The sequence below is a fragment of the Agelaius phoeniceus genome, chromosome 34 (genome assembly GCF_051311805.1).
Source record: "Agelaius phoeniceus isolate bAgePho1 chromosome 34, bAgePho1.hap1, whole genome shotgun sequence".
Classification (NCBI taxonomy): Eukaryota; Metazoa; Chordata; class Aves; order Passeriformes; family Icteridae; genus Agelaius; species Agelaius phoeniceus.
In genome coordinates this window covers 3,342,401-3,626,701 of record NC_135298.1, presented here as the reverse complement: position 1 = coordinate 3,626,701, position 284,301 = coordinate 3,342,401, and the positions used below count along the sequence as shown (strand labels likewise).

At 52.2% G+C, this 284,301-nt stretch overlaps 2 protein-coding genes, 1 long non-coding RNA gene and 1 pseudogene across 3 annotated transcripts; 2 read left to right on the top strand and 2 right to left on the bottom strand.

Annotated features, from left to right (window-relative positions):
• Window positions 1-136,530: 136,530 nt before the first annotated feature.
• On the top strand, window positions 136,531-159,391 carry LOC143696421 (synaptonemal complex protein 1-like). The gene is given in 31 exon segments (XM_077192551.1): window positions 136,531-136,635; window positions 138,290-138,376; window positions 138,539-138,585; window positions 142,073-142,237; window positions 142,632-142,699; window positions 142,866-142,939; window positions 144,279-144,337; window positions 144,727-144,796; window positions 145,365-145,438; window positions 145,868-145,976; window positions 146,497-146,591; window positions 146,728-146,912; window positions 147,359-147,426; window positions 148,348-148,428; window positions 149,014-149,081; window positions 149,084-149,107; window positions 149,464-149,567; window positions 150,050-150,167; window positions 150,423-150,493; window positions 151,139-151,220; window positions 151,684-151,744; window positions 152,060-152,124; window positions 152,790-152,852; window positions 153,708-153,824; window positions 154,400-154,508; window positions 155,176-155,270; window positions 156,178-156,252; window positions 156,687-156,746; window positions 157,933-158,097; window positions 158,387-158,475; window positions 158,561-159,391. Coding segments are annotated over 31 exon segments (2,787 nt in total). The 5' UTR covers window positions 136,531-136,538; the 3' UTR covers window positions 158,703-159,391.
• Window positions 159,392-162,900: 3,509 nt separating this feature from the next.
• On the bottom strand, window positions 162,901-265,484 carry LOC143696420 (uncharacterized; the record flags this gene model as incomplete). The annotated part of the gene is given in 7 exon segments (XM_077192550.1): window positions 162,901-162,948; window positions 163,492-163,904; window positions 163,907-163,990; window positions 163,993-164,195; window positions 264,756-265,137; window positions 265,140-265,223; window positions 265,226-265,484. Coding segments are annotated over 7 exon segments (1,473 nt in total), but the record flags the coding sequence as incomplete, so codon positions are not given.
• LOC143696384 (synaptonemal complex protein 1-like) lies at window positions 188,776-258,042 on the top strand (annotated as a pseudogene).
• A 97-nt stretch (window positions 265,485-265,581) lies between the features above and the next one.
• Window positions 265,582-266,482, bottom strand: LOC143696366 (uncharacterized). The gene is made up of 3 exons (XR_013185810.1): window positions 266,192-266,482; window positions 265,898-265,976; window positions 265,582-265,711 (listed from the first exon to the last, which is right to left on the bottom strand). It is a non-coding gene; the product is annotated as an uncharacterized LOC143696366 (long non-coding RNA).
• Window positions 266,483-284,301: the final 17,819 nt, after the last annotated feature.

Below are 284,301 nucleotides of genomic sequence, written 5' to 3'. Positions count from 1 at the left end.
TCCTTTAAATAGAAAACATGTCCTACAAAAGGAGTGTCCTTTGCTCCTGGTTCCTGTGTGGAGCAGCTCCCTTCCTGCTGGCTGAGCTGCTCAGGCAGAGCCCGGCAGCTCCTGGCCCTGCAGGGCTGAGGCTTTTCCCCGTTGCTGGGCACAGACTGATGGAGCAGCACTGCTGAACACGGGCACACACAGAGGGCCCAGCAGCAGCTGCCTTTGGCCACCTGAGGCTCCAAGGCCCAACCTCTGAGCAGCCAGGGCTGGAAGAGACTGGCAGCATCTGATCCCTGACTCTGGGCCAGGGCTGCACAAATGACCCCACAGCAGCAGCAGCAGCAGCAGCAGCAGCAGCAGATGGAGCTGACTTTCAGCACAGCCCCTGCCCCTGTTCCCTCCCGTGTGCAGTGGTGTCAGAGCAGCCTGAGGCACCTGGGAGCCCCCAGTGCCAGCAGGGACTTGAGATGGCAGCCCTGGGCTCCTGGAGGCTGTGCAAGGAACGGAGCTGGGCACTCCCTGTCCATGGGGAGCTTGCAGATGGAAAAGGCTGCTGTGCCCAGGCAGCTCCAGGGGCACAGAAAGGAGGCTCTGGAGCACTGGATCAGTGCCAGTGCCACAGTCCTGGGCAGCAGCCAGCCAGCCCTGGGGGAACAGAGGGCACAGCAAGAGGGACAGAAGCAGGCAAGGGCAGAGATTGGGAAGAGCCAGGCCCGCGAGCAGGAACAGCTGCTCCATTGCACTCTTGGAGAAAGCTCTTGGCTGCTTCAAAGCGCTGAAAGGCGTGAAGGGCAGAGAGGAGGCCACAGCAAACAATGCTCCTGTTTGCACAGCCTCCCCTCTGCGTGTCCCAGAAGGAATTGCATGGACTGGATTCGTCTCTCCGAGTGGTCTCGTTCAGCATGAGCAGCTCAGCACCAGAAGCTGAAGGAGCTGAAGCCTCAGGCCACAGGAGCTGGGCAAGAGGGAACTTCTGGAGCAAAGTAATGCTGCTGAAATAGCCCCAGCTGAATGCAGCGGATATCATCATGGAATCACAGAATCCTTTCTGTTGGAAAAGCCCTCTGAGCTCACCCAGTGCAGCCGCTCAGCCAGCAGTGCCAAGCCCAGCACTAAAGCACGTCCCTGAAGTGCCAAGGCCTGGACAGCAGCCCTGAGTGAGGCCTGGGCAGCAGGCCCTGAGCCAAAGGTGGCCTCTGGAGGAACCTTCCAAGCAAAGGTTATCTTTGTATCTGCTCCCTGCTGAGATATGCATGGTCATTAGCACTGTGATAGATGTAGCCACTCCTTAGTGAAACATGGATGGACCTTTGTGTATGTAGAAGCCAGAGAAGGCCATGAAATCTGACATCTGGCCTTGTGTGGGGCTGAAGGATCAAAGTCAGCTGCCTTGGCTCCTCCTTGAGGCCTGGCCAGGCTTTGGGAGGGAGCCAAGAGGAGGATGAAAGCAGATGTTGGCACACTAGCAGTGCTGTCAGTTTGTTCATGCAGCACTGTCAGTGCTGGGCCCTCTCCCAGCGGGCCTGGAGCCTCAGCTGGGGCTGGAGGCACCTGCAGGAATTGCCAGTGCCCAGGAGTGGCTCTGCAGCCCTTGGCTGTGACAGCTTCCCCAGCTGCTGTGTGCATCTGGGGGATGGGAAAGGCTGAGGGGAAATGCTGCTGCATCTTTCCTAATCACTGCAGGCAATCTTTGGTGGGGATGATTGGGTGCATTGCTGAGCTGCTCCTTTTGTGATTCTTTGCTGCTCTGAACTGCAGGAAATGACAGATTCCTCCAGTTGGAGTCTGTGTCTTTGGTGCTGACTTTGGCCACTGGTCAAACCAAACTGGCCCAGTCTGGCCAGATCCCAACCAAATGTCACTTGTTCAGTGTCAATGTGAGGCATCAGTGCCATCAGAAATTCCCAGATGGGAAGCCCTTCCCTGGAGTTCCCTGGCTCTGGAGTGGGCTGAGGTGGGAGCCCCGTGGGAGCAGTGGGGCAGTCGGGTAAAAGAAGCTGCAGCCCTGGATGTCTTCAAATGCATCCAAAAACTGCACATGGAAAAGGAAAAGGACTTGTGGGTTTGGGCAGACAAAGATGAATTTGTTAAGAGTCCATTGGAAACAGCACCTTCAGAAGGAACAATTATTCTTGGAATGCTCCCACATGGAGCAAGAGAAGAAGGTTTTAATCTTGAGCTCAGCTGCATTTGTACCAGTGAAATATCAATATAATAACTAACTATATGTATTTTTTGTATATTAAGACCTTAATATATATATATATCTGTATATTTATATATATATATATTATATATATATGTCTGTATCTATCTGTCTATATGTATATCAATATGTATATCTACATATGAAATAATAGTAATGTGAAATAGTGCTGACAATACTAATTTGGTAGCTTTGGCTGCTCAGGGATGTAACTCTAAATACCCTACAGAACAGGATTGGCCAGGACCCTCATGTCTGTGGTCAACTATGTGAGGTTGTATACAATGTAAAAAGGAGGAAGGGAGGAAATTGGCTATTTTCCCAGGGTTTGGTGATACTGTGATGCAGAGTGCTTTGTCTGTTGCTGTGAAAAATACAGTGATGAAGCCTGCAGGGTTTTTCATGTCCCAGACTATGCACAAGCTGCAGGATTGGTTGAACGGGTGAAGGGGTTGTTAAAAGAGCAGTTGAAAAAATGAGGAGATGGGAACCTTTGCCCATGGAGAACCCATCTCCCAGATGTGCTCCATGCCCTGAACAATGGCCCACGGGGGAAATGGAAACCCCCTGGCTGTGCACGGCTGCCCCCAATTTGCAAATCCAACCATGGGCAGTGAGACTTGGACTGCCTGGGAAATTGTTCTGGCTGTGATGGCCCCTGGCAGGGCCAGCCCAGAGGCTGCAGGGCTGGGCCTTCATGCATTGCAATTAATGAGGATGAATTCAAAGCAAATGAGAGCCATCAATACTGAAACAGGAATTCAGATTCCTCCAGGACACTTTGCTTTGGTAACTGCTTCCTTGGAGCTTGGCCTTGCAAAGTGTTCATGTCATGGCAGGAGGAATTGATGCAGAATATCCAGGAGAAATTACAGTAATTCTGTGAAACAATAGTGACCAGGATTGGATTATTCAACCCCGTGATAGGGTAGCACAATTATTGATATTGCAATTTTGAGAACGATTGTGAAAAAAGGAGCTCCAGCTGCAATCACCACCGTTTGTGGAGATAAAGGGTTTGGATGCAGCCGTCCTAATAATGGAGCCAGAGTGTGGGTCTGGAGGCCAAATGGCCCTCCCGAGGCAGCTGAAGGAGCAGCTCCTGGGAAAGACAACTCTGAGTCCTGAAAGCTGGGCAGGAACAATGGGAATGTGTCCCTGCAGCCAAGGATTGTGTGTGAGAACAAGTAGATGTGACAGGATATTGTTTTACACATGCTGCCAGACCAAATCTCCCTGTTTGCCCCAAGGGCCCCTTTGGCAAATGCTCTGATCCACGGGGCTCCATGGGAAGGCTGCTGTGACACTGAGGGACTTGCACAGGAATTGCATCCAGGAGCCTGGGAGCCCCTCAGGGACTGGGACCCGGCCCCTTCCAGCCAGAGGGGAAAGGGCCCCCCAAGCCTTGTTAGCCCCAGACAACATGGTAAAGCTGAACAGCAAAGGGCCTGGGGGCATTATTCTGGAATTAAAAAGGTGCCAGCTCCATGGACAACAGAATTCTTGTTCCTAACTCCAAGGAGATTGAGAAAAAAGAATGAAGAACGGTGTCACTGAAGTACTACTGATGTCTGTAAGGTGTACCTTGATAGTCAGCCAGAATCTTTGTCTGCCACAAACACCTCTAGTGTTTGACCAAGGGGTTAGTCATCAAAATGTAATGATGAGTTCTGATGGATTGCTGAGCTTCTTTTGTAATTCTTTGCTAATGATGATATGCTTTGCTGAGCTTATCCTTTTGTAATTCTTTGCAGCTGTGCATGATATAAATGCCACAATTCCTTCAGTTGGTGTCTGTGTCTTTGGTAGTGACCCTGCCCACTGGTGAAACAGGGCCCCCTCTTGCCTAAGTGTTCCCTGGGAAGGCAAAAAGCCTCCCTCCAAAATTCCCCCCTTGCTCCTTGTTCCCCCCTTCATAGCCTGAGCATGATGTGCTCTGGTCTGGGCTGTGCCCGGGGTCAGTTGGGGTCACCTGTCCTGGCTGTGTCCCCTGCCAAGCTCCCCCGCAGCCCCAGCCCCTCCCCAGCGTGGCTGGACGAGGGGCAGGACAGGCCTTGGCTGTGCTGCAGCTCAGCAAGAACAAAACCATCTCTGCGTGCTCAGCGCTGTGCTCAGCACCCGGCCCAGCAGTGTCTCAGTGCCAGGGGCTGTGCCCTCAGTGCCTGCCAGGGCTCTCCATGGCAACTGCCAGGCCAGGTGCCCCAGGTGTCCCCCCCAGTGCCGGTTGCCATGGAAACAGTGCCCAGCCCTGCCCCTTTCTGTCTGGCTGACCTGGCCTTTGGCCCTGGCAGTGCCCTTGGCTGCTGGTTCCTGGTGCCTGAGCGGCCAGCGCGGCACAGGGCAGGTGGCCATGGCACAGCCCCCAGCAAGGGATCCCCTCTGGCTCTGGGCACTGACACCAGCCCTGAGCAAGGGGCCCAGGGCAGCTTTCCATGCCCACCAACCATCACAACGGCTCCGGGCATTGCTTGCCATGGCACCAAACCAAGGAACGGGTCCCCGTGGCCGTTGCCATGGCACCTGCTGGCACCAACCAGTGTCACTGCAATTGTGCCTGGAACAGCCCTGGCACCGCTTGTCCTCAGGGTTGCCATGGCAGCCCAGGGCAGCAGCAGCTCTGCAGGCAAGGGGCCATGGAACCTGGCTGCAGAAATGGCTCCTGGGGCTGCTTTCCAAGGAAACCTGAACTGATGGGGGTTGCCATGGCACCCAAACCCAGCACTGGGGTCCCTGCAGTGTCCATGGCAGCAGCCCCTTGCAATGGCCCACTGCCTGTTGGGATGATGATCCACCCTCACAGCTGGCCCAAGGCAGGGCTGAAGTGCTCTTGGTGCCACCTTGGGCTTGGCACACACTTGAGGAGGATGTCTGTTTGCAATGGGGAAACTCAGGAGTTTTAGATGGCTTCAAAACTCAAAGAAGGAAAATCCCTCTTTGCCTGAGTGCAGCCACTTCTCCAAGCAAAGCAGCTCCCAGGTGAGTGAGGAGAGACACCATGGGCTTGGGGAATGTGGAGCAAGGTTGTCCACACTGGCTCAGAGCTCAAGGCACAGCTTCTCTGAGCAGGCCAGACCTCCTTAGGACAGTCCCTGCATCAATATCAGTCACCTCTTGTGTAATGGGAACAGCAATAAAAGACACCCTTGAAAATAGGAATACATATTTCCTAGAAGCTCTTTGAGCTATTTCTCCATAACTTTCAAAGGAAGCCCTCCTAATGAACTGCACTGGAGCAGAGGGAAATCAAGGCAGAGCCATGGTTTGTCAGGACTTGCTTGATCCTCATGAGCCTCACTGTGCATTTGGAGCTGAGCCCTTGAACCTCAGGGCCTGGGAGGAGATTGCACAAACCTTGCCAGGAGTCAGAGTCAGAGGAAACACCCAAAGTGTCTCCAGGCATTCATGGCTCCCACTGAGGTCCCTGTCCAACACAGGCTCCTCATGGACTCCTTGGAGGAGAGAATTGGTGGCCAGGATGGCACAAAAACCTCTCAGACACTCAGTGTGGAAAGGAAAATCCAAAGTCCCTTCAACACCTTGAGTGTCTCAGAGCATGAATGAGCCCCACTGAGTGTCAGTACAAAGCTCTCCAGGGACTCATTAACGCAGATAATTGGGGCCATGATTGCACAAAGCTCTCCCAGAGTCTGGATCCAAAGGGAAACACCAAGTACCTTAAAAGAACTGAAGTACCTTGAAGCATTCATGAGCCCCACTGAGTGGTGTTACTGACAAAGCCTCTGCAGGGACTAATTACAGCAGGTAATTGGAGGCCATGATTGCACAAAGCTCTCAGAGACTGCAAGGCCAAAGCCAAACCCCAAGTCCTTTGAAAAAGCTGCAGCCCCTGCAGGGAGCATTCAGGAGCCGCCAGGGCCATTGCTGAGCAAGGCTCCCCAGGGACTCCTTGCAGCAGATCCTTGAGGCCCCTGGGATGTGGGCCAGGGGGGGATGCAGAGGGCAGGACAAGGGGCTGGCAGTGCCCAGCCTGGCTGGGGCTGGGCCAGGAGGCCCCAGGGCCTCAGCACAAGGTGTCTCCTCCCAGCCCTTGCTGGCACAGACCCTGCTGTGCCCCAGGGCACCAAGCCTTGGCTTCTCTTTGTCCCCAGCTGCCATCAGTGCCTCCAGTTCTCTGCTCTGCCTGGGGCCTGGGGACACTTTCTCTGTCGTGTCCCTCAGTGGGAGCCACTACAAGTCCCAGAAACTTTGGAGTTGGATTCTGCCTTGGAGTTCTGCAGAGGCTTCTTCAGCTCCCTCTCAGGGCCTGATGTTCAGGGCCTGAGCACAAAGCCCCAGAGGCTCCTAAAGTCCTTGTGCTGTGTCTGTGCTGCTGAGCTGGGCCGGGCTCCTGGCCCAGAGGCAGCTCCTGGCAAGGGCAGCAGAGCTGCAGAGAGACAGCTCTGGGCAGGAGCAGCTCCTGTGCACAGCCCAGCAGGGCTGGGGCACTGCCTGCAGCCAGCCCGGGCACAGCACAGAGGCACAGAGAGCTTCAAGCAGGCAGGGCTGGGAAGGGGCTGGGAAGTGCCTGGGGCACAATCACTGCCAGCCCTTGGCACAGCAACCTCTGGCTGCAGGACAATGCAGCTGCAGCTCCTGCACTGATCTCCTAAAGCTGCAACATCCCAATGCCTGCAGACTCTGGCAGTGCATCTCTGAGGATTTCTGCTGCAGGGGAGCTGAAATGCTCATGAAGCTCTCACATGCTGATCAGTCTCAGAATATTTCCAAGACAAGGATTTTGATTAAAATGAGGCAATTTCCTAAGACTTTGTCTTCAGATTCCTACTACTGGAGAGTGGCAGGGAGGGGGGATAATTATTAAAGGATGATTATGAATTATTAGTTATGAATTTTGGCAAGTGGTGCCTGAGACCACCAAACTGTTCCTTTTAGTGACCAGCAGGTTCACAGGAGATCCCTAATGTGCCTTCAGCCACTGTGCCCATGGACAGCAGCAGCAGCAGCTTTGCTGGAGCCATCAGGCTCAGTCTGAGCTGTCCTTTCTGCAAGCTGCAAAGAGAAGCTGCCCCCAGGCAGTGCCCTGCAAACAGGCAGGGTTCTGTCAGGCCAAGGAGAGTGCACAGAGCTTTGGGCTCTGTGAGTGCTGGCACAGAGAGATCAGGCACAGGGAAACCCCTGCAGGAGGAAAATCTCCAGGAAGCAGAGAGAAGATCAGGGAAGGAGAGAAAACAGAACCCAGCAATGCTGTGGCAGGGAGAGTTGAGAGATGTGCACAGGATCCCCTGCAGTGCAGCCCCTCCCTCTGAACCAGCCCCCTCCCTCCTGTGCCCCAGCCAAGCCTCTGCCCTCAGGCCCGGGGCTCCAAGGTGTGCAGCCCCTCCTGTGCAGGCAGAGCTGCAGCAGAGCCGTGGGGCAGCTCTGCAGCCCCGGGCCCAGTTCCCTCTGCAGAGCACAGGGCTGGGAGCAGCTGCCCGGCCCTGGGGGCTCTGGAGGGGCACAGCTGGCTCAGGGTGACGCTGTCCCCAGGGCCCGGCTCTGGGCAATGCTGTCAGGGCAGCCAGGGAAGGAGCTGCATCTCCCTTCAGCCAATGCCAGCAGAAGGACACTTGCAAGTCCCTCTGACATTTCAGTCCAGGCTGGGAGCTTCACCCCAGCATGCAAACCTGTCCTGGAGCATCTCTGAGTGATAACATCCATGGGCAAAGGCAGAGGTGTTGTGACACTGAAAATGCTGCTGGGTTGGTGGAATGAGCAACGTGAGTCCTTGGCTACAAAAGTGGAGCTGGGCTCTGCTGGATCCATCTGCTCTCACAGTACCTGGGCGTTTGTAAGAGAAACGTGGGAGTGTGAACATCCTCCAGCTGAGAAAAGTGAAAGCCCAGAGGAACTGCAAACAGAATGAAGTGACAGATCATCTGCCCCCAGCCTCCACTCATTATCTTGCCTCAGGGAAATCACTCTGTTCTACCAGAGGGCAGCAGAAATGCTCAGGGTTTCTGATATCCAGGAATACCAGGAAGTCCATGGAAGGAGCTTAAAAAGAAAACATCAGAACTCTGAAACACAAGAGCATGTCTGTGTGTGTTACAAAGGAGGGTGTGTGGGAAATGGCTTTGATTTTGGTTACAGGTATCTCCTCTAACCCTTCACTGTCCTTTTCTCCATGAACAGGTGCCCATGTGCAGCCACAGCAAATGTCCAACAGCAGCTGCATCAGCCACTTCCTCCTGCTGGCATTGGCAGACACACAGCAGCTGCAGCTCCTGCACTTCTGCCTCTTGCTGGGCATCTCCCTGGCTGCCCTCCTGGGCAACGGCCTCATCATCAGCGCCGGAGCCTGCGGCCACCACCTGCACACGCCCATGTTCTTCTTGCTGCTCAGCCTGGCCCTCCCTGACCTGGGCTCCATCTGCACCACTGTGCCCAGAGCCATGCACAATTCCCTCTGGGACACCAGCACCATCTCCTACACTGGATGTGCTGCACAGGTCTTTTTCTTTTTGTTCTTTATCACAGCAGAGCTTTCATTCCTGACCCTCACGTGCTCCGACTGCTACGTGTCCATCTGCAAAGCCCTGCACCACGGGACCCTGCTGGGCAGCAGAGCTTGTGCCCACATGGCAGCAGCTGCCTGGGCCAGGGGCTTTCTCACTGCTCTGCTGCACATGGCCAATACATTTTCCCTGCCCTGTGCCATGGCAATGTCCTGGGCCAGTTCTTCTGTGAAATCCCCCAGATACTCAAACTTCCAAACCCAGGGAACTTGGGCTTCTTGCTGTTGGTGCCTGTTTATCATTTGGCTGTTCTGTGTTCATTGTTGTTTTCTCCTATGTGCAGACCTTCAGGCCGTGCTGAGCATCCCCTCAGAGCAGGGACAGCACAAAGCCTTTTCCACCTGCCTCCCTCCCCTGGCTCTACCTCTGTTTATCAGTACTGCAGTGTTTGCCTGTTGTTGCAGGCTCCCAGCCAGGTAATAATTAGCGTTGTCTCCATGATTGCAGAAGGCTGATCCATGGCTTTATTCTACTATATTATATCATATCACACTGTACTCATTAAGGAACTCCTCCCCTTACAGGCAGTGCGATACAGCTTTGCCCTAATTGCTCAATCCCTGCAAACACCATGCAGTGGCCAGGCAGAGCTGTCAGCAAAGGAAGGGCCCAGCCAGGTGGGGCAGGCGGGGGATGCCGACAGCCTGCAGGGACAGAGGCGCAGGGCAGGGACACCGTGGGACAGCCTGGGCTGCACAGGGCACAGGGATGGGCAGCAGCTGCAAGACAGCCCTGCCAGAGCCAGCTTGGGCAGCACTTTGGCCATGGCTGCTGGGCCTGGGGCCAGGAGGGGACAAGTGACCCTTGCAGGCCTGGGGCCTCATTGCCTCCTTGTCCCTGCTCAGCAGCCTGGCAGGGGCCGCCCCACGCTCCTGGCCCTGGCATTGCACATCCCCACATGCCAGTGCCCATCCCGGGAAGAGCCCTGAGCAAGGAGGGAGGGACAGGATCTGCCTGGCCAGGCCCTGGGGCTCAGGCCTTGGCCCTTGGCATTCCTGAAACACATCCAGGTGTGCTCAGCACCAGAGACACCTTTGCCTTGCTTGTGCCCACCTGGCATCACCGCCTGCAGTGTTCTGCTCTAGCTGGAACCTGGGGACACTTTCTCAGTTGTGTCGCTGGCAGGGATCTCTTCAAAGTACAAGAAACTTCAGTCTTTCAATAGAATTGAGTTCTTGAGAGTTCTGTGACATCACTGAGGGGATGGTGACATCACAGAACGGGCTGTGACATCACAGAGCTGGCTGTGACATCACAGAGCACAATATGAGGCCATAGAGCAGAGTCTGCCATCACAGAGGGTGGCTCAATGGCATCCGAGAGTGGGTTGTGACATCACCTGCTGGCTGGATATCATCATAAAGCAGGCTGTGACATCACAGAACAGACTGTGACATCACAGGATGACTTTCTGACATCAGTCTTCTGTGATGTCACAGCACTGCTGTATGACATCACAAGGTGACATAGAGTTGGCTCTGTGACATCAAAGGGGCTGTGTGACATCACGGGGGCTGTGTGACATCACAGGGGTTGTGTGACATCACAGGGGCAGTGTGAGGTCCCTGGTGAGGTCATTCTTCCCTGGCCCCCCTCACAGTTCCCCCCAGAGCAGTCCAACCCTGCTCGTGCACAGCGGGGTCCCCTGTCCCCCCGGGTCCCCCCGCCCCCAGCCCCGCAGCCTCCCCCAGAGGATGTTCCACGAGATCGACCCCAGAGCCTGACACGGGGATGGGGGGCCGGGGCCCTGGGGGTGGCACAGGGGGACAGGGACCCCCCGGCAGCATCCCCGTGTCCCCCAGGCCCAGAGCCTGGGCCAGGGCTCCCTCACCCTGCTACAAACGAGGCCTTGAGAGCCCTGAAAAAATCCCCAGCAAGGGAGCAGCAAAAACCAGATTTAATCTTAAGGGACAGCAGCACAGAATTCCTTGGCAAGAGTCACTCTGCTCCTGACTGGACACTTCAGGCACACCAGGGAAACAAAGCAACAACAAAACCAAACAGAATCCAGGCAATCAAACCAGAAATTAACCGAGAACTGTCCCTCTGTGTGTGTGTGCGACACAAGGACAGGGAGGACAAGGATAAAAGGAATAGGGCCTAAAAGCTTAACAGAGCTCAAACTTAACCTATACTGATACTTTCAACTTCACAAATTTGCAAAAGAGCAGAGTGTAACAGCATTTAACCTAACTTAAACCTATGACTTTGCAATTTAACAGAGGAATAACGCTTTACAATATTTAAATTAGCTGATAACTTATATTAAAGGCAACAACTTAGCAACTAAGAACAACTCTTAGCAGCAGGTAACTTCACTTAGACCTTGTGATTTAACCTTCCCAACAGGCCTGAATGACTCAGCTATGCAAGGCACTCCAAGCCCTCAGAGAGCAGCATTTCTGCCACATTTCCCCAGCACAGGCACTCCTGTGTGCACACAGACACAAAGAGTCAGTGCAAGGCACCTGTGAGCAATTCCCCTGAGGGCAGGGAATGTTCACTGCTGATGCTTTGGCATCTCCCCAGCAGGCAAAGGGTTGAGCCTGGAGGAGTGGGGGGATCGGCCCAGGCTCTGTGCTTCTTCAGGATCCCCGAGTGCAGCAAACGGGAGAGTTCCCGGCTGGGAGAGGCCCCGCTCAGAGGGAGTCGCTGGCCCAGGAGAGCTCCAAGGGCTCCTTTTGGAGCGCTGTTTGCAGGGCCCCAAGAGAGGGGCTTCAGTCCCAGCAATGGCTCATCCTGGCCGCACTGGGCACCAACAGCTTTCTTTGGCAGGGTGACAACAGGGATCTTGTGCCACTGAGGGAACAAAACCAGTTCCCAGGGCTGCTGCTAAAGGAACCAGGAGCTAGTTGGGCAGCAGCAGTGCCTGGAGCAGACAGTGTTTGTGATGAGCTGCAGAGGAGCTGAGCCCAGGGGCTGTTGGCCAAGGCTGAGGCCCAAGGAGCATTTCTCAGCTGGCAGGGCGGCCGGCCTGAGAAGGGCAGGGGGGAATGCACCAGCACAGGGCCATGGAACCAAGGGACCATTGTGACACTGTGGAGCCCTGTGACACCAAGGGACCATTGTGATACTGTGGGGCCCTGTGACACCAAGGGACCATTGTGGAACTGTGAGGCCTCATGGAACCAAGGAGACCATTATGACATTTTGGGGTGTCGTGGAACCAAGGGCCCATTGTGACACTGCAAGACTCAATGGAACCAAACGTTCATTGTGACATTACAAGGCCTCATGGAACCATGCAAAGTCAAGTAAGACTCTTTACAGCCTCACGGAACTAAGGGGCCATTGTGACACTGAGGGGCACCATGTGAAACATGGAGGCGATTGTGACACTTTGAGGCCTCACGGAACCAGTGAGACCATTGTGCCCCTGGGAGTACCCACAGAACCAAGAGGACCATTGTGATATTGTGGGGCCTCGTGAAACCAAGAGGCCTTTGTGACACTGCAGGGCTGCATGCAACCAAAGTTCCATTGTGACACTGCAGGGCCTCATGTCATCAGTGGTTCATTGTGACACTGGGCAACCAAAGAAGACCATTGTGACACTGCAGGGCTGCATGGAACCAAAGCTCCAGGGTGACACAGAGTGGCCTCCTGTCATCAATGGTCCATTGTGACACTGTGGAGCCAGAGGAGACCATTGTGACACAGCAAAGCCCCAGGGTCCAAAGGTCCGTTGTGACATTGCAGGGCTCATGGAACAGAGGAGTCACGCAACATTGTGGGGCCTGGGGAACCACGGAGACCATTGTGACACTGCAAGGCCTCATGGAATCCTTGGGACCATTGTGACACTGCGGGGCCTTATGACACCTGGGGGCCACTGTGACATTGTGGAACCCCATCACACCTGGGGGCCAGTGTGACACTGCAGGTCTTCTTGTAATCAAGGGGCCATTGTGACACTGCTGGAACCCATGGAATCAAGTCACCATTATGACACTGAGAGGCCTCATGGGTCCAAGGCACCGTTGTGACACTCTGGAGCCCCATAAAACCAAGGGAACACAGAACAGCTCTGGCTGGTTTGGCCTCACATGGGCTGCCTGACGGGTCCAAGGGACCTTTGCATGCTGAGGGTCACTTCTCATCTGCTGCTGAAACACTGGGCCTCCCAGCTGTGCCTCTTGGCCAGGAGCCCAGTGCTTCTGGGCAGCAGCACAGCAGCTCCTGCACCCCATTGCTCCCACAGCCCCTTCCCCAAGGCCCCCCTGCTGTCCCCTGCCTCCCAGTGCAGCCCAGTGCCCCCAGTGTGTCTCTAATGCTGCCTTTGTCCCCAGCCCCCTGTGGCTGAAGAGCTGCGGGCTCTCCTGCGGCAGAAGCGCCTGGCTGCCTCTCTGGATGCCTAGGTGAGCCGTGCCTGCAGGGACAGGGCTGGGGACAAAGCCCAGCCATGGCCCAGTGGGCTCCAGAGGTCACCTTCTGGGCTTTGTCTTTTAGGCTGGCAAGGACCAGTGTCCTTTTTCCTCTCCAGTGGCATGAGGAGATGATCATCCCTGCAGGAACCCCCTGACCCCTTTGAGCCCTGAGCCATTTCCCCTGAAGAATAATCAATCAATAGTCAATAAACCCTTTGAGCAAAGCTTTGCTCTGTGTCCGTGTGTGTGTCCGTGGGTCTGGATTTCCTCCTTTCCAGTGGTCCGGGGAAGTCAGGCCAGGTCTGGGCTCTGCTGCCTTGACACAGTCTGTGCTTTCCCCCAGACAAATGGTGTGTTGGGAGTTGTGCAGAGTCCAGGGGGAATGGGTTGAGTGGGGGGGTGGGTGTGCAGGTGGTGAGAAAGGCTGTGGTTCACTGTGAGCATGGTAGGAATGGCCTGGGTTTAAAAGAAAAAAAGTAAATTCAAAACAACTTTCTTTTAAAACTTTTTCTCCCTGTGAGAATTGACCGCTCACTTCTCAAAATTTTGAAAGGTCTATGAAAGGTCTTGAAAGCTGTGTCGTGACTCTGGAAAAAGTCACGAGTTTTCATTATTATCTTTTGGACATTCAGTAAGTATCCTTTCTGTATTCTTTAGTATAGTATAGTATAGTATAGTATTCTTTAATAAAATACAGTATTATAAAGTAATAAATATATTATAAAGTATTTATAAAGTATTCTAAAGTAATAAATTAGCCTTCTGAGAACATGGAGTCAAATGCATCATTCCTGCCTTCATTGGACATTCCCGCAAATACAATAGAACAGCCCCAAAATTCTTGATTTACTCAAAAGAATTTAACTGCTAAAAAAAAATCTTCATGTATCACAAGTATGTTGAAATTATTTTTTGGTCTTGAAATGTGGTACCCTGGCGGGCTGGGGCTGCTGGGTCTACCTGTCTATGGGGCACTGCGGGGCTGTGGGGTTTCCTGGGTGAGGGGCCCTACACGGTCACCTGTAATGCCTGGCCACGGTGGGGTAGAGCCACTGCGGTGCCCTGGAAAAGGGTGAGTGGTTCTACCTGGCTCTGGAGTCGTTCTTGCTGGGTCCATCGGCTCCAGCAGGACTTGGGTGAATTTCGGGTTGGGCCAGGTGGATCAGTTGTCCCCGGCCATCCTGAGAGCTCAGCAGGGCTCAGTCGTGTTCGCTGACTCCAGTTCCAATACTGATGGAACCTTTGGTGCCAGCACCACCCCAGGGAAGCCTCCCAGCAGAAATGGCACAGGGCATTGCCCTGGCAGAGGGGCAGGGAAAATGTCTTGGCCATGAGCAGCAGAATGGCGAGAAAGCCTCTGGTGCAGGAGTTCCCCACCCAGCAGGCTGAAGGCAGATTTGGGTTGCATTCCTGCTGTCCTGGCAGTGAAATTCTGAGCAGAGGGCACAGAGGTGTCTTCTCCGCAGGGCTCACAGGTGACACCCAGATGCTGTGGGGGAGCAGAGCCCTGCCTGAGGGCAGACTCAGCCCAGCAGGAGCCCCGGGCTGACACTGGAGTCCACAGCTGGCTCAGGGGCGACGCAGGGCCATGAGTGGGGAACAGCTTCCCCTGAAACAGGGAGAGCTGAACCTTGGAGCCACCTGCTCCACAGCTGGAATGGTGTCAGCGTCAGGGAGCAGACTAAAGAGGAGAGGGAGGCCTTTGGTGTGAGATTCTGAGAAACATTTGTTCCTCAAACAGAACAGGGCCCAAAGAGCCCCAAGCACCAGTGTGCTCGGGATTTTATACAGCACTATAACTGCAGGTGGGAACCATCACTGAGCCAATAGGGAATCAGGGAGGGAGGAGCAAAAGGAGGGGAATACATCTCAGGGACCAATGGGATAAGGGGGTGGAGAGGGCAGCTCACATGGGCCAATGGGGCGTCATACATGAGGGGAATTCCAGAGGGGCGGAACCTGCAGGGGAGGGGTTTACAGGAGACTGACAGGGAAGGGTCCAGAACAGGGGCAGAGTTTAGAGTGATGGATAGGGAAGGCACTGGAATACAGGGTGGGGATTAAAATGATTGAAGGGTAAAAGGGGAGGGATATAACCTGGAATAATCCAACTTGGGGAAATAGAACATACAGGGGGTGAACTGGAACATACCATCCAAAAACCTGTGCAATAAAAGGGCAAAAAGAAAGGATCGATCCTGTGCTATTTTTATCAGGTCTTTTTATAGGCCTTTTCTTAGGGTTCTTTAAGAACATCCCCTGTCTATCCCCATTTGGTCAGTAACAAGTTGTTACCCTGTATTGATTGGTCACTCAAACCCCTGGTGTGTAAGTGCAGGAAAAGTTGTTTGGGTGAGATAGTTTTTATTTTTCTATCTAAGAGTTAAAAGACAGTATATACCAGTGGCTAGTGTTTATCACAGTCCTAGAGCTCTTTTTCAGGGAAAGTCGGTTGTTTTCCACAGTCCTAGAGCTCTTTCTCAGGAAAAACAAGTTGTTTTTCACTGCTCCACAACTCTGTTCTCACAAAGAGTTGTCAGCTTTCTCATGGCTTCTGTCAGCTCAGGTCAGGATTCAGTTTGTCGGCCTTTGGCTGCTGTTTCACCACCACAGAAAACATCATTCCTGTCCCAAAAAATAAAAGCAGCTGAGACGCAGATTACTGCCTTCTAGAAGGTGAAAAGGGATGCAGGTGCCCGGAGGCCCAGGAGAGAAATGGCAGTATTGAAAATGTGAGAAGCAAAGTTTTATCCATAGAGGCAGTGCCTGACCTCAAGGAAGACCTTTCCTACCAATCAAGACTTCCTTAGGGAACACCCTGCTTCAATATCAATTAGAAAATAATGTTATATTGCTTCTTATGAAAACTAAGGAGAGAAAATCTTGAAAATGGGAAAAAATCATTTGAGGTAATTGTTCATTGAAATCTTTTTCATTAATTCCACTCCTGACAAAATTAATTCTTGAAGCTAATTCTGGTCGAGGTGCAGCTCCTTTGGGCTTTGTGCACTCTGAGGAGCCCCATGGGAGATTTGGTGCCAACTCCATGAGCCTCAGTTCCTCAAAGGAGATGTCACAAATGTCCAAGGAAAGGAAGTGCAAAGCAAAGGCAGAACACACCTTCCAGGGCCCAAGATAATGTTCTCCTCCCCACTGGATTTTTGCCCTGGTCAGATGGGACTGTGCGAGGGTGAGGGAGACTTCCTGAGCAATCCTTTGCTCTCTGGGCACTGATCAGCTTGATGCCTGGAGAGGCTCCCTGGAACAGAGGCTGGGCAGAGTTAAAGGAATAAAGTAGGGATTTATTACAAGGCCTTCAAAAGATTCACCTTGAGCAGGACAAGAGCCCAGCCAAGGCTACACTCAAAATGGATGACTGGTCAGGAGATTTCCCACTTTTCTAAGGTTTGGTCCATTTAAATATTGGGGTTAAATGTCCAATTCCAGCCTCAGGTGATGCAGTCCCATCCTCCCAGTTTGCTCTCCTCAATTCGCTGTTGTTTGCACTTTTGGGGCCTGAAGCTGCAACAGCATCTGGTTCTGGGGCTGGAAAAGGATTGTTTTGTCTGACTACACTGTGAAGAGAACTTGCTAACACTGTATGAAATCCAGAGTTACAGACTAATGCAGTACAGAATCTGGAGATATGACAGCTAAAACTGAAGGCATCAGCCTGTTCCATGTTCCCTTGGTTCCATGGGGATCCACAGCGTCACATTGGCTACTTGTTCCCATGAGGTTCCCCAGTGTCATCGTGGTGTTCTTGGATCCACCTGGTCTCAACTCACCCATGGTTCCATGAGGTTCCGCGGTGTCACCATGGTCACTGTCAGAGGCTGGATGAGATCAATGACCTCCTCCTCCTCCACACCGTCTGGGGAGGAGCGGTGGTGTGCGCACACCCCATGGGTCCCCTGCCTAGACTGTTTCCAGTAAAGCTGAAATCACTAAAGAGCTGCTCACGTGCCATTCATAAAAGTCTGGGGGACTAGTCCAGGACAGGCCACACCCAAAGAGGACTGAGGGCCTGCGGGATATCTGGCCCTATCTGGGGCGGTCGGCAGCAGCCTAGGAGCAAAGAGTGCGGAGGAGCATGGGTAAGTAAAGGCGGTGTCAGGAGTAGGAGGCAAGCGAAAGAAGTGTGTGTGAGACGGGGCCCGGCAGCTCGGAGCCCCGAAGCAGCTGTGGGCCTCCAAGTACCGCGGTTCCGGACTCCTGCCAGGGGACCGGCCAGAAACGGAGGGAAGCAGGAGAAGCCTGAGTGAGTGAGATGCCTCCCAGGGGGATAAGGTGGGCCCCCCTCCGGGCGTGGGAGGAATAGAAATGTGAGTGGCACGCAAGGGGTCGGCCTTCCCCCTTCAGGCTCGGTAGGCGCCCTCAGGGCGTGCTGAGGGTGGCAGACGAATTGGTGAGTTGGCACGCAAACCCCGAACGGAGCTCCGGGTGCGGGGAGGATCGGGGCAGTGTGAGTCGCGCACAATCCCTGGAGTGGGGGGACACGGGTCCCTGCGGGGGTCTGGGTGCCCCGAGTACAGCAGCAGCACTGAGTAGAGCCAAGAGGGCCCCAGTGCCCAGGCTCAGACGGCGGTGCTGGGGGTTCAGTGTGCCGCGGTTCAGGTAGAAACCGTAAACCCACTGGAGGCCCCTGGGGGCATTGGGGTCACAGGGCAGGGCAGGGCTGGGCTTACAGGGCAGGGCAAGGCCCGACCTGCCCCTTCCTCCCCCACACACAAAATGTTTGGAGCCAACAATCTCCTCCAGTCTGTCACAACAGGCAATGTTGGAGGTGCAATCCCAATTGTGGCCATGGGCACCTGCCCGAGAAGGACAGTTCTTTTCCATAGGAAGGAAAGCACAGAGCCCAAAGGTTTGGAAGGCAGGTGAGAGCCTCAGTAGGCCAAGGCCAGCCAGACTTGTCAGTAATAGCAGATGCTGGATTTAGGGAATTTTGGAGGTGGAAACCCAATCTCGGCCATGGGCACCTGGAGAAGCAGGACAGTTCTTTCCCATGGAAGTGAAGCATGGAGCCTCCCCAATGTTTTGGGGACAGATGAGAGGTGACCTTTGTGAAACCACTGCCAGCCAGACTTGTCCTGGCAATATTCCTATGGGAAGAATCTCTGGATAGAAGGAAATTTGGAGGTGAAATCCCAATTCTGGCCATGGGTGCCTGAAGCAGAAGGACAGTTCATATCTATTGGGAAGGAAAGGACAGACCCCCAGTGTTTCAGCAGCAGATGAGAAGTGACCCTCAACATGCAAAGGTCCCTTGGACCCGTCAGGCAGCCCATGGGAGGCCAAACCAGCCAGAGCTGTTCTGTGTTCCCTTGGTTTTATGGGGCTCCAGAGTGTCACAATGGTGCCTTGGACCCATGGGGCCCCGCAGTGTCATAATGGTGACTTGATTCCATGGGTTCCAGCAGTGTCACAGTGGCCCCTTGATTACAAGAAGACCTGCAGTGTCACACTGGCCCCCAGGTTCGATGGGGTCCCACAATGTCACAGTGGCCCCCAGGTGTCATAAGGCCCCGCAGTGTCACAATGGTCCCAAGGATTCCATGAGGCCTTGCAGTGTCACAATGGTCTCCGTGGTTCCCCAGGCCCCACAATGTCGCGTGACTCCTCTGTTCCATGAGCCCTGCAATGTCACAATGGACCTTTGGACCCTGGGGCTTTGCTGTGTCACAATGGTCTCCTCTGGCTCCACAGTGTCACAATGGACCATTGATGACAGGAGGCCACTCTGTGACACCCTGGAGCTTTGGTTCCATGCAGCCCTGCAGTGTCACAATGGTCTTCTTTGGTTGCCCAGTGTCACAATGAACCACTGATGTCATGAGGCCCTGCAGTGTCACAATGGACCTTTGGTTGCATGCAGCCCTGCAGTGTCACAAAGGCCTCTTGGTTTCACGAGGCCCCACAATATCACAATGGTCCTCTTGGTTCTGTGGGGACCCCCAGGGGCACAATGGTCTCACTGGTTCCCGGGAACCCTCCTTGGATCCATGAGGCTGTAAAATGTCTTAATTGTCTTTGCATGGTTCTATGAGGCCCAGCAATGTCACAATGAACGTTTGCTTCCATGGAGTCTTGCAGTGTCACAATGGCCCCTTGGTTCCATGACACCCCAAAGTGTCATAATGGTCTCCATGGTGCCATGAGGCCCCCTGGTGTCACAGTGGACCCTTGGTTTGATGAGGCCTCTGTATGTCACAATGATCCCTACATTCCATGGAGCCACACAGCGTCAGTACGGTCCCCTTGGTTCCATGAGGCCCAGCAATGTCACAATGGTCCCTTGGTGTCAGGAGGCCCTCACAGTGTCACAGTGGTCCATTGGTCTCACAGGGCCCCACAGTGTCACAATGGTCCCTTGGTGTCACAGGGCTCCACAGTGTCACAATAGTCCCTTGGTTCCATGGCCCTGTGCTGGTGCATTCCCCCCTGCCCTTCTCAGGCCGCCCTGCCAGCTGAGAAATGCTCCTTGGGCCTCGGCCTTGGCCAACAGCCCCTGGGCTCAGCTCCTCTGCAGCTCATCACAAACACTGTCTGCTCCAGGCACTGCTGCTGCCCAACCAGCTCCTGGTTCCTTTAGCAGCAGCCCTGGGAACTGGTTTTGTTCCCTCAGTGGCACAAGATCCCTGTTCTCACCCTGCCAAAGAAAGCTGTTGGTGCCCAGTGCAGCCAGGATGAGCCATTGCTGGGACTGAAGCCCCTCTCTTGGGGCCCTGCAAACAGCGCTCCAAAAGGAGCCCTTGGAGCTCTCCTGGGCCAGCGACTCCCTCTGAGCGGGGCCTCTCCCAGCTGGGAACTCTCCCGTTTGCTGCACTCGGGGATCCTGAACAAGCACAGAGCCTGGGCCGATCCCCCCACTCCTCCAGGCTCAACCCTTTGCCCGCTGGGGAGATGCCAAAGCATCAGCAGTGAGCATTCCCTGCCCTCAGGGGAATTGCTCCCAGGTGCCTTGCACTGACTCTTTGTGTCTGTGTGCACACAGGAGTGCCTGTGCTGGGGAAATGTGGCAGAAATGCTGGATTCTGTTTGGTTTTGTTGTTGCTTTGTTTCCCTGGTGTGCCTGAAGTGTCCAGTCAGAAGCAGAGTGACTCTTGCCAAGGAATTCTGTGCTGCTGTCCCTTAAGATTAAATCTGGTTTTTGCTGCTCCTCTGCTGGGGATTTTTTCAGGGCTCTCAAGGCCTCGTTGGTACCAGGGTGAAGGAGCCCTGGCCCAGGCTCTGGCCCTGGGGGACACGGGGACGCTGCCGGGGGGGTCCCTGTCCCCCTGTGCCACCCCCAGGGCCCCGGCCCCCCGTCCCCGTGTCAGGCTCTGGGGTCGATCTCGTGGAACATCCTCTGGGGGAGGCTGCGGGGCCGGGGGCGGGGGGACCCGGGGGGACAGGGGACCCCACTGTGCACGAGCAGGGTTGGACTGCTCTGGGGGGAACTGTGAGGGGGCCAGGGCAGAGTGACCTCCCCAGGGACCTCACACAGCCCCTGTGATGTCACACTGCCCCTGTGATGTCACACTGCGCCTGTGATGTCACAGAGCCGACTCTTTGTCACCTTGTGATGTCATACAGCAGTGCTGTGACATCACAGAAGACTGATGTCACAAAGTCACCCTGTGATGTCACAGTCTGTTCTGTGATGTCACAGCCTGCTGTATGATGTCACACAGCCACCAGGTGATGTCACAGCCCACTCTCTGATGCCATTGAGCCACCCTCTGTGATGGCAGACTCTGCTCTATGGCCTCATATTGTGCTCTGTGATGTCACAGCCAGCTCTGTGATGTCACGGCCCGTTCTGTGATGTCCCCCCCCCTCAGTGATGTCACAGAACTCTCAAGAACTCAATTCTATTGAAACACTGAAGTTCCTTGTACTTTGAAGAATGGTTGGAAAGATTAAGGAAGAGTTTTCAGTAATACTCAGGGGTGGACCCAGAGACGCCAATGGGGCAAGCGCTCCTTAAAACACAGTTTGTAGCCAAATCATGGAAGGATGTTTGAAAGAAATTAGAAAAGTTGGAGGATTGGCAGGACAGAGGACTTGATGAATTGCTCAGGGAGGCTCAGAAGGTATATGTTAGACGGGAGGATGAGGCACACAAAAGACAAGTTGGGATGATGGTGGCGGCAGTCAGGGAGGGACAGCGAAACAACCCTCCACCACGAGAAAGAAGTGGCATGAGGAGAGTCCCTGGGATTTAGGAGGACCTGCAACTGGAGGGAGAGAAGGAGTAGTGTGCTACTGTTGTGGTGGAAAAGGACACATGAAGAGGGAATGCCGAAAGAGGCTTAGGGATGAGAAAATGTTCAAAGAGGATTAGGGGGGTCAAGGGCTCTATCTATTGGGGACCCAAATGTCCTTGGAGCCCTTGGTAAAACTTAAGGTGGGTCCCCAGCAAACCCCCATAACCTTCCTTGTAGATACAGGGGCCGAGAGATAAACAGTTCAATCTTTGTCCCCAGGATGTAAGATTTCACCTTCCACACTACAGGTTATTGGGGCAAAAGGAGAACCCTTCAAGGTTCCTGTAATTAAAGATGTCTTAATAGAATCAGAGAAGAAAATAGGGGTAGGATCACTGCTACTGGTTCCCGAAGCTGATTACAATTTATTAGGAAGAGATTTAATGGTGGAATTCGGGATAAATATAAATATTGAAGAAAAACAGCTGAAAGTCAGGTTGTGCCCCTTACGGGTCACTGACAAAGAGAAAATCAACCCAGAAGTCTGGTATACCCCTGATACAGCAGGAAGATTGAATATAGAGCCCTTCACAGTCAACATTCAAAACCCAGAAATCCCAGGAAGGATAGAACAATATCCCATGTCAGATGAGGGGCGAAGGGGACTAAAACCAGAGGGAGAACGGTTAATACAACAAGGGCTCTTGGAACCTTGCATGTCTCCCTTCAACACCCCCATCTTACCTGTAAAGAAACCAGACGGAAAATACTGATTAGTACATGATCTAAGGGAAATAAATAAGAGAACCATTGCCTGGTTCCCTGTAGTAGCAAACCTTCATACATTGCTCAGTCAATTGAAACCAGATGGTCACTGGTATAGTGTTATAGATTTGAAAGACACCTTTTGGGCGTGCCCCTTGAAAGAAGAATGTAGAGATTATTTTGCATTTGAATGGGAAGATCCCGATACCACCGAAAGCAACAACTAAGGTGGGCAGTGCTCCCACAGGGATTCACAGAATCCCCGAATTTGTTTGGGCAGGCATAGAGCAAATAATGAAATCCTATACCCCGAACCAAGGAATAACCATTGTTCAATATGTAGATGACCTTTTAATTGCTTGAAAAAGCATGGAATCAGTTAGAGAAGAAAGCATTAAGCTTCTGAACTATTTAAGCATCCAGGGGCTGAAAGTGTCCAAAAGTAAATTGCAATTTGTAGAAGAAGAAGTGAAGTACCTAGGACACCGACTTAGTAAAGGAACTAAAACACTAGACCCAGGGAGGGTTAAGGGAATCCTCTCCTTTCCTCCCCCAAGGAATAAGAGACAAATCAGGCAGCTATTGGGTCTTGTAGGATACTGCAGACAATGGATTGAAAACTTTAGTGGTAAAGTAAAATTTTTGTATGAAAAACTAAGTGCTGAAGGTTTGATGAAACGGACTGAGAAGGATGATGAATCAACAGAACAATTAAAAGAGGAATTGGCTAATGCCCCGGTGCTAAGCCTCCCGGATGTTAGGAGACCCTTTTATTTGTTCGTTAACACTGAGGCAGGAGTAGCATTTGGGGTACTGGCTCAGGACTGGGCCGGCAGTCGAAAACCAGTAGCATTTATTTCTAAAATCCTAGACCCCGTAAGTAGAGGATGGCCAACATGTTTGCAGATTATAGTGGCAACAGCCCTCTTAGTGGAAGAAGCTCTCAAAAGTACCTATGGAGGAGAACTGAAAGTCTTTACCCCCCCATAACATACAGGACAGTTCTGCTTATGTTGCAGTATTGCAACAAAAGGCAGAAAAATGGATAACAGACTCAAGACTTTTGAAATACGAGGACATTTTACTGTCATCCCCTTGGTTGATACTTGAAACCACCTCTCTGCAAAACCCCGCTGAATTCTTGTTTGGAGATCCACAGGAGAATTGAACTCATGACTGCTTACATAGCATAGAAAAACAAACAAAAATTCGGCCGGACCTCGGAGAGGAAGAACTGGAAGGGGGAGAAAGGTTATTTGTGGATGGGTCCTCTAGAGTTGTTGAGGGAAAGCGAATCTCTGGATATGCGATTGTGGGAGGTGAAAATTTGGAAATAATAGAATCTGGACCTTTGAGTCCCAGTTGGTCAGCCCAGGCCTGTGAACTGTATGCAATATTGCGGGCTCTAAAATTCTTGGAAGCTAAGGTTGGGACCATCTACACGGACTCCAAATATGCCTTTGGAGTGGTACATACTTTTGGGAAAATTTGGGAAGAAAGAGGGTTAATAAACTCCCGAGGAAGAGAATTAATACATCAGGAACTAATTACTCAGGTACTACAAGCTTTAAGAGGCCCAAAGAAAATAGCAATAGTACATGTTAAAGGACATCAAAAGGGTCTCTCCCATTTGATCAGAGGAATCAACACAGCAGACAGAGAAGCAAAGGAAGCTGCTCTCAGAAAATTCCAGGATCAGGGGATAAGGAGAACGTGAGATGATGAGAAAGTTTGAGTCCTGAGCTTCACAGCCCAGGAAAAGAAGAAATTAGACAAAATGGGAATAAAAGAGAATGGGGGTATTCGAAAATTGCCAGATGATAGGGGAGGTACTGCCAAAATCTATGGCCCAAGAATAGTGCAGAAGCTGCATGACCAGACTCATTGGGGAACCCAAGCCTTAGTAGATCAGTTTACTATTAAGTATATGTGTATAGGAATTTACGATATAGCAAAACAAGTAGTTAGGGGATGTATAACATGCCAAAGAGTTAACAGACATCAAGCTCGAGAAAGGATTCCAGGAGGAAGGGAATTAGCACACTGACCTTTTTCCCATGTACAAATAGATTTCACCCAGCTACCGAAAGTAGGGAGATACAAGTACTTCTTGGTACTGGTAGATCATCTAACCCACTTTGTAGAAGCATATCCTACATCGCAGGCTACTGCAAATGTGGTGATTAAAACCCTGCTGGAAGAAATAATCCCTAGGTATGGACTAGTAGAAATATTAGACTCTGATAGAGGTGCCCATTTTGCAAACAAAGTACTGAGAGAGGTAACCATGGCCTTAGGCACTAAATGGCAACATCACACCCCTTGGCACCCTCAAAGCTCAGGGAGGGTGGAAAGGGCAAATGGAGAAATCAAGAAGCAACTCACCAAGCTCATGGTAGAAACTAAAATGCCTTGGGTCAGATGTTTACCCATGGCATTGCTAAACATTAGAACCCAACCTAGGACGGATGTGGGAATCTCTCCCTTTGAAATGCTTTATGGAATGCCTTACGACTTAGAACTCCCGGGGAACCATCCTTGCATCCAAGATAGTCAAATTCAGGGTTAAATACAACAGTTAATGAAAGGGAGGGAGGAATTAAAACGAAAAGGGCTATTGGTACAAAGACCCCCTTTGGATATAATAATGCATAAGCTTAAACCCGGAGATAGGGTCCTAATTAAGACTTGGAAAGAGACATCCCTAACACCCCACTGGGAAGGTCCCTATGTTGTCCTGTTTACCACAGAAACAGCCATCCCAACTGCTGAAAAAGGCTGGACACATGCCAGTCGAGCGAAAGGACCCATCCCTGCAGACACCCCTTGGGAGGTGACCAGTCGCCCTGGAGATCTACGGCCAACCCTTCGGAAGGCACAGGAACCTGCGCCAGCTGGGAACGGGAATGACTGAATTAGGGGACAGAGAACTACACCGATTGAGACTCTTGGTAAGAAAACCCCTACAGGAACTGGAACAGGAGTTCAAGTGCCCTCTGCTGTGGAAAACCTGGAATGAACTGACACTTGCTCTTTCAGTAGTGGCTGAAGTGAGGCGAGAATTACTCAATTAGACCGAGTGTCTTAAATGTCGGGAATCTTCTTGTCAGGCGTGGGTAAAAATCTTTTGCGGGGGCCGTAAAGACAAATGGTGGATTCTCCAGTCACATTTGGTGGGGAGAGCATGGTGTCTTCCTTGTGATTGGGATTGGAGAAGAGCAAATCCATTAAGAGCCTTAAGAGAATTTAGAAGGATCCCTGGAGAGTGGGAGATCCCTGACAGAGAAGCAGCGTCACTAGTTGAAAATCTAGAACAGAGAAGAGATTGGGCCCTGGCATGGGAATTCCAACACCAATTGCATAGGATCACACACCAAAACCAGACAGTCATATTAACTACCTTGTGTAAGAAGGGAATCCACGTTCCTCTGGGGTGGCAAGTGAGGCCTGGCGAGTGGAATAGCACGATTCGCCACTATTCCCAAGTCTATAAACAACAAAAACATAGAGAACGTAGGGAAGAATGACGTAATTCTAGGAAGACAGGAGAAAGGGAATAAAAGCCAGAGGGTGGACCCTAAGTAGATGTGGGACTCAGGCTCTGTAAAGCTCACTTGGGACGGCAGAGAGTCCATCATAAAATCAAAGAAATCCTTTGCCAGAGACCCTTTGCCTGGAGGCCTGACAGCCTGCCCTTAGGAGTGGGGGCAGGAGTTAAGGAGATAGCCCAAATAATGCACCCCCCGAAGACTACCCCTGCTGCTGAGAAGATAATGATCCCTGCAGAGCGACGCACCCGGGCTGGCAGGCGAGGCAGAGAGGTGAGGAGTAGTGGGGGAGAGCAACGGAGCACAGGAACAGGAACGGAGCACAGGAAAGCCCCAGGTAAGAGAGATATGATTACAAAAGGAGAAAGAAATTTGTTGCTAGGACCCTGCCCTGCTTGGCAAGCTACCTTAATTATTATAACCCTGAGCCTCCCGGCTGCCTGGGGAAACCCTCATCAGCCTTACAAAGAGAACATGATCCCCCTAAATAAATGGACCCTGATCCCTGACTGGTCTCAGGCCTTTTTGCAAACTACCAGATCCATGGGGAATGCCACAGGTTTAAGTTTACTAACATTAGTACTGCATGACAGTCTGCCGTACGCTAGACACGAATGGAAGAAGCGGAAAACCTGGCAGCTTCAAGGAGTAGTGGGAGAACAAATTAATATTGGATGTCGAATGGTTAATGGGTCTGACTATACTAACGCAATTGCAATCAGTGTTTCCATGGGTCAGGAGGATAAACAAATAGCAGATTGTGCATACCCAATCACACGAGACTGCTGGCAAAACTTCACATTAACTCACACTGCAGAGGTAGTCTGTCTCTGGTCGAAAGATACACAGGGCCTTTCTTTTAAATTTATAATAGATACTAAAACACACTCTACCACTGCTGAACCTCACAATATCACCACTCCACCCGCACCACCAGTCATACTCACCCCAAAAATTTTCAAAATTGGACCTTATATAATCAGGAAAACTGGTCAACAACAAATATTCAATCCAGCATGGTCTCTCAAACAGGTCGAACTGCTGATGCAGACCAATGTTTCAGACATCCAGCCAGCTTGTTCTCCGTTCTTGCAAACATCCTTTGAAGGCTGGACCATTTGGCTCCGGAAACGCAGCTCTTTTAAAACAAGGAAACCTAGAGATGTGACCGGTGTTCTAGGTACAGGATTGGGAATTCTGAATAGCATTGATTCGCAAGTACTAATGAACAAATTGGCTGCTACGACTAGAGATCTGTCCAAATTACAGCAAGCACTGAAGTCATCTCTGTTAGCCTTGGGGACACACCAGTGGATGCTGTCAAACATTTTGCCAAATTGGGAAAGAGTAAATGTGAACGATCACAAATTGGTGATTGATGCTCTTAGTGCTGCACAAAATAATGTTTCCTTAGCCCTCAGCTGTATCCAGACACAATTGTGGATGCAGTCAGTTTCTGCCTCGATTATAAGAGAGGGCGAGGAAGGCACTTTCCCCACAGAAATTCGGAAAATAATCTGGGACAATGCCACTGATTTTGAAAGAGAATTCCAATCCTGGTGGAAACTGGTGAATTTTACCTATAATGCTATTTCAAATACAGCTACTGCTTTTGTCTTGACCATACACAATGCCTCTGTACATCTAGTTTTTCCTGTTATTGCATTAGGAATAAACCATGACGGAGCTGTTCTCTATCCTATAGAACATAGGGGATGGGCCCATCAGTTTGATGACAAATGGCAAACTGTTGATTTGGAATCTTGTATTATCCGAGAACAACTGGGGTTCATCTGTGAAGGCAATGTAATTATAGCTCAAGATATCTGTTTAGACACGGAGCAAAACATCTGTCATTTTGAGATTCGTCCTAACGAGACTTCTAAAACAGTTCTTATATACATAGGCAATGGATGTGCGTGTCTTAGAACTATTTGTGATTCTGTGCTTGTAGATAATATTGTGGTGGATACAAAGAATCACTCAAACTTCTGTGCTTGTAACTTCACTAAGATTACAGGGTGTGATATTACTCATGAAAGCTAAAGTCACCTCTCACCACCTATTCCAATCCAACTACACACTGCTTCACAAGCTAATGCCCACCCCGATTGGGATGAACTTCACTCTAGTGAGACAACTGATGGTCCATCAAGACCTGATCCAAATCCTCAAGAAAATCAAGGAAAGTGGACAGAAAACCCTAGTGCCTGTTCATCATGATGCAGGAAAAATACACCGGGTTATAGAGAGGGTAAAGCAAGATGGCGAGCACAGGTGGTGGGATACCCTGTTCAGGTGGTCTCCTACTACCACAGGTGTCCTAAACAGTATATGACATCCCATTGTTGTTCTTTTGATTCTGACTGTGCTTGGTTTTATTTTGTCAGCAGTTCTATTCGTTATGAATTGGAATATGATGAACAAGTTAAGGAAATTAGCATCTATAATTAGTGCACATAGCTTAACTGATGAGGCAACTCATTTAACGCTTGCTAGGAAGGAACTAAAAAGATTTAATGAACAAAATTGGTAAAAAAAAAATCCGGGGGATTGTAATAAGTAGCAATACGTTTGTTCATTAATTAAATCACTAGCTAAATAATTATACAATAAAAGCAATAACTAAATAGCTAAGGGTGTCAGAGTGTTACAGGAGAAGGTTCTGTGGGAAAAGGCTTTGATTTTACTGGAGGAAGTTTCTCCTAACCTGTCACTGCCTTTCTCCATGAACAGCTCCCAATGGCCAGAGGCAGCAAATGTCCAACAGCAGCTGCATCAGCCACTTCCTCCTGCTGGCATTGGCAGACACACAGCAGCTGCAGCTCCTGCACTTCTGCCTCTTGCTGGGCATCTCCCTGGCTGCCCTCCTGGGCAACGGCCTCATCATCAGCGCCGTAGCCTGCGGCCACCACCTGCACACGCCCATGTTCTTCTTCCTGCTCAGCCTGGCCCTCACTGACCTGGGCTCCATCTGCACCACTGTGCCCAGAGCCATGCACAATTCCCTCTGGGACACCAGCACCATCTCCTACACAGGATGTGCTGCACAGGTCTTTTTCTTTTTGTTCTTTATCACAGCAGAGCTTTCATTCCTGACCCTCACGTGCTCCAACTGCTACGTGTCCATCTGCAAAGCCCTGCACCATGGGACCCTGCTGGGCAGCAGAGCTTGTGCCCACATGGCAGCAGCTGCCTGGGCCAGGGGCTTTCTCACTGCTCTGCTGCACATGGCCAATACATTTTCCCTGCCCCTGTGCCATGGCAATGCCCTGGGCCAGTTCTTCTGTGAAATCCCCCAGATCCTCAAGCTCTCCTGCTCACACTCTTACCTCAGGGAGCTTGGGCTTCTTGCTGTAAGTGTCTGTGTAGTCTCTAGCTGCTTTGTGTTCATGGTTTTCTCCTATGTGCAGATCTTCAGGGCTGTGCTGAGGATCCCCTCTGAGCAGGGACAGCACAAAGCCTTTGCCACCTGCCTCCCTCACCTGGCCGTGCTCTGCCTGTTTGTCAGCACTGCCACATTTGCCTACCTGAAGCCCCGCTCCATCTCTTCCTCATCCCTGGATCTGGCCCTGTCAGTTCTGTACTCAGTGGTGCCTCCAGCCCTGAACGCCCTCATCTACAGCCTGAGGAACCAGGAGCTCAAGGCTTCCATGTGGGCACTGATGACTGGATGCTTTCAGAAACATTAAACGGCTGGCCGGTTTCTGCCAATCACTTGTAATAAAAGTAATCTTCAATACTTCTTGTTAGTTTCATTTTGGAGGTTCTTTATCTTTGTTTTAATTTTTAAATATTGTCTACAAAGTGATGTCATTGTTTGTGCCATTTCTCATTTTGTTTCCCTTCGCCTTTACTGTGACCCACAGCCTGTGTCTATGAGAAGCTGTGCTCTCAGTGGCTTTAAATGAACTAAAGGATCTTCCAGCAGAGTTTTCCCTGGATATCCCCCTTTTGTTGCCTTCTCTGGAGCTGCAGCAGCAATGTCTGTGTGCAGAGCTGGGGCAGATCAGTGCTGGCCCAGCAGCTGTGCCCAGCAGCAGCAGCAGCAGCACTTGGTGTTGCCAGTGCTGCTGCCATGGCCCTGCCCCGCTGCCCTGCTGGCCCTGGTGTTGCTGCAGGGCCTGAGTGCTCTCGGGGCCGGGCACAGCCCTGGGGGTGGCAGTGCCGGGGCTGCAGCAGGGACAGGCCATGGGCACTGCTGGGGCAGCGCTGACGCCTCAGGCCAGGCCCTGGGGGCTCCAGGCTCCTTGCCCAGGCTCTCTCAAGAACACGGCCAGGCCAATGCTCAGCACAGAAACCCCCGTGAGCAGCCCCAGGCTGGCCGTGGCCAGGCTGGGGGCAAACAGCATGGCTGGTGCTCTGCAAGGGCCCTGGGGCAGATGGGAAGGAGCAGCAGAGCAGGGGCTGATCCATCCCCAGTGCGCTGCACAGCCCAGGGCAGCGTCCCAGAGCGTCCTCATGCAGCTGCCAACAACATCCCCCCTCTGCAGCCCTGGCCTCTCCCCCAGCTCACACAGCTGCCCCATCCTTGCAGGCACAGACACGGCAGCACTGCCTCAGCAGCCCCTGCTTGCATTGCACACAGCAGGGCCAGCACCCCCATGCTGTTGCTGTGGGGACATGAACCTGAGGGAGCACAAATGCCATCAGCCCCTGGGGCCAGCAAGGGCTGAGGAATGGCAGGGAAACCACCCAGGTTTGTCCTGGCCTCTGCAGGCAGCCAGAAAGTTTGTTCCCATCAGCTGGGAGTTTCCTGTGCCACTGCAGACGCTGTTGCTCAGAGCCAGGGCTGCCTGGCAGCCACCCCCAAACTGCCCTGAGCATTTCCTTGACTTCACCTTTGCTTTCTTTCCTCTTCCTGATACAAATTTCTTCCTCTTGCCCACCCCTGCTCCCTCCCCTGCAAACAGCCCATCCCTGGTTGCCTTTCCTTCTCTGGCCCCACTCCCCATTGCAGTTCCTGGCTTGGCACCATGGGAACATCCCTTGGGCAGCAGGATCATCCTACAAGTGCTGCAGGAATTGTCTGCAGGCTCCTGCAGTGCCTGCTGCTGCTCCCTTGCCAGAGGCACCCCAGGCCAGGGGGGCACATCTGGGCTGCTGTGTCTGCCTCTGGGGCTCCCTGTTCTGGGCAATGAGGAGGAGCTGCAGAGGCTCTGCAGGACTGACAGGATGGGCTTTGGGGCTGCCAGGAGAAGCTGAGGGACCTGGGCTGCTGGAGCTCCTCAAGAGGAGGCCCAGGGCTCATCCTGCAACTGCTCCAAGGGTGCTTTCAGAGAATCACAGAATCAGCAAGGGTGCAACAGGCCATGGAGATCATCAAGTCCAACCTGTGCCCTGACACCACCTTGTCTCCCCTGGGCCTCCTCTTCTCCAGGATAAACAACCCCAGCTCCCTCAGCTGCTCCTCACAGCTCTTGTGCTCCAGACCCCTCCCCAGCCTTGTTGCCCTTCTCTGGACACACTCCAGCCCCTCCATGGCCTTCCTAAACTGGGGGCCAGGAACTGGACACAGCACTCGAGGTGCTGCCCAAGCAGTGCTGAGCACAGGGGAAGAATCCCTGCCCTGCTCCTGCTGGCCACACCATTCCTGATCCAGGCCAGGAGCCATTGGCCTTCTTGGCCACCTGGGCACACTGCTGGCTCATGTCCAGCCTGCTGTCCACCAGTCCCTGCAGGTCCCTTTCTGCCTGGCTGCTGTCCAGCCCCTCTGGCACCTTGTTGAGGGAGAAAAGGGAAGGGAGGGGAACGGGTCCAGATCCAATCCTTCCGGAAATGTGGTGTTTGCTGGCATTGCCAGTTCCCAGATCTTGATATTTCCCTATTCTAGCACAGCCCAAGTCCAGCAATTTGCTGGCACAGAAAGCCAAAAGCAGGCAAATACCTGGTACCTACAGCAACCCAATCTCGTGTTTGCTGACACTGCCAGTGCCCATATCCAGAATTTTTCAGATGCCTGCACAGCACAATTCCAGCAATATACTGGCACAGAAAGATCACATTTGGCAATTTCCTGGTGCCTGCACATTCCCCACCCAGATCTGGTGTGTGCTGGCACCGCCAGTGCCCACATCTGGCAATTTCCTGGTGCCAGCACAACCCAAATGCAGCAATTGTCTGGCAAAGAAAGCCAAAACCAGGCTCCACCCAGATTGGTGTGTTGGGGTTGGTTAAAAGAAGAAGGAGACCTTGGCTTAAGGCCATGGGAAAACCCTCTTTAGTTGGGGTCAGCAGGAGCTCCCGCCCATAATCCTCTTGTTCAGTTATGCAGATTGTTACTAGAAAGTTCTGAGTTCTCTTTGCTACCGTTGGTTACATTTTACTGCAAAAATTGTAATATTCATAATCCTTCCTTCCTCTTGGATCCTTCCCTCAGATCCCACCTTAACCCCTCCCCATATATAAATGTATAAATATCCCTGCTGGACCCTGGACCCAGGCTTTTTTCTGCTTTGCTCTGTGTACTGTGCACACCATCCTGTTTCTTGTGTTTGCCTTCATTAAAGTTCTGTTTCCAGACAAGCAGATGAAAGCAGTCTCTGTCTGTAAAGTGGCCAGAGCTGGTTCTCAGGGAAACCACTGGCCAATGGTCCGGACGAGGACCAGAAGGTTTCACTGGTGTTTGCTGGCACCGCCAGTGCCCAGAGCTGGAAATTTCCCTATTCTGACACAGCCCAAGGGCAGCAATTTGCTGGCACAGAAATCCAAAACCCGGCCACTTTCTGCTACAGGCTCTGGCACTGCCCACATCTTGTGCTTGCAGTGCCCGTACCCAGATTTGGAAATTTCCCGGTGCCAGCAGAGCCCAAATCCGGCAGATTTCTGTCGCTGCCAATGACACCACCCAGATCTGGTGTTTGCTGGCAGCGCCAGCGCCCAGATCTGAAAACTTCCTGGTGCCGGCACAGCCCAAGTCCAGTGATTTGCTGGCACAGAAAGCCAAAAGTGTGAAATTTCCAGGTTCTGGCTCCAGCACCATCCAGATCTGGTGTTTGCTGGGACCACCAGTGCCCAGATTTGGAAATTTCCCGGTGCCTTCACAGCCCAGGTCCAGCAATTTGGTTTTAGCTAGCTTAGGCAGAGAAGTTCCTGGGACTGGGACTTTCCTTTTTCTTGGAACTGTTGAAACCTGCTCTGGACTGAAAACCCAGAAAAACACCTGCAGCTCACACCTGTGGCCCACCGAGGTCTGGGACGCTGCATTCCAGCACCAGAGGGACTTAGAAGAGACCGAGTGAGCCAACTACAACCCACAAAAAGGACTTTCTGAATTTGCCATCTCTTCAGCACTGTCAGAGGTTTCATTTAATATTATTCATTTTTCATGCTTGTGAATACTTTACTTGATAAATAAACAGGGTTTCTTTTCACTTTTCTCCAGAGAAGACTTTTTCTGAACTAGTAGGGGGAGAGGCCACTGGAACTTGATTTCTAGACGTACCCCTTTTGGAGGCTTCCTCCCAAAATTTGCCCTAAAGCAGCACAAACAGTCACAATGGAAACTTCACCAGTGGCACAACACCCCAGCCCACCAGGAAAAGAAAGGACATGTAAAGTTCTCCAAACATTTGTCCTGCGTCGCTGCAAAAGTCCTGCTGCAGACACTGTGCAGTGTGGAAAGCCAAGAGAAGCTGCAGCTGGTGGCAAATCTTGGGACAGAAGCTTGACCTTGTTCTCCAGGAGAGATTCTTGGGAAGAGCAGACAGGAGAAGATTCCTGGAAAACTGAAACACCTTTCCAGAAGAGAAATGAAAATGAAAGAAACAATCCAAGATGTTTTCCTCTATTTATTTCTATGCTCCCCTTTTCCATGTTGCACTACTTCTCCATCCCAGTAATTCCAGATGCACTGTACTGCTAAGATCAGTGGCTTAGTGATTTTTAGACACTCTAAAATACCATGAGCCACACGCAGTTTTCCTTCCCCTGTTTTTACTGGAAGGCAACACTGGAGATGTAAGTGCAGTGCTGGGCTCAGGTAGGAATCCTAGCCCAAGGGAAGGTGTCCCGACAGTGTTTGCCCCTCAGCCAGGCCAATGCAGAGCAGCAAGCGAGGGGATTGCTGTGCCAGTGTGCAGGAGTCAGGGCTCTGCACCTGGGCTCAAGGCTGCAAAGTTCCCGTGTTTGGACGGACTCAGGGGCTGTGCCCGGGGCGCGCGGGGCTCGAACGTGGGGCTCGTGGGGCGAGCGGGGAACGGACACGGGGACGAACGGCCCCGGTGCTTCAGTTGCAGCGGCGGCAGCGGCGGCAGCAGCAGTGGCGGCAGCAGCGGCAGAAGCAGCAAAGAAAATAATCGATAAGGATCTTTCTCTTTCTCTCTTTCTTTCTCTGTCTCTCTTTCTTGGTCTTTCTCTCTTTCTGTCTCTGAGTCTCCCGCCGTCGGGCACCCTTCTCCCGGGGTCCCTTGCCCGGCGTCCCTCTCCTCTCCCCGCCTCCCTCTCGTGTCCCCGCCTCCCTCTCCCCCTGCCGGGCCGGGCCATGCCCCCGGCCCGCCCCCGGCCCCGGGCGGGGCTGCCCCGTGCCCGGCCCCGCCCGTCCCGCCGCGGTCTCGCCTCCGCCCGGCTCTGGCCCTACTGGCGGTGGCGCTGCTGGGCGGGCATCAGTGCCGTGTGCGGGGGCGGCATCGCCGCCCTTCGCCTCCGCCTGGCCCGAGCCCGGCCCCGGCCCCGAGGCAGGCTCCAGCCCCGAGCCCGGCCCCGGCCCCGGCCCCTCCCGGGGCCCGCGGAGGACACAGGCGGCGCGGCCGCTGCCGCCGCCTCCGCTGCGGCTTTCCCAGCCCGAGCTCCGCCGCTCGGCAGCGCGGCCGCCGGCCCCGAGCCTCCCGTGCCGCGTTGCGAGGAGCGAAGGCCTGGGCATGGCCGGCCCGGGGCGGCTGAGGGGCGCTCGGGGGCCGTTGCTGGCCCCGGGCCGAGCGCTGACAGCCGCGTCCCGCCCGCAGGGACGGCGCCCGAGGCCCTGCAGGAGCGCTACCGCCTGGGTTCGCTGCTGGGGCGCGGAGGATTCGGCAGCGTCTTCGCGGCCACGCGGCTCTCGGACGGCGCCCCGGTGAGCGGCGGGGCCGGCGGCGGGCGCAGGAGGACGGGGCGGAGGAGGAGGAGGATGGGGCTGGGCAGGGCGGGCGGCGAGCTGAGGCCGCTGCTGTCCTTGGCTTGCAGGTGGCCATCAAGAGGGTGCCACGGAACCGCGTCCGGCACTGGGGCGAGCTGGTGAGTGAGCGGGGCCAGCGGCAGCAGCCGGGGCTGCCGGGCGGGGATGAGCCGAGGCTCGGCACGGTGGAAGCCGCCAGGACGCCTCGAGGGGGAGCGGGCGTGGGCGCAGCGCAGGGCGCAGAGCATCCCGGGCTGGCTCAGGGCTTCCCCAGGCCTGGCACGGCATCGGCCCCACTGAGGGCATCGTGCTCCTCCCGCAGCCCGACGGCAGCAGGGCCCCGCTGGAGATCGTGCTGCTTGCCAAGGTGTCCACTGGCTTCCCCGGCGTGGTGCAGCTCCTGGAGTGGTTCGAGCTGCCCAAGCACATTGTGATGGTGATGGAGCGGCCAGAGCGGTGTCAGGACCTGCATTGTGTCATTCGGGCACGGCGGTTCGTGCCCGAGGAGGTGGCGCGGGAGCTGTTCCGCCAGGTGCTGGAGGCCGTGTGGCACTGCACCAGCTGCGGGGTCCTGCACAGGGACATAAAGCCAGAGAACATCGTGCTTGACCTGGCCACCGGGCAGGCCAAACTGATTGACTTTGGCTGTGGCACCTACCTGCAAGAGACAGCCTACACCCACTTTGCAGGTGAGCCCACGTAAGGGTGTACTCCTGGTCCCGGGATCTCATGGCCCAACATCTCCCAGCCCAAGCTAGCTGTGGCAGCGGGGATTCTCCCTTTTGCTGCCAGTCAGGGGACTGAGTCTTCAGCTGAGTTGCTTTAGAGCGGGACTGGGTGTGGAGCCATCTTCCAGCCCTGCTGGCAGCCTTTGCCAGCCACTCTGCCCAGGACTGGGGCTGGGCTGGGGCAGCCAGCCCGACCAAAATCCTCGTGGGTGGGGGTAGCAGAGAGGGGGATGGAATCTGTTCCCCAGCAGTTTGGTGTGCAGGCGAGAGGAAGGGCTTGCACTGCTCCACTCGCCCTGTTTGCCTTGGCTTCCTAATATTTTTGGGGCAATGCAGACAGGGAGGATAAGAGCATGTTTTCCCCAGCCCAGAGAGGGTTTTTCCTTTGCATGTCATGGTCAGGCTTAGACGGGGCTTCCCCTGCCCTCTTCTGACACCAGTGGCTTCTTTTCCAAGCCTTAGTTTGTGCACAAGTCCCAGGTGCTGGCGAGAGGGCAGTGGTCACCCTGTGTGCCACTGATGCAGCCCCCGCAGGCCCAGGGATGCTGGGGCCAGGCTCTGGGAGCAGCAGCATCCCCCTGCTGAACTCCATCTGTATTCCATAGGAACACCGTCCTACAGCCCCCCGGAATGGAACGACTTTGGCTGGTACCATGGCGAGGCAGCAACGATCTGGTCCCTGGGCATCCTGCTGCACCAGATGGTCTGCGGGGAGCACCCTTTCAGGAGGGGCCGGAACCTCAGCTGGGGCCAGCTCCCGCTGCCACAAGGGCTCTCTCAAGGTGGATCCTCTTCTCTGGGCACGGGGGGAATCCCAGTGCTGGGAGCCAGCAGCGGGCTCGTGAGCATCCCGCTCTGGCAGCTGCTGAGGAGGTGGCACATGTCCTGCTCTCCTCCAAAACAGGGAATTGATGGGAAAGTTTAGGCCCAGCCCTGAGCGCATCCAGCAAGGCCTGGGCATGGCAATAGTGGGTCAAAACAGACAGGAGCCTTCTCTGGCTGACCGGCAGGTTCTGCTTTCTCTGCCCAGAGTGCAAAGATCTGATCAGGTGGTGTTTATCCGTGAACTCCTTGGAAAGACCCACATTAGAAGACCTGTTCTGTGATCCTTGGGTGCAGGATATTCCTCGGCCCTAGAAGAAGGGAGAGAGCCACAGGCACACTTTGATCCAGGGCCCTGGTAAGTTGCAGCTCCACACATGCCTTGGCAATCAGAAGCAAAGGAACCCAGACCTTTTTGTGCTGCCTGTGTCACTGCATGGGGATCATGGGATGGGCACACGCAGCCCTTGTGCTGCAGCTGAGCTGCTCTGCCCAGCACTGGTGGCTGCCATCCAAGCTGGTTTTGCTTGTGCTGGTTTCCTGACAGCTGGGGCCCTGGGCAGAGCCCTGAGAGCCTGGTCTCCCCCCAGGGAAGGAGCAGGAGCCCCTGGAGAAGCTGTACCGGGTGGGGATGCTGCTGCTGCTGCTGCTGCTGCTGCTGCTGCTGCTGGAAACAGCCAGGATGACATCAAGGATGAGAAGTTCTTCCTCAGCCTGGCCACTGGAGGCTGAAGGTGATGGACTTTGATTCTGGCACTTTCTTCAAAGCCAAACTCCACAGGGAATTTGCAGATGAGTCCCCACCCGGGGAAATGCTGCCAGATTTGGGCATGGCCCAGCCTGGTTAGGAAGCAAAGGTTCCCCCTCTGCTGGGGCAGATGCAACTCATCCTTCAGTCGCTGCCCAGCTGCTTTTGGCAGGGCTGGGGCATGGGCTGGGCTGGGTACAAATGGGAGTGGGCTCCTGGCCCTGCCAACAGCCCCCAGCAGCCACCGTGGCCTGGGCTGGGGCTGGGGCTGGGGCAGCCAGCCCGACACAAGCAAAGCCCCATGCTGGGAGCAGAGGTGGGACTCCAGAAGCTGTGCAGGGGCTGCTTTGCTCTGCAGGCAAGGAAGGGCTGGGCTGCTGCACTGCCCTTGTTTGCTTTGGGATCACCGTGATTTTGGGGGGCAGTGCTGGGTGGAAGTGAGAAAGTGTGGGCTTCCCTCAGCCATGGCTGGGTTTTTCCCTACCATGTAGGAGTTGGGCCTTCCTCAAGGCCCTGACAGAGATAAGATTTTTTCCCGTTTTTCTTGTTTTCCCTTTTTGTCTGTAATCTCTTTTCAAGAATGTGTTGTTTGTTTTTCCAGAGGAAGCGTTCCAGGTGGTCCAGTGCAGATGGGGAAGTGCTTGGGAGCAGCTGTGGCGTGGATGGGCAGTGGCCTTGGAGAAGGCTGAGGACGTGGTTTGGGAGCAGCTTTTCTTGCAGCCGTGGCTGGCGTGAGGTGGGTCCCTGTGTGCTTGGCAGGGTGGGATCAGAGCTTTTGGGAGATGGCAGCGAGCACAGGAGCATCCTGCTTTGGGCAGCTGCTGAGGGCTGGATGTGCCTTGGCTGGCTGCAGGCTGGGCACATGTCCTGCCCTCCTGCTCTGCTGCCAAAGGCAGCAGGGATGGGCAGCTCTGGGCACAGCTCTGGGCACAGCCAGCATGGCCTGGGCACCGCAGGCCTTGGCACAAGGGCACAGGAGCCCTCAGCTGAGGGGCACTTTCTGCTTTCTCTCCTTGCAGCCGGGCTCTGCGGCTGCTGAGGCTGCTCTGGGCTCTGCCAGGGCTCTGCTGGGCTCAGCCCTGGGCCCAGCTGGGCTGGCTCTGCCCTCACATTGCTCTGACAGCTTTGCATCAGACGAGCCCATTGCGAGCACAGCGCCTGAGCTTTCTGCTTTGGTAGCTGAGTGAGACTCTGCTGCAGGCCCAGAGATTGCAGCTGGGGACACACATCCAATTGGCAAGAACCCAAACTCTCCACAGTCCCAGCTGAACGCCTGGATCTGCACAGGGTGTTTGTCTGTCCCATTCTTCCTTCTTGATTGGCTGGAATTGTGCAATTGCACTTTCTTCCTCCTCTAGAAGTGCCTGAGTGGGCCAAAGCTGGCGAGTGGGCCGTGTTCCTGAGGCAGTGCAGTCTGGAGCTGATGGATGGAGAATTGCCCTTCTGCACTGCCAAACCAGAGCAAAAAGCCCTAAGTGGCACTTTGTGTCTCTAAGAAATCCCTGAGAGTTTCAAAGGGAATGTGCAGCTCATTCCCAGGCTGAGAAGGAAGGGCATCTTCTAAAGGATTTGGGCTTTGACAGAGTTTCCATTCCCAGTCCTGCTTGGAGCGGGAAGGGCACAAAGCAATTTCCTCTTGCTTTGAGCACAATTTCAAATGGCAGTGTTGGAAACAAAGCCCAAAATCTTTTAAAAGGCTGCTGAGGTCAGTAAGATCCACGCCATCAGCACATTTACAATGTAAATAACTGAGTTCCCCTTTAAAAAAGATCATTTACCTCTTAATGCAAAGTTTCAGAAGTTTTTCACTAAAACTTGGGTTTTGTTTTCATCTTTCACATTTTATATAGTTTTTTTTCTTTTTCCTTTTTTTCCTTTAAATAGAAAACATGTCCTACAAAAGGAGTGTCCTTTGCTCCTGGTTCCTGTGTGGAGCAGCTCCCTTGCTGCTGGCTGAGCTGCTCAGGCAGAGCCCGGCAGCTCCTGGCCCTGCAGGGCTGAGGCTTTTCCCCGTTGCTGGGCACAGACTGATGGAGCAGCACTGCTGAACACGGGCACACACAGAGGGCCCAGCAGCAGCTGCCTTTGGCCACCTGAGGCTCCAAGGCCCAACCTCTGAGCAGCCAGGGCTGGAAGAGACTGGCAGCATCTGATCCCTGACTCTGGGCCAGGGCTGCACAAATGACCCCACAGCAGCAGCAGCAGCAGCAGCAGATGGAGCTGACTTTCAGCACAGCCCCTGCCCCTGTTCCCTCCCGTGTGCAGCGGTGTCACAGCAGCCTGAGGCACCTGGGAGCCCCCAGTGCCAGCAGGGACTTGAGATGGCAGCCCTGGGCTCCTGGAGGCTGTGCAAGGAACGGAGCTGGGCACTCCCTGTCCATGGGGAGCTTGCAGATGGAAAAGGCTGCTGTGCCCAGGCAGCTCCAGGGGCACAGAAAGGAGGCTCTGGAGCACTGGATCTGTGCCAGTGCCACAGTCCTGGGCAGCAGCCAGCCAGCCCTGGGGGAACAGAGGGCACAGCAAGAGGGACAGAAGCAGGCAAGGGCAGAGACTGGGAAGAGCCAGGCCCGCGAGCAGGAACAGCTGCTCCATTGCACTCCTGGAGAAAGCTCTTGGCTGCTTCAAAGCGCTGAAAGGCGTGAAGGGCAGAGAGGAGGCCACAGCAAACAATGCTCCTGTTTGCACAGCCTCCCCTCTGCGTGTCCCAGAAGGAATTGGATGGACTGGATTCGTCTCTCCGAGTGCTCTCGTTCAGCATGAGCAGCTCAGCACCAGCAGCTGAAGGAGCTGAAGCCTCAGGCCACAGGAGCTGGGCAAGAGGGAACTTCTGGAGCAAAGTAATGCTGCTGAAATAGCCCCAGCTGAATGCAGCGGATATCATCATGGAATCACAGAATCCTTTCTGTTGGAAAAGCCCTCTGAGCTCACCCAGTGCAGCCGCTCAGCCAGCAGTGCCAAGCCCAGCACTAAAGCACGTCCCTGAAGTGCCAAGGCCTGGACAGCAGCCCTGAGTGAGGCCTGGACAGCAGGCCCTGAGCCCAAGGTGGCCTCTGGAGGAACCTTCCAAGCAAAGGTTATCTTTGTATCTGCTCCCTGCTGAGATATGCATGGTCATTAGCACTGTGATAGATGTAGCCATTCCTTAGTGAAACATGGATGGACCTTTGTGTATTTAGAAGCCAGAGAAGGCCATGAAATCTGACATCTGGCCTTGTGTGGGGCTGAAGGATCAAAGTCAGCTGCCTTGGCTCCTCCTTGAGGCCTGGCCAGGCTTTGGGAGGGAGCCAAGGGGAGGATGAAAGCAGATGTTGGCACACTAGCAGTGCTGTCAGTTTGTTCATGCAGCACTGTCAGAGCTGGGCCCTCTCCCAGCGGGCTTGGAGCCTCAGCTGGGGCTGGAGGCACCTGCAGGAATTGCCAGTGCCCAGGAGTGGCTCTGCAGCCCTTGGCTGTGACAGCTTCCCCAGCTGCTGTGTGCATCTGGGGGATGGCAAAGGCTGAGGGGAAATGCTGCTGCATCTTTCCTAATCACTGCAGGCAATCTTTGGTGGGGATGATTGGGTGCATTGCTGAGCTGCTCCTTTTGTGATTCTTTGCTGCTCTGAACTGCAGGAAATGACACTGATTCCTTCAGCTGGAGTCTGTGTCTTTGGTGCTGACTTTGGCCACTGGTCAAACCAAACTGGCCCAGTCTGGCCAGATCCCAACCAAATGTCACTTGTTCAATGTCAATGTGAGGCATCAGTGCCATCAGAAATTCCCAGATGGGAAGCCCTTCCCTGGAGTTCCCTGGCTCTGGAGGGGGCTGAGGTGGGAGCCCCGTGGGAGCAGTGGGGCAGTCGGGGAAAAGAAGCTGCAGCCCTGGATGTCTTCAAATGCATCCAAAAACTGCACATGGAAAAGGAAAAGGACTTGTGGGTTTGGGCAGACAAAGATGAATTTGTTAAGAGTCCAATGGAAACAGCACCTTCAGAAGGAACAATTATTGTTGGAATGCTCCCACATGGAGCAAGAGAAGAAGGTTTTAATCTTGAGCTCAGCTGCATTTGTGCCAGTGAAATATCAATATACTAAATAACTATATGTATTTATTGTATAATAAGACCTCAATATATATATATTTGTACATTTATATATATATACATTGTATATATATGTCTGTATCTATCTGTCTATATGTATATTAATATGTATATCTACGTATGAAATAATAATAATGTGAAATAGTGCTGACAATACTAATTTGGTAGCTTTGGCTGCTCAAGAATGTAACTCTAAATACCCTACAGAACAGGATTGGCCAGGACCCTCATGTCAGTGGTCAACTTTGTGAGATTGTAGACAATGTAAAAAGGAGGAAGGGAGGAAATTGGCTATTTCCCCAGGGTTTGGTGATACTGTGATGCAGAGGGCTTTGTCTGTTGCTGTGAAAAATACAGGGATGAAGCCTGCAGGGTTTTTCATGTCCCAGACTATGCACAAGCTGCAGGATTGGTTGAACGGGTGAAGGGGTTGTTAAAAGAGCAGTTGAAAAAATGAGGAGATGGGAACCTTTGCCCATGGAGAACCCATCTCCCAGATGTGCTCCATGCCCTGAACAATGGCCCACGGGGGAAATGGAAACCCCCTGGCTGTGCACGGCTGCCCCCAATTTGCAAATCCAACCATGGGCAGTGAGACTTGGACTGCCTGGGAAATTGTTCTGGCTGTGATGGCCCCTGGCAGGGCCAGCCCAGAGGCTGCAGGGCTGGGCCTTCATGCATTGGAATTCATGAGGAGAAATTCAAAGCAAATGAGAGCCATCAGTACTGAAACAGGAATTCAGATTCCTCCAGGACACTTTGCTTTGGTAACTGCTCCCTTGGAGCTTGGCCTTGCAAAGTGTTCATGTCATGGCAAGAGGAATTGATGCAGAATACCCAGGAGAAATTATAGTAGTTCTGTGAAACAATAGTGACCAGGATTGGATTATTCAACACCATGACAGGGTAGCACAATTATTGATATTGCAATTTTAGGAACGATTGTGAAAAAAGGAGCTCCAGCTCCAATCACCACCGTTTGTGGAGATAAAGGGTTTGGATGCAGCAGTCCTAATAATGGAGCCAGAGTGTGGGTCCGGAGGCCAAATGGCCCTCCCGCGGCAGCTGAAGGAGCAGCTCCTGGGAAAGACAACTCTGAGTCCTGAAAGCTGGGCAGGAACAATGGGAATGTGTCCCTGCAGCCAAGGATTGTGTGTGAGAACAAGTAGATGTGACAGGATATTGTTTTACACATGCTGCCAGACCAAATCTCCCTGTTTGCCCCAAGGGCCCCTTTGGCAAATGCTCTGATCCACGGGGCTCCATGGGAAGGCTGCTGTGACACTGAGGGACTTGCACAGGAATTGCATCCAGGAGCCTGGGAGCCCCTCAGGGACTGGGACCCGGCCCCTTCCAGCCAGAGGGGAAAGGGCCCCCCAAGCCTTGTTAGCCCCAGACAACATGGTAAAGCTGAACAGCAAAGGGCCTGGGGCATTATTCTGGAATTAAAAAGGTGCCAGCTCCATGGACAACAGAATTCTTGTTCCTAACTCCAAGGAGATTGAGAAAAAAGAATGAAGAACGGTGTCACTGAAGTACTACTGATGTGTGTAAGGTGTACCTTGATAGTCAGCCAGAATCTTTGTCTGCCACAAACACCTCTAGTGTTTGACCAAGGGGTTAGTCATCAAAATGTAATGATGAGTTCTGATGGATTGCTGAGCTTATCCTTTTGTAATTCTTTGCTAATGATGATGTGCTTTGCTGAGCTTATCCTTTTGTAATTCTTTGCAGCTGTGCATGATATAAATGCCACAATTCCTTCAGTTGGTGTCTGTGTCTTTGGTAGTGACCCTGCCCACTGGTGAAACAGGGCCCCCTCTTGCCTAAGTGTTCCCTGGGAAGGCAAAAAGCCTCCCTCCAAAATTCCCCCCTTGCTCCTTGTTCCCCCCCTTCATAGCCTGAGCATGATGTGCTCTGGTCTGGGCTGTGCCCGGGGTCAGCTGGGGTCACCTGTCCTGGCTGTGTCCCCTGCCAAGCTCCCCCGCAGCCCCAGCCCCTCCCCAGCGTGGCTGGACGAGGGGCAGGACAGGCCTTGGCTGTGCTGCAGCTCAGCAAGAACAAAACCATCTCTGCGTGCTCAGCGCTGTGCTCAGCACCCGGCCCAGCAGTGTCTCAGTGCCAGGGGCTGTGCCCTCAGTGCCTGCCAGGGCTTTCCATGGCAACTGCCAGGCCAGGTGCCCCAGGTGTCCCCCCCAGTGCCGGTTGCCATGGAAACAGTGCCCAGCCCTGCCCCTTTCTGTCTGGCTGACCTGGCCTTTGGCCCTGGCAGTGCCCTTGGCTGCTGGTTCCTGGTGCCTGAGCGGCCAGCGCGGCACAGGGCAGGTGGCCATGGCACAGCCCCCAGCAAGGGATCCCCTCTGGCTCTGGGCACTGACACCAGCCCTGAGCAAGGGGCCCAGGGCAGCTTTCCATGCCCACCAACCATCACAACGGCTCCGGGCATTGCTTGTCATGGCACCAAACCAAGGAACGGGTCCCCGTGGCCGTTGCCATGGCACCTGCTGGCACCAACCAGTGTCACTGCAATTGTACCTGGAACAGCCCTGGCACCGCTTTGTCGTCAGGGTTGCCATGGCAGCCCAGGGCAGCAGCAGCTCTGCAGGCAAGGGGCCATGGAACCTGGCTGCAGAAATGGCTCCTGGGGCTGCTTTCCAAGGAAACCTGAACTGATGGCGGTTGCCATGGCACCCAAACCCAGCACTGGGGTCCCTGCAGTGTCCATTGCAACAGCCCCTTGCAATGGCCCGCTGCCTGTTGGGATGATGATCCACCCTCACAGCTGGCCCAGGGCAGGGCTGGAGTGCTCTTGGTGCCACCTTGGGCTTGGCACACACTTGAGGAGGATGTCTGTTTGCAATGGGGAAACTCAGGAGTTTTAGATGGCTTCAAAACTCAAAGAAGGAAAATCCCTCTTTGCCTGAGTGCAGCCACTTCTCCAGGCAAAGCAGCTCCCAGGTGAGTGAGGAGAGACACCATGGGCTTGGGGAATGTGGAGCAAGGTTGTCCACACTGGCTCAGAGCTCAAGGCACAGCTTCTCTGAGCAGGCCAGACCTCCTTAGGACAGTCCCTGCATCAATATCAGTCACTGAATGCTGCAGTCACCTCTTGTGTAATAAGAAAAGCAATAAAAGACACCCTTTAAAATAGGAATACATATTTCCTAGAAGCTCTTTGAGCTATTTCTCCATAACTGTCAAAGGAAACCCTCCTAATGAACTGCACAGGAGCAGAGGGAAATCAAGGCAGAGCCATGGTTTGTCAGGACTTGCTTGATCCTCATGAGCCTCACTGTGCATTTGGAGCTGAGCCCTTGAACCTCAGGGCCTGGGAGGAGATTGCACAAACCTTGCCTGGAGTCAGAGTCAGAGGAAACACCCAAAGTGTCTCCAGGCATTCATGGCTCCCACTGAGGTCCCTGTCCAACACAGGCTCCTCATGGACTCCTTGGAGGAGAGAATTGGTGGCCAGGATGGCACAAAAACCTCTCAGACACTCAGTGTGGAAAGGAAAATCCAAAGTACCTTCAACACCTTGAGTGTCTCAGAGCATGAATGAGCCCCACTGAGTGTCAGTACAAAGCTCTCCAGGGACTCATTAACGCAGATAATTGGGGCCATGATTGCACAAAGCTCTCACAGGGTCTGGATCCAAAGGGAAACACCAAGTACCTTAAAAGAACTGAAGTACCTTGAAGCATTCATGAGCCCCACTGAGTGGTGTTACTGACAGAGCCTCTGCAGGGACTAATTACAGCAGGTAATTGGAGGCCATGATTGCACAAAGCTCTCAGAGACTGCAAGGCCAAAGCCAAACCCCAAGTCCTTTGAAAAAGCTGCAGCCCCTGCAGGGAGCATTCAGGAGCCGCCAGGGCCATTGCTGAGCAAGGCTCCCCAGGGACTCCTTGCAGCAGATCCTTGAGGCCACTGGGATGTGGGCTAGGGGGGGATGCAGAGGGCAGCACAAGGGGCTGGCAGTGCCCAGCCTGGCTGGGGCTGGGCCAGGAGGCCCCAGGGCCTCAGCACAAGGTGTCTCCTCCCAGCCCTTGCTGGCACAGACCCTGCTGTGCCCCAGGGCACCAAGCCTTGGCTTCTCTTTGTCCCCAGCTGCCATCAGTGCCTCCAGTTCTCTGCTCTGCCTGGGGCCTGGGGACACTTTCTCTGTCGTGTCCCTCAGTGGGAGCCACTACAAGTCCAAGAAACTTTGGAGTTGGATTCTGCCTTGGAGTTCTGGAGAGGCTTCTTCAGCTCCCTCTCAGGGCCTGATGTTCAGGGCCTGAGCACAAAGGCCCAGAGGCTCCTAAAGTCCTTGTGCTGTGTCTGTGCTGCTGAGCTGGGCCGGGCTCCTGGCCCAGAGGCAGCTCCTGGCAAGGGCAGCAGAGCTGCAGAGAGACAGCTCTGGGCAGGAGCAGCTCCTGTGCACAGCCCAGCAGGGCTGGGGCACTGCCTGCAGCCAGCCCGGGCACAGCACAGAGGCACAGAGAGCTTCAAGCAGGCAGGGCTGGGAAGGGGCTGGGAAGTGCCTGGGGCACAATCACTGCCAGCCCTTGGCACAGCAACCTCTGGCTGCAGGACAATGCAGCTGCAGCTCCTGCACTGATCTCCTAAAGCTGCAACATCCCAATGCCTGCAGACTCTGGCAGTGCATCTCTGAGCATTTCTGCTGCAGGGGAGCTGAAATGCTCATGAAGCTCTCACATGCTGAGCAGTCTCAGAATATTTCCAAGACAAGGATTTTGATTGAAATTAGGCAATTTCCTAAGCCTTTGTCTTCAGATTCCTACTACTGGAGAGTGGCAGGGAGGGGGGATAATTATTAAAGGACGATTATGAATTATTAGTTATGAATTTTGGCAAGTGGTGCCTGAGATCACCAAACTGTTCCTTCTAGTGACCAGCAGGTTCACAGGAGATCCCTAATGTGCCTTCAGCCACTGTGCCCATGGACAGCAGCAGCAGCAGCTTTGCTGGAGCCATCAGGCTCAGTCTGAGCTGTCCTTTCTGCAAGCTGCAAAGAGAAGCTGCCCCCAGGCAGTGCCCTGCAAACAGGCAGGGTTCTGTCAGGCCAAGGAGAGTGCACAGAGCTTTGGGCTCTGTGAGTGCTGGCACAGAGAGATCAGGCACAGGGAAACCCCTGCAGGAGGAAAATCTCCAGGAAGCAGAGAGAGGATCAGGGAAGGAGAGAAAACAGAACCCAGCAATGCTGTGGCAGGGAGAGTTGAGAGATGTGCACAGGATCCCCTGCAGTGCAGCCCCTGCCTCTGAACAAGCCCCCTCCCTCCTGTGCCCCAGCCAAGCCTCTGCCCTCAGGCCCGGGGCTCCAAGGTGTGCAGCCCCTCCTGTGCAGGCAGAGCTGCAGCAGAGCCGTGGGGCAGCTCTGCAGCCCCGGGCCCAGTTCCCTCTGCAGAGCACAGGGCTGGGAGCAGCTGCCCGGCCCTGGGGGCTCTGGAGGGGCACAGCTGGCTCAGGGTGACGCTGTCCCCAGGGCCCGGCTCTGGGCAATGCTGTCAGGGCAGCCAGGGAAGGAGCTGCATCTCCCTTCAGCCAATGCCAGCAGAAGGACACTTGCAAGTCCCTCTGACATTTCAGTCCAGGCTGGGAGCTTCACCCCAGCATGCAAACCTGTCCTGGAGCATCTCTGAGTGATAAGATCCATGGGCAAAGGCAGAGGTGTTGTGACACTGAAAATGCTGCTGGGTTGGTGGAATGAGCAACGTGAGTCCTTGGCTACACAGGTGGAGCTGGGCTCTGCTGGATCCATCTGCTCTCACAGTACCTGGGCGTTTGTAAGAGAAACATGGGAGTGTGAACATCCTCCAGCTGAGAAAAGTGAAAGCCCAGAGGAACTGCAAACAGAATGAAGTGACAGATCATCTGCCCCCAGTCTCCACTCATTATCTTGCCTCTGGGAAATCACTCTGTTCTACCAGAGGGCAGCAGAAATGCTCAGGGTTTCTGATATCCAAGAGTACCAGGAAGTCCATGGAAGGAGCTTAAAAAGAAAACATCAGAACTCTGAAACACAAGAGCATGTCCGTGTGTGTTGCAAAGGAGGGTGTGTGGGAAGTGGCTTTGATTTTGGTTACAGGTATCTCCTCTAACCCTTCACTGTCCTTTTCTCCATTAACAGGTGCCCATGTGCAGCCACAGCAAATGTCCAACAGCAGCTGCATCAGCCACTTCCTCCTGCTGGCATTGGCAGACACACAGCAGCTGCAGCTCCTGCACTTCTGCCTCTTGCTGGGCATCTCCCTGGCTGCCCTCCTGGGCAACGGCCTCATCATCAGCGCCGGAGCCTGCGGCCACCACCTGCACACGCCCATGTTCTTCTTCCTGCTCAGCCTGGCCCTCCCTGACCTGGGCTCCATCTGCACCACTGTGCCCAGAGCCATGCACAATTCCCTCTGGGACACCAGCACCATCTCCTACACTGGATGTGCTGCACAGGTCTTTTTCTTTTTGTTCTTTATCACAGCAGAGCTTTCATTCCTGACCCTCACGTGCTCCAACTGCTACGTGTCCATCTGCAAAGCCCTGCACCACGGGACCCTGCTGGGCAGCAGAGCTTGTGCCCACATGGCAGCAGCTGCCTGGGCCTGGGGCTTTCTCACTGCTCTGCTGCACATGGCCAATACATTTTCCCTGCCCCTGTGCCATGGCAATGCCCTGGGCCAGTTCTTCTGTGAAATCCCCCAGATCCTCAAATTTCCAACCCCAGGGAACTTGGGCTTCTTGCTGTTGGTGCCTGTTTATCATTTGGCTGTTCTGTGTTCATTGTTGTTTTCTCCTATGTGCAGACCTTCAGGCCGTGCTGAGCATCCCCTCAGAGCAGGGACAGCACAAAGCCTTTTCCACCTGCCTCCCTCCCCTGGCTGTACCTCTGTTTATCAGTACTGCAGTGTTTGCCTGTTGTTGCAGGCTCCCAGCCAGGTCATAATTAGCATTGTCTCCATGATTGCAGAAGGCTGATCCATGGCTTTATTCTACTATATTATATCATATCCTACTGTACTTATTAAGGAACTCCTCCCCTTACAGACAGTGCGATACAGCTTTGCCCTAATTGCTCAATCCCTGCAAACACCGTGCAGTGGCCAGGCAGAGCTGTCAGCAAAGGAAGGGCCCAGCCAGGTGGGGCAGCCGGGGGATGCCGACAGCCTGCAGGGACAGAGGCGCAGGGCAGGGACACCGTGGGACAGCCTGGGCTGCACAGGGCACAGGGATGGGCAGCAGCTGCAAGACAGCCCTGCCAGAGCCAGCTTGGGCAGCACTTTGGCCATGGCTGCTGGGCCTGGGGCCAGGAGGGGACAAGTGACCCTTGCAGGCCTGGGGCCTCATTGCCTCCTTGTCCCTGCTCAGCAGCCTGGCAGGGGCCGCCCCACGCTCCTGGCCCTGGCATTGCACATCCCCACATGCCAGTGCCCATCCCGGGAAGAGCCCTGAGCAAGGAGGGAGGGACAGGATCTGCCTGGCCAGGCCCTGGGGCTCAGGCCTTGGCCCTTTTCATTCCTGAAACACATCCAGGTGTGCTCAGCACATGAGACACCTTTGCCTTGCTTGTGCCCACCTGGCATCACTGCCTGCAGTGTTCTGCTCTAGCTGGAACCTGGGGACACTTCTCAGTTGTGTCGCTGGCAGGGATCTCTTCAAAGTACAAGAAACTTCAGTGTTTCAATAGAACTGAGTTCTTGAGGGTTTTGTGACATCACTGAGGGGATGGTGACATCACAGAACGGGCTGTGACATCACAGAGCTGGCTGTGACACCACAGAGCAGCATATGAGACCATAGAGCAGAGTCTGCCATCACAGAGGGTGGCTCATGGGCATCCGAGAGTGGGCTGTGACATCACCTGTTGGCTGGATATCATCATAAAGCAGGCTGTGACATCACAGGGTGACTTTGTGACATCAGTCTTCTGTGACGTCACAGCACTGCTGTATGACATCACAAGGTGACATAGAGTTGGCTCTGTGACATCACGGGGGCAGTGTGACATCACAGGTTGCTGTGTGACATCACAGGGGCTGTGTGACGTCACAGGGGCTGTGTGAGGTCCCTGGGGAGGTCACTCTGCCCCGGCCCCCTCACAGTTCCCCCCAGAGCAGTCCAACCCTGCTCGTGCACAGTGGGGTCCCCTGTCCCCCCGGGTCCCCCTGCCCCCAGCCCCACAGCCTCCCCCGGAGGATGTTCCACGAGATCGACCCCAGAGCCTGACACGGGGATGGGGGGCCGGGGCCCTGGGGGTGGCACAGGGGGACAGGGACCCCCTGGCAGCGTCCCCGTGTCCCCCAGGGCCAGAGCCTGGGCCAGGGCTCCTTCACCTTGCTACCAACGAGGCCTTGAGAGCGCTGAAAAAATCCCCAGCAAGGGAGCAGCGAAAACCAGATTTAATCTTAAGGGACAGCAGCACAAAGTTCCTTGGCAAGAGTCACTCTGCTCCTGACTGGGCACTTCAGGCACACCAGGGAAACAAAGCAACAACAAAACCAAACAGAATCCAGGCAATCAAACCAGAAATTAACCGAGAACTGTCCTTCTGTGTGTGTGTGTGAGAAAAGGACAGAGAGGACAGGGATAAAAGGAATACAGCCTAAAAGTTTAACAGAGCTCAAACTTAACCTATACTGATACTTTCAACTTCACAAATTTGCAAAAGAGCAGAGTGTAACAGCATTTAACATAACTTAAACCTATGACTTTGCAAATTTAACAGAGGAATAACACCTTACAATATTTAACTTAGCTGATAACTTATATTGAAGGTAACAACTTAGCAACTAAGAACAACTCTTAGCAGCAGTTAATTTCACTTAGACCTTGTGATTTAAACTTCCCTACAGGACTGACTGACTCAGCTATCCAAGGCACTCCAACCCCTAAGGGAGCAGCATTTCTGCCACATTTACCCAGCACAGGCACTCCTGTGTGCACACAGCCACAAAGAGTCAGTGCAAGGCACCTGGGAGCAATTCCCCTGAGGGCAGGGAATGCTCACTGCTGATGCTTTGGCATCTCCCCAGCAGGCAAAGGGTTGAGCCTGGAGGAGTGGGGGGATCGGCCCAGGCTCTGTGCTTCTTCAGGATCCCCGAGTGCAGCAAACGGGAGAGTTCCCGGCTGGGAGAGGCCCCGCTCAGAGGGAGTCGCTGGCCCAGGAGAGCTCCAAGGGCTCCTTTTGGAGCGCTGTTTGCAGGGCCCCAAGAGAGGGGCTTCAGTCCCAGCAATGGCTCATCCTCGCCGCACTGGGCACCAACAGTTTTCTTTGGCAGGGTGAGAACAGGGATCTTGTGCCAAGAGGGAACAAAACCAGTTCCCAGGGCTGCTGCTAAAGGAACCAGGAGCTGGTTGGGCAGCAGCAGTGCCTGGAGCAGACAGTGTTTGTGATGAGCTGCAGAGGAGCTGAGCCCAGGGGCTGTTGGCCAAGGCCGAGGCCCAAGGAGCATTTTTCAGCTGGCAGGGCGGCCTGAGAAGGGCAGGGGGGAATGCACCAGCACAGGGCCATGGAACCAAGGGACCATTGTGTCACTGTGGGGCCCAGTGACACCAAGGCACCATTGTGACATTGCTGGGCCTCATGGAACCAAGGGGACCGTACTGACATTGTGTGGCTCCATGGAATTTAGGGATCATTGTGACACAGAGAGGCCTCATGGAACCAAGGGTCCATTGTGACACCAGGGGGCCTCATGGCACCATGGAGACCATTATGACACTTTGGGGTGTCATGGAACCAAGGGGCCATTGTGACACTGCAAGACTCCATGGAACCAAAGGTTCATTGTGACATTGCAAGGCCTCATGGAACCATGCAAAGTCAATTAAGACTCTTTACAGCCTCATGGAACCAAGGAGCCATTTTGACACTGAGAGGCACCATGGAATCACGGAGACCATTGTGACACTGAGAGGCACCATGGAATCATGGAGACCATTGTGACACTGGGGGTCCCCACAGAACCAAGAGGACCATTGTGATATTGTGGGGCCTCGTGAAACCAAGAGGCCTTTGTGACACTGCAGGGCTGCATGCAACCAAAGGTCCATTGTGACACTGCAGGGCCTCATTTCATCAGTGCTCCATTGTGACACTGGGCAACCAAAGGAGACCATTGTGACACTGCAGGGCTGCATGGAACCAAAGCTCCAGGGTGTCACAGAGTGGCCTCCTGTCATCAATGGTCCATTGTGACACTGTGGAGCCAGAGGAGACCATTGTGACACAGCAAAGCCCCAGGGTCCAAAGGTCCATTGTGACATTGCAGGGCTCATGGAACAGAGGAGTCACGCGACATTGTGGGGCCTGGGGAACCACGGAGACCATTGTGACACTGCAAGGCCTCATGGAATCCTTGGGACCATTGTGACACTGCGGGGCCTTATGACACCTGGGGGCCACTGTGACATTGTGGGACCCCATCGAACCTGGGGGCCAGTGTGACACTGCAGGTCTTCTTGTAATCAAGGGGCCACTGTGACACTGCTGGAACCCATGGAATCAAGTCACCATTATGACACTGCAGGGCCCCATGGATCCAAGGCACCATTGTGACACTCTGGAGCCCCATAAAACCAAGGGAACAAAGAACAGCTCTGGCTGGTTTGGCCTCCCATGGGCTGCCTGACTGGTCCAAGGGACCTTTGCATGTAGAGGGTTACTTCTCATCTGCTGCTGAAACACTGGGGCTCTGTGCTTTCCTTCCCAATGGAAAAGAACTGTCCTTCTGCTTCAGGCACCCATGGCCAGTATTGGGATTTCACCTCCAAATTTCCTTCAGTCCAGGGATTGTTCCCATAGGAATATTGCCAGGACAAATCTGGCTGGCAGTGGTTTCACAATGGTCACCTCGCATCTGTCTCCAAAACACTTGGGGAGGCTCCATGCTTCACTTCCATGGGAAAGAACTGTCCTGCTTCTCCAGGTGCCCATGGCCGAGATTGGGTTTCCACCTCCAAAAATCCCTAAATCCAAAATCTGCTATTACTGACAAGTCTGGCTGGCCTTGGCCTACTGACACTCTCACCTGCCTTCCAAACCTTGGAATTCTGTGCTTTCCTTCTTATGGAAAAGAACTGTCCTTCTCAGCCAGATGCCCATGGCCACAATTGGGATTTCACCTCCAACACTGCCTGTTGTGACAGACTGGAGGAGATTGTTGGCTCCAAACATTTTGTCTGTGGGGCAGGAAGGGGCAGGTCGGGCCTTGCCCTGCCCTGTAAGCCCAGCCCTGCCCTGCCCTGTGACCCCAATGCCCCCAGGGGCCTCCAGTGGGTTTACGGTTTCTACCTGAACCGCGGCACACTGAACCCCCAGCACCGCCGTCCGAGCCTGGGCACTGGGGCCCTCTTGGCTCTACTCAGTGCTGCTGCTGTACTTGGGGCACCCCAAACCCCAGTAGGGACCCGTGTCCCCCCACTCCAGGGATTGTGCGCGACTCACACTGCCCCGATCCTCCCCGCACCCGGAGCTCCGTTCGGGGTTTGCGTGCCAACTCACCAATTCCTCTGCCACCCTCAGCACACCCTGAGGGCGCCTACCGAGCCTGAAGGGGGAAGGCCGACCCCTTGCGTGCCACTCACATTTCTATTCCTCCCACGCCCGGAGGGGGGCCTACCTTATCCCCCTGGGAGGCGTCTCACTCACTCAGGCTTCTCCTGCTTCCCTCCGTTTCTGGCCGGTCCCCTCGCAGGAGTCCGGAACCGCGGTACTCGGAGGCCCACAGCTGCTTCAGGGCTCCGAGCTGCCGGGCCCCATCTCACACACACTTCTTTCGCTTGCCTCCTACTCCTGACACCGCCTTTACTTACCCATGCTCCTCCACACTCTTTGCTCCTAGGCTGCTGCCGACCGATCCAGATAGGGCCAGATATCCCGCAGGCCCTCAGTCCTCTTTGGGTGTGGCCTGTCCTGGACCAGTCCCCCAGACTGTTATGAATGGCCCGTGAGCAGCTCTTTAGTGATTTCAGCTTTACTGGAAACAGTCTAGGCAGGGGACCCATGGGGTGTGCTCACACCACTGCTCCTCCCCAGACGGCGTGGAGGAGGAGGAGGTCAGCTCCGTCCTCCAGCAGAGCTGGGTCTTCTTTCCTCACGACAGTCTCTGAGTAGACGCCTGTTGGTTTCAGGTTCATAATCTTTATACTGCTCTTGGCCCACTCTGGTTAGGTTGATGAAGGCTAAAAGTTCTGACCAGGATCTTTGATATTGTCTTAAGTTCTCTTTGTTTAGAGGTGGTATTTTGATTCTTTATTTGCATGGTGGTTGGTTGTTCTAGGGGTTTTTGTTATGTAATCCTTTTCTGCTTAGTCTTATGGGAGTTTCATATTTGCTGATTAGGTGATGTAATCATCTTCTTTATGGTCTTGGGTGATTTGACATTTTAGATGAGAGTGGGAGCAGCGGGGGGAATACCCAACAGTAAGGGGATTTACATAATTTTAGGACCTTTAAAAAAACAATTAAAACTAACACCGGCACTTTACATAACTATAAAACATTAAACAAACAATCTGTACCTATCATTGGAATTTTCTATTAACTCCTTTAACAATGTATTCTCTACAACACTCTGGGAGGTTGTGGAACCAAGGGGATCATTGTGGCACTGTTGGGGCCCATGGAACCAAGGGGCCAGTGTGGAAACAAGAGGCCATTGTGAGCCTGTGGGGTGTAACAGCCCAGAACACTGAAATGCTGCAGGTAACCAAAGGCTCCTTTACTTGAGTTTGGTGCACAGCAGGAACACCAGCCAGATATTCTCAAGAGGTCAACATGACACAAAATTTTACTTGCAAAGTACAAAAACACAAGAAACTTTGGAAGAGGATTTAATGCAACATCCAATTACACAGAAAACACTTATCATAGCAGTAACTTCATTAACTTAGCTCATTTAACCTAGAAATCATTGAACACGTAAGCTGCTGAGGTGCCCAAAAAATGTTGCATATAAAGAGCATTAGAAGGAGAAGAAAGAGAGAGAGACAGAAAGACAGAAGCTCTATAGAAAGACACGCATATGACTATCACTTCCTAGGGTTCCAGTGTGGGTGAGACACAAACCCCAGGAGAAGGCAGAGTCCATACCAGGGGCTGACCTTGTGCTCCGTGTTTTTAAGCCCCCGGGCCTTTGTGGGCCTGCCCCCAGGTGGGATTTCTGATCGCTCAGGCAATCAGGGCTGGGTTAGCACTGTCCCCACTGTGTGACTGATTGACAGCTCATCCCACGGTGTCTCAGGACATTGATCTCACCCAGCCTCTGACAGTGACCATGGTGACACCGCGGAACCTCATGGAACCATGGGTCGGTTGTGACCAGGTGGGTCCAAGGACACCACGGTGACACTGGGGAACCTCATGGGAACAAGTGGCCATTGTGACGCTGTGGATCCCCATGGAACCAAGGGAACATGGAACAGGCTGATGCCTTCAGTTTTAGCTGTCATATCTCCAGATTCTGTACTGCATTAGTCTGTAACTCTGGACTTCATACAGAGTGTTAGCAAGTTCTCTTCACAGTGTAGTCAGACAAAACAATCCTTTTCCAGCCCCACAACCAGATGCTGTTGCAGCTTCAGGCCCCAAAAGGGCAAACAACAGCAAATTGAGGACAGCAAACTGGGAGGATGGGACTGCATCACCTGAGGCTGGAATTGGACATTTAACCCCAATATTTAAATGGACCAAACCTTATAAAAGTGTGAAAACTCCTGACCAGTCATCCATTTTGAGTCTAGCCTTGGCTGGGCTCTTGTCCTGCTCAAGGGGAATCCTTTGAAGGCCTTGTAATAAATCCCTACTTTATTCCTTTAACTCTGCCCAGCCTCTGTTCCAGGGAGCCTCTCCAGGCATCAAGCTGATCAGTGCCTGGAGAGCAAAGGATTGCTCAGGAAGTCTCCCTCACCCTTGGACAGTCCCATCTGACCAGGGCAAAAATCCAGTGGGGAGGAGAACATTATCTTGGGCCCTGGAAGGTGTGTTCTGCCTTTGCTTTGCATTTCCTTTCCTACGACATTTGTGACGTCCACTTTTAGGAACTGAGGCTCATGGAGTTGCCACCAAATCTCTCATGGGGCTCCTCAGAGTGCACAAAGCCCAAAGGACCTGCACCTCAACCAGAATTATCTTCAAGAATTAATTTTGTCAGGAGTGGGATTAATGAAAAAGATTTCAATGAGCAATTACCTAAAATGATTTTTTCCCCTATTTTCAAGATTTTCTCTCCTTAATTTTCTTTTCATAAGAAGCAATATAACATTATTTTCTAATTGATATTGAAGCAGGGTGTTCCCTAAGGAAGTCTTGATTGGTAGGAAAGGTCTTCCTTGAGGTCAGGCACTGCCTCTATGGATAAAACTTTGCTTCTCACATTTCCAATACTGCCATTTCTCTGCTGGGCCTCCGGGCACCTGCATCCCTTTTTACCTTCTAGAATACAATGATCTGCGTCTCAGCTGCTTTTATTTTTTAGGACCGGAATGATGTTTTCTGTGGTGGTGAAACAGCAGCCAAAGGCCGACAAACTGAATCCGGACCTGAGATGACAGAAGCCATGAGAAAGCTGACAACTCTTTGTGAGAACAGAGCTGTGCAGCAGTGAAAAACAACTTGTTTTTCCTGAGAAAGAGCTCTAGGACTGTGATAAACACTAGCCACCCACATAAACTGTTTTTTCACTCTTTGATAGAAAAATGAAAACTATCTCTCACAAACAACTTTTCCTGCACTTACACACCAGGGGTTTGAGTGACCAATCAATCACCTGTGAGTAAACCATCTCCAAACACATTCTGCACATCAGCCCAACACAGGAGAAGCAAATGAGATAAGCATTGTTTTCCTTTTCCTCTGAGGCTTCTTAGCTTCCCAGGAGAAAAATCCTGGGCGGAGGGATTTTTTCAGAGAATGTGAATGCCCCAGTGTTAGAGATGAGTAATGAGATGGTTGGCTCTCCCAGTTAAAGGGTGAACATGATCAGTATGTTAAGAGAAGTTGTACAGATGTAGAGTTCTGTTACTGCAATGTGTCCCCCCCACCCAGCATTGTTATCCCGGGATGATCTTGGTAGTGCGGGCATTTGGGGAGGGGCAGATTGTTCCTAAGAGGCACGGCTTAGCAACAGCTGAGCTCCAATCCAGTTCCAGGAAAGCAGTCTGCACCAATGGACAGCGACCAAGAGTCAAGAGACAGCCTTTGGGAGGAGCTAGGGCTGCCTGTTGCAACAGCAAGGATATAAAAGGGAGAGCAGCCATTGTGTGGATGAGCCAGCCCCGTGGCTACCAGCTACAAAGTGGGGGAGGCTCCCAGCACTGTCACTTTTTCCTTATTTAGTCCTTTTGTTGGAAGTTTGGTTAAGCTTTTAATAGACCTTTCAAAATTTTGAGACATGAACAGTCATTTCTCACAGGGAGAAAAAGTTTTAAAAGAAAGCTTTTTTTTTAATATATCATTTTCTTTAAAACCCAGGCCATGCCGACTTCTCTCACAGTGAACCACAGCCTTTCTCCACCTGCACAGCCCCCCCTCCACTCAACCCACTCCCCCTGGACTCTGCACAACTCCCAACACACCATTTGTCTGGGGGAAAGCACAGACTGTGTCAAGGCAGCAGAGCCCAGACCTGGCCTGACTTCCCCAGACCACTGGAAAGGAGGAAATCCAGACCCACGGACACACACACAGACACAGAGCAAAGCTTTGCTCAAAGGGTTTATTGACTATTGATTGATTATTCTTCAGGGGAAATGGCCCAGGGCTCAAAGGGTTCAGGGGGTTCCTGCAGGGATGATCATCTCCTCATGCCGCTGGAGAGGAAAAAGGACACTGGTCCTTGCCAGCCTAAAAGACAAAGCCCAGAAGGTGACCTCTGGAGCCCACTGGGCCATGGCTGGGCTTTGTCCCCAGCCCTGTCCCTGCAGGCACGGCTCACCTAGGCATCCAGAGAGGCAGCCAGGCGCTTCTGCCGCAGGAGAGCCCGCAGCTCTTCAGCCACAGGGGGCTGGGGACAAAGGCAGCGTTAGAGACACACTGGGGGCACTGGGGTGCACTGGGAGGCAGGGGAGAGCAGGGGGGCCTTGGGGAAGGGGCTGTGGGAGCAATGGGGTGCAGGAGCTGCTGTGCTGCTGCCCAGAAGCACTGGGCTCCTGGCCAAGAGGCACAGCTGGGGCAGGGGCTGCATGGGACATGGGGAAGTGGGCACCTGTTCCCAGGCAGCCACTCAGAGCTAATTGGGGTAACAGAGGTGCCCTGAGAGGAGGAGGGGTGTTGGTGCCCTGCCAGCCTCTCTGACAAGCCCTGTTTACCCAGGCCCTGAGGCACCAGGAGCACATTCAGACATCTTGGGCTTCCAGGAAGGAAAATCCACAGTGAAGTGGTTCCTGAGAGCTGTCCATGGCTGTGATTCCTGTTGGACATTCCAGGGCATTAGTGAAGGGTTCTGCACATCTTTTTCCCCAGGGACATTGTGCATCCATCAGTGAAGTGTTATGGCCCAGCTGGGAAAACATTTCAGGCCACTGCCTTGATTGTTTGCTCTGGAACTCACCCAAGGAGGTGCAGGGCCCCGGAAGATTTTTCTGTGGAGTGCCCCAGGGCTGAGAGACCAGAGGGTCCCTGTGGGGGATCCTTGACCAGATGGACAAGAGCTGCGATGTCATTGGGTTGCTAAGGACACCTTGGAATGGAATTGAGGACATGTCCGCAGGGTTCTAATTGCAGAATAATGGCCAAGGAGAGATCCAGACCTCCTTGGAGATCAGTGCCAGTCAGGGGGGTGGTGCTGGACAGCCACTGACCACGTGCCAACAGCCCGGGCAGAAGGAGCTGGACGTGCCCAGAGGCTCCCAGTGTGGGCAGATTGGCCCTGCAGCCTCAGGGACCCCATGGGAATGTCCCTGCCGCCCTCGGGGCTGTGCATGAGCTGTGCAGAATCTCTCCCTCCAGCTCTCAGCAGCATTTCAGCAATGAGCTATTTCCCCTCTTTGACTGACCGGTGCTTTTGCACAAACAATTTACATCAGGGTCCTCGGCACAGGAAAGGCTCAGACTTCATGGAGCAGCTCCAGAGGAGGCTGAGATGCTCCAAAGTGTTGGAGCACCTCTGTGACAGAGACAGGCTGGGGGAGTTGGGGTGGTTCAGCCTAGAGCAGAAAAGGCTGTGGGGAGACCCCATTGTGACCTTGCAGCACTTCAAGGAACCTCACAGGAAATGTGGGGAGAAATGTTTTAGTAGGCCTGTCTCAATTGGAGAAGGGGAAAGGGTTTTAAAGCAGAAGAGAATAAGTTCAGACTGGAGATAAGGAGGAAATATTTGATGCTGTGGCGGTGAAACCCTGGCATAGGTTTCCTGGACACCTGGTGGATGCTCCATCTTTGGAAATATTCCTGGTTGGATGGGCTCTGAGCAGCAGGATGGAGGAAAAGATGTCTCTGCTCCCACCCCACAGGAGGCCCTGTGGTGTCAGCTACCAGAGGGGTCAGTGTCTCTTGCAGGATTCAATTCCCCCAGAGAGCAGAGGAAACACACAGCAGCACAGATGGCAGGAACGTCCTCCCGTGGAGATGGGAATATTCTGGATCAACAGGCTCAGGCTGCCCAGTTTTGTGTCTTTGTAGATGGACACCAGTGTCAGAAGAGACTGAGAACCAGGAGCCCCCCCCAGTGTCTCTGAGTGCCCTTGGTTCCAGGAGGCCCCACAGAATCCCAGGGTGTGGCAGTAAGTTCCTTTGTTCTGAAACTGTGGTGTTATAAGCAAAAGTAGTTTGTTCCAGTTGTCTCCCATGCATGTTGGTTTGCCCTGGGGATGTACCTTCCCATCCCCCTGTCCATCTACCTCAAGACCTCCTGCTAATTCCAGATCCTTCCCTGCCACTCAGGGAAACCCTGCCCGCCTCCCTTGTCCATTACAGAAACCCCACCTTTCTCTCTAGAAACTTCTGGGTCCATCTTGTATCCCTCGAATACCCATTGGTGTGCTCAGTCCACTCTCCTCCCCTGTTGTTGCCCACTGGTTGCCATAATGTGTGCCCTGCCCTGTGCTCCTCCCCAGGTTTCTGCCATTGGTCCTTGTTTGTATCCTCCCCATGTTCCCTGTCCCGTACTGAAGCTGTTGTAACCCTGCATTTGCTGTCACTTGTCCCTGCACCCTCTTGGAGAGTAAAACCTGTTGGGAGCATGCAGAAGTGATCCCTCTCTTTGCTTGGCTCTGGATTCCTCATCTCGGGACAACATCAGTAGCTGCACAGAGCAGCTTGCTGCTTCTGGGAGACAAGCAGCCCTGCTTGTACCGCCAGCCAAACCGGCCCCAAGGGCAGGCAGGGAGTGGCCACTCCTGGCACGGGCCAGGAGACAGGGCTGGCTGCAGACATCTGCGAGTGGCCACCGTGTCACCAGGGCCCCTTTGGCTCCAAGAGGCCCCAGAGAATCCCAGGGCCCCTTTGGCTCCATGAGGCCCCAGAGAATCCCAGGGCCCCTTTGGCTCCAAGAGGCCCCAGAGAATCCCAGGGCCCCTTTGGCTCCATGAGGCCCCAGAGAATCCCGGGGCCCTTTTGGCTCCATGAGGCCCCAGAGAATCCCAGGGCCCCTTTGGTTCCATGAGGCCCCAGAGAATCCCAGGGCCCCTTTGGTTCCATGAGGCCCCAGAGAATCCCAGGGCCCCTTTGGCTCCATGAGGCCCCAGAGAATCCCAGGGCCCCTTTGGTTCCATGAGGCCCCAGAGAATCCCAGGGCCCTTTTGGCTCCATGAGGCCCCAGAGAATCCCAGGGCCCCTTTGGCTCCATGAGGCCCCAGAGAATCCCAGGGCCCCTTTGGTTCCATGAGGCCCCAGAGAATCCCGGGGCCCCTTTGGCTCCAAGAGGCCCCAGAGAATCCCAGGGCCCCTTTGGTTCCATGAGGCCCCAGAGAATCCCAGGGCCCTTTTGGCTCCATGAGGCCCCAGAGAATCCCAGGGCCCTTTTGGCTCCAAGAGGCCCCACAATGTCACAAGGACCCCTGGACACCACAAGGCCCTGAGGTATCCCAATGGATCCTTGGTTCCAACCGGCCACGCTGTGTCACAAGGGCCTCCGGATTCCCTGAGACCCCCCAGTGTCACAGTGTCCCCTTGTTTCCACAAGCCACAGGGTCACAATGGTCCCTGAGCATCTTTAGGCACCAGACTGTCGCAGCATCCCCTCAGTTCCATGAACTCCACAGTGTCACAATGTCCCCTTGGCTCCATTTAGTCCTGCAGTGTCACAATGTTCCTGGGATCCATGAGGCCCTGAGGGATCACAGTGGATGGTTCCATGAAGCCCCACAGGTTGGCAGTCTCCTCTTGGTTCCATTCTACAAGAACCCAGAGTGTCACAGAGCCCCTGTGATCCCATGAGTCCCTGCAGTGTCACAGTGTCCCCATGAGTCCCTGCAGTGTCACAGTGTCCCCAGGAGGCCCTTGCAGTGTCACAGAGGAGCAGCACTGGAGTGGGCACAGCACCAGGGGAGGTTTGGCAGCGTTCCCCTCTCTGTGACACCACAGCAGTGGCAGCTACAATGTTCCCCTCTCTGTGACACTACAGGTGTGGCAATACCATGTCCCCTTCTCTGTGACACCACAAGGGTGGCAGCCCCAAAATTCCACTCTTTATGACCCCACAGAAATGGCTGCTCCAACGTTCCCTTCTCTGTCACACCAGAGCAATAGCAGCACCAACATTCCCCTCTGTGTGATACCACAGTGGTGGCAATCCTGATCTTCCCCTCTGTGTGATACCACAGTGGTGGCAATCCTGATCTTCCCCTCTGTGTGTCACTGCAGCTATGGCAGCCCTAAGTCCCTTTTCTGTGACACCACAGCAGTGACAGCCCGAACGTCGCCCTCTCTGTGACACCACAGCTGTGACACCCTAATCTCCCTCTCTGTGACACCAGAGGTGGCAGCCCCAGTGTTCCCCTCTGTCTGACACCAACACAGTGGCAAACCAAAGATTCCCCTCTCTATGAGGAAACAGTGGTGGCAGCCCCAGCGTTCCAATCTCTGTGACACTGCAGCAGTGCAGCCCCAACGTTCCCCTCTCTGTGACACCACAGCAATGGCAGCCCCAGTGTCCCACTGTCTGTGACACCACAGCGGTCACAACCTCAACTTTCCCTCCTTGTGACACTGCAGCTGTGGCAGCCCAGAAGTTCTCTCAGTGACACCATTGCTGTGGCAGCCCCAGTGTCCCCCTCTCTGTGGCACCGCAGCGGTGGAAGCCCCAAAGTTCCCCTCTCTCTGTCACTCCAGGGGTGGCTGTCTAAAGTTCTACTCTCTATGACAGCAGCACAGTGGCAGTTGCAACATTCCCCTCTCTGTGACACCTCAACATTTGCAGCCCCAGTGTTCCCCTGTCAGTGACACCACAGTGGTGGCAACTGCAGTGTTCCCCTCTCTGTGACATGACAGCGGTGGCAAAACCAATGTCCCCTTGTCTATGACACCAAAGCGATTGCAAGCCCTGTGTTCCCCTGTCTGTGACACCACAGAGGTGGCACCCCCAGTGTTCTCCTGTCTATGACAGCATTGCAGGGCCAGCCCCAACATTCCCCTCTCTGTGACCCCTCAGCCCTGGCAGCTGCTGTGACAGCACAGCTGTGGCAGTCCCATTGTCCTGGTCTCTGTGATGGCACAGCTGTGGCAGCCGCTGTGTTCCCCTCTCTGTGACACCACAGCCCTGGCAGCCCCAGCGTTCCCCTCTCTGTGGCAGCACAGCTGTGGCAGCCCCAGTGTTCATCTCTCTGTGACAGCACAGCTGTGGCAGTCCCGTTGTCCTGGTCTCTGTGACACCACAGTGGTTGCTGCCCGAACGTTCCCCTCTCTGTGACAGCACAGCCCTGGCAGCAGCACTTGAACAGAAGCAGCAGCTGTGGAACAACAGGGGAGCAGGGGAGGAGCAGAGATGGGACTCTGGAAGAGCAGGAGATGAGCAGTGCTGGAGCAGTGTTGGAGCGATGTTGGACAAGCAGGGGAACTGTGCGGGAGCATCCCCAGAGCAGCAGTGGAGCAGCTTTTCAGCAGCAGTGGAGTAACCATGGAAAAGGTGGAACAGTGGTGGCACAGGAACCACAGCCATGAACAGTGGTGGCACATTGGTGGCACATTGGAGGCACTTTGGTGGCATGTTGGTGGCACGTTGGTGGCACATTGGTGGCATATTGGTGGCACATTGGAGGCACGTTGGTGGCACGTTGGTGGCACATTGGAGGCACGTTGGTGGCACATTGGTGGCACGTTGGTGGCATGTTGGTGGCACGTTGGTGGAACGTTAGTGGCACATTGGTGGCACATTGGTGGCACATTGGAGGCACTTTGGTGGCACGTTGCTGGCACATTGGTGGCACATTGGAGGCACGTTGGTGGCATGTTGATACCACGTTGGTGGCACAGTGGTAGCACATAGGTGGCATATTGGTGGCATGTTGGTGGCACATTGCTGGCACGTTGGTGGCACATTGGTGGCACATTGGAGGCACATTAGAGGCACATTAGAGGCACGTTGGTGGCATGTTGGTGGCACATTGGAGGCACGTTGGTGGCACATTGGTGGCACGTTGGTGGCACATTGGAGGCACATTGGAGGCACGTTGGTGGCATGTTGATACCACGTTGGTGGCACAGTGGTAGCACATAGGTGGCATATTGGTGGCATGTTGGTGGCACATTGCTGGCACATTGGTGGCACATTGGTGGCACATTGGAGGGACATTGGAGGCACGTTGGTGGCACGTTGGTGGCTCAGGCCCCACAGCCGTGGAGCAGCGCCGGAGATGCCGAAGCTGCGGGACACAGAGCAGCTCCGAGCGCTGTGTCCTGCAGGAGCCGGCCCCGCACACCAGAGCAATCCCGTCAGGCTGACCCAGAGCAGGGGCAGCAGCAGGAATTGCTGCTGGGCTCGGGAAGGCGCGGATGGAGAACATTTAATGGTGGCCTGGGGGTTTGATCCTGCTCATTGTGGCCGCTTCTGGCGTGCCGGGACAGTTCCAGTCCATCTGAAGTCATGAACTCAGGAGATACTGAGGGCAACAGCAATCAAATTGCCTTCTTTACTGCAGGGAAACACAGCTTGGGAGAAGTTTCATGATTTCTGATTTAGGAACCAAACTGGGTCAGTTACTGGCCTGTGCTTTCTTCTAGTCCAAGGAGAAATTTCCAAAGTGCTGCGGTTTGGAGTTACAAACAAGCAACGTGCCTCATCACCTGGATATTGCACTTGGAGTACAGAGCTATTTGTGGTCGTTATGATCGAGAAAACCACTGGAATTCTTTTCCCAAATTCACTCTTTATTCCTCTCTCTGGGATGAAGCCTCCAGGACTCCCTGCAGGTCTGCTTTCCAGAATCTGCTCCTCTGGAGTTGGGATTGGACAAATGAGCAGTGGGAAGAGGGAGGAAAATGGACTGTTTAAACTACAAACTCTGTTTTTGTAGCCTCTGGATTTCCAGTGTTTAGAAATTGTCATGTTTTCAACTATCTGCCCAAATCCCACATTTCTCACTTTTGCCCTGGCAGAAAACCTTCCTTTGGCCCCATTTAGGAACTGACCCTCAGAAACACCTCAGTGCAGATGCTTTTTGGTTGGTTTTGCTAACAGATGACAAGAAAATCAGTGCAAGGGGAGGCATGAGGGAGAGGGCAGAAACAATTCCTTTCTTTTGTCTTCCTGGTAGAAAATCTGCAGAGGTTGTGCTGCAGGCAGAGACTTGGTGGGCCAAGGGCTGAGGGAAGCGATTCAGCTGAGGCAGCTGAGACATCTCCTCCCTGGTTTGCAGCCCTGGGGCTGGCAGGGGACACAGCTGCCCCCCGTGCACCCCACAGCCCCTGGAATGGGGGATTCTTCCTGCCTCTGCCAGATGCTCCTTCTCCATCCCTGGCCTGGGTGCTCCTGCTCTGAGCTCCCTGCCGTGGTCATTGCTGGCGGTGGGGAGCAGGAGGGAGGAGTTCAGCGCTAACCTGGGAGGTGCCAGTGGGGCAGAGATGTGTGGAGGTGACAGTGACAGAGCGACAGGATGTGCAGATGGACACACGGACAAGACAACACCTCTGGGGGAAACCTCTTTGAGATTTAGAGAAATTTCCTTTGGAACACACACACGGACACAGACACACAGACACAGAGTGTAGCTTTGCTGAAAGGGTTTATTTCTCATTTGAGGAAAAAGGCCCAGGGCTCACAGGGGATCAGGTGATTTCTCCAGAGGTGATCATCTCCTCATGCCACTGGAGGGGGACAGGACATGATTTTCACCAAGCGTTCCAGTGCTAAAAGAGACAGAGCCCAAAATGTGATGCCCTGTGTCCCCTGGACAGGAGAGGGGCCTCGTGCCCACATCCCTTTCTAGAGGGTGAAAAGAATTGAGGTTCTGGATAAACCCAGGACAGGATTTGGCCCCTCAGATCCACAGCGTCCCCAAACCCCCTAAGCCCTGGGATGCTCCAAAACTGGCCTGAGAACCTCCCTGCCCCAGGGGGACTGTGGGGTTCCCAGAGCTCCCCAAGTGCAAGGAAAGACTTGGGGCTGCTCTATGCAGCCACCTTGGGAAACAGATCAGTGAAAGCTCCTTTGTGTCCCTCTGCTGGCCCCTAACTCTGCCCACCCAGAAGACCCCAGGGTCCCCCATGAACCTCCCAGCATCACGTGGGGCTCAGGGGAGCACCAAGTGCTGCTCACCTATCCATGGAGAGCGGCAGCCAGGCGCTTCTGCCGCAGAACAGCCACCAGCTTTTCAGCCACAGGGGGCTGGGGACAAAGGCAGCGTTAGAGACACACTGGGGGCACTGGGCTGCACTGGGAGGCAGGGGAGAGCAGGGGGGCCTTGGGGAAGGGGCTGTGGGAGCAATGGGGTGCAGGAGCTGCTGTGCTGCTGCCCAGAAGCACTGGGCTCCTGGCCAAGAGGCACAGCTGGGGCAGGGGCTGCGTCCTGGCTCATCCAGGGGCTCCTGGGCTGACAGGGATGGGAATGCAGCAGGGCCCTGGGCAAAGGCTTCCCTGGGGAGCAGCCCTGGGCCAGGGCACTGTCTGGGCTGTCAGGAGGGGTGCACTGGGCTCTGCTGGGACAGACTGGGATGGCCTGGGCTGTGGTGGCCAGGCAAGGGTCTGACAGCGGCAGAACTCGTGGTACCCACCAGAGGCGTCTCCAGGACCGCGACATTGTCTAAATCCAACTGCAGAGAGACCAGGAGACCTCGCTGGTCACTGGGATGTCCCCGGTGCCAGCAAGGGATGGGGGGACACCACTGCCCCCCAATGCCCCGAGGGGATGCCCTCCCATGCCAGCAGCCCACTCACCTCCCGCAGATCATCTTGGGCTCCTTCCAGGAGTGCCTGGAAAGGAGAACAAAGGCTGGGTCTGGAATGGACCTTGTGGGGCTGGGGGGGACACGGGTGCAGGGAGCAGGGCGCAGGCAGAGGGATGGGAATTCAGGGCCTCCAAGGAGATCTGTTTGAGGTGGGGGGAGACCCAAAGACACTGATCTGGCGTCACTTGAGGGCCCAGGGGACAGGGCTGGGGGTGTGGAAGGAACAGGGAGTGAGGTACAGGGGAGGAAAAAGGAATTGAGGTTAGGGACATGGGAGGGCAAGGGAGGGACTTGGCAGGGACAGAAGAACGAGGACAGGTGGGGACAAAACCAACGGGACTGGGAGATCATTGGAGTATGGGGAGTGAGTCAGGGAATTCTATAGGAGGACCCTGCTACAATGGCCAGGAAGAAAGGCAAAGGATTGAGGGGGGACATGGAAGGAAAGGCCTCAGGAATGGTCAGTGGGAGGGCGTTTGGGGACCCTGAATGGGACACAGAGGAGGCACCAAAAGGGTGGGATGGGAGGCCAGAAAGGAGGGCAGGATGTGGGGACAGCGTTTGGCTGGTGCCTCACCTTGGCCTGTGCCAGGGGGCACAGCAGGATGGAGAAGAGCAGGGCCACGCTGAGCACAGCCACCTTCATCTTCCTCTGGCTCTGGGCAGCGCTGCCTGAGGCTGCAGCAGGTGAGGAGCACCTTTATCCCTGCCGGGACTCCTCCCTGCACCCTCCCTGCCAGCCCCCAGGCCAAAGCCCGGCTTGGCACAGCCCCCAGCCCTGGCCACAAGCCCAGGCCTGGCACAGAGTCCACCCCACCCCACCTGTGGCACGGATCCAGCCCCCTTGCCCGGCATCCCTCCAGCTTCCTGCACGGGGCAGCTGCCCCTGGAAGGGCCCAGGCACCTGGGGGGCCAAAAGGGGCAGGCAGGGAGCCAAAGGCACCTGGGGACCCTGTGGGGACAGCCCGCAGTCCAACACAATCCATCCTCCAACAGCCCCCAGTGCCAGATCCCCCATCTCCTGCTGCCCCTCCCCTCCCAGAGCTTTCCCTGGGGGACACCCCAGAGCTGAGCCCAGCCCCAAACCCAACATGTGGGAGAACAAGGGGAACAAGGGACATGGGATCAGGTGGCTGATTGGCATCTCAGCCACTGCAGACACTGGGGAGCACTGGGCAATGCTGAGCACCTGCAGACAAGGCTGAGGCCTGGGGAATGCCTCAGGAGTGACAATTCCCACATCCACACAACCTGATAGCCCTTTCCCTGCAGATGCCAAACCCCACCAAGCTCCATGCCCACAGCACTGTCCCGAGGGGAATATGCCCTGCCCTGCCCCTCATCCTGTCACACCTGCAGCCACCAAGCCCTCCCAGAGCACCTGGGTCATGGCCCTGGCTCTGGGCCCAGGCCAGCACTGGCCCTGAGCAGGATGTGCCCATCCCAGGCACATGGGGAAGTGGGCACCTGTCCCCAGGCAGCCACTCGGAGCTAATTGGGGTAACAGAGGTGCCCTGTGAGGAGGAGGAGGGGTGTTGGTGCCCTGCCAGCCTCTCTGACAAGCCCTGTTTACCCAGGCCCTGAGGCACCAAGAGGACATTCAGACATCTCGGGCTTCCAGGAAGGAAAATCCACAGTGAAGTGGTTCCTGAGAGCTGTCCATGGCTGTGATTCCTGTTTGACATTCCAGGGCATTAGTGAAGGGTTCTGCACATCTCTTTCCCCAGGGACATTGTGCATCCATCAGAGAAGTGTTATGGCCCAGCTGGGAAAACATTTCAGGCCACTGCCTTGATTGTTTGCTCTGGAACAATCAAGGAGCCACAGGGCCCAAGGGGGAAGATTTTCCTCAGGGGTTTTGCTGCTTTGTGCCCTTGGAAGAGAGACCAGAGCGTCCTCGTGGGGGATTCTTGACCAGATGGACAAGAGCTGGGATGTCATTGGTTTTCTGAGGTCACCTTGGAGAGAAATTGAGGAAGTGTCTGCAAGACCCTAAACAGTGAATGAATGGATGAAGGAGATCCTCACTGTCCTGACCCACTATCCAGCAAAACCACAGCCAAGGGAAGCGGCCTGGTGGAATCAGGGGGGAAGGAGACCTTGTTGAGCCTGGTGCACACTGGGCACTGTGGGGTGATCCCCTGCTGGTGTCCCAGCTGTCAGTGCAATACCACTGCTCTGATAAGACTGGGTCCTTAAGAAACAAAAGAAGTGCTCAAGCTCAGGGGAGGAGGGGATCTGGTCGCACTTCTCTTCTCTGGCAGTTTCTCTCCCAGGGGGGACATTACATGAGAATTGGGATGCGGTAAAGGACAGGGCTGAGGGCAGCTGCTCCCTCTCTCTCTGGGCTTCGCAGGAGGACGCTGGGAGCTGCTGCCTGGGAAAAGGAATTGGTTGCTGCGGGTGGCCAGAGCAGCTTCCCCAGGCAGGCGCTGTCAGGCGCCTGCAGCACCGAAAGCGTCTCCACTTGGGGCTGCCTTGACAACTGCCCCAGCCCAGCAGACGCCTGAGCCCGGATGGTGCAATCAAAGCCTCACCAGAGGGACGAGAGGACTCCTCGCAGAGCAGATCCAGCCGGGTTTATCAAGGGAAAATCCAAGGGCCCAGCTGAAGTGAGGGGGAAGAGGGAAACAGGAGCAAGCAGGAACACAACCTCTGCTGAAGGGAACCAGAGGCAAAGAGCCAGGAGCAGGGCTGGGGCCAGGGTATATAACTGGAGGAAGGCAGGAGGGCTCAGGGTACAAATTATCCAATGGGGAAGGGAGTCAGGGCTGGAGTTAAGGTGGGGTGACACGGGACGCACCAATGGGGGAGCAGAGTGGGAGGGGTCTCTCAGGGAAAGCCAATGGAGGAACGGGGAGTACAGAACTTTCTGGAACTCGGGGATGAGCAGCAGTCAATTGACAACAGCACATTCACATTAACAAGCAAAGAACCATGGGGAATTGCACCAGTCTCTCACCTTAACTTAAACAGTGGTGTCCTCCAATGGCATTCCAGGTTTGTCCTCTCCATGGCTGTGTCCTGCATCTCCCCCTTTTTTATTTATTAAATAAACATTTCTCAGTGTTTTGTCAATTCTTTTCTTAAAACACATCAGTGCTGCTGAAATGATAACAACTATGAGAAGGACCCCCAATAAACTTGTAAGAATGGGGGCCACCCACACAGGAAGGCCCCACTGCATGAGAGTTTTGTACATCATGTCCACAACTTTATTTTCAGTAAGAAAAGTCTTCATTTGCTCTTGCATTTGTTTGATGGTGGCCTGGATCGATGTGCTTTTCCATGACAGGTTAAAACAACAAAGTCCTTTGAAATCTTCACAACCATGGCCACGGGAGAGCAGCAGGAAGTCGATGGCCGCTCTGTTCTGAAGGGTGGCATGTCTGGTGGTTTCCTCGTCCGCTAGAAGGTCTGATAAGGCAGCGGATGTAGCCTTGGTCTGCTTACTAAGCCAGCACTCCAGGTGAGAAAGCTCACCGAGGGCCTTCACAGCTGCAACCCATGGTAGAAAGATGGAAACAGCGACCCTCTTCGTCTTGCCCCAATTATAAATTTGGCCATCACAATTTTGATTGAATTGGGAGTACGATCTTTTCTGGGGCACCAATTGAGTTTCTTGTTTCCAATTTTTAATTTGGGTAGTGTTTGGGGTGAGGGTAGTAAGCTGGCCAAGGCTGCAGGGGCCCCCTTTGATCTTCAAGGGGATCCCTGCCCACTCCCTGTCACCACAGATGAGAAACACTCCCTTGGGAAGCACTCTGGGAAACGGAGAGGACTTAGATAATGTTTTGGCAGTATAATTGCACCAGTCAACATCATTGTATCTCTTATCATTTGGTGATATATCTTTTCTCACTATCATCTGTGGTTCAGATTTCTCATGCCAATTTTGTTGGGGTGGCTCGTAGAAAAAGTTGACACAAGAAGTCGCTTTGAGGAGCCCGGTAGGTCTAGTTCTTGGAGCTCCTGTGGTGCATGGGGTAAGATCTTCATCCACTCGTCCCAGGTGTCTACCAGGGTGGGCTTCTTACCTGCACAGGCATATTCATTTGGTGACAGGGGGATTCCCACCAGACATGTAGACAGCGGGTCTTTTGCACCTCCCATGGCCATGCAAAAGTTATCCTGCTTGAGAGATTTCCCCAGTGTGACCCATAGGTTTTCTGTTGGTTGTGGCACGACCCATCCAACCGCTGTTTGGATGCACAGGAGCACAGTGACGGTGGCAGCAGCTGTTAAGGTATTTCGGGGTGTCCTGGGAGTGGCCATCTGGTCCTCTCGTGAGTCAGTTATCGACTGTTTGAGCACTGATAGAAACATGAATGGTCAAGTTAGTTGTCACTGTAATTTTCTTCGTTTTGTCCCCATGGTAGGGAGGGTGAGGAATTGGCAATTGGGGCAGGTGGAGAGAATAGCCTTGGCTTGGTCTCTGGAAATCTTAAATTGACCTACTAAAGCTGGAGCATTCTGAGGGAAGAATGCATGGCTTAGACGAGCCTGTTGAAAGACATGTGGTGCAGCGGGGGAAATGTGGGTGGCACTTGCTGCCATTGCTCACAAGTCTGCTCTCCGGTTGCCCTCAGTGATGCATCTTGGCAGCTCTGTGTGCGACGGGACGTGCAGGATGTGATAAGGTTGCTCTCTGTGGGAGATGAACCAAATTAATTCAGAGAGCAAGCTGTAGAATTTTTTATTTTGGACTTGATCAGGGCATGCTCTGCCCGCTCTGCTATCCCAGTGACATATGCAGAATCTGTGACTGAATTGAAGGGTGGTTGGAATGTTCGAAATGCCCTCACAGTTGCAGCAAGTTCTGCAGTCTGGGGGGAACCTTCAACAACCTGGATATCAGACTCCCACTTCTGAGTGTCCGGGTCCCTCCAGGTGAACACTGACTGGTGAGATTTGCCTGAACCGTCAGTGAACTCCCTGATAGCATTTTTGAGTGGAGTTTTACTTTTATCTGATTTTGGGGCCAAATGCAGTGAATCTTTAAAAAGCCTGTGTTGAGGATAATGAATTGAAGTTTTTTCCGGGATAGCTGTCAAAAGAAATTTGCAGATGTTCATTTGTTTGTAATAGAGAATCCAATTGTTCCAAAGTATAAGGGAGGTAAATGCACGCCAGATCGCAAGCTGCGAGGGTCCGGAGGCGATGTCGGCCTTTAATAATAAGTTTGGCTACAAGTTCTGGTGGGGTGGTAACTGTTTGATGTGGCTGGTGCAGCAGAAAAAGCCACTCGGTGATGATGAGTGGGGTTTTTGAAGTATCATCCCACTGAAAGGGCAGCACATGGAAGTTTGGGCACTTACCAAAAATACCGAGGCTGAGGGGAAGGGACCGGTCTGTCCGATGTGCCTGGCGGTGTTTGATGGCGCTGGCGACTCTCTGCAAAGCCTCCCAGGCTTCTGGCGTTAGCGAGCGTGGGGAAGCCAGGTCGCCGTCTCCTCGTAGAAGGTCGAAGAGCGGTGCCAGTTCTTCTGTGGTGGGGCCCAGGAGAGGTCGGATCCACGTGATGACGCCGCACAGCTGTTGCGTGTCTCTTAATGTCTGGGGGTGCTCGTTGATGGACAGAGGTTGAGGCACGACGGTCCTTCCTGTGATTAAAAACCCGAGGTACTTCCATGGGCTCCATAGCTGGATTTTTTCCTGAGCTATCTGAAACCCCGCGCTTTTGACAGCTGCGACAGTCTTGGAAAGTGCTGCGTCTGAGTAAGACTTGGTGGAAGCACAGATTAGTACATCGTCCATGTAATGTAGGTGTGAGACTCTGTCCAAAGTTTCTCTCATCTGCCTCACGATCGTCATTGGGGACCGCTGAAGAAAAGCCCCTTGTCTGAAGTTTCTGGCCCTGGTGGAGAAAGTTACATGCCAAGGGCCCCGAGACCTGAGCACAGCTGCTGGCATTGCTAAGCTATTGTTCACAGGTGTGTTTGCTGTATGCTACACTGAACCCAATGAAAGGAAGAAGGGGGCCCCTTGCCTTTTTGCAACAATAGCCTTGGAAGTTGTCCCACCTCTCGGCCTGGCTGGACTTCTCCTGAGTTTTGGGTGGTCCCCCACAGAAGACCCCTCACTTGTCTTACAACCGCCGTGACAGACAGACTGAGATGTACAAGGCCTCTCCATCAAAGACCGAGACATGAAATCCCTATGTGAAAAGGCCCCCCCACACTCTTTCCAAGGACTGGGACTGAGACCCTAACCTGGGGGAGGTGTGTGGGGGAGGCAAGCTAACCAAAGCAAGATGGATGTTGCAGGTGCGAGCAGTGGACCAAGAAGACAATGGCTCTCACCGACTGCAGAGAACATGGACTGTGTGTACCCTTCTCTAAATACCATTTTTTCCCCCAAAAATACAATAGACTACCTTTGATTCAGTTTCATGTTTTACCCCTTCCCCCATCAACAAAAAGAGGACAATAAGAGTTCGGATGAACTGCAACCCTGAGATCTCCCCAGATGTGACCTGGTGAACGCCATTGGCTGGACATCAAAGGACTTCGCCTTTTCTATGTTTGGTAGCTCTATACCTTCCTTCCTCTTCCTCCCTCTTTTTCCCTTTTCCCCAATTCCTCCCCAATGCATTTTCTTGTGGTTATTCCATACAGGTACATTTGTTTTGATTATCACTGCAGCCCCCTGTACTGTGTCGGTGTTTTTTGCACTCTGAGATCAACCCACAAACCATCACGAAACCCATTCGTAAGGATGGATCGTGACACTTGCATACATACTATAGAAACCTTCTATCAAACCTTAAAAATTCTCTACAAATTCATTTCCAACATTACTGGGTCTGGCACTGCCCAGATCTGGTGTTTGCTGCCACCTCCAGTGCCCAGATCTGGAAATTCCCTTGTTCCGGCAGAGCCAAGTCCAGCAATTTTCTGGTAAAGAAAGCCAAAATCTGGCAATTTCCCACTGCTGACACTGGCAATGCCAAGACCTGGTGTTTGCTGCCACCGCCTGTACCCCAATCTGGACATACTCGGTTCCAACACAGCCCAAGTGCAGCAGTTTTTTGGAAAAAGAAGACAAAACGCAGCAATTTCCTGGTGCCAAGACTGTCACCACCCAGACCTGGTGTTTGATGGCACCGCCCATACCCAGATCTGAACATTTCCCTGTGCCACCACAGCCCAAGTCCAGCAATTGGCTGGCAAAGAAAGCCAAAACCAGGCAAATACCTGGTGCCTACACTACTCTGATCTCGTGTGTGCTGACACCGCCAGTGCCCTGATCCGGAATTTTTCAGATGCCTGCACAGCACAATTCCAGCAGTTTGCTGGCACAGAAAGGTCACATTTGGCAATTTTCCAGTGCCAGCACATTCCCCGCCAAGATCTGGTGTGCGCTGGCACTGCCAGTGCCCTCATCTGGCAATTTCCCAGTGCTGGCACAACCCAAATGCAGCCATTTTCTGGCAAAGAAAGCCAAACCCGGCAGCTTCCCGGTGCTGCCACCAGCACCACTGTCTCTGTCTCTCTGGGAGCCTCTCAGGAACCCTGGGCCAGTCCCGAGTCGGCAGACACCGGGGGCAGCCCCGACACGGCCGACAGCGGGGAGACACTCTCTGTGCCCCGAGGGTACTGAGGGCACCTGGGCTGGCCGCCTTTGCAGCACAAGAGACACCAGAGACAGCGGTAGAAGAGAAAGGGCCGAATCTTAGCAGGGGTTAATCCAAGGTTTTATTCCAGGTGTCCCAAAGGAGCCCCTACACCTCAGGGGCCTCCTGCCGAAAGCCCGGGAGATGTGCCAAGGTTACATTTAAAGGGAGGTGGAAACCCAAAGTAGAGAACATTTGACTAACCAAGAAGTGACCCTAAGGGATGGGTCCTGGGGGATGGACATTTAGGACAGCGTATGGGGCAAGGCTTGGGGGGCTGACCCCTGGCCTCTGGCTCATCACTCGACATCCTGGACCGAAGCTTCTAGAGGGAGGGGATGGGATGCTGAGTGATTGACAGAGAGCCAGGGTGGGGATTTGGGGATGATCTCAGCAAGGGCAAAGGATTACACAGGGAAAGGGAGGGGGGTACCATCTGGGATGAACCATTTGGGAAAAATACGGGGATACAAAACCAAAACTATCACAAAGTATTACAATGTATGAAAACACACTACAACACACCACCCAGATCTGGTGCCTGCTGCACAAGTGCCCAGATCCGGAAATTTCCCAGTGCTGGCACAGCCCAAGTCCTGCATTTTTCTGGCACAGAAAACCATAATCTAGCAATTTCCTGATGCCAATACAGGCGCCCAGACCTGGTGTTTGCTGCCACTGCCAGTGCTCACATCTGGATATTTCCCCGTTCTGGCAGAGCCAAGTCCAGCAATTTTCTGGCAAAGAAAGCCAAAATCTGGCAATTCCCTGCTACCGTCATTGGCAATGCCAAGATCCGGTGTTTGCTGGCACCACCAGTGCCCAGATGCGGGAATTTCCCTGTGCCATCACAGCCCAAATGCAGCAATTGTCTGGCAAAGAAAGCCAAAACCCGGCACCTCCCAGATCTGGTGTGTTGGGGTTGGTTTAAAAGAAGAAGGAGACCTTGGCTAAAGGCCGTGGGAAAACCCTCTTTAGTTGGGGTCAGCAGGAGCTCCCGCCCATAATCCTCTTGTTCAGTTATGCAGATTGTTACTAGAAAGTTCTGAGTTCTCTTTGCTACCGTTGGTTACATTTTACTGCAAAAATTGTAATATTCATAATCCTTCCTTCCTCTTGGATCCTTCCCTCAGATCCCACCTTAACCCCTCCCCATATATAAAAGTATAAATATCCCTGCAGGACCCTGGACCCAGGCTTTTTTCTGCTTTGCTCTGTGTACTGTGCACGCCGTCCTGTTTGTTGTGTTTGCCTTCATTAAAGTTCTGTTTCCAGACAAGCAGATGAAAGCAGTCTCTGTCTGTAAAGTGGCCAGAGCTGGTTCTCAGGGAAACCACTGGCCAATGGTCCGGACGAGGACCAGAAGGTTTCACTGGTGTTTGCTGGCACCGCCAGGGCCCAGATCTGGAAATTTCCCTATTCTAACACAGCCCAAGGGCAGCAATTTGCTGGCACAGAAATCCAAAACCCGGCCACTTTCTGCTACTGGCTCTGGCACCGCCCACATCTTGTGTTTGCAGTGCCCATACCCAGATTTGGAAATTTCCCGGTGCCAGCAGAGCCCAAATCCGGCAGATTTCTGTCGCTGCCAACGACACCACCCAGATCTGGTGTTTGCTGGCAGCGCCAGCGCCCAGATCTGAAAAGTTCCTGGTGCCAGCACAGCCCAAGTCCAGTGATTTGCTGGCACAGAAAGCCAAAAGTTGGAAATTTCCAGGTTCTGGCTCCAGCACCATCCAGATCTGGTGTTTGCTGGCAGCGCCAGTGCCCAGATTTGGAAATTTCCCAGTGCCTTCACAGCCCAGGTCCAGCAATTTGGTTTTAGCTAGCTTAGGCAGAGAAGTTCCTGGGACTGGGACTTTCCTTTTTCTTGGAACTGTTTAAACCTGCTCTGGACTGAAAACCCAGAAAAACACCTGCAGCTCACACCTGTGGCCCACCGAGGTCTGGGACGCTGCATTCCAGCACCAGAGGGACTTAGAAGAGACCGAGTGAGCCAACTACAGCCCACAAAAAGCACCTTCTGAATTTGCCAACTCTTCAGCACTGTCAGAGGTTTCATTTAATATTATTCATTTTTCATGCTTGTGAATACTTTACTTGTTAAATAAACTGGGGTTTTATCCACTTTTCTCCAGGGAAGTTTTTTCCGGAACTAGTAGGGGGAGGAGCCACTTGAAGTTGCTTTCTAGACGGACCCCTTTTGGAGGTTTCCTCCCAAAATTTGCCCTAACACAGCACAAACAGTCACAATGAAAACTTCACCAGTGGCATAATTTCCTGGGGGCAAATCTTGTGACAGAAGCTTGACCTTGTTCTCCAGGAGAGATTCTTGGCAAGAGCAGACAGGAGAAGATTCCTGGAAAACTGGAACAGCTTTCCAGAAGGGAAATGAAAATGAAAGAAACAATCCAAGATGTTTTCCTCTATTTATTTCTATACTCCCCTTTTCCATGTTGCACTACTTCTCCATCCCAGTAATTCCAGATGCACTGCACCTCTAAGATCGGTGGCTTAGTGATTTTTAGACACTCTAAAATACCATGAGGCACACACAGATTTCCTTCCCCTGTTTTTACTGGAAGGCAACACTGGAGATGTAAGTGCAGTGCTGGGCTCAGGTAGGAATCCTAGCCCAAGGGAAGGTGTCCCGCCAGTGTTTGCCCCTCAGCCAGGCCAATGCAGAGCAGCAAGCGAGGGGATTGCTGTGCCAGTGTGCAGGAGTCAGGGCTCTGCACCTGGGCTCAAGGCTGCAAAGTTCCCGTGTTTGGACAGACTCAGGGGCTGTGCCCGGGGCGCGCGGGGCTCGAACGTGGGGCTCGTGGGGCGAGCGGGGAACGGACACGGGGACGAACGGCCCCGGTGCTTCAGTTGCAGCGGCGGCAACAGCGGCAGAAGAAACAAAAGCAGATAACTCTATAACTCTTTCTCTTTCTCTCTTTCTTTCTCTGTCTCTCTTTCTTGGTCTTTCTCTCTTTCTGTCTCTGAGTCTCCCTTTCCCGTTGTCGGGCACCCTTCTCCCGGGGTCCCTTGCCCGGCGTCCCTCTCCTCTCCCCGCCTCCCTCTCGTGTCCCCGCCTCCCTCTCCCCCTGCCGGGCCGGGCCATGCCCCCGGCCCGCCCCCGGCCCCGGGCGGGGCTGCCCCGTGCCCGGCCCCGCCCGTCCCGCCGCGGTCTCGCCTCCGCCCGGCTCTGGCCCTACTGGCGGTGGCGCTGCTGGGCGGGCATCACTGCCTGGTGCGGGGGCGGCATCGCCGCCCTTCGCCTCCGCCTGGCCCGAGCCCGGCCCCGGCCCCGAGGCAGGCTCCAGCCCCGAGCCCGGCCCCGGCCCCGGCTCCTGCCGGGGCCCGCGGAGGACACAGGCGGCGCGGCCGCTGCCGCCGCCTCCGCTGCGGCTTCCCCGGCCCGAGCTCCGCCGCTCGGCAGCGCGGCCGCCGGCCCCGAGCCTCCCGTGCCGCGTTGCGAGGAGCGAAGGCCTGGGCATGGCCGGCCCGGGGCGGCTGAGGAGCGCTCGGGGGCCCTTGCTGGCCCCGGGCCGAGCGCTGACAGCCGCGTCCCGCCCGCAGGGACGGCGCCCGAGGCCCTGCAGGAGCGCTACCGCCTGGGTTCGCTGCTGGGGCGCGGAGGATTCGGCAGCGTCTTCGCGGCCACGCGGCTCTCGGACGGCGCCCCGGTGAGCGGCGGGGCCGGCGGCGGGCGCAGGAGGAGGGGACGGAGGAGGAGGAGGAGGAGGAGGATGGGGCTGGGCAGGGCGGGCGGCGAGCTGAGCCCGCTGCTGTCCTTGGCTTGCAGGTGGCCATCAAGAGGGTGCCACGGAACCGCGTCCGGCACTGGGGCGAGCTGGTGAGTGAGCGGGGCCAGCGGCAGCAGCCGGGGCTGCGGGCGGGGATGAGCCGAGGCCCGGCACGGTGGAAGCCGCCAGGACGCCTCGAGGGGGAGCGGGCGTGGGCGCAGCGCAGGGCGCAGAGCATCCCGGGCTGGCTCAGGGCTTCCCCAGGCCTGGCACGGCATCGGTCCCACTGAGGGCATCGTGCTCCTCCCGCAGCCCGACGGCAGCAAGGCCCCGCTGGAGATCGTGCTGCAGGCCAAGGTGTCCACTGGCTTCCCCGGCGTGGTGCAGCTGCTGGAGTGGTTCGAGCTGCCCAACCACATCGTGATGGTTCTGGAGCGGCCAGAGCGGTGTCTGGACCTGCATCGTGTCATTCGGGCACGGCGGTTCGTGCCCGAGGAGGTGGCACGGGAGCTGTTCCGCCAGGTGCTGGAGGCCGTGCGGCACTGCACCAGCTGCGGGGTCCTGCACCGCGACATCAAACCTCAGAACATCGTGCTTGACCTGGCCACCGGGCAGGCCAAATTGATCGACTTTGGCTGTGGCACCTACCTGCAAGAGACAGCCTACACCCACTTTGCAGGTGAGCCCACGTAAGGGTGTACTCCTGGTCCCGGGATCTCATGGCCAACATCTCCCAGCCCAAGCTGGCTGTGGCAGCGGGGATTCTCCCTTTTGCTGCCAGTCAGGGGACTGAGTCTTCAGCTGAGTTGCTTTAGAGCGGGGCTGGGTGGGGAGCCATCTTCCAGCCCTGCTGGCAGCCTTTGCCAGCCACTCTGCCCAGGACTGGGGCTGGGCTGGGGCAGCCAGCCCGACCAAAACCCCCGTGGGTGGGGGTAGCAGAGAGGGGGGCGGAACCTGTGCCCCAGCCAGTTTGGTGTGCAGGCGAGAGGAAGGGCTTGCACTGCTCCACTCGCCCTGTTTGCCTTGGCTTCCTAATATTTTTGGCGCAATGCAGACAGGGAGGAACAGGGCATGTTTTCCCCAGCACAGAGAGGGTTTTTCCTTTGCTTGTCATGGTCAGGCTTAGCCGGGGCTTCCTCTGCCCTCTTCTGACACCAGTGGCTTCTTTTCCAAGCCCAAGTTTGTGCACAAGTCCCAGGTGCTGGCGAGAGGGAGTGGTCACCCTGTGTGCCACTGATGCAGCCCCCGCAGGCCCAGGGATGCTGGGGCCAGGCTCTGGGAGCAGCAGCATCCCCCTGCTGAACTCCATCTGTATTCCATAGGAACACCGTCCTACAGCCCCCCGGAATGGAACGACTTTGGCTGGTACCATGGCGAGGCAGCAACGATCTGGTCCCTGGGCATCCTGCTGCACCAGATGGTCTGCGGGGAGCACCCTTTCAGGAGGGGCCGGAACCTCAGCTGGGGCCAGCTCCCGCTGCCATAAGGGCTCTCTCAAGGTGGATCCTCTTCTCTGGGCACGGGGGGAATCCCAGTGCTGGGAGCCAGCAGCGGGCTCGTGAGCATCCTGCTCTGGCAGCTGCTGAGGAGGTGGCACATGTCCTGCTCTCCTCCAAAACAGGGAATTGATGGGAAAGTTTAGGCCCAGCCCTGAGTGCATCCAGCAAGGCCTGGGCATGGCAATAGTGGGTCAAAACAGACAGGAGCCTTCTCTGGCTGACCGGCAGTTTCTGCTTTCTCTGCCCAGAGTGCCAAGATCTGATCAGGTGGTGTTTATCCGTGAACTCCTTGGACAGACCCACATTAGAAGACCTGTTCTCTGATCCTTGGGTGCAGGATATTCCTCTGCCGTAGAAGAAGGGAGAGAGCCACAGGCACACTTTGATCCAGGGCCATGGTAAGTTGCAGCTCCACACATGCCTTGGCAATGAGAAGCAAAGGAACCCAGACCTTTTTTTGCTGCCTATGTCACTGCACCGGGGTCATGGGATGGGCACACGCAGCCCTTGTGCTGCAGCTGAGCTGCTCTGCCCAGCACTGGTGGCCACCATCCAAGCTGGTTTTGCTTGTGCTGGTTCCCTGACAGCTGGGGCCCTGGGCAGAGCCCTGAGAGCCTGGGCTCCCCCCAGGGAAGGAGCAGGAGCCCCTGGAGAAGCTGTACTGGGTGGGGATGCTGCTGCTGGGTGGGGATGCTGCTGCTGCTGCTGCTGCTGCTGCTGCTGCTGCTGCTGGAGACAGCCAGGATGGCACCAAGGATGAGAAGCTCTTCCTCAGCCTGGCCACTGGAGGCTGAAGGTGATGGACTTTGATTCTGGCACCTTCTTCAAAGCCAGACTCCATAGGGAATTTGCAGGTGAGTCCCCACGCGGGGAAATGCTGCCAGATTTGGGCATGGCCCAGCCTGGATGGGAAGCAAAGGTTCCCCCTCTGCTGGGGCAGATGCAACTCATTCTTCAGTCACTGCCCAGCTGCTTTTGGCAGGGCTGGGGCATGGGCTGGGCTGGGTACAAATGGGAGTGGGCTCCTGGCCCTGCCAACAGCCCCCAGCAGCCACCGTGGCCTGGGCTGGGGCTGGGGCTGGGGCAGCCAGCCCGACACAAGCAAAGCCCCATGGTGGGAGCAGAGGTGGGACTCCAGAAGCTGTGCAGGGGCTGCTTTGCTCTGCAGGCAAGGAAGGGCTGGGCTGCTGCACTGCCCTTGTTTGCTTTGGGATCACCGTGATTTTGGGGGGCAGTGCAGGGGGGAAGGGAGAGAGACTGGGCCTCCCTCACCCGTGGGTGGGTTTTTCCCTACCATGTAGGAGTTGGGCCTTCCTCAAGGCCCTGACAGAGATAAGAGTTTTTCCCATGTTTCTTGTTTTCCCTTTTTGTCTTTAAGTCTTTTCAAGAATGTTTTGTTTGTTTTTCCAGAGGAAGCGTTCCAGGTGGTCCAGTGTGGATGGGGAAGTGCTTGGGAGCAGCTGTGGCGTGGATGGGCGGTGGCCTTGGAGAAGGCTGAGGACATGGTTTGGGAGCAACTTTTCTTGCAGCCATGGCTGGCGTGAGGTGGGTGCCTGTGTGCTTGGCAGGGTGGGATCAGAGCTTTTGGGAGATGGCAGCGAGCACAGGAGCATCCTGCTCTGGGCAGCTGCTGAGGGCTGGATGTGCCGTGGCTGGCTGCAGGCTGGGCACATGTCCTGCCCTCCTGCTCTGCTGCCAAAGGCAGCAGGGATGGGCAGCTCTGGGCACAGCTCTTGGCACAGCCAGCATGGCCTGGGCACCGCAGGCCTTGGCACAAGGGCACAGGAGCCCTCAGCTGACGGGCACTTTCTGCTTTCTCTCCTTGCAGCCGGGCTCTGCGGCTGCTGAGGCTGCTCTGGGCTCTGCCAGGGCTCTGCTGGGCTCAGCCCTGGGCCCAGCTGGGCTGGCTCTGCCCTCCCATTGCTCTGACAGCTTTGCATCAGACGAGCCCCTTGCGAGCACAGCGCCTGAGCTTTCTGCTTTGGCAGCTGAGTGAGACTCTGCTGCAGGCCCAGAGATTGCATCTGGGGACACACATCCAATTGGCAAGAACCCAAACTCTCCACAGTCCCAGCTGAATGCCTGGATCTGCACAGGGTGTTTGTCTGTCCCATTCCTCCTTCTTGATTGGCTGGATTCGTGCAATTGCACTTTCTTCCTCCTCTAGAAGTGCCTGAGTGGGCCAAAGCTGGCAAGTGGGCCATGTTCCTGAGTTCTGATGGACTGCTGAGCTTCTTTTGTAATTCTTTGCTAATGATGATGTGTTTTGCTGAGCTTATCCTTTTGTAATTCTTTGCAGCTGTGCATGATATAAATGCCACAATTCCTTCAGTTGGTGTCTGTGTCTTTGGTAGTGACCCTGCCCACTGGTGAAACAGGGCCCCCTCTTGCCTAAGTGTTAGCTGGGAAGGCAAAAAGCCTCTCTCCAAAATTCCCCCCTTCCTCCTTGTTCCCCCCTTCATAGCCTGAGCATGATGTGCTCTGGTCTGGGCTGTGCCCGGGGTCAGCTGGGGTCACCTGTCCTGGCTGTGTCCCCTGCCAAGCTCCCCCGCAGCCCCAGCCCCTCCCCAGCGTGGCTGGACGAGGGGCAGGACAGGCCTTGGCTGTGCTGCAGCTCAGCAAGAACAAAACCATCTCTGCGTGCTCAGCGCTGTGCTCAGCACCCGGCCCAGCAGTGTCTCAGTGCCAGGGGCTGTGCCCTCAGTGCCTGCCAGGGCTTTCCATGGCAACTGCCAGGCCAGGTGCCCCAGGTGTCCCCCCCAGTGCCGGTTGCCATGGAAACAGTGCCCAGCGCTGCCCCTTTCTGTCTGGCTGACCTGGCCTTTGGCCCTGGCAGTGCCCTTGGCTGCTGGTTCCTGGTGCCTGAGTGGCCAGCCCGGCACTTGCTGCTGCCGCTTGGGGTGTGGCGTCCCGGGTCGAGGACGGTTCAGTGGCGGCGCCTCTGCCACACGGGCCAAGCACACGCATACACCAATGTGGGGGACAGTAACTGGCCTCTATTAACGGTTGGTCAGGGTCTTTTATAACAGGGGGTAACGGTCAGTAACAGTAAAAGGGGAGGGGTTCTGCGTGACCTCGCGATATCTCGAGACCTCGCGATATTTCCCCACATTTCCCCCCCCTTTTATGACCAGTTAAAAACAAAGCAAAACTGACAAGTAGGAAACGTGTAACTGGCAAAATGCAATTAACTTGAACAACATAACACAACTGCAATAAACTTGTAACTGCAAATGTTTAACAAACGAAAAGCTAACTATCTCTAACTGTTTTTTTCTAAAAAAAAAAAAACCACAAACTTGTTTAAAATGGAAGGCGACCAGTCATGGGGCTGACTGAACCCTGTCTTTGAATATCTTTGTAGGACCTCCTCAGTTGTTTTTTTTTTGTTTGTTTTTTTGGTTGGTTGGTTTTTTTTGTTGTTTTTTTTTTTTTTGTTATTTTTTTTTTTAATTGACCTCCTAGGACCGAATTATTTTCCCAGAGTCTGCGACCTGTTTGATCTTAAACTAGATAGGATTTGGAGAGTCCATGTCCGGACTTATGTTCCCTCCAAATTGCCCTTTGATCCTTTGACGCAGGGAAGAACTCTGGGTTACTTGGCATTACATCCAAATAGAGCCAGAACCAGGCCAGAGCTCAAACTCTACTTGCTGGATACCTCTTAACATTTTTGCTGAGCTGTTTTTTCCCCCCGTCCTTCTCTGTGCCAGCCGCTCCTTTAGTTTGGTCACTGAGTTCTTTCACGACCCTGGTATGGTCTGCCATCGGGCTGCTCGATGATTCGTCGCAGCCTTTAGGAAGCGGGGTATACAGGCTGCGGGGGTGTCTGAGGATTCAGTCCTGCAAAACAAACTTTACAAATTTCATTAGTTTTTGCCCTGAAGGTATGGTTTTATCGACTTAATCGGGCACCATTTGATTTTACTATTTTTCTTGACGGCTGCTTACCCTTGCCCTGTGAGTACCAGTCTCCAACCCTGTTCCCATTCCCCTAGTTCATTTTTAATTATGACCTGTGGGCCTTCCTCAAGTGCTCAGGTAGCCCAGTGTCACAATGTTAAGGTGTTCTTCTGGCCAGAAAGATCTGTTCACTGTATAGTTTGCTAAACAGTAGGCTGCTGCAGCAATTTGTGAAGGACTGAAGGAGGAACTGGCTGACGGTTGGGGCTGTTAGGTCAAAACCCAGCACTTTGTATACAATAGAACAATATAAGTTTAGTAATTACCATGAAAGTTATATAACGATAGAGTATAAAAACACGATCATCTCGAAAGTATGGTCGGAGTCAGATTTGAGTTGAATACTCCTGACACCCAGAGCTCTTAATAAAAGCACCTGCATATAATCGCTTATGTGATGATGTGTTTCTGAACGCTAACATTACCCCCGCTGCTCCCACTCTCATCTAAAATGGCAAACCACCCGAGACCATAAAGATGATTACGTCACCTAATCAGCAAATATGAAACTCCCATACGACTTAGCAGAAAAGGATTACATAACAAAAACCCCTAGAACAACCAACCACCATGCAAATAAAGAATCAAAATAACACTTCTAAACAGAGGGAATATAGGACAATATCAAAGACCCTGGTCACAACTTTTTGCCTTCGTCACCCTAAACAGAGGGGGCCAAGAGCAGTATAAAGATTATGAACCTGAAACCAACAGGCGTCTACTCAGAGACTGTCGTGAGGAAAGCAGACCCAGCTCTGCTGGAGGAGGTAGCTGACCTCCTCCTCCTCCACGCCATCTGGTGAGGAGCGGTGGTGTGCGCACACCCCATGGGTCCCCTGCCTAGACTGTTTCCAGTAAAGCTGAAATCACTAAAGAGCTGCTCACGTGCCATTCATAACAGTCTTGGGGACTGGTCCGGGACAGGCCACACCCGAAGAGGACTGAGGGCCTGCGGGATATCTGGCCCTATCTGGAGCGGTCGGCAGCAGCCTAGGAGCAAAGAGTGTGGAGGAGCATGGGTAAGTAAAGGTGGTGTCAGGAGTAGGAGGCAAGCGAAAGAAGTGTGTGTGAGACGGGGCCCGGCAGCTCGGAGCCCCGAAGCAGCTGTGGGCCTCCGAGTACCGCGGTTCCGGACTCCTGCGAGGGGACCGGCCAGAAACGGAGGGAAGCAGGAGAAGCCTGAGTGAGTGAGACGCCTCCCAGGGGGATAAGGTGGGCCCCCCTCCGGGCGTGGGAGGAATAGAAATGTGAGTGGCACGCAAGGGGTCGGCCTTCCCCCTTCAGGCTTGGTAGGCGCCCTCAGGGCGTGCTGAGGGTGGCAGACGAATTGGTGAGTTGGCACGCAAACCCCGAACGGAGCTCCGGGTGCGGGGAGGATCGGGGCAGTGTGAGTCGCGCACAATCCCTGGAGTGGGGGGACACGGGTCCCTACCGGGGTTTGGGGTGCCCCGAGTACAGCAGCAGCACTGAGTAGAGCCAAGAGGGCCCCAGTGCCCAGGCTCGGACGGCGGTGCTGGGGGTTCAGTGTGCCGCGGTTCAGGTAGAAACCGTAAACCCACTGGAGGCCCCTGGGGGCATTGGGGTCACAGGGCAGGGCAGGGCTGGGCTTACAGGGCAGGGCAAGACCAGACCTGCCCCTTCCTCCCCCACACACAAAATGTTTGGAGCCAACAATCTCTTCCAGTCTGTCACAACAGGCAATGTTGGAGGTGCAATCCCAATTGTGGCCATGGGCACCTGCCCGAGAAGGACAATTCTTTTCCATAGGAAGGAAAGCACAGAGCTCCAAGGTTTGGAAGACAGGTGAGAGCCTCAGTAGGCCAAGGCCAGCCAGACTTGTCAGTAATAGCAGATTTTGGATCTAGGGAATTTTGGAGGTGGAAACCCAATCTCGGCCATGGGTATCTGGAGAAACAGGACAGTTCTTTCCCATGGGAAGGACAGCATGGAGCTTCCCCAAGTGTTTTGGAGACAGATGCGAGATGACCATTGTGAAACCACTACCAGCCAGACTTGTCCTGGCAATATTCCTATGGGAACAATCCCTGGGCTGAAGGAAATTTGGAGGTGAAATCCCAATTCCGGCCATGGCTGCCTGGAGCAGAAGGACAGTTCTTTTCCATTGGGAAGGAAAGCACAGAGCCCCAGGGTTTCAGCAGCAGATGAGATGTGACCCTCAACATGCAAAGGTCCCTTGGACCAGTCAGGCAGCCCATGGGAGGCCAAACCAGCCAGAGCTGTTCTGTGTTCCCTTGGTTTTATGGGGCTCCAGAGTGTCACAATCCATGAGGCCCCGCAGTGTCATAGTGGTGACTTGATTCCATGGGTTCCAGCAGTGTCACAATGGCCCCTTGATTACAAGAAGACCTGCAGTGTCACACTGGCCCCCAGGTTCGATGGGGTCCCACAATGTCACAGTGGCCCCCAGGTGTCATAAGGCCCCGCAGTGTCACAGTGGTCCCAAGGATTCCATGAGGCCTTGCAGTGTCACAATGGTCTCCGTGGTTCCCCAGGCCCCACAATGTCGCGTGACTCCTCTGTTCCATGAGCCCTGCAATGTCACAATGGACCTTTGGACCCTGGGGCTTTGCTGTGTCACAATGGTCTCCTCTGGCTCCACAGTGTCACAATGGACCATTGATGACAGGAGGCCACTCTGTGTCACCCTGGAGTTTTGGTTCCATGCAGCCCTGCAGTGTCTCCTTTGGTTGAGACAATGGTCTCCTTTGGTTGCCCAGTGTCACAATGCTGCACTGATGACATGAGGCCCTGCAGTGTCACAATGGACCTTTGGTTCCATGCAGCCCTGCAGGGTCACAAAGGCCTCTTGGTTTCACGAGGTCCCACAATACCACAATGGTCCTCTTGGTTCTGTGGGGACTCCCAGGGGCACCATGGTCTCCATGATTCCATGGTGCCTCTCAGTGTCACCAATGGCTCCTTGGTTCTATAAGGCCGTAAAGTGTCTTAATTGTCTTTGCATGGTTCCATGAGGCCTTGTAATGTCACAATGAACCTTTGGTTCTATGGAGTCTTGCAATGTCACAATGGCTCCTTGGTTCCATGACACCCCAAAGTGTCATAATGGTCTCCATGGTGCCATGAGGCCCCCTGGTGTCACAATGGACCCTTGGTTCCATGAGGCCTCTCAGTGTCACAATGATCCCTACATTCCATGGAGCCACACAGTGTCAGTACAGTCCCCTTGGTTCCATGAGGCCCAGCAATGTCACAGTGGTCCCTTGGTCTCACAGGGCCCCACAGTGTCACGATGGTCCCTTGGTGTCACAGGGCCCCACAGTGTCACAATGGTGCCTTGGTTCCATGGCCCTGTTCTGGTGCATTCCCCCCTGCCCTTCTCAGGCTGCCCTGCCAGCTGAGAAATGCTCCTTGGGCCTCAGCCTTGGCCAACAGCCCCTGGGCTCAGCTCCTCTGCAGCTCATCACAAACACTGTCTGCTCCAGGCACTGCTGCTGCCCAACCAGCTCCTGGTTCCTTTAGAAGCAGCCCTGGGAACTGGTTTTGTTCCCTCAGTGGCACAAGATCCCTGTTGTCACCCTGCCAAAGAAAGCTGTTGGTGCCCAGTGCGGCCAGGATGAGCCATTGCTGGGACTGAAGCCCCTCTCCTGGGGCCCTGCAAACAGCGCTCCAAAAGGAGCCCTTGGAGCTCTCCTGGGCCAGCGACTCCCTCTGAGCGGGGCCTCTCCCAGCCGGGAACTCTCCCGTTTGCTGCACTCGGGGATCCTGAACAAGCACAGAGCCTGGGCCGATCCCCCCACTCCTCCAGGCTCCCACCAGAGCAGGCTGTGGCGCCTTCCCCTCCATGTGAACAAGCGGCAGCGACTCCGCTCCCATGTGAGCAACCGCTGTTGTCAACCCTTCCCAAAACTGAAGAAAAACAGGTAACCATCCCCAAAGTCAGATCTCCCTTGGCCTATTGAACGAGGCAGCGAATGAGGAGGGCAACCACGGGAGACCGTGAGGATGAGGAAGAGAAGCCCCGTTTCTTCCCTTTACGGGAGGTGCCGACGGCTCCTGGAGTTATTGGCTTTGTACACGCCCCGATAGACACCAGTGATGTGCGAGCGTTAGAGAAAGAGATGGGAAAATTAATGGATGGTCCTTTGGGGGTGGCAGAAAGGCTAGATGAATTTCTAGGGCCCAGCACCTACACCTAGGAGGATCTCCAAGCGATCCTGAGATCGCTGTTCAACAATGAGGAGAGGGACATGATCAGACTAGCAGTGATCAAAGACTGGCAAAAGAGAAACCCCAACAGGGAAAGCGGGGATGAGAGATGGCCAAACCAAAAATTGTCCTGGAATGCCCAGACGGAGCAGGGGAGGCAGAAAATGATAATTTTAAGAAATATGATAATTCAGGGTATCAGGGAAGCGGTACCCAAGGGACAAAACATGAGGAAGGTACTCAGAGAGTGCCAGGGAAAAGATCAAACTCCCACGGAATGGTTGGAGAGGCTCCACAAGGGCTTGAGAATGTATTTGGGCATGGATCCCGATTCTCCGATCCGGGCGGTTTTGCTAAAAACTCAATTTGTAGCAAAATCCTGGGATGACATTCAGAAAAAGTTAGAAAAGATACGTGGGTGGCAGGAAAAGGGGCTGCAGGAGCTGCTTCAGGAAGCCCAGAAAGTCGACATGAGACGAGACGAAGAGAAACAGAAGATCCAAGCTAAGGTATTGGTAGCTGTGGTAAGGGAAGCACAAAAACAGGAGCAGGGCAGAGACACGGCGAAGAAGGCGCTGGCAAAGAAACAGAACTCTTCCCAAGGGAAAGGATCGAATGATCAGAGGAGAGATTTCGAGTGCTATTACTGCAAGCAAAAGGGACACATCCAAAGGAATTGTCCCAGCAAAGCCAAGGACCAGGCAATGTTTCAAGAAGTTTAGGGGTGTCAGGGGCTTTTCAGTTTGGGGTCCAGAACACCGAGGGAGCCCTTGATAAAATTCAAAGTAGGACCCCACAGGCAGGAGATGTGGTTTATGGTAGACTTGGGGGCGGAACGGACAGCGGTGCAGCAGCTGCCACAAGGGTGCTCTCTGAGTGACGACTCAGTGATGGTAATCGGGGCAAAAGGGGAACCCTTTGAGCTTCCGATCATAAACGATGTAGAAATAGAAACGGAAAACAAAAGATGTACAGGACATATATTAATGATACGGGATACGGATTTTAATTTACTGGGGCGGGACATGATGGTAGCCCTAGAAATCGGCTTGGCAGTGGAGAATTCCTGGCTCAGGGTGAGAATGAATAAACTCACTGTTCAGGAAGAGGAGAAAATAGACCCGAAGGTGTGGTATGTTGAAGGTGAAGCTGGGAGGTTGGACATGTTGGACATAGAGCGGATTTGTGTCAAAATTGGGAGACCAGAAGACCCTATACGGGTCAAACAATATCCCACCGCCATGGAGGGGAGAAAGGGATTGAAACCAGTGATTGACGAATTGATAAAGAAAGGAACCTTGGAGCCATTCATTTCTCAGCACAACACCCCAATTTTGGCTGTGAAAAAGACAGATGGGAGCATTAGGCTGGTGCAAAAATTAAGGGCTGCAAATCAGAGCACTAAGACTTTGTTCCCCATGGTCTCGAATCCTTACACTTTGTTGAATAACATTTCTCCTGAGGACACTGGTACAGTGTGATTGACTTGAAGGATGCTTTTTGGACCTGTCCTTTAGCAGAGGGCAGCAGAGATTATTTTGCATTTCAGTGGGAAGACCCAGAGACGAACAGAAAGCAGCAGTTCAGGTGGACATCGTTGCCTCAGGGCTTCGTGGATTCCCTGAATTTATTCAGGCATGCACTTGAGCAGGTGTTGAGTCATTTTGTACCAACAGAGGGGACAAAATTGCTACAATATGTAGATGATTTGTTGGTTGCAGGCCCAAGGGAGGAGGTTGTAAGGGTGAGCACCATTGAGCTTTGGAACTTTTTAGGGGAAAAGGGGTTGAAGGTGTCGAAGTTGAAGTTGCAGTTCACAGAGCCCGAGGTCAGGTATTTGGGCACTGGTTAACCAGGGGAAAAAAGAAATTGGATCCAGAGAGGGTGGCAGGGATTATTGCCTTACCACCCCTGCAAACAAAAAGGGAGGTCAGACAGCTTTTGGGGTTGTTGGGATATTGCCAGCAGTGGATTGAAGGGTACAGCGAAAAGGTGAAGTTTCTATACGAGAAACTCACCACAGAACGGATCAAATGGATGGAGAAAGATGAAGAAGAATTCAGGGGAGTCAAGGAAGCACTCACAGCAGCACCAGTGCTGAGCCTCCCTGATGTGAAGAAACCCTTTCAGTTGTTTGTGGACGTGAGCAGTCACGCAGCACATGGGGTGCTGACACAGGACTGGGCAGGGGTCAGGACACCGGTGGGTTACTTGTGAGGCTTTTGGATCCGGTCAGCAGGGCTGGCCCACCTGCGTGCAGGCGATTGTCGCTGTAGCATTGCTGGTGGAGGAAGCCAAGAAGGCAACCTCCGGCGCACCGTTGGTAGTATTTGCACCGCACAACGTGCGGGACATACTACAGCAGAAGGCAGACAAATGGCTCACTGATGCTAGATTGCTGAAGGATGAGGCCATTTTGATTCACTGGCAGGATTTGGAATTGAGAACAACGACCGCACAGAACCCTGTACAGTTTTTGTTTGGGGAAGCTTCAGAGGAGCTTGTTCACGATTGCATGGAGGTGGTTGAATTACAAACAAAGATCAGAGAGGATTTAGAAGAGGAAGAGTCGGATGAAGGAGAGAAGTGGTTTGTGGATGGATCAAGCAGGGTAGTTGATGGGAAAAGGAAATCAGGATACGCAGTTGTGGATGGACAGACGGGAAAAGTGATTAAAGCAGGTGCCCTGAGTGCAAGTTGGTCAGCACAGCCATGAGAACTGTATGCAGTTCTGAGAGCCTTGAAGGGACTGAAAGGGAGAAAGGGAACAATTTTTACAAATTCTAGGTATGCCTTTGGAGTGGTTCACACTTTTGGGAAAATCTGGGAGGAAAGGGGGCTGATCAACACAAGGGGGAAGGGACTGATGCACGGAGAATTGATCCAGCAAATCTTAGAAGCTCTAAGGGGGCCGGAGGAAACTGTGGTGGTCCATGTAAAGGGACACCAGGCAGGAATTCAGTTCCGAACCAGGGGAAACAATTTGGCGGACCAGGAAGCCAAGACCATGGCACTGATGACGGTGAATACCCCGGAGATCAAAGGGACTGAGGTCCCAGATGATCCTCCACAGCCCACTCAAGAGGAGATTGAATGTTATGAGAAGATTGAAGGAAAATTGAAAGAAGGTAAGTGGAGATTACCTGATGGGAGAGAACCAGTTTCTAAAGGTTTTACCAGGAGGATTTTGTGGAAACTGCACCAGCGAACACACTGGGGGCACAGGCCCTGGCAGAGCAATTTTTGAAATTTTTCGAGTGCAAGGGAATTTACGAATTGGCCAAACAAGAGGTACAAGGATGCCTGATTTGCCAGAAAGTCAACAAGACAAGGGAAAAACAGGCCAGCCTGGAGAATCGCCCCGTAGCATACCGACCATTTGGAAGAATTCAAGTTGATTTCACAGAATTGCCAAAAGTGGGGAGATTCAAATTTGTGCTTGTGATCGTGGGCAAATTGACCCATTGGGTGGAGGCTTTTCCTAGCCCATGGGCAACGGCTCAGACAGTGTCCAGAAAATTACTCGAGGAAATTGTACCCCAATATGGGGTGGTGAATTGCATTGATTCAGACCAAGGAACACATTTTACATCAAAGATTATTAAGCAGATGGCTGATGTGCGAGGCATTCGGTGGGAATACCACACTCTGTGGCATCCCCAGAGCTCAGGACAAGTGGAAAGGATGAATCCGACTTGGAAAGTGCAGTTGTCTAAATTAACTTTAGAAACTCGGATTGGTTGAAATGCCTGCCTCTAGCATTGCTTAATATCAGGATGATGCCTCATTCAGAGACGGGACTCTCACAGTTTGAAATGCTGTATGGGATGCCATATAGACATGGGATGCCAGTGAGACACCCCAGGCTTGAGGACTGTCAGATTCAACCATATTTGGTTACAATCAACAAAAATTTGCAAGAACTCAGGAAACAAGGGATAATATCTCAGAGTGCTTCTCTGGGATTCACTATCCACAAAATCCTACCGGGTGACAGAGTGCCTGTGAAAGTGTGGAAAGATGTACCCCTCTCCCCTCACTGGGAAGGCCCCTTTCTTGTGCTCCTGACAACAGACACAGCCATTCGGATGGCGGAGAAAGGCTGGACGCACGCATCTAGGGTGAAGAAAGTCGAACATCAGGAGGAAGCGCCCGAGTGGAAGGTCACTTCTTCCCCAGGCAACTTGAAACTCAGACTCCAACATCCTTGTAAATGACCAACAGTGATCGGACAGGTCATATACTGTCTGACTGTGTATGCTATCTGTTTGTACATTTCAAATGTGAATACTGTCAGGGGGTGTTTGTTGTACACTGTAGAAGGGGACAGAGGCCAAAGGGGTTGTGCACTCAGTGTCTGGAGGAGGAGCTTGAGCTGCCTGACCAAATCCTAACCCTAGCCACAAATCTAGGAATCATTGAATTAGATTCACACAGGAGTGGTTTCAGATTTTTCAGAACGGCGTGCATGGAAAGCTTAGATCAAAGGCAGAGATTCTGGATGTGGAGTGCCGGAAATCAATCAAGGTACCGTGCAGCTCAGATGCCGTCAAGGTTTCACGGTGAGGCGCCTTTAAAAGGAGGTATGCGGCTAGGTCAGAAAATGTGTTCCCTGAAGAATACTCCTGCTGCTGCGAAGATGGTCTGCCCCACCGCTGGTGGCACCCCAGGGGGAGGAGGCAAAGGCAGAGGAGTACGCCTGGTGGGAATCCTGATTGGCCTGAGCCTGGCCATGTGCAGGACGCAGTCTGCACATTGAGGTCCCGATGAGAGGCGGAAACGAGAGCTCTGCAGATGAGTGCGGAAGTTGCACTCAGGTGGTCCCAGTTGTGCAAGGGGATGGGAAACCCTCAGCATACCAAGCCCCGGAAGAATGCATCAAGGAGCCTGGCAGGTACTGTTGGGTGAACGGCACAAGGGTCAAATTATGTAAATTGGGCAAGGAGATTTGGTGTATCAATTCTGAGGCAGGGTCAAGGAACGGGCAGTCAGATGAGCACAAGCATCAGATACAGAAACAGAGTGCAGAAATAATGTCAATCCCCGTTTGTAACCAATGCAATCGAACCATGTGGGTTGGGGGAAAAACTGAATCGATCTTTGTCGCGTATCACCATGCGAACCCATTGTGTTATGACAATGCGAGGCTGGGGATATGCACGATAAGCGGGAAAATGTATTGGATGGGAAGAATTGTTAAATTTGATAGCAAGTTTACCTTAAGCAGAGAACCAATCATATTGGATTTGGCACAGGTGAATGATGATAGGGTGTGCCTGCAATATGACCGGGTTGTCTGTTTCATGAAAAATAAAGATGGTGAGGATCCTGAGGGAAGAATGAGAGAGATCACTCAGGAATTGAAGAGAAGGGAGTCAGAACTGAGGAAGAAACGAATTGAATGAGAGAGATTAAAAACTCTGGAAGAACAGTATGAATTACTTGAGAAAAAATATGCTGATGGGGAATTGCCTTCCCCGGACAGAAATCGATTGATTTGATGCAAGAAATTGCAAGTGAACTGGGATTGTCAAATTGCTGGATTTGTGAGGGGCTGAAGTCAGCAGAGAAATGGCCATGAAAAGGGGAAGGGTTGGCTCCGGAACAGCTTCTGAAATGGGACAATCCAAAAGTCTCAAAGTTGGCACAGAGGCCTGAGGGGTAGATTTTGGACCAGAGGGTAATTGGAACTATTTGCATCAGTCAGGAAGGAAAGGAATATACTGAGATGGTGGGATACACTCCGTGTGTAACTACCCTGACAGTAAATTCAAACAACAAGGGCAAGGTCTGGCAACCAGAACCCCTACGGGGAACTGGAGCCAGAAGAATGAGACCAATTGTGAATGGAACAAAAGGATAGGACTGTGCTGAATCAAAAATCCTGGAGCCAACCCTTTCCAATCCTTGGAGGGCCTGAGAGAATACTGGGGAGACCCAGGGAGGACGAATATCAGATGGAAAGCCCCAGATGGAATTGATTGAATTTGCGGGAAAAAGGCATACAGTGAGTTACCCCCGAGGTGGAAGGGATCATGCACTCTGGGCATGATCGGGCCAGTCTTCTTTACTCTCCCTCGAATGAAAAGTAACCTACTAGGGGCTCCTCTGTATGAGACCCTGAGGAGGGAGAGGAGAAGCTTGAAAAAGATGATACCTGTAACAAGTGGTAAACAAACCTGGGGGGAGGAAGAGTGGCCAGCTGCAAGAATAATTGATTATTATGGACTGAGCCCGTGGGCTCAAGATGGAAGCTACGGGTATAGGACTCCGATTTACCTACTGAGCCGGCTGATTCGGCTGCAGGCAGTGGTGGAAATTGTATCAAATCACACCTCTGAGGCCCTGGATTTACTTAGTCAGCAGCACACCCAGGTATGGGCATTTGTGTACCAAAATCGAATAGCTTTAGACTATTTGCTGGCCGAAGAAGGGGGAGTGTGTGGAAAGTTCAATGAATCAGAATGCTGTATTGAGATTGACAGTTATGGGGAGACCATAAGAGGATTGGCAGACAAAATCAAGAAAGTGGCCCATGTCCCTGTTCAAATATGGAATTCAATTTTGCAATCTTCATGGTGGGACAAATTGTTTGATGGGGCCTGGTGGAATACAATTATGTTCTTTGTGCTGTGTTCAGTAGCTGGAATCCTATTCCTGCCATGTGTAATTCCTTGTTTTATTAGACTGATCCACTCCGTCGTACAGGGGATGCAGATAGCAATAGTGCCCGTGGACCCGGAGTTGGCTTCCGGAAGCAACACACCTAAGATCATCAGCCTGGGAGAAAAGAAGTATGCCAGCAATGCTGCCAAAGTATTGGCAAAATTTAAGAAACAAGCGAAAACAAGTCTAAACAATACTGAGTATCAGGGTATTCCCCAAGGGGAGTACAGAATAGTTTAATAGAGGTTACTCTCTTTGTGAATGACCCTTAATGGTGGCAAATAGAAGTAGATATAAAAAGAATTTAGCAATTTGGGCTATAAAAGAAGCATGAATTGAATTAGTGATATAAAAGGGGAGGGATTGTAATATATGGTAGGGATAATTCATGCTATTAATGTATGGTAAAAAATATTATGAAATCCAAAAGCATGTCTTTGACGATGCCAGCCGGGAGCAGCTGTCTATTTAGATTCAACTAGTTCCCGGACACACGTTAAGATAACGATTGATGCCTTAACGTAAGGATAGAAGCGTCCAGGGCGGTGATCACCGGTTTCTCGAGTCCTCAGGAGCCACCCAAGAGCGATTATCGCCTTGCCAATTGCATCTCTCAAGACAGTCAGCGGCACCAAACTGATACATCTGCATACACGGCTTCCCCGGAGCCGATTGACACCAATGGCACACCTGGACCCGGCTTTTGTCCAGCTCTGCACATGGAAAGAAACAGCGATGTGTGTGAAGAGTTACAAAGGAAATTTGGTCATCTTTGCCTCGGGCACAATGAACTGTATAAAACCTCGCTGCAAGAAGCAGCGTGCGTGAATGGGGGAGACTCTGACACTCGAGGGGTCAGGTCCAGGTTCACCCAGCGCCAAACTCGGGCTCGACGCTGTCTCTTTGGCTGTGGTGGTTTCGAACATCGGAATTCGGTCTCGCAGAAAAATTAATAAATCTTTGCTAAATTTTTGATAATTTTGGCTCACGATTTGATCATTTATAACAATGGAAAGCAAAATTCCAACTCTTCACTTTCTCAGGCCATCGCAATGGATTTGGGAAGTTTGCAACATTTTGGAACTCCTTGAGTTGAGCAATGGAAAGTAAAGCTTTTCTGAATTGAGGGGTCTTAAACGCCCGATTCTTCTGTGCCTTCACTAAGGTGTTTTTGTGCTGAAGGAAATGACTTCAATGAGAAAATAATTTCAGCAGGGAGTGAGACCTTCTGGCAGAGACCAGGTGTTGCCAGCAGTTGCTCCAGGTGCTGCTGCCAACAGCCCCTGCAGGAAGGAGCACGGCCCCCAATGCACGTGGGCTTTGGCTCCCTGTGGCACAGAAGCCCCCCGGGGGCACAGGTCTCTGGGGCAGGAGATGGGCACCAGCGCTGCCAGGGCTCGGGGGGTGGCAGCTCTGCTTGGGCAGGGACTCTGCCACACCTGCTGATGTCAGTTCTCCCTGGGCCCCAGGGGTCAGAGCAGCATTCATGCCCTGGCCCACATGTTCCCTGTCCATGTCATACCCGCGGGTTTAGGACGGCCACCAGCTGGGACATCTCCCAAGGAGGCCGTGCCAGCTTCTCTGGAAGGTCCTGTGACCTTCCAGGCACAGCTGCGTCGGCAGCCCTGGGGCTCCTTCTGCTGCCCTGAGCCCCCAGAGCTGGGCAGCATTTGCTGATGGTGTGAGCCGGTCCTAAAGACCCTGTTGGGCTGTCTTAGACACCTGGTGCCAGGGATTCCTTCCAAGCTGGGCCACTTGGGCTGGGCTGGGGGCAGCCCCAGGGCAGAAGGCAGTGTGTGCAAGGGCCCTGGCTGGCACGCTGCAGCACGCTCACCGTGCCATGGAACGGAACCCGGTGACCAAGGCCCCTTTGTGACACGTAGGAAATAGAAGCTTGCCCAGCTGCTGGGAGCACGCAACGGGGCAGAACAGGACAGAGCGGTGCCGTGAGGAGCCCCCGCAGAGCGCACTCGTTCCTGTCTGACCCGCAGCCTTTGTGAGGCCTTATTCCTGCAGCTGAGCTCCAGGCCAGGCCACAGGACTTGGTGACGCGTGGCCTTGCCGAGACTTCTCTTCTGCAGGTGCTCTCGAGGGCAGGGTGTGGGACTTGGTGCCCCAGAGGCATCTCCCATCCCTGCCACCAGTGCCCTCGAGGCCCGAGCACAATCGTTGACAGGAGTCTCCGGTGCTTGTGGCAGGAGCCCTCGAGACCAGAGTGCAGGACTTGCTGTCCTGTAGCCTTGCCCAGGCTTCGGTCTTGAAGGTGCCTTCCAGGCACAACTGCAGGACTTGCTGACTCGGAGCTTTTCTGAGGCTTCTCTCCTGCAAGTAGCCACAAATCCAGGCACTAACATGGAGCAGAGACCCCTGAGAGCGCCCAAGGTGGCCTGGGGGGAAGAGGAGGAAGAAGGCCCTGCAGCTGCCTCAGCACAGGAGACCAAAGAGGTGCTGCCATTTGAGCAGCTGCAGGAGGGTAAGTGGCAGAGCTGGGCCACAGGCTTGGTGCCTGCAGCCAGCTTGGCGCCTTTGCATCCCATCCCATCCCATCCCATCCCATCCCATCCCATCCCATCCCATCCCATCCCATATCCCATCCCATCCCATCCCATGCCATGCCATCCCATCCCATCCCATCCCATCCCATGCCATCCCATGCCATCCCATCCCATGCCATCCCATCCCATCCCATCCCATCCCCTGGGCCATGCCCATGGACAGGACAAAAAAGGGGCCGGGCAGGCACCCCGCAGAGGCTGTGCTCCATCCCCTGGGGCATCCCGGGGCTCTCCCTGCCTGGGCAGCGCAGGGCTGGGCCGTGTTCTCCGGCCTCTCCCGCAGCCCCTCAGCTCTGGCTGCGCTCGCTCTTTGCCAGGTGCAGCCCTGGAGCGCACACAAGAGCAGGAGCCCGCCCGTGGCCTCTTCCGCAGAACAGCACAGGTAGCTGCAGCCATCCCCACCTGGGCTGGGCCTGCTGGCACCGCGCTTGCAGCATTGCCTGCAACATGCCTGGCTTCTTGCCCTTCTCCTACAGCTGGTTTGCAAATTCATCAAGAAAATTCGGGCGGAAGAAACCAGCACCATGGGCACTGGGCTCAGAGCCTATTCGCACATCTTCAAAACCAAGACCAGTGCTGCTCTGCTGGATATGCTCGTAGAGGAGGGCTTTTCCAAGCCAAAGCAAGTAAGCAGCCTGTGGCCAGGCTTTGATCCTGCCAGGAATTGCTTGCTCTCCCAAGCCATGCCTGCTGCTCACTGGAACTCTTGGAGGCCGTGGCAGCGTGGTGGCAAGGGAAGCACTTGTCTGGAGAAGCTGGGGACATTCCTCCCTCTGGCAGCTTTCCAAGTCTCCCCCTGCCTTCTCCAGGTGCCCGCCATGGTCAGGTACATCCACCAGTGGCTCCTGGCCAATCAGTTTGCTGAGCACAGGCTGAACAGGAGCCTGCTGGATCTGACGGAAGCACAGCCCGCTGACGTAGTCGTGACGCTCCTGCGTGTGGCCCCGTCCTGTGACAGGTAAAGGGCCCACGTGCCCAGAGGGGCTCAGGGCTCCCCAGCCCATCAGCCTGTACAGCCTGGCCCAGGTTGGACAGGTTGTAGCCTGGCCTGAGCAACAGAGAGTTCCAGGGCCCTCTGGCTGCTCCCTTTGCCAGCCCTGGCACGTCAGCCCCCGAGCCTGCTGCCATGCTCCCTCGCTGCCCCTCAGGGGCCTGTCCCCACAGGCCTGGGCTGCCTGGCTGCTGCTGGCCAGTGGCATTGGGCAGAGGCAGAGCTGGCAGCCAGCTCAGCTCCCCACTGCTGCCCAGGCCCCGCTGCTGTGTCTGAGACCCCCCTGAGACAGAGCTCTAACCCCACAGAGCTGCTTTCACCATGTGGAAGAGCATCATGTGCTTGCCCAGGACTGCAGAGCCGGCGCTGCTGATACTGCTGCACGTGCTGGGGAGCTGGCCCAAGCACAGCACGTGCACCGCCGATGGGGACAAAACGGGTGTCTTTGGCCTGGCTGTGAGTTTCTCTAACTGGCCTTTGCTGGCCCCAAGGCCGCCTCTCCATCCCCGTTCCCCCACTGCATCTCCCTGCTGCAGGCGCTGGCCTGAAACCTGGCCCAGGGGCAGCTCCAGGCCCAGCAGGCCCCGTGCTCCTGCTGCCTCTCTCCGGGCCTCTCCCTGACAAGCTCGGGCCCTGCCACACGGACACCTGGGCACTGAGCGCTCTCTCGGGGGGCTTTGTCCTTTGCAGGCAACCGTGGTGATGTGGAAGATCCTCCAGGTGCCCTGTTTCCCACATACGGTGATGGTGTATTTCCCCCGCCTCTTTGTACATCTGCTCTCCCAAGTGTTCCTCAGCACTCTGGATATGCCAGAGGAGGTCGATGCCTTCTGGAAGGGGATATGCCAGGAGGAATACGGCCTTGCCACCAGCCCCAACAGGTGCTCCATCCCACTCCTCCTGTCCCTGCCATGTCCCTGGCCAGGAGCCAGTGCTCCCAGCATGACCTGGCCTTTGCTGTGCACGTAGGTTTGCAGTGCAGACCCTGAAGTCCCTGCTCTGCCGAATGCAGCACGAGGTTGTGGTGGTGGCAATGGAAAGCAATTGTGGCTGGAACACGCTGCTATGTGCTGACAGCCACCACTATGCCGTGGCTCTGCTGGCCAGGTGAGAGCCCCTTCTCCCCACAGCCTCTGACATGTGTGCCCAGGGAGCTCCACAGAGTCCCCGAGTCGTGGGCCAGAGGGCCTTGTCACCAAGGGATGGCCAAGCAGACTGGAAAAGGCTGGCAGAGGAGGGTGCCCAGAAGAGCTGCCTCCCAAATAGCCCAGGGCCTCTTGCAGGATGCTGGGCAAAGAGCAGAGCTCTGTGAGTCACTCCTGGCAGAGGTTTGTCCCCCTGGCCCACAGCCTTGGCTCCTTTTCCTCCTGCCAGGGAGATGTGCGGTGTCTCCATCCCCTTGTGCTCCCGCATCGCTCGCTACCTGCTGCGGCTGCTCAGCACACAGGAGCCACGCTGGCAGCTGCCCGCCCTGGCCTTCCTTGTGGAGGTGAGCCTGATGGCCAGTGCCGCCTGCCTGAGCTGCCTGCCAGCTCTCTGCCCTCTCACAGCCGCCGCTGCCTGGGACGGTGCCCGCTCCCTGTGCTGCTGCCTGGGCCCAGCCCTGTGCGGCTCCGGGCTGCTGCCGGCCGGCTCCACTGTCACTGGCCTGTGCCTTTCAGGTCCTCCAGTTCCTGGACTTGAGTCAACGTGGTGCTAAAAGAGTCCTGCAAATCTTGTCAAGGCAGCTGCAGAGCCAGTGCAGAGAGAGGCGTCGCCTGGCGCTCAGGGCCCTTCTTGAGCTCATTGAGGAGCTCTTCATGGTGAGAAGGGGGCAGCGGCTGAGGCTGAGCTGGGCAATGCAGTCGCTTGGGCTTGGCAGGGCTTTGGGCGCTGGGGCAGCTGCCCCCAGCTCTCCTGCCTCCCAGTTCAGCCGCCCCAGTGCTTGGCGACAGGCTTTGGCCTCTGGGCCCTGCGGCAGCAGGATGGCATTTCACCAACTTGTCTTCCGCACAGACCAAAAAAATGTGGAGCCTGACTGAAAGTCTTGTGCGCTTCCTGTGGGATGCAGATGGAGAGATAGTTTTCATGACAGTCATGCTACTCAGCTTCATCATCTTGGACAATGCCACGCTGATGCTCGGCCCCATCACACTGCAGCTGCCTGAGGCGCTCCTGCCACTCTTTGACCACATAAGGCTCACTGCCCCCAGCCACGGCCACTGGCTGCTGCCCGGACACTTTGTGCCCCGTGCATTTGCAGGCCTGCGCCAAGCTGAGCCCCGTGCAGCCGCAATGCTGAGCTCTTGTCTTCTTGCTTCCATCCAGAACAATTGGCAGGTTCAGCTGATCTCCATCCTGCTCTTCCGAACATTGGTGACTCTTCCACAGCAAAGGGAAAAAAAGGCCCTGAAGACACCCCTGTGCCAGAGCCTGCTGCCCCTCTTCTTCCACTGCCATGATGACAATCGGCTTGTGGCACAGGTGAGGACTTGTGGGCTGCTGCTGTCCCCCTGGCAGGGGGCTCGGCTGCCGCCTGCCCTGGCGCCTGCCGGGCTGCAGCCTCCGGCAGGCCTTGGCACAGGGACGCGAGTCCTGCGCCCTGGGCTGCGGGGCCATCTGCGCGGCTCTGCTGCTCTCCAGGCTTCTCAGGAAACGCTGCTTTGTGTGGCCAAGTTCCTGAAGAGGAGGGATCTTGAAAGACTGCTGAAGAGCCAGAATCTGTGGAAGTTCAGCAAGTGCCTGGTAAGGACGGCCTGCAAGCCCCAGCCTCAGTCCGGAGAAGGCCCCTGAGGGCAGTGCCCAGAGTGTGGGGATGGCAGCTGTGCCCCTGCCCGCTGCTGCAGCCAGAGGCCACGCGGGCTCTTCTCCAGGCTCCCGTGGGCCCGGTGTTGCTGCAGGGCGGGCCGGCCCCGCGTCTCCCCGGGCAGCAGCCGGCGCTCTGCCCTCTCCCGTCGGGAGCCCGGCGCCGGCGGCTGCTGGCCGCGCCTCAGGGCTGTGCGGCCAGGGGAGGCCGGGGCTGGGCGCAGGCAGCGCCCGGCCCAGGGGCTGAGCCAGCGCCAAGCCTTCCCTCCTGCCGCTCTCTCCAGCTGGCAGAGAACAGCAGCAGAGCGGCCGAGCACCTGTGCCGGGCCCTGCCCTACCTGCAGAGCCCACAGGAGTCCCTGAGAGCGGCGGCCATCAGCTTCATGGGTGAGCCACGAGCACGGGCTCCCTCCCCGGCCCGGCTCGCCGCAGCTCGGCCCCAGCCCCGCCTGCTGCCCCGGCAGCGCCAGCCATGCCCGGCGCCGTGGAGCCCCGCCTGGCCTGGGCATTGCTGCTGCCGCCCTCTGGCAGCCGTGCCCTGGGGCGACAGCGTGCGCCAAGGGCCGGGCTGAGCTCTGCCGGGCCAGCAGCCCGTGTGGCCGCAGCGCCGGCAGCGCCGCTGGCAGGGAGCTCTGCCGCTGGCGCCGTGACAGGCTCTGTGTTCACAGGCACGGCTGCGCGGCACCTGAGGGGGAAGAAGGAAGAGCTCCGGCTCATCTGCAGCGGTGAGTGAGGCCAGCGGGGGCTGCCGGGGGAGCTGCAAGCCCTGCCCCGGCTGCCGAGGGCTCTGCTCCCTGTGCGCACCAGGGGCGGCGTGGCCAGAGCACACCGAGATTTCAGGGCCACCCGGGGCATTCGTGGCCAGCAGCGTCGGGCTGGTCCCCTTGCTCCCTGCTCCCTCCTGCCCATGGCTAGAGCCGGCTGCCATGGCCCTGCCAGGGGGCTCTCCTCGACTCCCCGCAGATTTGGGATCTGACCATGGCTCTGTCCCTCTCTCTTTCAGCCCTTCAACACCTGACAGAGGACACCAGCAGTGCCGTGTCAGACGTGGCACTTCCAACATTGGATGTCCTCCAGGCACTGCAGAGTGAGCCATATTCCATCTTCCAGAGGCTGCAAGATCAGCTCCGCAGGGCATGGAGGACTCGGCCTCGTCTGTCCAGGCTGGGCTGGCTGCGCTGCTGCAGCTCTGCAGAGAGCTGATCCCAGAGGCTCTGTCTGCTGGGGCCACCTGAGCCAGGGGGAATTTTCCATTTCTCTACGATTATTCTTTTCTTCTCTTTGTTTTTTGTTTCGTATATGAATATAGAGTATATCTATATATTGGTATAATACCCAGACTCCCAGGAGCTTTCTTTTGCTACCCAGGCTCTGCAGGGCATAGGGGAAGAGGGGGAGAAGGGTGCCTGGGCTCAGCCAGCTGTCCAGGCGTGCAGTGTTGCAGGGAAAATGGCCAGAAGCCCCTTGGCCTTTGGTGGTTCTGCTGAAGCCTTTGTGCTGGTGACAGAGCGGCTGGGCAGGGCCCGGAGCTGCGGGGATCCCTGTGAGAGCGGTGCCTGGAGATGGCCACAAGCCCTGGGCCAGGCAGGAAGCGCCCTCTGTGTCCTCCTGCCCGTCTGCTGCTGGCTGCATTGCTGAGGGCTCCCGGCTGCCTCTGGATGGGGCTGCTCTGGAGCTGCTGTGGGGCTGCGGCGCTGCTGCCGGGCAGCTTGGCCGGGCTGGGGCAGCCCCTGAGGGGCTGGGGCCATGAAGGGATGAGGGGCTGGGAAGCCCTGACCGGACACGGCAGTGGGAAGGCACGAGGGGGATGTGTGAGGGAGTGGGTGGCTGTAACTTTGGCTGGAGTGGGAGTGGGTTGGAGACAGAGAGAGCACTCACCCCGATGTTCATTTGGCAAACTGAAAACGTTTATTCTCACGCCCTTCCTTCTAAAGGGCCGTTGACAAACCCTGTCTGGATAATTTCATTGCTGTGATCTCTATGCCCTGTCAGAATCTGGCCCGTGAATTGCTCCAGCCCTGGGAGAGATGTGACTGAGCGAGGCCCCTGGCAGTCCAACCAGGGCTGGTCCATTCACACAGCACGAGCCAGCCTGCACTGTGACACACGGCAACAGAGTGCAAGGCACAGCTCCGGGTGCTCCCCAGGAACCTCAGCTCTGGGAGCACTGTCTGCCCCAAGCTCCAGGGGCTGCAGTGCGAGCCCGGCTGGGCTCTGCCCTGGGGCCATCCTGCAGGGACAGCTGGACACAGGGAGCATTCCCTTGCCACAAACAGCCAAGCCAGGGCTGCAGGGCAGCTGCTGCAGCTCGGACTGCACTGTTGTGTGCTGTGCTCTGGGGCTGGGGCTCCCCGCACAGGGCACTGGGCTGGTGTGCCACAGGAGACAGAGAAGCTTCAGCTTCAGCCTAACTGAGGTGGGTGTGTGGGCTGGGAAGAGTGGGGAGGCTCAAGGGGATTCACAGAGCTCATCCTGCTGCAAGGACGAGGAAAAGGGAGAGGGAGCTCAGCAGTGAGGAGAGCTGAGGGCTGGAGAGTGGCTCTGAATGACACTAAAATCCCACTGGACCTCTGAGACATTGCTGCTCCTCTGCCAGTCACAAGATGAGTCCCTAAGCCTGGGGCTCTGCCTTCCTCATGGTGAGGGGCACCAAGGAAGGCAACAGGGTGATGGAGAATGCAATGGGCTGGGAACTCACTGGGGGAAAAGAGGGAGCAGTTGGGAAGTAAAAGGCAGGTGGGGGAGAGAACTGTTCAGAGAAGGGCTGAGCTACAGCTTGAGCAAGCTGAAAAATGTCATTTGGGGTCATCCCAGATTGATTTCATTTCAGAAGTTACTGAACAAGTTTATTTTTTGGGGGGTGTCATGTTTTCCCTTGGAAGTGTACACTCTGCAAACTTGGGCTGTGCTGCCAAAATGCTCAAGCAAGTCTGTGCTGCAGGTCACACCATTTCTTCTTTGGCTGATTCCGGCCCGGTGCTGAGCCCAGCAGAGCCCTGGCAGAGCCCAGAGCAGCCTCAGCAGCCGCAGAGCCCGGCTGCAAGGAGAGAAAGCAGAAAGTGCCCGTCAGCTGAGGGCTCCTGTGCCCTTGTACCAAGGCCTGCGGTGCCCAGGCCATGCTGGCTGTGCCCAGAGCTGTGCCCAGAGCTGCCCATCCCTGCTGCCTTGGGCAGCAGAGCAGGAGGGCAGGACATGTGCCCAGCCTGCAGCCAGCCACGGCACATCCAGCCCTCAGCAGCTGCCCAGAGCAGGATGCTCCTGTGCTCGCTGCCATCTCCCAAAAGCTCTGATCCCACCCTGCCAAGCACACAGGGACCCACCTCACGCCAGCCACGGCTGCAAGAAAAGCTGCTCCCAAACCACGTCCTCAGCCTTCTCCAAGGCCACCGCCCATCCACGCCACAGCTGCTCCCAAGCACTTCCCCATCCACACTGGAGCCCACCTAGAATGCTTCCTCTGGAAAAACAAACAAAAAATTTTTGAAAATAGATTACAGACAAAAGGGGGAAACAAGGTCAAAAATCTTATCTCTACCAGGGCCTTGAGGAAGGCCCAACCCCTGCATGCCAGGGAAAAACCCACCCACGGGTGAGGGAGGCCCAGGCTCTCTCCCTTCCACCCAGCACTGCCCCCCAAAATCACGGTGATCCCAAAGCAAACAAGGGCAGTGCAGCAGCCCAGCCCTTCCTTGCCTGCAGAGCAAAGCAGTCCCTGCACAGCTTCTGGAGTCCCACCTCTGCTCCCAGCATGGGGCTTTGCTTGTGTCGGGCTGGCTGCCCCAGCCCCAGCCCCAGCCCAGGCCACGGTGGCTGCTGGGGGCTGTTGGCAGGGCCAGGAGCCCACTCCCATTTGTACCCAGCCCAGCCCATGCCCCAGCCCTGCCAGAAGCAGCTGGGCAGCGTCTGAAGGATCGGCTGCACCCGCCCCAGCAAAGGGGGAAACTTTGGTTCCTGGCCAGGCTGTGCAATGCCCAAATCTGGGAGCATCGTCCTGTGTCACCCTGGGTTTTTAAGATTTTCTAAGCCTTCTGATGTTGACATTCTTGTAGTGAATTTTCTCACACACTTTCTGTAAATAACTGATTGTTTTGCATTCCTTTATGGAGGAGGAGAGAGTTGATGGACTGTTGGTTTAACCAGTGGCATTGGAGAGGTGCCACTGTCACCCTCCAATCCACTGTCACTTTTGGAAAACTATAAATGTTGGAGTCAGAAAATAAACGGCCCTTTTTTCTCTTTCACCTTGAGAACGGTGTGAGCATGTGTTCTTTTGTGTCCTATAGCGACATCTGGTGACCCTGACGTGTGTATTGCAGCAGATTGCGGTGAGGTTTCCCCCCCCTCTCTTTGGTGCTTTGCCTGCGGTTCTTGGGGTAATGGTGAGCGCTGTGGGTTTTGAGGAGGATCTCCTCCTTTTGGATCTTTGGAGGGGGGTCCTGGAGTGGAAACACATTTCTGTTTCCTGGGATGACTTCGAGAGATTGTTTCTGTGGGCCCGGGAGTGAGGTTTTCTTTCGGGTCCTGAGAGGGTGTTCTCCAGGGAGGAGTGGTCTCGTGTGGGGACCCGCCTCATGGAGGCCCTTTTTGACGATTGCACTCCAGATGCGGGACCGCTGCTGGTGCAGTGGAAGAGATGTGTGGAGCTTTGGGAGGGGTCTGGCTCTTGTACCCCTCGGAGTTCCTGGGGAAGCTCTTCTGCCTCGGACGTGGAGGAGGGGGAGTTTGAGTTTTTGTCCAATGTGGAGTCCCCCTCCCCGCCTCCGGACGGTGTGCTGGGGGGCGGAGCCCCGTGGGTTTCTGGGGGCTCTGTGGATTCAGCGGGCCGTCCTCGTCCTGCTTCGCCCTGCGTGGGCGGTGGGGTGGGGGACGGGTTGCCTTTTCTTTGTGCCTTTCCGGTTCTTGAGGGCCAGCCTCCGCCTCGGCTCGAGTCTGGTTCGGTGACGACCTGGTGTCCGAATTGCGGTGTTTCCACGAAGTTCCCCCTCGCCACGGCAGGGGCGGGGTCGCCCCCCTCTGAGCCGGGCTCTTCGGCGGGGGGGGCGACTTCGCCCGTCCCTGGGCCTGTGCAGCCTGCTGGGCATGCGCAGTCAGTGGAAGCACCCAGTGGCGGGGCGTCACCCGCCCCTGGGCCGGCGCAGCCCGCTGAGCATGCGCAGTCGGTGGAAGCACCCGGGGGCGGGGCGTCGGTCGGCGTTCTGTCCGCCCCCGCTCCGGTGGGCGGGCAGCCCATCCCTCTCTGCTCGGTGGGGGCGGTACCTGCTGGGCAGTCTTGTGGTTTGGGACGGACCCTCATAGGGGTCTTGCCGGGCTCCCTATGGCTCCCGGTGCCATCCCGAAGCGACGCAGCTACGCGGACTGTGTCTCTCTCGGCGTCCTGTCCCTCCCCTGTGTCAGGGGCCGGGGGCCCCGCGCCGGTCTCGTCCCGGCCCGCGCCGGATTTGCGGGCCGGGACGGTACCTGCGTCCGCCGGGGCGCCCCCTGCTGGAGCTGTAACACGACAGGGCGCTGGGGTGTTTACCTTTAGCGCACCTGTTGACACAGCCAGCGGGAGGCCGGTGGGTGCCTGGGGCTACGGCACTTCCTCGTCGAATTTGTGGACGCTTCCCGCCTGTCAGGTGACCGTGCATCGCAGGCATCCCGAACGTTTTTGGCGAGAGGCGAAAACCAAGACTGACGAGATGAATGAGCCTGTTTCCTCGCGGCACCTGCAGGGTCGCAGGGCGGGCTCCTTTGGCACTGCCGGTGCTGCCGGGGGCCCAGGGCCGAGTGGTGTTGGCCTGGCTCCCAGGCGATTTTCGTCTTTTGCCCCTGTTGGGCCTGAGGACCAGGGAGCGTCAGGTGCGGTGGCTTTGCCAGGGGCTCCTCAGGTTTTCCCTGTGCTCAGGGGTGTTGCTCATAACACCCATGAACCCCTTTCATATAAGCTGGAGAAGGAGCTCCGTGAGGCAGTTGCTCAGCATGGTTTGGGGTCCGCTGAGGTTATGCGGACTCTCTGGAGGCTTGATTCAGATAGGCTGACGCCTTACGATCTCCGTCGTGTGGCACATTCTCTTTTTGACCCTGTGCAGTATGGTGTCTTTGAAACCAAGTGGGCTCGGTTGGCGGCCCACGCGGTGTTGCGGAATGCTACGCTGGGTCCGCAGGACCCCAGGCGTGGGGTTGTCGCTGACATGCTGCTGGGAACAGGGCTTTATGAGAATGTTCAAGGGCAGGTTGGATTTGATCCCCTTGTGCTTGAACAGTGCCACTCGCTGGGCATGGCTGTGATTGTTCAGACCCTGGAAATGGCTGCTCCGAGGCCACCGTTCCCAACCATTGTCCAGGGGGATGACGAGCCTTTCATGACATTTGCGGAAAGGTTGATTGCATCCGTGGAGAGGCAGGTGCCTGTGGCAGGGAGCGTTACGATTACAAACCTTGTCAAGTGCAATTGCAATGCTGCTTGTAGGAAAGTCATAGTGGCTCTGCCTGGTGATGCTGCTGTCTCTGAGATGGCGGAGGCCTGTGTGGACATCGTCCCCCTGGATCGGAAGTTGGCTGCCGTGGCTGCCGCTGTGCAGCCGGTTTGGGCGGCGCCGCAGGGCAAGCGGCCACAGCAGGGGATTGCACAGGCTGGCAAGAAGCAGGGGAAGAAAGCGCAGAAGGTGAAGTTCCCCATGTTCTTGTGTGGTCGGTGTGGTAGGCCGAATCATATGTCTGATGTGTGCAAGGCGACTGTTCATGCTAATGGCCAAGCTTTGCCAGGCTCGGGAAACGGCAAGCGGAGCGCGCAGGGGGGACGCGTGCGGACACAAGCTTCTCTCCAGACCCCGGTGCCGATGGAGGTCTCCTTTGCCGGCTTGCAGCCAGCACCCGTGGATCAGCAGGAGTGGATGTCTGCACCGCAGCAACAGTTGTGTTAGAGTCTTCTCAGATATGCAAGGTTCCCCTGGATGCCTTTGGTCCCTTGGGTGGGGGCATGAGTGCTCTCCTTATGGGGAGGTCTAGTGCCACCCTTCAGGGCATCATTGTGCACCTGGGGCTCATCGATGCGGATTTTACGGGGCAGATTTGTGCCATGGTCTCCACACCCACCCCCCCTGTCACGATCCCGAAAGGGACACGGCTTGCTCAACTTGTGCCTTTCAAGTCCTCTGTTTGCAGGTCGGCTGATCAGTCGCGTGGAGCTGGCAGTTTTGGCTCCACTGGGCCGCGTCAAGTTCACTGGACTGCTGTCCTGACCAAGGACCGTCCCGAGATGCTGTGCACCCTGTCTGTTCCTGGTGCGATGCCGCCAGAAGTCCGTGTCCGTGGGCTTCTCGACAGCGGTGCTGACGTCACGGTTCTCTCCCTTGTGACCTGGCCCTCAGAGTGGCCCTTGGATCCGGTGGGGACATCTGTCGCTGGCCTGGGAGGGACGGCGCAATGTTATGTGAGCCAACGGCCTGTGCTGGTCACGAACCCAGAGGGACAGGTGGCCTGGGTTAGGCCTCATGTTACTTCTACTCCTGCCAACCTTTGGGGGAGGGATGTTCTGTCTGCTTGGGGGGTGCGCATTGGGACGGATTTTTGATGGGGGCCACTGCAGTCAAGGGCGCAGAGTGTCCAACGCCTCCTATACGGTGGCTGGTTGACAAACCTGTATGGGAAAAGCAGTGGCCCCTCCCTCAAGAGAAGTTGAATGCCCTTCGGAATCTGGTGCAGGAGCAGTTGGACCAGGGTCATCTGGAGCCTTCCACCAGCCCCTGGAACACCCCTGTCTTCTGCATCAAAAAGAAGTCTGGGAAATGGAGGTTGTTGCAAGACCTCCGAAAGGTTAATGCCGTGATGGAAAGCATGGGAACATTGCAGGCGGGCATGCCATCGCCTACCATGCTTCCTGCAGACTGGCGGGTCCTCATTGTGGATCTGAAGGATTGTTTCTTTACAATTCCTTTGCATCCCGATGACAGACCGAAGTTTGCCTTCTCAGTGCCAGCAATTAACGAGGCTGAGCCTGCACAGAGGTATCAATGGAGGACATTGCCTCAGGGCATGCGCAATTCTCCGACCATATGCCAGTCGTATGTGGCCCGTGCCTTGTCTGGAGTTCGCAGGCAGTTTCCTGATGCACGTCTGTATCATTATATGGACGGCATTTTGGTGGCCGCGTCCACCCAGGATGAGCTGCTGAGGATTCAGCCTTGGTTGCTTGATGCTTTGCGTGCTCAGGGACCGCAGGTGGCTCCGGAGAAGGTCCAACATCAACCACCTTGGAAGTATTTGGGGGTCAAAATTCTGGAACGGACGATCCGTCACCAGGAGGTGCAATTTGTGCATCCTGTGAGGACACTGAATGATGTTCAAAAATTGGTAAATTGGTGGGTGTCATCACTTGGTTGCGTCCGTATTTGGGAGTAACCGATGCGCAGCTGTCTCCTCTGTATGATTTGTTGAAAGGAGACGCTGATCTAAAATCACCTCGCACGCTGACCCCTGAGGCGCATAAGGCGTTGGAGGTGGTTCAGCGAGCTGTTTCGGCTTGCCAAGTTTATCGCATTGATCCCTCCGTTGATGTCACTGTGTTCGTCACCACTCCAGATTCGTATCCCACGGGTATCATTGGCCAGTGGAGTGACAATTGGTCTGATTCCTTGCACATTTTGGAATGGGTTTTCCTGCCCCATCAGCCGCAGAAGACGGCAACTGCGTTGTTTGAATTGATTGCTCGCTTGATAATCAAATGCCGGCAACGGTGTTTGCAATTGATGGGTGCGGATCCCGCAAAGATCATACTCCCGGTGCAACGGGAGGATTTTGACTGGAGCTTTGCAAACAGTGTGTCCCTGCAGAGTGCTCTGGAAAATTTCTCCGGGCAGATCACTTATCATCTGCCCAGCCATAGGCTACTGCATATGGCAAAATCCACAAAAATCTCTTTGCGGCCCAAAAATAGCCAGGAACCCATGCAAGGACCCACTGTCTTCACTGATGGTTCAGGGAGGACTGGGAAGGCCATTGTTACCTGGAGGGATGGATCTGAGTGGCAGGTTCTGGAAGGCCACGAGGATGGGTCAGCCCAGTTGGTTGAACTGAGGGCTGCTGTCATGGCATTTGAAAGATTCTCCCAGGAGCCTTTCAACTTGGTCATGGATTCCGCCTATGTGGCTGATATCGCACAGTGGTTGGGTCATTCGGTCTTGAAGGAGGTCAGTAATCCTGCCTTGTTTCACTTACTGAAGACCTTGTGGTGTGCCATTCAGGCCCGGGTTCATCCATTCTATGTTCTGCATGTGAGGAGTCACACCAATTTGCCAGGCTTTATAGTGGAAGGTAACGCGAGGGCTGACAAGCTGGCTAACCCAGCGTGGGTAGCGCCTCAGCCTGATACACTCGCGCAGGCCAAGGCATCGCATGGGTTTTTCCACCAAAACGCACATACCCTGCAGAAGCAGTTTCAGCTGACGCCAACTGAGGCTCGTGACATTGTTGAGTCATGTGATGACTGCCATGCACTTGCTCCACCTTTGCCGGCAGGGGTGAACCCCAGAGGCCTTAGGGCCTTGGAGCTTTGGCAGACCGATGTCACCCTGGTTGCCGAGTTTGGCCGGCTCAAGTATGTGCATGTCACTGTGGACATGTTCTCCTCTGCGATGTGGGCTTCGGCTCACACTGGGGAGAAGGCCCGCGATGTCCTTGCCCACTGGAGGCAGGCCTTTGCTGTTTTGGGCTTACCTTCTGCGGTGAAAACCAACAATGGTCCTGCTTACGCATCGCAAAAGGTGCGGCACTTCCTGCAGTTGTGGGGTGTTTCGCACAAGTTCGGGATCCCTCATTCCCCGACTGGTCAAGCTATTATAGAACACGCTCATGGTACTCTGAAGCGGGTTCTTCAAAAACAAAAACGGGGAATGCAGGGTGAAACCCCGCACAGTCGGTTGGCAAAAGCTTTGTACACAATCAATCATCTCACTGTGCCACAGAACTCAAATAACCCTGTCATTTTGAATCACCATCTCTCGTTGCAGGCTGTGGACGAGGCACATCAGCCTCGAGCGAAGGTTCGGGTGCGGAATTTAGTCACCAAACAGTGGGAAGGTCCCTACGACCTTATCGCTTCGGGGCGCGGGTATGCTTGTGTATCCACAGATACTGGGGTACGCTGGGTACCTTCGAAATGTGTTCGCCCTGACCTGCGACCGCAGAGGCAGAATCCAGCCAATGAGCAAGACGGAGACCGTGACCAACCTGCAAGGGATCAAGCGGGCAGATCATTGAGTGATGACTCAGATGCAGATGACGGGAGTGATCGCTCTGATGATTCATCCGCAAGTGGACACTGAGCATTGTTCATGTTTTCCTTTTTACATTGTTCATTTTCTTTTCTTTTTCTTTTTAAATGGAAAAAGGGTGAGATGTCACCCTGGGTTTTTAAGATTTTCTAAGCCTTCTGATGTTGACATTCTTGTAGTGAATTTTCTCACACACTTTCTATAAATAACTCATTGTTTTGCATTCCTTTATGGAGGAGGAGAGAGTTGACGGACTGTTGGTTTAACCAGTGGCATTGGAGAGGTGCCACTGTCACCCTCCAATCCACTGTCACTTTTGGAAAACTATAAATGTTGGAGTCAGAAAATAAACGGCCCTTTTTTCTCTTTCACCTTGAGAACGGTGTGAGCATGTGTTCTTTTGTGTCCTATAGCGACAGCCCTGTGTGTAGACTCATCTGCAAATTCCCTGTGGAGCCTGGCTTTGAAGAAGGTGCCCCAATCAAAGTCCAGCATCCTCAGCTGGCCAGTAGCCAGGTCCAGGAAGAGGTTGTCATCCTTGATGTCATCCTGGCTGTCTCCAGCAGCAGCAGCCCCACCTGGTACAGCTTCTCCAGGGGCTCCTGCTCCTTCCCTGGGGGGAGACCAGGCTCTCAGGGTCTGCCCAGGGCCCCAGCTGTCAGGAAACCAGGACAAGCAAAACCAGCTTGGATGGCAGCCACCAGTGCTGGGCAGAGCAGCTCAGCTCCAGCACAAGGGCTGCGTGTTCCCATCTGATGAGCCCTGGGCAGTGACATAGGCAGGACAAAAAAGTCTGGGTTCCTTTGCTACTCATTGCCAAGGCATGTGTGGAGCTGCAACTTACCAGGGCCCTGGATCAAAGTGTGCCTGTGGCTCTCTCCCTTCTTCTAGGGCAGATAAATATCCTGCATCCAAGGATGACAGAGCAGCTCTTCTAATGAGGGCCTTTCCACGTCCAGCATGGATAAACACCGCCTGATCAGATCTTGGCACTCTGGGCACAGAAACCAGAAACCGCTGGGCAGCTGGAGAAGGCTCCTGTTGGCTTTGCCCCACTATTCCCATGCCCAGGCCTTGCTGGATGCGCTCAGAGCTGGGCCTAAACTTTCCCATCAATTCTCTGTTTTGGAGGAGAGCAGGACATGTGCCACCTCCTCAGCAGCTGCCAGAGCGGGATGCTCACGAGCCCGCTGCTGGCTCCCAGCACTGGGATTCCCCCCGTGCCCAGAGAAGAGGATCCACCTTGAGAGAGCCCTTGTGGCAGCGGGAGCTGGCCCCAGCTGAGGTTCCGGCCCCTCCTGAAAGGGTGCTCCCCGCAGACCATCTGGTGCAGCAGGATGCCCAGGGACCAGATCGTTGCTGCCTCGCCATGGTACCAGCCAAAGTGCATCCATTCCGGGGGGCTGTAGGACGGTGTTCCTATGGAATACAGATGGAGTTCAGCAGGGGGATGCTGCTGCTCCCAGAGCCTGGCTCCAGCATCCCTGGGCCTGCGGGGGCTGCCCCAGTGGCACACAGGGTGACCACTGCCCTCTCGCCAGCACCTGGGACTTGTGTACAGACTTAGGGTTGGAAAAGAAGCCACTGGTGTTAGAAGAGGGCTGTGGAAACCCTGGCAAGGCCCAACCATGACAAGGAAGAACCCACTCACTGCTGGTGAAAAACCATGCTGTTATGAATTTGAACGAGGCCAGATCTTGAGAAGGAAACAGGCTCTCATTTATCAAAACAAACTACAGAGGACAGGGAGTTTGAGATAAGCCCAAACTCCCACGCAACAACCCAAAGATAATGATGTGTCCCAAACATGCTGGGTTCTCCCCCATATAGTACATCCCCCAGAAGGAGAAGAACCCCAACCCAATTGAAACCCTCATTTTATAACCCCTCCCAGGTCCAGGATTGGTGGGGTTTGGATCCGCACGTTGATTGGTCATTTTCCGGTGTTCTCATTGGTCCTTATCAATATTCATTCTGGACCAAACATTTTCTCAGGGCATCGAATAATTGGCCACGTCCCCTGTCCAATCACCTCCCACCCCCCTTTGACTATCACCCCCACCAAACCCTGGACCTCCCCTCCCCAGGACCCACAACAAACACCCATCAACTCACCCCAAAACAACAATTCCCAACCCAGCCCCAATTCAACACAAATTGAATGTAATAAGTAGCAATACGTTTGTTCATTAATTAAATCAATAGCTAAATAATTATACAATATAAAAGCAATAACTAAATAGCTAAAACCGCTTGATTCTTAAATGTGCAGCCACACATGGTTGCTTGGCTTGCAGGAATCGTATAGTGCTTTGGGAATTCCATGGTAAAGATATACCTTATAAGGGAAAGTTCACCCAGCGGTCACAGAAGAAGGCTATAACAACAATCATTAAACTTGCAAGAATTGCTTAGGCTTGCAGGAATCGTATAGTGTTCTGAAAATTCCACTGTCTAGATATGCCTTATAAGGGAAAGTTCACTCAGCGGTTAAAGAGGAAGACTTGGAGCCTTCATCCCATGACCGCCAGAAGGCAGAAAAAGACCCCCTAGCAAGTGAACGAGCAAGCGCAAAAGACAGACCACGTCATCCCCGAACCCGGGAGAAGAAGGCAATAAAAGGCGAACCTTGGGGATAGGAACGGCGTGAGCCTAGAGGAGAGGAGACTCCCGGCCACCCAGCGCTGAACTTTGCTTATTCTCGCTTGCATAATAATAAAAATAATGATATGATCCTTAAATCCAGTGGACTTGTTTATCACAATTTGGTGCCGTGACTCGGATCCAGAAAACGGGGTTGGTTTGAGAATCCTGGGGGGGCGCCCCACCACCTGGTGGCCCTGGCCTTCTCACCCGACCCCTCATCTGGACTGATGAACCTAAATTCGGGAATAAGCAAGGAAAACACCGGTAACCCTGTAAACTTTGTGCACGAAGATCCGAGCGACGACGCAGGACGCGTGAGTATACGAGGTGAACCGCTCGGTTGGGGTTGGGATCCCAGGCCACGGTGAATGAGACGTCCACCTGCGGACGACGTGAGAGGGACCCGTAGTGCGGTTCTCGTAGCCCACGAGGGAGCGAGCCACAACCGAGGGGTTTTGTGTGTGTGTGTGTGTGTGTGTGGAGGTGCTTTGGAAGATGGGGCAGAAGAAGAGCAAGCCTTCTGATCCCATGGGGGAGGGTCCCCAGTTACCCCCAATACCTAAGGACAGTCCGTTAGGATTAATGATCAAGTATTGGGATGACTTTCCTTCCAGAAAGGGGAAGGATAAGGCAAAAATGATACATTATTGCATGGTAGTACAGGGAGGTAAGAATCTGGATTCAGGAAGTATATACTGGCCCGTTTTCGGATCCTTTGAGGATTGGGTCTGTCAAGTCCTGAACATTTATGTGAATTCTAAAGAGCCAGTGAACCCGGAGGAGAGTGCATATGCTAAATTATGGTTGGTAGGAAGTAATGAGCAAACGGCTAGGTTGTTCCCCCCCTTAAGGGAAGTCAAGGGGAGGAAGACAAAAAGAAAAAGTCTCGACCGGAGGAATATGTTCCTATTTATCCTCCCCTGTATATACCACCAGCTCCCCCTGAACCCCTCCCAAACGCACCCCTGATATCGGCCCCTAATAGACAGCAGGTCATGGACTCCCCGGATTGCAGAAGGCGTACTCGGAGTCAGATGAGGACAGTAATTGAGGAAGGAGAGAGCAGTGGGTTGTTCCCTCTCAGGGAAATAGCATTAGGAGGACCTCAAGCTGGGATGGGGTTTGTCACTGTTCCCTTGAACTCGGGAGATGTCCGCGAGTTTAAGAAAGAGATGGGAAAATTATTAGAAGACCCCATAGGAGTAGAAGAAAGAGTGGATCAGTTCCTAGGGCCAAACAGATATACTTGGGTAGAGATGCAATCCATTCTAGGCATCCTATTTACAACAGAGAGGGATGATTAGAAGGGCAGGAATGAGGATTTGGGACCCCCAACATGTTCAAGGTCCCGCGGCTGATGTGAAATGGCCCTTGCAAAATGCCAACTGGAACAATCAGGACCCCAACCATCGTGGTCATATGCAGGACTTAAGAACTATCATAACCCAGGGCATACGAGAGGCTGTGCCCTGGGGACAAAATATAAGCAAGGCATTCAAAGAGTGCCAAGGAAAAGATGAGACCCCCACTGAATGGTTGGAAAGATTAAGGAAGAGTTTTCAGTTATACTCAGGGGTGGACCCAGAGACGCCAATGGGGCAAGCGCTCCCTAAAACACAGTTTGTAGCTAAATCATGGGAGGATGTTCGAAAGAAATTAGAAAAGTTAGAGGACTGGCAGGACAGAGGACTTGATGAATTGCTCAGGGAGGCTCAGAAGGTATATGTTAGATGGGAGGATGAGGCACACAAAAGACAAGTTCGGATGATGGTGGCAGCAGTCAGGGAGGGACAGCAAAACAACCCTCCACCATGAGAAAGAAGTGGCATGAGGAGAGTCCCCGGGATTTAGGAGGAGCTCCAACTGGAGGGAGAGAAGGAGTAGTGTGCTACTGTTGTGGTGGAAAAGGACACATGAAGAGGGAATGTTGAAAGAGGCTTAGGGATGAGAAAATGTTCAAAGAGGATTAGCGGGGTCAAGGGCTCTATCTGTTGGGGACCCAAATGTCCTTGGAGCCCTTGGTAAAACTTAAGGTGGGTCCCCAGCAAACCCCCATAACCTTCCTTGTAGATACAGGGGCCGAGAGATCAACAGTTCAATCTTTGTCCCCGGGATGTAAGATTTCACCTTCCACAGTACAGGTTATTGGGGCAAAAGGAGAACCCTTCAAGGTTCCTGTAATTAAAGATGTCTTAAAAGAATCAGAGAAGAAAATAGGGGTAGGATCACTGCTACTGGTTCCTGAAGCTGATTACAATTTATTAGGAAGAGATTTAATGGTGGAATTCGGGATAAATATAAATATTGAAGAAAAAGAGCTGAAAGTCAGGTTGTGTCCCTTACGGGTCACTGACAAAGAGAAAATCAACCCAGAAGTCTGGTATACCCCTGATACAGCAGGAAGATTGAATATAGAGCCCTTCACAGTCAACATTCAAAACCCAGAAATCCCAGGAAGGATAAAACAATATCCCATGTCAGATGAGGGGCGAAGGGGACTAAAACCAGAGGTAGAACGGTTAATACAACAAGGGCTCTTGGAACCTTGCATGTCTCCCTTCAACACCCCCATCTTACCTGTAAAGAAACCAGATGGAAAATACCGATTAGTACATGATCTAAGGGAAATAAATAAGAGAACCATTGCCTGGTTCCCTGTAGTAGCAAACCTTCATACATTGCTCAGTCAATTGAAACCAGATGGTCACTGGTATAGTGTTATAGATTTGAAAGACGCCTTTTGGTCATGCCCCTTGAAAGAAGAATGTAGAGATTATTTTGCATTTGAATGGGAAGATCCCGATACCCACCGAAAGCAACAACTAAGGTGGGCAGTGCTCCCACAGGGATTCACAGAATCCCCAAATTTGTTTGGGCAGGCACTAGAGCAAAGAATTAAATCCTATACCCCAAACCAAGGAATAACCATTGTTCAATATGTAGATGACCTTTTAATTGCTGGAAAAAGCGAGGAATCTGTTAGAGGAGAAAGCATTAAGCTTCTGAACTTTTTAAGCATCCAGGGGCTGAAAGTGTCCAAAAGTAAATTGCAATTTGTAGAAGAAGAAGTGAAGTGCCTAGGACACCGACTTAGTAAAGGAACTAAAACACCAGACCCAGGGAGGGTTAAGGGAATCCTCTTCCTTCCTCCCCCAAGAAATAAGAGACAAATCAGGCAGCTATTGGGTCTTGTAGGATACTGCAGACAATGGATTGAAAACTTTAGTGGTAAAGTAAAATTCTTGTATGAAAAACTAACTGCTGAAGGTTTGATGAAATGGACTGAGAAGGATGATGAATCATCAGAACAATTAAAAGAGGAATTGGCTAATGCCCCGGTGCTAAGCCTCCCAGATGTTAGGAGACTCTTTTATTTGTTCGTTAACACTGAGGCAGGAGTAGCATTTGGGGTACTGGCTCAGGACTGGGCCGGCAGTCGAAAACCAGTAGCATTTATTTCTAAAATCCTAGACCCTGTAAGTAGAGGATGGCCAACATGTTTGCAGATTATAGTGGCACCAGCCCTCTTAGTGGAAGAAGCTCTCAAAATTACCTATGGAGGAGAACTGAAAGTCTTTACCCCCCATAACATACGGGCAGTATTGCAACAAAAGGCAGAAAAATGGATAACAGACTCAAGACTTTTGCAATACGAGGGCATTTTACTGTCATCCCCTTGGCTGATACTTGAAACCACCTCTCTGCAAAACCCCGCTGAATTCTTGTTTGGAGATCCACAGGAGAATTTAACTCATGACTGCTTACATAGCATAGAAAAACAAACAAAAATTCGGCCGGACCTCGGAGAGGAAGAACTGGAAGGGGGAGAAAGGTTATTTGTGGATGGGTCCTCTAGAGTTGTTGAGGGAAAGCGAATCTCTGGATATGCGATTGTGGGAGGTGAAAATTTGGAAATAATAGAATCTGGACCTTTGAGTCCTAGTTGGTCAGCCCAGGCCTGTGCGCTGTATGCAGTATTGTGGGCTCTAAAATTCTTGGAAGCTAAGGTTGGGACCATCTACACGGACCCAAAATATGCCTTTGGAGTGGTACATACTTTTGGGAAAATTTGGGAAGAAAGAGAGTTAATAAACTCCCGAGGAAGAGAATTAATATGTCAGGAACTAATTACTCAGGTACTACAAGCTTTAGGAAGCCCAAAGAAAATAGCAATAGTACATGTTAAAGGACATCAAAAGGGTCTCTCCCATTTGATCAGAGGAAACAACACAGCAGACAGAGAGGCAAAGGAAGCTGCTCTCAGAAAATTCCAGGATCAGGGGATAAGGAGAACGTGAGATGATGAGAAAGTTTGAGTCCTGAGCTTCAGAGCCCAGGAAAAGGAGAAATTAGACAAAATGGGAATAAAAGAGAATGGGGGTATTTGAAAATTGCCAGATGATAGGGAGGTACTGCCAAAATCTATGGCCCAAGAATAGTGCAGCAGCTGCATGACCAGACTCATTGGGGAACCCAAGCCTTAGTAGATCAGTTTACTATTAAGTACATGTGTATAGGAATTTACAACATAGCAAAATATGTAGTTAGGGGATGTATAACATGCCAAAGAGTTAACAGACATGAAGCTCGAGAAAGGATTCCAGGAGGAAGGGAATGAGCACACTGACCTTTTTCCCATGTACAAATAGATTTCACTGAGCTACCGAAAGTAGGGAGATACAAGTACTTCTTGGTACTGGTAGATCATCTAACCCACTTTGTAGAAGCATATCCTACATCGCAGGCTACTGCAAATGTGGTGATTAAAACCCTGCTGGAAGAAATAATCCCTAGGTATGGACTAGTAGAAATATTAGACTCTGATAGAGGTCCCCATTTTGCAAACAAAGTACTGAGAGAGGTAACCATGGCCTTAGGCACTAAATGGCAACATCACACCCCTTGGCACCCTCAAAGCTCAGGGAGGGTGGAAAGGGCAAATGGAGAAATCAAGAAGCAACTCACCAAGCTCATGGTAGAAACTAAAATGTCTTGGGTCAGATGTTTACCCATGGCATTGCTAAACATTAGAACCCAACCTAGGACGGATGTGGGACTCTCTCCCTTTGAAATGCTTTATGGAATGCCTTACGACTTAGAACGCCCAGGGAACCATCCTTGCATCCAAGATAGTCAAATTCAGGGTTACATACAACAGTTAGTGAAAGGGAGGGAGGAATTAAAACGAAAAGGGCTATTGGTACAAAGACCCCTTTGGATATAATAATGCATAAGCTTAAACCCGGAGATAGGCTCCTAATTAGGACTTGGAAAGAGACATCCCTAACACCCCACTGGGAAGGTCCCTATGTTGTCCTGTTTACCACAGAAACAGCCATCCCAACTGCTGAAAAAGGCTGGACACATGCCAGTCGAGCGAAAGGACCCATCCCTGCAGACACCCCTTGGGAGGTGACCAGTCGCCCTGGAGATCTACGGCCAACCCTTCGGAAAGCACAGGAACCTGCACCAGCTGGGAACGGGAATGACTGAATTAGGGGACAGAGAACTGTACTGATTGAGACTCTTGGTAAGAAAACCCCTACAGGAACTGGAACAGGAGTTCAAGTTCCCTCTGCCGTGGAAAACCTGGAATGAACTGACACCTGCTCTTTCAGTAGTGGCTGAAGTGAGGTGAGAATTATTCAATTACACCGAGTGTCTTAAATGTCGGGAATCTTCTTGTTAGGCGTGGGTAAAAGTCTTTTGCGGGGGCTGTAAAGACAAATGGTGGATTCTCCAGTCACATTTGGTGGGGAGTGCATGGTGTCTTCCTTGTGATTGGGATTGGAGAAGAGCAAATCCATTAAGAGCCTTAAGAGAATTTAGAAGGATCCCTGGAGAGCGGGAGATCCCTGACAGAGAAGCAGCGTCACTAGTTGAAAATCTAGAACAGAGAAGGCCATTGGGCCCTGGCATGGGAATTCCAACACCAATTGCATAGGATCACACGCCAAAACCAGACAGTCATATTAACTACCTTGTGTAAGAAGGGAATCCACGTTCCTCTGGGGTGGCAAGTGAGGCCTGACGAGTGGAATAGCACGATTCGCCACTATTCCCGAGTTTATAAACAACAAAAACGTAGAGAACGTAGGGAAGAACGACGTAATTCTGGGAAGAGAGGAGAAAGGGAATAAAAGGCAGAGGGTGGACCCTAAGTAGGTGTGGGACTCAGGCCCTGTAAAGCTCACTTGGGACGGCAGAGAGTCCGTCATAAAATCAAAGAAATCCTTTGCAGGAGACCCTTTGCCTGGAGGCCTGACAGCCTGCCCTTAGGAGTGGGGGCAGGAGTTAAGGAGATAGCCCAAATAATGCACCCCCTGAAGACTACCCCTGCTGCCGAGAAGATAATGATCCCTGCAGACCGACGCACCCGGGCTGGCAGGCGAGGCAGAGAGGTGAGGAGTAGTGGGGGAGAGCAACGGACCACAGGAACAGGAACAGAGCACAGGAAAGCCCCAGGTAAAAGAGATATGAGTACAAAAGGAGAAAGAAATTTGTTGCTAGGACCCTGCCCTGCTTGGCGAGCTACCTTAATTATTATAACCCTGAGCCTCCCGGCTGCCTGGGGAAACCCTCATCAGCCTTACAAAGAGAACATGATCCCCCTAAATAAATGGACCCTGATCCCTGACTGGTCTCAGGCCTTTTTGCAAACTACCGGATCTATGGGGAATACCACAGGCTTAAGTTTACTAACATTAGTACTGCATGACAGTCTGCCGTACGCTAGACACGAATGGAAGAAGCAGAAAACCTGGCAGCTTCAAGGAGTAGTGGGAGAACAAATTAATATTGGATGTCGAATGGTTAATGGGTCTGACTATACTAACACAATGGCAATCAGTGTTTCCATGGGTCAGGAGGATAAACAAATAGCAGATTGTGCATACCCAATCGCACAAGACTGCTGGCAAAACTTCACATTAACTCACACTGCAGAGGTAGTCTGTCTCTGGTCGAAAGATACACAGGGCCTTTCTTTTAAATTTATAATAGATACTAAAACGCACTCTACCACTGCTGAACCTCACAATATCACCACTCCACCCGCACCACCAGTCATACTCACCCCAAAAATTTTCAAAATTGGACCTTATATAATCAGGAAAACTGGTCAACAACAAATATTCAATCCAGCATGGTCTCTCAAACAGGTCGAACTGCTGATGCAGACCAATGTTTCAGACATCCAGCCAGCTTGTTCTCCGTTCTTGCAAACATCTTTTGAAGGCTGGACCATTTGGCTCCGGAAACGCAGCTCTTTTAAACCAAGGAAACTTGGAGATGTGACCGGTGTTCTAGGTACAGGATTGGGAATCCTGAATAGCATTGATTCAGAAGTACTAATGAACAAATTGGCTGCTACGACTAGAGATCTGTCCAAATTACAGCAACCACTGAAGTCATCTCTGTTAGCTTTGGGGACACACCAGTGGATGCTGTCAAACATTTTGCCAAATTGGGAAAGAGTAAATGTGAACGATCACAAATTGGTGATTGATGCTCTTAGTGCTGCACAAAATAATGTTTCCTTAGCCCTCAGCTGTATCCAGACACAATTGTGGATGCAGTCAGTTTCTGCCTCGATTATAAGAGAAGGCGAGGAAGGCACTTTCCCCACAGAAATTCGGAAAATAATCTGGGACAATGCCACCGATTTTGAAAGAGAATTCCAATCCTGGTGGAAACTGGTGAATTTTACCTATAATGCTATTTCAAATACAGCTACTGCTTTTGTCTTGACCATACGCAATGCCTCCGTACATCTAGTTTTTCCTGTTATTGCATTAGGAATAAACCATGACGGAGCTGTTCTCTATCCTATAGAACATAGGGGATGGGCCCATCAGTTTGATGACAAATGGCAAACTGTTGATTTGGAATCTTGTATTATCCGAGAACAACTGGGGTTCATCTGTGAAGGCAATGTAATTATAGCTCAAGATATCTGTTTAGACACGGAGCAAAACATTTGTCATTTTGAGATTCGTCCTAACGAGACTTCTAAAACAGTTCTTATATACATAGGCAATGGATGTGCGTGTCTTAGAACTATTTGTGATTCTGTGCTTGTAGATAATATTGTGGTGGATACAAAGAATCACTCAAACTTCTGTGCTTGTAACTTCACTAAGATTACAGGGTGTGATATTACTCATGAAAGCTAAAGTCACCTCTCACCACCTATTCCAATCCAACTACACACTGCTTCACAAGCTAATGCCCACCCCGATTGGGATGAACTTCACTCTAGTGAGACAACTGATGGTCCATCAAGACCTGATCCAAATCCTCGAGAAAATCAAGGAAAGTGGACAGAAAACCCTAGTGCCTGTTCATCATGATGCAGGAAAAATACACCGGGTTATAGAGAGGGTAAAGCAAGATGGCGAGCACAGGTGGTGGGATACCCTGTTCAGGTGGTCTCCTACTACCACAGGTGTCCTAAACAGTATATGACATCCCATTGTTGTTCTTTTGATTCTGACTGTGCTTGGTTTTATTTTGTCAGCAGTTCTATTCGTTATGAATTGGAATATGATGAACAAGTTAAGGAAATTAGCATCTATAATTAGTGCACATAGCTTAACTGATGAGGCAACTCATTTAACGCTTGCTAGGAAGGAACTAAAAAGATTTAATGAACAAAATTGGTAAAAAAAAAATCCGGGGGATTGTAATAAGTAGCAATACGTTTGTTCATTAATTAAATCACTAGCTAAATAATTATACAATAAAAGCAATAACTAAATAGCTAAGGGTGTCAGAGTGTTACAGGAGAAGGTTCTGTGGGAAAAGGCTTTGATTTTACTGGAGGAAGTTTCTCCTAACCTGTCACTGCCTTTCTCCATGAACAGCTCCCAATGGCCAGAGGCAGCAAATGTCCAACAGCAGCTGCATCAGCCACTTCCTCCTGCTGGCATTGGCAGACACACAGCAGCTGCAGCTCCTGCACTTCTGCCTCTTGCTGGGCATCTCCCTGGCTGCCCTCCTGGGCAACGGCCTCATCATCAGCGCCGTAGCCTGCGGCCACCACCTGCACACGCCCATGTTCTTCTTCCTGCTCAACCTGGCCCTCACTGACCTGGGCTCCATCTGCACCACTGTGCCCAGAGCCATGCACAATTCCCTCTGGGACACCAGCACCATCTCCTACACAGCATGTGCTGCACAGGTCTTTTTCTTTTTGTTCTTTATCACAGCAGAGCTTTCATTCCTGACCCTCACGTGCTCCGACTGCTACGTGTCCATCTGCAAAGCCCTGCACCACGGGACCCTGCTGGGCAGCAGAGCTTGTGCCCACATGGCAGCAGCTGCCTGGGCCAGGGGCTTTCTCACTGCTCTGCTGCACATGGCCAATACATTTTCCCTGCCCCTGTGCCATGGCAATGCCCTGGGCCAGTTCTTCTGTGAAATCCCCCAGATCCTCAAGCTCTCCTGCTCACACTCTTACCTCAGGGAGCTTGGGCTTCTTGCTGTAAGTGTCTGTGTAGTCTCTAGCTGCTTTGTGTTCATGGTTTTCTCCTATGTGCAGATCTTCAGGGCTGTGCTGAGGATCCCCTCTGAGCAGGGACAGCACAAAGCCTTTGCCACCTGCCTCCCTCACCTGGCCGTGCTCTGCCTGTTTGTCAGCACTGCCACATTTGCCTACCTGAAGCCCCGCTCCATCTCTTCCTCATCCCTGGATCTGGCCCTGTCAGTTCTGTACTCAGTGGTGCCTCCAGCCCTGAACGCCCTCATCTACAGCCTGAGGAACCAGGAGCTCAAGGCTTCCATGTGGGCACTGATGACTGGATGCTTTCAGAAACATTAAACGGCTGGCCGGTTTCTGCCAATCACTTGTAATAAAAGTAATCTTCAATACTTCTTGTTAGTTTCATTTTGGAGGTTCTTTATCTTTGTTTTAATTTTTAAATATTGTCTACAAAGTGATGTCATTGTTTGTGCCATTTCTCATTTTGTTTCCCTTCGCCTTTACTGTGACCCACAGCCTGTGTCTATGAGAAGCTGTGCTCTCAGTGGCTTTAAATGAACTAAAGGATCTTCCAGCAGAGTTTTCCCTGGATATCCCCCTTTTGTTGCCTTCTCTGGAGCTGCAGCAGCAATGTCTGTGTGCAGAGCTGGGGCAGATCAGTGCTGGCCCAGCAGATGTGCCCAGCAGCAGCAGCAGCACTTGGTGTTGCCAGTGCTGCTGCCATGGCCCTGCCCCGCTGCCCTGGTGGCCCTGGTGTTGCTGCAGGGCCTGAGTGCTCTCGGGGCCGGGCACAGCCCTGGGGGTGGCAGTGCTGGGGCTGCAGCAGGGACAGGCCATGGGCACTGCTGGGGCAGCGCTGACGCCTCAGGCCAGGCCCTGGGGGCTCCAGGCTCCTTGCCCAGGCTCTCTTAAGAACACGGCCAGGACAATGCTCAGCACAGAAACCCCCGTGAGCAGCCCCAGGCTGGCCGTGGCCAGGCTGGGGGCAAACAGCATGGCTGGGGCTCTGCAAGGGCCCTGGGGCAGACGGGAAGGAGCAGCAGAGCAGGGGCTGATCCATGCCCAGTGCGCTGCACAGCCCAGGGCAGCATCCCAGAGCGTCCTCATGCAGCTGCCAACAACATCCCCCCTCTGCAGCCCTGGCCTCTCCCCCAGCTCACACAGGTGCCCCATCCTTGCAGGCACAGACACGGCAGCACTGCCTCAGCAGCCCCTGTTTGCATTGCACACAGCAGGGGCAGCACCCCCATGCTGTTGCTGTGGGGACATGAACCTGAGGGAGCACAAATGCCATCAGCCCCTGGGGCCAGCAAGGGCTGGGGAATGGCAGGGAAACCACCCAGGTTTGTCCTGGCCTCTGCAGGCAGCCAGAAGGTTTGTTCCCATCAGCTGGGAGTTTCCTGTGCCACTGCAGACGCTGTTGCTCAGAGCCAGGGCTGCCTGGCAGCCACCCCCAAACTGCCCTGAGCATTTCCTTGACTTCACCTTTGCTTTCTTTCCTCTTCCTGATACAAATTTCTTCCTCTTGCCCACCCCTGCTCCCTCCCCTGCAAACAGCCCATCCCTGGTTGCCCTTCCCTCTCTGGCCCCACTCCCCATTGCAGTTCCTGGCTTGGCCCCATGGGAACGTCCCTTGGGCAGCAGGATCATCCTACAAGTGCTGCAGGAATTGTCTGCAGGCTCCTGCAGTGCCTGCTGCTGCTCCCTTGCCAGAGGCACCCCAGGCCAGGGGGGCACATCTGGGCTGCTGTGTCTGCCTCTGGGGCTCCCTGTTCTGGGCAATGAGGAGGAGCTGCAGAGGCTCTGCAGGACTGACAGGATGGGCTTTGGGGCTGCCAGGAGAAGCTGAGGGACCTGGGCTGCTGGAGCTCCTCAAGAGGAGGCCCAGGGCTCATCCTGCAACTGCTCCAAGGGTGCTTTCAGAGAATCACAGAATCAGCAAGGGTGCAACAGGCCATGGAGATCATCAAGTCCAACCTGTGCCCTGACACCACCTTGTCTCCCCTGGGCCTCCTCTTCTCCAGGATAAACAACCCCAGCTCCCTCAGCTGCTCCTCACAGCTCTTGTGCTCCAGACCCCTCCCCAGCCTTGTTGCCCTTCTCTGGACACGCTCCAGCCCCTCCATGGCCTTCCTAAACTGGGGGCCAGGAACTGGACACAGCACTCGAGGTGCTGCCCAAGCAGTGCTGAGCACAGGGGAAGAATCCCTGCCCTGCTCCTGCTGGCCACAGCATTCCTGATCCAGGCCAGGAGCCATTGGCCTTCTTGGCCTGGCCTGGGCACACTGCTGGCTCATGTCCAGCCTGCTGTCCACCAGTCCCTGCAGGTCCCTTTCTGCCTGGCTGCTGTCCAGCCCCTCTGGCACCTTGTTGAGGGAGAAAAGGGAAGGGAGGGGAACGGGTCCAGATCCAATCCTTCCAGAAATGTGGTGTTTGCTGGCATTGCCAGTTCCCAGATCTTGATATTTCCCTATTCTAGCACAGCCCAAGTCCAGCAATTTGCTGGCACAGAAAGCCAAAAGCAGGCAAATACCTGGTACCTACAGCAACCCAATCTCGTGTTTGCTGACACTGCCAGTGCCCATATCCAGAATTTTTCAGATGCCTGCACAGCACAATTCCAGCAGTTTTCTGGCACAGAAAGATCACATTTGGCAATTTCCTGGTGCCTGCACATTCCCCACCCAGATTTGGTGTGTGCTGGCACCGCCAGTGCCCACATCTGGCAATTTCCTGGTGCCAGCACAACCCAAATGCAGCAATTGTCTGGCAAAGAAAGCCAAAACCAGGCTCCACCCAGATCTGGTGTGTTGGGGTTGGTTAAAAGAAGAAGGAGACCTTGGCTTAAGGCCATGGGAAAACCCTCTTTAGTTGGGGTCAGCAGGAGCTCCTGCCCATAATCCTCTTGTTCAGTTATGCAGATTGTTACTAGAAAGTTCTGAGTTCTCTTTGCTACCGTTGGTTACATTTTACTGCAAAAATTGTAATATTCATAATCCTTCCTTCCTCTTGGATCCTTCCCTCAGATCCCACCTTAACCCCTCCCCATATATAAATGTATAAATATCCCTGCTGGACCCTGGGCCCAGGCTTTTTTCTGCTTCGCTCTGTGTACTGTGCACACCATCCTGTTTGTTGTGTTTGCCTTCATTAAAGTTCTGTTTCCAGGCAAGCAGATGAAAGCAGTCTCTGTCTGTAAAGTGGCCAGAGCTGGTTCTCAGGGAAACCACTGGCCAATGGTCCGGACGAGGACCAGAAGGTTTCACTGGTGTTTGCTGGCACCGCCAGTGCCCAGATCTGGAAATTTCCCTATTCTGACACAGCCCAAGGGCAGCAATTTGCTGGCACAGAAATCCAAAACCCGGCAACTTTCTGCTACTGGCTCTGGCACTGCCCACATCTTGTGTTTGCAGTGCCCGTACCCAGATTTGGAAATTTCCCGGTGCCAGCAGAGCCCAAATCCAGCAGATTTCTGTTGCTGCCAACGACACCACCCATATCTGGTGTTTGCTGGCAGCGCCAGTGCCCAGATCTGAAAACTTCCTGGTGCCAGCACAGCCCAAGTCCAGTGATTTGCTGGCACAGAAAGCCAAAAGTTGGAAGTTTCCAGGTTCTGGCTCCAGCACCATCCAGATCTGGTGTTTGCTGGCAGTGCCAGTGCCCAGATTTGGAAATTTCCCGGTGCCTTCACAGCCCAGGTCCAGCAATTTGGTTTTAGCTAGCTTAGGCAGAGAAGTTCCTGGGACTGGGACTTTCCTTTTTCTTGGAACTGTTTAAACCTGCTCTGGACTGAAAACCCAGAAAAACACCTGCAGCTCACACCTGTGGCCCACCGAGGTCTGGGACGCTGCATTCCAGCACCAGAGGGACTTAGAAGAGACCGAGTGAGCCAACTACAACCCACAAAAAGGACTTTCTGAATTTGCCATCTCTTCAGCACTGTCAGAGGTTTTATTTAATATTATTCATTTTTCATGCTTGGGAATACTTTACTTGATAAATAAACTGGGGTTTTACCCACTTTTCTCCAGGGAAGTTTTTTCCGGAACTAGTAGGGGGAGGAGCCGCTTGAAGTTGCTTTCTAGACAGACCCTTTTGGAGGTTTCCTCCCAAAATTTGCCCTAAACCAGCACAAACAGTCACAATGGAAATTTCACCAGTGGCATAATTTCCTGGGGGCAAATCTTGTGACAGAACCTTGATCTTGTTCTCCAGGAGAGATTCTTGGCAAGAGCAGACAGGAGAAGATTCCTGGAAAACTGAAACAGCTTTCCAGAAGTGAAATGTAAATGAAAGAAACAATCCAAGATGTTTTCCTCTATTTATTTCTATGCTCCCCTTTTCCATGTTGCACTACTTCTCCATCCCAGTAATTCCAGATGCACTGCACCTTTAAGATCGGTGGCTTAGTGATTTTTAGACACTTTAAAATACCATGAACCACACTGAGTTTTCCTTCTCCTGTTGTTACTGGAAGGCAACACTGGAGATGTAAGTGCAGTGCTGGGCTCAGGTAGGAATCCTAGCCCAAGGGAAGGTGTCCCGCCAGTGTTTGCCCCTCAGCCAGGCCAATGCAGAGCAGCAAGCGAGGGGATTGCTGTGCCAGTGTGCAGGAGTCAGGGCCCTGCACCTGGGCTCAAGGCTGCAAAGTTCCCGTGTTTGGACAGACTCAGGGGCTGTGCCCGGGGCGCGCGGGGCTCGAACGTGGGGCTCGTGGGGCGAGCGGGGAACGGACACGGGGACGAACGGCCCCGGTGCTTCAGTTGCAGCGGCGGCAACAGCGGCAGAAGAAACAAAAGCAGATAACTCTATAACTCTTTCTCTTTCTCTCTTTCTTTCTCTTTCCCTCTTTCTTGGTCTTTCTCTCTTTCTGTCTCTGTGTCTCCCTTTCCCGCTGTCGGGCACCCTTCTCCCGGGGTCCCTTGCCCGGCCTCCCTCTCGTGTCCTCGCCTCCCTCTCCCCCTGCCGGGCCGGGCCATGCCCCCGGCCCGCCCCCGGCCCCGGGCGGGGCTGCCCCGTGCCCGGCCCCGCCCGTCCCGCCGCGGTCTCGCCTCCGCCCGGCTCTGGCCCTACTGGCGGTGGCGCTGCTGGGCGGGCATCAGTGCCGTGTGCGGGGGCGGCATCGCCGCCCTTTGCCTCCGCCTGGCCCGAGCCCGGCCCCGGCCCCGAGGCAGGCTCCAGCCCCGAGCCCGGCCCCGGCCCCGGCTCCTGCCGGGGCCGGCGGAGGACACAGGCGGCGCGGCCGCTGCCGCCGCCTCCGCTGCGGCTTCCCCGGCCCGAGCTCCGCCGCTCGGCAGCGCAGCCGCCGGCCCCGAGCCTCCCGTGCCGCGTTGCGAGGAGCGAAGGCCTGGGCATGGCCGGCCCGGGGCGGCTGAGGGGCGCTCGGGGGCCGTTGCTGGCCCCGGGCCGAGCGCTGACAGCCGCGTCCCGCCCGCAGGGACGGCGCCCGAGGCCCTGCAGGAGCGCTACCGCCTGGGTTCGCTGCTGGGGCGCGGAGGATTCGGCAGCGTCTTCGCGGCCACGCGGCTCTCGGACGGCGCCCCGGTGAGCGGCGGGGCCGGCGGCGGGCGCAGGACGAGGGGGCGGAGGAGGAGGACGAGGAGGAGGAGGATGATGGGGCTGGGCAGGGCGGGCGGCGAGCTGAGCCCGCTGGTGTCCTTGGCTTGCAGGTGGCCATCAAGAGGGTGCCACGGAACCGCGTCCGGCACTGGGGCGAGCTGGTGAGTGAGCGGGGCCAGGGGCAGCAGCCGGGGCTGCCGGGCGGGGATGAGCCGAGGCCCGGCACGGTGGAAGCCGCCAGGACGCCTCGAGGGGGAGCGGGCGTGGGCGCAGCGCAGGGCGCAGAGCATCCCGGGCTGGCTCAGGGCTTCCCCAGGCCTGGCACGGCATCGGCCCCACTGAGGGCATCGTGCTCCTCCCGCAGCCCGACGGCAGCAGGGCCCCGCTGGAGATCGTGCTGCAGGCCAAGGTGTCCACTGGCTTCCCCGGCGTGGTGCAGCTGCTTGAGTGGCGCGAGCTGCCCAACGACATCGTAATGGTGATGGAGCGGCCAGAGCGGTGTCAGGACCTGCATCGTGTCATTCGGGCACGGCGGTTCGTGCCCGAGGAGGTGGCGCGGGAGCTGTTCCGCCAGGTGCTGGAGGCCGTGTGGCACTGCACCAGCTGCGGGGTCCTGCACCGCGACATCAAACCTCAGAACATCGTGCTTGACCTGGCCACCGGGCAGGCCAAATTGATCGACTTTGGCTGTGGCACCTACCTGCAAGAGACAGCCTACACCCACTTTGCAGGTGAGCCCACGTAAGGGTGTACTCCTGGTCCCGGGATCTCATGGCCCAACATCTCCCAGCCCAAGCTGGCTGTGGCAGTGGGGATTCTCCCTTTTGCTGCCAGTCAGGGGACTGAGTCTTCAGCTGAGTTGCTTTAGAGCGGGGCTGGGTGGGGAGCCATCTTCCAGCCCTGCTGGCAGCCTTTGCCAGCCACTCTGCCCAGGACTGGGGCTGGGCTGGGGCAGCCAGCCCGCCCAAAACCCCCGTGGGTGGGGGTAGCAGAGAGGGGGGTGGAACCTGTGCCCCAGCCAGTTTGGTGTGCAGGCGAGAGGAAGGGCTTGCACTGCTCCACTCGCCCTGTTTGCCTTGGCTTCCTAATATTTTTAGGGCAATGCAGACAGGGAGGAACAGGGCATGTTTTCCCCAGCACAGAGAGGGTTTTTCCTTTGCATGTCATGGTCAGGCTTAGCCGGGGCTTCCTCTGCCTTCTTCTGACACCAGTGGCTTCTTTTCCAAGCCTTAGTTTGTGCACAAGTCCCAGGTGCTGGCGAGAGGCCAGTGGTCACCCTGTGTGCCACTGATGCAGCCCCCGCAGACCCAGGGATGCTGGGGCCAGGCTCTGGGAGCAGCAGCATCCCCCTGCTGAACTCCATCTGTATTCCATAGGAACACCGTCCTACAGCCCCCCGGAATGGAACGACTTTGGCTGGTACCATGGCGAGGCAGCAACGATCTGGTCCCTGGGCATCCTGCTGCACCAGATGGTCTGCGGGGAGCACCCTTTCAGGAGGGGCCGGAACCTCAGCTGGGGCCAGCTCCCGCTGCCACAAGGGCTCTCTCAAGGTGGATCCTCTTCTCTGGGCACGGGGGGAATCCCAGTGCTGGGAGCCAGCAGCGGGCTCGTGAGCATCCCGCTCTGGCAGCTGCTGAGGAGGTGGCACATGTCCTGCTCTCCTCCAAAACAGGGAATTGATGGGAAAGTTTAGGCCCAGCCCTGAGCGCATCCAGCAAGGCCTGGGCATGGCAATAGTGGGGCAAAGCAGACAGGAGCCTTCTCTGGCTGACCGGCACTTTCTGCTTTCTCTGCCCAGAGTGCAAAGATCTGATCAGGTGGTGTTTATCCGTGAACTCCTTGGAAAGACCCACATTAGAAGACCTGTTCTGTGATCCTTGGGTGCAGGATATTCCTCGGCCCTAGAAGAAGGGAGAGAGCCACAGGCACCCTTTGATCCAGGGCCCTGGTAAGTTGCAGCTCCACACATGCCTTGGCAATCAGAAGCAAAGGAACCCAGACCTTTTTGTGCTGCCTGTGTCACTGCATGGGGGTCATGGGATGGGCACACGCAGCCCTTGTGCTGCAGCTGAGCTGCTCTGCCCAGCACTGGTGGCCGCCATCCAAGCTGGTTTTGCTTGTGCTGGTTCCCTGACAGCTGGGGCCCTGGGCAGAGCCCTGAGAGCCTGGTGTCCCCCCAGGGAAGGAGAAGGAGCCCCTGGAGAAGCTGTACCGGGTGGGGATGCTGCTGCTGCTGCTGCTGCTGCTGCTGCTGCAGCTGCTGGAGACAGCCAGGATGGCACCAAGGATGAGAAGCTCTTCCTCAGTCTGGCCACTGGAGGCTGAAGGTGATGGACTTTGATTCTGGCACCTTCTTCAAAGCCAGACTCCACAGGGAATTTGCAGTTGAGTCCCCACCCAGGGAAATGCTGCCAGATTTGGGCATGGCCCAGCCTGGCTGGGAAGCAGAGGTTCCCCCTTTGCTGGGGCAGATGCAACTCATTCTTCAGTCGCTGCCCAGCTGCTTTTGGCAGGGCTGGGGCATGGGCTGGGCTGGGTACAAATGGGAGTGGGCTCCTGGCCCTGCCAACAGCCCCCAGCAGCCACCGTGGCCTGGGCTGGGGCTGGGGCTGGGGCAGCCAGCCCGACACAAACAAAGCCCCATGCTGGGAGCAGAGGTGGGACTCCAGAAGCTGTGCAGGGGCTGCTTTGCTCTGCAGGCAAGGAAGGGCTGGGCTGCTGCACTGCCCTTGTTTGCTTTGGGATCACCGTGATTTTGGGGGGCAGTGCAGGGTGGAAGAGGGAAAGTGTGGGCTTCCCTCAGCCATGGCTGGGTTTTTCCCTACCATGTAGGAGTTGGGCCTTCCTCAAGGCCCTGACAGAGATAAGAGTTTTTCCTGTTTTTCTTGTTTTCCCTTTTTGTCTGTAATCTCTTTTCAAGAATGTGTTGTTTGTTTTTCCAGAGGAAGCGTTCCAGGTGGTCCAGTGCAGATGGGGAAGTGCTTGGGAGCAACTGTGGCGTGGATGGGCGGTGGCCTTGGAGAAGGCTGAGGACGTGGTTTGGGAGCAGCTTTTCTTGCAGCCGTGGCTGGCGTGAGGTGGGTCCCTGTGTGCTTGGCAGGGTGGGATCAGAGCTTTTGGGAGATGGCAGCGAGCACAGGAGCATCCTGCTCTGGGCAGCTGCTGAGGGCTGGATGTGCCGTGGCTGGCTGCAGGCTGGGCACATGTCCTGCCCTCCTGCTCTGCTGCCAAAGGCAGCAGGGATGGGCAGCTCTGGGCACAGCTCTGGGCACAGCCAGCATGGCCTGGGCACCGCAGGCCTTGGCACAAGGGCACAGGAGCCCTCAGCTGACGGGCACTTTCTGCTTTCTCTCCTTGCAGCCGGGCTCTGCGGCTGCTGAGGCTGCTCTGGGCTCTGCCAGGGCTCTGCTGGGCTCAGCCCTGGGCCCAGCTGGGCTGGCTCTGCCCTCCCATTGCTCTGACAGCTTTGCATCAGACGAGCCCCTTGCGAGCACAGCGCCTGAGCTTTCTGCTTTGGCAGCTGAGTGAGACTCTGCTGCAGGCCCAGAGATTGCAGCTGGGGACACACATCCAATTGGCAAGAACCCAAACCCTCCACAGTCCCAGCTGAACGCCTGGATCTGCACAGGGTGTTTGTCTGTCCCATTCTTCCTTCTTGATTGCCTGGAATTGTGCAATTGCACTTTCTTCCTCCTCTAGAAGTGCCTGAGTGGGCCAAAGCTGGCGAGTGGGCCGTGTTCCTGAGGCAGTGCAGTCTGGAGCTGATGGATGGAGAATTGTCTTTCTGCACTGCCAAACCAGAGCAAAAAGCCCTAAGTGGGACTTTGTGTCTCTAAGAAATCCCTGACAGTTTCAAAGGGAATGTGCAGCTCCTTGCCAGGCTGAGAAGGAAGGGCATCTTCTAAAGGATTTGGGCTTTGACAGAGTTTCCATTCCCAGTCCTGCTTGGAGCGGGAAGGGCACAAAGCAATTTCCTCTTGCTTTGAGCACAATTTCAAATGGCAATGTTGGAAACAAAGCCCAAAATCTTTTAAAAGGCTGCTGGGGTCAGGAAGATGGATCCATGCCTTCAGCACATTTACAATGAAAATAATTGACTTCTCTTTTTGGAAAGATCATTTACCTCTTAATGCAAAGTTACAGAAGTTTTTCACTAACACTTGGGTTTTGTTTTCATCTTTCACATTTTATATAGTTTTTTTTCTTTTTCCTTTTTTTCCTTTAAATAGAAAACATGTCCTACAAAAGGAGTGTCCTTTGCTCCTGGTTCCTGTGTGGAGCAGCTCCCTTGCTGCTGGCTGAGCTGCTCAGGCAGAGCCCGGCAGCTCCTGGCCCTGCAGGGCTGAGGCTTTTCCCCGTTGCTGGGCACAGACTGATGGAGCAGCACTGCTGAACACGGGCACACACAGAGGGCCCAGCAGCAGCTGCCTTTGGCCACCTGAGGCTCCAAGGCCCAACCTCTGAGCAGCCAGGGCTGGAAGAGACTGGCAGCATCTGATCCCTGACTCTGGGCCAGGGCTGCACAAATGACCCCACAGCAGCAGCAGCAGCAGCAGCAGCAGCAGCAGCAGCAGCAGCAGATGGAGCTGACTTTCAGCACAGCCCCTGGCCCTGTTCCCTCCCGTGTGCAGCGGTGTCACAGCAGCCTGAGGCACCTGGGAGCCCCCAGTGCCAGCAGGGACTTGAGATGGCAGCCCTGGGCTCCTGGAGGCTGTGCAAGGAACGCAGCTGGGCACTCCCTGTCCATGGGGAGCTTGCAGATGGAAAAGGCTGCTGTGCCCAGGCAGCTCCAAGGGCACAGAAAGGAGGCTCTGGAGCACTGGATCTGTGCCAGTGCCACAGTCCTGGGCAGCAGCCAGCCAGCCCTGGGGGAACAGAGGGCACAGCAAGAGGGACAGAAGCAGGCAAGGGCAGAGACTGGGAAGAGGCAGGCCCGCGAGCAGGAACAGCTGCTCCATTGCACTCTTGGAGAAAGCTCTTGGCTGCTTCAAAGCGCTGAAAGGCGTGAAGGGCAGAGAGGAGGCCACAGCAAACAATGCTCCTGTTTGCACAGCCTCCCCTCTGCGTGTCCCAGAAGGAATTGCATGGACTGGATTCGTCTCTCCGAGTGCTCTCGTTCAGCATGAGCAGCTCAGCACCAGCAGCTGAAGGAGCTGAAGCCTCAGGCCACAGGAGCTGGGCAAGAGGGAACTTCTGGAGCAAAGTAATGCTGCTGAAATAGCCCCAGCTGAATGCAGCGGATCTCATCATGGAATCACAGAATCCTTTCTGTTGGAAAAGCCCTCTGAGCTCACCCAGTGCAGCCGCTCAGCCAGCAGTGCCAAGCCCAGCACTAAAGCACGTCCCTGAAGTGCCAAGGCCTGGACAGCAGCCCTGAGTGAGGCCTGGACAGCAGGCCCTGAGCCAAAGGTGGCCTCTGGAGGAACCTTCCAAGCAAAGGTTATCTTTGTATCTGCTCCCTGCTGAGATATGCATGGTCATTAGCACTGTGATAGATGTAGCCACTCCTTAGTGAAACATGGATGGACCTTTGTGTATTGAGAAGCCAGAGAAGGCCATGAAATCTGACATCTGGCCTTGTGTGGGGCTGAAGGATCAAAGTCAGCTGCCTTGGCTCCTCCTTGAGGCCTGGCCAGGCTTTGGGAGGGAGCCAAGGGGAGGATGAAAGCAGATGTTGGCACACTAGCAGTGCTGTCAGTTTGTTCATGCAGCATTGCCAGAGCTGGGCCCTCTCCCAGCGGGCCTGGAGCCTCAGCTGGGGCTGGAGGCACCTGCAGGAATTGCCAGTGCCCAGGAGTGGCTCTGCAGCCCTTGGCTGTGACAGCTTCCCCAGCTGCTGTGTGCATCTGGGGGATGGGAAAGGCTGAGGGGAAATGCTGCTGCATCTTTCCTAATCACTGCAGGCAATCTTTGGTGGGGATGATTGGGTGCATTGCTGAGCTGCTCCTTTTGTGATTCTTTGCTGCTCTGAACTGCAGGAAATGACACTGATTCCTCCAGCTGGAGTCTGTGTCTTTGGTGCTGACTTTGCCCACTGGTCAAACCAAACTGGCCCAGTCTGGCCAGATCCCAACCAAATGTCACTTGTTCAATGTCAATGTGAGGCATCAGTGCCATCAGAAATTCCCAGATGGGAAGCCCTTCCCTGGAGTTCCCTGGCTCTGGAGTGGGCTGAGGTGGGAGCCCCGTGGGAGCAGTGGGGCAGTCGGGTAAAAGAAGCTGCAGCCCTGAATGTCTTCAAATGCATCCAAAAATTGTACATGGAAAAGGAAAAGAACTTGTGGGTTTGGGCAGACAAAGATGAATTTGTTAAGAGTCCATTGGAAACAGCAGCTTCAGAAGGAACAATTATTGTTGGAATGCTCCCACATGGAGCAAGAGAAGAAGGTTTTAATCTTGAGCTCAGCTGCATTTGTACCAGTGAAATATCAATATAATAAATAACTATATGTATTAATTGTATACTAAGACCTTAATATATATATATAGTTGTGTATTTATATATATATATATTATATATATATATGTCTGTATTTATCTGTCTATATGTATATCAATATGTATATCTACATATGAAATAATAATAATGTGATAGGATATTGTTTTACACATGCTGCCAGACCAAATCTCCCTGTTTGCCCCAAGGGCCCCTTTGGCAAATGCTCTGATCCACGGGGCTCCATGGGAAGGCTGCTGTGACACTGAGGGACTTGCACAGGAATTGCATCCAGGAGCCTGGGAGCCCCTCAGGGACTGGGACCCGGCCCCTTCCAGCCAGAGGGGAAAGGGCCCCCCAAGCCTTGTTAGCCCCAGACAACATGGTAAAGCTGAACAGCAAAGGGCCTGGGGGCATTATTCTGGAATTAAAAAGGTGCCAGCTCCATGGACAACAGAATTCTTGTTCCTAACTCCAAGGAGATTGAGAAAAAAGAATGAAGAACGGTGTCACTAAAGTACTACTGATGTGTGTAAGGTGTACCTTGATAGTCAGCCAGAATCTTTGTCTGCCACAAACACCTCTAGTGTTTGACCAAGGGGTTAGTCATCAAAATGTAATGATGAGTTCTGATGGATTGCTGAGCTTATCCTTTTGTAATTCTTTGCTAATGATGATGTGCTTTGCTGAGCTTATCCTTTTGTAATGCTTTGCAGCTGTGCATGATATAAATGCCACAATTCCTTCAGTTGGTGTCTGTGTCTTTGGTAGTGACCCTGCCCACTGGTGAAACAGGGCCCCCTCTTGCCTAAGTGTTAGCTGGGAAGGCAAAAAGCCTCCCTCCAAAATTCCCCCCTTGCTCCTTGTTCCCCCCTTCATAGCCTGAGCATGATGTGCTCTGGTCTGGGCTGTGCCCGGGGTCAGCTGGGGTCACCTGTCCTGGCTGTGTCCCCTGCCAAGCTCCCCCGCAGCCCCAGCCCCTCCCCAGCGTGGCTGGACGAGGGGCAGGACAGGCCTTGGCTGTGCTGCAGCTCAGCAAGAACAAAACCATCTCTGCGTGCTCAGCGCTGTGCTCAGCACCCGGCCCAGCAGTGTCTCAGTGCCAGGGGCTGTGCCCTCAGTGCCTGCCAGGGCTTTCCATGGCAACTGCCAGGCCAGGTGCCCCAGGTGTCCCCCCCAGTGCCGGTTGCCATGGAAACAGTGCCCAGCCCTGCCCCTTTCTGTCTGGTTGACCTGGCCTTTGGCCCTGGCAGTGCCCTTGGCTGCTGGTTCCTGGTGCCCGAGCGGCCAGCGCGGCACAGGGCAGGTGGCCATGGCACAGCCCCCAGCAAGGGATCCCCTCTGGCTCTGGGCACTGACACCAGCCCTGAGCAAGGGGCCCAGGGCAGCTTTCCATGGCCGCCAACCATCACAATGCTTTTGCCCAGAAAAAGGTACTTGGACATCCATAACTCTTTGTTCTTATTGTCTCGTATTCTCCTAAATCCTAATTGTCCAAATTTTTATTACTTTAATTATATTACTGTTTTATAAAGCAATTTAATTGTTTTATAACAATTTTTTAAAAGTTTAAAAACAAGTGATTGGTGTTTTTCACACAGTGCCCAACACACAACATCCCATGTACTGATGTTTCTGGGGGAGCCATTTACAACACCGCGGGGTCACAGGATGTGAAAAACGCCAATCACTTGTTTTTTAAATTTTTAAAAGTTTCATAGTTAGAAAATAGCAATATAATTTGAGTAAAAATAACTTGGATAATTTGGATTAGGACAATATGAGGCAATACCAAGAAAAAGTTATGGACATCTGGGTACCTTTCTCTGGGCAAAATAAGCCTGAAAAAAGACACACTTTAAGAGAGGATTAACCCTTAAAAACAATAACCTGTTGCATATTCATACACCTCATACATGATGCATAAATTCCATTCAAACCAAGGAGTCTGTTCAGTGTCAACTTCTTCCTGTGAATCCTGATGGCGTCTTCAAGGCTGAGCAGGCAGGAAGAAGTTCGTTTCCTCTGATAGGAAAGCAATAAATTCTCTTTCTCTGAAAGATTTAGGTGTCCTGTGGCTGCTATCTTGCTGCAAGTCCTTTCTTTAAAAAAAAAGTATCTCACATAGCATAGTTTTTATTTTAACATTATGTTATACCCTAAAACTAGATTTAACACACTACTTAAGAAAATTAATACAGCATAACTTTCTGACATAAATACATATAATATTGATTTGAGTATTTGCGAAAAGCCAGTCATAAAATACGCATTTTTCACACAGGAGGACTGGGCTCCACCAGTTATTCCCCGTACAGACGGGACCTCCCCTTCCCCTCAGACCTCTCCCGCCTTCCCCGCGACGGCCAAAGTCCCGCTGTGCTGCCCCCGGCCGGCGACCACGGCGACATCGCCAACCCGCCCGGGCCCCCGGGCTGCCCCGAGACCTCTCTGGCGTCCACGGGCGACGAGCAAGCCCCGCCGATGGCCCCGATGGTGCCGATGGCCCCGCCGATGGCCCCGCCGGTGGCCCCGCCGATGGCCCCGATGGTGCCGATGGCCCCGCCGATGGCCCCGCCGATGGCCCCGCCGATGGCCCCGCCGATGGCCCCGCCGATGGCCCCGCCGATGGCCCCGCGGCCGCCGCTCTGTCCGGCCGGGCCGTGCCCGGGCCGTGCCCCGCGAGCTCCGCTAGGCGGCGCCCCCGCCCCCGCGCTGAGGGGCCGCTGCCGCTTCCCGCCCTTCGCGCCCGCCCTCAGCGGCCGCCGGCAGTTGGGGCCGCTCCGCCCGCCCTTTTATCGGAGCCATGGAGAAGGAAAACCGCTTTAAATTGTTCATGCCGCCGCGCCTGAGCGCTGGGCAGGTGTCTGCGGGCAGATCCCAGGTGAGCGCTCGGCCGCGGGGCCGCTGAGGGCGGCCCCAAAGCCCCCCTCCCCGGCCGCCCCTCGGGCTGTGCTGCTCTGGAGGCCGCGGCTGAGGAGGGGACGGGGGGAAAGCGCTGGGGCCCTTCCCCGGGGACACGGGGACAGTGCTGGGCCCGGGGAGTGCCCGGCAGAGCCCCGGGCTGGAGCACACACACACCTGCCCCTTGCCCCGGCACAGCCCCGGCCTGGAGCACACACACACCTGCCCCTTGCCCCGGCACAGCCCCGGCCTGGAGCACACACACACTTGCCCCTGCATGGGCCGAGACGGCTCCTGCCTACTCGTTTCTGGTATATGCACAGACATCTTCGGTTTGAATTTCAAAGACTTTTGTTGTTTTCTATCAAAACTGAAAGGAATCATCTTCTCGAGCATCCGCTCTGTGCTGTAAGTCCGTGTTTGATGTGGGTAATTGAGCCCAGAGAGCGAGCAGGGCTCTATCGCCGGCCGGGCTCTGTGTACAAATCACAAACGGGACGGGACTGCTGAGGAACTGCCTTGAGCTGTTTTCTTTTCCAGCATCAGTCTCATTACGTGGTGATGACAATGGGAAGATGTCAGCAGCTCACATCCCAGGCAGCAGACAAAGAACTTAATTTGACAACTTACTTTCAAAGTTTTTTGACCAATCACACAAAGCAAAAGCATATTGACAGTAGTTCTATCAACCACTGTAAGCACAGGTACCTTTGGTGCAAACAATGCTTGCCTTTTTTGAATACAATACCTGCTGCTTGTAAGCCTTAAAACACAATGCACAGAGCTCCATTATTAAGCTTAGAACTTCCTAATATCTCGCTAGATAAACTTCTCTGTAACTTAGGGAGTTATTCTAGACAAGCGTTAATACACAGACCATTGTTCTATTTGCCCTTACTTTTCTACTTTTTAAATAATTTTTCTGCTGACCTATCTCATGGCTACTGCTTGGCTCTAATCACAGTTCTACTGTCTCTGAGGCTGCCTTTTGCAGCTTTCCCAAACCGCTCTGATTTGATGGATTCCCACAGGCCCCACTCAGATGCTCGCACTGGTGTTGGTGTCTTGGTCTCACCAGATCAGGTGTGCAGTGAAAATGTTCTGTCCCCACACTGAGTTATGGGAATTCAACAAGTTATTTTTTCATGTCAAAGCTCCTTATGAAATATGTTGAGATTCAAATGGGACATTCTGACAGCAGATGAGTTAGCTGTTTACAGGATGAACTTCTGTGACTTAAAAAACCTTGTAAAAGGGTATTTTCATGCTGAAACATAATCAGATATAGTTTAGAAGTGCCCTTGGAAGCAAAGCAAGAAAGAAATATCAACTACTGGTCTTCAAAAAAGTAATTTGTCTCCTTGAGTCCTTTGCCATGCACCAGGGCCCAGACAGGCAGGAGCTGCTGAGTTCCCTGCATTGAAAGCTCCCCTTTGGCCACAGTCTATAAATCAAACTGCAGGACACCAACAGTTTGATCAACCACTGGGCAGGAAGAAGTGAGTTCCAAAGCCATTACCAATACCTTGGGCTTTGAAATTTGTAGGCAGTTGTTTTATTAATGACCAATTCTATTTTCACATCATCTGTAGGGATTTTTTATGGATTTTATAATTCTTCTTTACAAATCTACTCATAAGGAACTAATGTTTAAATTTGTGCAGGGTTTGAACAGATGCTCAGATGATGACTTTAAGCTGCCATTTGATGTGTCGAACCGTGGTGAAATCACTGATTCAGGTACGATTGGAATATTTGCCATGCACCTTCTTTAGATTTTTATATCTTGTCAAGGTTTAATTTTCATGAGTAGTCTCACAGTTTCATATCTGTAACTGTTAAATACAGTTTCACTGTTACTGTTTTTAGCAAGACATTGATCAAAATCTCTTCATGTTTCAGATACAATTTCACAGCAAGTGAAACTTTGCTCTGAAGTAGATGAAGAGGTCAGCTAAGTATCAACTCTGCACATCTAATTCCTTGGGGTCTTTTGAATTTGTTCCCAAACAGTGCCTAAAGCAAATTCAGTAGATATTTCAGGGCTAAAGGAAGTAGTTAAAAGGGAATAATGTTTTTTGTCTCCTGTTTAAAGCTGAATCACTTAGAGGAGATATTTGTGATTTAGTGAACACGCCTGGAAACAAATCTTTAAAAATTAAGGTGATTGCAGTATTGCTGTTGTTCTTTCTTTGTTTGAAGTGCCTGTGAAGTCCATGAGCTTTAATTAGAGTAAGATTTGAACACTTAAGTATCCTTGTGGAACTGGTTCTGAATATTCTGTTGAGGGGCAGAAGGGTTGAAGTCAGAGTATTCTTTGGAAAACTGAAGTAGATTATCCCCATTGCCTTGTCTGGCTTTGTTTTATCTGTAAAACAATGAATTCAGTGGTTTCCTCAAGCACTGGATTCTTTTGACAGTGTCTTTACCAGCAGATCTCTGCTTTAGCACAACTCAGTCCAGCTCATTTTTTTTGCAATAGCTTCTGTACTTTGCAGCTACAAAACACTCTTTGCTACCACAAAATAAAACCCATTTCTTGCACTCTCCCTGCTGATTTTCATATCCCTGACAACTTTTTAGACTTTTTTAATCCTAAGCTATTAAAGCACCATCAGGACTGGAACAAAACTGTGATGCAGCCAAAACAAGGATGGTGTTTGGGGGTGTTGTAAGTGAACCAAAGGGCCCTTTGGGCTCGTGTGTTGCTCTCCCTGCCTCGACCACTGGCCCAGCACTGCTTGTAGGACACTTTCAAGGTGTTCTAAGGGCACAAGGGTGGTGGTTTTCCTTCCTGCTCTGTGTGTGAGCAGAGAACTGCTGGGACACTTGGGTATTTGTAAATCCCGGGGTCCAGATGGGATCCATGCCAGGGTGAGGAGGGAGCTGGCAGATGAGCTTGCCAAGCCTCTCTCCATCATTTATCAAGAGTTGTGGCTCATTGGCGAGGTTGCAGATGATTGGACACTGGCCAGTGTGACACCCATTTACAAAAAAGGTAGGAAGGAGGATGCTGGTAATCACAGGCCAGTTAGCCTGGCCTCAGTGCCAGGTGAGATAATGGAGCAGTTCATACTGAGTGCTATCCCACAGCACTCACAGGATGGCCAGGCTATCAGACCCAGCCAGCGTGGCTCTACGAAGGGTGGGGCATGTCTGACCAACCTGGTCTCCTTCTGTGACCAGGTGACCGCCTGGTGCATGCAGGAAAGGCTGTGGATGTTGTGTATCTGGACTCCAGCAGGGCCTTTGGCACTGTCTCCCCCAGCACACTCCTGGAGAAGCTGCAGCCCATGGCTTGGACAGGAGCACTCTGTGCTGGGCTCAGAACTGGCTGCATGGCCGGGCCAGAGAGTGATGGTGAATGGTGCTGCATGCAGCTGGCAGCCAGGCACCAGTGCTGTCCCTCAGGGCTCTGTACTGGGACCAGTTCTGTTCAATGTTTTTATAGACGACGGGGATGAGGGCATCGAGTCCTTCATTAGTAAATTTGCAGAGGGCACTAAGCTGGGAGCTTGTGTTGATCTGTTGGAAGGAAGGAAGGAAGGAAGGAAGGAAGGAAGGAAGGAAGGAAGGAAGGAAGGAAGGAAGGAAGGAAGGAAGGAAGGAAGGAAGGAAGGAAGGAAGGAAGGAAGGAAGGAAGGAAGGAAGGAAGGAAGGAAGGAAGGAAGGAAGGAAGGAAGGAAGGAAGGAAGGAAGGAAGGAAGGAAGGAAGGAAGGAAGGAAGGAAGGAAGGAAGGAAGGAAGGAAGGAAGGAAGGAAGGAAGGAAGGAAGGAAGGAAGGAAGGAAGGAAGGAAGGAAGGAAGGAAGGAAGGAAGGAAGGAAGGAAGGAAGGAAGGAAGGAAGGAAGGAAGGAAGGAAGGAAGGAAGGAAGGAAGGAAGGAAGGAAGGAAGGAAGGAAGGAAGGAAGGAAGGAAGGAAGGAAGGAAGGAAGGAAGGAAGGAAGGAAGGAAGGAAGGAAGGAAGGAAGGAAGGAAGGAAGGAAGGAAGGAAGGAAGGAAGGAAGGAAGGAAGGAAGGAAGGAAGGAAGGAAGGAAGGAAGGAAGGAAGGAAGGAAGGAAGGAAGGAAGGAAGGAAGGAAGGAAGGAAGGAAGGAAGGAAGGAAGGAAGGAAGGAAGGAAGGAAGGAAGGCTCTGCAGAGAGACTTAGATCAGTTGGATGGATGGGCAGAGTGCAGCAGCATGAAGTTCAATAAGTCCAAGTGCTGAGTTCCACATTTTGGCCACAGAAATCCCCCACAACGTTCCAAGCTGGGGACAGTGTGGCTGGACAGTGTTGAGGCAGAAAGGGCCCTGGGGGTGCTGCTGACAGCCGGTTGAATATGAGCCAGCAATGTGCCCTGGTGGCCAAGAAGGCCAATGGCTCCTGGCCTGCATCAGGAATGGTGTGGGCAGCAGGAGCAGGGAGGTCATTCTGCCCCTGTGCTGGGCACTGGGGAGGCTGCACCTTGAGTGCTGGGTCCAGTTCTGGGCCCTCAGTTTAGGAAGGATGTTGAGGTGCTTGAGCACATCCAGAGGAGGGCAACAAGGCTGCTGAGGGGTTTGGAGCACAAGCCCTGTGAGGAACGTTGGAAGGAGCTGGGCTTGTTTAGCCTGGAGAAGAGGAGGCTTAGGGGTGACCTTATTGCTCTCTCCAACTGCCTGAAGGGAGGTTGTAGCCAGGTGGGGTCGGTCTCTTCCACCGGGCAGCACTGACAGAACCAGAGGACACAGGCTACAGCAGGGGAGGGATAGGTTGGATATTTGGAGGAAATTTTTCACCAAAAGAATAATGAAGCACTGGAATGCTCTTCCCAGGGAGGTGGTAGAATCACCATCTCTGGATGTGTTTATAAAAAGACTGGACATGGCACTTGGTGCTATAGCCCAGGTGTTGGGGCAGAGGTTGGACTCGATGATCTGAGAGGTCTCTTCCAACCTCATTATTCTGTGACTCTGTCATTCTGTGTGTGTTCATGGCAAGATCACAGGTACTCTTGGGCAAAGTCTCTGAAGCTGCTTTTACTTAACTCAGCAGTGTCTGTCAGAAGGAGAGGACAGAAATGGTGTGAAGAACCTGCTAGAAGGAATTTTGGCTTCACTGATAATTCTGACAAAACTTTTATTGATTTTGGTGGACTGCAGTTATCCATGTCTTTAAGCCCATCTATTTGGTGATGTCTGAAGGGGGTTTGGGATATTTCATTGTATTTGTTTCTCCTGTGTGCTCTGTAATGCCTTTTGATACATACATAGAGGATGCACAAAGATTTGTGCATCCTGTGCATAAACTTGGGCTCCTGATCATATATCAACTTATATCACCATCTGTAGAAAAATATTACTCTTGTGATGTTTCTAAGAGATAAATACATTATCTACAACAGTATGAATTAGATATTATGTACTATTAATTAGATAGTATTTGAGATTAAATTGTGGAACCTGTTTCAATAGAATACAGAAACAATGAATGAATTGTTCTCAAAACTCTACAAAGAGGCTGAGAAGATCAAGCAGTGGAAACTGACTGTGGAAACTGAATTAAACCAGAAAGAAAGAAAGCTCCAGGAAAATAAAAAGACTATTGAAGCACAGAATAAAGCCATTGAAGAATTGCAGGCCAGTATTGTATAGTATACATTAAATATACAAAGTTAAGTGCTTCCTGATTTAGTATGACACTATTATTGATACAATTAAATCTTAAAGACTGTTGCAGTTTGGTTTGTGCCTTGAGAAAATGATTATTTTGAGAAGTTGCAGGCACCTGTCCTGTGTGAGTGTTTGTCTGAAGAATATACCTGTAAGTGTCTCATTTGCTGGTAAATTATTGTTCATTAATTATTGCATCTTTTATGCAAAAGATGACTCAGCATGTAATATCAGATAAAACAGACTGCTGTCTACTGATGCCCCAAATTACTTTTTCATGAGGGATTTGAGAAGTCAAAGTGCATTTCTAATCTATTTTTCAATAACAGTGTCTTTTTGCATTTGTTCCCTATGAAATTAGTTTGAAAATGAAAAACTCCATTTGAAACTGGAAGATGAGATATGTGAAAATAAAGATCTCTTGAAAGAGTAAGTAATAGAACCAAGTATATATTCTTGTGGTGGAAAGAATCAGTTTCCATGTGGGCAGTTTTATGTAGCTGTTAAATTTTGAAGGTCATTTCCATTGTTACTCCTTAGGCACACAAAGTACTGTGCACTCCTGTGCAAACAGGATATTTTTTCCCTCCTTTAGAGCTGCTGCTTCGAGGCATCTGTGTAATCTGCTCAAGGAAACCTGCACTCGCTTCACAGAGAAGACCAGCAATTGTAAATGCTTTTTTAGCTTTTATTGATCACAGTAAATGTACTTCTAGCTTGCTCTAAATTCACAAACAGAAGAAAGAAGAAGAAATTTCTCGTGCTGTTCAGAGAAGTTCTCCAGTTGGGATCGACTGGATGTGGCTCTCAGAGTGAAAAGTGAATTTTAAGTGGCTCACAAAATTGGAAGTGAAGCCCCAGGTCTAACAGACTTTTGGTGTGTAATGCTGAATGCAGAGGGCTTTTGAAGCCAGTGAAATTGTTTGCTGAAAGGTGCCAGCCTGGGAGCTCTTTGGGTGCCCAAACAGTGACCCAGGGTTGAGGCCGTGCCCACAGCCCTGACTGGCCCTGGCAGCTGCTCCAGAGCAGGGCAGGGCTCCTCAAGGCTGCTCAGCCCATTGAAGGTTTGCAGGGCCATCCACACACTGGGAATATATTAAGACAGAAGAAGTGACCCTTCATGCCTGTTTTTAGGCAGTAGAATCTACTCTAAATTCCCAGCACTCTCTAACAAATTTCCAGAGCTGACCTTTCCTGTTTTCAGCCATCACACATTTATGGGGAGAAAAGGTCTTAACCCCAAGGTATAATGAGTAACTGGAATTCTTCTCATGAAACTGAACAAGCCAAGACAGTTGGATAACTTAATGAAGTTTAAATTCTTGAGGTTTTAAAATATGTTCTTGATTGGAAGTTCTACTGTATATGCAATTTAGAATTGTTATTCTAATCATTAGAATTTTACTAACTTGATCGTGGGTACTTAAGAAGTGTCGATTTCTTTTTAGCCTTAATTCTAGAAACACTTGTATATAGATGGACTGTTCTTTTTTGATAGCTGTTTCTTTTACTGTTCTCTTTTTAATTGTTTTCTTAGGAAAAAAATAATATCAATTACAAAAGTGGAAGAAGGAAAATATGGACATGGAGTGTTGCAATTTTCTAATGACAGCTCTGTGGTTATAGGTATCTGCTGATAGGAAGAAATTCAGTGCTAAACCCTAGATTACAGTTTAGAAATACTAACAGTCTTGATACATTATTATTCAACAGCATTAATGCTATAATAATTAATATGGTCACATCAACTGATCCAGAATTACATTTTTCACAGAAAAAAGTATCTTAGGAAGGAAATTTAAAAGCTGAGCTTGCTTAATGTTTCAATGAACTACACATTTTCCCTAGATTCTGTAACTTTTGGCACCATGTTTCATAAGGACTTATTTAATAAGAGTGGAGCTGATAATTCCTTTTTTAATTCATTTTGCTGATTAAGTATAATGACTTGGACAGCTGGCATTCTTGTTCAAAAGAAAAACTTTCTCATATGTTCTTGCTTTGATAGATGAACAGGAAAAGGCAGAAACAATACAATTGTATGAGGAACTTCATAGCAACATAGAAGTAAGTGACCGAGCTTGATGAAAGGAATGTGAGTTATGTGAGCTGAGCTGAGTTCCATGTTTATGTTGGGATACTGTTTGTATCCATCATGTGTGGGTATCATGTCATGTGTGATGCAGGAAGTTGGGTTTTCAATCCCTTTTCAAGAATGATTTTTGTGTTCCATAAAACACATTCAATGGAGAAAGTGCAGCAGTGTGTGGGATGTGGATCCCTGTGATCTGTGGGATGGGTGCTTAGTGCTGGGTCACTGCCACAACTTCTGGCTTCTTTCTGGGCTCTGTTTCACCCACCTGCTGGTTCCTCAGAATGGCTGAGGTGGGCAGCAGCCCCTGGAGAAGTTCCAGGGTTTCCAGTATTGAACTTCAGATATTAAATTTTGTTTTTAGAGAATGACAGCGGCATTTGAAGAGCTTCGTGTGCAAACAGAGAACGACAGATCGGAAATGAGTTTCAAATGTGAGAATTCAGTTTATTGTGTTTATGCAGCTGGCTCAATTTTGTACTTCATAGCTTGTGTTCCACATGCAGGGCCAGGGCAGACAGATGTGAAGGGCTGGAATGGTGAGCAGGTCACCCTGAGACACTGGGACCCTTCTTTTATTCATGCAGCCTTTGTTCACTGCCTGGCCCCTTCTGTTGCTGTTCCACTGGGCCAAATTTGGAACTTTATTTTTCAAACTGTCACTCAACATTGAAGTTTTGTCTGTGAAGTACAGTCTAGAGATCAATACTTATTTCACATAGTTGGTTTATTTAGATGATAATGCACTAGTGTATAGCTACAGAAACTTTAGCTAAATGCTCTCTCTCTGTATGTATAGCCTGGTGTGTTCCTGTTTCATTTTCACATGCTCTTTTCTGTTTGTATTTTGATTATAAAATCAAACATTGCCTCAACAATTACTCTTGGGAAACAAATGGTACAGCTGTACAATTCCAAGCAATCTTAAAGTGGAAGTTGTATTGAACTTGGAGTATATTTCAGCTAGAATGTTAACTGTGGATGTTTACTGTATCTCAAAAGTAAAAGAAGAAGCAGAAAAAGTGGACAAGTTTGAAAAAGAATGCAAACTGGAAGTCAGTCAAAAGGAAAAGCAGGTTTGCTCATTTTACCATCTCATATGTAGAGCTTTGTTTGTGACTAAAGGGGCAATGCAAGAACCAAGAAGTGTTTCTGGGTATTAGTAAAAAAGACAAAATAACATCTGACGCTGCATTTAAGTCAAATTCTGCTAAGTTTAGTGATCTTTCAGTACCTTTAGTCTACTGGAATTTATGGTTTGATTTTGAATTGGAGAACTTTTTTCTTTAGAATAATGTGACTTGATCAATATTTGGCTAAGATTATATCTAGCCAAATATTTTCTATCTGTCTGTCTGTCTGTCTGTCTATCTATCTATCTATCTATCTATCTAATCTAACTTGAATGACAGCAAAATGTCTGCTTATCATACCTGGGGTACAAATGAAAATTAACATCTGTCCCTTTTCCAGACTTCATGATGATATTTCTTGCATTTTTCTAGATTTCAGCTCTCACCATAGAGAGAGATGAAAAAGATGATGTCATAAAAGACATCAAGGCTCAGCTGCAGACGTCACAAAATAAGATTGCTGACTTAATGGAAGCAAAATGTAAGAGTTCTGCCTGCTGTGTTTAAATGTAATTGTTTATAGAATTTAAATGTAATTGTTTATGATTGTTTATTTATGAGATGTAATTGTTTATAGAAGCATAGGAAACAGGGTCATGATGGTTTTATTCTGTTGCTGGTTGGCAGCAGAATTTTGGGGCCTTGAAGGCCTTGTTTTTGTTTGGAGCAGGAGCTGCTCCTGTGGGAGCAGGACTGGCAGGGTCATTTTTAGGGTGAGTCAAGCACTGAGAGCTTTGGAAGATTGCAAGGGGAAAATATGTTGCTTCAGTTTTGCAAATTTACAGTCAGGCAGATGTCACTGAGGAAACTTACTTTTCAGAACTTGATTTTCAATATTTTTAAGCCATCTATATTCAAATTTTATCCATTATTTTATAGTATATGATGTCAGTACCATTGGTCTTTGTTAGATTCTTTAAATGTATGTAATTTTCCATTTTTAGCAGTACTTTTTAGTAAATATCCTATTTTTAAAAATATTAACATCTTTTTTTCTTTAGTGCATAATGAAGAAATGTTAACGGAATCCCAGGTCAGTAAAGAACATTTGAGGACAGAGCTGGAAGAGGCTAAAATGTCATTGCAAAAGGCAGAGGTACCCCTTGCTTATAGTTTTACAGTAGAAATAGGCTAGAGGAGTATTTGCATAAATAATTATGGATACTTTAGACATGAAACAGCTGTAGCTGTTTGTTGCAAAACATGTTTAGAAATGATATCATGTCTTGAAGGTTACTCAAAAGAACTTGGAAACTGAGCTCCAGACTAGAGTGAAAACGTTAATTCAGGTTACTGGAGAAAAGGAAGAGCAGGAGGAAGAATGTAAAAAAATGAAGGCTTTGCTTGCAGCCCTGACAGAGGAGTTTGAGACTTCTGTTGCCAATTTGAAAAGCTTGCTGCAAGAAGAGCAAAATAGGTAAATTAATGAGTTTCAATTCCAAGAGTGATCTTACAGGTTGCAGTCTATGACAAAATCAAGAACAATTGGAAATGAAGCTGAAATTTGGAGGTTTTTTCCACACAGTGGTCTAAATGCAGAGAATTGAATGTAAATTTTTTTGTTGGTGATAGTTGATACTGGTCTATAAAAAGTAAATTTTTGCCCCCTCCAACTTTCATAACTCTGTCTTTAAGAAATAGAGATTTCTGTAGGTATATATTTGTTTACTTTTATGTCTGCTGTTCTGAGGTTGTAAAAGTGTAATTTGATATGTGCTGCAGGCAGATAGATCATCTGCCTGTTGAAAGGTAAATGTTCTTAAAGTGCTTGTGCTAAGACTTTGTCTTATTGTCCTTGAAGTTTCAAATGCAGTGAGTGCTTTGTACCCTACATTTGGGGTTTTTAATTTACCATTTTCTTAGATTAAAGAAATATGAAGATGATTCAAAGCTGCTTACCTTGGAGCTCCAAAAGAAATCTGCTGAACTGGGTAAGGCTTGTAGAAAGGCAGAAAATGAGCCAGGCAGTAATAAAAATGCTTTCTGCTGTTGTCTGGAAATGGACTGTCTCTAGTAGGTGGAGAAATGATTTTACAGTACCTGTACCTATCAGGAATGCCTGAATTTATTTTGACTCAGCTGATCCCTTTTCTTTGGGGGTCATTGGTACTGGCAGCAGCCAAAGGGCAGTGCTGTGCAGAGCTCCAATAGTGAGACCATTCCTGCATGAATTCTTCTGGAGGTAATTTTGGTTTCCAGCTAAGAGCAGCAGCACTGCAGGTGCCAGGAGTGACTTCTGTAGCAGAGATAAAACCCTCCCATTGAGGTTTCTGGGACCCTCCCCGTGCTGGAAGTGGAATGATGCTGGCAGGGTTTGTCTTTAAATATCATAAATGTGATATCCTGTGCTTTCTAGGGATGTGCTCCTTAGTCCCCAGAGTGAGAGCTCTGCCTTGCTGCTGAGAACTTGCAAAAAATACCAGCACTGTCAATGTGCACATAGAAACCATTGGGAAGTCAGTAACAACTGGTTTCCTTTCTCAGCAGATCCATGTGGTACCTTCAGCAGTTCAGATTTTTTTCTGGAACAATGCAGGTGCATCAATACTTGCAGAATACTCTAGTCTAACAGTCCATGGTTTATTTGAAGCTATAATTGTGGAAAACATAGAAAGGCTCTAAATTTTATTTAAGATAAATATTTAGTTTCTCTTCAGATAGAGATTTGCTAATGTCTGAATCATTTTTTCAAGTCTACATTTAGATTAAGTCATAAATTAACTTTTCAGCTTCTTAACTTAATCCAACAAGTTTTGAGAACTGGGTATTGCAAAGGGGTAAATGTTTTATACTGCCTGCTAAATATGAAAAATCATTTCTGTTCCATTAATTTTACATTCCATGTGCTGTAGAAGCGATGACTAAAGTAAAATGTGATAAAGAAGTGCACCTTGAAGAGCTGTCAGAAACTCTGGTAAATATTCATTTTATTAATCTCATGGTATTTGCTCTTCATATGAAATTCCTCTTGCTTTGTAAGTATCTTAAATGTCATAAATAAACACCATCTAGTCTACCTTAACATTTCTACTAAACTTTCTCACACACAATTTCAGTGTTTTCTTTGAAGAACTTTTTTATTGCCACTATTTTTCTTGTCTCCTGTGCTTTTGGTTTTTCTTGTCTCCCATGTTTTTGGTTTTCCTTCTCAAGGTTTTTGGTTATTTCCTTCTTTGTTCATGCCCATTCAAATGCCACTCCCTGTGGATATAAAGTTTTCCCATTTGTTCTTCCTTACAGGCAGGTAATTAGCTCTGGCCTTTGTGAACCCTGCTGTACTGTGACACAGGCCCATTTTCTGTCACAGGAGTCTCAGCTATATGAAATACACTCTTAACAGAGGTTTCTTTTCATTATGATTTTAGATTTACAAGCCTAACAAGAATCCATATCAACTCAAGTTAAGATAGTGGGAAATCAGGTGTGCATTTCACTGTGTTTGCTTGTTGTTCTAATCTGTGCATTGAGTGTTCTGAACTGAGTTTCACTCATTTTCTAAAATGGGCAAATTGGAAGACTTTTATTGAAGAAGAGTCTTGAGGCTACTGTAGAAAATATGCAGAGAGAGAAAAATGTGGAGAGAGCAATGAAAATGCTCTCCAGATGAGAGAGGTCTGAAGTAGGGCAATAGTAACATGTTTTTAGAAATAGTGAAGTTACACATCATGACTTGTACACAAGTTTATGAATAAGGAACAGCACCCAGAGCAGTGTCCCACCCTAATTTTGCAGCCCAGGTAATTAAACTCACAGCAGGGGACAGACATGAACAGCACTGGTGTCACAGTTCACTGTCTCACAGCACTTCCAGATCCCAGCAGAGACTGGAAAGATCCAACCTGGATAATCCATGCCATGGATGTTGTTGGGTTCTTCTGAAAGCCTTGTGCTCTTAGTTCATGTCTGATAACCTCCAGCAGCTGGAGTTTGCACATGGATACTCAAAACTCTTCCTTTTCATTTTGCAGAAAGAATTCCAGGATTTGAAAGCACAGCTGACAAGTACAGCTGAGAAGGAACAAGATTATTTAAAGCAGCTTGTGACTCTGAAAACAGATCTTGAACAAGAGGCGTATGACCATTTTGAAAATATAATATTTAATTAGTTTTGGTGGAGCTGCTTTAATCCACAGTGAAATGAACTAGGATTGTTTTCTAATGAAACTTTTGAACCACATATATGTCATTAATTCTAGACTTACATTTCTAAATTCCACGTTCTCTATTTGTATGTATTCTATGGCATATGTAGTTGTTCCATATCTCTTTGACTTATTTAACAAGAAGAGAAAGTTTCTGAATTCATGGTTAATCTTGCTTTGAACTACATCATCTTCACTAACCATGAGATTTATATAAAAGTTGACTCTGATTTTCTTTCCTTCTTCTGTCACCTTTTGACATCTCTCTGACTCTGCTGCAAAGCTTATATTTGTAGATAAAGGCCTGGACTTCTTTCAGCATGGAATAAGACTTGATAATGGGTATGTTTAATTTAAAAGGAGATTTCAAAAGGCATCTTCTTATTCCTCTTGGCCATTTGTTTGAAATTAGGTTAAGGAATGAACAACTAACAGTGTATCTCAGTAAGCTTTCACTAGAGAAAGAACAAACAGCACAAGAGAAAAATGCTGTGGCTGCAGAAGTCAAGAAACTGCAAGAACAACAAGAGGCAAGTTGTAAACTTCCAGGTTTCATGAAAGGACAATACTCAATTTGACAAATTACTCAGTTTTAGAAATTAGATGATGAGCTGCAACATGACTTGGGTCTGTAGAGTACCTGAGCTGTTTGCTGTGTTTGAGTTGGAAAGGAAGTGTATTTACACTTGTGAGCAAGGCAGGTCAGTGTGCTTTGGATGTCTTTGAATTTTTTAAGAAGTCACTTTGAATTTTATTTCTTTGCTGACACATGGGTCTTTATTTAGGATAGTAAGAAAAAAGAAGAAAATACAAAGCAGTTAGTTGAAAATCTAGAAGAGGCAAATAGCCAGCTAAGGCAAGTAAAAACAAATATTAAGAACTGATATTGTGAAAGGAAGTAGACTCAAATAGTTGTGTTCAAATGCTGCTTTCTGGGATTTTTTTGATTAATATTTTTTCTAGATTATATAGCTAAAGAGAAACTATTGAGAATTGCTGTTGGCCAAGTAGAAATTTTCTCAGATCAGAAATACCAATTGCTGCAGGAACAGTGTTTGCCATCATTTTGTGTTACATAGTAGGAGCTGTCTTGTTGTGCATTAGACACCTCAGGTGAGAAGGCAATGAAAATGGAAGGTGAAGGTCATGGATTAAATGTGACAAGGCAAAACTGGGTAAGAGTTACTCTCTGTATCACCAGTTCAATAGACAGGCAGCTCCCATGTTTCACAGCTGCATTGCAATAGTCCAGGTGAGGATGGATTTTCCTTGGCTTAGCTGGAACATCTTTTCCTACTTCAAAAAAGTATGGACAGTTCACACATTGACTTACTGGGCATGCTGCTGCATTTTAAGAACATTTTCATTGTGCAGCTTATGAAGTTCCCATCAGCATTAGCAGCTCTTTTTCGAAAATAAAAGAAGGGTTTCTTAGAAGTACTGAAAATAAGTTAAAGGCAAGAAGGAAATATTTACTAATGCTTGTTAATTTGGCACTTAGAAATGAACTGGAGTCTTGGAAGGAGAAAATGGCAAAGACAGGTGAAGAGATGAGAAGTACACTGGATGAAAGAGAAGAAAATGTATGTCCTGTGTCATGAAAATATCTTACAGAACCTGTAGGAGAGCATTAAATGTAAAATCTGTGTTGGGATTTTTCTGCAAAGCTCTGCCTGGGGGATGTGATCTCTGCCAGAGGTTTCTTCTCTCTCAGCTGCTGCCAGCTGTGCCATTGTGTGTGCCCATGCTGAGCCCTGGTATTTCAAAAGACAAGCACAGTCACGGGGATCTTCACTCTTTGCTGCAAGTTTCATATTAAAGATTTGGTTCTTTTCAGGCAAACAGAGAACCTGCTTTTCTGATTTTTCATATACCCACACAGTGAGGGATGGGCTCTGGATTAGCTTTTTATATGTAGTGTGAGTTTTAGCTTAAATAGATTCAAACATTTCTACTTTTCTTTCTATTGGTTCAAAGCAACCTGGGGCTTTTAGCAAATTTCAAAATTTCATGGTAACAGTCAAAGATTTACAATTGTCATTTCAGGTTAAGAGTACTGAAAATGAAATTTCAAGAAAGGAAAAACCATTGAAGATTCTAGAAAATAATTGGGACAATTTATTTTTTCATGGATGTAGGGAACTTCCTACAAGTGTATTTTTAAATTGTGAAGATATTGGGTTTTTTTTTCTTCTTCTTTCTTAAGTCTCTAACAACTAAGGAACTGGTTCACTGCTATTCATTAACATCTTGTGGTACTTTATGGCTAAAACTCTGATTATTCTAACATGTCAGCTGGTGTTGCAGTCCCATTGGAACAAACCAGACTGGTGCAAGTGCAGGTTTGAGAACATTTACAGGAATTGCTCACATAGGGAGTCATTTGTAGAACTTACTAATGAATGTCTGAAATCTCTCTTTCAGATGAACAATTTAAAGAAGCAGGTGGAAAATAAAACCAAATGCATTGAAGAGTTGCAGCAGGAGGTGGGTAGAGATTTTCATTTCACAAATACATAAACACATTATATTTTGGGTTGCCTTTTCAGCAGGTTTGTGTCTGCTGTGATATCTTTAGATACACCTATGTAATTTAAAAATTCTCCTTTCTTATCCTAACCCTGAGCAAATTAGGGAGTCATCTCAGGAATCACTTGATTTGTTAAATGTGCCTTAATTTGAAAAGAGCAATTACAAAAATAATATCTTTAATGAACTTCTACTCTTTTTCATTTAGTGCATAGTGTTATTTTTGTACTTGTAATAAGTTTCTCAGTTACCACTTGTAGAAAATAATTCTGCACAGGCACAAACTGTAGTAACTTCACTGTAAAAATAAAGAACTTGTATTTTTTGTCATGACATCTTCACACCTTCTGTCAGCAGCATCTTAGTTGTAATTCCCATTCTGCACCTCATTTGTTATTCCCTGCTCTTGCTCAGGAGGAGCCTTTCTTAAGGTCATGAAGAAACAGTAATTATCACAGAAATGAGTTGAACATTCATTTGTTTGAAGAATTGTTCTGGAACCTGAGCTGCACAACAGAGAGTTATTTGCCTGATGAAAGCTGGAATTTCTTGATGCAGTTAAACCATTACATAATTCTATTTACTTATTAAGGTACAGTGCTTGTTTTGTTTTATTTCAACAGAATAAGGTGCTGAAAAAGAAACTTACTGCAGAAAGCAAGAAAAGCAATATTTATGAAGGGAAGGTAGGTTTAAATAACATCATGTAGAAGATGAGGTGAGTGTTTTTAAGTGCCACTGTAAGTAATGATAATACTTGTTCAATACGTTCTGAGCTGCTTTGGGATCTGGGATACAGACTTTGCAGGAATGAGCTCACAGTTTTTAGAAGATGCTTCCATTTTTAATCATTGGGCACTGACTGTTGGACATTTAAGAGATGGATTCACATTGCAATTAATGATGTTTCTAATCTGTTCCTTTTTTTTGTTCTTTTGTTGATAGTGGACTGAACAGGGTTCAGCAACCTCATTGTAACAGAAAAGCATTTAAAAGACATATACATATATGTATATATATATATTACTTTTTTAAGGCTGTTCTTTAAATGTGCTCTGCAGTGGCAATCCCTCTGATGGGAATATTGTGTCCAGCTTTGGGTACTGCACTTGAAGAAAAGTGGACTTTTTTGAGGATATTCATATGATAAACTTAAAAGGAAAAACTGTAATCAAGATGCACAGCTGGGAGAAAAATGTACCATAAAAGCTGTGAAAATCTGATACAGATTTACAAGAGAGGGAATCAAATCTCCATCTGTATTTGTTTTTTTCTGAGGCATTCACAGCATTTAGGGTGACTGCTTAGGACAGTCTTCCCCACTGGGCTGTTGCCATTCTTTCTTTGAGTATTTTCCAACTCACTTCAGGCCAAAGTTCAACTCTTTATTAAAACAAAAGCTGAACTTTTAAATAGGAAACACTTTAATCATATACCTGAACAGTAACAGTGTGTTTGTGCTCAAAAGCAAGAGGTAAGAAAAAATCATTAACACAGTAATTCCTAAACAAATAACAGCAGCAATTCTGCATTCTCAAAAGGTGAATAAATTGCAGTTAGAGATGGAAAATATGAACAAGCAACATAAGGAAGCAGTTGACATCTATCAAAAAGACATAGAAACAAGAAAAGGAAATGAAAATAAACTTCGTGAAGAGGTAAGAGGTGTTAATTTTTACTGCAATTTAATTTTTTTAATTTAAAATGTTTTTATGAAGCTTTTTTGGCCAGAGTCCTTGCTCTTCCATTTCAGACATGAATGGAATTTGTGTATACCTGTGAGCAAAGCTTCAGTACATGAGGTGCTTAGGCTGACGTATTTGAGAATGTCTTTGAAAATAAGAACTCCATTAAAACTTCTTGCTTTCAAGATATAGTTCAAAGAAATTCCACCCTTGGTATAAAGTCAGCATAGTTAAATTAGATTATAACTTCTCCCATATTAGTATTTTTCTGCCCACACTTTTTTTTTGATGGCAATGCTAAGAAATGTTAGGGCAGAGTGCTTGAAATGGCCTTTTGGTTTGAAGTGAACTTGCCTGCCATGGCTGTACCTTTGATCCTGCCCATTTTAACAATCTGCAGAAAAGATGAGGGATTTGAAAGGGATCTTAAAAGTAAATAAAGCCCAAGTGGGACTGCAAACTTTGCACCCACAGGGGAAAGAAGAAATTAAGATTTAAAAGAAATACATGGTTATGTTGATGAATGAAATGCAATTTATTACTGACAGGTAGAAAAGATGAGGTTGCTTTGTGATGAAACAGCAATGATACAGAGAGAAACTGATGCCAGATGTCAGCACAAGATAACTGAGATGATGGCACTGATGGAAAAGCACAAGGGAAGAGATTTTCCTGCTTGCTGTGGTTTGCAGTGTGTGATACCATGTTAACAGCATGTTTATAACTTGTGATACCACGTTCATGACCTTTCCAAAGCAGAAACAGGCCTGAATCTGGGAAAAGGAAGCTGAACACATGCTGGACTTTGCATCATCTAAAATCAAATTCATTTGAAGATTTTCAGAAGATTCCTATGGGCAGATAAATTCCATTCATCTAAACTTCTGGGATTTTTAGATTTTTTTCAGTTCAGGCTTCCTTTGATACCATCTGAGTGCAATATTTTTCAGTATCAGTTTAGGCTCTTTCTCTGAGATGCCTTAGTGACTGTCAGCAGTTTAGCCTGACACATTTTAGTTTTCCTTTCTGTTCCTCTATTTTGCAATATCTTTAGCAGATACATTAATAAAGATGGCACAGCTGGCTCTTAGTGCTGAGCACATATTGCTGCACAGAAATCAAGCACTCTCTGCCAGTCCACAAAATAATACTTGAATTGAGCATTTTCTGGTTTACAGTTTCTGCAGAAGCATCAATGAATCTTTTCTTTCTGAATCTTAAGAGCCTGGTTTGAAAGAAATGATGTTTTAAGACTGGATAACTCTATAATTGTAACATTTAGTCACATGTTTTGAGTTTGTTGTTGGTTTGGTTTTTTTAACCCAGAATGAATATGATAAAATGGTTGAAGAAAAAGATGCAGAGTTACAAGTCTATAAAATGAAACAGCAAAAGCAGTTCTCATCAGCAAGAGCACTGGTAAGGAGTACTTTCCAATGTTCAGTAATTCAGTGAAGGGGCTGATGTCCTTGTGGAGTGGTTTTATACTGGCTAAGGGCCAGGCACACACAACAAAAACATTCACTCATTTTTCTCTGCTGTAGTTGAGCAGAGGAGGGAAAAGAAAAATTCAAGTTGAGATAAGGATTAGGAGAAAAACACTTTGAGGGTAAAGCAGATTCAAACCTAAATAGCATCAAAAGTTTTATTATTAATAGAATTAAAAATGGGTAATGAGAATTAAAATAAACACCTTTAAAACACCTTTTTTCCCAATCCCTCCCTCTTGCCCACTGACAGCACAGAGAGACAAAAGATGTGATCTTCAGTCAGTTTGTGACTTCTAAAAATCTTTTTTCAGTTTGCTTAGAGAGTTTCTTTTTCCTGCTGTGCTCTGGGGTCTTTCCCACCAGAGACAGTTCTCTGGGAACTTTTCCAGTGTGGTTTTAATTTTTACCAGTAGCAGTCCCACCCAAGCTGCTGCAGCAGATCTTATTCTGGGCACTAAAAACTCCAAATGTTTCTAGAAATGAATTGGAGTAGCAGTGTGTTTGTGTCTGCTCTTGCAGATAGTGTGTCATGCTCTGACTTCCCACTTGGAATAGGAAACTTTTGTTTTAAATATTTCGATTGTGCCCTCTCAGCCCTGTTCTCCCAAGTGTTTTAAGGTCTTACCTTGAACATTTCTGATCAAGTTCCTGTTTCTTATAGTGCTTCAGTCTTTTTAAACAAGCTAAAGCAAAGCTTCAAGTATAGGGCTGAAAAGCAAATAGAATTCTCTTGTGTATCTAATGAGTGTCCCTGTTAATTACTGTCTCACTTGGGACTGTTTTCTTTTTTCTGGGCTGTGCATAGTTAACCCTGTCCTTTATTTAATGATTTGTAGGAAAATGAGCTGTCATGTTTGAAAAGTGAACTGGCCTCCCTTAAGGAACAACTGAAAGCAGAAATTGAAGAGAAGGTGGAGTTTTTTATTCACTGAGCAGTGGGGGTGAGAGGTGTGGCCTGGGCTTGTGCTGTGGGAGGAGTTGGATAAGAAATGAAACTGAACAGAAAAACAGGGACTTTTGAATGCTGGGGTTGTGCTAAACCTGGTCATATATTTGTGTGAACTTTGTAACAGTCTGTGATTATAGATTATATATAAATTAACAACAAAACAAAACTCTCCTTTATTTTAGTTAATTTTAACTAGCTAAAGCAAAAAAGTTCCCTAAACTGTAGGGGTTTTTCAGTGACTTTTGAATGCTGGGGTTGTGCTAAACCTGGTCCTATTTTTGTGTGAGCTTTGTAACAGTCTGTGATTATAGACTGTGCTCTGTAATTACACCAAGAAGATTTTTAACAACTAAATTCAAAGAAATATTTCCTTGCTGTCACATAACTCTTTTGTAGGAGAATCTTGTAAAAGAGCACTCTCGCAGTATGATTCCTGAAAGTGAAAAGAAACACAAGGTAACTTCAACTTTTTAATTGCTTTTAGAATTTGGTAGTGTTCATATGTGTAGAATCAATTGAAGTGCCATGATAATTTATTTGCATTCAACAAAAGACACTGGAATGCTTTGGACTTCAAACTTTTTAAAGAAAATAAAAATTTATGTTCCTGGGACTCCTAAACCTTGTATAGATCTATACAGTGAATCTACTCATGTAAAAATAGAAAGTCTCCAAATTATATTCCTAAAATTAAAAAGATAAAAATAAAAAATATCTCCTTCAGTGCAGGAAGTCCCTTGGGCAGTCCAACACTGAAGTTTTGTAACTCCTAACAGTGAATTTTTCTTGTTGCATTTTTCTGCCTGTATTTCTTACTTCTCTGTAGGTGATTTTTTTTCCCTGGGATAAGAAGGGATTTTAAAGGGTCCTACCATTCCATGGAGATATTAGACAGCAGTTTCTGGAAGGGCTCCCACTGTGTAATTTTTCTTGCTCAGTTGTTGATTTTTTTTATGTCTCTGGAATTGTTTTACTCAGTCTTAAAAGTGTCCATTTGTAAAGGCACTTTTCCTCTATGGAAGAGAACAAAGCTGATCTAGCTGTAAAAATGGTCAAAGTATCAAAGTAGTCCTGACTGCAGAACTTACCCTTCTTCCCTGTCAGGAGTTCACTTGTGGGTTTCATATTGGAGCAATGGAATCCAGCACCACTTTGATGTTATCTGTCTGAAAAAGGACTGCACTGGACCATTCAATGCTTCTCAGTTTAACTTCTAGTGAAAAGACGATTTTAAGTAACACCAATCTTGATATAGCTATCAATCTTTCTCTGAAAGCCTTTTCCTGCAGTTTTATTTGTTCCCATTTTCTTTGATGTTTGATATGGTCCACATGTAGTGGCTACAGTTCAGAATAACCTGAATTTCTGCAGATAAGCATGAAGAACTGAAATACAATGTGCCATGAACCTCAGCTCTTCCATAGCTTCCCCTTCATTCTCCTCATTTGGCAACAAAAATAATACAAAAAATGCTATTTCCACCCCACCCCACTTTGTTTGGGTCATTGCTTCATGTTTGGATGGAAAGAAAAGAGTTCCACCATTTCTCTCAGGTGAATTCTTGGACACTCAGACTGTAAACTGGCTCCTGAGTTTGGCTTTAGATTCCATTCTTACCCCATAAAATAAAATCTAAAAATAGAAACGTTTTCTTTCCCAGACATATGCTATAAAGACTCCTCCAATGGATAAAATGCACAGTGGAAGAAGCACAAACCTGCCTTCAGAGCAGAGCAGCAGGAAAAAGCAGAAAGTGCTTGTGCAGCTGGACACTCAGTCAGACAGCTCTGAGCACACTGACCTCCTGGTAAGAGTCAGAGAGCAAATCCTGTGCTGAGCACTTCTTTGTGCTCACTGCTGGCTCTGAGAATGAAAATAAACAGTTTGGGCTTCCACATTCAAGCCAATATTTATGTGTATATTTTTAATTGATTGGTTCTTTATGGAATTGTATGTACATAATTAACATTCTTTTTATTGAACTGTTTTGCCTCATAATGACATCTTATTTTTTATTTTTCATAGTTTAATATCCTTAGGGAGAAAGAAAAAGTAGTTTTTAATATAGTGTGAGTAGGTAACTTTTTATTTATTAGAGCATAGTCTCGGAAGAAGAAATGTTTAAAAATTTGTACAAAGATTGTCCACAAGCTTCACAATTACATTCCAGAGCACCAAAAAAGGTATGTTAGCCTTTCCTAAGATTAAAGCAAGCAGTTAATCAGATTGTTTACAGAAACTAAAGGATGGCTTTATTTTCCTTCCTGGACCCCAGCTCCATCCAGTGTGAAATCTCCAGGCTCTGCTCTGAAACTCAAAACCATGAGGAGAATGCGCGAGGCGGGCTGGGCTGCGCTCTCCAAAATGGACAGGAAAAGGAAAATTAAAGATGTTGTAAAGTTCTTTGCTTGAAATGCAGAAATACCCAGTGCCCTGGCATTGCTTGCAGGGTTGTTTTTCTCTCAGAGTTAGTGCTTTGTTGCATTTTTCTGTCATACTCAGTGTGTTCAATACTGTGTTCATTCCTTCACACATATGAACTTTATAGATCTATAACTGCAACCCCTGCAGAGCCTTTTCCACCTTCCCTCCCTTGTGCTTCAAAATGTTGGGACAAAAATTGGCCAATTTGAAATTTTGAAATAAATAGAACTGCATAGAAAGTTGTTTCAAAGCTATTTCTGGCATTAGAAATTCTGGTTTTAAAGTACTTCTGTTCTTTTAAATTTACTCCATTTTTCTTAACACATAAATCATAGTGGAAGAAATGTTGCTGTTCAATGTATGTTCTTTTACCTGAAGTCCTCTTGCTTTCTCCTGCATTTTAATGGCTGTTAGACCTGTCTTTTTAGACTGTTTTGTTTTCAGTATGTTAAAATGGTTCTGAAACTTCTAAAATTGCAGTAGAATTGCTTGTATTTAAAAAGATTTCAGCTTCACAAGGAGTAAAAGATGCACGTTATAAGATCGTGAAAACAATGTTCAGATGCCATTAAATTGTTTATCTGAAATATCAAGTATGGGACTATTTGTTATTGCTTTAAATATTTGAACACAGACAGAAATCACCCACCAGCCTTCCTAGGGACCAGCAGAAGTCCAAGGATAGATTAGAACATCTATTTCTGTATTAATCCTTGATTAATCTTGGTTTCACAACAACGACAAACCCTACTTCAGAGCCTAGACATAACAAGAAAACTACAAGTACATGTTAAAATATAATGCAAAATCAAAAATCCCAAATGCAGGTGAAGTGGGAAGCAAAACAGATTTGTTTTCTTCTTTTTGTGTAGTCTTAGGGTTAGGCCAGTAGTTTGGGTTCCTTATGTTGAGCTGTTGAGCAGCGATGTAAAGGAGATTTGTTATTGTATGTAGCTAACAAATATTGTGCAGAGATCTGGAAGAATCTGCTGTGCTTTCCCCATGAGCACTTGAAAGTGAAAAATGGAAGTTTGTACTGCCCACTTCTGGACTCAAACAGTAACTAATCAACTAGAGCCTTGGTATTTCCTAGGGACATGAATCCATGGGATATCACATAATTCTCCTGATCCCGTGAGTGTGTCCTGTGAGGTGCTGTGTAAATCACCTGAAAAAGTACAAAAATATTGCCAGCAACACTGCAGAAAGCTTGCAGGAAATGCAAACAGCAGGGAAGGGTGTAAAATCCCATCTGCCCGTTTCTGTGCCTGATTTTATTTATGGACTGAGGGTGCCCTGCTTGCTGCCATGGCCACAGTGCACAGCTCCATCTCTCCTGTCTCCTTCTCTGGCCTCAGGCCCAGTTCCTGGGAGCACCCCATGGGGGAGAATCCAGGCAGGGAAAGAGACAAAGAGCCCAAACTCCTGGGCTCAGACTCAGACAGGTCCATGGGGGAAGGAAAAGCTGTGCAAGGAAGCAAAACCAGGAATTCATTCCCTGCTTCCCACGGGCAGGTGGGTGTTCATCCGTGCCCAGGTGAGCAGGGCTCCAGCCCAGGCAATGGTGACCTGGGGACACAAATGCCATCACTGCCAGCATCCCCCCCTTTCTGCTTCTTCCCCCTCTTTCCAGACTGATTCTTCTTCCACATGGTCTGGGAATGCCCTGGGGTCAAGTCAGGTCACTGTCCCAGCTGCGTCTCTGCCCCTTTCTGGTGCTCCCCAAGCCCTCGCTGCCAGGGCAGGATGAGGAACAGGAAAGGCCTCGGCTCTGGGCAGGAACAAAACCCTCCTGGAACCTTCCCTCTGTTTCCAGGCCAAATCCAAGCCCTGCCCCAGAGAAGCCCCTGGAAGGAAGTTCAGTCTCCCCAGCCCAAAGCAGTCCCCAGTGCCCATCCCCAGCACCAGGCACTGCCTTCCCCAGGGCGTCTCCTCTAGGAAAGGGATGGCTCAGCGAGCACCAGGCCGATGGCGATTGCAGCTCGGGGGGAAAACAGGCGGGAGGGGATCCCTGCTTGGAGTTCCAGGGGTGCTTTATGGGCCAACACACCCGAGGGGTCCAGGCACCAAGAACCAAGAACAAAGCAGGGTCCAGGCTTTTATATGGGACAAGGGAGGCGGAGCTTTGGTGTTGCCATGATATTTTCTGAAACTGAAAAGCTGAGAAGCCTCACAGCAAAAGAAAAACAAGAATTATCTGCTGCTGTGGAATGCAACAGGTGCATCTTTGATTGGTCCATGTTGGTTGTTTCTAATTAATGGCCAATCACAGTCAGCTGGCTCGGACTCTCAGAGAGTCATGAGCTTTTGTAATCATTCTTTTCTATTCCCTGCTTGCCTTCTGATGAAATCCTCTCTTCAATTCTTTTAGTATAGTTTTAATATATCATTTTCTTTTAAGATAATATATATAATCAATAATAAATCAGCCTTCTAAAAAATGGAGTCAAGATTCTCGTCTCTTCCCTCATCCTGGGACCCCTGCAAACACCAGCGCACTTTGGGCCTGAGGGCCAATGGGCAGAGGGAACAAGGGTGGTGCAAAGGTGGGACAAAAGGGCAGCAACCAACTGGGATTCAGGGGAGGAGCTGCAGGCAACGGGAACCAATAGGAAAGCAGGAGTGGGGAACATTCTAGAACTGGGGAGGAGAACAAGGATGATGGAACTTGGGTCATCAACATGTAAGGGACACGATGCCACCAGGACACACACCAGGGGACAATGTCACCACACCTGTGGGGATGCTGGCACCAGGACGCCTCCAGTGACACCCAGCATGGGCCCACATGGCCCCTGTGGGTGACACTGACCCTTGCCCTGTCCCCAGGGGCAGTTGGGGTCCCCTGAGCGCGGTGGCCCTGGGACACCCTGGTGGCTGTCACTCACTCCTGGGCCACTTGTCACCAGCTGAACAAGTTCCCATCCTGCCCTGGTGGGTGGTGACATTCGGCTGGGACACCACAATGGTGGCAGGGGGGACGTGGTGGCAGGAACTGCATCAGGCAGCACCGTGGCTGAGATGAAGGTGCTGGTGGCACTGTGGTGGCACAGGTGGTGGCCTTGATGCTGTCCCTGTTCATGTCCCCATCCATGTTCATGTCCTCCCATGTCACCATCCATGGCTGTGTCCCCCCATGTCCCTGTCCATGGCCACTTCCAACTCAGGTCCCCACCCAGGGCTGTGTCCCCACATGTGCCCATCCAAGCCTTAGTTCAATGTCTTGATTTTTACCCCAATTTCAGGGCTTTCAAAGGTATGAACAGAAACCTTTGTGTTTGAAGGAAAAACCAAAAGGATTTATGTGTCCCTGCCAGAAGAGCATCCACGTGCTTGGGTGGGTGGGAAGAACCTTTTTTGGAGGGGTTTCCAACCCCACTGTCTCCAAAATCATGGGTTTTGCCCCAGTCTGACCCGATTTGGTTGTAGAAGATGCCTGTGGGGCAGAGAGAATTAAAATGATGGATTTGTATTGGAGAAGACCTCCAAGGCCATCCAGTGTTACTTGATGCTACCAGGAAGATGCAAGAAGTGAGATTTTTCTGGGGTCAGAAGTCGACAAACCTGCTCCATGTCGCTATAGGACATGAAACAACACGAGCGCACACACCACTGTTCTCAAGGGGAAAAAAAGGGAAGTTGATTTCCTGACTCCAACATTTATAGTTTTCCAAAAGTGACAGTGGATTGGAGGGTGACAGTGCCACCTCTCCAATGACACTGGACAAACCAACAGTCCATCAAATTTCTTCTCCTCCATAAAAGAATGCAAAACAATAAGTTATTTACAGGAAGTATGTGAGAAAGTTTGCTACAAGAATGTAAACATCAGAAGGCTTAGAAAAATCTTCAAAAGTCAGGGTGACAGCTCTCCACAATGGATTTCTGATGTTGGTCTGTGGATGTGTCCAGGTGCTCACGGGGAGCCAGGAGCCAGCCAGGTGTCTTCCTAACACAAATCAGCAGCACCACGGATCACCAGGGCTCTGCCCAACGGGGTCACTGGGGATCATCCAGTGCTGATCCTCCAATGAGGGATGGAGCTGTGGAGCTGGAGCAGCACACAAAGCTCTTCCCGCCCTGGGAGCACTCCCACAGCTTCCCTCAGTGCTGGATGAAGCGGTCCAGCTGGAGAAAGATTGATTGATTGTCCTTCTCGGACGTCCCGGCCGGCTGTCCAGCACCGCTAGCAGTAGGGGGGCACTATCCCGATCTCCGTGGTTCGGGACAGCACCTAAGGCAAACGCTCTGTGCCGTGACAGCAGTGTTACCTTGTGGCAGGACGTGGCTTGGCTTATGGCTACAGTCAGCAGAAATGAGAGAGCGCTCTCCAGCTGTGGTGAATCCAGGTTTATTGGGTCCCAGGGGAAACCGACAACCAAAGAGAGCGAGGGGGAAGTTGCAACAGCTTATAAGGAGGGAGGGACACAGGGGAGGAGTCAGTCCTTGGACAAATAGGGTTTCAGAGGGGAGTGGGATACAAAAGATTGACTTAGGGAAAACCCCAATGGGGATAACTTGAGGGTGGGGCCCCAGCCCCTGAGCCAATCACTCGACGCTCCAGCTGAAAGTTTCTAGAGAGTTCTAGAGAGAAGGGTGGGAGCGCCAAGTGATGGACAGGGCACTGGGGAGGGATTTGAGAAAGGGTACATTAATCTCCAAGGCAACTGGGGAGGAGTTGGGATAACTGGCAGCATAAAGGAGGAAAGGGAGAACCAGGGCAGAACCATTGCATGATAGGGGGAACAGAACAGTCCAACTTATAGAGACAACACACCAGCTGGATGCGTTGGTGTTGGGTCAAGGCTGACCTCTGGGAGAAGCTCTTCCCACACCAGGCACACTCATAGGGCCTCTCCCCGCTGTGGATGCGCTGGTGGGCACTCAGGTGGGAGCTCGTCCTGAAGCTCTTCCCACACTCCCCACACTCGTAGGGCCGTTCCCCCGTGTGGCTCCTCTGGTGGGCAGTCACTTCATAGCTGGTCTTGAAGCTCTTCCCACACCTGGGACACTCGTAGGGCCTCTCCCCGGAGTGGATGAGCTGGTGCCTGAGGAGGCTGCACTTGTCCCTGAAGCCCTTCCCGCAGTCGGGGCAGCGGAAGGGCCTCTCCTCTGTGTGAGTGCGCTGGTGATGGAGGAGATTGGAGCTGATCTGAAACCTCTTGCTGCATTCATCACACTCGTAGGGCCATTCCCCGTGTGGCTCCTCTGGTGGAAAATCAGGCTGGATCTGGCTCTGAAGCTCTTCCCACACTCAGGACATCCGTAGGGCCTCTCCCGGTGTGGACGCGCTGGTGGCGGATCAGGTTGGAGTTGTGGCTGGAGCTCTTCCCACACTGCCCACACTCATAGGGCCTCTCCCTGGTGTGGATTCCCATGTGGGAGTTCAGGCGGGAGCTCCACCTGAAGCTCTTCCCACACTGCCCACACTCATAGGGCCGTTCCTCTGTGTGGATTCTCCAATGGTTGATCAGGGACGATCTCCACCTGAAGCTCTCCTCCCATTCCGAGCACTTGTGGGGCTTCTCCCCATCCTGAAGCTGCTCAGGGACCACCAACTCCGACCTGTCGTCACGTTCCCAGCCCAAGGTCGGTCTTTCCTCCTCGGATCCCCATGATCCACGTTTGCAGCCCCTCCTTGTGTGGGATCTCTGGGACCTTTCCTCCCCGTTGGATTCCTGTGCCCTGGAGCCACTCCAAACGGCCTCAGCCACCAGGTTCTGCTGTGGGGATTTGTCCTCCCTGCTCTCCATCCTCAGCTCCTTCCCTGGGGGAGGAAGGACAAGGAGAGGATGGGATTTGCCTCCGTGCCACAGGGAAGGGGAAGGAGATCCCCCCAGTGCATCCCTGGCTGGACAGCATCAGCAGTGGGGCTGTCCTGCAGCCGGGGGCCGTGCTGGGCTGGGAGATGGAGCAGGACAGAGGGGGAAAGGGGCACTGACTTCCTCCTCACCTGCCTGGGTGTCCTGGGGCATCTTCTTCCTCCTCGCAGCCTCCTACTCCACCTGGCCAAGGTTTGGGAATGGGAAATCCTGGTTTGGGGGGCAAAACAAGGGCTGAGCGTGTCGGGTTTGATGGTCCCGGTGCCCAAGTGCAGCTGGAGAAGTCAGCGCCCCTTTCAGCCTCGGGGGGCCCGGACCCCGCTCATCCCCAGCCTCCCCCACCCCTCCAGGCTGCCGGGGGTCCCTCTGCACCGGGATCGCCCCTCTCCGCCATGGATTTGGGGCGACTCCCCCTCCCCGCTCACCTGCGGGCTCCGGAGGGGGCGGAACCGGGGCAGCCGCGGCCCGAGCGGGGGAACCGCGTGGGGTTGGTGCTGCGGCTCCTCCTCCCGCTGCTCCTCTTCCTCCTCCTCTGGCCCTCCTCTTCCTCTTCTTCCCGCTCCTCTCTCTCTCTTTCCCTTTCCTTTTCCTCCTCCTCTGTCCCTGCTCTCCCTCCCGCTCCTCCTCCGCTCCCAGCCCGGCCCGGGCAGTGCCGGCACCCAAAAGCAGCCGCGCTCTGCCCTGGGGGGGTTCCAAAGCGGCCCCGCCACGCCCGGCACTGGGAGCGATACTGGGAGCACTGGGAACGATGGTGAGAGCAGCGGGCGGGAACTGGGAGCGCTCTCCCTGCCGGTCCCGCTCTTACTGGGAGCACTGGGAGGGAACTGGGAGCAAACAGCGCCCGGACGCGGCTGCAGCCGGCGGGGGCGGGGCCGAATCTGAGGGCGTGGTTATGCAAATAAGGGAGCGATCGCGCGCTGGGATTGGTGGGCGGGAGCAGGGCGGGATTTGCATGGTCACGTGAGGGCCGAGGGGGGCCGGAGCGATGGCGGCGGCGTCCGGGGAGAGAGAGCCGGGAATGGGAATGAGGACAGGGAATGGGGAATGGGGACAGGGAATGGTGGATGGGGACAGAGAATAGGGAATGGGAACGGGGAATGGGGACAGGGAATGGGAATGGGAGATGGGGAATGGGGACCGGGAATGGGGAATGGGGACAGGGAATGGGGAATGGAATGGGGACAGGGAATGGGGAATGGGGACAGGGAATGGGAATGAGGAATGGGAATGGGGGATGGGGATAGGGAATGGGGAATGGGGACAGGGAATGGGGTCCATACTGGGAATGGAGCAGGACGGGACTGGGAGTGGGGTGACACGGGAAAAGTGGAGGAAAGGGTGGAGGGGTGCAAAGGGGAGTGACAGCAGGGAGGGGGGTATCCGCTACAGGGGACACCAGGAAGCGGGACAAGGGGATACAGGGACAGTTCTAGGCCAGGAGGTCCTTGATCAGCAGCCCCAGAATCTCCACCAGCATCTTCCAAAGCACCCGGAGCCGCTCAGCCTCGTGTCCCCAAAGCCCTGAGCAAGCCCCAAGTCCTTCCCGGGAACTCTCAGCTCCCTCGGACCCAGCATCCCCCACACCTCTGGAACAGCCCCCCACTTCTCTAGCCCCATCTTAGTTCAACATCTTTATTTTTACCCAGGTTTTGGGTGTTTGGAAAGAATGAAGAAATGTGAAAAGAAGACCCAGGCCATGAGGAGCCAGGAGGATGTGGAGCCCCCAGCCAGGTGTCTTCCCACCAGGGATCACTGGCACCACGGATCACCGGGGCTCTGCCCACCGGGGTCACTGGGGATCATCCAGCGCGGATCCTCCCGTGGGGATGGAGCTGGAGCAGCGCACGGAGCTCTTCCCACACTGGGGGCACTGGCAGGGCTTCCCTCAGTGCTGGCTGCGTTGGTGTTGGGTCAAGGCTGACCTCTGGGAGAAGCTCTTCCCACACCTGGTGCACTTGTAGGGGCTGTGACATCCCAGGAACAGGGCTGGGATGGGCTCTGGTGCCTGGGACATCCCCAGCAGCAGCGGGGCTGGGATGGGCTCTGGTGCCTGGGACATCCCCAGCAGCAGCGGGGCTGGGATGGGCTCTGGTGCCTGGGACATCCCCAGCAGCAGCAGGGCTGGCTGTGATGCTCTCCAGTGCCTGGGCCGTGCCCAGGGGTGCTGCTGGCTGGGGTTGGGTTGGTGCCTGTGCAGTGCCCAGGGCAGGGTCACAGCGGGGCAGCTCTCAGTGTCCCCAGCAGGCCACGCTGTCCAGGGCAGCCGTGCCAGCGCTCACTGCGCACTCGGGGCAGGCTGGGCTGGACGGGGCTCGGGGCACAAACGCCGCCCCCGGGGCTGGGCTCTGCCCCTGCCTCTGGGGCCCAGCCCCTGCTGGCAGCGCCTTGGGCAGGGCACGGGGCTGCTGCTGGCCCAGGGGGACAGGCCTTGCCCCCTGCCAGCTGCCCGGGCCCCTCGGGTGCCTGTGCCACAGCCCTGTGCCTCCTGTCCCCGCTACTCCCCGCCACCTCCACTCCCTCCATCAAAGCCCCACTCAACCTCTGCACTGTGACCTCTGGAAAGAACAAAAGAACAGGAAAGAAAGAATGAGAGAGGGAAAGGAAAAAGGAAAGGAAAGGAAAGGAAAGGAAAGGAAAGGAAAGGAAAGGAAAGGAAAGGAAAGGAAAGGAAAGGAAAGGAAAGGAAAGGAAAGGGGAAAGAGGAAAGGGGAAAGGAAAAAAAGTAAAAAGAAAAGAGAAACTTGTAGCCATTTGGCCCTGCCTGGATGCCAGGCACCCACCAAAGCTGCTCTCTCACTCCCCTCCAGAGATGGACAGGAGAAGGAAAACAGAATGAAGGCTTCATGGCTTGAGTTAAGGACTGGGACAGATCATTCAGCAAATGCCATCATAGGCAAAACATTTTTGAAATTACAGGTATTAATTGAATTTATTTCTATCCAAATCAGGGCAGGATAGTGAGAAGTAAAATAAAGCTTCACAAACACCTTCTGCCTGTTCCTCCCTCCTTCCCAGCTCTGCTCCTCCCCCAGTGGTGCAGGCAGACAGGCACTGGGGGCTCTACTCCGTTCATCACCCGTTGTTTCTCTGCTGCTCGGGGAGAGGAGTCGTTCCCCTGCTGTGCCAGGGGTCCCTCCTGAGACACTTCTCCATGAACTTCTGCAGGGTGAGTTCATCTCACGGACAGCAGCTCTTCACAAACTGCTGCAGCTGCCTCACTCTCCCATGGGCTCTCAAGTCCTGCCAGGACCCTGCTCCAGCGTGGGCTCCTCTCTCCACGGCTTTGCAGGTCCCTGCTGGGTCCCTGCTCCAGCACAGGTTTCTCATGGGGTCCCAGCCCCTGCTCAGGCACCCCCTGCTCCAGCACGGGCTCCTCCAGGCGCTACAGGTGCATCTCTGCTCTCCGGGCCCTCCATGGGCTGCAGGGGCCCAGCTGCCTCCCCAGGGGCTGCCCAGGGAATCTCAGGGCAATCAGCTCCAGCCCCTGGAGCAGCTCCTGCCCCTCCTCCTGCCCTGCCCTGGGGTGTGCAGAGTTGCTCCTCTCACGTGTTCTCACCCTGCTCTTCCCTGCTCACAGTTACACCTACACCATCACCCATTTTCCTAAATCTCTTGCCCCAAAGGTGTTACCACCATTTCCAAGTGGCCCAGCCTTGCCCAGCGGCCGGTGCATCCTGGAGCTGGCTGGAATTGACTCTGTGGGACACAGAGGAGCAGCTGCTTCCAGCAGCCTCTCACAGAAGGTGCTCCTCGAGCTCCCCTTACCAAAACCTGGCCATGCAAACCAAGTATAAGCATGGTAGGGTTTTTATTACCATTATTAATTCTTCTTTTTGCTATTGTCACTATTATTGCCCCTGTGATGTCACACTTTCCCTGTGATGTCACGCTGCCCCTGTGATGTCACAGAGCCAACTCTATGTCACCTTGTGATGTCATACAGCAGTGCTGTGAAATCACAGAAGACTGATATCCCAAAGTCATCCTGTCATGTCACAATCTGTTTTGTGACGTCACAGCCTGCTCTATGATGTCACACAGCCACCAGGTGATGTCACAACCCACTCTCTCGTGCCACAGAGCCACCCTCTGTGATGGCAGACTCTGCTCTATGGCCTCATAATATGTTCTGTGATGTCACAGCCAGCTCTGTGATGTCACAGCCAGTTCTGTGATGTCACCACCCCCTCAGTGATGTCACAAAACCCTCAAGAACTCAGCTATAATAAAACACTGAAGTTTCTTGTACTTTGAAGAGATCCCTGTCAGGGACACAGCTGAGAAAGTGTCCCCAGGTTCCAGCTAGAGCAGAACACTGCAGGCGGTGATGCCAGGTGGGCACAAGCAAGGCAAAGGTGTCTCTGGTGCTGAGCACACCTGGATGTGTTTCAGGAATGCAAAGGGCCAAGGCCTGAGCCCCAGGGCCTGGCCAGGCAGATCCTGTCCCTCCCTCCTGGCTCAGGGCTCTTCCCGGGATGGGCACTGGCATGTGGGGATGTGCAATGCCAGGGGCAGGAGCGTGGGGCGGCCCCTGCCAGGCTGCTGAGCAGGGACAAGGAGGCCATGAGGCCCCAGGCCTGCAAGGGTCACTTGTCCCCTCCTGGCCCCAGGCCCAGCAGCCATGGCCAAAGTGCTGCCCAAGCTGGCTCTGGCAGGGCTGTCTTGCAGCTGCTGCCCATCCCTGTGCCCTGTGCAGCCCAGGCTGTCCCACGGTGTCCCTGCCCTGCGCCTCTGTCCCTGCAGGCTGTCGGCATCCCCCGGCTGCCCCACCTGGCTGGGCCCTTCCTTTGCTGACAGTTCTGCCTGGCCACTGCATGGTGTTTGCAGGGATTGAGCAATTAGGGCAAAGCTGTATCGCACTGTCTGTAAGGGGAGGAGTTCCTTAATAAGTACAGTAGGATATGATATAATATAGTAGAATAAAGCCATGGATCAGCCTTCTGCAATCATGGAGACAATGCTAATTATTACCTGGCTGGGAGCCTGCAACAACAGGCAAACACTGCAGTACTGATAAACAGAGGTACAGCCAGGGGAGGGAGGCAGGTGGAAAAGGCTTTGTGCTGTCCCTGCTCTGAGGGGATGCTCAGCATGGCCTGAAGGTCTGCACATAGGAGAAAACAACAATGAACACAGAACAGCCAAATGATAAACAGGCACAAACAGCAAGAAGCCCAAGTTCCCTGGGGTTGGAAGTTTGAGGATCTGGGGGATTTCACAGAAGAGCTGGCCCAGGGCATTGCCATGGCACAGGGGCAGGGAAAATGTATTGGCCATGTGCAGCAGAGCAGTGAGAAAGCCCCTGGCCCAGGCAGCTGCTGCCATGTGGGCACAAGCTCTGCTGCCCAGCAGGGTCCCGTGGTGCAGGGCTTTGCAGATGGACACGTAGCAGTCGGAGCACGTGAGGGTCAGGAATGAAAGCTCTGCTGTGATAAAGAACAAAAAGAAAAAGACCTGTGCAGCACATCCTGTGTAGGAGGTGGTGCTGGTGTCCCAGAGGGAATTGTGCATGGCTCTGGGCACAGTGGTGCAGATGGAGCCCAGGTCAGGGAGGGCCAGGTTGAGCAGGAAGAAGAACATGGGCGTGTGCAGGTGGTGGCCGCAGGCTACGGCGCTGATGATGAGGCCGTTGCCCAGGAGGGCAGCCAGGGAGATGCCCAGCAAGAGGCAGAAGTGCAGGAGCTGCAGCTGCCCCGGCTCTGCCAATGCCAGCAGGAGGAAGTGGCTGATGCAGCTGCTGTTGGACATTTGCTGTGGCTGCACATGGGCACCTGTTCATGGAGAAAAGGACAGTGAAGGGTTAGAGGAGATACCTGTAACCAAAATCAAAGCCACTTCCCACACACCCTCCTTTGTAACACACACGGACCTGCTCTTGTGTTTCAGAGTTCTGATGTTTTCTTTTTAAGCTCCTTCCATGGACTTCCTGGTACTCTTGGATATCAGAAACCCTCAGCATTTCTGCTGCCCTCTGGTAGAACAGAGTGATTTCCCTGAGGCAAGATAATGAGTGGAGACTGGGGGCAGATGATCTGTCACTTCATTCTGTTTGCAGTTCCTCTGGGCTTTCACTTTGCTCAGCTGGAGGATGTTCACACTCCCACGTTCCTCTTACAAACGCCCAGGTACTGTGAGAGCAGATGGATCCAGCAGAGCCCAGCTCCACTTCTGTAGCCAAGGACTCACGTTGCTCATTCCACCAACCCAGCAGCATTTTCAATGTCACAACACCTCTGCCTTTGCCCATGGATCTTATCACTCAGAGATGCTCCAGGACAGGTTTGCATGCTGGGGTGAAGCTCCCAGCCTGGACTGAAATGTCAGAGGGACTTGCAAGTGTCCTTCTGCTGGCATTGGCTGAAGGGAGATGCAGCTCCTTCCCTGGCTGCCCTGACAGCATTGCCCAGAGCCGGGCCCTGGGGACAGCGTCACCCTGAGCCAGCTGTGCCCCTCCAGAGCCCCCAGGGCCGGGCAGCTGCTCCCAGCCCTGTGCTCTGCAGAGGGAACTGGGCCCGGGGCTGCAGAGCTGCCCCACGGCTCTGCTGCAGCTCTGCCTGCACAGGAGGGGCTGCACACCTTGGAGCCCCGGGCCTGAGGGCAGAGGCTTGGCTGGGGCACAGGAGGGAGGGGGCTTGTTCAGAGGCAGGGGCTGCACTGCAGGGGATCCTGTGCACATCTCTCAACTCTCCCTGCCACAGCATTGCTGGGTTCTGTTTTCTCTCCTTCCCTGATCTTCTCTCTGCTTCCTGGAGATTTTCCTCCTGCAGGGGTTTCCCTGTGCCTGATCTCTCTGTGCCAGCACTCACAGAGCCCAAAGCTCTGTGCACTCTCCTTGGCCTGACAGAACCCTGCCTGTTTGCAGGGCACTGCCTGGGGGCAGCTTCTCTTTGCAGCTTGCAGAAAGGACAGCTCAGACTGAGCCTGATGGCTCCAGCAAAGCTGCTGCTGCTGCTGTCCATGGGCAGAGTGGCTGAAGGCACATTAGGGATCTCCTGTGAACCTGCTGGTCACTAGAAGGAACAGTTTGGTGATCTCAGGCACCACTTGCCAAAATTCATAACTAATAATTCATAATCATCCTTTAATAATTATCCCCCCTCCCTGCCACTCTCCAGTAGTAGGAATCTGAAGACAAAGTCTTAGGAAATTGCCTCATTTTAATCAAAATCCTTGTCTTGGAAATATTCTGTGAGTGATCAGCATGTGAGAGCTTCATGAGCATTTCAGCTCCCCTGCAGCAGAAATCCTCAGAGATGCACTGCCAGAGTCTGCAGGCATTGGGATGTTGCAGCTTTAGGAGATCAGTGCAGGAGCTGCAGCTGCATTGTCCTGCAGCCAGAGGTTGCTGTGCCAAGGGCTGGCAGTGATTGTGCCCCAGGCACTTCCCAGCCCCTTCCCAGCCCTGCCTGCTTGAAGCTCTCTGTGCCTCTGTGCTGTGCCCGGGCTGGCTGCAGGCAGTGCCCCAGCCCTGCTGGGCTGTGCACAGGAGCTGCTCCTGCCCAGAGCTGTCTCTCTGCAGCTCTGCTGCCCTTGCCAGGAGCTGCCTCTGGGCCAGGAGCCCAGCCCAGCTCAGCAGCACAGACACAGCACAAGGACTTTAGGAGCCTCTGGGCCTTTGTGCTGAGGCCCTGAACATCAGGCCTTGAGAGGGAGCTGAAGAAGCCTCTGCAGAACTCCAAGGCAGAATCCAACTCCAAAGTTTCTGGGACTTGTAGTGGCTCCCACTGAGGGACACGACAGAGAAAGTGTCCCCAGGCCCCAGGCAGAGCAGGGAACTGGAGGCACTGATGGCAGCTGGGGACAAAGAGAAGCCAAGGCTTGGTGCCCTGGGGCACAGCAGGGTCTGTGCCAGCAAGGGCTGGGAGGAGACACCTTGTGCTGAGGCCCTGGGGCCTCCTGGCCCAGCCCCAGCCAGGCTGGGCACTGCCAGCCCCTTGTCCTGCCCTCTGCATCCCCCCCTGGCCCACATCCCAGGGGCCTCAAGGATCTGCTGCAAGGAGTCCCTGGGGAGCCTTGCTCAGCAATGGCCCTGGGGGCTCCTGAATGCTCCCTGCAGGGGCTGCAGCTTTTTCAAAGGACTTGGGGTTTGCCTTTGGCCTTGCAGTCTCTGAGAGCTTTGTGCAATCATGGCCTCCAATTACCTGCTGTAATTAGTCCCTGCAGAGGCTCTGTCAGTAACACCACTCAGTGGGGCTCATGAATGCTTCAAGGTACTTCAGTTCTTTTAAAGTACTTGGTGTTTCCCTTTGGATCCAGACCCTGGGAGAGCTTTGTGCAATCATGGCCCCAATTATCTGCGTTAATGAGTCCCTGGAGAGCTTTGTACTGACACTCAGTGGGGCTCATTCATGCTCTGAGACACTCAAGGTGTTGAAGGTACTTTGGATTTTCCTTTCCACACTGAGTGTCTGAGAGGTTTTTGTGCCATCCTGGCCACCAATTCTCTCCTCCAAGGAGTCCATGAGGAGCCTGTGTTGGACAGGGACCTCAGTGGGAGCCATGAATGCCTGGAGACACTTTGGGTGTTTCCTCTGACTCTGACTCCAGGCAAGGTTTGTGCAATCTCCTCCCAGGCCCTGAGGTTCAAGGGCTCAGCTCCAAATGCACAGTGAGGCTCATGAGGATCAAGCAAGTCCTGACAAACCATGCCTCTGCCTTGATTTCCCTCTGCTCCTGTGCAGTTCATTAGGAGGGTTTCCTTTGACAGTTATGGAGAAATAGCTCAAAGAGCTTCTAGGAAATATGTATTCCTATTTTAAAGGCTGTCTTTTATTGCTTTTCTTATTACACAAGAGGTGACTGCAGCATTCGGTGACTGCTATTGATGCAGGGACTGTCCTAAGGAGGTCTGGCCTGCTCAGAGAAGCTGTGCCTTGAGCTCTGAGCCAGTGTGGACAACCTTGCTGCACATTCCCCAAGCCCATGGTGTCTCTCCTCACTCACCTGGGAGCTGCTTTGCTTGGAGAAGTGGCTGCACTCAGGCAAAGAGGGATTTTCCTTCTTTGAGTTTTGAAGCCATCTAAAACTCCTGAGTTTCCCCATTGCAAACAGACATCCTCCTCAAGTGTGTGCCAAGCCCAAGGTGGCACCAAGAGCACTCCAGCCCTGCCCTGGGCCAGCTGTGAGGGTGGATCATCATCCCAACAGGCAGTGGGCCATTGCAAGGGGCTGTTGCCATGGACACTGCAGGGACCCCCGTGCTGGGTATCGGTGCCATGGCAACCGCCATCAGTTCAGGTTTCCTTGGAAAGCAGCCCCAGGAGCCATTTCTGCAACCAGGTTCCATGGCCCCTTGCCTGCAGAGCTGCTGCTGCCCTGGGCTGCCATGGCAACCCTGAGGCCAAAGCGGTGCCAGGGCTGTTCCAGGCACAATTGCAGTGACACTGGTTGGTGCCAGCAGGTGCCATGGCAACGGCCACGGGGACCCGTTCCTTGGTTTGGTGCCATGGCAAGCAATGCCCGGAGCCGTTGTGATGGTTGGTGGCCATGGAAAGCTGCCCTGGGCCCCTTGCTCAGGGCTGGTGTCAGTGCCCAGAGCCAGAGGGGATCCCTTGCTGGGGGCTGTGCCATGGCCACCTGCCCTGTGCCGCGCTGGCCGCTCAGGCACCAGGAACCAGCAGCCAAGGGCACTGCCAGGGCCAAAGGCCAGGTCAGCCAGACAGAAAGGGGCAGGGCTGGGCACTGTTTCCATGGCAAGCGGCACTGGGGGGGACACCTGGGGCACCTGGCCTGGCAGTTGCCATGGAAAGCCCTGGCAGGCACTGAGGGCACAGCCCCTGGCACTGAGACACTGCTGGGCCGGGTGCTGAGCACAGCGCTGAGCACGCAGAGATGGTTTTGTTCTTGCTGAGCTGCAGCACAGCCAAGGCCTGTCCTGCCCCTCGTCCAGCCACGCTGGGGAGGGGCTGGGGCTGCGGGGGAGCTTGGCAGGGGACACAGCCAGGACAGGTGACCCCAACTGACCCCGGGCACAGCCCAGACCAGAGCACATCATGCTCAGGCTATGAAGGGGGGAACAAGGAGCAAGGGGGGAATTTTGGAGGGAGGCTTTTTGCCTTCCCAGCTAACACTTAGGCAAGAGGGGGCCCTGTTTCACCAGTGGGCAGGGTCACTACCAAAGACACAGACACCAACTGAAGGAATTGTGGCATTTATATCATGCACAGCTGCAAAGCATTACAAAAGGATAAGCTCAGCAAAGCACATCATCATTAGCAAAGAATTACAAAAGAAGCTCAGCAATCCATCAGAACTCATCATTACATTTTGATGACTAACCCCTTGGTCAAACACTAGAGGTGTTTGTGGCAGACAAAGATTCTGGCTGACTATCAAGGTACACCTTACAGACATCAGTAGTACTTCAGTGACACCGTTCTTCATTCTTTTTTCTCAATCTCCTTGGAGTTAGGAACAAGAATTCTGTTGTCCATGGAGCTGGCACCTTTTCAATTCCAGAATAATGCCCCCAGGGCCTTTGCTGTTCAGCTTTACCATGTTGTCTGGGGCTAACAAGGCTTGGGGGGCCCTTTCCCCTCTGGCTGGAAGGGGCCGGGTCCCAGTCCCTGAGGGGCACCCAGGCTCCTGGATGCAATTCCTGTGCAAGTCCCTCAGTGTCACAGCAGCCTTCCCATGGAGCCCCGTGGATCAGAGCATTTGCCAAAGGGGCCCTTGGGGCAACCAGGGAGATTTGGTCTGGCAGCATGTGTAAAACAATATCCTGTCAGATCTACTTGTTCTCACACACAATCCTTGGCTGCAGGGACACATTCCCATTGCTCCTGCCCAGCTTTCAGGACTCAGAGTTGTCTTTCCCAGGAGCTGCTCCTTCAGCTGCCTCGGGAGGGCCATTTGGCCTCCGGACCCACACTCTGGCTCCATTATTAGGACTGCTGCATCCAAACCCTTTATCTCCACAAACGGTGCTGACTGGAGCTGGAGCTCCTTTTTTCACAATCGTTCCTAAAATTGCAATATCAATAATTGTGCTACCCTGTCACGGGGTTGAATAATCCAATCCTGGTCACTATTGTTTCACAGAATTACTGTAATTTCTCCTGGATATTCTGCATCAATTCCTCCTGCCATGACATGAACACTTTGCAAGGCCAAGCTCCAAGGGAGCAGTTACCAAAGCAAAGTGTCCTGGAGGAATCTGAATTCCTGTTTCAGTATTGAGAGCTCTCATTTGCTTTGAATTCATCCTCATGAATTCCAATGCATGAAGGCCCAGCCCTGCAGCCTCTGGGCTGGCCCTGCCAGGGGCCATCACAGCCAGAACAATTTCCCAGGCAGTCCAAGTCTCACTGCCCATGGTTGGATTTGCAAAATGGGGGCAGCCGTGCACAGCCAGGGGGTTTCCATTTCCCCCGTGGGCCATTGTTCAGGGCATGGAGCACATCTGGGAGATGGGTTCTCCATGGGCAAAGGTTCCCATCTCCTCATTTTTTCAACTGCTCTTTTAACAACCCCTTCACCCGTTCAACCAATCCTGCAGCTTGTGCATAGTCTGGGACATGAAAAACCCTGCAGGCTTCATCCCTGTATTTTTCACAGCAACAGACAAAGCACTCTGCATCACAGTATCAGCAAACCCTGGGGAAATAGCCAATTTCCTCCCTTCCTCCTTTTTACTTTGTCTACAATCTCACATAGTTGACCACTGACAGTAGGGTCCTGGCCAATCCTGTTCTGTAGGGTATTTAGAGTTACATCCCTGAGCAGCCAAAGCTACCAAATTAGTATTGTCAGCACTATGTCACATTATTATTATTTCATATGTAGATATACATATTGATATACATATAGACAGATAGATACAGACATATATATATAATATATATATATATATATAAATATACAGATATATATATATATATTAAGGTCTTAATATACAAAAAATATATATAGTTAGTTATTATATTGATATTTCACTGGTACAAATGCAGCTGAGCTCAAGATTAAAACCTTCTCTTGCTCCATGTGGGAGCATTCCAACAATAATTGTTCCTTCTGAAGGTGCTGTTTCCATTGGACACTTAACAAATTCATCTTTGTCTGCCCAAACCCACAAGTCCTTTTCCTTTTCCATGTGCAGTTTTTGGATGCATTTGAAGACATCCAGGGCTGCAGCTTCTTTTACCCCACTGCCCCACTGCTCCCACGGGGCTCCCACCTCAGCCCACTCCAGAGCCAGGGAACTCCAGGGAAGGGCTTCCCATCTGGGAATTTCTGATGGCACTGATGCCTCACATTGACATTGAACAAGTGACATTTGGTTGGGATCTGGCCAGACTGGGCCAGTTTGGTTTGACCAGTGGCCAAAGTCAGTACCAAAGACACAGACTCCAACTGGAGGAATCAGTGTCATTTCCTGCAGTTCAGAGCAGCAAAGAATCACAAAAGGAGCAGCTCAGCAATGCACCCAATCATCCCCACCAAAGATTGCCTGCAGTGATTAGGAAAGATGCAGCAGCATTTCCCCTCAGCCTTTCCCATCCCCCAGATGCACACAGCAGCTGGGGAAGCTGTCACAGCCAAGGGCTGCAGAGCCACTCCTGGGCACTGGCAATTCCTGCAGGTGCCTCCAGCCCCAGCTGAGGCTCCAAGCCCGCTGGGAGAGGGCCCAGCTCTGACAGTGCTGCATGAACAAACTGACAGCACTGCTAGTGTGCCAACATCTGCTTTCATCCTCCCCTTGGCTCCCTCCCAAAGCCTGGCCAGGCCTCAAGGAGGAGCCAAGGCAGCTGACTTTGATCCTTCAGCCCCACACAAGGCCAGATGTCAGATTTCATGGCCTTGTCTGGCTTCTAAATACACAAAGGGCCATCCATGTTTCACTAAGGAGTGGCTACATCTATCACAGTGCTAATGACCATGCATATCTCATCAGGGAGCAGATACAAAGATAACCTTTGCTTGGAAGGTTCCTCCAGAGGCCACCTTGGGCTCAGGGCCTGCTGTCCAGGCCTCACTCAGGGCTGCTGTCCAGGCCTTGGCACTTCAGGGACGTGCTTTAGTGCTGGGCTTGGCACTGCTGGCTGAGCGGCTGCACTGGGTGAGCTCAGAGGGCTTTTCCAACAGAAAGGATTCTGTGATTCCATGATGATATCTGCTGCATTCAGCTGGAGCTATTTCAGCAGCATTACTTTGCTCCAGAAGTTCCCTCTTGCCCAGCTCCTGTGGCCTGAGGCTTCAGCTCCTTCAGCTCCTGGGGCTGAGCTGCTCATGCTGAACGAGACCACTCGGAGAGACGAATCCAGTCCATCCAATTCCTTCTGGGACACGCAGAGGGGAGGCTGTGCAAACAGGAGCATTGTTTGCTGTGGCCTCCTCTCTGCCCTTCACGCCTTTCAGCGCTTTGAAGCAGCCAAGAGCTTTCTCCAAGAGTGCAATGGAGCAGCTGTTCCTGCTCGCGGGCCTGCCTCTTCCCAGTCTCTGCCCTTGCCTGCTTCTGTCCCTCTTGCTGTGCCCTCTGTTCCCCCAGGGCTGGCTGGCTGCTGCCCAGGACTGTGGCACTGGCACAGATCCAATGCTCCAGAGCCTCCTTTCTGTGCCCTTGGAGCTGCCTGGGCACAGCAGCCTTTTCCATCTGCAAGCTCCCCATGGACAGGGAGTGCCCAGCTCCGTTCCTTGCACAGCCTCCAGGAGCCCAGGGCTGCCATCTCAAGTCCCTGCTGGCACTGGGGGCTCCCAGGTGCCTCAGGCTGCTCTGACACTGCTGCACACGGGAGAGAACAGGGGCAGGGGCTGTGCTGAAAGTCAGCTCCATCTGCTGCTGCTGCCGCTGCTGCTGCTGCTGCTGTGGGGTCATTTGTGCAGCCCTGGCCCAGAGTCAGGGATCAGATGCTGCCAGTCTCTTCCAGCCCTGGCTGCTCAGAGGTTGGGCCTTGGAGCCTCAGGTGGCCAAAGGCAGCTGCTGCTGGGCCCTCTGTGTGTGCCCGTGTTCAGCAGTGCTGCTCCATCAGTCTGTGCCCAGCAACGGGGAAAAGCCTCAGCCCTGCAGGGCCAGGAGCTGCCGGGCTCTGCCTGAGCAGCTCAGCCAGCAGCAAGGGAGCTGCTCCACACAGGAACCAGGAGCAAAGGACACTCCTTTTGTAGGACATGTTTTCTATTTAAAGGAAAAAAAGGAAAAAGAAAAAAAACTATATAAAATGTGAAAGATGAAAACAAAACCCAAGTGTTAGTGAAAAACTTCTGAAACTTTGCATTAAGAGGTAAATGATCTTTTTTAAAGGGGAACTCAGTTATTTACATTGTAAATGTGCTGATGGCGTGGATCTTACTGATCCCAGCAGCCTTTTAAAAGATTTTGGGCTTTGTTTCCAACATTGCCATTTGAAATTGTGCTCAAAGCAAGAGGAAATTGCTTTGTGCCCTTCCCGCTCCAAGCAGGACTGGGAATGGAAACTGTCAAAGCCCAGATCCTTGAGAAGATGCCCTTCCTTCTCAGCCTGGGAAGGAGCTGCACATTCCCTTTGAAACTGTCAGGGATTTCTTAGAGACACAAAGTGCCACTTAGGGCTTTTTGCTCTGGTTTGGCAGTGCAGAAGGGCAATTCTCCATCCATCAGCTCCAGACTGCACTGCCTCAGGAACACGGCCCACTCGCCAGCTTTGGCCCACTCAGGCACTTCTAGAGGAGGAAGAAAGTGCAATTGCACAATTCCAGCCAATCAAGAAGGAAGAATGGGACAGACAAACACCCTGTGCAGATCCAGGCGTTCAGCTGGGACTGTGGAGAGTTTGGGTTCTTGCCAATTGGATGTGTGTCCCCAGCTGCAATCTCTGGGCCTGCAGCAGAGTCTCACTCAGCTGCCAAAGCAGAAAGCTCAGGCGCTGTGCCTGCAACGGGCTCGTCTGATGCAAAGCTGTCAGAGCAATGGGAGGGCAGAGCCAGCCCAGCTGGGCCCAGGGCTGAGCCCAGCAGAGCCCTGGCAGAGCCCAGAGCAGCCTCAGCAGCCGCAGAGCCCGGCTGCAAGGAGAGAAAGCAGAAAGTGCCCGTCAGCTGAGGGCTCCTGTGCCCTTGTGCCAAGGCCTGCGGTGCCCAGGCCATGCTGGCTGTGCCCAGAGCTGTGCCCAGAGCTGCCCATCCCTGCTGCCTTGGGCAGCAGAGCAGGAGGGCAGGACATGTGCCCAGCCTGCAGCCAGCCACGGCACATCCAGCCCTCAGCAGCTGCCCAGAGCAGGATGCTCCTGTGCTCGCTGCCATCTCGCAAAAGCTCTGATCCCACCCTGCCAAGCACACAGGGACCCACCTCACGCCAGCCACGGCTGGAAGAAAGGCTGCTCCCAAACCACGTCCTCAGCCTTCTCCAAGGCCACCGCCCATCCACGCCACAGCTGCTCCCAAGCACTTCCCAATCTGCACTGGACCACCTGGAACGCTTCCTCTGGAAAAACAAACAACACATTCTTGAAAAGAGATTAGAGACAAAAAGGGAAAACAAGAAACATAGGAAAAACTCTTATCTCTCTCAGGGCCTTGAGGAAGGCCCAACTCCTACATGGTAGGGAAAAACCCAGCCATGGCTGAGGGAAGCCCACACTTTGTCACTTCCACCCTGCACTGCCCCCCAAAATCACGGTGATCCCAAAGCAAACAAGGGCAGTGCAGCAGCCCAGCCCTTCCTTGCCTGCAGAGCAAAGCAGCCCCTGCACAGCTTCTGGAGTCCCACCTCTGCTCCCACCATGGGGCTTTGCTTGTGTCGGGCTGGCTGCCCCAGCCCCAGCCCCAGCCCAGGCCACGGTGGCTGCTGGGGGCTGTTGGCAGGGCCAGGAGCCCACTCCCATTTGTACCCAGCCCAGCCCATGCCCCAGCCCTGCCAAAAGCAGCTGGGCAGCGACTGAAGGATGAGTTGCATCTGCCCCAGCAGAGGGGGAACCTTTGCTTCCCAGCCAGGCTGGGCCATGCCCAAATCTGGCAGCATTTCCCCACGTGGGGACTCACCTGCAAATTCCCTGTGGAGTTTGGCTTTGAAGAAGGTGCCAGAATCAAAGTCCATCACCTTCAGCCTCCAGTGGCCAGGCTGAGGAAGAGCTTCTCATCCTTGGTGCCATCCTGGCTGTCTCCAGCAGCAGCAGCAGCAGCAGCAGCAGCAGCAGCAGCAGCATCCCCACCCGGTACAGCTTCTCCAGGGGCTCCTGCTCCTTCCCTGGGGGGACACCAGGCTCTCAGGGCTCTGCCCAGGGCCCCAGCTGTCAGGGAACCAGCACAAGCAAAACCAGCTTGGATGGCGGCCACCAGTGCTGGGCAGAGCAGCTCAGCTGCAGCACAAGGGCTGCGTGTGCCCATCCCATGACCCTGTGCAGTGACACAGGCAGCACAAAAAGGTCTGGGTTCCTTTGCTTCTGATTGCCAAGGCATGTGTGGAGCTGCAGCTTACCAGGGCCCTGGATCAAAGTGTGCCTGTGGCTCTCTCCCTTCTTCTAGGGCCGAGGAATATCCTGCACCCAAGGATCACAGAACAGGTCTTCTAATGTGGGTCTTTCCAAGGAGTTCACGGATAAACACCACCTGATCAGATCTTTGCACTCTGGGCAGAGAAAGCAGAAAGTGCCGGTCAGCCAGAGAAGGCTCCTGTCTGCTTTGCCCCACTATTGCCATGCCCAGGCCTTGCTGGATGCGCTCAGAGCTGGGCCTAAACTTTCCCATCAATTCCCTGTTTTGGAGGAGAGCAGGACATGTGCCACCTCCTCAGCAGCTGCCAGAGCGGGATGCTCACGAGCCCGCTGCTGGCTCCCAGCACTGGGATTCCCCCCGTGCCCAGAGAAGAGGATCCACCTTGAGAGAGCCCTTGTGGCAGCGGGAGCTGGCCCCAGCTGAGGTTCCGGCCCCTCCTGAAAGGGTGCTCCCCGCAGACCATCTGGTGCAGCAGGATGCCCAGGGACCAGATCGTTGCTGCCTCGCCATGGTACCAGCCAAAGTGGGTCCATTCCGGGGGGCTGTAGGACGGTGTTCCTATGGAATACAGATGGAGTTCAGCAGGGGGATGCTGCTGCTCCCAGAGCCTGGCCCCAGCATCCCTGGGCCTGCGGGGGCTGCATCAGTGGCACACAGGGTGACCACTGCCCTCTCGCCAGCACCTGGGACTTGTGCACAAACTGAGGCTTGGAAAAGAAGCCACTGGTGTCAGAAGAGGGCAGAGGAAGCCCCAGCTAAGCCTGACCATGACAAGCAAAGGAAAAATCCTCTTTGTGCTGGGGAAAACATGCCCTTATCGTCCCTGCCTGCATTGCCCCAAAAATATTAGGAAGCCAAGGCAAACATGGCGAGTTGAGCAGTGCAAGCCCTTCCTCTCGCCTGCACACCAAACTGGCTGGGGCACAGGTTCCGCCCCCCCGTCTCTGCTACCCCCACCCACAGGGGTTTTGGTCGGGCTGGCTGCCCCAGCCCAGCCCCAGTCCTGGGCAGAGTGGCTGGCAAAGGCTGCCAGCAGGGCTGGAAGATGGCTCCCCACCCAGCCCTGCTCTAAAGCAACTCAGCTGAAGACTCAGTCCCCTGACTGGCAGCAAAAGGGAGAATCCCCGCTGCCACAGCCAGCTTGGGCTGGGAGATGTTGGGCCATGAGATCCCGGGACCAGGAGTACACCCTTACGTGGGCTCACCTGCAAAGTGGGTGTAGGCTGTCTCTTGCAGGTAGGTGCCACAGCCAAAGTCGATCAATTTGGCCTGCCCGGTGGCCAGGTCAAGCACGATGTTCTCGGGTTTGATGTCGCGGTGCAGGACCCCGCAGCTGGTGCAGTGCCGCACGGCCTCCAGCACCTGGCGGAACAGCTCCCGCGCCACCTCCTCGGGCACGAACCGCCGTGCCCGAATGACACGATGCAGGTCCTGACACCGCTCTGGCCGCTCCATCACCATTACGATGTCGTTGGGCAGCTCGCGCCACTCCAGCAGCTGAACCACGCCGGGGAAGCCAGTGGACACCTTGGCCTGCAGCACGATCTCCAGCGGGGCCCTGCTGCCGTCGGGCTGCGGGAGGAGCACGATGCCCTCAGTGGGGCCGATGCCGTGCCAGGCCTGGAGAAGCCCTGAGCCAGCCCGGGATGCTCTGCGCCCTGCGCTGCGCCCACGCCCGCTCCCCCTCGAGGCGTCCTGGCGGCTTCCACCGTGCTGGGCCTCGGCTCATCCCCGCCCGGCAGCCCCGGCTGCTGCCGCGGGCCCCGCTCACTCACCAGCTCGCCCCAGTGCCGGACGCGGTTCCGTGGCACCCTCTTGATGGCCACCTGCAAGCCAAGGACAGCAGCGGGCTCAGCTCGCCGCCCGCCCTGCCCAGCCCCATCCTCCTCCTCCTCCTCCTCCGCCCCCTCCTCCTGAGCCCGCCGCCGGCCCCGCCGCTCACCGGGGCGCCGTCCGAGAGCCGCGTGGCCGCGAAGACGCTGCCGAATCCTCCGCGCCCCAGCAGCGAACCCAGGCGGTAGCGCTCCTGCAGGGCCTCGTGCGCCGTCCCTGCGGGCGGGACGCGGCTGTCAGCGCTCGGCCCGGGGCCAGCAACGGCCCCCGAGCGCCCCTCAGCCGCCCCGGGCCGGCCATGCCCAGGCCTTCGCTCCTCGCAACGCGGCACGGGAGGCTCGGGGCCGGCGGCCGCGCTGCCGAGCGGCGGAGCTCGGGCCGGGGAAGCCGCAGCGGAGGCGGCGGCAGCGGCCGCGCCGCCTGTGTCCTCCGCGGGCCCCGGCAGGAGCCGGGGCTGGGGCCGGGCTCGGGGCTGGAGCCTGCCTCGGGGCCGGGGCCGGGCTCGGGCCAGGCGGAGGCGAAGGGCGGCGATGCCGCCCCCGCACACGGCACTGATGCCCGCCCAGCAGCGCCACCGCCAGTAGGGCCAGAGCCGGGCGGAGGCGAGACCGCGGCGGGACGGGCGGGGCCGGGCACGGGGCAGCCCCGCCCGGGGCCGGGGGCGGGCCGGGGGCATGGCCCGGCCCGGCAGGGGGAGAGGGAGGCGGGGACACGAGAGGGAGGCGGGGAGAGGAGAGGGACGCCGGGCAAGGGACCCCGGGAGAAGGGTGCCCGACAACGGGAAAGGGAGACACAGAGACAGAAAGAGAGAAAGACCAAGAAAGAGAGAACGAGAAAGAAAGAGAGAAAGAGAAAGATCCTTATCGATTATTTTCTTTGCTGCTTCTGCCGCTGCTGCCGCCGCTGCTGCCGCCGCTGCTGCTGCCGCCTCTGCTGCCGCCGCTGCAACTGAAGCACCGGGGCCGTTCGTCCCCGTGTCCGTTCCCCGCTCGCCCCACGAGCCCCACGTTCGAGCCCCGCGCGCCCCGGGCACAGCCCCTGAGTCTGTCCAAACACGGCAACTTTGCAGCCTTGAGCCCAGGTGCAGAGCCCTGACTCCTGCACACTGGCACAGCAATCCCCTCGCTTGCTGCTCTGCATTGGCCTGGCTGAGGGGCAAACACTGGCGGGACACCTTCCCTTGGGCTAGGATTCCTACCTGAGCCCAGCACTGCACGTACATCTCCAGTGTTGCCTTCCAGTAAAAACAGGGGAAGGAAAACTCTGTGTGGCTCATGGTATTTTAGAGTGTCTAAAAATCACTAAGCCACTGATCTTAGAGGTGCAGTGCATCTGGAATTACTGGGATGGAGAAGTAGTGCCCCATGGAAAAGGGGAGCATAGAAATAAATAGAGGAAAACATCTTGGATTGTTTCTTTCATTTACATTTCTCTTCTGGAAAGGTGTTTCAGTTTTCCAGGAATCTTCTCCTGTCTGCTCTTGCCAAGAATCTCTCCTGGAGAACAAGGTCAAGCTTCTGTCCCAAGATTTGCCACCAGCTGCAGCTTCTCTTGGCTTTCCACACTGCACAGTGTCTGCAGCAGGACTTTTGCAGGAAAGCAGGACGAATGTTTGGAGAACTTTACGTGTCCTTTCTTTTCCTGGTGGGCTGGGGTGTTGTGCCACTGGTGAAGTTCCCATTGTGACTGTTTGTTCTGGTTTGGGGCAAATTTTGGGAGGAAGCCTCCAAAAGGGGTCCGTCTAGAAAGCAAGTTCCAGTGGCCTCTCCCCCTACTAGTTCAGAAAAAGTCTTCCCTTGGGAAAAGTAATAAAACCCCAGTTTATTTATCAAGTAAAGTATTCACAAGCATGAAAAATGAATAATATTAAATAAAACCTCTGACAGTGCTGAAGGGATGGCAAATTCAGAAAGTGCTTTTTGTGGGTTGTAGTTGGCTCACTCGGTCTCTTCTAAGTCCCTCTGGTGCTGGAATGCAGTGTCCCAGACCTCGGTGGGCCACAGGTGTGAGCTGCAGGTGTTTTTCTGGGTTTTCAGTCCAGAGCAGGTTTAAACAGTTCCAAGAAAAAGGAAAGTCCCAGTCCCAGGAACTTCTCTGCCTAAGCTAGCTAAAACCAAATTGCTGGACCTGGGCTGTGAAGGCACCGGGAAATTTCCAAATCTGGGCACTGGTGGTCCCAGCAAACACCAGATCTGGATGGTGCTGGAGCCAGAACCTGGAAATTTCCAACTTTTGGCTTTCTGTGCCAGCAAATCACTGCACTTGGGCTGTGCTGGCACCAGGAAGTTTTCAGATCTGGGCACTGGCGCTGCCAGCAAACACCAGATCTGGGTGGTGTCGTTGGCAGCGACAGAAATCTGCCGGATTTGGGCTCTGCTGGCACCGGGAAATTTCCAAATCTGGGTACTGGCACAGCAAACACAAGATGTGGGCGGTGCCAGAGCCAGTAGCAGAAAGTTGCCGGGTTTTGGATTTCTGTGCCAGCAAATTGCTGCCCTTGGGCTGTGTCAGAATAGGGAAATTTCCAGATCTGGGCACTGGTGGTGCCAGCAAACACCAGTGAAACCTTCTGGTCCTCGTCCGGACCATTGGCCAGTGGTTTCCCTGAGAACCAGCTCTGGCCACTTTACAGACAGAGACTGCTTTCATCTGCTTGTCTGGAAACAGAACTTTAATGCAGGCAAACACAACAAACAGGACGGCGTGCACAGTACGCAGAGCAAAGCAGAAAAAAGCCTGGGCCCAGGGTCCTGCAGGGATATTTATACATTTATATATGGGGAGGGTTTAAGGTGGGATCTGAGGGAAGGATCCAAGAGGAAGGAAGGATTATGAATATTACAATTTTTGCAGTAAAATGTAACCAATGGTAGCAAAGAGAACTCAGAACTTTCTAGTAACAATCTGCATAACTGAACAAGAGGATTATGGGCAGGAGCTCCTGCTGACCCCAACTAAAGAGGGTTTTCCCACAGCCTTAAGCCAAGGTCTCCTTCTTCTTTTAAACCAACCCCAACACACCAGATCTGGGAGGTGCCGGGTTTTGGCTTTCTTTGCCAGACAATTGCTGCATTTGGGCTGTGCTGGCACAGGGAAATTGCCAGATCTGGGCACTGGCGGTGCCAGCTCACCGCAGATCTGTGTGGTGCCGGTGCTGACACCAGAAAATTGCCGGGTTTTGTCTTTCTGTGCCAGCAAACTGCTGGACTTGGGCTGTGCTGCCCCTGGGAAACTGCTGGATCTGAGCACTGGCAGTGCCAGCAAACACCAGATCTGGGTGGGGCCAGCACCAGGTGTTTGCAAGGTTTTGGCTTTCTTTACCAGAAAATTACTCGACTCAGGCTGTGCCGGCAGCGGGAAATTCCCACATCTGGGCACTGGTGGTGCCTGCAAACACCAGATCTTGGCATTGCCAATGACGGTAGCAGGGAATTGCCAGATTTTGGCTTTCTTTGCCAGAAAATTGCTGGACTTGGCTCTGCCAGAACGGGGAAATATCCAGATGTGAGCACTGGCAGTGGAAGCAAACACCAGGTCTGGGTGCCTGTATTGGCATCAGGAAATTGCCGGATTTTGGTTTTCTGTGCCAGCAAATTGCTGGACTTGGGCTGTGCCAGCACTGGGAAATTTCCGGATCTGGGCACTTGCGCAGCAGGCACCAGATCTGGGTGGTGTGTTGTAGTGTGTTTTCATACATTGTAATACTTTGTGATAGTTTTGGTTTTGTATCCCCATATTTTTCCCAAATGGTTCATCCCAGATGGTACCCCCCTCCCTTTCCCTGTGTAATCCTTTGCCCTTGCTGAGATCATCCCCAAATCCCCACCCTGGCTCTCTGTCAATCACTCAGCATCCCATCCCCTCCCTCTAGAAGCTTTGGTCCAGGATGTCGAGTGATGAGCCAGAGGCCAGGGGTCAGCCCCCCAAGCCTTGCCCCATACGCTGTCCTAAATGTCCATCCCCCAGGACCCATCCCTTAGGGTCACTTCTTGGTTAGTCAAATGTTCTCTACTTTGGGTTTCCACCTCCCTTTAAATGTAACCTTGGCACATCTCCCGGGCTCTCGGCAGGAGGCCCCTGAGGTGTAGGGGCTCCTTTGGGACACCTGGAATAAAACCTTGGATTAACCCCTGCTAAGAGTGGGCCCTTTCTCTTCTACCGCTGTCTCTGGTGTCTCTTGTGCTGCAAAGGCGGCCAGCCCAGGTGCCCTCAGTACCCTCGGGGCACAGAGAGTGTCTCCCCGCTGTCGGCCGTGTCGGGGCTGCCCCCGGTGTCTGCCGACTTGGGACTGGCCCAGGGTTCCTGAGAGGCTCCCAGAGAGACAGAGACAGTGGTGCTGGTGGCAGCACCGGGAAGCTGCCGGGTTTGGCTTTCTTTGCCAGAAAATGGCTGCATTTGGGTCGTGCCAGCAGTGGGAAATTGCCAAATGTGGGCACTGGCAGTGCCAGCGCACACCAGATCTTGGTGGGGAATGTGCTGGCGCTGGAAAATTGCCAAATGTGACCTTTCTGTGCCAGCAAACTGCTGGAATTGTGCTGTGCAGGCATCTGAAAAATTCCGGATCTGGGCACTGGCGGTGTCAGCACACACGAGATCGGAGTAGTGTAGGCACCAGGTATTTGCCTGGTTTTGGCTTTCTTTGCCAGCAAATTGCTGGACTTGGGCTGTGGTGGCACAGGGAAATGTTCAGATCTGGGCATGGGTGGTGCCATCAAACACCAGGTCTGGGTGGTGACAGTCTTGGCACCAGGAAATTGCTGCGTTTTGTCTTCTTTTTCCAAAAAACTGCTGCACTTGGGCTGTGTTGGAACCGATAAATGTCCAGACTGGGGCATGGGTGGTGGCAGCAAACACCAGATCTTGGCATTGCCAGTGTCAGCAGTGGGAAATTGCCAGATTTTGGCTTTCTTTACCAGAAAATTGCTGGACTTGGCTCTGCCGGAACAAGGGAATTTCCAGATCTGGGCACTGGAGGTGGCAGCAAACACCAGATCTGGGCAGTGCCAGACCCAGTAATGTTGGAAATGAATTTGTAGAGAATTTTTAAGGTTTGAAAGAAGGTTTCTATAGTATGTATGCAAGTGTCACAATCCATCCTTACGAACGGGTTTTGTGATGGTTCGTGGGTTGATCTCAGAGTGCACAAAACACCGACACGGTACAGGGGGTTGCAGTGATAATCAAAACAAATGTACCTTTATTGAAGAACCACAAGAGAATGCATTGGGGAGGAATTGGGGAAAAGGGAAAAAGAGGGAGGAAGAGAAAGGAAGGTATAGAGCTACCAAACATAGAAAAGGTGCAGTCCTTTGATGTCCAGCCAATGGAGTTCACCAGGTCACATCTGGGGAGATCTCAGGGTTGCAGTTCATCCGAACTCTTATTATACTCCTTTTGTTGATGGGGGAAGGGGTAAAACTTGAAACCGAATCAAAGGTAGTCTATTGTATTTTTGGGAGAAAAAATGGCATTTAGAGAAGGGTACACACAGTCCATGTTCTCTGCAGTGGGTGAGAGCCATTGTCTTCTTGGTCCACTGCTCGCACCTGCAACATCCATCTTGCTTTGGTTAGCTTGCCTCCCCCACACACCTCCCCCAGGTTAGGGGTCTCAGTCCCAGTCCTTGGAAAGAGTGTGGGGGGGCCTTTTCACATAGGGATTTCATGTCTCGGTCATGGATGGAGAGGCCTTGTACATCTCAGTCTGTCTGTCACGGCCGTTGTAAGACAAGTGAGGGGTCTTCTGTGGGGGACCACCCAAAACTCAGGAGAAGTCCAGCCAGGCCGAGAGGTGGGACAACTTCCAAGGCTATTGTTGCAAAAAGGCAAGGGGCCCCCTTCTTCCTTTCACTGGGTTCAGTGTAGCATACAGCAAACACACCTGTGAACAATAGCTTAGCAATGCCAGGAGCTGTGCTCAGGTCTCGGGGCCCTTGGCATGTAACTTTCTCCACCAGGGCCAGAAACTTCAGACAAGGGGCTTTTCTTCAGTGGTCCCCAATGACGATGGTGAGGCAGATGAGAGAAACTTCGGACAGAGTCTCACACCTACATTACATGGACGATGTACTAATCTGTGCTTCCACCAAGTCTTACTCAGACGCAGCACTTTCCAAGACTGTCGCAGCTGTCAAAAGCGCGGGGTTTCAGATAGCTCAGGAAAAAATCCAGCTATGGAGCCCATGGAAGTACCTCGGGTTTTTAATCACAGGAAGGACCGTCGTGCCTCAAACTCTGTCCATCAACGAGCACCTCCAGACATTAAGAGACACGCAACAGCTGTGCGGCGTCATCACGTGGATCCGACCTCTCCTGGGCCTCACCACAGAAGAACTGGCACCGCTCTTCGACCTTCTACGAGGAGACGGCAACCTGGCTTCCCCACGCTCGCTAACGCCAGAAGCCTGGGAGGCTTTGGAGAGAGTCGCCAGCGCCATCAAACACCGCCAGGCACATCGGACAGACCGGTCCCTTCCCCTCAGCCTCGGTGTTTTTGGTAAGTGCCCAAACTTCCATGTGCTGCTCTTTCAGTGGGATGACACTTGAAAAACCCCACTCATCATCATCGTGTGGCTTTTTCTGCTGCACCAGCCACATCAAACAGTTACCACCCCACCAGAACTTGTAGCCAAACTTATTATTAAAGGCCGCCATTGGCGTCTCTGGGTCCACCCTTGAGTATAACTGAAAACTCTTCCTTAATCCTTCCAACCATTCAGTGGGGGTCTCATCTTTTCCTTGGCACTCTTTGAATGCCTTGCTTATACTTTGTCCCGGGGGCACAGCCTCTGGTATGCCCTGGGTTATGATGGTTCTTAAGTCCTGCATATGACCACGATGGTTGGGGTCCTGCTTGTTCCAGTTGGGATTTTGCAAGGGCCATTTCACATCAGCCGCAGGACCTTGAACATGTTGGGTGTCCCAAATCCTCATTCCTGCCCTTCTAATCATCCCTCTTTCCTCTGTTGTAAATAGGATGCCTAGAATGGATTGCATCTCTACCCAAGTATATATGTTTGGCCCTAGGAACTGATCCACTCTTTCTGCTACTCCTATAGGGTCTTCTAATAATTTTCCCATCTTTTTCTTAAACTCGCGGACATCTCCCGAGTTCAAGGGAACAGTGACAAACCCCATCCCAGCTTGAGGTCCTCCTAATGCTATTTCCCTGAGAGGGAACAACCCACTGCTCTCTCTTTCCTCAATTACTGTCCTCATCTGACTCCGAGTACGCCTCCTGCAATCCGGGGAGTCCGTGACCTTCTGTCTATTAGGGGCTGATACAGGGGGTGCGTTTGGGAGGGGTTCAAGGGGAGCTGGTGGTATATACGGGGGAGGATAAATAGGAACATATTCCTCCGGTCGAGACTTTTTCTTTTTGTCTTCCTCCCCTTGACTTCCCTTAAGGGGGAACAACCTAGCCATTTGCTCATTACTTCCTACCAACCATAATTTAGCATATGCACTCTCCTCCGGGTTCACTGGCTCTTTAGAATTCACGTAAATGTTCAGGGCTTGACAGACCCAATCCTCAAAGGATCCGAAAATGGGCCAGTATATACTTCCTGAATCCAGATTCTTACCTCCCTGTACTACCATGCAATAATTTATCATTTTTGCCTTATCCTTCACCTTTCTGGAAGGAAAGTCATCCCAAGACTTGATCATTAATCCTAACGGACTGTCCTTAGGTATTAGGAGTAACTGGGGACCCTCCCCCATGGGATCAGAAGGCTTGCTCTTCTTCTGCCCCATCTTCCAAGGCACCTCCACACACACACACACAAAACCCCTCGGTCGTGGCTCGCTCCCTCGCGGGCTACGAGAACCGCACTACTAGAGGGTCCCTCTCACGTCATCCACAGGTGGACGTCTCATTCATCGTGCCCTGGGATCCCAACCCCAACCGAGCGGTTCACCTCGTATACTCACGCGTCCTGTGTCGTCGCTCGGATCTTCATGCACAAAGTTTACAGGGTTACCGGTGTTTTCCTTGCTTGTTCCTGAATTTAGGTTCGTCAGTCCAGATGAGGGGTCGGGTGAGAAGGCCAGGGCCACCAGGTGGTGGGGCGCCCCCCCAGGATTCTTGAACCAACCCCGTTTTCTGGATCCGAGTCACGGCACCAAATTGTGATAAACAGGTCCACTGGATTTAAGGATCATATCATTATTTTTATTATTATGCAAGCGAGAATAAGCAAAGTTCAGCGCTGGGCGGCCAGGAGTCTCCTCTCCTCTAGGCTCGCGCCATTCCTATCCCCAAGGTTCGCCTTTTATTGCCTTCTTCTCCCGGGTTCGGGGATGATGTGGTCTGTCTTTTGCGCTTGCTCGTTCAGTTGCTTGGGGGTCTTTTTCTGCCTTCTGGTGGTCGTGGGATGAAGGCTCCAAGTCTTCCTCTTTAACCGCTGAGTGAACTTTCCCTTATAAGGCATATCTAGACAGTGGAATTTTCAGAACACTATATGATTCCTGCAAGCCTAAGCAATTCTTGTGAGTTTAAGGATTGTTGTTACAGCCTTCCTCTGTGACCGCTGGGTGAACTTTCCCTTATAAGGTATATCTTTACCATGGAATTCCCAAAGCACTATAGGATTCCTGCAAGCCAAGCAACCATGTGTGGCTGCACATTTAAGAATCAAGAGGTTTTAGCTATTTAGTTATTGCTTTTATATTGTATAATTATTTAGCTATTGATTTAATTAATGAACAAACGTATTGCTACTTATTACATTCAATTTGTGTTGAATTGGGGCTGGGTTGGGAATTGTTGTTTTGGGGTGAGTTGATGGGTGTTTGTTGTGGGTCCTGGGGAGGGGAGGTCGAGGGTTCGGTGGGGGTGATAGTCAAAGGGGGGTGGGAGGTGATTGGACAGGGGACTTGACCAATCATTCGATGCCCTGAGAAAATGATTGGTCCAGAACGAATATTGATAAGGACCTATGAGAACACCGGAAAACGACCAATCAGCGTGCGGATCCAAACCCCACCAATCCTGGACCTGAGAGGGGTTATAGAATGAGGGTTTCGATTGGGTTGGAGTTCTTCTCCTTCTGGGGGATGTACTATATGGGGGAGAACCCAGCGCGTTTGGGACACATCATTATCTTTGGGTTCTTGCGTGGGAGTTTGGGTTTATCTCAAACTCCCTGTCCTCGGTAGTTTGTTTTGATAAAAAAGAGCTTTTTTCCTTCTCATAATCTGGCCTCGTTCGAATTCATAACAGCATGGTTTTTCAGCAGCATTGAGTAGGTTCTTCCTTGTCATGGTTGGGCCTTGCCAGGGTTTCCTCTGCCCTCTTCTAACACCAGTGGCTTCTTTCCCAACCCTAAGTCTGTACACAAGTCCCAGGTGCTGGCGAGAGGGCAGTGGTCACCCTGTGTGCCACTAATGCAGCCCCCGCAGGCCCAGGGATGCTGGGGCCAGGCTCTGGGAGCAGCAGCATCTCCCTGCTGAACTCCATCTGTATTCCATAGGAACACCGTCCTACAGCCCCCCGGAATGGACCCACTTTGGCTGGTACCATGGCGAGGCAGCAACGATCTGGTCCCTGGGCATCCTGCTGCACCAGATGGTCTGCGGGGAGCACCCTTTCAGGAGGGGCCAGAACCTCAGCTGGGGCCAGCTCCCGCTGCCACAAGGGCTCTCTCAAGGTGGATCCTCTTCTCTGGGCACGGGGGGAATCCCAGTGCTGGGAGCCAGCAGCGGGCTCGTGAGCATCCCGCTCTGGCAGCTGCTGAGGAGGTGGCACATGTCCTGCTCTCCTCCAAAACAGGGAATGGATGGGAAAGTTTAGGCCCAGCTCTGAGCACATCCAGCAAGGCCTGGGCATGGGAATAGTGGGGCAAAGCAGACAGGAGCCTTCTCCAGCTGTCCGGCGGTTTCTAGTTTCTGTGCCCAGAGTGCCAAGATCTGATCAGGCGGTGTTTATCCATGCTGGACTTGGAAAGGCCCTCATTAGAAGAGCTGCTCTGTCATCCTTGGGTGCAGGATATTCCTCTGCCCTAGAAGAAGGGAGAGAGCCACAGGCACACTTTGATCCAGGGCCCTGGTAAGCTGCAGCTCCACACATGCCTTGGCAATGAGTAGCAAAGGAACCCAGACTTTTTTGTGCTGCCTGTGTCACTGCCCAGGGCTCATCAGATGGGAACACACAGCCCTTGTGCTGGAGCTGAGCTGCTCTGCCCAGCACTGGTGGCTGCCATCCAAGCTGGTTTTGCTTGTGCTGGTTCCCTGACAGCTGGGGCCCTGGGCAGAGCCCTGAGAGCCTGGTGTCCCCCCAGGGAAGGAGAAGGAGCCCCTGGAGAAGCTGTACCAGGTGGGGATGCTGCTGCTGGAGACAGGGAGGATGACATCAAGGATGAGAAGCTCTTCCTGGACCTGGCTACTGGCCAGCTGAAGATGCTGGACTTGGATTGGGGCACCTTCTTCAAAGCCAGGCTCTACAGGGAATTTGCAGATGAGTCCACACACAGGGGGATGCTCCCAGATTTGGGCATTGCACAGTCTGGCCAGGAACCAAAGGTTCCCCCTTTACTGGGGCGGGTGCAGCTGATCCTTCAGTCACTGCCCAGCTGCTTTTGGCAGGGCTGGGGCATGGGCTGGGCTGGGTACGAAATGGGAGTGGGCTCCTGGCCCTGCCAACAGCCCCCAGCAGCCACCGTGGCCTGGGCTGGGGCTGGGGCTGGGGCAGCCAGCCCGACACAAGCAAAGCCCCATGGTGGGAGCAGAGGTGGGACTCCAGAAGCTGTGCAGGGGCTGCTTTGCTCTGCAGGCAAGGAAGGGCTGGGCTGCTGCACTGCCCTTGTTTGCTTTGGGATCACCGTGATTTTGGGGGGCAGTGCAGGGTGGAAGGGAGAAAGTGTGGGCTTCCCTCACCCGTGGGTGGGTTTTTCCCTGGCATGCAGGGGTTGGGCCTTCCTCAAGGCCCTGGCAGAGATAAGATTTTTGACCTTGTTTCCCCCTTTTGTCTGTAATCTATTTTCAATAATTTGTTGTTTGTTTTTCCAGAGGAAGCGTTCCAGGTGGGCTCCAGTCTGGATGGGGAAGTGCTTGGGAGCAGCTGTGGCGTGGATGGGTGGTGGCCTTGGAGAAGGCTGAGGACATGGTTTGGGAGCAGCTTTTCTTGCAGCCGTGGCTGGCGTGAGGTGGGTCCCTGTGTGCTTGGCAGGGTGGGATCAGAGCTTTTGGGAGATGGCAGCGAGCACAGGAGCATCCTGCTCTGGGCAGCTGCTGAGGGCTGGATGTGCCGTGGCTGGCTGCAGGCTGGGCACATGTCCTGCCCTCCTGCTCTGCTGCCCAAGGCAGCAGGGATGGGCAGCTCTGGGCACAGCTCTGGGCACAGCCAGCATGGCCTGGGCACCGCAGGCCTTGGCACAAGGGCACAGGAGCCCTCAGCTGACGGGCACTTTCTGCTTTCTCTCCTTGCAGCCGGGCTCTGCGGCTGCTGAGGCTGCTCTGGGCTCTGCCAGGGCTCTGCTGGGCTCAGCCGAGCTGGAATCAGCCAAAGAAGAAATGGTGTGACCTGCAGTACAGACTTGCTTGAGCATTTTGGCAGCACAGCCCAAGTTTGCAGAGTGTACACTTCCAAGGGAAAACATGACACCCCCCAAAAAATAAACTTGTTCAGTAAGTTCTGAAATGAAATCAATCTGGGATGACCCCAAATGACATTTTTCAGCTTGCTCAAGCTGTAGCTCAGCTCTTCTCTGAACAGTTCTCTCCCCCACCTGCCTTTTACTTCCCAACTGCTCCCTCTTTTCCCCCAGTGAGTTCCCAGCCTATTGCAGTCTCCATCACCCTGTTGCCTTCCTTGGTGCCCCTCACCATGAGGAAGGCAGAGCCCCAGGCTTAGGGACTCATCTTGTGACTGGCAGAGGAGCAGCAATGTCTCAGAGGTCCAGTGGGATTTTAGTGTCATTCAGAGCCACTCTCCAGCCCTCAGCTCTCCTCACTGCTGAGCTCCCTCTCCCTTTTCCTCGTCCTTGCAGCAGGATGAGCTCTGTGAATCCCCTTGAGCCTCCCCACTCTTCCCAGCCCACACACCCACCTCAGTTAGGCTGAAGCTGAAGCTTCTCTGTCTCCTGTGGCACACCAGCCCAGTGCCCTGGGCGGGGAGCCCCAGCCCCAGAGCACAGCACACAACAGTGCAGTCCGGGCTGCAGCAGCTGCCCTGCAGCCCTGGCTTGGCTGTTTGTGGCAAGGGAATGCTCCCTGTGTCCAGCTGTCCCTGCAGGATGGCCCCAGGGCAGAGCCCAGCTGGGCTCGCACTGCAGCCCCTGGAGCTTGGGGCAGACAGCGCTCCCAGAGCTGAGGTTCCTGGGGAGCACCCGGAGCTGTGCCTTGCACTCTGTTGCCGTGTGTCACAGTGCAGGCTGGCTCGTGCTGTGTGAATGGACCAGACCTGGTTGGACTGCCAGGGGCCTCGCTCAGTCACATCTCTCCCAGGGCTGGAGCATTTCACGGGCCAGATTCTGACAGGGCATAGAGATCAGAGCAATGAAATTATCCAGACAGGGTTTGTCAAAGGCCCTTTAGAAGGAAGGGCTTGAGAATAAACACTCTCTGTTTGCCACATGAACATCGGGGTGAGTGCTCTCTCTGTCTCCAACCCACTCCCACTCCAGCCAAAGTTACAGCCACCCACTCCCTCACACATCCCCCTCGTGCCTTCCCACTGCCGTGTCCGGTCAGGGCTTCCCAGCCCCTCATCCCTTCATGGCCCCAGCCCCTCAGGGGCTGCCCCAGCCCGGCCAAGCTGCCCGGCAGCAGCGCCGCAGCCCCACAGCAGCTCCAGAGCAGCCCCATCCAGAGGCAGCCGGGAGCCCTCAGCAATGCAGCCAGCAGCAGACGGGCAGGAGGACACAGAGGGCGCTTCCTGCCTGGCCCAGGGCTTGTGGCCATCTCCAGGCACCGCTCTCACAGGGATCCCCGCAGCTCCGGGCCCTGCCCAGCCGCTCTGTCACCAGCACAAAGGCTTCAGCAGAACCACCAAAGGCCAAGGGGCTTCTGGCCATTTTCCTTGCAACACTGCACGCCTGGACAGCTGGCTGAGCCCAGGCACCTTTCTCCCCCTCTTCCCCTATGCCCTGCAGAGCCTGGGTAGCAAAAGAAAGCTCCTGGGAGTCTGGGTATTATACCAATATATATATACTCTATATTCATATACGAAACAAAAAACAAAGAGAAGAAAAGAATAATCGTAGAGAAATGGAAAATTCCCCCTGGCTCAGGTGGCCCCAGCAGACAGAGCCTCTGCGATCAGCTCTCTGCAGAGCTGCAGCAGCGCAGCCAGCCGAGCCTGGACAGACGAGGCCGAGTCCTCCATGCCCTGTGGAGCTGATCTTGCAGCCTCTGGAAGATGGAATATGGCTCAGTCTGCAGTGCCTGGAGGACATCCAATGTTGGAAGTGCCACGTCTGACAGGGCACTGCTGGTGTCCTCTGTCAGGTGTTGAAGGGCTGAAAGAGAGAGGGTCAGAGCCATGGTCAGATCCCGGATCTGCGGGGAGTCGAGGAGAGCCCCCTGGCAGGGCCATCCCAGCCAGCTCTAGCCATGGGCAGGAGGGAGCGGGGAGCAAGGGGACCAGCCCGACGCTGCTGGCCACGAATGCCCCGGGTGGCCCTGAAATCTCGGTGTGCTCTGGCCACGCCGCCCCTGGTGCGCACAGGGAGCAGAGCCCTCGGCAGCCGGGGCAGGGCTTGCAGCTCCCCCGGCAGCCCCCGCTGGCCTCACTCACCGCTGCAGATGAGCCGGAGCTCTTCCTTCTTCCCCCTCAGGTGCCGCGCAGCCGTGCCTGTGAACACAGAGCCTGTCACGGCGCCAGCGGCAGAGCTCCCTGCCAGCGGCGCTGCCGGCGCTGCGGCCACACGGGCTGCTGGCCCGGCAGGGCTCAGCCCGGCCCTTGGCGCACGCTGCCGCCCCAGGGCACGGCTGCCAGAGGGCGGCAGCAGCGATGCCCAGGCCAGGCGGGGCTCCACGGCGCCAGGTCTGGCTGGCACTGCCAGGGCAGAAGGCGGGGCTGGGGCCGAGCTGCAGCGGGCCGGGCCGGGGAGGGAGCCGGGGCTCGTGGCTCACCCATGAAGCTGATGGCCGCTGTTCGCAGGGACTCCTGTGGGCTCTGCAGGTAGGGCAGGGCCCGGCGCAGGTGCTCGGCCGCTCTGCTGCTGTTCTCTGCCAGCTGGAGAGAGCGGCAGGAGGGAAGGCTTGGCGCTGGCTCAGCCCCTGGGCCAGGCACTGCCTGCGCCCAGCCCCGGCCTCCCCTGGCCCCACAGCCCTGAGGCGCGGCCAGCAGCCGCCGGCGCCGGGCTCCCGACGGGAGAGGGCAGAGCGCCGGCTGCTGCCCGGGGAGCGGCGGGGCCGGCCCGCCCCGCAGCAACGCCGGGCCCACGGGAGCCTGGAGAAGAGCCCGCGCGGCCTCTGGCTGCAGCAGCGGGCAGGGGCACAGCTGCCAGCCCCACACTCTGAGCACCACCCTCAGGGGGCTTCTCCGGACTGAGGCTGGGGCTTGCAGGCCGTCCTTACCAGGCACTTGCTGAACTTCCACAGATTCTGGCTCTTCAGCAGTCTTTCAAGATCCCTCCTCTTCAGGAACTTGGCCACACAAAGCAGCGTTTCCTGAGAAGCCTGGAGAGCAGCAGAGCCGCGCAGATGGCCCCGCAGCCCAGGGCGCAGGACCCGCGTCCCTGTGCCAAGGCCTGCAGGAGGCTGCAGCCCGGCAGGCGCCAGGGCAGGAGGCAGCTGAGCCCCCTGCCAGGGGGACAGCAGCAGCCCACGAATCCTCACCTGTGCCACAAGCCGATTGTCATCATGGCAGTGGAAGAAGATGGGCAGCAGGCTCTGGCGCAGGGATGTCTTCAGGGCCTTTTTTTCCCTTTGCTGTGCAAGAGTCACCAATGTTCGGAAGAGCAGGATGGAGATCAGCTGAACCTGCCAATTGTTCTGGATGGAAGCAAGAAGACAAGAGCTCGGCATTGCGGCTGCACGGGGCTCAGCTTGGCGCAGGCCTGCAAATGCACAGGGCACAAAGTGTCCGGGCAGCAGCCAGTGGCCGTGGCTGGGGGCAGTGAGCCTTACGTGGTCCAAGAGTGGCAGGAGCGCCTCAAGCAGCTGCAGTGTGATGGGGCCGGGCATCAGCGTGGCATTGTCCAAGATGATGAAGCTGAGTAGCATGACTGTCATGAAAACTATCTCTCCATCTGCATCCCACAGGAAGTGCACAAGACTTTCAGTCAGGCTCCACATTTTTTTGGTCTGTGAGGAAGACAAGTTGGTGAAATGCCATCCTGGTGCCGCAGGGCCCAGAGGCCAAAGGCCTGTCGCCAAGCACTGGGGCAGCTGAAGTGGGAGGCAGGAGAGCTGGGAGCAGCTGCCCCAGCGCCCAAAGCCCTGCCAAGCCCAAGCGACTGCATTGCCCAGCTCAGCCTCAGCCGCTGCCCCCTTCTCACCATGAAGGGCTCCTCAATGAGCTCAAGAAGGGCCCTGAGCGCCAGGCGACTCTTCTCTCTGCACTCGCTCTGCAGCTGCCTTGACAAGATTTGCAGGACTCTTTTAGCACCACGTTGACTCAAGTCCAGGAACTGGAGGACCTGAAAGGCACAGGCCAGTGACAGGGGAGCCGGCCGGCAGCAGCCCGGAGCCGCACAGGGTTGGGCCCAGGCAGCAGCACAGGGCACGGGAACCGTCCCAGGCAGCTGCGGCTGCGAGAGAGGCAGAGAGCTGGCAGGCAGCTCAGGCAGGTGGCGCTGGCCATCAGGCTCACCTCCACAAGGAAGGCCAGGGCGGGCAGCTGCCAGCGTGGCTCCTGTGTGCTGAGCAGCCGCAGCAGGTAGCGAGCGATGCGGGAGCACAAGGGGATGGAGACACAGCACATCTCCCTGGCAGGAGGAAAAGGAGCCAAGGCTGTGGGCCAGGGGGACAAACCTCTGCCAGGAGTGACTCACAGAGCTCTGCTCTTTCCCCCACATCCTGCAAGAGGCCCTGGGCTATTTGGGAGGCAGCTCTTCTGGGCACCCTCCTGTGCCAGCCTTTTCCAGTCTGCTTGGCCATCCCTCGGTGACAAGGCCCTCTGGCCCACGACTCGGGGACTCTGTGGAGCTCCCTGGGCACACATGTCAGAGGCTGTGGGGAGAAGGGGCTCTCACCTGGCCAGCAGAGCCACGGCATAGTGGTGGCTGTCAGCACATAGCAGCGTGTCCCAGCCACAATTGCTTTCCATTGCCACCACCACATCCTCTTGCTGCATTCGGCAGAGCAGAGACTTCAGGGTCTGCACTGCAAACCTGTGTGCACAGCAAAGGCCAGGTCATGCTGGGAGCACTGGCTCCTGGCCAGGGACATGGCAGGGACAGGAGGAGTGGGATGGAGCACCTGTTGGGGCTGGTGGCAAGGCCGTATTCCTCCTGGCATATCCCCTTCCAGAAGGCATCGACCTCCTCTGGCATATCCAGAGTGCTGAAGAACACTTGGGAGAGCAGATGTACAAGGAGGTGGGGGAAATGCACCGTCACCATATGTGGCACACAGGGCACCTGGAGGATCTTCCACATCACCACGGTTGCCTGCAAAGGACAAAGCCCCCCGAGAGAGCGCTCAGTGCCCAGGTGTCCGTGTGGCAGGGCCCGAGCTTGGCAGGGAGAGGCCCAGAGAGGCGCAGCGGGAACACGGGGCCTGCTGGGCCTGGAGCTGCCCCTGGGCCAGGTTTCAGGCCAGCGCCTGCGGCAGGGAGATGCAGTGGGGGAAGGGGGATGGAGAGGCGGCCTTGGGGCCAGCAAAGGCCAGTTAGAGAAACTCACAGCCAGGCCAAAGACACCCGTTTTGTCCCCATTGGCGGTGCACGTGCTGTGCTTGGGCCAGCTCCCCAGCACGTGCAGGAGTATCAGCAGCGCCGGCTCTGCAGTCCTGGGCGAGCACATGATGCTCTTCCACATGGTGAAAGCAGCTCTGTGGGGTTAGAGCTCTGTCTCAGGGGGGTCTCAGACACAGCAGCAGGGCCTGGGCAGCAGTGGGGAGCTGAGCTGGCTGCCAGCTCTGCCTCTGCCCAATGCCACTGGCCAGCAGCAGCCAGGCAGCCCAGGCCTGTGGGGACAGGCCCCTGAGGGGCAGCGAGGGAGCATGGCAGCAGGCTCGGGGGCTGACGTGCCAGGGCTGGCAAAGGGAGCAGCCAGAGGGCCCTGGAACTGTCTGTTGCTCAGGCCAGGCTACAACCTGTCCAACCTGGGCCAGGCTGTACAGGCTGATGGGCTGGGGAGCCCTGAGCCCCTCTGGGCAGGTGGGCCCTTTACCTGTCACAGGACGGGGCCACGCGCAGGAGCGTCATGACTACGTCAGCGGGCTGTGCTTCCGTCAGATCCAGCAGGCTCCTGTTCAGCCTGTGCTCAGCAAACTGATTGGCCAGGAGCCACTGGTGGATGTACCTGACCATGGCAGGCACCTGGAGAAGGCACGGGGAGACTTGGAAAGCTGCCAGAGGGAGGAATGTCCCCAGCTTCTCCAGACAAGTGCTTCCCTTGCCACCACGCTGCCATGGCCTCCAAGAGTTCCAGTGAGCAGCAGGCATGGCTTGGGAGAGCAAGCAATTCCTGGCAGGATCAAAGCCTGGCCACAGGCTGCTTACTTGCTTTGGCTTGGAAAAGCCCTCCTCTACGAGCATATCCAGCAGAGCAGCACTGGTCTTGGTTTTGAAGATGTGCCAATAGGCTCTGAGCCCAGTGCCCATGGTGCTGGTCTCTTCCGCCCGAATTTTCTTGATGAATTTGCAAACCAGCTGTAGGAGAAGGGCAAGAAGCCAGGCATGTTGCAGGCAATGCTGCAAGCGCGGTGCCAGCAGGCCCAGCCCAGGTGGGGATGGCTGCAGCTACCTGTGCTGTTCTGCGGAAGAGGCCACGGGCGGGCTCCTGCTCTTGTGTGCGCTCCAGGGCTGCACCTGGCAAAGAGCGAGCGCAGCCAGAGCTGAGGGGCTGCGGGAGAGGCTGGAGAACACGGCCCAGCCCTGCGCTGCCCAGGCAGGGAGAGCCCCGGGATGCCCCAGGGGATGGAGCACAGCCTCTGCGGGGTGTCTGCCCGGCCCCTTTTTTGTCCTGTCCATGGGCATGGCCCAGGGGATGGCATGGGATGGGATGGGATGGGATGGGATGGGATGGGATGGGATGGGATGGGATGGGGATGGGATGGGATGGGATGGCATGGGATGGCATGGGATGGGATGGGATGCAAAGGCGCCAAGCTGGCTGCAGGCACCAAGCCTGTGGCCCAGCTCTGCCACTCACCCTCCTGCGGCAGCTCAAATGGCAGCACCTCTTTGGTCTCCTGTGCTGGGGCAGCTGCAGGGCCTTCTTCCTCCTCTTCCCCCCAGGCCGCCTTGGGCTCTCTCAGGGGTCTCTGCTCCATGTTAGTGCCTGGATTTGTGGCTACTTGCAGGAGAGATGCCTGGGAAAAGCTCCGAGTCAGCAAGTCCTGCAGTTGTGCCTGGAAGGCACCTTCAAGACAGAAGCCTGGGCAAGGCTACAGGACAGCAAGTCCTGCACTCTGCTCTCGAGGGCTCCTGCCACAAGGACAGGAGACTCCTGTCAACGATTGTGGTGGGACCTCGAGGGCACTGGTGGCAGGGATGGGAGATGCCTCTGGGGCACCAAGTCCCACACCCTGCCCTCGAGAGCACCTGCAGAAGAGAAGTCTCGGCAAGGCCACGCGTCACCAAGTCCTGTGGCCTGGCCTGGAGCTCAGCTGCAGGAATAAGGCCTCACAAAGGCTGCGGGTCAGACGGGAACGAGTGCGCTCTGCAGGGGCTCCTCACGGCACGGCTCTGTCCTGTTCTGCCCCGTTGCGTGCTCCCAGCAGCCGGGCAAGCTTCTATTTCCCACTTGTCACAAAGGGGCCTTGGTCACCGGGTTCCGTTCCATGGCACAGTGACTGTGCTGCAGCGTGCCAGCCAGGGCCCTTGCACACACTGCCTTCTTCCCTGGGGCCGCCTCCAGCCCAGCCCAAGTGGCCCAGCTTGGAAGGAATCCCTGGCACCAGGTGTCTAAGACAGCCCAACAGGGTCTTTAGGACCGGCTGAAACCATCAGAAAACCTGCCCTGCTGTGCGGCCTCAGGGCAGCAGAAGGAGCCCCAGGGCTGCCGACGCAGCCACTCTGGGAAGGTCACAGGACCTTCCAGAGAAGCTGGCACAGCCTCCTTGGGATGCATCCCAGCTGGTGGCCATCCTAAACCCGCAGGTGTGGCACGGACAGGGAACGTGTGGGCCAGGGCATGAATGCTGCTCTGACCCCTGGGGCCCAAGGAGTGCTGACATCAACAGGTGTGGCAGAGTCCCTGCCCAAGCAGAGCTGCCACCCCCTGAGCCCTGGCAGTGCTGGTGCCCATCTCCTGCCCCAGAGACCTGTGCCCCCAGGGGGCTTCTGTGCCACAGGGAGCCAAAGCCCACGTGCATTGGGGGCTGTGCTCCTTCCTGCAGGGGCTGTTGGCAGCAGCACCTGGAGCAACTGCTGGCAACACTTGGTCTCTGCCAGAAGGTCTCACTTCCTGCTGAAATTATTTTCTCATTGAAGTATTTTCCTTCAGCACAGAAACATCTTACTGAAGGCACTGAAGAATCGGGGGTTTAAGATTCCTCAACTCAGAAAAGCTTTACTTTCCATTGCTCAGCTCAAGGAGTTCCAAAAATTTGCAAACTTCCCAAATTCATTGGGATGGCCTGAGAAGGTGGAGAGTTGGAATTTTGCTTCCCAGTGTTATAAATGATCAAATCGTGAGCCAAAATTATCAAAAATTTAGCAAAGATTCATTAATTTGTCTGCGAGACCAAATTCCGATGTTCGAAACCACCACAGCCAAAGAGACAGCGCCGAGCCCGAGTTTGGCGCTGGGTGAACCTGGACCTGACCCCTCGAGTGTCAGAGTCTCCCCCATTCACGCACGCTGCTTCTTGCAGCGAGGTTTTATACAGTTTATTGTGCCCGAGGCAAAGATGACCAAATTTCCTTTGTAACTCTTCACACGCATCGCTGTTTCTTTCCATGTGCAGAGCTGGACAAAAGCCGGGTCCAGGTGTGCCATTGGTGTCAATTGGCTCTGGGGAAGCCGTGTATGCAGATGTATCAGTTTGGCGCCGCTGACTGTCTTGAGAGATGAATTGGCAAGGCGATAATCACTCTTGGGTGGCTCCTGAGGACTCGAGAAACCGGTGATCATCACCCTGGACGCTTCTATCCTTACGTTAAGGCATCGATCGTTATCTTAACGTGTGTCCGGGAACTAGTTGAATCTAAATAGACAGCTGCTCCCGGCTGGGATGGTCAAAGACATGCTTTTGGATTTCATAATATTTTTTACCATACATTAATAGCATGAATTATCCCTACCATATATTACAATCCCTCCCCTTTTATATCACTAATTTAATTCATGCTTCTTTTATAGCCCAAATTGCTAAATTCTTTTTATATCTACTTCTATTTGCCACCATTAAGGGTCTTTCACAAAGAGAGTAACCTCTATTAAACTATTCTGTACTCCCCTTGGGGAATACCCTGATACTCAGTATTGTTTACACTCGTTTTCGCTCGTTTCTTAAATTTTGCCAATACTTGGGCAGCATTGCTGGCATACTTCTTTTCTCCCAGGCTCATGATCTTAGGTGTGTTGCTTCCGGAAGCCAACTCCGGGTCCGTGGGCACTATTGCTATCTGCATCCCCTGTACGACAAAGTGGATCAGTCTAATAAAACAAGGAATTACACATGGCAGGAATAGGATTCCGGCTGCTGAACACAGCACAAAGAACATAGTTGTATTCCACCAGGCCCCATCAAACAATTTGTCCCACCATGAAGATTGCAAAATTGAATTCCATATTTGAACAGGGACATGGGCCACTTTCTTGATTTTGGCTGCCAATCCTCTTATGGTCTCCCCATAACTGTCAATCTCAATACAGCATTCTGATTCATTGAACTTTCCACACACTCCCCCTTCTTCGGCCAGCAAATAGTCTAAAGCTATTCGATTTTGGTACACAAATGCCCATACCTGGGTGTGCTGCTGACTAAGTAAATCCAGGGCCTCAGAGGTGTGATTTGATACAATTTCCACCACTGCCTGCAGCCAAATCAGCCGGCTCAGTAGGTAAATCGGAGTCCTATACCCGTAGCTTCCATCTTGAGCCCACGTGCTCGGTCCATAATAATCAATTATTCTTGCAGCCGGCCACTCTTCCTCCCCCCAGGTTTGTTTACCACTTGTTACAGGTATCATCTTTTTCAAGCTTCTCCTCTCCCTCCTCAGGGTCTCATACAGAGGAGCCCCTAGTAGGTTACTTTTCATTCGAGGGAGAGTAAAGAAGACTGGCTGGATCATGCCCAGAGTGCATGATCCCTTCCACCTCAGGGGTAACTCATTGTATGCCTTTTTCCCGCAAATTCAATGAATTCCATCTGGGGCTTTCCATCTGATATTCGTCCTCCCTGGGTGTCCCCAGTATTCTCTCAGGCCCTCCAAGGATTGGAAAGGGTTGGCTCCAGGATTTTTGATTCAGCACAGTCCTATCCTTTTGTTCCATTCACAATTGGTCTCATTCTTCTGGCTCCAGTACCCCGTAGGGGTTCTGGTTGCCAGACCTTGCCCTTGTTGTTTGAATTTACCGTCAGGGTAGTTACACACGGAGTGTATCCCACCATCTCAGTATATTCCTTTCCTTCCTGACTGATGCAAATAGTTCCAATTACCCTCTGGTCCAAAATCTACCCCTCAGGCCTCTGTGCCAACTTTGAGACTTTTGGATTGTCCCATTTCAGAAGCTGTTCGGGAGCCAACCCTTCCCCTTTTCATGGCCATTTCTCTGCTGACTTCAGCCCCTCACAAATCCAGCAATTTGACAATCCCAGTTCATTTGCAATTTCTTGCATCAAATCAATCGATTTCTGTCCGGGGAAGGCAATTCCCCATCAGCATATTTTTTCTCAAGTAATTCATACTGTTCTTCCATAGTTTTTAATCTCTCTCATTCAATTCATTTCTTCCTCAGTTCTGACTCCCTTCTCTTCAATTCCTGAGTGATCTCTCTCATTCTTCCCTCAGGATCCTCACCATCTTGATTTTTCATGAAACAGACAACCCGGTCATATTGCAGGCACACCCTATCATCATTCACCTGTGCCAAATCCAATATGATTGGTTCTCTGCTTAAGGTAAACTTGCTATCAAATTTAACAATTCTTCCCATCCAATACATTTTCCCGTTCATCGTGCATATCCCCAGCCTCGCATTGTCATAACACAATGGGTTCGCATGGTGATACGTGACAAAGATCGATTCAGTTTTTCCCCCAACCCACGTGGTTCGATTGCATTGGTTACAAATGGGGATTGACATTATTTCTGCACTCTGTTTCCGTATCTGATGCTTGTGCTCATCTGACTGCCCGTTCCTTGACCCTGCCTCAGAATTGATACACCATATCTCCTTGTCCAATTTACATAATTTGACCCTTGTGCCGTTCACCCAACAGTACCTGCCAGGCTCCTTGATGCATTCTTCCGGGGCTTGGTATGCTGAGGGTTTCCCATCCCCTTGCACAACTGGGACCACCTGAGTGCAACTTCCGCACTCATCTGCAGAGCTCTCGTTTCCGCCTCTCATCGGGACCTCAATGTGCAGACTGCGTCCTGCACATGGCTAGGCTCAGGCCAATCAGGATTCCCACCAGGCGTACTCCTCTGCCTTTGCCTCCTCCCCCTGGGGTGCCACCAGCGGTGGGGAAGACCATCTTCGCAGCAGCAGGAGTATTCTTCAGGGAACACATTTTCTGACCTAGCCGCATACCTCCTTTTAAAGGCGCCTCACTGTGAAACCTTGACGGCATCTGAGCTGCATGGTACCTTGATTGATTTCCGGCACTCCACATCCAGAATCTCTGCCTTTGATCTAAGCTTTCCACGCACGCCGTTCTGAAAAATCTGAAACCACTCCTGTGAATCTAATTCAATGATTCCTAGATTTGTGGCTAGGGTTAGGATTCGGTCAGGCAGCTCAAGCTCCTCCTCCAGACACTGAGTGCACAACCCCTTTGGCCTCTGTCCCCTTCTACAGTGTACAACAAACACCCCCTGACAGTATTCACATTTGAAATGTACAAACAGATAGCATACACAGTCAGACAGTCTACAACCTGTCCAATCACTGTTGGTCATTTACAAGGATGTTGGAGTCTGAGTTTCAAGTCGCCTGGGGAAGAAGTGACCTTCCACTCGGGCGCTTCCTCCTGATGTTCGACTTTCTTCACCCTAGATGCGTGCGTCCAGCCTTTCTCCGCCATCCGAATGGCTGTGTCTGTTGTCAGGAGCACAAGAAAGGGGCCTTCCCAGTGAGGGGAGAGGGGTACATCTTTCCACACTTTCACAAGCACTCTGTCACCCGGTTGGATTTTGTGGATAGTGAATCCCAGAGAAGCACTCTGAGATATTATCCCTTGTTTCCTGAGTTCTTGCAAATTTTTGTTGATTGTAACCAAATATGGTTGAATCTGACAGTCCTCAAGCCTGGGGTGTCCCACCGGCATCCCATGTCTATATGGCACCCCATACAGCATTTCAAACTGTGAGAGTCCCGTCTCTGAATGAGGCATCATCCTGATATTAAGCAATGCTAGAGGCAGGCATTTCAACCAAGACATCCGAGTTTCTAAAATTAATTTAGACAACTGCACTTTCCAAGTCGGATTCATCCTTTCCACTTGTCCTGAGCTCTGGGGATGCCACAGAGTGTGGTATTCCCACCAAATGCCTAGCACATCAGCCATCTGCTTAATAATCTTTGATGTAAAATGTGTTCCTTGGTCTGAATCAATGCAATTCACCACCCCATATTGGGGTACAATTTCCTCGAGTAATTTTCTGGACACTGTCTGAGCCGTTGCCCATGGGCTAGGAAAAGCCTCCACCCAATGGGTCAATTTGTCCACGATCACAAGCACAAATTTGATTCTCCCCACCTTTGGCAATTCTGTGAAACCAACTTGAATTCTTTCAAATGGTCGGTACGCTACAGGGCGATTCTCCAGGATGGCCTGTTTTGCCCTTGTCTTGTTGACTTTCTGGCAAATCAGGCATCCTTGTACCTCTTGTTTGGCCAATTCGTAAATTCCCTTGCACCCGAAAAATTTCAAAAATTGCTCTGCCAGGGCCTGTGCCCCCCAGTGTGTTCACTGGTGCAGTTTCCACAAAATCCTCCTGGTAAAACCTTTAGAAACTAGTTCTCTCCCATCAGGTAATCTCCACTTACCTTCTTTCAATTTTCCTCCAATCTTTTCATACCATTCAATCTTCTCTTGAGAGGGCTGTGGAGGATCATCTGGGACCTCAGTCCCTTTGATCTCTGGGGGATTCACCATCATCAGTGCCACGGTCTTGGCTTCCTGGTCCGCCAAATTGTTTCCCCTGGTTCGGAACTGAATTCCTGCCTGGTGTCCCTTTACATGGAGCACCGCAGTTTCCTCCGGCCCCCTTAGAGCTTCTAAGATTTGCTGGATCGATTCTCCGTGCATCAGTCCCTTCCCCCTTGTGTTGATCAGCCCCCTTTCCTCTCAGATTTTCCCAAAAGTGTGAACCACTCCAAAGGCATACCTAGAATCTGTAAAAATTGTTCCCTTTCTCCCTTTCAGTCCCTTCAAGGCTCTCAGAACTGCATACAGTTCTCATGGCTGTGCTGACCAATTCGCACTCAGGGCACCTGCTTTAATCACTTTTCCCGTCTGTCCATCCACGACTGTGTATCCTGATTTCCTTTTCCCATCAACTACCCTGCTTGATCCATCCACAAACCACTTCTCTCCTTCATCCAACTCTTCCTCTTCTAAATCCTCTCTGATCTTTGTTTGTAATTCAACCACCTCCATGCAATCGTGAACAAGCTCCTCTGAAGCTTCCCCAAACAAAAACTGTACAGGGTTCTGTGCGGTCGTTGTTCTCAATTCCAAATCCTGCGAGTGAATCAAAATGGCCTCATCCTTCAGCAATCTAGCATCAGTGAGCCATTTGTGTGCCTTCTGCTGTAGTATGTCCCGCACGTTGTGCGGTGCAAATACCACCAACGGTGCGCCGGAGGTTGCCTTCTTGGCTTCCTCCACCAGCAATGCTACAGCGACAATCGCGTGCACGCAGGTGGGCCAGCCCTGCTGACCGGATCCAAAAGCCTCGACAAGTAACCCACCGGTGTCCTGACCCCTGCCCAGTCCTGTGTCAGCACCCCATGTGCTGCGTGACTGCTCACGTCCACAAACAACTGAAAGGGTTTCTTCACATCAGGGAGGCTCAGCACTGGTGCTGCTGTGAGTGCTTCCTTGACTCCCCTGAATTCTTCTTCGTCTTTCTCCGTCCATTTGATTCGGTCTGTGGTGAGTTTCTCATATAGAAACTTCACCTTTTCGCTGTACCCTTCATCCACTGCTGGCAATATCCCAACAACCCCAAAAGCTGTCTGACCTCCCTTTTTGTTTGCAGGGGTGGTAAGGCAATAATCCCTGCCACCCTCTCTGGATCCAATTTCTTTTTTTCCCTGGTTAACCAATGTCCCAAGTACCTGACCTCGGGCTCTGTGAACTGCAACTTCGACCCCTTCAACCCCTTTTCCCCTAAAAAGTTCCAAAGCTCAATGGTGCTCACCCTTACAACCTCCTCCCTTGGGCCTGCAACCAACAAATCGTCTACATATTGTAGCAATTTTGTCCCCTCTGTTGGTACAAAATGACTCAACACCTGCTCAAGTGCATGCCTGAATAAATTCAGGGAATCCCTGAAGCCCTGAGGCAACGATGTCCACCTGAGCTGCTGCTTTCTGTTCGTCTCCGGGTCTTCCCACTGAAATGCAAAATAATCTCTGCTGCCCTCTGCTAAAGGACAGGTCCAAAAAGCATCCTTCAAGTCAATCACGCTGTACCACGCGTCCTCAGGAGAAATGTTATTCAACAAAGTGTAAGGATTTGAGACCACGGGGAACAAAGTCTTAGTGCTCTGATTCACAGCCCTTAATTTTTGCACCAGCCTAATGCTCCCATCTGTCTTTTTCACAGCCAAAATTGGGGTGTTGTGCCGAGACATGCATGGCTCCAACGTTCCTTTCTTTATCAATTCGTCAATCACTGGTTTCAATCCCTTTCTCCCGTCCATGGCGGTGGGATATTGTTTGACCCGTATATTGTTTGACCCGTATAGGGTCTTCTGGTCTCCCAATTTCGACACAAATCCGCTCTATGTCCAACCTCCCAGCTTCCCCTTCAACATACCACACCTTTGGGTCTATTTTCTCCTCTTCCTGAACAGTGAGTTTATACATTCTCACCCTGAGCCGGGAATTCTCCACTGCCAAGCCGATTTCTAGGGCTACCATCATGTCCCGCCCCAGTAAATTAAAATCCGCATCCCGTATCATTAATATATGTCCTGTACGTCTTTTGTTTTCCGTTTCTATTTCTACATCTTTTATGATCGGAAGCTCAAAGGGTTCCCCTTTTGCCCCGATTACCATCAGTGAGTCGTCACTCAGAGAGCACCCTTGTGGCAGCTGCTGCACCGCTGTCCGTTCCGCCCCCGAGTCTACCATAAACCACATCTCCTGCCTGTGGGGTCCTACTTTGAATTTTATCAAGGGCTCCCTCGGTGTTCCGGACCCCAAACTGAGAAGCCCCTGACACCCCAAAACTTCTTGAAACATTGCCTGGTCCTTGGCTTTGCTGGGACAATTCCTTTGGATTGGAAAAGGACAAATCCTTTTCCTTGCAATAATAGCACTCGAAATCTCTCCTCTGATCATTTGATCCTTTTCCTTGGGAAGAGTTCTGTTTCTTTGCCAGAGCCTTCTTTGCCGTGTCTCTGCCCTGCTCCTGTTTTTGTGCTTCCCTTACCACAGCTACCAATACCTTAGCTTGGATCTTCTGTTTCTCTTCGTCTCGTCTCATGTCGACTTTCTGGGCTTCCTGAAGCAGCTCCTGCAACCCCTTTTCCTGCCACCCATGTATCTTTTCTAACTTTTTCCAAATGTCCTCCCAGGATTTTCCTACAAACTGAGTTTTTAGCAAAACCGCCCGGATTGGAGAATCGGGATCCATGCCCAAATACATTCTCAAGCCCTTGCGGAGCCTCTCCAACCATTCCGTGGGAGTTTGATCTTTTCCCTGGCACTCTCTGAGTACCTTACTCATGTTCTGTCCCTTGGGTACTGCTTCCCTGATACCCTGAATTATCATATTTCTTAAAATTATCATTTTCTGCCTCCCCTCCTCCGTCTGGGCATTCCAGGACAATTTTTGGTTTGGCCGTCTCTCATCCCCGCTTTCCCTGTTAGGGTTTCTCTTTTCCCAGTCTTTGATCACAGCTAGTCTGATCATGTCCCTCTCCTCATTGTTGAACAGCGATCTCATGATCGCTTGGAGATCCTCCTAGGTGTAGGTGCTGGTCCCTAGAAATTCATCTAGCCTTTCTGCCACCCCCAAAGGATCATCCATTAATTTTCCCATCTCCTTCTTGAACTCGCACATCACTGATGTCTATCGGGGCGTGTACTAAGCCAATAACTCCAGGAGCCTTCGGCACCTCCCGTAAAGGGAAGAAACGGGGCTTCTCTTCCTCATCCTCACTGTCTCCCATGGTTGCCCTCCTCATGCGCTGCCTCGTTCAATAGGCCATGGGAGATCTGAATTTGGGGATGGTTACCTGTTTTTCTTCAGTTTTGGGAAGGGTCGGCAGCAGCGGTTGCTCACATGGGAGCGGAGTCGCCGCCGCTTGTTCACGTGGAGGGGAAGGCGCCACAGCCTGCTCTGGTGGGAGCCTGGAGGAGTGGGGGGATCGGCCCAGGCTCTGTGCTTGTTCAGGAGCCCCGAGTGCAGCAAACGGGAGAGTTCCCGGCTGGCAGAAGCCCCACTCAGAGGGAGTGGCTGGCCCAGGAGAGCTCCAAGGGCTCCTTTTGGAGCGCTGTTTGCAGGGCCCCAAGAGAGGGGCTTCAGTCCCAGCAATGGCTCATCCTGGCCGCACTGGGCACCAACAGCTTTCTTTGGCAGGGTGAGAACAGGGATCTTGTGCCACTGAGGGAACAAAACCAGTTCCCAGGGCTGCTGCTAAAGGAACCAGGAGCTGGTTGAGCAGCAGCAGTGCCTGGAGCAGACAGTGTTTGTGATGAGCTGCAGAGGAGCTGAGCCCAGGGGCTGTTGGCCAAGGCCGAGGCCCAAGGAGCATTTCTCAGCTGGCAGGGCGGCCAGAGAAGGGCAGGGGGGAATGCACCAGCACAGGGCCATGGAACCAAGGGACCATTGTGATACTGTGGGGCCCTGTGAGACCAAGGGACCACTGTGACATTGCTGGGCCTCAAGGAACCAAGGGGACTGTACTGACGCTGTGTGGCTCCATGGAATGTAGGGATCATTGTGACACTGAGAGGCCCCATTGAACCAAGGGTCCATTGTGACACTGTGGGGCCTCATGGAACAAGGGAGACCATTATGACACTTTGGGGTGTCATGGAACCAAGGGGCCATTGTGATACTGCAAGACTTCATGGAAGCAAAGGTTCATTGTGACATTGCAAGACCTCATGGAACCATGCAAAGACAATTAAGACATTTTACAGTCTCATGGAACCAAGGAGCCATTGTGACACTGAGGGCCACCATGGAAAGATGGAGACCATTGTGACACTATGAGGCCCCATGGAATAAGCAAAGCATTGTGACACTGTGAGGTGTCATGGAACCCAGTGAGACCATTGTGACCCTGGGGGACCATTGTGGTGTTGTAGTGCCTTGTGAAACCAAGAGGCCTTTGTGACACTGCAGGGCTGCATGCAACCAAAGGTCCATTGTGACTCTGCAGGGCCTCATGTCATCAGTGGTCCATTGTGACACTGGGAAACCAAAGGAGACCATTGTGACACTGCAGGGCTGCATGGAACCAAAGCTCCAGGATGACACAGAGTGGCCTCCTGTCATCAATGGTCCATTGTGACACTGTGGAGCCAGAGGAGACCATTGTGACACAGCAAAGCCCCAGGGTCCAAAGGTCCATTGTGACATTGCAGGGCTCATGGAACAGAGGAGTCACGCGACATTGTGGGGCCTGGGGAACCATGGAGACCATTGTGACACTGCAAGTCCTCATGGAATCCTTGGGACCACTGTGACACTGCGGGGCCTTATGACACCTGGAGGCCACTGTGACACTGCTGGAACCCATCGAACCTGGGGGCCAGTGTAACACTGCAGGTCTTCTTGTAATCAAGGGGCCACTGTGACACTGCTGGAACCCATGGAATCAAGTCACCATTATGACACTGCGGGGCCCCATGGATCCAAGGCACCATTGTGACACTCTGGAGCCCCATAAAACCAAGGGAACACAGAACAGCTCTGGCTGGTTTGGCCTCCCATGGGCTGCCTGACTGGTCCAAGGGACCTTTGCATGTAGAGGGCCACTTCTCATCTGCTGCTGAAACACTGGGGCTCTGTGCTTTCCTTCCCAATAGATATGAACTGTCCTTCTGCTCCAGGCAGCCATGGCCAGAATTGGGATTTCACCTCCAAATTTCCTTCTATCCAGGGATTCTTCCCATAGGAATATTGCCAGGACAAGTCTGGCTGGCAGTGGTTTCACAAGGGTCACCTCTCATCTATCCCCAAAACACTGAGGGAGGCTCCGTGCTCTCCTTCCCATGGGAACACACTGTCCTGCATCTCCAGGTGCCCATGGCCGAGATTGGGTTTCCACCTCCAAAATTCCCTAAATCCAAAATCTGCTATTATTGACAAGTCTGGCTGGCCTTGGCCTTCTGAGGCTCTCACCTGCCTTCCAAACCTTGGGGCTCTGTGCTTTCCTTGCTATGGAAAAGAACTGTCCTTCTCAGCCAGGTGCCCATGGCCACAATTGGGATTGCACCTCCAACACTGCCTGTTGTGACAGACTGGAGGAGATTGTTGGCTCCAAACATTTTGTGTGTGGGGGAGGAAGGGGCAGGTCGGGCCTTGCCCTGCCCTGTAAGCCCAGCCCTTCCCTGCCCTGTGACCCCAATGCCCCCAGGGGCCTCCAGTGGGTTTACGGTTTCTACCTGAACCGCGGCACACTGAACCCCCAGCACCGCCGTCCGAGCCTGGGCGCTGGGGCCCTCTTGGCTCTACTCAGTGCTGCTGCTGTACTCGGGGCACCCCAAACCCCGGTAGGGACCCGTGTCCCCCCACTCCAGGCACTGTGCGCGACTCACACTGCCCCGATCCTCCCCGCACCCAGAGCTCCGTTCGGGGTTTGCGTGCCAACTCACCAATTCCTCTGCCACCCTCAGCATGCCCTGAGGGCGCCTACCAAGCCTGAAGGGGGAAGGCCGACCCCTTGCGTGCCACTCACATTTCTATTCCTCCCATGCCCGGAGGGGGGCCCACCTTATCCCCCTGGGAGGCGTCTCACTCACTCAGGCTTCTCCTGCTTCCCTCCGTTTCTGGCCGGTCCCCTCACAGGAGTCTGGAACCGCGGTACTCGGAGGCCCACAGCTGCTTCGGGGCTCCGAGCTGCCAGGCCCCATCTCACACACACTTCTTTCGCTTGCCTCCTACTCCTGACACCGCCTTTACTTACCCATGCTCCTCCACACTCTTTGCTCCTAGGCTGCTGCCGACCGATCCAGATAGGGCCAGATATCCCACAGGCCCTCAGTCCTCTTCGGGTGTGGCCTGTCCCGGACCAGTCCCCAAGACTGTTATGAATGGCACGTGAGCAGCTCTTTAGTGATTTCAGCTTTACTGGAAACAGTCTAGGCAGGGCACCCATGGGGTGTGTGCACACCACCGCTCCTCACCAGACGGCGTGGAGGAGGAGGAGGTCAGCTCCGTCCTCCAGCAGAGCTGGGTCTTCTTTCCTCACAAGAGTCTCTGAGTAGACACCTGTTGGTTTCAGGTTCATAATCTTTATACTGCTCTTTGCCCACTCTGTTAAGGGTGACGAAGGCAAAAAGTTGTGACCAGGATCTTTGATATTGTCTTATGTTCTCTTTGTTTAGAGGCAGTATTTTGATTCTTTATTTTCATGGTGGTTGGTTGTTCTAGGGATTTTTGTTATGTAATCCTTTTCTGCTAAGTCTTATGGGAGTTTCATATTTGCTTATTAGGGGACGTAATCATCCTCTTTATGGTCTTGGGTGGTTTGCCATTTTAGATGAGAGTGGGAGCAGTGGGGAGAATACCCAACAGTAAGGGGATTTACATAATTATAAAACCTTTAAAAAAACAATTAAAACTAACACTGGCACTTTACATACCTATAAAACATTAAACAAACAATCTGTACCTATCATTGGAATTTTCTATTAACTCCTTTAACAATGTATTCTCTACAACACTCTGGGAGGTTGTGGAACCAAGGGGATCATTGTGGCACTGTTGGGGCCCATGGAACCAAGGGGCCAGTGTGGAAACAAGAGGCCATTGTGAGCCTGTGGGGTGTAACAGCCCAGAACACTGAAATGCTGCAGGTAATCAAAGGCTCCTTTACTTGAGTTTGGTGCACAGGAGGAACACCAGCCAGATATTCTCAAGTGGTCAAAATGACACAAAATGTTACTGGCAAAGTACAAAAACACAAGAAACTTTGGAAGAGGATTTAATGCAACATCCAATTACACAGAAAACACTTATCATAGCAGTAACTTCATTAACTTAGCTCATTTAACCTAGAAATCATTGAACACGTAAGCTGCTGAGGTACCTAAAAATATAAAGAGCATTAGAAGGAGAAGAAAGAGAGAGAGACAGAAAGACAGAAGCTCTATAGAAAGACACGCATATGACTATCAGTTCCTAGGGTTCCAGTGTGGGTGAGACACAAACCCCAGGAGAAGGCAGAGTCCATACCAGGGGCTGACCTTGTGCTCCGTGTTTTTAAGCCCCCGGGCCTTTGTGGGCCTGCCCCCAGGTGGGATTTCTGATGGCTCAGGCAATCAGGGCTGGGTTAGCCCTGTCCCCACTGTGTGACTGACTGACAGCTCATCCCACGGTGTCTCAGGACATTGATCTCATCCAGCCTCTGACAGTGACCATGGTGACACCGCGGAACCTCATGGAACCACGGGTCAGTTGTGACCAGGTGGGTCCAAGGACACCACGGTGACACTGGGGAACCTCATGGGAACAAGTGGCCATGGTGACGCTGTGGATCCCCATGGAACCAAGGGAACATGGAACAGGCTGATGCCTTCAGTTTTAGCTGTCATATCTCCAGATGCTGTACTGCATTAGTCTGTAACTCTGGACTTCATACAGAGTGTTAGCAAGTTCTCATCACAGTGTAGTCAGACAAAACAATCCTTTTCCAGCCCCAGAACCAGATGCTGTTGCAGCTTCAGGCCCCAAAAGGGCAAACAACAGCAAATTGAGGAGAGCAAACTGGAAGGATGGGACTGCATCACCTGAGGCTGGAATTGGACATTTAACCCCAATATTTAAATGGACCAAACCTTATAAAAGTGGGAAAACTCCTGAGCAGTCATCCATTTTGAGTGTAGCCTTGGCTGGGCTCTTGTCCTGCTGAAGGGGAATCCTTTGAAGGCCTTGTAATAAATCCCTACTTTATTCCTTTAACTCTGCCCAGCCTCTGTTCCAGGGAGCCTCTCCAGGCATCGAGCTGATCAGTGCCCGGAGAGCAAAGGATTGCTCAGGAAGTCTCCCTCACCCTCGCACAGTCCCATCTGACCAGGGCAAAAATCCAGTGGGGAGGAGAACATTATCTTGGGCCCTGGAAGGTGTGTTCTGCCTTTGCTTTGCACTTCCTTTCCTTGGACATTTGTGACATCTCCTTTGAGGAAGTGAGGCTCATGGAGTTGCCACCAAATCTCCCATGGGGCTCCTCAGAGTGCACAAAGCCCAAAGGAGCTGCACCTCGACCAGAATTAGCTTCAAGAATTAGTTTTGTCAGGAGTTGAATTAATGAAAAAGATTTCAATGAACCTCAAATGATTTTTTCCCATTTTCAAGATTTTGTCTCCTTAGTTTTCTTTCCATAAGAAGCAATATAACATTACTTTTTAATTGATATTGAAGCAGGGTGTTCCCTAAGGAAGTCTTGACTGGTAGGAAAGGTCTTCCTTGAGGTCAAGCACTGCCTCTATGGATAAAACTTTGCTTCTCACATTTTCAATACTGCCATTTCTCTCCTGGGCCTCTGGGCACCTGCATCCCTTTTCACCTTCTAGAAGGCACTGGGCTGCGTCTCAGCTGCTTTTATTTTTTGGGACAGGAATGGTGTTTTCTGTGGTGGTGAAACAGCAGCCAAAGGCTGACAAACTGAATCCTGTCCTGAGCCGACAGAAGCCATGAGAAAGCTGACAACTCTTTGTGAGAACAGAGCTGTGCAGCAGTGAAAAACAACTTGTTTTTCCTGAGAAAGAGCTCTAGGACTGTGGAAAACAACCGACTTTCCCTGAAAAAGAGCTCTAGGACTGTGATAAACACTAGCCACCCGCATAAACTGGTTTTTCACTCTTTGATAGAAAAATGAAAACTATCTCTCACAAACAACTTTTGCTGCACTTACACACCAGGGGTTTGAGTGACCAATCAATCACCTGTGGGTAAACAATCTCCAAACACATTCTGCACATCAGCACAAGACAGGAGAAGCAAATGAGATAAGCATTGTTTTCCTTTTCCTCTGAGGCTTCTCAGCTTCCCAGGAGAAAAATCCTGGGCGGAGGGATTTTTTCAGAGAATGTGAATGCCCCAGTGTTAGAGATGAGTAATGAGATGGTTGGCTCTCCCAATTAAAGGGTGAACATGATCAGTATGTTAAGAGAAGTTGTACAGATGTAGAGTTCTGTTACTGCAATGTGTCCCCCCCGCCCAGCATTGTTATCCCAGGATGATCTTGGTAGTGCGGGCATTTGGGGAGGGGCAGAGTGTTCCTAAGAGGCACGGCTTAGCAACAGCTGAGCTCCAATCCAGTTCCAGGAAAGCAGTCTGCAGCAATGGACAGCGACCAAGAGTCAAGAGACAGCCTTTGGGAGGAGCTAGGGCTGCCTGTTGCAACAGCAAGGATATAAAAGGGAGAGCAGCCCTTGTGTGGATGAGCCAGCCACATGGTTACCAGCCACAAAGTGGGGGAGGCTCCCAGCACTGTCACTTTTTCCTTATTTAGTCCTTTTGTTGTAAGTTTTCTTAAGTTTTTAATAGACCTTTCAAAATTTTGAGACGTGAACAGTCATTTCTCACAGGGAGAAAAGGTTTTAAAAGAAAGGGGTTTTTTTAAATTATTTTTTTTCTTTTAAACCCAGGCGATTCTGACTTCTCTCACAGTGAACCACAGCCTTTCTCACCACCTGCACAGCCACCCCCCACTCAACCCATTCCCCCTGGACTCTGCACAACTCCCAACACACCATTTGTCTGGGGGAAAGCACAGACTGTGTCAAGGCAGCAGAGCCCAGACCTGGCCTGACTTCCCCAGACCACTGGAGAGGAGGAAATCCAGACCCACGGACACACACACAGACACAGAGCAAAGCTTTGCTCAAAGGGTTTATTGACTATTGATTGATTATTCTTCAGAGGAAATGGCCCAGGGCTCAAAGGGTTCAGGGGGTTCCTGCAGGGATGATCATCTCCTCATGCCACTGGAGAGGAAAAAGGACACTGGTCCTTGCAAGCCTAAAAGACAAAGCCCAGAAGGTGACCCCTGGAGCCCACTGGGCCATGGCTGGGCTTTGTCCCCAGCCCTGTCCCTGCAGGCACGGCTCACCTAGGCATCCAGAGAGGCAGCCAGGCGCTTCTGCCGCAGGAGAGCCCGCAGCTCTTCAGCCACAGGGGGCTGGGGACAAAGGCAGCGTTAGAGACACACTGGGGGCACTGGGCTGCACTGGGAGGCAGGGGAGAGCAGGGGCGCCTTGGGCAAGGGGCTGTGGGAGCAATGGGGTGCAGGAGCTGCTGTGCTGCTGCCCAGAAGCACTGGACTCCTGGCCAAGAGGCACAGCTGGGGCAGGGGCTGCGTCCTGGCTCATCCAGGGGCTCCTGGGCTGACAGGGATGGGAATGCAGCAGGGCCCTGGGCAAAGGCTTCCCTGGGGAGCAGCCCTGGGGCAGGGCATTGTCTGGGCTGTCAGGAGGGGTGCACTGGGCTCTGCTGGGACAGACTGGGATGGCCTGGGCTGTGCTGGCCAGGCAAGGGGAGGCTCTGACAGCGGCAGAACTCGTGGTACCCACCAGAGGTGTCTCCAGGACCGCGACATTGTCTAAATCCAACTGCAGAGAGACCAGGAGACCTCGCTGGTCACTGGGATGTCCCCGGTGCCAGCAAGGGATGGGGGGACACCACTGCCCCCCAATGCCCTGAGGGGATGCCCTCCCATGCCAGCAGCCCACTCACCTCCCGCAGATCATCTTGGGTTCCCTCCAGGAGTGCCTGGAAAGGAGAACAAAGGCTGGGTCTGGACTGGACCTTGTGGGGCTGGGGGGGACACGGGTGCAGGGAGCAGGGCGCAGGCAGAGGGATGGGAATTCAGGGCCTCCAAGGAGATCTGTTTGAGGTGGGGGGAGACCCAAAGACACTGATCTGGGGTCACTTGAGGGCCCAGGGGACAGGGCTGGGGGTGTGGAAGGAGCAGGGTGTGAGGTACAGGGGAGGAGAAAGGAATCGAGGTGTAGGGACATGGGAGTGCAGGGGAGGGGCTTGGTGGGGACAGAAGAATGAGGACAGGTGGGGACAAAACCAACGGGACTGGGAGATCATTGGAGTATGGGGAGCGAGTCAGGGAATTCTATAGGAGGACCCTGCTACAATGGCCAGGAAGAAAGGCAAAGGATTGAGGGGGGACATGGAAGCAAAGGCCTCAGGAATGGTCAGAGGGAGGGAGTTTGGGGACCCTGAATGGGACACAGAGGAGGCACCAAAAGGGTGGGATGGGAGGCCAGAAAGGGCAGGATGTGGGGACAGCGTTTGGCTGGTGCCTCACCTTGGCCTGTGCCGGGGGGCACAGCAGGATGGAGAAGAGCAGGGCCACGCTGAGCACAGCCACCTTCATCTTCCTCTGGCTCTGGGCAGCGCTGCCTGAGGCTGCAGCAGGTGAGGAGCACCTTTATCCCTGCCGGGACTCCTCCCTGCACCCTCCCTGCCAGCCCCCAGGCCAAAGCCCGGCTTGGCACAGCCCCCAGCCCTGGCCACAAGCCCAGCCCTGGCACAGAGTCCACCCCACCCCACCTGTGGCACGGATCCAGCCCCCTTGCCCGGCATCCCTCCAGCTTCCTGCACGGGGCAGCTGCCCCTGGAAGGGCCCAGGCACCTGGGGGGCCAAGGAGGGCAGGCAGGGAGCCAAAGGCACCCGGGGACCCTGTGGGGACAGCCCCCAGTCCAACACAATCCATCCTCCAACAGCCCCCAGTGCCAGATCCCCCATCTCCTGCTGCCCCTCCCCTCCCAGAGCTTTCCCTGGGGGACACCCCAGAGCTGAGCCCGGCCCCAAACCCAACATGTGGGAGAACAAGGGGAACAAGGGACATGGGATCAGGTGGCTGATTGGCATCTCAGTCACTGCAGACACTGGGGAGCACTGGGCAATGCTGAGCACCTGCAGACAAGGCTGAGGCCTGGGGAATGCCTCACGAGTGACAATTCCCACATCCACACAACCCGATATCCCTTTCCCTGCAGATGCCAAACCCCACCAAGCTCCATGCCCACAGCACTGTCCCGAGGGGAATATGCCCTGCCCTGCCCCTCATCCTGTCACACCTGCAGCCACAGAGCCCTCCCAGAGCACCTGGGTCATGGCCCTGGCTCTGGGCCCACGCCAGCACTGGCCCTGAGCAGGATGTGCCCATCCCAGGCGCATGGGGAAGTGGGCACCTGTCCCCAGGCAGCCACTCGGAGCTAATTGGGGTAACAGAGGTGCCCTGTGAGGAGGAGGGGTGTTGGTGCCCTGCCAGCCTCTCTGACAAGCCCTGTTTACCCAGGCCCTGAGGCACCAGGAGCACATTCAGACATCTTGGGCTTCCAGGAAGGAAAATCCACAGTGAAGTGGTTCCTGAGAGCTGTCCAAGGCTGGGATTCCTGTTTGACATTCCAGGGCATTAGTGAAGGGTTCTGCACATCTCTTTCCCCAGGGACAATGTGCATCCATCAGAGAAGTGTTATGGCCCAGCTGGGAAAACATTTCAGGCCACTGCCTTGATTGTTTGCTCTGGAACTCACCCAAGGAGGCGCAGGGCCCAAGGGGGAAGATTTTCCTTGGGGATTTTGCTGCTTTGTTCCCTTGGAGGAGAGACCAGAGTGTCCTCGTGGGGGATTCTTGACCAGATGGACAAGAGCTGTGATGTCATTGGTTTTCTGAGGTCACCTTGGAGAGAAATTGAGGCAGTGTCTGCAGGACACTTTGTCAATTCTTTTCTTAAAACACATCAGTGGTGCTGAAATGATAACAACTATGAGAAGGACCCACAATAAACTTTTAAGAATGGGGGCCACCCACACAGGAGCATTTCACTGCATGAGAGTTCTGTCCATCATGTCCACAACTTTATTTTCAGTAAGAGTCTTCATTTGCTCTTGCATTTGTTTGATGGTGGCCTGGATCGTTGTGCTTTTCCATGACAGGTTAAAACAACAAAGTCCTTTGAAATCTTCACAACCATGGCCATAGGAGAGCAGCAGGAAGCCGATGGCCGCTCTGTTCTGAAGGGTTGTGGGAACTCAGCACATCACTCCGGATGTCCAGAGTTACCAAGAGAACACTTGGGGGGGGGCTTGGAAATCCTGGAATGTTGCCAGGAGCGTCTGGTGGCTTGATTTTAATCCTTCTAAGGATGTGACACCTGTGTGAGGACGTGAGAGTCACTTGGGAGTGAGTGGTGCAAGAAAGATATATTTACAGGGTGAAATATAGATTTTAGGGGTTTTGGTACAGGGGGGTTATGGAGACAAGATGGAGGGATCAGGGCGTGTCTTGTCCTTCTTTCTTCTTCTTGTCATCCATTTTCTCTGGTGATGTTGGCACTTGGGGATTGATTCATGGTAAAGGTGCACTTGCTAATATGGGTGAAAGGTATTGGGAAATAAAGGTAAATATGATATACGTAGTTTTTAGTATAAAAAGACACGACCACCCCGTGGGTGGTCAGAGTGCCCTTGGCTGCCTTGCAGGTCAGACCTCTGTTGGGCAGAAAGAAAATTCTGTAGATAAGAAATAATAAACAATCTGAAGACCGAGAAACTGAAGAGTCCAGACTCGTCCTTTGAAGCGCGGGCCGCCCCAGAACCACCCTACCCGTGTCCGGGCAGAGACAGACAGCCGAACTGGACAAAGGGTGGCATGTCTGGTGGTTTCCTCGTCCGCCAGAAGGTCTGATAAGGCAGCGGATGTAGCCTTGGTCTGCTTACTAAGCCAGCACTCCAGGTGAGAAAGCTCACCGAGGGCCTTCGCAGCTGCAACCCACGGTAGAAAGATGGAAACAGCGACCCTCTTTGTCTTCCCCAATTATAAATTTGGCCATCACAATTTTGATTGAATTGGGAGTACAATCTTTTCTGGCGCCAATTGAGTTTCTTGTTTCCAATTTTTAATTTGGGTAGTGTTTGGGGTGAGGGTAGTAAGCTGGCCAAGGCTGCAGGGGCCCCCTTTGATCTTCAAGGGGATCCCTGCCCACACCCTGTCACCACAGATGAGAAACACTCCCTTGGGAAGCACTCTGGGAAACGGAGAGGACTTAGGTAATGTTTTGGCAGTATAATTGCACCAGTCAACATCATTGTATCTCTTATCATTTGGTGATATATCTTTTCTCACTATCATCTGTGGTTCAGATTTCTCATGCCAATTTTGTTGGGGTGGCTTGTCGAAAAAGTTGACACAAGAAGTCGCTTTGAAGAGCCCGGTAGGTCTAGTTCTTGGAGGTCCTGTGGTGCATGGGGTAAGATCTTCATCCACTCGTCCCAGGTGTCTACCAGGGTGGGCTTCTTACCTGCACAGGGATATTCATTTGGTGACAGGGGGATTCCCACCAGACATGTAGACAGCGGGTCTTTTGCACCTGCCATGGCCATGCAAAAGTTATCCTGCTTGAGAGATTTCCCCAGTGTGACCCAGAGGTTTTCTGTTGGTTGTGGCACGACCCATCCAACCGCTGTTTGGATGCACAGGAGCACAGTGACGGTGGCAGCAGCTGTTAAGGTATTTCGGGGTGTCCTGGGAGTGGCCATCTGGTCCTCCAGTGAGTCAGGTATCGACTGTTTGAGCACTGATAGAAACATGAATGGTCAAGTTAGTTGTCACTGTAATTTTCTTCGTTTTGTCCCCATGGCAGGTAGGGCGAGGGATTGGCAATTGGGGCAGGTGGAGACAATTGCCTTGGCTTGGTCTCTGGAAATCTTAAATTGACCTACTAAAGCTGGAGCATTCTGAGGGAAGAATGCATGGCTTAGACGAGCCTGTTGAAAGACATGTGGTGCAGCGGGGGAAATGTGGGTGGCACTTGCTGCCATTGCTAACAAGTCTGCTCTCCGCTTGCCCTCAGTGATGTATCTTGGCAGCTCTGTGTGCGACCGGACATGCAGGATGTGATAAGGTTGCTCTCTGTGGGAGATGAACCAAATTAATTCAGAGAGCAAGCGGTAGAATTTTTTATTTTGGACTTCCTTGATCAGGGCACGCTCTGCCCGCTCTGCTATCCCAGTGACATATGCAGAATCTGTGACTGAACTGAAGGGTTGTTGGAATGTTCGAAATGCCCTCACAGCTGCAGCAAGTTCTGCAGTCTGGGAGGAACCTTCAACAACACTTGCTTACATACTACAGAAACCTTCTATCAAACCTTAAAAATTCTCTACAAATTCATTTCCAACATTACTGGGTCTGGCACTGCCCAGATCTGGAAATTCCCTTGTTCCGGCAGAGCCATGTCCAGCAATTTTCTGGTAAAGAAAGCCAAAATCTGGCAATTTCCCACTGTTGACACTGGCAATGCCATGATCTGGTGTTTGCTGCCACCACCCGTGCCCCAGTCTGGACATTTATCGGTTCCAACACAGCCCAAGTGCAGCAGTTTTTTGGAAAAAGAAAACAAAACACAGCAATTTCCTGGTGCCAAGACTGTCACCACCCAGACCTGGTGTTTGATGGCACTGCCCATGCCCAGATCTGAACATTTCCCTGTGCCACCACAGCCCAAGTCCAGCAATTGGCTGGCAAAGAAAGCCAAAACCAGGCAAATACCTGGTGCCTACACTACTCTGATCTCGTGTGTGCTGACACCGCCAGTGCCCAGATCCGGAATTTTTCAGATGCCTGCACAGCACAATTCCAGCAGTTTGCTGGCACAGAAAGGTCACATCTGGCAATTTTCCAGTGCCAGCACATTCCCCACCAAGATCTGGTGTGCGCTGGCACTGCCAGTGCCCACATCTGGCAATTTCCCAGTGCCGGCACAACCCAAATGCAGCCATTTTCTGGCAAAGAAAGCCAAAACCCGGTAGCTTCCTGGTGCTGCCACCAGCACCACTGTCTCTGTCTCTCTGGGAGCCTCTCAGGAACCCTGGGCCAGTCCCGAGTCGGCAGACACCGGGGGCAGCCCCGACACGGCCGACAGCGGGGAGACACTCTCTGTGCCCCGAGGGTACTGAGGGCACCTGGGCTGGCCGCCTTTGCAGCACAAGAGACACCAGAGACAGCGGTAGAAGATAAAGGGCCGACTCTTAGCAGGGGTTAATCCAAGGTTTTATTCCAGGTGTCCCAAAGGAGCCCCTACACCTCAGGGGCCTCCTGCCGAGAGCCCGGGAGATGTGCCAAGGTTACATTTAAAGGGAGGTGGAAACCCAAAGTAGAGAACATTTGACTAACCAAGAAGTGACCCTAAGGGATGGGTCCTGGGGGATGGACATTTAGGACAGCGTATGGGGCAAGGCTTGGGGGGCTGACCCCTGGCCTCTGGCTGATCACTCGACATCCTGGACCGAAGCTTCTAGAGGGAGGGGATGGGATGCTGAGTGATTGACAGAGAGCCAGGGTGGGGATTTGGGGATGATCTCAGCAAGGGCAAAGGATTACACAGGGAAAGGGAGGGGGGTACCATCTGGGATGAACCATTTGGGAAAAATACGGGGATTCAAAACCTAAACTATCACAAAGTATTACAATGTATGAAAACACACTACAACACACCACCCAGATCTGGTGCCTGCTGCGCAAGTGCCCAGATCCGGAAATTTCCCAGTGCTGGCACAGCCCAAGTCCCGCAATTTGCTGGCACAGAAATCCAAAATCCGGCAATTTCCTGATGCCAATACAGGCGCCCAGACCTGGTGTTTGCTGCCACTGCCAGTGCTCACATCTGGATATTTCCCTGTTCTGGCAGAGCCAAGTCCAGCAGTTTTCTGGCAAAGAAAGCCAAAATCTGGCAATTCCCTGCTACCGTCATTGGCAATGCCAAGATCCGGTGTTTGCTGGCACCACCAGTGCCCAGATGCGGGAATTTCCCGGTGCCGGCACAGCCCGAGTCAAGTAATTTTCTGGTAAAGAAAGCCAAAACCTTGCAAACACCTGGTGCAGGCCCCACCCAGATCTGGTGTTTGCTGGCACTGCCAGTGCTCAGATCCAGCAGTTTCCCAGTGGCAGCACAGCCCAAGTCCAGCAGTTTGCTGGCACAGAAAGACAAAACCTGGCAATTTTCGGGTGATAGCACCAGCAGCCCCCAGATCTGGTGTGTGCTGGCACCGCCAGTGCCCACATCTGGCAATTTCCCTGTGCCAGCACAGCCCAAATGCAGCAATTGTCTGGCAAAGAAAACCAAAACCAGGCTCCACCCAGATCTTGTGTGTTGGGGTTGGTTTAAAAGAAGAAGGAGACCTTGGCTTAAGGCTGTGGGAAAACCCTCTTTAGTTGGGGTCAGCAGGAGCTCCCGCCCATAATCCTCTTGTTCAATTATGCAGATTGTTACTAGAAAGTTCTGAGTTCTCTTTGCTACCATTGGTTACATTTTACTGCAAAAATTGTAATATTCATAATCCTTCCTTCCTCTTGGATCCTTCCCTCAGATCCCACCTTAACCCCTCCCCATATATAAATGGATAAATATCCCTGCAGGATCCTGGGCCCAGGCTTTTTTCTGCTTTGCTCTGTGTACTGTGCACGCCGTCCTGTTTGTTGTGTTTGCCTGCATTAAAGTTCTGTTTCCAGACAAGCAGATGAAAGCAGTCTCTGTCTGTAAAGTGGCCAGAGCTGGTTCTCAGGGAAACCACTGGCCAATGGTCCGGACGAGGACCAGAAGGTTTCACTGGTGTTTGCTGGCACCGCCAGTGCCCAGGTCTGGAAATTTCCCTATTCTGACACAGCCCAAGGGCAGCAATTTGCTGGCACAGAAATCCAAAACCTGGCAACTTTCTGCTACTGGCTCTGGCACTGCCCACATCTTGTGTTTGCTGTGCCAGTACCCAGATTTGGAAAATTCCCGGTGCCAGCAGAGCCCAAATCCAGCAGATTTCTGTTGCTGCCAACGACACCACCCAGATCTGGTGTTTGCTGGCAGCGCCAACGCCCAGATCTGAAAACTTCCTGGTGCCAGCACAGCCCAAGTGCAGTGATTTGCTGGCACAGAAAGCCAAAAGTGTGAAATTTCCAGGTTCTGGCTCCAGCACCATCCAGATCTGGTGTTTGCTGGGACCACCAGTGCCCAGATTTGGAAATTTCCCAGTGCCTTCACAGCCCAGGTCCAGCAATTTGGTTTTAGCTAGCTTAGGCAGAGAAGTTCCTGGGACTGGGACTTTCCTTTTTCTTGGAACTGTTGAAACCTGCTCTGGACTGAAAACCCAGAAAAACACCAGAAGCTGACACCTGTGGCCCACTGAGGTCTGGGACGCTGCATTCCAGCACCAGAGGGACTTAGAAGAGACCGAGTGAGCCAAATACAACCACAAAAAGGATTTTCTGAATTTGCCATCTCTTCAGCACTGTCAGAGGTTTCATTTAATATTATTCATTTTTCATGCTTGTGAATACTTTACTTGATAAATAAACTGGGGTTTTATTACTTTTCCCAAGGGAAGTCTTTTTCTGAACTAGTAGGGGGAGAGGCCACTGGAACTTGATTTCTAGACGGACCCATTTTGGAGGTTTCCTCCCAAAATTTGCCCTAAAGCAGCACAAACAGTCACAATGGAAACTTCACCAGTGGCACAACACCCCAGCCCACCAGGAAAAGAAAGGACATGTAAAGTTCTCCAAACATTTGTCCTGCTTTGCTGCAAAAGTCCTGCTGCAGACACTGTGCAGTGTGGAAAGCCAAGAGAAGCTGCAGCTGGTGGCAAATCTTGGGACAGAAGCTTGACCTTGTTCTCCAGGAGAGATTCTTGGCAAGAGCAGACAGGAGAAGATTCCTGGAAAACTGGAACAGCTTTCCAGAAGTGAAATGAAAATTAAAGAAACAATCCAAGATGTTTTCCTCTATTTATTTCTATGCTCCCCTTTTCCATGTTGCACTACTTCTCCATCCCAGTAATCCCAGATGCACTGCACCTTTAAGATCGGTGGCTTAGTGATTTTTAGACACTCTAAAATACCATGAGGCACACACAGTTTTGCTTCCCCTGTTTTTACTGGAAGGCAACACTGGAGATGTAAGTGCAGTGCTGGGCTCAGGTAGGAATCCTAGCCCAAGGGAAGGTGTCCCGCCAGTGTTTGCCCCTCAGCCAGGCCAATGCAGAGCAGCAAGCGAGGGGATTGCTGTGCCAGTGTGCAGGAGTCAGGGCTCTGCACCTGGGCTCAAGGCTGCAAAGTTGCCGTGTTTGGACAGACTCAGGGGCTGTGCCCGGGGCGCGCGGGGCTCGAACGTGGGGCTCGTGGGGCGAGCGGGGAACGGACACGGGGACGAACGGCCCCGGTGCTTCAGTTGCAGCGGCGGCAGCGGCGGCAGCAGCAGCGGCGGCAGCAGCGGCAGAAGCAGCAAAAGCCGATAACTCTATAACTCTTTCTCTTTCTCTCTTTCTTTCTCTTTCTCTCTTTCTTGGTCTTTCTCTCCTTCTTTCTCTGAGTCTCCCTTTCCCGCTGTCGGGCACCCTTCTCCCGGGGTCCCTCGCCCGGCGTCCCTCTCCTCTCCCCGCCTCCCTCTCCTCTCCCCGCCTCCCTCTCCCCTGCCGGGCCGGGCCATGCCCCCGGCCCGCCCCCGGCCCCGGGCGGGGCTGCCCCGTGCCCGGCCCCGCCCGTCCCGCCGCGGTCTCGCCTCCGCCCGGCTCTGGCCCTACTGGCGGTGGCGCTGCTGGGCGGGCATCAGTGCCGTGTGTGGGGGCGGCATCGCCGCCCTTTGCCTCCGCCTGGCCCGAGCCCGGCCCCGGCCCCGAGGCAGGCTCCAGCCCCGAGCCCGGCCCCGGCCCCGGCTCCTCCCGGGGCCCGCGGAGGACACAGGCGGCGCGGCCGCTGCCGCCGCCTCCGCTGCGGCTTCCCCGGCCCAAGCTCCGCCGCTCGGCAGCGCGGCCGCCGGCCCCGAGCCTCCCGTGCCGCGTTGCGAGGAGCGAAGGCCTGGGCATGGCCGGCCCGGGGCGGCTGAGGGGCGCTCGGGGGCCGTTGCTGGCCCCGGGCCGAGCGCTGACAGCCGCGTCCCGCCCGCAGGGACGGCGCCCGAGGCCCTGCAGGAGCGCTACCGCCTGGGTTCGCTGCTGGGGCGCGGAGGATTCGGCAGCGTCTTCGCGGCCACGCGGCTCTCGGACGGCGCCCCGGTGAGCGGCGGGGCCGGCGGCGGGCGCAGGACGAGGGGACGGAGGAGGGGGCGGAGGAGGAGGAGGAGGATGGGGCTGGGCAGGGCGGGCGGCGAGCTGAGGCCGCTGCTGTCCTTGGCTTGCAGGTGGCCATCAAGAGGGTGCCACGGAACCGCGTCCGGCACTGGGGCGAGCTGGTGAGTGAGCGGGGCCAGCGGCAGCAGCCGGGGCTGCCGGGCGGGGATGAGCCGAGGCCCGGCACGGTGGAAGCCGCCAGGACGCCTCGAGGAGGAGCGGGCGTGGGCGCAGCACAGGGCGCAGAGCATCCCGGGCTGGCTCAGGGCTTCCCCAGGCCTGGCACGGCATCGGCCCCACTGAGGGCATCGTGCTCCTCCCGCAGCCCGACGGCAGCAGGGCCCCGCTGGAGATCGTGCTGCAGGCCAAGGTGTCCACTGGCTTCCCCGGCGTGGTGCAGCTCCTGGAGTGGTTCGAGCTCCCCAACCACATCGTGATGGTGCTGGAGCGGCCAGAGCGGTGTCAGGACCTGCATCGTGTCATTCGGGCACGGCGGTTCGTGCCCGAGGAGGTGGCGCGGGAGCTGTTCCGCCAGGTGCTGGAGGCCGTGTGGCACTGCACCAGCTGCGGGGTCCTGCACCGCGACATCAAACCTCAGAACATCGTGCTTGACCTGGCCACCGGGCAGGCCAAACTGATTGACTTTGGCTGTGGCACCTACCTGCAAGAGACAGCCTACACCCACTTTGCAGGTGAGCCCACGTAAGGGTGTACTCCTGGTCCCGGGATCTCATGGCCCAACATCTCCCAGCCCAAGCTGGCTATGGCAGCGGGGATTCTCCCTTTTGCTGCCAGTCAGGGGACTGAGTCTTCAGCTGAGTTGCTTTAGAGCGGGGCTGGGTGGGGAGCCATCTTCCAGCCCTGCTGGCAGCCTTTGCCAGCCACTCTGCCCAGGACTGGGGCTGGGCTGGGGCAGCCAGCCCGCCCAAAACCCCCGTGGGTGGGGGTAGCAGAGAGGGGGGGTGGAACCTGTGCCCCAGCCAGTTTGGTGTGCAGGCGAGAGGAAGGGCTTGCACTGCTCCACTCGCCCTGTTTGCCTTTGCTTCCTAATATTTTTGGGGCAATGCAGACAGGGAGGATAAGGGCATGTTTTCCCCAGCACAGAGAGGGTTTTTCCTTTGCTTGTCATGGTCAGGCTTAGCCAGGGCTTCCTCTGCCCTCTTCTGACACCAGTGGCTTCTTTTCCAAGCCTTAGTTTGTGCACAAGTCCCAGGTGCTGGCGAGAGGGCAGTGGTCACCCTGTGTGCCACTGATGCAGCCCCCGCAGGCCCAGGGATGCTGGGGCCAGGCTCTGGGAGCAGCAGCATCCCCCTGCTGAACTCCATCTGTATTCCATAGGAACACCATCCTACAGCCCCCCGGAATGGACCCACTTTGGCTGGTACCATGGCGAGGCAGCAACGATCTGGTCCCTGGGCATCCTGCTGCACCAGATGGTCTGCGGGGAGCACCCTTTCAGGAGGGGCCGGAACCTCAGCTGGGGCCAGCTCCCGCTGCCACAAGGGCTCTCTCAAGGTGGATCCTCTTCTCTGGGCACGGGGGGAATCCCAGTGCTGGGAGCCAGCAGCGGGCTCGTGAGCATCCCGCTCTGGCAGCTGCTGAGGAGGTGGCACATGTCCTGCTCTCCTCCAAAACAGGGAATTGATGGGAAAGTTTAGGCCCAGCCCTGAGTGCATCCAGAAAGGCCTGGGCATGGCAATAGTGGGGCAAAGCAGACAGGAGCCTTCTCTGGCTGACCGGCAGGTTCTGCTTTCTCTGCCCAGAGTGCAAAGATCTGATCAGGTGGTGTTTATCCGTGAACTCCTTGGAAAGACCCACATTAGAAGACCTGTTCTGTGATCCTTGGGTGCAGGATATTCCTCGGCCGTAGAAGAAGGGAGAGAGCCACAGGCACACTTTGATCCAGGGCCCTGGTAAGTTGCAGCTCCACACATGCCTTGGCAATCAGAAGCAAAGGAACCCAGACCTTTTTGTGCTGCCTGTGTCACTGCACGGGGGTCATGGGATGGGCACACGCAGCCCTTGTGCTGCAGCTGAGCTGCTCTGCCCAGCACTGGTGGCCGCCATCCAAGCTGGTTTTGCTTGTGCTGGTTCCCTGACAGCTGGGGCCCTGGGCAGAGCCCTGAGAGCCTGGTCTCCCCCCAGGGAAGGAGAAGGAGCCCCTGGAGAAGCTGTACCGGGTGGGGATGCTGCTGCTGCTGCTGCTGCTGCTGCTGCTGCTGCTGCTGCTGCTGCTGCTGCTGCTGGAGACAGCCAGGATGACATCAAGGATGAGAAGCTCTTCCTCAGCCTGGCCACTGGAGGCTGAAGGTGATGGACTTTGATTCTGGCACCTTCTTCAAAGCCAAACTCCACAGGGAATTTGCAGGTGAGTCCCCACCCGGGGAAATGCTGCCAGATTTGGGCATGGCCCAGCCTGGCTGGGAAGCAAAGGTTCCCCCTTTGCTGGGGCAGATGCAGCTCATTCTTCAGTCGCTGCCCAGCTGCTTTTTGCAGGGCTGGGGCATGGGCTGGGCTGGGTACAAATGGGAGTGGGCTCCTGGCCCTGCCAACAGCCCCCAGCAGCCACCGTGGCCTGGGCTGGGGCTGGGGCTGGGGCAGCCAGCCCGACACAAACAGAGCCCCATGGTGGGAGCAGAGGTGGGACTCCAGAAGCTGTGCAGGGGCTGCTTTGCTCTGCAGGCAAGGAAGGGCTGGGCTGCTGCACTGCCCTTGTTTGCTTTGGGATCACCATGATTTTGGGGGGCAGTGCAGGGTGGAAGTGAGAAAGTGTGGGCTTCCCTCACCCATGGGTGGGTTTTCCCTACCATGTAGGAGTTGGGCCTTCCTCAAGGCCCTGACAGAGATAAGATTTTTTTCCTGTTTTTCTTGTTTTCCCTTTTTGTCTCTAATCTCTTTTCAAGAATGTGTTGTTTGTTTTTCCAGAGGAAGCGTTCCAGGTGGTCCAGTGGGGATGGGGAAGTGCTTGGGAGCAGCTGTGGCGTGGATGGGTGGTGGCCTTGGAGAAAGCTGAGGCCGTGGTTTGGGAGCAGCTTTTCTTGCAGCCGTGGCTGGCGTGAGGTGGGTCCCTGTGTGCTTGGCAGGGTGGGATCAGAGCTTTTGGGAGATGGCAGCGAGCACAGGAGCATCCTGCTCTGGGCAGCTGCTGAGGGCTGGATGTGCCGTGGCTGGCTGCAGGCTGGGCACATGTCCTGCCCTCCTGCTCTGCTGCCAAAGGCAGCAGGGATGGGCAGCTCTGGGCACAGCTCTGGGCACAGCCAGCATGGCCTGGGCACCGCAGGCCTTGGCACAAGGGCACAGGAGCCCTCAGCTGAGGGGCACTTTCTGTTTTCTCTCCTTGCAGCCGGGCTCTGCGGCTGCTGAGGCTGCTCTGGGCTCTGCCAGGGCTCTGCTGGGCTCAGCCCTGGGCCCAGCTGGGCTGGCTCTGCCCTCCCATTGCTCTGACAGCTTTGCATCAGACGAGCCCCTTGCGAGCACAGCGCCTGAGCTTTCTGCTTTGGCAGCTGAGTGAGACTCTGCTGCAGGCCCAGAGATTGCAGCTGGGGACACACATCCAATTGGCAAGAACCCAAACCCTCCACAGTCCCAGCTGAACGCCTGGATCTGCACAGGGTGTTTGTCTGTCCCATTCTTCCTTCTTGATTGGCTGGAATTGTGCCATTGCACTTTCTTCCTCCTCTAGAAGTGCCTGAGTGGGCCAAAGCTGGCGAGTGGGCCGTGTTCCTGAGGCAGTGCAGTCTGGAGCTGATGGATGGAGAATTGCCCTTCTGCACTGCCAAACCAGAGCAAAAAGCCCTAAGTGGCACTTTGTGTCTCTAAGAAATCCCTGACAGTTTCAAAGGGAATGTGCAGCTCCTTCCCAGGCTGAGAAGGAAGGGCATCTTCTAAAGGATTTGGGCTTTGACAGAGTTTCCATTCCCAGTCTTGCTTGGAGCGGGAAGGGCACAAAGCAATTTCCTCTTGCTTTGAGCACAATTTCAAATGGCAATGTTGGAAACAAAGCCCAGAATCTTTTCAAAGGCTGCTGGGGTAAGTAAGATGGATCCATGCCATCAGCACATTTACAATGTAAATAACTGAGTTCCCTTTTAAAAAAGATCATTTACCTCTTAATGCAAAGTTTCAGAAGTTTTTCACTAACACTTGGGTTTTGTTTTCATCTTTCACATTTTATATAGTTTTTTTTCTTTTTCCTTTTTTTCCTTTAAATAGAAAACATGTCCTACAAAAGGAGTGTCCTTTGCTCCTGGTTCCTGTGTGGAGCAGCTCCCTTGCTGCTGGCTGAGCTGCTCAGGCAGAGCCCGGCAGCTCCTGGCCCTGCAGGGCTGAGGCTTTTCCCCGTTGCTGGGCACAGACTGATGGAGCAGCACTGCTGAACACGGGCACACACAGAGGGCCCAGCAGCAGCTGCCTTTGGCCACCTGAGGCTCCAAGGCCCAACCTCTGAGCAGCCAGGGCTGGAAGAGACTGGCAGCATCTGATCCCTGACTCTGGGCCAGGGCTGCACAAATGACCCCACAGCAGCAGCAGCAGCAGCAGCAGCAGCAGCAGCAGCAGCAGCAGCAGCAGATGGAGCTGACTTTCAGCACAGCCCCTGGCCCTGTTCCCTCCCGTGTGCAGCGGTGTCACAGCAGCCTGAGGCACCTGGGAGCCCCCAGTGCCAGCAGGGACTTGAGATGGCAGCCCTGGGCTCCTGGAGGCTGTGCAAGGAACGCAGCTGGGCACTCCCTGTCCATGGGGAGCTTGCAGATGGAAAAGGCTGCTGTGCCCAGGCAGCTCCAAGGGCACAGAAAGGAGGCTCTGGAGCACTGGATCTGTGCCAGTGCCACAGTCCTGGGCAGCAGCCAGCCAGCCCTGGGGAACAGAGGGCACAGCACGAGGGACAGAAGCAGGCAAGGGCAGAGACTGGGAAGAGCCCGGCCCGTGAGCAGGAACAGCTGCTCCATTGCACTCTTGGAGAAAGCTCTTGGCTGCTTCAAAGCGCTGAAAGGCGTGAAGGGCAGAGAGGAGGCCACAGCAAACAATGCTCCTGTTTGCACAACCTCCCCTCTGCGTGTCCCAGAAGGAATTGGATGGACTGGATTCGTCTCTCCGAGTGCTCTCGTTCAGCATGAGCAGCTCAGCGCCAGGAGCTGAAGGAGCTGAAGCCTCAGGCCACAGGAGCTGGGCAAGAGGGAACTTCTGGAGCAAAGTAATGCTGCTGAAATAGCCCCAGCTGAATGCAGCGGATCTCATCATGGAATCACAGAATCCTTTCTGTTGGAAAAGCCCTCTGGGCTCACCCAGTGCAGCCGCTCAGCCAGCAGTGCCAAGCCCAGCACTAAAGCACGTCCCTGAAGTGCCAAGGCCTGGACAGCAGCCCTGAGTGAGGCCTGGACAGCAGGCCCTGAGCCCAAGGTGGCCTCTGGATGAACCTTCCAAGCAAAGGTTATCTTTGTATCTGCTCCCTGCTGAGATATGCATGGTCATTAGCACTGTGATAGATGTAGCCACTCCTTAGTGAAACATGGATGGACCTTTGTGTATGTAGAAGCCAGAGAAGGCCATGAAATCTGACATCTGGCCTTGTGTGGGGCTGAAGGATCAAAGTCAGCTGCCTTGGCTCCTCCTTGAGGCCTGGCCAGGCTTTGGGAGGGAGCCAAGAGGAGGATGAAAGCAGATGTTGGCACACTAGCAGTGCTGTCAGTTTGTTCATGCAGCACTGTCAGAGCTGGGCCCTCTCCCAGCGGGCTTGGAGCCTCAGCTGGGGCTGGAGGCACCTGCAGGAATTGCCAGTGCCCAGGAGTGGCTCTGCAGCCCTTGGCTGTGACAGCTTCCCCAGCTGCTGTGTGCATCTGGGGGATGGGAAAGGCTGAGGGTAAAGGCTGCTGCATCTTTCTTAACCACTGCAGGCAATCTTTGGTGGGGATGATTGGGTGCATTGCTGAGCTGCTCCTTTTGTGATTCTTTGCTGCTCTGAACTGCAGGAAATGACACTGATTCCTCCAGTTGGAGTCTGTGTCTTTGGTGCTGACTTTGGCCACTGGTCAAACCCAACTGGCCCAGTCTGGCCAGATCCCAACCAAATGTCACTTGTTCAATGTCAATGTGAGGCATCAGTGCCATCAGAAATTCCCAGATGGGAAGCCCTTCCCTGGAGTTCCCTGGCTCTGGAGTGGGCTGAGGTGGGAGCCCCGTGGGAGCAGTGGGGCAGTGGGGTAAAAGAAGCTGCAGCCCTGGATGTCTTCAAATGCATCCAAAAACTGCACATGGAAAAGGAAAAGGACTTGTGGGTTTGGGCAGACAAAGATGAATTTGTTAAGAGTCCATTGGAAACAGCACCTTCAGAAGGAACAATTATTGTTGGAATGCTCCCACATGGAGCAAGAGAAGAAGGTTTTAATCTTGAGCTCAGCTGTATTTGTGCCAGTGAAATATCAATATACTAAATAACTATATGTATTTATTTTATAATAAGACCTTAATATATGTATATATGTTTTTGTATATTTATATATATATTATATATATATGTCTGTATCTATCTGTCTATATATATATCAATATGTATATCTACATATAAAATAATAATAATGTGACATAGTGCTGACAATACTAATTTGGTAGCTTTGGCTGCTCAGGGATGTAACTCTAAATACCCTACAGAACAGGATTGGCCAGGACCCTCATGTCAGTGGTCAACTTTGTGAGATTGTAGACAAAGTAAAAAGGAGGAAGGGAGGAAATTGGCTATTTCCCCAGGGTTTGGTAATACTGTGATGCAGAGGGCTTTGTCTGTTGCTGTGAAAAATACAGGGATGAAGCCTGCAGGGTTTTTCATGTACCAGACTATGCACAAGCTGCAGGATTGGTTGAACGGGTGAAGGGGTTGTTAAAAGAGCAGTTGAAAAAATGAGGAGATGGGAACCTTTGCCCATGGAGAACCCATCTCCCAGATGTGCTCCATGCCCTGAACAATGGCCCACGGGGGAAATGGAAACCCCCTGGCTGTGCACGGCTGCCCCCAATTTGCAAATCCAACCATGGGCAGTGAGACTTGGACTGCCTGGGAAATTGTTCTGGCTGTGATGGCCCCTGGCAGGGCCAGCCCAGAGGCTGCAGGGCTGGGCCTTCATGCATTGGAATTAATGAGGATGAATTCAAAGCAAATGAGAGCCATCAGTACTGAAACAGGAATTCAGATTCCTCCAGGACACTTTGCTTTGGTAACTGCTCCCTTGGAGCTTGGCCTTGCAAAGTGTTCATGTCATGGCAGGAGGAATTGATGCAGAATATCCAGGAGAAATTACAGTAATTCTGTGAAACAATAGTGACCAGGATTGGATTATTCAACACCATGACAGGGTAGCACAATTATTGATATTGCAATTTTAGGAACGATTGTGAAAAAAGGAGCTCCAGCTCCAATCACCACCGTTTGTGGAGATAAAGGGTTTGGATGCAGCAGTCCTAATAATGGAGCCAGAGTCTTGGTCCCGAGGCCAAATGGCCCTCCCGAGGCAGCTGAAGGAGCAGCTCCTGGGAAAGACAACTCTGAGTCCTGAAAGCTGGGCAGGAACAATGGGAATGTGTCCCTGCAGCCAAGGATTGTGTGTGAGAACAAGGAGATCTGACAGGATATTGCTTTACACATGCTGCCAGACCAAATCTCCCTGGTTGCCCCAAGGGCCCCTTTGGCAAATGCTCTGATCCACGGGGCTCCGTGGGAAGGCTGCTGTGACACTGAGGGACTTGCACAGGAATTGCATCCAGGAGCCTGGGAGCCCCTCAGGGACTGGGACCCGGCCCCTTCCAGCCAGAGGGGAAAGGGCCCCCCAAGCCTTGTTAGCCCCAGACAACATGGTAAAGCTGAACAGCAAAGGGCCTGGGGGCATTATTCTGGAATTAAAAAGGTGCCAGCTCCATGGACAACAGAATTCTTGTTCCTAACTCCAAGGAGATTGAGAAAAAAGAATGAAGAACGGTGTCACTGAAGTACTACTGATGTCTGTAAGGTGTACCTTGATAGTCAGCCAGAATCTTTGTCTGCCACAAACACCTCTAGTGTTTGACCAAGGGGTTAGTCATCAAAATGTAATGATGAGTTCTGATGGATTGCTGAGCTTATCCTTTTGTAATTCTTTGCTAATGATGATGTGCTTTGCTGAGCTTATCCTTTTGTAATGCTTTGCAGCTGTGCATGATATAAATGCCACAATTCCTTCAGTTGGTGTCTGTGTCTTTGGTAGTGACCCTGCCCACTGGTGAAACAGGGCCCCCTCTTGCCTAAGTGTTACCTGGGAAGGCAAAAAGCCTCCCTCCAAAATTCCCCCCTTGCTCCTTGTTCCCCCCCTTCATAGCCTGAGCATGATGTGCTCTGGTCTGGGCTGTGCCCGGGGTCAGCTGGGGTCACCTGTCCTGGCTGTGTCCCCTGCCAAGCTCCCCCGCAGCCCCAGCCCCTCCCCAGCGTGGCTGGACGAGGGGCAGGACAGGCCTTGGCTGTGCTGCAGCTCAGCAAGAACAAAACCATCTCTGCGTGCTCAGCGCTGTGCTCAGCACCCGGCCCAGCAGTGTCTCAGTGCCAGGGGCTGTGCCCTCAGTGCCTGCCAGGGCTTTCCATGGCAACTGCCAGGCCAGGTGCCCCAGGTGTCCCCCCCAGTGCCGGTTGCCATGGAAACAGTGCCCAGCCCTGCCCCTTTCTGTCTGGCTGACCTGGCCTTTGGCCCTGGCAGTGCCCTTGGCTGCTGGTTCCTGGTGCCTGAGCGGCCAGCGCGGCACAGGGCAGGTGGCCATGGCACAGCCCCCAGCAAGGGATCCCCTCTGGCTCTGGGCACTGACACCAGCCCTGAGCAAGGGGCCCAGGGCAGCTTTCCATGCCCACCAACCATCACAATGCTTTTGCCCAGAAAAAGGTACTTGGACATCCATAACTCTTTGTTCTTATTGTCTCGTATTCTCCTAAATCCTAATTGTCCAAATTTTTATTACTTTAATTATATTACTGTTTTTATAACAATTTAATTACTATTGAAATTTTAAAAGTTTAAAAACAAGTGATTGGTGTTTTTCACACAGTGCCCAACACACAACATCCCATGTACTGATGTTTCTGGGGGAGCCATTTACAACACCGCGGGGTCACAGGATGTGAAAAACGCCAATCACTTGTTTTTTAAATTTTTTAAAGTTTCATAGTAATAAAATGGTTAGAAAAAGAGCAATATAATTAGAGTAATAATAACTTGGATATTTTGGATTAGGACAATATGAGACAATACAAACAAAGAGTTATGGACACCTGGGTACCTTTTTCTGGGCAAAATAAGCCTGAAAAAAGACACACTTTAAGAGAGGATTCACCCTTAAAAACAATAACCTGTTGCATATTCATACACCTCATACATGCTGCATAAATTCCATTCAAACCAAGGAGTCTGTTCAGTGTCAACTTCTTCCTCTGAATCCTGACGGCGTCTTCAGGGCTGAGCAGGCAGGAAGAAGTTCGTTTCCTCTGATAGGAAAGCAATAAATTCTCTTTCTCTGAAAGATTTAGGTGTCCTGTGGCTGCTATCTTGCTGCAAGTCCTTTCTTTAAAAAAAAAGTATCTCACATAGCATAGTTTTTATTTTAACATTATGTTATACCCTAAAACTAGATTTAACACAGTACTTAAGAAAATTAATACAGCATAACTTTCTGACATAACACATATAATAATCATTTGAATATTTGCGAAAAGCCAATCATAAAATACGCATTTTTCCCATAGGAGGACTGGGCTCCCCCAGTTATTCCCTGTACAGGCGGGACCCCCCCTTCCCCTCAGACCTCTCCCGCCTTCCCCGCGACGGCCAAAGTCCCGCTGTGCTGCCCCCGGCCGGCGACCACGGCGACATCGCCAACCCGCCCGGGCCCCCGGGCTGCCCCGAGACCTCTCTGGCGTCCACGGGCGACGAGCAAACCCCGCCCATGGCCCCGATGGTGCCGATGGCCCCGCCGATGGCCCCGATGGTGCCGATGGCCCCGCCGATGGCCCCGCCGATGGCCCCGCCGATGGCCCCGCCGATGGCCCCGCCGATGGCCCCGCGGCCGCCGCTCTGTCCGGCCGGGCCGTGCCCGGGCCGTTCCCCGCGAGCTCCGCTAGGCGGCGCCCCCGCCCCCGCGCTGAGGGGCCGCTGCCGCTTCCCGCCCTTCGCGCCCGCCCTCAGCGGCCGCCGGGAGCTGGGGCCGCCCTTTTATCGGAGCCATGGAGAAGGAAAACCGCTTTAAATTGTTCATGCCGCCGAGCCTGAGCGCTGGGCAGGTGTTTGCGGGCAGATCCCAGGTGAGCGCTCGGCCGCGGGGCCGCTGAGGGCGGCCCCAAACCCCCCCTCCCCGGCCGCCCCCTCGGGCTCTGCTGCTCTGGAGGCCGCGGCTGAGGAGGGGACGGGGGGAAAGCGCTGGGGCCCTTCCCCGGGGACACGGGGACAGTGCTGGGCCCGGGGAGTGCCCCGGCAGAGCCCCGGGCTGGAGCACACACACACCTGCCCCTTGCCCCGGCAGAGCCCCGGGCTGGAGCACACACACACCTGCCCCTTGCCCCGGCACAGCCCCGGCCTGGAGCACACACACACCTGCCCCTGCGTGGGCCGGGACGGCTCCTGCCTACTCGTTTCTGGCGTATGCACAGACATCTTCGGTTTGAATTTCAAAGACTTCTGTTGTTGTTTTCCATCAAAACTGAAGGGAATCATCTTCTCGAGCATCCGCTCTGTGCTGTAAGTCCGCGTTTGATGTGGGTAATTGAGCCCAGAGAGCGAGCAGGGCTCTATCGCCGGCCGGGCTCTGTGTACAAATCACAAACGGGACGGGACTGCTGAGGAACTGCCTTGAGCTGTTTTCTTTTCCAGCATCAGTCTCATTACATGGTGATGACAATGGGAAGATGTCAGCAGCTCACATCCCAGGCAGCAGACCAAGAACTTAATGTTACAACTTACTTTCAAAGTTTTTTGACCAATCACACAAAGCAAAAGCATATTGACAGTAGTTCTTACAGTACCACTGTAAGCACAGGTACCTTTGGTTCAAACAATGCTTGCCTTTTTTGAATACAATACCTGCTGCTTGTAAGCCTTAAAACACAATGCACAGAGCTCCATTATTAAGCTTAGAACTTCCTAATATCTCGCTAGATAAACTTTTCTGTAACTTAGGGAGTTATTCTAGACAAGCGTTAATACACAGACCATTGTTCTATTTGCCCTTACTTTTCTACTTTTTAAATAATTTTTCTGCTGACCTATCTCATGGCTCCTGCTTGGCTCTAATCACAGTTCTGCTGTCTCTGAGGCTGCCTTTTGCAGCTTTCCCAAACCCCTCTGATTTGATGGATTCCCACAGGCCCCACTCAGATGCTCGCACTGGTGTTGGTGTCTTGGTCTCACCAGATCAGGTGTGCAGTGAAAATGTTCTGTCCCCACACTGAGTTATGGGAATTCAACAAGTTATTTTTTCATGTCGAAGCTCCTTATGAAATATGTTGAGATTCAAATGGGACATTCTGACAGCAGATGAGTTAGCTGTTTACAGGATGAACCTCTGTGACTTAAAAACCTTGTAAAAGGGTATTTTCATGCTGAAACATAATCAGATATAGTTTAGAAGTGCCCTTGGAAGCAAAGCAAGAAAGAAATATCAACTACTGGTCTTCAAAAAAATAATTTGTCTCCTTGAGTCCTTTGCCATGCACCAGGGCCCAGCCAGGCAGGAGCTGCTGAGTTCCCTGCATTGAAAGCTCCCCTTTGGCCACAGTCTATAAATCAAACTGCAGGACACCAACAGTTTGATCAACCACTGGGCAGGAAGAAGTGAGTTCCAAAGCCATTACCAATACCTTGGGCTTTGAAATTTGTAGGCAGCTGTTTTATTAATGACCAATTTTATTTTCACATCATCTGTAGGGATTTTTTATGGATTTTATAATTCTTCTTTACAAATCTACCCATAAGGAACTAATGTTTAAATTTGTGCAGGGTTTGAACAGATGCTCAGATGATGACTTTAAGCTGCCATTTGATGTGTCGAACCGTGGCGAAATCACTGATTCAGGTACGATTGGAACATTTGCCATGCACCTTCTTTAGATTTTTATGTATTGTCAAGGTTTAATTTTCATGAGTAGTCTCACAGTTTCATATCTGTAACTGTTAAATACAGTTTCACTGTTACAGTTTTTAGAAAGACATTGATCAAAATCTCTTCATGTTTCAGATACAATTTCACAGCAAGTGAAACTTTGCTCTGAAGTAGATGAAGAGGTCAGCTAAGTATCAACTCTGCACATCTAATTCCTTGGGGTCTTTTGAATTTGTTCCCAAACAGTGCCTAAAGCATTATTCAGTAGATATTTCAGGGCTAAAGGAAGTAGTTAAAAGGGAATAATGTTTTCTGTCTCCTGTTTAAAGCTGAATCACTTAGAGGAGATATTTGTGATTTAGTGAACACGCCTGGAAACAAATCTTTAAAAATTAAGGTGATTGCAATATTGCTGTTGTTCTTTCTTTGTTTGAAGTGCCTGTGAAGTCCATGAGCTTTAATTAGAGTAAGATTTGAACACTTAAGTATCCTTGTAGAACTGGTTCTGAATATTCTGTTGAGGGGCAGAAGGGTTGAAGTCAGAGTATTCTTTGGAAAACTGAAGTAGATTATCCCCATTGCCTTGTCTGGCTTTGTTTTATCTGTAAAACAATGAATTCAGTGGTTTCCTCAAGCACTGGATTCTTTTGACAGTGTCTTTACCAGCAGATCTCTGCTTTAGCACAACTCAGTCCAGCTCATTTTTTTTGCAATAGCTTCTGTACTTTGCAGCTACAAAACACTCTTTGCTACCACAAAATAAAACCCATTTCTTGCACTCTCCCTGCTGATTTTCATATCCCTGACAACTTTTTAGACTTTTTTAATCCTAAGCTATTAAAGCACCATCAGGACTGGAACAAAACTGTGATGCAGCCAAAACAAGGATGGTGTTTGGGGGTGTTGTAAGTGAACCAAAGGGCCCTTTGGGCTCGTGTGTTGCTCTCCCTGCCTCGACCACTGGCCCAGCACTGCTTGTAGGACACTTTCAAGGTGTTCTAAGGGCACAAGGGTGGTGGTTTTCCTTCCTGCTCTGTGTGTGAGCAGAGAACTGCTGGGACACTTGGGTATTTGTAAATCCCGGGGTCCAGATGGGATCCATGCCAGGGTGAGGAGGGAGCTGGCAGATGAGCTTGCCAAGCCTCTCTCCATCATTTATCAAGAGTTGTGGCTCATTGGCGAGGTTGCAGATGATTGGACACTGGCCAGTGTGACACCCATTTACAAAAAAGGTAGGAAGGAGGATGCTGGTAATCACAGGCCAGTTAGCCTGGCCTCAGTGCCAGGTGAGATAATGGAGCAGTTCATACTGAGTGCTATCCCACAGCACTCACAGGATGGCCAGGCTATCAGACCCAGCCAGCGTGGCTCTACGAAGGGTGGGGCATGTCTGACCAACCTGGTCTCCTTCTGTGACCAGGTGACCGCCTGGTGCATGCAGGAAAGGCTGTGGATGTTGTGTATCTGGACTCCAGCAGGGCCTTTGGCACTGTCTCCCCCAGCACACTCCTGGAGAAGCTGCAGCCCATGGCTTGGACAGGAGCACTCTGTGCTGGGCTCAGAACTGGCTGCATGGCCGGGCCAGAGAGTGATGGTGAATGGTGCTGCATGCAGCTGGCAGCCAGGCACCAGTGCTGTCCCTCAGGGCTCTGTACTGGGACCAGTTCTGTTCAATGTTTTTATAGACGACGGGGATGAGGGCATCGAGTCCTTCATTAGTAAATTTGCAGAGGGCACTAAGCTGGGAGCTTGTGTTGATCTGTTGGAAGGAAGGAAGGAAGGAAGGAAGGAAGGAAGGAAGGAAGGAAGGAAGGAAGGAAGGAAGGAAGGAAGGAAGGAAGGAAGGAAGGAAGGAAGGAAGGAAGGAAGGAAGGAAGGAAGGAAGGAAGGAAGGAAGGAAGGAAGGAAGGAAGGAAGGAAGGAAGGAAGGAAGGAAGGAAGGAAGGAAGGAAGGAAGGAAGGAAGGAAGGAAGGAAGGAAGGAAGGAAGGAAGGAAGGAAGGAAGGAAGGAAGGAAGGAAGGCTCTGCAGAGAGACTTAGATCAGTTGGATGGATGGGCAGAGTGCAGCAGCATGAAGTTCAAAAAGTCCAAGTGCTGAGTTCCACATTTTGGCCACAGAAATCCCCCACAACGTTCCAAGCTGGGGACAGTGTGGCTGGACAGTGTTGAGGCAGAAAGGGCCCTGGGGGTGCTGCTGACAGCCGGTTGAATATGAGCCAGCAATGTGCCCTGGTGGCCAAGAAGGCCAATGGCTCCTGGCCTGCATCAGGAATGGTGTGGGCAGCAGGAGCAGGGAGGTCATTCTGCCCCTGTGCTGGGCACTGGGGAGGCTGCACCTTGAGTGCTGGGTCCAGTTCTGGGCCCTCAGTTTAGGAAGGATGTTGAGGTGCTTGAGCACATCCAGAGGAGGGCAACAAGGCTGCTGAGGGGTTTGGAGCACAAGCCCTGTGAGGAACGTTGGAAGGAGCTGGGCTTGTTTAGCCTGGAGAAGAGGAGGCTTAGGGGTGACCTTATTGCTCTCTCCAACTGCCTGAAGGGAGGTTGTAGCCAGGTGGGGTCGGTCTCTTCCACCGGGCAGCACTGACAGAACCAGAGGACACAGTCTCAGGCTACAGCAGGGGAGGGATAGGTTGGATATTTGGAGGAAATTTTTCACCAAAAGAATAATGAAGCACTGGAATGCTCTTCCCAGGGAGGTGGTAGAATCACCATCTCTGGATGTGTTTATAAAAAGACTGGACATGGCACTTGGTGCTATAGCCCAGGTGTTGGGGCAGAGGTTGGACTCGATGATCTGAGAGGTCTCTTCCAACCTCATTATTCTGTGACTCTGTGATTCTGTGTGTGTTCATGGCAAGATCACAGGTACTCTTGGGCAAAGTCTCTGAAGCTGCTTTTACTTAACTCAGCAGTGTCTGTCAGAAGGAGAGGACAGAAATGGTGTGAAGAACCTGCTAGAAGGAATTTTGGCTTCACTGATAATTCTGACAAAACTTTATTGATTTTGGTGGACTGCAGTTATCCATGTCTTTAAGCCCATCTATGTGGTGATGTCTGAAGGGGGTTTGGGATATTTCATTGTATTTGTTTCTCCTGTGTGCTCTGTAAAGCCTTTTGATACATACATAGAGGATGCACAAAGATTTGTGCATCCTGTGCATAAACTTGGGCTCCTGATCATATATCAACTTATATCACCATCTGTAGAAAAATATTACTCTTGTGATGTTTCTAAGAGATAAATACATTATCTACAACAGTATGAATTAGATATTATGTACTATTAATTAGATAGTATTTGAGATTAAATTGTGGAACCTGTTTCAATAGAATACAGAAACAATGAATGAATTGTTCTCAAAACTCTACAAAGAGGCTGAGAAGATCAAGCAGTGGAAACTGACTGTGGAAACTGAGTTAAACCAGAAAGAAAGAAAGCTCCAGGAAAATAAAAAGACTATTGAAGCACAGAATAAAGCCATTCAAGAACTGCAGGCCAGTATTGTATAGTGTACATTAAATAAACAAAGTTAAGTGCTTCCTGATTCAGTATGACACTATTATTGATACAATTAAATCTTAAAGACTGTTGCAGTTTGGTTTGTGCCTTGAGAAAATGATTATTTTGAGAAGTTGCAGGCACCTGTCCCGTGTGAGTGTTTGTCTGAAGAATATACCTGTAAGTGTCTCATTTGCTGGTAAATTATTGTTCATTAATTATTGCATCTTTTATGCAAAAGATGACTCAGCATGTAATACCAGCTAAAACAGACTTCTGTCTACTGATGCCCCAAATTACTTTTTCATGAGGGATTTGAGAAGTCAAAGTGCATTTCTAATCTATTTTTCAATAACAGTGTCTTTTTGCATTTATTCCCTATGAAATTAGTTTGAAAATGAAAAACTCCATTTGAAACTGGAAGATGAGATATGTGAAAATAAAGATCTCTTGAAAGAGTAAGTAATAGAACCAAGTATATATTCTTGTGGTGGAAAGAATCAGTTTCCATGTGGGCAGTTTTATGTAGCTGTTAAATTTTGAAGGTCATTTCCATTGTTACTCCTTAGGCACACAAAGTACTGTGCACTCCTGTGCAAACAGGATATTTTTTCCCTCCTTTAGAGCTGCTGCTTCGAGGCATCTGTGTAATGTGCTCAAGGAAACCTGCACTCGCTTCACAGAGAAGACCAGCAAACGTAACTGCTTTTTTAGCTTTTATTGATCAGAGTAAATGTACTTCTAGCTTGCTCTAAATTCACAAACAGAAGAAAGAAGAAGAAATTTCTCGTGCTGTTCAGAGAAGTTCTCCAGTTGGGATCGACTGGATGTGGCTCTCAGAGTGAAAAGTGAATTTTAAGTGGCTCACAAAATTGGAAGTGAAGCCCCAGGTCTAACAGACTTTTGGTTTGTAATGCTGAATGCAGAGGGCTTTTGAAGCCAGTGAAATTGTTTGCTGAAAGGTGCCAGCCTGGGAGCTCTTTGGGTGCCCAAACAGTGACCCAGGGTTGAGGCAGTGCCCACAGCCCTGACTGGCCCTGGCAGCCGCTCCAGAGCAGGGCAGGGCTCCTCAAGGCTGCTCAGCCCATTGAAGGTTTGCAGGGCCACCCACACACTGGGAATATATTAAGACATAAGAAGTGACCCTTCATGCCTGTTTTTAGGCAGTAGAATCTACTCTAAATTCCCAGCACTCCCTAACAAATTTCCAGGGCTGACATTTCCTGTTTTCAGCCATCACACATTTATGGGGAGAAAAGGTCTTAACCCCAAGGTACAATGAGTAACTGGAATTCTTCTCATGAAACTGAACAAGCCAGAACAGTTGGATAACTTAATGAAGTTTAAATTCTTGAGGTTTTAAAATATGTTCTTGATTGGAAGTTCTACTGTATATGCAATTTAGAATTGTTATTCTAATCATTAGAATTTTACTAACTTGATCCTGGATACTTAAGAAGTGTTGATTTCTTTTTAGTCTTAATTCTACAAACACTTGTATATGGATGTACTGTTCTTTTTTGATAGCTGTTTCTTTTACTGTTCTCTTTTTAGTTGTTTTCTTAGGAAAAAATAGTATCAATTACAAAAGTGGAAGAAGGAAAATATGGACATGGAGTGTTGCAATTTTCTAATGACAGCTCTGTGGTTATAGGTATCTGCTGATAGGAAGAAATTCAGTGCTAAACCCTAGATTACAGTTTAGAAATACTGACAGTGTTGATACATTATTATTCAACAGCATTAATACTATAATAATTAATATGGTCACATCAACTGATCCAGAATTACACTTTTCACAGAAAAAAATATCTTAGGAAGGAAATTTAAAAGCTGAGCTTGCTTAATGTTTCAACGAACTACACATTTTCCCTAAATCCTGTGACTTTTGGCACCATGTTTCATAAGGACTTATTTAATAAGAATGGAGCTGGTAATTCCTTTTTAAATTCATTTTGCTGATTAAGTATAATGACTTGGACAGCTGGCATTCTTGTTCAAAAGAAAAACTTTCTCATATGTTCTTGCTTTGATAGATGAACAGGAAAAGGCAGAAACAATACAATTGTATGAGGAACTTCATAGCAACATAGAAGTAAGTGACCGAGCTTGATGAAAGGAATGTGAGTTGTGTGAGCTGAGCTGAGTTCCATGTTTATGTTGGGATACTGTTTGTATCCATCATGTGTGGGTATCATGTCATGTGTGATGCAGGAAGTTGGGTTTTCAATCCCTTTTCAAGAATGATTTTTGTGTTCCATAAAACACATTCAATGGAGAAAGTGCAGCAGTGTGTGGGATGTGGATCCCTGTGATCTGTGGGATGGGTGCTTAGTGCTGGGTCACTGCCACAACTTCTGGCTTCTTTCTGGGCTCTGTTTCACCTCCCTGCTGGTTCCTCAGAATGGCTGAGGTGGGCAGCAGCCCCTGGAGAAGTTCCAGGGTTTCCAGGATTGAACTTCAGATATTAAATTTTGTTTTTAGAGACTGACAGCGGCATTTGAAGAGCTTCGTGTGCAAGCAGAGAACGACAGATTGGAAATGAGTTTCAAATGTGAGAATTCAGTTTATTGTGTTTATGCAGCTGGCTCAATTTTGTACTTCATAGCTTGTGTTCCACATGCAGGGCCAGGGCAGACAGATGTGAAGGGCTGGAATGGTGAGCAGGTCACCCTGAGACACTGGGACCCTTCTTTTATTCAGGCAGCCTTTGTTCACTGCCTGGCCCCTTCTGTTGCTGTTCCACTGGGCCAAATTTGGAACTTTATTTTTCAAACTGTCACTCAACATTGAAGTTTTGTCTGTGAAGTACAGTCTAGAGATCAATACTTATTTCACATAGTTGGTTTATTTAAATGATAATGCACTAGTGTATAGCTACAGAAACTTTAGCTAAATGCTCTCTCTCTGTATGTATAGCCTGGTGTGTTCCTGTTTCATTTTCACATGCTCTTTTCTGTTTGTATTTTGATTATAAAATCAAACATTGCCTCAACAATTACTCTTGGGAAACAAAAGGTACAGCTGTACAATTCCAAGCAATCTTAAAGTGGAAGTTGTATTGAACTTGGAGTATATTTCAGCTAGAATGTTAACTGTGGATGTTACTGTATCTCAAAAGTAAAAGAAGAAGCAGAAAAAGTGGACAAGTTTGAAAAAGAATGCAAACTGGAAGTCAGTCAAAAGGAAAAGCAGGTTTGCTCATTTTACCATCTCATATGTAGAGCTTTATTTGTGACTAAAGGGGCAATGCAAGAGCCAAGGAGTGTTTCTGGGTATTAGTAAAAAAGACAAAATAACACCTGAAGCTGCATTTAAGTCAAATTCTGCTAAGTTTAGTGATCTTTCAATACCTTTAGTCTACTGGAATTTATGGTTTGATTTTGAATTGGAGAACTTTTTTCTTTAGAGTAATGTGACTTGATCGATATTTGGCTAAGATTATATCTAGCCAAATATTTTCTATCTGTCTGTCTATCTATCTCTCTATCTCTCTATCTATCTATCTAATCTAACTTGAATGACAGCATAACTTGAATGACAGCATAATGTCTGCTTATCATACCTGGGGTACAAATGAAAATTAACATCTGTCCCTTTTCCAGACTTCATGGTGATATTTCTTGCATTTTTCTAGATTTCAGCTCTCGCCATAGAGAGAGATGAAAAAGATGTTGTCATAAAAGACATCAAGGCTCAGCTGCAGACGTCACAAAATAAGATTGCTGACTTAATGGAAGCAAAATGTAAGAGTTCTGCCTGCTGTGTTTAAATGTAATTGTTTATAGAATGTAAATGTAATTGTTTATGATTGTTTATTTATGATATGTAATTGTTTATAGAAGCATAGGAAACAGGGTCATGATAGTTTTATTCTGTTGCTGGTTGGCAGCAGAATTTTGGGGCCTTGAAGGCCTTATTTTTGTTTGGAGCAGGAGCTGCTCCTGTGGGAGCAGGACTGGCAGGGTCGTTTTTAGGGTGAGTCAAGCACTGAGAGCTTTGGAAGATTGCAAGGGGAAAATATGTTGCTTCAGTATTGCAAATTTACAGTCAGGCAGATGTCACTGAGGAAACTTACTTTTCAGAACTTGATTTTCAATATTTTTAAGCCATCTATATTCAAATTTTATCCATTATTTTATAGTATATGATGTCAGTACCATTGGTCTTTGTTAGATTCTTTAAATGTATGTAATTTTCCATTTTTAGCAGTACTTCTTAGAAAATATCCTATTTTTAAAAATATTAACATCTTTTTTTGTTTAGTACATCATGAAGAAATGTTAAAGGAATCCCAGGTCAGTAAAGAACATTTGAGGACAGAGCTGGAAGAGGCTAAAATGTCATTGCAAAAGGCAGAGGTACCCCTTGCTTATAGTTTTACAGTAGAAATAGACTAGAGGAGTATTTGCATAAATAATTATGGATACTTTAGACATGAAACAGCTGTAGCTGTTTGTTGCAAAACATGTTTAGAAATGATATCATGTCTTGAAGGTTACTCAAAAGAACTTGGAAACTGAGCTCCAGACTAGAGTGAAAACATTAATTCAGGTTACTGGAGAAAAGGAAGAGCAGGAGGAAGAATGTAAAAAAATGAAGGCTTTGCTTGCAGCCCTGACAGAGGAGTTGGAGACTTCTGTTGCCAATTTGAAAAGCTTGCTGCAAGAAGAGCAAAATAGGTAAATTAATGAGTTTCAATTCCAAGAGTGATCTTACAGGTTGCAGTCTATGACAAAATCAAGAACAATTGGAAATGAAGCTGAAATTTGGAGGTTTTTTCCACACAGTGGTCTAAATGCAGAGAATTGAATGTAAATTTTTTTGTTGGTGATAGTTGATACTGGTCTATAAAAAGTAAATTTTTGCCCCCTCCAACTTTCATAACTCTGTCTTTAAGAAATGGAGATTTCTGTAGGTATATATTTGTTTACTTTTATGTCTACTGTTCTGAGGTTGTAAATGTAATTTGATATGTGTTGCAGGCAGATTCATCATCTGCCTGTTGAAAGGTAAATGTTCTTAAAGTGCTTGTGCTAAGACTTTGTCTTATTGTCCTTGAAGTTTCAAATGCAGTGAGTGCTTTGTACCCTACATTTGGGGTTTTTAATTTACCATTTTCTTAGATTAAAGAAATATGAAGATGATTCAAAGCTGCTTACCTTGGAGCTCCAAAAGAAATCTGCTGAACTGGGTAAGGCTTGTAGAAAGGCAGAAAATGAGCCAGGCAGTAATAAAAATGCTTTCTGCTGTTGTCTGGAAATGGACTGTCTCTAGTAGGTGGAGAAATGATTTTACAGTACCTGTACCTATCAGGAATGCCTGAATTTATTTTGACTCGGCTGATCCCTTTTCTTTGGGGGTCATTGGTGCTGGCAGCAGCCAAAGGGCAGTGCTGTGCAGAGCTCCAATAGTGAGACCATTCCTGCATGAATTCTTCTGGAGGTAATTTTGGTTTCCAGCTAAGAGCAGCAGCACTGCAGGTGCCAGGAGTGACTTCTGTAGCAGAGATAAAACCCTCCCATTGAGGTTTCTGGGACCCTGCCCGTGCTGGAAGTGGAATGATGCTGGCAGGGGTTGTCTTTAAATATCATCAATTTGATATCCTGTGCTTTCTAGGGATGTGCTCCTTAGTCCCCAGAGTGAGAGCTCTGCCTTGCTGCTGAGAACTTGCAAAAAATACCAGCACTGTCAATGTGCACATAGAAACCATTTGGAAGTCAGTAACAACTGGTTTCCTTTCTCAGCATATCCATGTGGTACCTTCAGCAGTTCAGATTTTTTTCTGGAACAATGCAGGTGCATCAATACTTGCAGAATACTCTAGTCTAACAGTCCATGATTTATTTGAAGCTATAATTGTGGAAAACATAGAAAGGCTCTAAACTTTATTTAAGATAAATATTTAGTTTCTCTTCAGAGAGAGATTTGCTAATGTCTGAATCATTTTTTCAAGTCTACATTTAGATTAAGTCATAAATTAGCTTTTCAGCTTCTTAACTTAATCTAACAAGTTTTGAGAACTGGGTATTGCAAAGGGGTAAATGTTTTATACTGCCTGCTAAATATGAAAAATCATTTTTGTTCCATTAATTTTACATTCCATGTGCTGTAGAAGAGATGACTAAAGTAAAATGTGATAAAGAAGTGCAACTTGAAGAGCTGTCAGAAACTCTGGTAAATATTCATTTTATTAATCTCATGGCATTTGCTCTTCATATGAAATTCCTCTTGCTTTGTAAGTATCTTAAATGTCATAAATAAACACCATCTAGTCTACCTTAACATTTCTACTAAACTTTCTCACACACAATTTCAGTGTTTTCTTTAAAGAACTTTTTTATTGCCACTGTTTTTCTTGTCTCCTGTGCTTTTAGTTTTTCTTGTCTCCCATGTTTTTGGTTTTCCTTCTCAAGGTTTTTGGTTATTTCCTTCTTTGTTCATGCCCATTCAAATGCCACTCCCTGTGGATATAAAGTTTTCCCATTTGTTCTTCCTTACAGGAAGGTAATTAGCTCTGGCCTCTGTGAACCCTGCTGTACTGTGACACAGGCCCATTTTCTGTCACAGGAGTCTCAGCTATATGAAATACACTCTTAACAGAGGTTTCTTTTCATTATGATTTTAGATTTACAAGCCTAACAAGAATCCATATCAACTCAAGTTAAGATAGTGGGAAATCAGGTGTGCATTTCACTGTGTTTGCTTGTTCTAATCTGTGCATTGAGTGTTCTGAACTGAGTTTCACTCATTTTCTAAAATGGGCAAATTGGAGGACTTTGACTGAAGAAGAGTCTTGAGGCTACTGTAGAAAATATGCAGAGAGAGAAAAATGTGGAGAGAGCAATGAAAATGCTCTCCAGATGAGAGAGGTCTGAAGTAGGCCAATAGTAACATGTTTTTAGAAATAGTGAAGTTACACATCATGACTTGGACACAAGTTTCTGCATAAGAAACAGCACCCAGAGCAGTGTCCCACCCTAATTTTGCAGCCCAGGTAATTAAACTCACAGCAGGGGACAGACATGAACAGCACTGGTGTCACAGTTCACTGTCTCACAGCACTTCCAGATCCCAGCAGAGACTGGAAAGATCCAACCTGGATAATCCATGCCATGGATGTTGTTGGGTTCTTCTGAAAGCCTTGTGCTCTTAGTTCATGTCTGATAACCTCCAGCAGTTGGAGTTTGCACATGGATACTCAAAACTCTTCCTTTTCATTTTGCAGAAAGAATTCCAGGATTTGAAAGCACAGCTGACAAGTACAGCTGAGAAGGAACAAGATTATTTAAAGCAGCTTGTGACTCTGAAAACAGATCTTGAACAAGAGGCGTATGACCATTTTGAAAATATAATATTTAATTAGTTTTGGTGTAATAGAGAAGTTGCTTTAATCCACAGTGAAATGAACTAGGATTGTTTTCTAATGAAAGTTTTGAACCACATATATGCCATTAATTCTAGACTTACATTTCTAAATTCCACTTTCTCTATTTGTATGTATTCTGTGGCATATGTAGTTGTTCCATATCTCTTTGACTTATTTAACAAGAAGAGAAAGTTTCTGAATTCATGGTTAATCTTGCTTTGAACTACATCATCTTCATTAACCATTAGATTTATATAAAAGTTGACTCTGATTTTCTTTCCTTCTTCTGTCACCTTTTTACATCTCTCTGACTCTGCTGCAAAGCTTATATTTGTAGATAAAGGCCTGGACTTCTTTCAGCATGGAATAAGACTTGATAATGGGTATGTTTAATTTAAAAGGAGATTTCAAAAGGCATCTTCTTATTCCTCTTGGCCATTTGTTTGAAATTAGGTTAAGGAATGAACAACTAACAGTGTATCTCAGTAAGCTTTCACTAGAGAAAGAACAAACAGCACAAGAGAAAAATGCTGTGGCTGCAGAAGTCAAGAAACTGCAAGAACAACAAGAGGCAAGTTGTAAACTTCCAGGTTTCATGAAAGGACAATACTCAATTTGACAAATTACTCAGTTTTAGAAATTAGATGATGAGCTGCAACATGACTTGGGTCTGTAGAGTACCTGAGCTGTTTTTTGTGTTTGAGTTGGAAAGGAAGTGTATTTACACTTGTGAGCAAGGCAGGTCAGTGTGCTTTGGATGTCTTTGAATTTTTTAAGAAGTCACTTTGAATTTTATTTCTTTGCTGACACATGGGTCTTTATTTAGGATAGTAAGAAAAAAGAAGAAAATACAAAGCAGTTAGTTGAAAATCTAGAAGAGGCAAATAGCCAGCTAAGGCAAGTAAAAACAAATATTAAGAACTGATATTGTGAAAGGAAGTAGACTCAAATAGTTAGTTGTGTTCAAATGCTGCTTTCTGGGATTTTTTGATTAATGTTTTTTCTAGATTATATAGCTAAACAGAAACTATTCAGAATTGCTGTTGGCCAAGTAGAAATTTTCTCAGATTAGAAATACCAATTGCTGCAGGAACAGTGTTTGCCATCATTTTGTATTACATAGTAGGAGCTGTCTTGTTGTGCATTAGACACCTCAGGTGAGAAGGCAATGAAAATGGAAGGTGAAGGTTATGGATTAAATGTGACAAGGCAAAACTGGGTAAGAGTTACTCTCTGTATCACCAGTTCAATAGACAGGCAGCTCCCATGTTTCACAGCTGCATTGCAATAGTCCAGGTGAGGATGTATTTTCCTTGGCTTAGCTGGAACATCTTTTCCTACTTCAAAAAAGTATGGACAGTTCACACATTGACTTACTGGGCATGTTGCTGCATTTCAAGAACATTTTCATTGAGCAGCTTATGAAGTTCCCATCAACATTAGCAGCTCTTTTTAGAAAATAAAAGAAGGGTTTCTTAGAAGTACTGAAAATAAGTTAAAGGCAAGAAGGAAATATTTACTAATGCTTGTTAATTTGGCACTTAGAAATGAACTGGAGTCTTGGAAGGAGAAAATGGCAAAGACAGGTGAAGAGATGAGAAGTACACTGGATGAAAGAGAAGAAAATGTATGTCCTGTGTCATGAAAATATCTTACAGAACCTGTAGGAGAGCATTAAATGTAAAATCTGTGTTGGGATTTTTCTGCAAAGCTCTGCCTGGGGGATGTGATCTCTGCCAGAGGTTTCTTCTCTCTCAGCTGCTGCCAGCTGTGCCATTGTGTGTGCCCATGCTGAGCCCTGGTATTTCAAAAGACAAGCACAGTCACGGGGATCTTCACTCTTTGCTGCAAGTTTCATATTAAAGATTTGGTTCTTTTCAGGCAAACAGAGAACCTGCTTTTCTGATTTTTCATATACCCACACAGTGATGGATGGGCTCTGGATTAGCTTTTTATATGTAGTGTGAGGTTTAGCTTAAATAGATTCAAACATTTCTACTTTTCTTTCTGTTGGTTCAAAGCGACCTGGGGTTTTTAGCAAATTTCAAAATTTCATTGTAACAGTCAAAGATTTACAATTGTCATTTCAGGTGAAGAGTACTGAAAATGAAATTTCAAGAAAGGAAAACCATTGAAGATTCTAGAAAATAATTGGGACAATTTATTTTTTCATGGATGTAGGGAACTTCCTACAAGTGTATTTTTAAATTGTGAAGATATTGGGGTATTTTTCTTCTTCTTTCTTAATTCCATAACCACTAAGGAACTGGTTCACTGCTATAATTAACATCTTGTGGTACTTTATGGCTAAAACTCTGATTATTCTAACATGTCAGCTGGTGTTGCAGTCCCATTGGAACAAACCAGACTGGTGCAAGTGCAGGTTTGAGAACATTTACAGGAATTGCTCACATAGGGAGTCATTTGTAGAACTTACTAATGAATGTCTGAAATCTCTCTTTCAGATGAACAATTTAAAGAAGCAGGTGGAAAATAAAACCAAATGCATTGAAGAGTTGCAGCAGGAGGTGGGTAGAGATTTTCATTTCACAAATACATAAACACATTATATTTTGGGTTGCCTTTTCAGCAGGTTTGTGTCTGCTGTGATATCTTTAGATACACCTATGTAATTTAAAAATTCTCCTTTCTTATCCTAACCCTGAGCAAATTAGGGAGTCATCTCAGGAATCACTTGATTTGTTAAATGTGCCTTGATTTGAAAAGAGCAATTACAAAAATAATACCTTTAATGAACTTCTACTCTTTTTCATTTAGTGCATAGTGTTATTTATGTACTTGTAATAAGTATCTCAGTTACCACTAGTAGAAAATAATTCTGCACTGGCACAAACTGTAGTAACTTCACTGTAAAAATAAAGAACTTGTATTTTTTGTCATGACATCTTCACACCTTCTGTCAGCAGCATCTTAGTTTTAATTCCCATTCTGCACCTCATTTGTTATTCCCTGCTCTTGCTCAGGAGGAGCCTTTCTTAAGGTCATGAAGAAACAGTAATTATCACAGAAATTAGTTGAACATTCATTTGTTTGAAGAATTGTTCTGGAACCTGAGCTGCACAACAGAGAGTTATTTGCCTGATGAGAGCTGGAATTTCTTGATGCAGTTAAACCATTACATAATTCTATTTACTTATTAAGGTACAGTGCTTGTTTTGTTTTATTTCAACAGAATAAGGTGCTGCAAAAGAAACTTACTGCAGAAAGCAAGAAAAGCAATACTTATGAAGGGAAGGTAGGTTTAAATAACATCCTGTAGAAGATGAGGTGAGTGTTTTTAAGTGCCACTGTAAGTAATGATAATACTTGTTCAATACGTTCTGAGCTGCTTTGGGATCTGGGATACAGACTTTGCAGGAATGAGCTCACAGTTTTTAGAAGATGCTTCCATTTTTAATCATTGGGCACTGACTGTTGGACATTTAAGAGATGGATTCACATTGCAATTAATGATGTTTCTGATCTGTTCCTTTTTTTTTTTCTTTTGTTGATAGTGGACTGAACAGGGTTCAGCAACCTCATTGTAACAGAAAAGCATTTAAAAGACATATACATATATGTATATATATATTACTTTTTTAAGGCTGTTCTTTAAATGTGTTCTGCAGTGGCAATCCCTCTGATGGGAATATTGTGTCCAGCTTTGGGTACTGCACTTGAAGAAAAGTGGACTTTTTTGAGGATATTCATATGATAACCTTAAAAGGAAAAACTGTAATCAAGATGCACAGCTGGGAGAAAAATGTACCATAAAAGCTGTGAAAATCTGATACAGATTTACAAGAGAGGGAATCAAATCTCCATCTGTATTTGTTTTTTTCTGAGGCATTCACAGCATTTAGGGTGACTGCTTAGGGCAGTCTTCCCCACTGGGCTGTTGCCATTCTTTCTTTGAGTATTTTCCAACTCACTTCAGGCCAAAGTTCAACTCTTTATTAAAAAAAAGGCTGAACTTTTAAATAGGAAACACTTTAATCATATACCTGAACAGTAACAGTGTGTTTGTGCTCAAAAACAAGAGGTAAGAAAAAATCATTAACACAGTAATTCCTAAACAAATAACAGCAGCAATTCTGCATTCTCAAAAGGTGAATAAATTGCAGTTAGAGATGGAAAATATGAACAAGCAACATAAGGAAGCAGTTGACATCTATCAAAAAGACATAGAAACAAGAAAAGGAAATGAAAATAAACTTCGTGAAGAGGTGAGAGGTGTTAATTTTTACTGCAATTTAATTTTTTTAATTTAAAATGTTTTTATGAAGCTTTATTGGCCAGAGTCCTTGCTCTTCCATTTCAGACATGAATGGAATTTGTGTATGCCTGTGAGCAAAGCTTCAGTACATGAGGTGCTTAGGCTGACGTATTTGAATATGTCTTTGCGAATAAGAACTCCATTAAAACTTCTTGCTTTCAAGATATAGTTCAAAGAAATTCCACCCTTGGTATAAAGTCAGCATAGTTAAATTAGATTATAACTTCTCCCATATTAGTATTTTTCTGCCCACACTTTTTTTTTTTTTTTTTGATGGCAATGCTAAGAAATGTTAGGGCAGAGTGCTTGAAATGGCCTTTTGGTTTGAAGTGAACTTGCCTGCCATGGCTGTACCTTTGATCTTGCCCATTTTAACAATCTGCAGAAAAGATGAGGGATTTGAAAGGGATCTGAAAAGCAAATAAAGCCCAAGTGGGATTGCAAACTTTGCACCCACAGGGGAAAGAAGAAATTAAGATTAAAAAGAAATATATGGTTATGTTGATGAATGAAATGCAATTTATTACTGACAGGTAGAAAAGATGAGGTTGCTTTGTGATGAAGCAGCAATGATACAGAGAGAAACTGATGCCAGATGTCAGCACAAGATAACTGAGATGATGGCACTGATGGAAAAGCACAAGGGAAGAGATTTTCCTGCTTGCTGTGGTTTGCAGTGTGTGATACCATGTTAACAGCATGTTTATAACTTGTGATACCACGTTCATGACCTTTCCAAAGCAGAAACAGGCCTGAATCTGGGAAAAGGAAGCTGAACACATGCTGGACTTTGCATCATCTAAAATCAAATTCATTTGAAGATTTTCAAAAGATTCCTATGGGCAGATAAATTCCATTCATCTAAACTTCTGGAATTTTCAGATTTTTTTCAGTTCAGGCTTCCTTTGATACCATCTGAGTGCAATATTTTTCAGTATCAGTTTAGGCTCTTTCTCTGAGATGCCTTAGTGACTGTCAGCAGTTTAGCCTGACACATTTTAGTTTTCCTTTCTGTTCCTCTATTTTGCAATATCTTTAGCAGATACATTAATAAAGCTGGCACAGCTGGCTCTTAGTGCTGAGCACATATTGCTGCACAGAAATCAAGCACTCTCTGCCAGTCCACAAAATAATACTTGAATTGAGCATTTTCTGGTTTACAGTTTCTGCAGAAGCATCAATGAATCTTTTCTTTCTGAATCTTAAGAGCCTGGTTTGAAAGAAATGATGTTTTAAGACTGGATAACTCTATAATTGTAACATTTAGTCACATGTTTTGAGTTTGTTGTTGGTTTGGTTTTTTTAACCCAGAATGAATATGATAAAATGGTTGAAGAAAAAGATGCAGAGTTACAAGTCTATAAAATGAAACAGCAAAAGCAGTTCTCATCAGCAAGAGCACTGGTAAGGAGTACTTTCCAATGTTCAGTAATTCAGTGAAGGGGCTGATGTCCTTGTGGAGTGGTTTTATACTGGCTAAGGGCCAGGCACACACAACAAAAACATTCACTCATTTTTCTCTGCTGTAGTTGAGCAGAGGAGGGGAAAGAAAAATTCAAGTTGAGATAAGGATTAGGAGAAAAACACTTTGAGGGTAAAGCAGATTCAAACCTAAATAGCATCAAAAGTTTTATTATTAATAGGATTAAAAATGGGTAATGAGAATTAAAATAAACCTTTAAAACACCTTTTTTCCCAATCCCTCCCTCTTGCCCACCGACAGCACAGAGAGACAAAAGATGTGATCTTCAGTCAGTTTGTGACTTCTAAAAATCTTTTTTCAGGTTGCTTAGAGAGTTTCTTTTTCCTGCTGTGCTCTGGGGTCTTTCCCACCAGAGACAGTTCTCTGGGAACTTTTCCAGTGTGGTTTTAATTTTTACCAGTAGCAGTCCCACCCAAGCTGCTGCAGCAGATCTTATTCTGGGCACTAAAAACTCCAAATGTTTCTAGAAATGAATTGGAGTAGCAGTGTGTTTGTGTCTGCTCTTGCAGATAGTGTGTCATGTTCTGACTTCCCACTTGGAATAGGAAACTTTTGTTTTAAATATTTCGATTGTGCCCTCTCAGCCCTGTTCTCCCAAGTGTTTTAAGGTCTTACCTTGAACATTTCTGATCAAGTTCCTGTTTCTTATAGTGCTTCAGTCTTTTTAAACAAGCTAAAGCAAAGCTTCAAGTATAGGGCTGAAAAGCAAATAGAATTCTCTTGTGTACCTAATGAGTGTCCCTGTTAATTACTGTCTCACTTGGGACTGTTTTCTTTTTTCTGGGCTGTGCATAGTTAACCCTGTCCTTTATTTAATGGTTTGTAGGAAAATGAGCTGTCATGTTTGAAAAGTGAACTGGCCTCCCTTAAGGAACAACTGAAAGCAGAAATTGAAGAGAAGGTGGAGTTTTTTATTCACTGAGCAGTGGGGGTGAGAGGTGTGGCCTGGGCTTGTGCTGTGGGAGGAGTTGGATAAGAAATGAAACTGAACAGAAAAACAGGGACTTTTGAATGCTGGGGTTGTGCTAAACCTGGTCATGTATTTGTGTGAACTTTGTAACACTCTGTGATTATAGATTATATCTAAATAAACAAACAACAAAACAAAACTCTCCTTTATTTTAGTTAACTTTAACTAGCTAAAGCAAAAAAGTTCCCTAAACTGTAGGGGTTTTTTCAGTGACTTTTGAATGCTGAGGTTGTGCTAAACCTGGTCATATTTTTGTGTGAGCTTTGTAACAGTCTGTGATTATAGACTGTGCTCTGTAATTACACCAAGAAGATTTTTAACAACTGAATTCAAAGAAATATTTCCTGACTGTCACATAACTCTTTTGTAGGAGAATCTTGTAAAAGAGCACTCTCACAGTATGATTCCTGAAAGTGAAAAGAAACACAAGGTAACTTCAACTTTTTAATTGCTTTTAGAATTTGGTAGTGTTTATATGTGTAGAATCAATTGAAGTGCCATGATAATTTATTTGCATTCAACAAAAGACACTGGAATGCTTTGGACTTCAAACTTTTTAAATTATAGAAAATAAAAATTTATGTTCCTGGGACTCCTAAACCTTGTTTAGATCTATACAGTGAATCTACTCATGTAAAAATAGAAAGTCTCCAAATTATATTCCTAAAATAAAAAAGATAAAAATAAAAAATATCTCCTTCAGTGCAGGAAGTCCCTTGGGCAGTCCAACACTGAAGTTTTGTAACTCCTAACAGTGAATTTTTCTTGTTGCATTTTTCTGCCTGTATTTCTTACTTCTCTGTAGGTGATTTTTTTTCCCCCTGGGATAAGAAGGGATTTTAAAGGGTCCTACCATTCCATGGAGATATTAGACAGCAGTTTCTGGAAGGGCTCCCAGTGTGTAATTTTTCTTGCTCCGTTGTTGATTTTTTTATGTCTCTGGAATTGTTTTACTCAGTCTTAAAAGTGTCCATTTGTAAAGGCACTTTTCCTCTATGGAAGAGAACAAAGCTGATCTAGCTGTAAAAATGGTCAAAGTGTCAAAGTAGTCCTGACTGCAGAACTTACCCTTCTTCCCTGTCAGGAGTTCACTTGTGGGTTTCATATTGGAGCAATGGAATCCAGCACCACTTTGATGTTATCTGTCTGAAAAAGGACTGCACTGGACCATTCAATGCTTCTCAGTTTAACTTCTAGTGAAAAGACTATTTTAAGTAACACCAATCTTGATATAGCTATCAATCTTTCTCTGAAAGCCTTTCCCTGCAGTTTTGTTTGTTCCCATTTTCTTTGATGTTTGATATGGTCCACATGTAGTGGCTACAGTTCAGAATAACCTGAATTTCTGCAGATAAGCATGAAGAACTGAAATACAATGTGCCATGAAACTCAGCTCTTCCATAGCTTCCCCTTCATTCTCCTCATTTGGCAACAAAAATAATATCAAAAATGCTATTTCCACCCCACCCCACTTTGTTTGGGTCATTGCTTCGTGTTTGGATGGAAAGAGAAGAGTTCCACCATTTCTCTCAGGTGAATTCTTGGACACTCAGACTGTAAACTGGCTCCTGAGTTTGGCTTTAGATTCCATTCTTACCCCATAAAATAAAATCTAAAAATAGAAACGTTTTCTTTCCCAGACATATGCTATAAAGACTCCTCCAATGGATAAAATGCACAGTGGAAGAAGCACAAACCTGCCTTCAGAGCAGAGCAGCAGGAAAAAGCAGAAAGTGCTTGTGCAGCTGGACACTCAGTCAGACAGCTCTGAGCACACTGACCTCCTGGTAAGAGTCAGAGAGCAAATCCTGTGCTGAGCACTTCTTTGTGCTCACTGCTGGCTCTGAGAATGAAAATAAACAGTTTGGGCTTCCACATTCAAGCCAATATTTATGGGTATATTTTTAATTGATTGGTTCTTTCTGGAATTGTATGTACATAATTAACATGCTTTTTATTGAACTGTTTTGCCTCATAATGACATTTTAATGTTTTTTATTTTTCATAGTTTAATATCCTTAGGGGGAAAGAAAAAGTAGTTTTTAATATAGTGTGAGTAAGTAACTTTTTCATTTATTAGAGCATAGTCTCGGAAGAAGAAATGTTTAAAAATTTGTACAAAGATTATCCACAAGCTTCACAATTACATTCCACAGCACCAAAAAAGGTATGTTAGCCTTTCCTAAGATTAAAGCAAGCAGTTAATCAGATTGTTTACAGAAACTAAAGGATGGCTTTATTTTCCTTCCTAGACCCCAGCTCCATCCAGTGTGAAATCTCCAGGCTCTGCTCTGAAACTCAAAACCATGAGGAGAATGCGCGAGGCGGGCTGGGCTGCGCTCTCCAAAATGGACAGGAAAAGGAAAATTAAAGATGTTGTAAAGTTCTTTGCTTAAAATGCAGAAATACCCAGTGCCCTGGCATTGCTTGCAGGGTTGTTTTTCTCTCAGAGTTAGTGCTTTGTTGCATTTTTCTGTCATACTCAGTGTGTTCAATACTGTGTTCATTCCTTTACACATATGAACTTTATAGATCTATAACTGCAACCCCTGCAGAGCCTTTTCCACCTTTCCTCCCTTGTGCTTCAAAATGTTGGGACAAAAATTGGCCAATTTTAAATTCTGAAATAAATAGAACTGCATAGAAAGTTGTTTCAAAGCTGTTTCTGGCATTAGAAAGTCTGGTTTTAAAGAACTTCTGTTCTTTTAAATTTACTCCATTTTTCTTAACACATAAATCATAGTGGAAGAAATGTTGCTGTTCAATGTATGTTCTTTTACCTGAAGTCCTCTTGCTTTTTCCTGCATTTTAATGGCTGTTAGACCTGTCTTTTTAGACTGTTTTGTTTTCAGTATGTTGAAATGGTTTTGAAACTTCTAAAATTGCAGTAGAATTGCTTGTATTTAAAAAGATTTCAGCTTCATAAGGGAGTAAAAGATGCACGTTATAAGATCGTGAAAACAATGTTCAGATGCCATTAAATTGTTTATCTGAAATATCAAGTATGGGACTATTTGTTATTGCTTTAAATATTTGAACACAGACAGAAATCACCCACCAGCCTTCCTAGGGACCAGCAGAAGTCCAAGGATAGATTAGAACATCTATTTCTGTATTAATCCTTGATTAATCTTGGTTTCACAACAGTGACAAACCCTACTTCAGAGCCTAGACATAACAAGAAAACTACAAGTACATGTTAAAATATAATGCAAAATCAAAAATCCCAAATGCAGGTGAAGTGGGAAGCAAAATAGATTTGTTTTCTTCTTTTTGTGTAGTCTTAGGGATAGGCCAGTAGTTTGGGTTCCTTATGTTGAGCTGTTGAGCAGCGATGTAAATGAGATTTGTTATTGTATGTAGCTAACAAATATTGTGCAGAGATCTGGAAGAATCTGCTGTGCTTTCCCCATGAGCACTTGAAAATGAAAAATGGAAGTTTGTACTGCCCACTTCTGGACTCAAACAGTAACTAATCAACTAGAGCCTTGGTATTTCCTAGGGACATGAATCCATGGGATATCACAGAATTCTCCTGATCCCGTGAGTGTGTCCTGTGAGGTGCTGTGTAAATCACCTGAAAAAGTACAAAAATATTGCCAGCAACACTGCAGAAAGCTTGCAGGAAATGCAAGCAGCAGGGAAGGGTGTAAAATCCCATCTGCCCGTTTCTGTGCCTGATTTTATTTATGGACTGAGGGTGCCCTGCTTGTTGCCATGGCCTCAGTGCACAGCTCCATCTCTCCTGTCTCCTTCTCTGGCCTCAGGCCCAGTTCCTTGGAGCACCCCATGGGGGAGAATCCAGGCAGTGAAAGAGACAAAGAGCCCAAACTCCTGGGCTCAGACTCAGACAGGTCCATGGGGGAAGGAAAAGCTGTGCAAGGAAGCAAAACCAGGAATTCATTCCCTGCTTCCCACGGGCAGGTGGGTGTTCATCCGTGCCCAGGTGAGCAGGGCTCCAGCCCAGGCAATGGTGACCTGGGGACACAAATGCCATCACTGCCAGCATCCCCCCCTTTCTGCTTCTTCCCCCTCTTTCCAGACTGATTCTTCTTCCACATGGTCTGGGAATGCCCTGGGGTCAAGTCAGGTCACTGTCCCAGCTGTGTCTCTGCCCCTTTCTGGTGCTCCCCAAGCCCTCGCTGCCAGGGCAGGATGAGGAACAGGAAAGGCCTCGGCTCTGGGCAGGAACAAAACCCTCCTGGAACCTTCCCTCTGTTTCCAGGCCAAATCCAAGCCCTGCCCCAGAGAAGCCCCTGGAAGGAAGTTCAGTCTCCCCAGCCCAAAGCAGTCCCCAGTGCCCATCCCCAGCACCAGGCACTGCTTTCCCCAGGGCGTCTCCTCTAGGAAAGGGATGGCTCAGCGAGCACCAGGCCGATGGCGATTGCAGCTCGGGGGGAAAACAGGCGGGAGGGGATCCCTGCTTGGAGTTCCAGGGGTGCTTTATGGGCCAACACACCCGAGGGGTCCAGGCACCAAGAACCAAGAACAAAGCAGGGTCCAGGCTTTTATATGGGACAAGGGAGGGGGAGCTTTGGTGTCGCCATGATATTTTCTGAAACTGAGAAGCTGAGAAGCCTCACAGGAAAAGAAAAACAAGAATTATCTGCTGCTGTGGAATGCAACAGGTGCATCTTTGATTGGTCCATGTTGGTTGTTTCTAATTAATGGCCAATCACAGTCAGCTGGCTCGGACTCTCAGAGAGTCATGAGCTTTTGTAATCATTCTTTTCTATTCCTGCTTGCCTTCTGATGAAATCCTCTCTTCAATTCTTTTAGTATAGTTTTAATAGATCATTTTCTTTTAAGATAATATATATCATCAATAATAAATCAGCCTTCTGAAACATGGAGTCAAGATTCTCGTCTCTTCCCTTGTCCTGGGACCCCTGCAAACACCTGCGCACTTTGGGCCTGAGGGCCAATGGGCAGAGGGAACAAGGGTGGTGCAAAGGCGGGACAAAAGGGCAGCAACCAACTGGGATTCAGGGGAGGAGCTGCAGGCAACGGGAACCAATAGGAAAGCGGGAGTGGGGAACATTCTAGAACTGGGGAGGAGAACAAGGATGATGTAACTTGGGTCATCAACATGTAAGGGACACGATGCCACCAGGACACACACCAGGGGACAATGTCACCACACCTGTGGGGACGCTGCCACCAGGACGCCTCCAGTGACACCCAGCATGGGCCCACATGGCCCCTGTGGGTGACACTGACCCTTGCCCTGTCCCCAGGGCCGGTTGGGGTCCCCTGAGCGCGGTGGCCCTGGGACACCCTGGTGGCTGTCACTCTCTCCTGGGCCACTTGTCACCAGCTGAACAAGTTCCCATCCTGCCCTGGTGGGTGGTGACATTCGGCTGGGACACCACAATGGTGGCAGGGGGGACGTGGTGGCAGGAACTGCATCAGGCAGCGCTATGGCAGAGATGAAGGTGCTGGTGGCACTGTGGTGGCACAGGTGGTGGCCTTGATGCTGTCCCAGTTCATGTCCCCATCCATGTTCATGTCCTCCCATGTCACCATCCATGGCTGTGTCCCCCCATGTCCCTGTCCATGGCCACTTCCAACTCAGGTCCCCACCCAGGGCTGTGTCCCCACGTGTGCCCATCCAAGCCTTAATTCAATGTCTTGATTTTTACTCCAATTTCAGGGCTTTCAAAGGTATGAACAGAAACCTTTGTGTTTGAAGGCAAAACCAAAAGGATTTATGTGTCCCTGCCAGAAGAGCATCCACGTGCTTGGGCGGGTGGGAAGAACCTTTTTTGGAGGGGTTTCCAACCCCACTGTCTCCAAAATCATGGGTTTTGCCCCAGTCTGACCCGATTTGGTTGTAGAAAATGCCTGTGGGGCAGAGAGAATTAAAATGATGGATTTGTATTGGAGAAGACCTCCAAGGCCATCCAGTGTTACTTGATGCCACCAGGAAGACGCAAGAAGTGAGTTTTTTCTGGGGTCAGAAGTCGACAAACCTGCTCCATGTCGCTATAGGACATGAAACAACACGAGCACACACACCACTGTTCTCAAGGGGAAAAAAGGGAAGTTTATTTCCTGACTCCAACATTTATAGTTTTCCAAAAGTGACAGTGGATTGGAGGGTGACAGTGCCACCTCTCCAATGACACTGGACAAACCAACAGTCCATCAAATTTCCTCTCCTCCATAAAAGAATGCAAAACAATAAGTTATTTACAGGAAGTATGTGAGAAAGTTTGCTACAAGAATGTAAACATCAGAAGGCTTAGAAAAATCTTCAAAAGTCAGGGCAACAGCTCTCCACAATTGTTGTTCTTCTATTATTTCTAGAGTGACATATTGTTGTTATTAGATTTCTAAAGTCCATACCTCTTGGGTGTATTCTCATGGCTGCAGATCTTCGCTGCATGGACTCCTTCTTCTGCACACTGCTCTCTCTCAGATCAAGGCTCCTCCAAGGCTCTCCCTGACTGCCTTACCCACCCCCTTTTATCCTGGTCATCTTCATTGGTTACAGCTGCAGCCCAATTAAGGACATCACAGCTGCAGCCCATCAAGGGCAAGCAGGACCTCTGGGGCAAAGCCTCTATACAGATATTTAAATACATATCCTCTACTATACACAATGGATTTCTGATGTTGGTCTGTGGGTGTGTCCAGGTGCTCACGGGGAGCCAGGAGCCAGCCAGGTGTCTTCCTAACACAAATCAGCAGCACCATGGATCACCAGGGCTCTGCCCAACGGGGTCACTGGGGATCATCCAGTGCTGATCCTCCAATGAGGGATGGAGCTGTGGAGCTGGAGCAGCACACAAAGCTCTTCCCGCCCTGGGAGCACTCCCACAGCTTCCCTCAGTGCTGGATGAAGCGGTCCAGCTGGAGAAAGATTGATTGATTGTCCTTCTCGGACGTCCCGGCCGGCTGTCCAGCACCGCTAGCAGTAGGGGGGCACTATCCCGATCTCCGTGGTTCGGGACAGCACCTAAGGCAAACGCTCTGTGCCGTGACAGCAGTGTTACCTTGTGGCAGGACGTGGCTTGGCTTATGGCTACAGTCAGCAGAAATGAGAGAGCGCTCTCCAGCTGTGGTGAATCCAGGTTTATTGGGTCCCAGGGGAAACCGACAACCGAAGAGAGCGAGGGGGAAGTTGCAACAGCTTAAAAGGAGGGAGGGACACAGGGGAGGAGTCAGTCCTTGGACGAATAGGGTTTCAGAGGGGAGTGGGATACAAAAGATTGACTTAGGGAAAACCCCAATGGGGACAACTTGAGGGTGGGGCCCCGGCCCCTGAGCCAATCACTCGACGCTCCAGCTGAAAGTTTCTAGAGAGTTCTAGAGAGAAGGGTGGGAGCGCCAAGTGACGGACAGGGCACCGGGGAGGGATTTGAGAAAGGGTACATTAATCTCCAAGGCAACTGGGGAGGAGTTGGGATAACTGGCAGCATAAAGGAGGAAAGGGAGAACCAGGGCAGAACCATTTCTTGATAGGGGGAACAGAACAGTCCAACTTATACAGACAACACAACAGCTGGATGCATTGGTGTTGGGTCAAGGCTGACCCCTGGGAGAAGCTCTTCCCACACCAGGCACACTCATAGGGCCTCTCCCCGCTGTGGATGCGCTGGTGGGCACTCAGGTGGGCGCTCGTCCTGAAGCTCTTCCCACACTCCCCACACTCGTAGGGCCGTTCCCCCGTGTGGCTCCTCTGGTGGGCAGTCACTTCATAGCTGGTCTTGAAGCTCTTCCCGCACCTGGGACACTCGTAGGGCCTCTCCCCGGAGTGGATGAGCTGGTGCCTGAGGAGGCTGCACTTGTCCCTGAAGCCCTTCCCGCAGTCGGGGCAGCGGAAGGGCCTCTCCTCTGTGTGAGTGCGCTGGTGATGGAGGAGATTGGAGCTGATCTGAAACCTCTTGCTGCATTCATCACACTTGTAGGGCCGTTCCCCGTGTGGCTCCTCTGGTGGAAAATCAGGCTGGATCTGGCTCTGAAGCTCTTCCCACACTCAGGACATCCGTAGGGCCTCTCCCGGTGTGGACACGCTGGTGGTGGATCAGGTTGGAGTTGTGGCTGGAGCTCTTCCCACACTGCCCACACTCATAGGGCCTCTCCCTGGTGTGGATTCCCATGTGGGAGTTCAGGTGGGAGCTCCACCTGAAGCTCTTCCCACACTGCCCACACTCATAGGGCCATTCCTCTGTGTGGATTCTCCAATGGTTGATCAGGGACGATCTCCACCTGAAGCTCTTCCCACATTCCGAGCACTTGTGGGGCTTCTCCCCATCCTGAAGCTGCTCAGGGACCCCCAACTCCTACCTGTGGTCACCTTCCCGGCCCAAGGTGGGTCTTTCCTCCTCGGATCCCCAGGTTCTGCATTTGCAGCCCCTCCTTGTGTGGGATCTCCGGGACTTTTCCTCCCCGTTGGATTCCTGTGCCCTGGAGCCACTCCAAACGGCCTCAGCCACCAGGTTCTGCTGTGGGGATTTGTCCTCCCTGCTCTCCATGCTCAGCTCCTTCCCTGGGGGAGGAAGGACAAGGAGAGGATGGGATTTGCCTCCGTGCCACAGGGAAGGGGAAGGAGATCCCCCCAGTGCATCCCTGGCTGGACAGCATCAGCAGTGGGGCTGTCCTGCAGCCGGGGGCCGTGCTGGGCTGGGAGATGGAGCAGGACAGAGGGGGAAAGGGGCACTGACTTCCTCCTCACCTGCCTGGGTGTCCTGGGGCATCTTCTTCCTCCTCGCAGCCTCCTCCTCCACCTGGCCAAGGTTTGGGAATGGGAAATCCTGGTTTGGGGGGCAAAACAAGGGCTGAGCGTGTCGGGTTTGATGGTCCCGGTGCCCAAGTGCAGCTGGAGAAGTCAGCGCCCCTTTCAGCCTCGGGGGGCCCGGACCCCGCTCATCCCCAGCCTCCCCCACCCCTCCAGGCTGCCGGGGGTCCCTCTGCACCGGGATCGCCCCTCTCCGCCATGGATTTGGGGCGACTCCCCCTCCCCGCTCACCTGCGGCTTCCGGAGGGGGCGGAACCGGGGCAGCCGCGGCCCGAGCGGGGGAACCGCGTGGGGTTGGTGCTGCGGCTCCTCCTCCCGCTGCTCCTCTTCCTCCTCCTCTGGCCCTCCTCTTCCTCTTCTTCCCGCTCCTCTCTCTCTCTTTCCCTTTCCTTTTCCTCCTCCTCTGTCCCTCCTCTCCCTCCCGCTCCTCCTCCGCTCCCAGCCCGGCCCGGGCAGTGCCGGCACCCAAAAGCAGCCGCGCTCTGCCCTGGGGGGGTTCCAAAGCGGCCCCGCCACGCCCGGCACTGGGAGCGATACTGGGAGCACTGGGAACGATGGTGAGAGCAGCGGGCGGGAACTGGGAGCGCTCTCCCTGCCGGTCCCGCTCTTACTGGGAGCACTGGGAACGATGGTGAGAGCAGCGGGCGGGAACTGGGAGCGCTCTCCCTGCCGGTCCCGCTCTTACTGGGAGTACTGGGAGGGAACTGGGAGCAAACAGCGCCCGGACGCGGCTGCAGCCGGCGGGGGCGGGGCCTAATCTGAGGGCGTGGTTATGCAAATTTGGGAGAGACCGCGCACTGGGATTGGTGGGCGGGAGCAGGGCGGGATTTGCACGGTCACGTGAGGGCCGAGGGGGGCCGGAGCGATGGCGGCGGCGTCCGGGGAGAGGGAACCGGGAATGGGAATGAGGACAGGGAATGGGGAATGGGGACAGGGAATGGGGAATGGGGACAGGGAATGGGAATGGGGAATGGGGACAGGGAATGGGAATGGGGGATGGGGAATGGGGACAGGGAATGGAAATGGGGAATGGGGACAGGGAATGGGAATGGGGAATGGGAATGGGGACAGGGAATGGGGGATGGGGACAGGGAATGGGGGATGGGGACGGGGAAGGGGAATGGGGGTGGGAGATGGGGAATGGGGAGTAGGAATGGGAATGGGAATGGGGACCGGGAATGGGAATGGGGAATGAGGAATGGGAAGGGGACAGGGATGGGGAATGGGAATGAGGAATGGGAATGGGGGATGGGGATAGGGAATGGGGACAGGGAATGGGGTCTGTACTGGGAATGGAGCAGGACGGGACTGGGAGTGGGGTGACACGGGAATGGGCGGAGGAAAGGGGAGTGACAGCAGGGAGGGGGGTATCCGCTACAGGGGACACCAGGAAGCAGGACAAGGGGACACAGGGACAATTCCAGGCCAGGAGGTCCTTGATCAGCAGCCCCAGAATCTCCACCAGCATCTTCCAAAGCACCCGGAGCCGCTCGGCCTCGTGTCCCCAAAGCCCTGAGCAAGCCCCAAGTCCTTCCCGGGAACTCTCAGCTCCCTCGGACCCAGCATCCCCCACACCTCTGGAACAGCCCCCCACTTCTCTAGCCCCATCTTAGTTCAACATCTTTATTTTTACTCAGGTTTTGGGTGTTTGGAAAGAATGAAGAAATGTGAAAAGAAGACCCAGGCCATGAGGAGCCAGGAGGATGTGGAGCCCCCAGCCAGGTGTCTTCCCAACAGGGATCACCGGCACCACGGATCACCGGGGCTCTGCCCACCGGGGTCACTGGGGATCATCCAGTGCGGATCCTCCCGTGGGGATGGAGCTGGAGCAGCGCACGGAGCTCTTCCCACACTGGGGGCACTGGCAGGGCTTCCCTCAGTGCTGGCTGCGTTGGTGTTGGGTCAAGGCTGACCTCTGGGAGAAGCTCTTCCCACACCCGGTACACTTGTAGGGGCTGTGACATCCCCAGGAGCAGGGCTGGGATGGGCTCTGGTGCCTGGGACATCCCCAGCAGCAGCAGGGCTGGGATGGGCTCTGGTGCCTGGGACATCCCCAGCAGCAGCGGGGCTGGGATGGGCTCTGGTGCCTGGGACATCCCCAGCAGCAGCAGGGCTGGGATGGGCTCTGGTGCCTGGGACATCCCCAGCAGCAGCGGGGCTGGGATGGGCTCTGGTGCCTGGGACATCCCCAGCAGCAGCGGGGCTGGGATGGGCTCTGGTGCCTGGGACATCCCCAGCAGCAGCAGGGCTGGCTGTGATGCTCTCCAGTGCCTGGGCCGTGCCCAGGGGTGCTGCTGGCTGGGGTTGGGTTGGTGCCTGTGCAGTGCCCAGGGCAGGGTCACAGCGGGGCAGCTCTCAGTGTCCCCAGCAGGCCACGCTGTCCAGGGCAGCCGTGCCAGCGCTCACTGCACACTCGGGGCAGGCTGGGCTGGACGGGGCTCGGGGCACAAACGCCGCCCCCGGGGCTGGGCTCTGCCCCTGCCTCTGGGGCCCAGCCCCTGCTGGCAGCGCCTTGGGCAGGGCACGGGGCTGCTGCTGGCCCAGGGGGACAGGCCTTGCCCCCTGCCAGCTGCCCGGGCCCCTCGGGTGCCTGTGCCACAGCCCTGTGCCTCCTGTCCCCGCTACTCCCCGCCACCTCCACTGCCTCCATCAAAGCCCCACTCAACCTCTGCACTGTGACCTCTGGAAAGAACAAAAGAACAGGAAAGAAAGAATGAGAGAGAAAAAGGAAAGGAAAGGAAAGGAAAGGAAAGGAAAGGAAAGGAAAGGAAAGGAAAGGAAAGGAAAGGAAAGGAAAGGAAAGGAAAGGAAAGGAAAGGAAAGGAAAAAGGAAAGGGGAAAGGAAAACAAGTAAAAAGAAAAGAGAAACATGTAGCCATTTGGCCCTGCCTGGATGCCAGACACCCACCAAAGCTGCTCTCTCACTCCCCTCCAGAGATGGACAGGAGAAGGAAAACAGAATGAAGGCTTCATGGCTTGAGTTAAGGACTGGGACAGATCATTCAGCAAATGCCATCATAGGCAAAACATTTTTGAAATTACAGGTATTAATTGAATTTCTTTCTATCCAGATCAGGGCAGGATAGTGAGAAGTAAAATAAAGCTTCACAAACACCTTCTGCCTGTTCCTCCCTCCTTCCCAGCTCTGCTCCTCCCCCAGTGGTGCAGGCAGACAGGCACTGGGGGCTCTGCTCCGTTCATCACCCGTTGTTTCTCTGCTGCTCGGGGAGAGGAGTCGTTCCCCTGCTGTGCCAGGGGTCCCTCCTGAGACACTTCTCCATGAACTTCTGCAGGGTGAGTTCATCTCACGGACAGCAGCTCTTCACAAACTGCTGCAGCTGCCTCACTCTCCCAGGGGCTCACAAGTCCTGCCAGGACCCTGCTCCAGCGTGGGCTCCTCTCTCCACGGCTTTGCAGGTCCCTGCTGGGTCCCTGCTCCAGCACAGGTTTCTCATGGGGTCCCAGCCCCTGCTCAGGCACCCCCTGCTCCAGCACGGGCTCCTCCAGGCGCTGCAGGTGCATCTCTGCTCTCCGGGCCCTCCATGGGCTGCAGGGGCCCAGCTGCCTCCCCAGGGGCTGCCCAGGGAATCTCAGGGCAATCAGCTCCAGCCCCTGGAGCAGCTCCTGCCCCTCCTCCTGCCCTGCCCTGGGGTGTGCAGAGTTAGTTGTTCCTCTCACGTGTTCTCACCCTGCTCTTCCCTGCTCACAGTTACACCTACACCATCACCCATTTTCCTAAATCTCTTGCCCCAAAGGTGTTACCACCATTTCCAAGTGGCCCAGCCTTGCCCAGCGGCCGGTGCATCCTGGAGCTGGCTGGAATTGACTCTGTGGGACACAGAGGAGCAGCTGCTTCCAGCAGCCTCTCACAGAAGGTGCTCCTCGAGCTCCCCTTACCAAAACCTGGCCATGCAAACTAAGTATAAGCATGGTAGGGTTTTTATTACCATTATTAATTCTTCTTTTTGCTATTGTCACTATTATTGCCCCTGTGATGTCACACTTTCCCTGTGATGTCACGCTGCCCCTGTGATGTCACAGAGCCAACTCTATGTTACCTTGTGATGTCATACAGCAGTGCTGTGAAATCACAGAAGACTGATATCCCAAAGTCACCCTGTCATGTCACAATCTGTTTTGTGACGTCACAGCCTGCTCTATGATGTCACACAGCCACCAGGTGATGTCACAACCCACTCTCTGATGCCACTGAGCCACCCTCTGTGATGGCAGACTCTGCTCTATGGCCTCATATCCTGCTCTGTGATGTCACTGCCAGCTCTGTGATGTCACCATCCCCTCAGTGATGTCACAAAACCCTCAAGAACTCAGTTCTAATAAAACACTGAAGTTTCTTGTACTTTGAAGAGATCCCTGTCAGGGACACAACTGAGAAAGTGTCCCCAGGTTCCAGCTAGAGCAGAACACTGCAGGCGGTGATGCCAGGTGGGGACAAGCAAGGAAAAGGTGTCTCTGGTGCTGAGCACACCTGGATGTGTTTCAGGAATGCAAAGGGCCAAGGCCTGGCCAGGCAGATCCTGTCCCTCCCTCCTGGCTCAGGGCTCTTCCCGGGATGGGCACTGGCATGTGGGGATGTGCAATGCCAGGGGCAGGAGCGTGGGGCGGCCCCTGCCAGGCTGCTGAGCAGGGACAAGGAGGCAATGAGGCCCCAGGCCTGCAAGGGTCACTTGTCCCCTCCTGGCCCCAGGCCCAGCAGCCATGGCCAAAGTGCTGCCCAAGCTGGCTCTGGCAGGGCTGTCTTGCAGCTGCTGCCCATCCCTGTGCCCTGTGCAGCCCAGGCTGTCCCACGGTGTCCCTGCCCTGCGCCTCTGTCCCTGCAGGCTGTCGGCATCCCCCGGCTGCCCCACCTGGCTGGGCCCTTCCTTTGCTGACAGCTCTGCCTGGCCACTGCATGGTGTTTGCAGGGATTGAGCAATTAGGGCAAAGCTGTATCGCACTGTCTGTAAGGGGAGGAGTTCCTTAAGTACAGTAGGATATGATATAATATAGTAGAATAAAGCCATGGATCAGCCTTCTGCAATCATGGAGACAATGCTAATTATTACCTGGCTGGGAGCCTGCAACAACAGGCAAACACTGCAGTACTGATAAACAGAGGTACAGCCAGGGGAGGGAGGCAGGTGGAAAAGGCTTTGTGCTGTCCCTGCTCTGAGGGGATGCTCAGCACGGCCTGAAGGTCTGCACATAGGAGAAAACAACAATGAACACAGAACAGCCAAATGATAAACAGGCACCAACAGCAAGAAGCCCAAGTTCCCTGGGGTTGGAAATTTGAAGATCTGGGCGATTTCACAGAAGAACTGGCCCAGGGCATTGCCATGGCACAGGGGCAGGCAAAATGTATTGGCCATGTGCCGCAGAGCAGTGAGAAAGCCCCTGGCCCAGGCAGCTGCTGCCATGTGGGCACAAGCTCTGCTGCCCAGCAGGGTCCCGTGGTGCAGGGCTTTGCAGATGGACACGTAGCAGTCGGAGCACGTGAGGGTCAGGAATGAAAGCTCTGCTGTGATAAAGAACAAAAAGAAAAAGACCTGTGCAGCACATCCAGTGTAGGAGATGGTGCTGGTGTCCCAGAGGGAATTGTGCATGGCTCTGGGCACAGTGGTGCAGATGGAGCCCAGGTCAGGGAGGGCCAGGTTGAGCAGGAAGAAGAACATGGGCGTGTGCAGGTGGTGGCCGCAGGCTACGGCGCTGATGATGAGGCCGTTGCCCAGGAGGGCAGCCAGGGAGATGCCCAGCAAGAGGCAGAAGTGCAGGAGCTGCAGCTGCCCCGGCTCTGCCAATGCCAGCAGGAGGAAGTGGCTGATGCAGCTGCTGTTGGACATTTGCTGTGGCTGCACGTGGGCACCTGTTCATGGAGAAAAGGACAGTGAAGGGTTAGAGGAGATACCTGTAACCAAAATCAAAGCCACTTCCCACACACCCTCCTTTGCAACACACACGGACATGCTCTTGTGTTTCAGAGTTCTGATGTTTTCTTTTTAAGCTCCTTCCAATGACTTCCTGGTACTCTTGGATATCAGAAACCCTGAGCATTTCTGCTGCCCTCTGGTAGAACAGAGTGATTTCCCTGAGGCAAGATAATGAGTGGAGACTGGGGGCAGATGATCTGTCACTTCATTCTGTTTGCAGTTCCTCTGGGCTTTCACTTTTCTCAGCTGGAGGATGTTCACACTCCCACGTTTCTCTTACAAACCCCAGGTACTGTGAGAGCAGATGGATCCAGCACAGCCCAGCTCCACTTTTGTAGCCAAGGACTCACGTTGCTCATTCCACCAACCCAGCAGCATTTTCAGTGTCACAACACCTCTGCCTTTGCCCGTGGATCTTATCACTCAGAGATGCTCCAGGACAGGTTTGCATGCTGGGGTGAAGCTCCCAGCCTGGACTGAAATGTCAGAGGGACTTGCAAGTGTCCTTCTGCTGGCATTGGCTGAAGGGAGATGCAGCTCCTTCCCTGGCTGCCCTGACAGCATTGCCCAGAGCCGGGCCCTGGGGACAGCGTCACCCTGAGCCAGCTGTGCCCCTCCAGAGCCCCCAGGGCCGGGCAGCTGCTCCCAGCCCTGTGCTCTGCAGAGGGAACTGGGCCCGGGGCTGCAGAGCTGCCCCACGGCTCTGCTGCAGCTCTGCCTGCACAGGAGGGGCTGCACACCTTGGAGCCCCGGGCCTGAGGGCAGAGGCTTGGCTGGGGCACAGGAGGGAGGGGGCTTGTTCAGAGGGAGGGGCTGCACTGCAGGGGATCCTGTGCACATCTCTCAACTCTCCCTGCCACAGCATTGCTGGGTTCTGTTTTCTCTCCTTCCCTGATCTTCTCTCTGCTTCCTGGAGCTTTTCCTCCTGCAGGGGTTTCCCTGTGCCTGATCTCTCTGTGCCAGCACTCACAGAGCCCAAAGCTCTGTGCACTCTCCTTGGCCTGACAGAACCCTGCCTGTTTGCAGGGCACTGCCTGGGGGCAGCTTCTCTTTGCAGCTTGGAGAAAGGACAGCTGAGACTGAGCCTGATGGCTCCAGCAAAGCTGCTGCTGCTGCTGTCCATGGGCACAGTGGCTGAAGGCACATTAGGGATCTCCTGTGAACCTGCTGGTCACTAAAAGGAACAGTTTGGTGGTCTCAGGCACCACTTGCCAAAACTCAGAACTAATAATTCATAATCATCCTTTAATAATTATCCCCCCTCCCTGCCACTCTCCAGTAGTAGGAATCTGAAGACAAAGTCTTAGGAAATTGCCTCATTTTAATCAAAATCCTTGTCTTGGAAATATTCTGAGACTGATCAGCATGTGAGAGCTTCATGAGCATTTCAGCTCCCCTGCAGCAGAAATGCTCAGAGATGCACTCCCAGAGTCTGCAGGCATTGGGATGTTGCAGCTTTAGGAGATCAGTGCAGGAGCTGCAGCTGCATTGTCCTGCAGCCAGAGGTTGCTGTGCCAAGGGCTGGCAGTGATTGTGCCCCAGGCCCTTCCCAGCCCCTTCCCAGCCCTGCCTGCTTGAAGCTCTCTGTGCCTCTGTGCTGTGCCCGGGCTGGCTGCAGGCAGTGCCCCAGCCCTGCTGGGCTGTGCACAGGAGCTGCTCCTGCCCAGAGCTGTCTCTCTGCAGCTCTGCTGCCCTTGCCAGGAGCTGCCTCTGGGCCAGGAGCCCGGCCCAGCTCAGCAGCACAGACACAGCACAAGGACTTTAGGAGCCTCTGGGGCTTTGTGCTCAGGCCCTGAACATCAGGCCCTGAGAGGGAGCTGAAGAAGCCTCTGCAGAACTCCAAGTCACAATCCAACTCCAAAGTTTCTGGGACTTGTAGTGGCTCCCACTGAGGGACACGACAGAGAAAGTGTCCCCAGGCCCCAGGCAGAGCAGAGAACTGGAGGCACTGATGGCAGCTGGGGACAAAGAGAAGCCAAGGCTTGGTGCCCTGGGGCACAGCAGGGTCTGTGCCAGCAAGGGCTGGGAGGAGACACCTTGTGCTGAGGCCCTGGGGCCTCCTGGCCCAGCCCCAGCCAGGCTGGGCACTGCCAGCCCCTTGTGCTGCCCTCTGCATCCCCCCCTGGCCCACATCCCAGGGGCCTCAAGGATCTGCTGCAAGGAGTCCCTGGGGAGCCTTGCTCAGCAATGGCCCTGGCGGCTCCTGAATGCTCCCTGCAGGGGCTGCAGCTTTTTCAAAGGACTTGGGGTTTGGCTTTGGCCTTGCAGTCTCTGAGAGCTTTGTGCAATCATGGCCTCCAATTACCTGCTGTAATTAGTCCCTGGAGAGGCTCTGTCAGTAACACCACTCAGTGGGGCTCATGAATGCTTCAAGGTACTTCAATTCTTTTCAGGTACTTGGTGTTTCCCTCTGGATCCAGACTCTGGGAGAGCTTTGTGCAATCATGGCCCCAATTATCTGCGTTAATGAGTCCCTGGAGAGCTTTGTACTGACACTCAGTGGGGCTCATTCATGCTCTGAGACACTCAAGGTGTTGAAGGTACTTTGGATTTTCCTTTCCACACTGAGTGTCTGAGAGGTTTTTGTGCCATCCTGGCCACCAATTCTCTCCTCCAAGGAGTCCATGAGGAGCCTGTGTTGGACAGGGACCTCAGTGGGAGCCATGAATGCCTGGAGACACTTTGGGTGTTTCCTCTGACTCTGACTCCAGGCAAGGTTTGTGCAATCTCCTCCCAGGCCCTGAGGTTCAAGGGCTCAGCTCCAAATGCACAGTGAGGCTCATGAGGATCAAGCAAGTCCTGACAAACCATGGCTCTGCCTTGATTTCCCTCTGCTCCAGTGCAGTTCATTAGGAGGGTTTCCTTTCAAAGTTATGGAGAAATAGCTCAAAGAGCTTCTAGGAAATATGTATTCCTATTTTCAAGGGTGTCTTTTATTGCTTTTCTTATTACACAAGAGGTGACTGCTATTGATGCAGGGACTGTCCTAAGGAGGTCTGGCCTGCTCAGAGAAGCTGTGCCTTGAGCTCTGAGCCAGTGTGGACAACCTTGCTCCACATTCCCCAAGCCCATGGTGTCTCTCCTCCCTCACCTGGGAGCTGCTTTGCTTGGAGAAGTGGCTGCACTCAGGCAAAGAGGGATTTTCCTTCTTTGAGTTTTGAAGCCATCTAAAACTCCTGAGTTTCCCCATTGCAAACAGACATCCTCGTCAAGTGTGTGCCAAGCCCAAGGTGGCACCAAGAGCACTCCAGCCCTGCCCTGGGCCAGCTGTGAGGGTGGATCATCATCCCAACAGGCAGTGGGCCATTGCAAGGGGCTGTTGCCATGGACACTGCAGGGACCCCAGTGCTGGGTTTGGGTGCCATGGCAACCGCCATCAGTTCAGGTTTCCTTGGAAAGCAGCCCCAGGAGCCATTTCTGCAGCCAGGTTCCATGGCCCCTTGCCTGCAGAGCTGCTGCTGCCCTGGGCTGCCATGGCAACCCTGAGGACAAAGCGGTGCCAGGGCTGTTCCAGGTACAATTGCAGTGACACTGGTGGGTGCCAGCAGGTGCCATGGCAACGGCCACGGGGACCCGTTCCTTGGTTTGGTGCCATGGCAAGCAATGCCCGGAGCCGTTGTGATGGTTGGTGGGCATGGAAAGCTGCCCTGGGCCCCTTGCTCAGGGCTGGTGTCAGTGCCCAGAGCCAGAGGGGATCCCTTGCTGGGGGCTGTGCCATGGCCACCTGCCCTGTGCCGCGCTGGCCGCTCAGGCACCAGGAACCAGCAGCCAAGGGCACTGCCAGGGCCAAAGGCCAGGTCAGCCAGACAGAAAGGGGCAGGGCTGGGCACTGTTTCCATGGCAACCGGCACTGGGGGGGGACACCTGGGGCACCTGGCCTGGCAGTTGCCATGGAAAGCCCTGGCAGGCACTGAGGGCACAGCCCCTGGCACTGAGACACTGCTGGGCCGGGTGCTGAGCACAGCGCTGAGCACGCAGAGATGGTTTTGTTCTTGCTGAGCTGCAGCACAGCCAAGGCCTGTCCTGCCCCTCGTCCAGCCACGCTGGGGAGGGGCTGGGGCTGCGGGGGAGCTTGGCAGGGGACACAGCCAGGACAGGTGACCCCAGCTGACCCCGGGCACAGCCCAGACCAGAGCACATCATGCTCAGGCTATGAAGGGGGGGAACAAGGAGCAAGGGGGGAATTTTGGAGGGAGGCTTTTTGCCTTCCCAGCTAACACTTAGGCAAGAGGGGGCCCTGTTTCACCAGTGGGCAGGGTCACTACCAAAGACACAGACACCAACTGAAGGAATTGTGGCATTTATATCATGCACAGCTGCAAAGAATGACAAAAGGATAAGCTCAGCATAGCACATCATCATTAGCAAAGAATTACAAAAGAAGCTCAGCAATCCTTCAGAACTCATCATTACATTTTGATGACTAACCCCTTGGTCAAACACTAGAGGTGTTTGTGGCAGACAAAGATTCTGGCTGACTATCAAGGTACACCTTACAGACATCAGTAGTACTTCAGTGACACCATTCTTCATTGTTTTTTCTCAATCTCCTTGGAGTTAGGAACAAGAATTCTGTTGTCCATGGAGCTGGCACCTTTTTAATTCCAGAATAATGCCCCCAGGCCCTTTGCTGTTCAGCTTTACCATGTTGTCTGGGGCTAAACAAGGCTTGGGGGGCCCTTTCCCCTCTGGCTGGAAGGGGCCGGGTCCCAGTCCCTGAGGGGCACCCAGGCTCCTGGATGCAATTCCTGTGCAAGTCCCTCAGTGTCACAGCAGCCTTCCCATGGAGCCCCGTGGATCAGAGCATTTGCCAAAGGGGCCCTTGGGGCAAACAGGGAGATTTGGTCTGGCAGCATGTGTAAAACAATATCCTGTCAGATCTCCTTGTTCTCACACACAATCCTTGGCTGCAGGGACACATTCCCATTGTTCCTGCCCAGCTTTCAGGACTCAGAGTTGTCTTTCCCAGGAGCTGCTCCTTCAGCTGCCTTGGGAGGGTCATTTGGCCTCCAGACCCACACTCTGGCTCCATTATTAGGACTGCTGCATCCAAACCCTTTATCTCCACAAACGGTGGGGATTGGAGCTGGAGCTCCTTTTTTCACAATACTAAAATTGCAATATCAATAATTGTGCTACCCTGTCATGGGGTTGAATAATCCAGTCCTGGTCACTATTGTTTCACAGAATTACTGTAATTTCTCCTGGATATTCTGCATCAATTCCTCCTGCCATGACATGAACACTTTGCAAGGCCAAGCTCCAAGGGAGCAGTTACCAAAGCAAAGTGTCCTGAAGGAATCTGAATTCCTGTTTCAGTACTGATGGCTCTCATTTGCTTTGAATTCATCCTCATGAATTCCAATGCATGAAGGCCCAGCCCTGCAGCCTCTGGGCTGGCCCTGCCAGGGGCCATCACAGCCAGAACAATTTCCCAGGCAGTCCAAGTCTCACTGCCCATGGTTGGATTTGCAAATTGGGGACAGCCGTGCACAGCCAGGGGGTTTCCATTTCCCCCGTGGGCCATTGTTCAGGGCATGGAGCACATCTGGGAGATGGGTTCTCCATGGGCAAAGGTTCCCATCTCCTCATTTTTTCAACTGCTCTTTTAACAACCCCTTCACCCGTTCAACCAATCCTGCAGCTTGTGCATAGTCTGGGACATGAAAAACCCTGCAGGCTTCATCCCTGTATTTTTCACAGCAACAGACAAAGCCCTCTGCATCACAGTATCACCAAACCCTGGGAAAATAGCCAATTTCCTCCCTTCCTCCTTTTTACATTGTATACAATCTCACAAAGTTGACCACTGACATGAGGGTCCTGGCCAATCCTGTTCTGTAGGGTATTTAGAGTTATATTCCTGAGCAGCCAAAGCTACCAAATTAGTATTGTCAGCACTATTTCACATTACTATTATTTCATACGTAGATATACATATTGATATACATTTAGACAGATAGATACAGACATATATATATAATATATATATATATAAATATACAGACATATATATATATTAAGGTCTTATTATACAAGAAATACATATAGTTAGTAATTATATTGATATTTCACTGGTACAAATGCAGCTGAGCTCAAGATTAAAACCTTCTTCTCTTGCTCCATGTGGGAGCATTCCAACAATAATTGTTCCTTCTGAAGGTGCTGTTTCCAATGGACTCTTAACAAATTCATCTTTGTCTGCCCAAACCCACAAGTCCTTTTCCTTTTCCATGTGCAATTTTTGGATGCATTTGAAGACATCCAGGGCTGCAGCTTCTTTTACCCGACTGCCCCACTGCTCCCACGGGGCTCCCACCTCAGCCCACTGCAGAGCCAGGGAACTCCAGGGAAGGGCTTCCCATCTGGGAATTTCTGATGGCACTGATGCCTCACATTGACATTGAACAAGTGACATTTGGTTGGGATCTGGCCAGACTGGGCCAGTTTGGTTTGACCAGTGGGCAAAGTCAGCACCAAAGACACAGACTGCAACTGAAGGAATCAGTGTCATTTCCTGCAGTTCAGAGCAGCAAAGAATCACAAAAGGAGCAGCTCAGCGATGCACCCAATCATCCCCACCAAAGATTGCCTGCAGTGGTTAAGAAAGATGCAGCAGCATTTCCCCTCAGCCTTTCCCATCCCCCAGATGCACACAGCAGCTGGGGAAGCTGTCACAGCCAAGGGCTGCAGAGCCACTCCTGGGCACTGGCAATTCCTGCAGGTGCCTCCAGCCCCAGCTGAGGCTCCAGGCCCGCTGGGAGAGGGCCCAGCTCTGGCAGTGCTGCATGAACAAACTGACAGCACTGCTAGTGTGCCAACATCTGCTTTCATCCTCCTCTTGGCTCCCTCCCAAAGCCTGGCCAGGCCTCAAGGAGGAGCCAAGGCAGCTGACTTTGATCCTTCAGCCCCACACAAGGCCAGATGTCAGATTTCATGGCCTTCTCTGGCTTCTACATACACAAAGGTCCATCCATGTTTCACTAAGGAGTGGCTACATCTATCACAGTGCTAATGACCATGCATATCTCAGCAGGGAGCAAATACAAAGATAACCTTTGCTTGGAAGGTTCCTCCAGAGGCCACCTTTGGCTCAGGGCCTGCTGTCCAGGCCTCACTCAGGGCTGCTGTCCAGGCCTTGGCACTTCAGGGACGTGCTTTAGTGCTGGGCTTGGCACTGCTGGCTGAGCGGCTGCACTGGGTGAGCCCAGAGGGCTTTTCCAACAGAAAGGATTCTGTGATTCCATGATGAGATCCGCTGCATTCAGCTGGGGCTATTTCAGCAGCATTACTTTGCTCCAGAAGTTCCCTCTTGCCCAGCTCCTGTGGCCTGAGGCTTCAGCTCCTTCAGCTCCTGGGGCTGAGCTGCTCATGCTGAACGAGACCACTCGGAGAGACGAATCCAGTCCATCCAATTCCTTCTGGGACACGGAGAGGGGAGGCTGTGCAAACAGGAGCATTGTTTGCTGTGGCCTCCTCTCTGCCCTTCACGCCTTTCAGCGCTTTGAAGCAGCCAAGAGCTTTCTCCAAGAGTGCAATGGAGCAGCTGTTCCTGCTCGTGGGCCTGGCTCTTCCCAGTCTCTGCCCTTGCCTGCTTCTGTCCCTCTTGCTGTGCCCTCTGTTCCCCCAGGGCTGGCTGGCTGCTGCCCAGGACTGTGGCACTGGCACAGATCCAGTGCTCCAGAGCCTCCTTTCTGTGCCCCTGGAGCTGCCTGGGCACAGCAGCCTTTTCCATCTGCAAGCTCCCCATGGACAGGGAGTGCCCAGCTCCGTTCCTTGCACAGCCTCCAGGAGCCCAGGGCTGCCATCTCAAGTCCCTGCTGGCACTGGGGGCTCCCAGGTGCCTCAGGCTGCTGTGACACCGCTGCACACAGGAGGGAACAGGGCCAGGGGCTGTGCTGAAAGTCAGCTCCATCTGCTGCTGCTGCTGCTGCTGCTGCTGCTGCTGTGGGGTCATTTGTGCAGCCCTGGCCCAGAGTCAGGGATCAGATGCTGCCAGTCTCTTCCAGCCCTGGCTGCTCAGAGGTTGGGCCTTGGAGCCTCAGGTGGCCAAAGGCAGCTGCTGCTGGGCCCTCTGTGTGTGCCCGTGTTCAGCAGTGCTGCTCCATCAGTCTGTGCCCAGCAACGGGGAAAAGCCTCAGCCCTGCAGGGCCAGGAGCTGCCGGGCTCTGCCTGAGCAGCTCAGCCAGCAGCAAGGGAGCTGCTCCACACAGGAACCAGGAGCAGAGGACATTCCTTTTATAGGACTTGTTTTCTATTTAAAGGAAAAAAAGGAAAAAGAAAAAAAACTATATAAAATGTGAAAGATGAAAACAAAACCCAAGTGTTAGTGAAAAACTTCTGAAACTTTGCATTAAGAGGTAAATGATCTTTTTTAAAGGGGAACTCAGTCATTTACATTGTAAATGTGCTGATGGCATGGATCCATCTTACTGATCCCAGCAGCCTTTTAAAAGATTTTGGGTTTTGTTTCCAACATTGCCATTTGAAATTGTGCTCAAAGCAAGAGGAAATTGCTTTGTGCCCTTCCAGCTCCAAGCAGGACTGGGAATGGAAACTCTGTCAAAGCCCAAATCCTTTAGAAGATGCCCTTCCTTCTCAGCCTGGGAAGGAGCTGCACATTCCCTTTGAAACTGTCAGGGATTTCTTAGAGACACAAAGTGCCACTTAGGGCTTTTTGCTCTGGTTTGGCAGTGCAGAAGGGCAATTCTCCATCCATCAGCTCCAGACTGCACTGCCTCAGGAACACGGCCCACTCACCAGCTTTGGCCCACTCAGGCACTTCTAGAGGAGGAAGAAAGTGCAATTGCACAATTCCAGCCAATCAAGAAGGAAGAATGGGACAGACAAACACCCTGTGCAGATCCAGGCGTTCAGCTGGGACTGTGGAGGGTTTGGGTTCTTGCCAATTGGATGTGTGTCCCCAGCTGCAATCTCTGGGCCTGCAGCAGAGTCTCACTCAGCTGCCAAAGCAGAAAGCTCAGGCGCTGTGCTCGCAAGGGGCTCGTCTGATGCAAAGCTGTCAGAGCAATGTGAGGGCAGAGCCAGCCCAGCTAGGCCCAGGGCTGAGCCCAGCAGAGCCCTGGCAGAGCCCAGAGCAGCCTCAGCAGCCACAGAGCCCGGCTGCAAGGAGAGAAAGCAGAAAGTGCCCGTCAGCTGAGGGCTCCTGTGCCCTTGTGCCAAGGCCTGCAGTGCCCAGGCCATGCTGGCTGTGCCCAGAGCTGTGCCCAGAGCTGCCCATCCCTGCTGCCTTTGGCAGCAGAGCAGGAGGGCAGGACATGTGCCCAGCCTGCAGCCAGCCACGGCACATCCAGCCCTCAGCAGCTGCCCAGAGCAGGATGCTCCTGTGCTCGCTGCCATCTCCCAAAAGCTCTGATCCCACCCTGCCAAGCACACAGGGACCCACCTCACGCCAGCCACGGCTGCAAGAAAAGCTGCTCCCAAACCACGTCCTCAGCCTTCTCCAAGGCCACCGCCCATCCACGCCACAGCTGCTCCCAAGCACTTCCCCATCCACACTGGACCACCTGGAACGCTTCCTCTGGAAAAACAAACACCACATTCTTGAAAAGAGATTAGAGACAAAAAGGGAAAACAAGAAACATGGGAAAAACTCTTATCTCTGTCAGGGCCTTGAGGAAGGTCCAACTCCTACATGGTAGGGAAAAACCCACCCACGGGTGAGGGAAGCCCACACGTTCTCACTTCCACCCTGCACTGCCCCCCAAAATCACAGTGATCCCAAAGCAAACAAGGGCAGTGCAGCAGCCCAGCCCTTCCTTGCCTGCAGAGCAAAGCAGCCCCTGCACAGCTTCTGGAGTCCCACCTCTGCTGCCAGCATGGGGCTTTGTTTGTGTCGGGCTGGCTGCCCCAGCCCCAGCCCCAGCCCAGGCCACGGTGGCTGCTGGGGGCTGTTGGCAGGGCCGGGAGCCCACTCCCATTTGTACCCAGCCCAGCCCATGCCCCAGCCCTGCCAAAAGCAGCTGGGCAGCGACTGAAGGATGAGTTGCATCTGCCCCAGCAAAGGGGGAACCTTTGCTTCCCAGCCAGGCTGGGCCATGCCCAAATCTGGCAGCATTTCCCCGGGTGGGGACTCACCTGCAAATTCCCTGTGGAGTCTGGCTTTGAAGAAGGTGCCAGAATCAAAGTCCATCACCTTCAGCCTCCAGTGGCCAGGCTGAGGAAGAGCTTCTCATCCTTGGTGCCATCCTGGCTGTCTCCAGCAGCAGCAGCAGCAGCAGCAGCAGCAGCAGCAGCAGCAGCAGCAGCAGCATCCCCACCCGGTACAGCTTCTCCAGGGGCTCCTTCTCCTTCCCTGGGGGGAGACCAGGCTCTCAGGGCTCTGCCCAGGGCCCCAGCTGTCAGGGAACCAGCACAAGCAAAACCAGCTTGGATGGCGGCCACCAGTGCTGGGCAGAGCAGCTCAGCTGCAGCACAAGGGCTGCGTGTGCCCATCCCATGACCCCCGTGCAGTGACACAGGCAGCACAAAAAGGTCTGGGTTCCTTTGCTTCTGATTGCCAAGGCATGTGTGGAGCTGCAACTTACCAGGGCCCTGGATCAAAGTGTGCCTGTGGCTCTCTCCCTTCTTCTATGGCCGAGGAATATCCTGCACCCAAGGATCACAGAACAGGTCTTCTAATGTGGGTCTTTCCAAGGAGTTCACGGATAAACACCACCTGATCAGATCTTTGCACTCTGGGCAGAGAAAGCAGAAACTGCCGGTCAGCCAGAGAAGGCTCCTGTCCGCTTTGCCCCACTATTGCCATGCCCAGGCCATTCTGGATGCACTCAGGGCTGGGCCTAAACTTTCCCATCAATTCCCTGTTTTGGAGGAGAGCAGGACATGTGCCACCTCCTCAGCAGCTGCCAGAGCGGGATGCTCACGAGCCCGCTGCTGGCTCCCAGCCCTGGGATTCCCCCCGTGCCCAGAGAAGAGGATCCACCTTGAGAGAGCCCTTGTGGCAGCGGGAGCTGGCCCCAGCTGAGGTTCCGGCCCCTCCTGAAAGGGTGCTCCCCGCAGACCATCTGGTGCAGCAGGATGCCCAGGGACCAGATCGTTGCTGCCTCGCCATGGTACCAGCCAAAGTCGTTCCATTCCGGGGGCCTGTAGGACAGTGTTCCTATGGAATACAGATGGAGTTCAGCAGGGGGATGCTGCTGCTCCCAGAGCCTGGCCCCAGCATCCCTGGGCCTGCGGGGGCTGCATCAGTGGCACACAGGGTGACCACTGCCCTCTCGCCAGCACCTGGGAGTTGTGCACAAACTAAGGCTTGGAAAAGAAGCCACTGGTGTCAGAAGAGGGCAGAGGAAGCCCTGGCTAAGCCTGACCATGACAAGCAAAGGAAAAACCCTCTCTGTGCTGGAGAAAACATGCCCTTATCCTCCCTGTCTGCATTGCCCCAAAAATATTAGGAAGCCAAGGCAAACAGGGCGAGTTGAGCAGTGCAAGCCCTTCCTCTCGCCTGCACACCAAACTGGCTGGGGCACAGGTCCCACCCCCCTCTCTGCTACCCCTACTCACAGGGGTTTTGGGCGGGCTGGCTGCCCCAGCCCAGCCCCAGTCCTGGGCAGAGTGGCTGGCAAAGGCTGCCAGCAGGGCTGGAAGATGGCTCCCCACCCAGCCCCGCTCTAAAGCAACTCAGCTGAAGACTCAGTCCCCTGACTGGCAGCAAAAGGGAGAATCCCCGCTGCCACAGCCAGCTTGGGCTGGGAGATGTTGGGCCATGAGATCCCGGGACCAGGAGTACACCCTTACGTGGGCTCACCTGCAAAGTGGGTGTAGGCTGTCTCTTGCAGGTAGGTGCCACAGCCAAAGTCAATCAGTTTGGCCTGCCCGGTGGCCAGGTCAAGCACGATGTTCTCTGGCTTGATGTCCCTGTGCAGGACCCCGCAGCTGGTGCAGTGCCACACGGCCTCCAGCACCTGGCGGAACAGCTCCCGCGCCACCTCCTCGGGCACGAACCGCCGTGCCCGAATGACACGCTGCAGGTCCTGACACCGCTCTGGCCGCTCCAGCACCATCACGATGTGGTTGGGCAGCTCGAACCACTCCAGCAGCTGCACCACGCCGGGGAAGCCAGTGGACACCTTGGCTAGCAGCACGATCTCCAGCGGGGCCCTGCTGCCGTCGGGCTGCGGGAGGAGCACGATGCCCTCAGTGGGGCCGATGCCGTGCCAGGCCTGGGGAAGCCCTGAGCCAGCCCGGGACGCTCTGCGCCCTGCGCTGCGCCCACGCCCGCTCCCCCTCGAGGCGTCCTGGCGGCTTCCACCGTGCCAGGCCTCGGCTCATCCCCGCCCGGCAGCCCCGGCTGCTGCCACTGGCCCCGCTCACTCACCAGCTCGCCCCAGTGCCGCACGCGGTTCCGTGGCACCCTCTTGATGGCCACCTGCAAGCCAAGGACAGCAGCGG